This window comes from Eptesicus fuscus, chromosome 13 (assembly GCF_027574615.1).
Source record: "Eptesicus fuscus isolate TK198812 chromosome 13, DD_ASM_mEF_20220401, whole genome shotgun sequence".
Classification (NCBI taxonomy): domain Eukaryota; kingdom Metazoa; phylum Chordata; class Mammalia; order Chiroptera; family Vespertilionidae; genus Eptesicus; species Eptesicus fuscus.
Window position 1 is genome coordinate 69,640,330 of NC_072485.1, and position 234,514 is coordinate 69,874,843.

Sequence of the window (234,514 nt, forward strand, 5' to 3'; positions counted from 1 at the left end):
GGGAAGTGATGTGTTGGTGGGGATGCTTCTCAGGGGTGGGTTGTCTCTGAAGGCCTTTTGACTAAATGACCTTTGAACTTGAACTACAGTCAAGCCTCGTTTCTCCAAGGTCTCCCATCTCCAACAACTCGGTTCTCGACCAAGTAGTTCACAGAAAAAAACACATCTCCAGCCCTAACTGGTTTGGCTCAGTGGATAGAGTGTCGGCCTGTAGACTCAAGGGTCCCAGGTTCAATTCCAGTCAAGGGCATGTACCTTGGTTGCGGGCACATCTCCATCGTGGAACCAAACTTCAGTTTTTGACCTGACAACCCTTTCATGCAGATACCTCAGCATGACCAAAAGCACCTCTCAGGCCTCAAATAAAGCAGAGAATGCTTTTGTTGCTGAAGTTAACATAAAGAGGCCATCAAGAATGTTAACGTTGCTAAAAGTGTGGAAAAAACACACAGTGATCACAGATCAATGGGAGAGGTAGAAAAACTGTTATTGATTTAGATAAACAAAAAGCAGTTGGCCTGTGACAGCATTTCGGAAGCAAGATGCTGCATGCTGACCTGAAAGATACCCCTGGACCGGGTGCTGAAAGTGATTCATTTAAGGCCAGTAGGGGGTGGCTTGATACATTTAAGGAAAAAAAGTGTTTATATATAGGTTGAACAGTACATTACACATGTACTATATATAAGAAAGGTTAAAATAGGGAATCATTGGGGTCTGGAACAGATTCATTGAATTTACGTTGTTTCTAACGGGGAAAAAATGATTCCGTTTTTTTTAACAAATCACTTCTCGAACAGCCTTCTGGAATAAAGGTTCCACTGTAAGTGAAAATGTGTCAGCCACATGAGGGTGTGGAGAAAGCATCCCAGACAGCGGGAACAGCATGGGCAAAGGCTCGGGGCGAGGCCAAGGTTGGTATGTTAAAGGAACAGGAAGGCCAGTGCCTGTGCTGTGTCCAAGAGCAAGGGGAGGGGCTGGATTGAACTTGGAGAGGAGAGGGGAGACCCTCTGGGGTGCTGTTGGGGGGGGGGGGGAGGGGCCTGGACTAGAGAGGTGGCCATGGAGGTGGAGCCCTGAGGAGACATCCGAGCTGGAGAGGTCACGTGGAAGATCAGCCAGGCAGCGAGCAAACAACCTGCTTTCAAGAGTCCCTGCAGGAGCCCTAACTGGTTTGGCTCAGTGGATAGAGCGTTGGCCTGCAGACTGAAAGGGCCCAGGTTTGATTCTGGTCAAGGACATGTTCCGGTCAAGGACATGTTCCGGTCAAGGACATGTTCCGGTCAAGGACATGTACCTTAGTTGCGGGCATATCCCAGCTGGTCAATGTTTCTCTCTCATCGACGTTTCTAACTCTCTATCCCTCTCCCTTCCTCTCTGTAAAAAAATCAGTAAAATATATTAAAAAAAAAAAAAAAGAGTCCCTGTAGGAAGCAAAAAGCAGAAACTCAGGCACCAGTGCCCTACACCGATAAACAGCAGAGAGAATAGCTAAAACCCTTGATGAGGATTTTGTATAGCATGCTCCATCACAAGCCTGTTCCACTTTTCAAAGCAATTTCTCGCCTACTATCACTATTTCACTTCACTAAACGAACAGGTTGAGATTAAAAATGTAAGTAGAAACACAACTCAATTTGCTAATTGCCCAGCCTGACCAAGGACCCTCACCGGCCTTTCCCCAGCGCCCACAGGCTCAGTCTGCCTGGATCCTGCTACACCGCTTGCACTCATGGCCTCCTTGACCTCTTGACCTCCTTTGGTTTCACTAATCCCTGCTCTAGAACTCTTTCTTCGTAGGCCTTTTTGGTGGACCAGGCTCTTAGATACCACTTCCCCCTTTCTCAAACTCCAGCCTTCCGCATCCCAAGGCTCAAATTCATGGTCCCCGGATTTCATAACCCTCCCACCAAAATCCCATGCCCAGGGCCTCAGCGCTCAGCCCTGTCTGAGTTCCGGACACCGCTCCCAGGAGGGCAGGACAGCCACTTTGATAGAAGTGGGTTGAGAGCATAGGCTGAGAGCTGGGTGCAGCTCCTGCTCCATCACCCCCACGGAGGACCCCTGCCTCCTTCCTCTTTAAGTTAGAGGCATATCCTGATCCTAAGGGACATATTCCAGGGAAACAAGCTGGTAGCAGCACCTGCCTAGGGTTGCCACACAGTAATGGCTCAAAACGTTGTCTTGAATGAATGAATAAAAGAGCCTTGCTATCATCCTATGACGAGGTACCAAGTGAATTTTACACTATGGTGTAAGTGACTGATATATTAGACATTTTTCTTGTGTTTTGTGTATTATCCTTCAAGGCCTAGCTCCGGGTCTGTCTCCTCTAGGAAGACTCCCTAATCACCCCAGCCCACGGAAATTCTCCTTTCTCTAAATTCAGATCTCCTGAGTGAGATAATGTCTACAATGCTCATAGAGATTCCTTTTTTTCACACATATCCAAAAACCAAACAACAGAAAATGGAATGGAAGAAGCCACATGTCCTAAGCAGGACTAACCACTCTCAACGTTACGGACCATGTCTTCTGCTCTGTGACGACACCCGGTTTAAAATAGAAGTCTTAGTTTCCAAACCCGGTTCTGCCACATGTTGGCTGTGTGACCTTGCGTGAGCTGCTGATCCTCTCTGTGCCTCTGTTTCCGCATTGATGCAGTGGAGGAGCACTATTAACGTCCTGGGCTCTTCTTAGGAACGACTATATAAATGCTTTATAAACTGACAAAATGCTGAGCAGATGATCAGTTACGAGTTGTGATTAATACAGTATTCAGGTTGTTCAGAACTTTAAATATTTACAGAAAGAGCTTCCAACCACTTCTGGGCTGAGATTTCACCGTGGGGCCTGCCCTGACCTCCCGCTCATTCACACCACCCGAGGAGGGTGGCCCAGAATGAGGGCAGAGTTGGGGAAACCAATGTCCCCAGAGAGTGCATCGGCCTTGACCATGGGGTGGAGCTGGGAGCTGTACCCAGACATCCTGGCTCTGCACAGGCACGAAGCCAGCAGAGAAAGGGCTCCTCTGATGTGGCTGGGGGTATTGTTCGGTCCAGGGTCTTTGTTGTTTGGTGTTTTGTGTTTTTTGTTGCTGTTGTTGTCCTCTTGCTAATCCCAATAGGAGGCCTGGGCGGCGGGGAGGCATCCTTTGGAAACCAGGAGCTCTGAGAACCCCACCCACGGCTGGCAGGTCACTGTGACTTCTCCCTGGTGGAGCCAGGGATCGTGGCTGGAAGTCTCCCATGAAGAGCCAATCCTCCTGCCCACCCAGGAGAGGCTGGCCTGGGAGCCAGCAGTCTCACGGGGTTGATGGACCATCAGTGCATAAACTGTGAGGATGAAGGGCCCCGTCCCCAGCTTCCAGCTTTCCAAAATGGGTTCTTCAGGAACCAGTTCTCTGGATGTTAACCGACGTGTGTAAGGAGGTAACATACCAAAATCAAATGCATTTGGGAGGTGCTCACAGTCAAATGCATTCTTTTTAAGTGCAGGCCTTCTCAGAACCTTACATTTGCGCATGTAGCGCTGTGACTGTCCAAGAAAGGGCCACGGGATGTTATTGACCAAAAATGTATTTTAGTGGGAGGAATATTATATGTGTGTGTCAGGATCGTCCAGCAGCACTACTCTGTCAGGTGGAGCAAGGTTGCCAAGAACACGTAGATTATTTCTCTAAAATTACTCTAACTTCCCTTCGGAGCCTACATCCGATGGGGAGAAGGACAGAGGGCAGAAAGGAGGGAGGGAGGGAGGGAGAAAGGGAGAGAGGGAAGCTGAGTTTTATTCAATCTGACTTAAAACTCATTCCAGTCCAATCAGTTCAACACTCTCATAGCATCGACTCATTTTCTCGGCTCACTCTTTTCAATTCTTCCCCAGCTCTCCGGCTCCTCTTAAGATAACGACTGGGCGTTTGGGGAAGAGACTTATAACCTCCTGGCATGCAGGGGGTGGGCAGTGGGCGCAGAGCCAGGCCCTCTGAGGTGGGGCTAGCTGATGCCCACCAAAGTCCTGTCCTTGGCCTTTTTCCATGGACCTCATAGTTTGTATCGCTTAACATTCCCCCCGAATCGACGCATAGTTTATTAACATAAATATATTTTGGGGGCCTTGTCCTAAGCAATACTATCCTCAAAATTGCAGGTTTGATGCATGAGTTGTTGTCTCCTAAGACCCATTTCCATGAACACATCAAAATGTCCTTAATTCACCTGTGTTCCACCCCAAAACATTGCATGCATCACGAGCGATTTGTTCCCCTGCACTCGGACCATGGCCAGTCTGGACCAGTCTGGACACTCTAGAAACACCAGGCAATTAGGAGTGGGCTTCCGGTTCTGTGTCTGCATAGGCACTTGCACCAGAGAACTGCTAATCTGACCCCAAAACTCTATGGTGGCTGGGGGACCTTAACTGAAGCTTTTCTGCAGGGCGCGTGGTGGAGGCGAATTGCCAGTGAAACTTCCTGAAAGCCCCCCTCCCACACCTGTCCCTCCCCTCGTCCCACTTCCCAACAGGGGTCAAATCTCTTCCCCACTTCCACGCAGCACCCCTTCCCAAATAAGCCTCATTTCTCAAAAATTAAAGTTTTTAGAAAATCTCTTGGACATTCAGCTATTCCCAGAAAGCTTCCCACAGAGAGGGACCCCTACATGGAGAGTAAGAAAAGAAGGGTGGCTGGCAAAACTCTTCTTTATTTTCAAGCCCTTGTCACTCAGGAGAGAGAAGCTCACGGGGAGGGGGCAGGGGCGGATCATGGAGGAGCCCCCAAGTCAACGTGAGTTGGTGGCAATGAGGGGACTAGAACCTTGGTCCCCGCTCTAAGTACAGGGCCCGTTCCTGCCCCTCTCGTTTTTCCCAGTGGAGGCAGGGCGCCCAGGCCCAAGCACCATAATGGGGAGAACCTGCGCCTCCTTTCCAGGAAATGAAGTGACCTCCTGTCTTTCCCCCACCCCAGACCCTGCCTGAGCCCTGCTCTAAGCCCCCCGCCATCAGAAACAGGATTTACAGGCCAGCTGCTGTAATCCCTTTAAAATGAGGTTTGGGGACTAGAGGGTCTCTTCGGGCGTTTCATTTTTTCAAAACAATATTCTTGGCTCAAAAGCCAAGATTTCATTATCCTCGGGGGAGTCAAGACAAAGGCTGGCCAGGGCAGCCCAGGGCCCGGGGCTCCCCTCGGGGGTGAGAGGACACCCCTGCGTTTCTCCTGGGGCTCCCGAGGCAAAAAGCTTTGAAGGAATAGATGTTACTGCTCCGTGGGAGTCCAGACGTTTCTTTCCTGGGCCTGACACCTAATTGCACAAATATCTCCCCCACCAAGAAAACAAAAGCGATTCTTTCCACTCTTGAAATGAGGCTTCAAACGCAAAACCCGAAAGGCGGCTCACTTACTTAAATTATCCCCAAGGTTTTAATAACTGATAGCTCATCCTTTCCTGAGAGAGTCCGTCTCAAGGAGGACAAGGAAGGTGTGAGACCCCAAAATGATAGAAACACACATAACAAGGAGATGGGAAGCCACAGGCAGGGAGGAGTTGGGTGGGGTTAGATCACCTAAGATGAATTCCAGGAAGGTCTGAGGGCCCTGGCTCTAGTGGTTTGGGACCTGGGGCAAGTCATTTCAACTGAGCTGTGCCCCGGGTCCAGGCCTCTGCCTGCCAGACCACCTCAAAGGATGGTTATTATAAAGAGCCACTTAGAGTGACCTGCTCATCTGTTTTGCACAGCACTTTGCTGCTTGTAATGTATCCCTGGCAAAACCATTTGTACTAAGCATCAGGGAGATGAGTTGGTTGCCCTAAGCCACACCCACCTCCACTTTGGCCCCACCCTCTTTACCGGATTGGCTCACCACATCCCCTGCATGGCTGACTGGCAGATTTGGGGTGGGGCCAGGGCTGTGTATTTTAATCAAGGCCCCTACCAGGGATTCTTTTCACCAGGCACCTGGAGAGACACTGACAAAGGAACCTCTAGTAAACCCCTGAATAAACACTGCCAGTTACTCAGCAACATCACATGCCCTGCGCTGGACTGAGTGCTCTAATTCTCTCTGCCACCTGGTCAGGTAGGAGTGCTTATCCCCATTTTACAGATGGGACCACTTGGAGAGGTTAAGTGCCCTGCCCAAGGTCACAGAGCGAGCTAAGCAGCGGTGTTCAGTCTCAGGTCTTTCTCATTCTGAAGCCCATGTTCTTATTCTGAGGATATAAAATAAAGCAGGGATTGTCAGACTTCTCCTGCCAAGGGCCTGAGAGTAAACATTTTTTGGTTTTGTGGGCCATCAGGCCCCTTGTTGCAACTACTCACCTCTGTCGTTATAGTGCGAAAGCAGCCATGGGCAGTGCATCCTCAGTGGACATGGCTGTGTTCTAATAAAACTTTATTTACACAAACAGGCAGCAGATAAGATTTGCTGACCTATCCCTGGAGGAAAGCATGCTCACCAGCTTGTCCATACACCATCACCCCTCCCCCCCCCCCCCCCCCACCGCCACCACTAAGAACAAGAATGCAACCACAAGGATAACTTCAGGGTGTCATGCGGACCTGCCTAGGTGGCCACAGCTGAGAGCCATCACCTTCTCCCCGTGGCCCTGAAGTTTCCTTCTCTGAGGTGTTTAGGCACAGCCCCTGGGGGCAGACAAGCAAATCTGCACATCTTTCTTCTGGGCTGACTTCACCAGGCCCAGGCTGTCCTCAGGCCATAGACAGCTCTCAGCCTCCTAGAGTATCCCACGTTCCACCCAAGACATCCCAAAACCAGAGGGCTGGATTCTGGGACAGTCACCCCGATGATGCAAAGCCCCAAGAAACAGTAAACCCCTCAAAAGCCACAGTCATTACCTGCAGGGGACGCTGGCGGTGCCTGCCGGGCCATCACGGTCTCCGAGGCGGAGGACTGAGCCTCAGACGCCTGCTGCCTCGCCCTATATTCACCCCACCAGGGCTCTGATGTCCAAGAAGCTGTGGCCCAGGCCATGTGATGTATGAAGCTGGGGAAGCCTTTCATCATCACTGTCACCTCAAACCGCCTGCTAATAACTGCCTGGCGGTGGGTGGCTGGGTCTGGGGAGCTTCAACCAACCTGCTCTGTTCGGGGCCTGTACAACGTCCCAGAGGGCAGAGCAGACATGGGAGCTGCTGAAGGGGCATTTGGTCCTCAGACGCTGCGCCTGACTCATCATCCCCCTACCTTGCATCTACAGGGCAATCCTGGGGCCTGCCCCATGGGCACTAATGCCAACCCAGGTCTGCTGTTTCTCAGACTCCAGTAGGCACTGGGGCCAGATGGGGAGAGTCATCATGCCTGCCATTCACCCTGCTGGCTCCTTCCTCTTCTCACCTCACTGTGTGTCTACGTATGAATGTGTTGTGTGGACACATTCTCACACAGTGTGTGTGTGAGAGAGAGGCAGAGAGAGAGAGAGAGAGAGAGAGAGAGAGAGAGAGAGAGAGAGAGAAATGTTTACCCCTGTGTTCACCTCATTAGGGGAAGGTTTGAGGGAACAGAAGCTATGGCTTTGAAGAAATTGGATTCTGTCTCCTGACCCATGAGCATCCAGTCTTATCTTGACAACTTCCTGGTCAGAAAGATGTCAGGAGAGCATCATTTCAGCCATAGCCCTTCCAAGCACTACATGGTGCCCCATTTTGTCCCTGAAATGCCCCATGACTAGAGTACTCGCAGCCATGGCCCCATTCGGTGGCCTCCCCTGAATCCGTGCCTTTGCAATACAGACTTTGAGCAACATGAGTGACGTCTCCCTGCCTGTGCTGTGTGAGGAGGCATGCACAGGAGTTGATGTTCGCTGTTTGCAGCCACTGGGTTGTGGTGTGATAGCCTACCGAGAGGGGCAGGTTCCATTGTTCTCCCCATTTTACAGATGAGGAAGTTGAGAGCAAGTAAACACTTTCCACCGCTTACATGGAAACAGAGGTGGAACTCAGACCCCCATGGTCTGTTGCAGGCTCCGGTGTGTCTTCAGGGGCCATTATAAAATGCCCAGGCGGGGGCTGCATCAACAGAAGTGCGTTTTCTCCCAGTTCCTGAGGCTGGAAGTCTAAGATTAAGTCGCCATCAGGGTCGGTTTCTGGTGAGGCCTCACTGCTCGGTTTGCAGATGCTGCCTTCTCGCTCTGTCCTCTGTGCGTGTGGAGAGAGAAATCTCTGCTGTCTCTTGCTCTTCTTATAAGCACACAATCCTCTAGGATCAGGGCCCTCCCTTAAAACCTCATTTAACCCTACGGCCCTATCTCCAAGTTCAGTCACATTGGAAGTCAGGGCTTCAAAATATACATTTGGGGGTGGGTCCAAGTCAGTCCAGAACAAGGAGGTAACCTCTACAGCAAATCACTTCCCAACCACAGCGCAGGCCACACGTAGGAATGCTGACTTCCATTTACAACACGGGAGCCTGAGCGTCTGAGAGCTGAGCCCTGGGCTCCGTGGGGCCCTCACAGCAGCCACACGGCCCCCACATGGAAGCTCCCTCTTCTGATTCCCAGTGTGCAGGGAGCTCCTGGAGGACTGGGCCTGGTCCCCTTCCCCCTCCATCCTTGCATCCTTGTGCCTGGCAGAAACCTGGCCCGGGATAAACATGGAGGGAGGATGGAGAGAGAGGCAGCTTTGACGCCAGAACTGTTTCCCAGAAGAATTTAGCCCCAGTTGCCCACAATAATAACCAAGTTGACCACTTGATCATTCACCCTTTGCCTGCTCTCCCCACACCCCACCCCCTCCTCTGCTGGTGAGTCCTGGAGCCAACTACCACAGAAACTATTTGTCGTAGACTCCTTGTCTGTGGGCCTGCTTCTGGGGAACCTACATGGAGAAACCTTCCAATGCAGGAAAGAACCCCTTTTCTCTCCTGAGGGCGGGAGCTGGTCCAGACCCTGATGTCTGAGCTGATTCCACAGAATTCCAGAGCTGGGGAGGGGACGGGGGGGAGGGCGGGGGGGGGGACACATCATCTACACCAAGCATGTCAAACTTGCAGTCCGCAGGTCACATGAAACCCACAACGAATATTTTTGTGGCCCAGCCCATATAACGGTATGTAAGAAACGTTTTAATAAAAATTTCATAACTTAATTTTTACATCTTGTTATACATAATCCTATCTAATAAAGAGGGAATATGCTAATTGACTGCCCCGCCCTCAAAGATGGCAGTGCCCACAGCCACAATATGGCGGCACCCAATCCCCTCAGCCCTCAGGGCGGCAGGAGCTCGGCAAGCCAGCCCGGCCGCTCCGTGCATCTGCCTCCAGAGTCCCCCAGTCCCCTCAGCCCCCCAGCCGCCCAGGGCTGGCCCAAGGTGCAGGCAAGCCTCCGATGGCAGCTGCCCAGCCGCCCAGGGCCACCCAAGGCTCAGGTAACCAGGGCCGGCCGACGCTTGCGCTGCCAGCAGTGGCAGCAGCAGAGGTGTGATGGGGCATTGCCTTCCCCTGATCGCCTGGTTGCCTCCCATCCCTGAGGGCTCCCGGGCTGTGAATTTTCATGCACCGGGCCTCTAGTTATCAATAACAAACTACAGCACCCGATAATGACTGATTACTATAATCGTGTTGCATTCATTTCCCTTATGTGCCTTACACGCAGGCGCACCATTTCTCTCCACTAATACTAGCAGCGAATATTTTAGCAGCTGATTGCCACATCATTAGTCTTGGATTGACTTGTTTGGTGTGCTCAACAGGAAATATTTCCCTTTCAGAGAACAAGAAAAAAATAGGTTTATTTGCGTTATGCTCATTAATTTGTGCAGTTATTAAGTGTCTGGTAAGTTAATGTTCAAGAAAAAATATTAACTTTTATTAAAATGTTCTATTACCTTATGTTAATGATTACTCATTTATTTCAGCCCCTTGTATTCAGCATGTCTCTATCGAAATAAACCTACGTTTCTATGAAAATTGAAGCTTGTGTTTTTTTGCGGCCCATATACACTTAAACTTTGTTTATCTGGCCCGTGTTAGCCTTTGAATTTGACATGCTTGATCTAGAAGCTCCAAGAGATGGATTTATGCACGCCCGGAGACACCCCCCACCACCACCACCCTCTTGCCCGACACACACACACACCACCACACACCCACACACACCCCGCCCCGAGGTTGGGGACAGCTTTACCTTAAACCTGAGTCATTTGGTACATTTGGATGTCCCCCGTGGTCACGCTGTGGCCAGAGCATGGCTGGGAATGAGGGCCCAGCTGACGGAGCCAGAGGCCTCATTTCCTAAGACTTTCCTTTGCGTGTTGAGTTGCGCATTCACAGGACTGGAAACAAGACCACAGTCTGGCGAGCGCCTCTCTTGACCCGCTGGATCCTGCCAGGCAACGGGGCCTGGAGTTTCTCTACTGGACGGAAAACGGAAAGTTGCAGGGTCCACTCTCCCCGAGGCCTCCAGGGAACTCTCTGATCATCACCCAGTAAACCTTTCCACCTCAGGAAACCCCTCAAAATAGGCAAAATGGTAAGAATGTGCAGACTCCGCGCCGTCCTGCTGGGCCAGGCCTGAGTGGCGTCTGCTCCTGAGAACACCTCCTTCCCCTGGTGGCTGGATTGCCCAGCCCTGCCAGGGACGGTCGGTAGGTTTCACGTAACTCGGTTTCTCAGCCCATGTCCCTATGAATTTTTAAATGTTCTTTTATAAAAATAAGAAGGGGACATAGGATGGGGGCGGGGGGGGGGGGAGGTCGAGCAACTATAAACAAAACATAAAAGTTGTTTAATGGACATAATGAGGCCGCCAGGAAACTGCCTGGCATTGATTTTCCCTGACATTTCATCTATTAAATTATGAGCTTCTTAAGGAAGAGCTCGGATTTTTTTTCTTCTTCTTCAGTCAATTAAGATACTTTAAGGAAGAACAAAGCTGCTATTGTCTGAGCTCCACGTGGGCCCAAATTCCTTGATAAGCAAATGGTGATGCTTGGAATGGGATGGGGGGGGGGTGTGGGGGGGCCCTTGGAGGCACAAGATGCCTCTGGACCGGGTGGTGAAGTCCAGGTCAGGACCCCACCCTGTAAGCCTCTCCTCAAGGATCTGATGCTTCTTTTCCTGAAGTCAGGGCTGGGGCCCAGGAGAGATGGGGGATCCCTCAGATGGGGCTGCATGAGAGCATAGCAAGGTCCTTAGCAACCCAAACGCTGTCAGGAAAGTCTACGTTGGGAGGCCAAAGTGTGGGGTCTTGAAATATAATTCACAGATCCTGAGACTAACCGGCTAGCCCTGTCGGGGAGACAAGAGGATCCCTATGTAACAGATGAGGAAACTCAAGTTCAGAGAGATGAAGTCACTTGCCCAGGGCCTGACTTTGTGTGTAAGGGGCAGATTCAGGACTCTCTCCCTGTTCTGAATGCTTCCAAAGCCCACCTTCCTTTCTTCACACTCACTGCCCCAGCACAGGTTCCCAGCCAGCGAATCGGCAGGGCAGTGAGGAGCCAGCCTCGGGGGGCAGTGCGGGAGGGAGGGCATAGCCACAGCCTCCCTGTCCTAATAATTTTCTCCATTTGTAGGGCCTGAGCTCACCTCCTTTCCTACCCCATACTCCCTTCTCTCCCTTACAAATTTTGTTCTCATAACCTTCATTCACAGAGAGGTGTCGCTAGTTATTAACTGCCTGAAGTTAAGCCCCCAAATACAGAGTAAATGGCAGAATTTCCTCAATGACACCGAACCAGGGATCTGCCCATTACACCGTGGCTGCCTGAGATGGTGGCTGAGACCTTGACCACTTTCACCCTATCCCATGATAGTCACCATCTGAAGTCACCTTAGCCCTAACAGAGGCTCCAGTGTCCCCTACAGGTCAGTGGCATGATGGAAAGAGCAGTGCACCATGGGTAAAGACACTGGATTGAATCAGACTTTGCTTTTTAGCACTAGAGTGAGGCCAGGCCAGTCGCTATCCTTATCTGTATCTCTGTCTCTATCTCTACCTCTCTGCCCGCCCCCGCGCCCCCCCCTTCCCCCCCAATCTTCTAAGTGCAAGCATTCCAGCATTGATTTGACAGTTCCCAGTCTCCTTCTGTCGTAATTCTCTGCCATCCCTGGCCCACTGCCCTTGTCCTCATGGTCAAGACTGGTTAACTCCCTGAAAACCCACACTCCAACCAGGGAAGGAAAGGACACCCCACTTCCTTTATTAATTAATTTTTTTAATTGATTTCAGAGAGTAAGGGAGAGGGAGAGAGAGATAGAAAAATCAGTGATGAGAGGGAATCATCAATCGGCTGCCTCCTACAAGCCCCACACTGCAGACTGAGCCCACAATCCAGGCATGTACCCTTGACCAGAATCAAACCCTGACCTCCTAGTTCATAGGTCAACATTCAACCACTGAGCCATGCCGGCCGGGCCCCACTTCCTTTTAAAGGCATGACCCATAGTTGTGCACATCATGTCTACTTTCCTTCCTCCTTTTTATTCGGGGGATATCTACCCCTCCCTCCCACACCTCAAAGAAGCATGGCCCCATCACCAGACACGTGTATCCTCACTGGGCTAAGCCAACCACTAGGTCCGTTCCCCTGTTGGGGATGATTGAGACATAGCCTGTGACTTAATCCTGACCAACGAGATTAAAAAGAAACCGACTGAGGGCTCCCAGGTAGGCTTTCTTCACTGATTTACCAAAAAAAAAGCAAACAGACAGGGTAGAGCTATCCCTCTCATTCACCAGCCACTATCGTGTCTGCCTACGGTGGGTGAACTTGCCACAACTGCTTTGGCCGCCATCTAGAGCAGACGCCAACCCTCTGAGAATGCTCAGCAGGGAGGTTGCACACTCCGCTCCAAGCACTATCCTACCCCAGGGCCTTTGCACATGCAATTTCCTCTGCCGAGAACACCTCCCCCAGATTTCACTGAGCTCATTTCTCTGCTTTATTCTGGTCCCTGTTCAAATGTTGGCTCTTCAGAAAGACTTCCCTGCCTTCTCTTCCCTCCACCACTCTCGATCCCCTTGTTTGTGTTTGTTATAGATCTTACTTGACATTATGTTATTTATATATCATATATGCAGTGTGTATAGATAACATATACACACACCCTGTGTTGCTATACACTATCTGTAATATATATAATTATGTATAATACATGTGTATATATTGTGTATACACTATATATATTACACACATTCACAGTATATGTTTGTTATCACTCTTTTACACAAGAATGTAAACTCTAAGAAGGCAAGGACTTTGCTTTTCCACCGTGGTAACCCCAGGGCTTAGGAAAGTGCCAGGCACATAGAAGGTGCCAGTCATGCCTGATGGATGGAAGGCAGGAGGGAAGGAACGAAGAGACCTGTGTTTGTGGTGACGCTTAGAGACTCTAAATCAGCCAGCCCTCGGGACTCCAGGTTGCTGGTAACAATCAATACCCCTTATTCAATAAGGTTAAGCGCATTGATTTAGGAGTCTGTCTCGGGCAGCTGAGCTCTCTATTTCACGTGTCTGTGCGGCTCCCCTCGTCTCGGCTGCCCTTCCGCAACGAGTCTCCCTGGCGGCCTCCTCCGCTTTCAGGCGTGGCTGCCATCCTGTGCCCTCTCCAGAGCACTGCGGCAGAGGAATTGGAAGTGGCAACGTCAGGGTCAAATCCCAGGTTTGCGGCTCACCAGCTGATGGTCTTCGGCAAGTCACCTAGTTCTCCTTGCTCCCATCCCCTCGGCTACAAGATGGAATTGCAGTGATGGTGCCCACCGTGTGGGCTTCATAAAACCCATCAGTGAGTCATGAGAGGGCTTGAGAGTCAGGTGGACTGGCGCCCGGGGCCCAGCCTAACCACTTTCCAGCAGTGTGGACAGGAGCAGTGGATGTCTCTCTGGGCCTCAAGTCAATGGGGACAATAGCAGTGCTGACTTAAATGATTAAATGAGCTGTTGTGTATCAATGGCTTAGCACAGTGCTTGGCACATAATAAGTGCTAAATAAACTATTATTAGGAGGTGTGGTAAACATTTCCTTTTGGGGAGGAATACAGGGACCATAAGACCACGCCCATGACCTCAGGAGGCCACAGGGGATGGAGCTGAAGAGATAGACAGGGTCAGGTCTTGTGGGGTGTTCCCTGATTGGTCCTCCCAGAGACTTTGAGGAGTTCATTTCTAACCCTTCCCTCCACCCCCGGGCAAGGTCTGTCTTCTCCACCGAGGGAAGAAGTGGCAGTGGAAGAGCATCTTAACCAGGTGGGGGGGTCCAGGAGCCCTGCTTGGCACTGACCTTGAGAAGCTTCAATCCCAGGCCAGTCCCCTCAACCACCCACAGGAAGTAGCAGAAGCCGCTGGCTCATCTCTTGTAGAGGCTGGTTTTAAACTGAAGGCATTAGGTTCGCTAATCGCCTGTAATCACCTTGTTTGAATTAGCATGGCAAGTGCTTCCGACTAAACGGTCTGTTATTCCAAATAACCCTCGGTGGTTTTAATTACCTCCCCTGGAATGCGTGGCCTCCTGGCCCTCGGCTTTATTAGGGAAAGGTCCTGTAAACGCAGGATGGGGCGTGATTCCTGACCTCCCCTGCACAGAGCCGTCATACAGAGAAGCCGGAGAAGGTATGTTACCCATCCAGATGCGGCATGCTGCCTTAGCTCTATTTTTAAACCCAACACAGGATGGAGGAGATGGCCCCACCGCCAGTCCTGGGTTCCATCCGCTTCCAGCGACCATCGGAGCTGTGGCCCAGCGGCCAGCGGAAAGCCCTCCATTCATTTCTACTTGGCTTTAGAATGCATCGTCCCATTCTTTTTACCCAAACTGGATTTCCTCGTTCTGTTTGGCTTATGCCAGTGCTGGACAGTTTCTCATTATTAGCATCGCCCTAAAACTTGGTATAGAAGAAAAGGCACAGAGGAGTCGTGACCAGTTCAAGGGCACGCCATCGAGCAGTGCTTTTCACAAGAACGCCTGGGGATCTTGTGCAAATGCGGGGTTTGAGTCGGTGGGTCTGGGGTGGCTCCTGCCAGGATTCCATCTCCAACCCCCTCCCAGATCCGAGGACCACACTTTGAGAAACAAGTTGGCTGAAGGGAAGGAAGCTGCCATGATGGACTGTCCTGGCCGGGCACTGTGCTGGGCTCTTTATAGTTTAATTTTCAGACTCCATCCAGTATCAGGGTTAGGCTGAGAGCTCAGGTTCACCCATCAGCCCCTGAGGTTGGGAGTATGGGCATGAATGGGGAGGGGACAGGGAAGAAAAAAATGAACCCCCATTTCCTAAGAGAGGTGGGATGCCAGGATTCAACATTCTGGCTCTTTCCTGGCCTCCTGGCCCCATGTCCCATGCTCCATCCACGGTGTCCTACTTGCTTGGCACAGGGATTGGCTCTGAGGAAGGGGTAGGAGGAGCAAGGAAACATTCATTCATTCAACAGCTATGTCCCGGGCCCGGAGCCCGGCACAGTAAATACTTACTGATGAAGGAGAGGAACGAGGAGGCTCCTCCTATGTCCGGGACCCCTGGAGATGCTGGGAACACGGTGAGTTGAGCAAGCACTGTGCCTGCCTCCAAGGGGTTGACGGTCTGGGAAAAGTTGAGCAGAGCGTAGGGGCTAGGACTGAGGGCTTCCTCTGTGCTCCTTCCCTCCCAGGCCTTGTCTCACTGAATCCTCATAACCACCAAGTGGAGAGTGTTAGTATCCTCACAACTGAAGAAACTTGGGGTCAGAGAGGGTGAATCACTTGCTCAGAACCACACAGCTGCTCGTCAAAGGGCAGAGCCGGCCTTCACAGCTGGTCTCTGGCCCACATGCCGCCTCTCCCCTCAGTGCAGCCACCAGGACCCGGCTGGGAGGAAGGGTGGGGACGCCGCAATGGGATGGTTTCACTTAATGGCCTGGGAGTGGGGAGACATGTTCCCTGTCCCCACGCTGACACCACGGTGAACCTTGAACTGCTAAATTGAGCGAGATGGGGGCAGGGCAAAAGGTGAAAGGAGCCTCTCGCAGCCCACAGGGCTGGGAAATGAGCTAATTAGGATCCTTCAGCGGTGCCGGCCCACATCTGGACAGCCCCAGCTGGTTCTGGGTGGACTGAGTCCTCCCGGCTCTGGGTTCAGAGGGTCAGCAGGATGGCCCTGGCCCCGCCTGTCTGCTCCCCTGGCCCCTCCTCCTTCCCCCCCCCTCCGCCCCCGGGTGCTGCTGGACCCATGCCGCTCTGTGGACAGCAGCATCTGGTGGGTAGGCTTGTGCCCTTCGTCTCCCTGGTTTTCATGTGGCCCTGCCCACGAATCCACCGGCCTGGACAGGAACCTCCAGGTTGGCCAGGATCTAGGAACAAGACTGCTCCATTCACCGCTGGTTCCCCACACCCAGCATGGGGCCTGGTGCCACCTTGGTGCTTAACAGATATTTTTTGAATGAATTAAGAAAGAAATTAGCCCTTGCCAGTGTGCTCAGTGGTTAGAGCGTTGGCCCACAGACCGAACGAAGGGTCATGGTTTTGAGTCCTGGTCAAGGGCAGGTACCTGGGTTGCAGGTTCAATCTCTGGCCCTGGATTCATGGGGGAGGCTACCAACCGATGTGTCTCTCTCACATAGATGTTTCTCTCCCCCCCCCCTCCCTCCTCCTCTTCCCTCCCTTCCTTCCACTCTCTCTTAAAAAAAAAAAAAAAGTCAATGGAAAAAATATATCCCTGGGTGAGGATTAACAAAACAAAAAAAAAAGAAAGAAAAAAGGAAGAAATTAGCTGTGTAAATCACAAGGGTGTGTGCCAGCCTTCTCAGGGCAGTGTGGGAGGAGCTGGGTTTGGCTTTGTGTCACTGGGATTCATTCCATCAGCATTGACTGGTCACTATCCCCGTTCGGGGCCCTGGGAAGTCCCCGGGGAGCTGCAGTCCATGAGCACGACCTCGCCTGTGCTGTTTCCAGCTCTCTGCGTCTATGGAGAGTCAAGAGCGGCTTCTCGGAGGAGGTGGCACTGGAGCACATCCCTAGAGGAGGAGTGAGGTTAATCATGTGGAGAAGTGGGGCGGCCATCAAATGCCAGCCCCTCAGCAGGATCACGGTCACAGGACCTTGTGAGTTCCTCTCAGGAAAGAATATTCCGGCAGGGCTCCAACCTCCATCAAATGGACCTAAAGGCCCCAGCCAGTGGCCTCTGTGGTTAGTCTTTGATGCAGGGCTCTCAGGGAAACCAGGGGGGCTCCGATTCATTCACAGAAGGGACCCAGGGAAGACAGAAAGGGATGTTTGCTCCGTAGCTATCAAGGTAGGCCCTGGGTCCGCAGTGGGAGTGGAAACAGACAAGACCCTGGCTCTTTGGGAGCTGATAGAGTGACACATGATGTCAACCCCGCACACGACGCACGGTAAATACACACGGGGCTGGAAGCTGTGAAGGGAAGGCACAGTGTGCATCCAAGAGGGAGCTGAGCCAGGGGGAGCGTTTGGGAAGGGAGGGAGGAAAGACGTCTGGGATCGCTGATGTGTGAGCTTCTCACATTTACTTTTGGGTCAAGTGTTCAGCACAGTGCCTGGCCTAGCACAGCTCAGCAAATGGCAGCAAGTGCAATGTCACATCATCTAGACCACCACAGTGCAAGGAAGGCACCCTAATGACCCCTTTTACAGGTGTGGACCCTGAGGCTCCGAGGATCCCATCGCAAGTGTAGGATGGAGCTGTGTTTCCACCCGGGCAGGTCTTCCCAGCTCTCCTCTAAGACACACTGCCTCCTGTTTCCCCAAAGCTAGTTTGTGAGAAGGGGCATGGGGAGTCTATGGTCTCTCCTTGTGGAGAACTGAACAGATCCATAAAGTCCTTCAACAAAGTAAAGCATGCCCTGACCGGTTTGGCTCAGTGGATAGAGCATCAGCCTGTGGACTGAAGGGTCCCAGGTTCGATTCCAGTCAAGGGCATGTACCTTGGTTGTGGGCACATCCCCAGTGGGAGGTGGGCAGAAGGCAGCTGATCGATGTTTCTCTCTCATCGATGTTTCTAACTCTCTATCCCTCTCCCCTCCTCTCTGTAAAAAATAAATAAAATATATATTTTTTAAAAACAACAACACAAAACAAACAAACAAAAAGTAAAGCATGAGAAAGCTTCCGGCGAAGGCCAAGTCCATGGTGGCTGTCCAACCAAATGGAGCATCACAACTCTTAGGAAGAGAAGGGGCCTTAAAGAGAAAGCAACTCAACAACTAGTCTGTTCAACACTTGGGAACAAGTTTTATTTGTCTAAGGGAGTCACCATTAAAGGGTCAGACAAGATACAGGTTAAAGTGAAAAAAAAAACCTTTTTAATAGTCATTTTCATCATCACTGCTATTATTTGCAAACTGTGCTGTCTGTGATAAAGGGCTGGAGACACAGGCATGGAACATCCTACCTCACAGCTAAGGAGGTAAGACAGAAATGTGTGGGTGTCCAGAAAGTTAAAGAATACAAACAAGAAGGGACGATCTGATTTTTTTTTTAAATGTCACCCCATTAATTGTAAAGGGAGTGGTTCAGGCTGAACCCTGAGGCTGGAGCCGTCACCAAGGGGTGGCTTCCCATCGAAGTCAGGGCATTGCTAGGCCTTGAGGAATGGGGGACATTTGATTAGGGGCTGGGGTGAAGGCAGCCATCCTGTTGGTTTCCATCACCCTTGAGATAAATCCCTTTGACATGTAGAGCAGGCCACATCAGCTCTCCTACAACCAAGACTTTTTTTAAAATATATTTTATTGATTTTTTTTACAGAGAGGAGGGGAGAAGGATAGAGAAACATCGATCAGCTGCCTCCTGCACACCCCCTACTGGGGATATGCTTGCAGCCAAGGTACATGCCCTTGACCGGAATCGAACCTGGGACCCCTCAGTCCGCAGGCCAACGCTCTATCCACTGAGCCAAACCAGTTAGGGCACAACCAAGACTTTTTTATTGGGGGGTGGGGGGGAGATCCAATTTGGGGTCAGTGGGCAGAAGAGAGAAGCAGGAAGAGAGTGAATGCCCTTGGCCTTCCTCCTCCATCCAGAAAATGACACGTCCGGAGAAAGTGGCCCCACCGGCAGGAGGGCTGAGCGGCCCCTTGGCTGACAGCGGAAAGATTTTTCCATTTAACTAATGTTCTGCAGGAGGCCTGGCCTCACAGAGAAGAAATGCCAAAACTGGCCCAAAACGTAAAAAGTGGGAGTTTCCCGCTCAAAACAGCTTGAAAAAAACCTAGAACTTGGGGGGTCAGTGGGGCTCCTCTGGGGAGCAGTTGACCAGGTCTCTCAGGTAAGATGTACTCAGCTGGTGGCTCTGGTCATGGCCAGGTCGCCAGGTCAAGGGATCTGGCTTTCCCTCCTTCAAGGTCTCAAGGCTCAAGTTCAGTCTGAACCCCCTTCACCAGGTGAGAAGCTCGCCAGGTTGAAAGGTCCCTGCCTGCTGGACTCCCCAGCCCCACTGACACCCCCTGCAGACGTGGGACCGCGGGTCAGGGAGCAGAGAGCTGGCCGTCTGTCCCATCCCTGCAGCCATCAGCCCCAACGAGGCCGCGAGTGGGGGACAGAGCGGCATTTGAGTCAAAGCCTCGCATATCAGTTTTGATTTCAACTGGAATCGCCTCCCTCGGCTGGATTTCAAAAGACAGCGTTACTAATGAGAAACACACAAGTTCTTGAAATGAAGTTAACTTCTTTAAAAAAAAAAAAAAAAAGGCCTTTTCTTTGGCTCTGTTGATATATATTAGAACCACATTGTCTAAGAAAAAAGAAAGGGGGCGGGGGTGGGGGGGGAGAGCCGTTCTGCTTCTGAACAGAAATCCGGGAGTCCTGTACTTTGGAAGGCACAGAGGCTGGTGCCCGGCCCATCGTATCTGTCTGGATTTGGAGAGGTCTTTTTGGTTTGGGTTTGGGTTTCTTTGGGTGCCAGGGATTTACAAATTCAATTTAAAACAGAACAGAATAAAGGAGGCAGAACACAGTGTCTGAAGTGGACTAAAATGAATGCAAATGGCCAGTTAGGATTTTTTTTTGAAGTGCCCGTTCAAGAGAAGCCGGAGTGTCGCACCGAGAATGGACTTGGGTTTGCCACCTGCCCTGTCGCCTTCCATTTCCCAGCTCCGTGCGCCTGGGCAAGTCACTGCACCCCACGTAACTGTTCCCTCTGTTTCTCCATGGGGCTCGCGGTGGCCCACGAGGAAGTGTCTGCCTTGTGTGACATTTAGTGTGGCATGGCCAGAAAAGGATGCTCGGCTTGGGGGTGTCATCGGGGAGCTGTTAGGTCCCAGGAGCACACTGCGGCTGGTTCTCTTGGGGACACTCCTGTCTGGTTTTCTCTGGACCCCCACCCCCCACCCCCCAGAGACGCAAGAAGTCCTTGTGTGGAGAAGGTTCTCACCTTTGGAGCCGACAGAGGGCCTCGCTCTTCCCCAAAGAGGAGAGGAGAGGTGCCTTCATCTCATCTTGAGCCAACCAGAGCCGAACGAGACCTGGGAAAGAGCAGGACTTCCTGCACCCTCAGAAGCCTGCGGCCCAGAGCCTGTTTCTCCATAGTCCGTGCGCTGGTTCCTCCCAGAACCTCTGAGCAGGCCCTGGACTATCCACTTCCTGCCCATCCAACCAGCTCTTCTCCAGAAAGGCAGCGTGAGCTCCTGGAAGGCTCTGCAGCCTGGGAGTCGGGAGCCCACTGCAGTTCCCCCAGGGGCAGCGCCTTCCCCTCTCTGGGCCTCAGTTTACCCATCTGTGCCAAAAAGGTTGGACGAGATGACTCCCATGGTCTCTTCCAGAGCCTGCGAAGGCCTGAGCTGCCGTCTGGCATGGAAAGGCTTTCCGATGCGAAACGGGGACTTCCAGACGCAGCATCCATGTCTGAGCCAGCTCATGGCCCTCAGCATCTCCTGCAGCTTCTCATGCAGCTGAGCGCCCGGAGACACTGATGTAGTCGGGAGACGGGTAGCTTGGTCCCCACCCTGGTGAAAGATGCACTTGTCTGCCAAGCCAAGCACAGCTTCACTCCCAAGGAAAGCCAAGTTTCCCGAAGGAATGACGTGTGTGTGTGTCCTTAACCACACTGCCAGAAGGCCAGCTACGAAGAAATTGAGCTTGGAAGAGGGGACGGGGGTCCCAGCACCAGCTGGGTCTATTCTTGGTTCCATGTGGCTTTGATCAATTCCTTTAGCTTGCAAGGCCTTCGTTCTAAGAAATAGGACCTTTGCCCTTTGTCAAAGCGGCCTGGGGACATATCTCGGATGCTCTTCACCCACCACTCTGCCCCTCCATGCTGCACTCCAGGCTGGGGCTCTCTCTCAAGGTCTCTGGGAGAAGAGGGGGAGAGGGTATCAATTTCAAGGGGTTTCTTCCCCGAGGATCAAAAATCTATCTCAGCAACGCTCCATTTTCAACTGAGTGGCTTGAAATCTTAACCTTTCTGAACCTCAGTTTCCCCAACTGTGAAGTGAGAACCCCTAACTGACTGGTCTATCGAGAGGACGAGCCCTGTGGCTGGATTTCTCTGATTGGGAGGGGCCCTTATTCAGATGCTTGTCAGGTATTGCACGCTCCTTGCACGTCTAGAAAGTGACTAGTGGCAAAGTCAGCAGGTGAGTTAGGAGTTGTCCTAAGAGACCCATCTTCGCCTTCCCATCTTGGCAGGTTCTGCCATTTCTCGGGCTGGGCCGAGCATGCGTCACGTCATCCCCCAGTCAGCTGGAGTCCCCCAGCAGGCACCCCAGAGTCAGGCAGCAAGGAGGGGGTGGAATTTGCAAAGTGAGAGGAAGGCCACAGACCAGGACTACCCTAGCCCATCAAGATTTTCTGGTCCCAGGACCTCACAGCTACCCCCTCTCAGGTGTCTCTTCAGAGTCGGGGTCTTTGGGGGTCAGCAGACCCTGACGGGGTCAGTCAGCTGGGCCTGCACTAGCCTCCTCTTCGGTGTTGTCCCAAGCCTGGCCCCTCCACATCTGGGGGACTTGTTTTCAGCCAAAGCCAGACCCTGACCCAACCGGCCCCAAACCCTCTCAGTCACCTTGAACGAGGAATGTTTTTTTCATTAGCATCCTCCTTCTCTGCTCTCCTCCCCAGCCCCTGCCCCCCAAGAGGCCCCCAAGCTTGAGCTTCCTCTCCCTGTCTCTGCAACTTCATAATATCCCCAGGCAGCTGGAAGGGCGAAGCAGTGATCTCAGCTGACAGCCATGCGCGGCAGCCCCCACCGCCCACCCCGACCCTCGGCTCACAAGCTGTTTTCCTTCCTTCGCCCACGGTGGAGGGTGGGGACAGCTTTTCTCCTGCAAAGGCTCCTGGGAGCATCTACCCCGGGGACCAGCTCGGAGACAGGAAAGAACGCCACCCTTTTATCCGCCAGGCATGCTCTCAGACGCTGTCTGGTTTAATCATCCTTCTCCCCATTAGACAGATGAGGAAACTGAGATGTCTTGTTCTGACTCTTCTCCAGCAGGAGCCCTTCCTTGGTGGAGGTGGGGCTAGTCCTTAGCGCCCTGGGCATCACCCTGGCGACCCCTGGAAGCCACGGAGCCTTCGCTGTGATGCATAGCCTCGCCAGCTGTTCACATCTGTGCTGACCCAGCACATCACCGCCTCCGCTCGCCACCTCTGTCTTCCTCTCTTCCCTCAGAAATGCTGACTTCAGTCAGTAACAGAAACTTTACTTTGGAGGAAACTGACAGGCCAGTGGCCGAAGGAGAGCACGTTTCACCTTAAAAACAAAACAAAACAAAAAAGCAGAGAAACACGACTTGGCATTACAGTCACTTAGACTTTGGTTCTCCTCTGGCCCTGCCACGTACTGGCTGTGTGACACCCCCAGGACCCCTATCGTCTCTGAGTGTGGTTCTCCCTGCTGTTCAATGGGTATATTGGGGAAAAGTACCTATGTCCCAAGATTTGAAGCATAATGAAGTGCAAATGATAAGTGCTCAGAAAACGTTCTCTGTGGTGATGGAGAAGGAAAGGGAGGGAAAGGAGGAGAGGGAGGAGAAATTTTTTTTAAGACTCCGGATTCTTATTGCAACTTGTAATCGACTCCACTATGGAGCCCAGATTGCCTTCCCGCCCACATCAGGAACGCTCTGATACTGCAGCCACTAGCCACGGGCGTCTATTAAAACTAAAATCAATTCCATGTAAAAGGAATTGCTCTATCATGCTCAGTAGCCGCACGTGACTGGCTGCGCTGTGAAACGGCACTGATCCGAGCAGGGGCTCCGCAGCCAGGCTGCCTGGATTCGGACCTTGGCTTTGCCATGTAATCGCCATGTGACTCGGGGCTAGTTCTTTCCATCTGTCTCAGTTTCTTCATCTGCAAAATGAGAATGAGACGAACACATACCTCCTAGAGTTGTTACCAAGATTAAATAAATTCATCTTTGTAAAGCGCTTCAACAAGCACTTGGTTGTTAAATAAAAGCAGATTGCAGATGAGGTAAGTTAGCATCCTTTTTTTTTTTAATTGATTTTTTACAGAGTGGAAGAGAGAGGGATAGAGCGTTAGAAACATCAATGAGAGAGAAACATTGATCAGCTGCCTCCTGCACACCCCCTACTGGGGATGTGCCCGCAACCAAGGTACATGCCCTTGACAGGAATCGAACCTGGGACCCTTCAGTCTGCAGGCCAACACTCTATCCACTGAGCCAAACCAGTTAGGGTGTAAGTTAGCATTCTTTGTCTCTATGTATGTCCTTCCTGGTGCTCCTTCCAGCAGCTTCGGTTCATCTCTGCCCTTGCTCATGAGCTGGCCAATGAGAGGAGGCTCCATCCTAGAGATAGGCCTCCTTCGGAGAGGGAACTCCTGAAGCTCAAAAACCTTCAAGGCCCAAAGCCAGGAAACTCTGTTGATGAATCGTGACAGGCAGGCAAATGGCTCTGGTTCAAGGCCCTTGCTAGGGGCTGACTTGTATCCCTGCAAAATTCTATGTTGGAGTTCGAATCCCTAGGACCTCAGAATGTGAGCATGTCTGGAGGTAGGACCTTTAAAGAGGTAACTTAGGTAAAATGATGTCACATAGGTGGGCCCTAATCCAAACACTGGCGTCCTTGTAAGAAGTGGAGATCAGAACACACACACACACAGAGGAAGGGCCATGTGAAGACACCAGGAAGAGAAGACGACCATGAACAAACCAAGGAGAGAGGCCTCAGAAGGAACCAACCCTGCCAACACCTTGATCTCAAACCTCCAGAATGTGAGGAAATAAATTTCCGTTGTTTAGGCCACCCCAGTCTATAAGTACTCTGTTATGGCAGCCCTGGCAAACTAAGACAGCCCCTATTAATTGGACCACACACACCCCAAACAAGACTGCCAAGTGAATCTCAGGACTCGGGCAGAAGAGAAACAGAACAAGCGTGTACTGAAGACCTACTGTGTGCAGGCGCGCACACACACACACATGATGTCATCTAATCCTCCGAGCCCTGCCAGGTGCAGTAGGGACCACATCTCCCAACGGAGGACACTGAGGTTATGTCAGGCGTGACGCTCCTCTGAGCTGTGTTGGAACTCGGGTCTGTCTAATTTCAAGGCCTGGGCCCTTTTCACCAGTTATGCTGACAGGTAAAGGGACTCCGGAGCCAGAGGAACACACACAGAGCTTGGGTGGCCATCAGGCCACAGGGTCCCAGAGGGGTTTCCGGGGTGTCTATCCACAGGTCTTCCTGAGCTCATGGGTTTGCTTTTGGCCAAGCCGTGTGCTCCTGAGCAGAGTTGATTCCATCACCACCTCTGGAGCACAGAATTTGGGCCTGGCTCATCAGAGGGTCACTTTCCCCTAATCATGGTGATTGGTTCAGGGGTTGGCGCTGGCCAGAGCAGGGCTGAAACGGACATGCTGGCAATGGCAGGCACTATTTCTCATTGCGGTGCAGGTAGAAAGGTGGCATGTGAGTACCTGGTGCTGCAGGAGGCCCCACGGGGAGCCTGGAAATAGAGTCAGCGGGATAGATGACAAGGCTGAGGGAACCTGGGGAGGGACATTGCTTGGACCCCTAGGCCAAGCCTCGGCAAAATGAGCCAATTCAATACTTCTTTTGCTTCAAAGATCCCCCAGGTGTGCCTGCTCCCCTCCCGTGAATCAGTCACTACCACATCCATGCTTTTTCTCCCTCCTGCCACAGGGCCTTTGCATAGACATGTCTTCTCCCTTGACAACTCTTTCCTCCCATCTTCACATACTTAACAGGTTCCAACTCCATCTTGACACACTCTCCCTACCCAGACCTCCTTATCAAGGTCCTTTTCCCCAGTCTCATGCCTTCATATCTTTTTAATGCAAAACACAGTTAAATTTTTACAATTGTCTGATGATTTCATATCTCTTCCCTATTCAACTATGAGTTCCATGAGGGCACAAATGACATCTGTGTTTGCTCACTGCTGTCCTCCCAGTGCCTACCTACACACTGACACTCCCTGACTGGTAGTAGGTTTAAGAACAATTTAATATTACGTGTGGTTGAAGAGGGGGCTATTAAAGCACTTTCACTCTCTAAGTCATGTATATCTCTGTAATGTTCCACTTCTTCAGCCGTACCCATCCCTTTTGTGATCAGAGAATAAATTAAAGATTTGTTTTAAAGAATAAAAAATAATGATCTTCTTGAGATCCTATGAGCCATGGGTAATTTATTTCAGCGTTAAAATCTATGAGAAATGGTCTCATTCACATATATACCCTGAAATAAACAGAATTACTTCCCGCTTATGTTTTGCTCCCATGAAGTTTTCTAAACCCTGTGCTGTCTGCTGCTGCGTATCTGCTGGGAGCTCCTTCAGGGAATACGCTAAATGAACCCCACCGGGATCAGACGGGCGGTTTCTGCTGTCATCTGGCCTCTGTGAGACGCCAAGGCAGGCAGGAATGGCAGTCCAGAGACCAGGCGCCAGGTTATTGCAGAGATGCTGACTGAGAGCCTGAAACCGAGAGACATGGAGCATTTGAGGAGCTACGTGAGGCTGGACTCAGTGGGACATCTCAGCGCAGCTTTGAGGGAGGTTTCCTTCCCGCAGGAGGGAAGAGGGAGCAGGGGAAGAAATCTCTGGGAGAGCGTGGAGACTGGGACAGAAATGTTCCTGCATCACTTTACTCCCACCCAACAGGGCGAAAGGAAACAAAAATGTTTTCTGACAAGTAAATTGTGTCCTTCCATATGCAAACGTGACTTTCTGTCAAAGGTTGTTTATCAGCCTCAAAAGGCCCTCTGTGCTCCCACCCAGCAAACCCATTGCCTGTAATGCCCCCTCCTCCCCCCGCAGCTTCCCTCCCGCCCGCCCCCCTGCCCCAGGGGTAGCAGCAGATCCTTTTTGAAGAGGGCAAAGGAACCCTGACCAGGGTAACGCCAGTGGGACACTGGGGCATTGACCGGGCCTGGGTCCCTCCTCTGCCAGGGAGGGGGCGCGTGGCTGTCATCCTGAGGCTCCTGGCTCTGGTGGCAGAACAGACCCGGGGATTGAACGGGGCCATGGCGAGCTAATCAGTGCGGCCTCCGACAGCCCCAGGCGGTTCTGCTCACAACAGTTCACCTTTCATGACGGGTTGTACCTTCTGAACAGGCTGCGAGGGCCCAGCCTGGCAAAGCAGCCAGCCATTCACGTCTTCCGTGGCTGGAGATGGGTTTCTGGCTGGGGCCAGGGGCCCTTACCCTCCCTGTTCCAGATGGAGAGGGGCTCCGGAGAGATTTGGGGTCACTGATCAAGTCAGAGGCTGAGGGGGTCCTCTGAGCACCAGCTTCCCTTCATCCAACCTGTGCAGAATCGATGGTTCACCATGGAGCCAGGGACCTGGCTTTGTGTCCCAGCTCTGCCATGACAAGCTGTGTGAGCTTGGACATGCTGCTTAACCTCTCTGAGCCTCCTTTCCTCATCTATAGAAGGGGATGGTGCTATAATGCCCCAGGGAAGCCGGGAGGACTAAGTAAGCGCCCAGAACAGAAAGCCAACTGAGTCAGTAAATCAAGGCCAATGTTATTAGTTACAGACCAAAATTCAGGGCCACTCGGCGGACACGCACAGGGCCAATGGCACTGAGGATTTTAAACGGCAGCTGGAAACCCGGGGGCCCTCTACCAAAGGCTTCCAGCCGCAGCTCACTGATCTGAAGATGAAAAACCCAAAGACGGTGGGAACTCCTTGTGCCTGGGGCGGGAAGTCAGGCACAGTGGGAAGATGGAGATGGATCTGGTCGGTTTCAGAGGTGGGAGGTGACAGGCCTTGGCGGGAATGGGGAACACCCTTGGGAGGTAACCAAAGACTAGCGCCCGCTGCAGGCAGGCCACTGTGCCCAGAGAGAAGGCTCCCTCCAGAGCAGGTCAGGGCGGTCCGGACTCCAACTCAGCGCTGCGATCAGAACTGGCAGGAAAAGTCAGGAGGCCAGCCCCCATCTGGCTTTGGGAGGGGCCAAGCATTGTGCTAATGTGGGAAGAACATGATTAATGAGGCATAAAGAGCTCACGCAAACGAATATAGTCCGACCTCCTCTGTGAGTTTCTACCAACATGACCCCCTTTAATCCTCAGAGCCGCCTTAGATAGAGGCACGAGGAGACTGGAGTTCAGGGAAGTTGAGGAGCTCCCGAAAGTCACCCAGCGGGTGTGGGGCAAAGGCAGGCCTCGGAGCAGAACCTGGCTGCTCACTCACCTCAATTTCTGGAGCCAGCAGACCTGCAGCTCAGCTCTTTCTTCATGCTTTCCCCCCAACCCACCGCCCATGCATCCCTGGAAATCATATCCAGGGGTGCTCTGTGGTAAGATGCTCGACGAGAGAGCGAATTCTCCATCTCACTTCCCAGAACCAGGCCACACGCCCTGGGGACACACTCAGGTGTGTCCCTTACTCACACTTCACAAGGACCTTGCAGAGGCCTAGCTCTGAACCCCTAGGCCACCACTGCCATCAGCATGTAAATCAAACCCCATTGGGACCCCAAACCACAATGATTTTCGGAACCTTGAAAGGAACACAGACCTTCCTGACTTCCAGAACCTCAGACCCAGTCGGAGGTTCACACCTCCTGAAGGCAAAGCCAGCCCGAAAGTAAAACACACCCAGACAGATCGAAGCCCAAATGCCTGCTCCCAGAATGGTGTCAGGCCAAACCCAACGTCCCCAACCTTCTGGTCAGGCTTTTGAGCCTTTGAATATGAGAAGGAAGGTGTTGAAGAGTCAGACCAAATGGGGACAGGGGGTGGGGACAGAGAAAAGGGGCCCCAATGTGTGACGGTGCAGAGGTACCTCTCTCAGCCTGGCGTGTCTGTGGGAGAGACTCCCCTCACCTGTGGGAACAGAGGAGCTGGGTCCTTCCCCTAGGAGGCTGCCAGTTACCCCCAGAGTCCCAAGGAGGGCAGGGATGGAGCAGAGAAGACGGCGAGAACTGTGGCCAGGCATGGGGTCCACCCCGTGAAGCCAGAAGGCTCACACAGCTTGTCTTGGCAGAGCTGAGAGGGTGAGGGCCCCTGGCCCCAGCCAGAAACCCATCTCCAGCCACAGAAGACGTGAATGGCTGGCTGCTTTGCCAGGCTGGGCCTTCGCAGCCTGTTCAGAAGGTACAACCCGTCATGAAAGGTGAACTGTTGTGAGCAGGACCGCCTGGGGCTCAGAGAGTAAGCAGCATGTCCAAGCTCACACAGCTTGTCGTGGCAGGGCTGGGACACAAAGCCAGGTCTCTGGCTCCATGGTGAACCATCGATTCTGCACAGGTTGGATGAAGGGAAGCTGGTGCTCAGAGGACCCCCTCAGCCTCTGACTTGATCAGTGACCCCAAATCTCTCCGGGCCTGGGCTATCACCTTGCAAACCCCACTGCCTGTCCTCCAGGCTGCAAAGGGAGTGGAGGTGCAGGTGCAGGGGGCCTACATCAGGTAGCACTGAGCCCCCCCCCCCCCCTTGAGGATTCTTGCTATATCTGGTCTAACTTTGACGTCTGGTGAAATAGTGATCTGGTCATGAACTTGGAGGATGGCCAGTCAGCACTACTGGCCCACAGGAGGTTCCTGATGGCGAGGTTAAAGTGAGACCAGGCAGCGTGGTGGTGGGTATGTGTTTCTGGCCACGTTCAGCCGTGCAGGGACAGGGGCAGAGTAGTGGGAAGGAGGCAGGAGAAGGGAGCCCTGGTGATCGAAGCCACTGGAAATTGGTCTTTGCAGCTCAGAAGCTGAGAGCCTTGGAGATGAAGCTTGGGACACACAGAAGTTGACAAGTACAGAAATCGCCGAGCCTTTCCCCAAAATGAGGTGCCTGCCAGCATCCTGTGCACACCTCTGCCCTGAATAGGGGCTCGGCCAGGGCTGTCCCCTCCCACAGGGAACCAGGCTGCTCCTCCACGGGGGGGCGCCTGAGTGGGGACGCTGGAGCTGGGTGGGAGGGGCATGCTGGAGCTGGGTGGGAGGGGCAGGCTCTGGGGCCCAGCGGCCACTGAAGGATGAGCTCCAATGCATGGAGCCGGGGGACAAGACCCACTGCCATGGTGGCAGGAGGCGAAAGGGAGACTTAAATCCACAAGGGTCCCAGAGATGGGATGGCGCTAGCAGTCTCGACAACCCAACACAGTGGCAACTTAGGTAACCTCAGTTCGGGCTCAGCCCTTTCCCTGGGACAAAGAGCCATGCTCTTGGTGAGCTAACCCTCCACAAAGCTCCTGGCACAAAGTAGATGGTGTCCTCACGTTGCTCCTGTGTGCTTTGGGCAAGTTACTTAACCTCTCTGATTCCCAGTGTCCCAGTCGTAAAGTGGAGGTACTCATACACCCTTTGCCCACTGGTGCAAGGACTAAATGAGTGTGTGCTATTCGGTGCCAGGCACATAGTAGGTGCTCTAGATGTTGTGGGCACTTTTGGAGTGGGTGGTTGCCCCAGGTGCCCAGAGAGGGTTGGCTTCCTGAAATGCCTGCCCACCCCGACCCCCTGCCCAAAGAACATGAGCTCCCTCCGGTAACACAGGCTCAGAGCCCGGCGCCACCAGCCTTGCCCATGCCCGAGGCCGGTTTAAAGAGGGCCTTCTCCCAGTCACAAGCTTATGCTTGGTGAGCCCCTTCCACGGAGACACTCGATCGGCTGGAAAATCCCAACTACAGTTACATTTTCAAACCTTCTCACAATCCAAATGTCAACACCAATCGAAACAATATGTTTGTTTGCAGACCTCCTGCCAAACCGGATTAATTTTTACAGGCTCAAAGCCCATTTTGGAACTGTAATGTCTCAATTTTACAGATGAGAGGAGGGAGGGGAAACACCACCAAACCCAGCCTTGCCTTCCTGATTCGGGAAGCGTTGGGGGAAGGAGAGGACTGGGGCAGGTTTTGTGCTTGGCCCTGTCACCCAGAAGGTCCCATCAGCCACAAACAGCGTCTAGGGTCCCCACAAACAGCGTCTGGGGTCCCCCATCACTCCTGCAGCTCGCACCTGCCAGCCCACCTCTGGCCTCTGCCTCACAGCTGCCTTCCCCCTCTGTGAGGGTCACAGTGTCTCTACCCGATGGTCTGGTGGGGCGGCAGGTGGGTGGGCACATTCCGCCAGGGTCTGGAAGACAAAAGCCAAATAAAAGGATGAAATTTCTCCGGAGCCGCAGGCTTCACGTGGGCCCCAGATGAGCGAGGACCTGGTGTGTGGCTTTGTAATGAGGAGAACAATGTCTTGAGTTGAGACACGGCCCCGCTGGCAGAGGACCCAGCCCTGCCTCAGACGTCCTGGCATGTGCTAGGCATTCAGTGGGTGCCTCGCACCATCTGGAATCCTCACCGCAGCTTGGCAAGGTGGGCATGGTCCTTATACCCATTTTCCTGATGAGCAAACTGAGGCTCGCCCAAGCTCTCCAGGGTGCATGTGGCAGAGTCGTGGTTGGGGGCTGCTCTGTCCAAAGACCTGTGTCCTTTCCAGCCCAGTGGACAGCAGCCGTGGGAAAGCAGAAGACGGGTCACCCAGGAAAAGCTTTCTTTGGGGTGGTTTTCAAGCTCTCCCCACCTCACAGCTGAAGCAACCAGTGGCCCTTGGATGAGGGGAGAAGGGGAGAATGGATTGGGCTCTGAGTATTGCGCTCTGTTGTCTGGCAAATCCCCCCTCTACTTACGATCCAACTCAACCTGGCTGAATAATAAGTTCAACCTCCCCTCTCCTCAGCAAAAGTCGGATTCGAAGACTGTTGTGGAAATAGGCAAAGTCATAATGCGGAAGGCCTGCGAACACTCCGAAGCTTCCCTGCCCAACTGCGAGCCCCGCGTCCCAGCTCCTTCCCTCGCACTGGAAAGCATGTCTTCTGTTCTGCCTGGTGTCCTAGGCAGAGAGGTTTACATGCCTGCAGCCCACAGGAGGTCCAGGAAAGCGTGGCACACAGGAGGGCCTTGGAAAAATCTGTGCTGAAGGAATGAGTTGAGAATGAAGATGTGTTAGCACTGTGAGGAAGGTACCATATTGCCCCCATTTTAGAGATGAGGAAACTGAGGCTCAGAAAGGTGAAACTGAGCTGCTCCAGGTCCTAAGCCGGTAAGCAATAGCACCTAGTTCACAGCCCAGGTCTGTCTGACTCCAGACTTGCATAGAGTCGGGAGCAGTCAGCGGTGCCCACTCAGGACCCTCCTCCAGGACCCCTGCTCCACCGGCCACTGCAGGAGTCAGACTGGCCTCCAACTAAAGCAGGCCTGCCTGCTCACATCTCAAAGGCACTCCCAGAGGGGCCTGCCTGACAGGCCAAGGGACCCAGGCCATGGGGCTCGGGATCTCAGGATGGACACATAAGTAGACTCACTTCAAATGGGTGTCGCTCTCATTCCTGATGGGGAGTCAGGCCTGACCAGACAGGCCCCCAGGGCCGGGCCAGAAGATGGAGGAGGGTCTCTTCCCCACGACCGTCGGGTGGACTTGGAGGCGGCAAAACAAACAGCAGCCGAGGCTGGAAAGCGTGTGCGGGACCGCCCTGGACATCTTATCCTGGTGGGATCCTCAGTCCAGGGGGCCCAAGGGGAGGCCTGCAGCCACCTGGCAGAGCAGATGCAGATCAGCGTTAGGGGTCGGCAACAGAGTGACAGATCCCAGAGAGCCCGTGGGAGGCATCTGGACCGACTCAGCCATGGGGTCCTGGTCTCTGGCCGGGTGTTGGTCCTCTTACAACACCAGGGTCCACATAGTCATCCATTCATTTCTTTAGCTATGTGCATTACTCTTTAATTAGTTTTTAGGACTATAAAAGGAGTGAGCAAAAGGAGACAAAAAAGAAAAAGGAAGGCCACCCACAATCCCACCTTTCGGAGGTGACCTCTGTGCCTGCTCTGGGGGACTCGATCCGGATGACTGTCTATGTTTGTTTTGAAAATGGGGTCATATCATTCAAAGCTGTTTTATAGCCTCCTCTTGTCAAGGTAAAATGATTGTGTGTGCCCACATGCTCACATAAGCCCACAGAATTTCTGGAAGAATATATAAGAAATTATTAATGTGGTTGCTTCCGGAGAGGGATACAACAGGTGTACAGTGTGAGGAAATCTATTTTAATCTATTTTTATTTAAGAAGCAGTTCTAGCGTGTTCCCTAGGTGCCGGGCACTGTTCTCCTAACACTGTACCAATACTAACGCATTTTATTTACTTTAAAAATACTTCTGTAGAGTTTTAGTTTCTTATGGTATCGGTGTTACTTTTGTCATTAACAATGAGCTTAAATTCGCGCGTGTGGTGAACGGCTTTCCATGTCCAACACTGGTCATTTGCATATCCCTGTACTAACTGCTGCTGGTGCCCCCGCAGTGACGGGCCAGGCCTGTTTACGTGACCAGCCCCGGACCGAGAGGACCGGACTTACCCACTTCCTTGAAAAGGAGCCAAAGCCGAGAGAAACGAAATGACACCACCCCCGTCGGGTAGCCCGCCTGCGCATCCTATCTAATAAAAGAGTAATATGCAAATTGACCATCATTCCAACACACAAGATGGCTGCCCCTTTGTGGTCAAAGATGGCTGCCCCCATGTGGACACAAAATGGCTGCCACAAGATGGCCAGCAAGGGAGAGCAGTTGGGAGGGACCAGACCTGCAGGGGAGGGAAGTTGGGGGGGACCAGGCCTGCAGGGGAGGGCAGTTAGGGGTAACCAGGCCTGCAGGGGCGGGCAGTTAGGGGTAACCAGGCCTGCAGGGGCGGGCAGTTAGGGGCAATCAGGCTGGCAGAGGAGCAGTTAGGCATCAATCAGGCTGGCAGGGGAGTGATTAGGAGGTGATCAGGCTGGCAGGCAGAAGTGGTTAGGGGCAATCAGGAAGGCAGGCAGGCAGGCAAGCAGTTGGGAGCCAGCAGTCCTGGATTTTGAGAGGGATGTCCCAAATTGGAGAGGGTGCAGGCTGGGCTGAGGGACACCCTCCCCCCACCCCAGCACGAATTTCGTGCACCGGGCCTCTAGTGTTTCATAAACAGAAACTCTCTCTGTCCTTGAACCATGACAGGTGGCAGACAAAACGCCAGACATACCACATTGAACCTCAAACCAAAATGACCCCAATCCTAATTTAAAAAAAAAACACCAAAATGTCAAGAAAACAGAGCCATTTTCTTAAAAGCCAAAGTGAGCATGCTCCAAGTGGGACGGACCTCTGCACTTTCCCGAGCAGCCCCCTCCACCACCACCACCACCACCAGACCACTCCTCAAGTCTTGCATGAGAAGACCTGTTTTGGGATCTCCAGGCCCTGCATTTCCACCTGCTTCGTGACAGTGAGAGCAGCATCCACAGGGGCTGGGCTCCAGGTGCAGAGAGGCCCAGGTGCTAAACCATTCTGAGCACCAGAGTCCTGCTTCCTAGGACTGCTGTGGGATGGAAAAGCCCTAGGAAGAGGATCATAGAGTGCACCCCAGCCCCTTGGTGCCGTCCACCATCCCAGCTGGAATAGCGGAAGGCCTCAGAAAGCAGCACCCCTAAGGCCCTGTCCCACCGGCCTCGGCTAAGCCTGGGCCCAAAGCCTGGACACTGCCGCCTTGTTTCAGGCCCTGAAGGTCACGGGGTGGGAGGGAAAGCAGCGCCGCCCCAGCTGCCTCCCCTCTGAGGTCACACCTGCTGGGCTCAAGTTGCCCATCCCAGATTCCAGGCTCGGCCTAGTAGGCAGCATCGGCCACTGCCCCACTGAGAAAGAGGGCCCAACGGGACAAAAATGGAGCCTGGGGTTTGGCCTAGGGAGTAAGGGCAGCCCCATTCCCCTAGACCACTCCCACACCCCTCCACCCACAGCAACGGGCCCCTCCCAGCACTGAACCCTCCACAGGCAGCGGCTGCTGCCGCCTGGCTCAGGGCTCTGAAGCAGCTTCTGCAAATCACTGCTTCCGCACCAACTGTGGTGCACCAACCCTCCCCCGCGACCAGGAGAGGAGGAAGGGGGCTGAATGCCCGTGAACTCCCCTACGAGGAAGTGGCCCCAACCTTCCAGGGTGCGATCAGGGACTTCTGAGGGAGAGGAGATCCCAAAAACGAGCCCAGGAGGCCACGTGACCGAGCCCAGCGCCCCGGCCCCGAGCCCTCGGCGCAGCTCCTCACGCTCAGCCCTCCTGAGCCTCCCAGCCACGGGCTAAGGCAGATCTCGAGCAGCATATTCTAAAAAGATGTTTATTTTGAAGGTGCTTCACTAATGTCATGGGCCTTGGAGTGACCCAGGAAGACCTCACAACAGAGAGCTTTTCTGGGGCAAGAGTGCCCCCACCGTCCCAGGAGAGGCAACCAGGTCAGGATGCAGGCCCAGCCATCTGCTTGGAGGGAAAATAATGTCACCCGATAAGCCAGCACCACAGTCCCCGTCTCCCACCTCTCCTCACTGCTCGGGACTGAGCCCGTCCTGTGTTCCTGATCTGTGCTGGGGATTTCTGGCAACCGGACATCAAAATGTGAGCTGACCCTGAGTCAGACCTTTCCCCCCAGCCTCCCTGGGAGAGGGGTCAGGGCGGGGCCTCCGTCTCAGGCCCCAGGCCCACCTCCTGGAACTATGGTGACAGCTCAGGAAGCTTTTTACCTAAAATGCGGTCCCGTCCTCAGGAAAAGACTTTGATCACTGGGAAGACCCCAGTTAAAAACCCTCTTTACGTGCCCAGGAGACAGAGGACCCAATGGACTGACAGGAGACAGGTCTCCCAAGGAAGGTTCTGGAACTCAGAATGGGTCCCAGGAAAACACATCCCTCGGTTCCTGGAGGCGCCCAGCACTCACACCCCGGGGGCCCCCACCCCCACCACCCACGCTCAGCCAGCAAATACTTCGCATTCTTCCAAATTAGAATGGCAAGTCCCCATTTTGACTAAATGAAATTTAAAACTCAAACGGAGGGGACCCCCCACCCCAGGCTCCTTGGAAGCCTAGCTGGTTCTCCCACAGCTGTGTCTGGCCTCTCCTCTCTCTCACCAGCGTCAGTTTGCTGGGGCTGCTGGCGGTGGCCCATAGGTAATAATAAGAATTATGCCCCCAAACGAACGCTACCTGGACATGGCTTACCAACTGTAATTTAGGGTTATAGATGTCCGGGCCAGGCAAACAAAGAATGTCCCTTTGGCCTTGCCGTTAATCTTCACAGCAGATGTGAGTTTTGTGGCTGAATGTGAATGAAAAACGCACTTGGACATGGAGCCGGGCCTGGGTCCGCTCTAAAATGCCTGCACAGCTCACAAGGATGCCTCTGATTTGCGGCAAATGAGCATGGGGTCCTGAGGGCCAGCCCATGGGACGGCCACATTAGCAACAGATGACACTGTCCTGTACAGCGATGTGACAAAAACCGAGAGCGAGCCACGGTGACTATGAGACCAGGGCCTCGGGGTGGACAGAGACCAAATCTCTGTGATTTCTTCTATTCTTTGTTGGGGAAGAAAGCAGAAGGATAACCCCCGCAAATGAACGGAAAGGAAACATGGACCCAACTTCCATTCAGAAGCTGCCATTGAAAAGGAGAAAGCGAGATTCAAATGTAATCGTTGGGTTTCTTTTTCTCCCCTACCCACAGGGTGAGCTCAGAAACGCAGGAGGGACCGGCCTGGGAAAATGGTCTCTGGTGATTCTCTGATAATCCGGCTCGTACTGACGGTCAGGAAGGTCGTTTAGAAAGGACAGAGGGAAACCAGCCAGGCATTTAACACAGCGCAGTGACGGCGGGGAAACGGGCAGCCGGCTGGCCTGTGGCCGGCAGGCCCCAGCGGCACCCGCGGCCAGCGGGTCGGTGTTTCAAACGCGCCTGTGCTTTGCTGGGTGTGGAATGTCTCGAGCTTCGGCCCCGGCAAGTCTTATTGAAAACATTATCTTTTCCATCAATAATACCTCTGAGTTCTTTATTAGCAAACGCCCTGGCAAAGCTGACATATTTACAGCACGCAGTAAACTTTACGTATCTGCAACAATATTAGAGGAGAGTGGGGGGGGGGGGGGGGGGGGGACCCCGACCCAGTGACCATAACAAATCATTCCGTCTTAAAATGACCAAGTGGGAGGCTAATTGTCCTGAAAAGAAGGGCTCCTGACGACTCCCGTCCCATCCAGCGGCCAGAAGGAGCGTTAACAAAGATGAAAAAAAGGACGTTTGAGGATTGGAAACACAAGAATACATATTTAAAAAAAAAAAAAAAAAGAAAGAAAGAAAAGAAAAATCCCAACTGATATCACCGTCTAGGCTGAAGGAGAAACCTGATCTTGAGATGGAATGGTTAACATTTGGGGTTGTTTGGAGAGAATTGCTCCAAGCTGTTTTTGTTCAAAATGTATAGATTTAAGGTAAGAAGCTCTGTGTAGGTCACAACCACTCTGGAAACAAGTCCCCCCATTCCTTTGCATCTGACGAAGGTAGGGACGCCTTTTGTTTTCCCCTTCCTTTAACCGGGTGGCTTTCTTTGGCTTTAACTTGGAAGTGCGCTAGAAAAATATTTACTTGTCTTGCTCTTTTTATGAGTCTGCCAACATTTTCTCCTTTTGGATCCTGTCTTTCCCTCGGTTCTTTGACCCCTTTCTCTCTTGCACTCAGGCCAACAGAGTGTCGACCCTGGGTCCCAACTCTATCCCAGCCCACTCCCCCCCTCGAGAAAGAGTGTCAACTCTGTGGGAATTCGTGGAAAGGAAAGTTTTATATATATATAATGAAATCTCAAGGTTCCCAATGCGGAGAGCCCTAGGGAAGGGAGAGCCCCCAGCCTCCAGAACTCCTAGCCGGGAAAATGATTTGTTTAGATGAAAATAAAAATAGATGCCTATTTATTTGGGAGGCATCCCATCGATGGTCTTATGGGAAGTATTCGATTTGTAGCTGTGACTTGACAAATCCAAAGAGGGAATCGGGTGTCCATTTGAAGCTTCTATTTTCCGTCGATTTTGTTAAATGAGTCTCCCTCCTCCTTGAACTTTACATTAAACCGTTTTCCTCAAGGAGAAAAGAAAAGAGAGAGAGAGAGAGAGAGAGAGAGAGAAGATTTCCAACTCTAACAAGCCTAAATATTTTTAGAAGACAATAGTAAAGGGATCTTAGAAAATGACAATAATTGTGTTACAGTAGGATGATTTTAGAAAGGATTTTGTGAACTGCTTTTGAATAGAAAGGCTTTGGGGACTTGCATTGATAACCGGCTTCCCTGGGGCTGTTGGTTTGCAGGGAGCTGCTCCTTCCCACAGCCGGCAACGTTAAACCCCTCTTCAAAATACACGCCTTCTCCTCTAACTTCACAAACGGATCATCGCATCCCCTCACCATTCAAAGAAGAAGAAGAAGAAAGGGAGAATAGGGTATATTTAAACTAAAAGAGTTAACTTCAGGTGAAACGTTTGATACAGAAATCTGTATTTTAAAGAAGAAAGCTATATTAAGAGTCCTGTTTTTAAAGGCAGTAGTTGGTGCAGATTAAAACACAAAATTGGTGACAATAAAATGTCATCAGATTCTTATACTTTCGCTGTACAGAACACCATCAAAGCCGCCCCATATGTTAACATGGTTTTTATATCTTTTTGAATGCGGCATCAATTTAATTTCTATCAACAATGACAGTCCCAATCTCCAAATATTTGTGTCAGGGGCAGGAAAAGGATACGCACCCCAAAATATCCTCAAAATTATATACTGATGTCAACACCACGCTGCCGAGCTGTTATGCTTTTGTGGTTTTTTCTTCGGGGAAAACATCTTTTCCACGGGCTTTCTGTCCGCTCCGTATCTACACACAAGGCTTTTTTTTTCTCCTCGCCCTAATCGGGACCACAGCTTTGGCGGCTCCATCAGCCATATCTTTAAATTTGTTCTTTCAACCTTGGGGAAGCCGTACTATTTCTTTTTCGCTTGGTCTGGGCTGGAAATGAATTCCACAATTCACAGAGTCCTCGGCATCCCTTATCCTCTAACAATACAAGATGTGGAAAATGTGCTTAAGATTGAAAATCGCATTTTGGAAATCCAAGCGTTTGTCTTTCTAGGCGTTCGCTAAGCAGCTTATTGTACAAATCCAGGTACTGGTTAAATATCTCTAGGGGTTAAAAAAACAAACAACAACAAAAAAAGAGCGTGATGTACTATTTATTATATTTCATTAGATAAACCTCAAAAAAGTAAACATCTTCTCCCTTCAGTTCATCCCCTGCCTGTTTCAGATTTGAATGCAATGATATGTTCTTTTCGGGATCTTGAATATTTATGTTTCAGAACTTAAATATCTTTATTTAAACCATACAGCCTCGATCTCCAAAACCCCGGATTTTTAATATTTTGGCGACTGAAACCTGGCATGTCGGAAGGTTTGCCTCTCTGCAGAAATCTCATGCTATCCAAAGTAGAAAAACAAACTGGAGACAGATTACAAAGTGCCCAGCGCTGGCTGCTAGCGCAGCAAAAACACCGCGGTGGACCCCCTTTATGCTCTGCCCTGGGGACAACTACTTTCTTAATAATAAATAGGGAAAATGTAAAATGTTTTCTTTAAATTAAAAATCGCAACGAATTGTTTTAATGAATATCTCTGGTTAGGCGGGCAAAGCGTGCCTTCGTGTGTACACTTTACGAAGAAAAAATTTCCTGTGTGGTTTGCCCTGTGAGATCAAAAGGAACTAATTAACTTTTCTATAAGGTAAACAAAACTTTAACTTGAAATATCCCCATGAAGTATGTGGGAAGTGAGCTTTTGTGTGAGGGAGGGCAGGCGGGTGGGAGCGGGGAGAGAGCGAGGGGACTTCATTTTATATTCGAAATCGTCTCCTGCTCAGAAGGTATTGGAAAGTCAGCCTTGTCCCAAAGGCAGCCTTCTTTTTTCTCCCCATTACCAAAATGATATTTAAATCAAAGGCTGAAATGTGGCCAAGTTCAAATCCCTGGTAAGATTAATAGGGCATTGTTCTGTTCATAGGAAATGCGTTCTTAGAGCCCCTTTAAGAAGAACTGGGTGTGTGAGGGAGAATGCAGGAAGGAGTGTGGGAACGGGGGATGGGAGGAAAGGGGAGAGAATCTTCAAGAAGACAGACCCCCAGCCCGAAGCAATGGGGGCCAGAGGGACCAGGCCCCCAGCTGGAGCCTCATTTCCAAAGAACTTGGCTCATTTTCTCAGGTCTCTGGGGCGGAGGAACAAGAGGAGGAGACAGCTTTAAGGGGACCTGAGAGTCTTGGGGTTGTGACCCCCAGGGGTGCTGACCCCTGGGCAGAGAGGCCAGAGAGGGCAGAGAGGGGTCCTGCCCCTCCCAGGAGGAGCAGCTGCAACCCAGGGCTGCTTCCCTCCCAGGACAGAGAGTCCTTGGCCGGTCAGGGCGAGCCATGGGGCAGGCCCCTGGCTGGGCCTCCGCTTTGCCCTTGCCAGGGCGGGGACAGGCGGCCAGCCCGAATGACAGAGATGGCCGGACACGGCCTTGTGGGAAGGAAAGGCTCCTTGCCGAGGGCTCAGCAAAACAGGGGGCCATGTCCCTGCCGCCAGAGTCTGCCCTAGGCCTGGGATCCCCAAAGCAGAGGCAGAGGTCATGCACACCCCCTCGCACCGTCACACACCTCTGCTCATCACCACCCCCATCACCCTTCACAACAGCCCTATCTTAACAGCTAACATTTATTCAGAGTTTACCAGGCACCAGGCTCTGCACTGAGAGCTTGATCTAAAACATCACAGCAAATACAGGGGGCGGATACTACTGTCCCCATTTAACAGATGAGAACACTGAGGAAGAGAGAGCTGAAGTAACTTGCCCAAGGGCACCCAGCTACTTACACAGGTCCCTTACAAAGGGTCTCCAGTCAAGGACGCTTCCTAGAATAACTAAACCATGCTGCTTGGCCAGATGCTTGGCCACTAAGCTAGAATTGGGGTGGCAGGGTGGGGTACACCGTGTGAACTCCGGGGCCACTGGCACAAGCTCAGTCCACCTGTACAGGTCTGTGTGGATCCACGGGGGGTGTTATTAGTGATGAGTGGCCCACTTTAAGTCCCTTTATTCATTTATCTAGCACCTAAGTTTGCAAACGTTTTATTTTTGGGCCAGCTGATGGGGACTAGTGGCCACCCATAGAAACTGTCCCTCTCACTCATCCTGGCATCAGGGAGCTCCCCTGAGAGGACTGGGAGGTGGGCTTGTGGGGCAGGGGTGCATTGCCAGAGCCCATGTCTCTCATGTAGCCCTTGTCTCTGATGAAGGGACCAAAACCAATGTCCTTCCTAGATGGTATACCAGAGGGGGGAAAAAATCCCCAAAATTTGAATGCCCCAAATGGATCCTTTTTGCTAGGGAGAAAAAAACAAAATTCCTCACAGAAAAAGAAAAAAAAAGAGGAGGAGGAAAGCAGGCAATAACCATTATGCTAGATTCAGTAGCAAGACCAGCAGGGGTTTTCCCTAAGGTCCAGTGTGGGAGTTGATTCATACCTGGCTGTGTGACCTTGGGCAAGTTGCTTTACCTCTCTGAACCTCAGTTCCCTCATCTGTTAAACGGAGGTTATTAACTATCTACCTTTAATAGGACAAAGTATGTTCAGTCCCTAGTGGTCAGTCTTCACGGGGCTTAAAGAAAGACTGCCCCTCTTTCCCCCTCCCCCCCCCACCCTACCCCCACCCTCAACCCCACCCCCGGCGTGGCTCAGTGGTTGAGCATCGACCTCTGAACCAGGAGGTCACGGTTCCATTCCCAGTCAGGGCATATGCCCAGGCTGTGGGCTCAATCCCCAAAGTGGGGAGTGCAGGAAGCAGCCAATGATTCTCTCTCATCAATGATGTTTCTATCTCTCTATCCCCTCTCCCTTCTTCTCTGAAATCAATAAAAATATAGTTTAAAAAAAGAAAAGAAAGACTGCCCCTCCCTTCCCCATCCCCAACTTCACCTGGACATAATCCCCACCCCGGAACTGCCCTCTCCCCAAGACCAAGCCTGGGCTGCCAGGGCCTTCAGCAGGACAATTCCCAGATCACCTGGACGGAAACACTGTCCCTCTGGGCCCTGCGCTCTCTGAGGCCCAGAGCTCCGAACCAGGCCCCTGAGTCGTTCATTCATTCAACAAACACCTGCTGGGCAACTACTGTGTGCAAGTTGGTGGACTTGGTGCGCTGGTGCCTGGGAATTTATGTGTGACTGAGCCAGACAAGGGCCTGCCCCCTGGAGCTCATGGGCTGGTGGGCGGGGTCAGATCAAGACACAAAAGTGGGGTTCACTGGGACAATGGGGCTGTGGGCACACAAGCCCCCCTCCATTGCTCTGCTGCCTTTGGACAAGCCCCTAACCCTCTCTAAGCCTCCATGTTCCCAGCATTTTATCCGGGACCTCCTAGGGGGCAGGCTCTGTGCTGGACTCTGGGGGCAGGGCAGCCAACAAGACCCAACAGCCCCCTCCGAGTCTAGTAGGGAAGGCGGGGGAAGAATGAATCCCTCCTGTTGCGGGGAAGGCTGAGACACAGGGGCCCCCAGCGAGTCTGACTCGGCCTTGCCTGGCCTGGCCCCACGTGGAGACAGGAGCCTTAGAGGAGGGCGTGGAGCTTGTGGGACACACGGGAGGCCCGGGACACGGAGGCCGTCCCCAGGGAGCACTGGTGCCCCTGCATCATGAGATGCTCGGTGTGGGAGGCAGGAGCAGGGAGCCACACATCTGAGAGGCTACTCTTCTCTAAAAGTCTTTTATTCCATGTCCCCACCAAGATGAGACCGGGGCAACTGACCTGAAGGGGCTGGTAGCCTTGAACCTGACCCTGCTCATGTTAGAGGAGACCCAGGCCTTCCCTCCCGCACCCACCATGCTCTGTGCTGCCTCCTCCCCTCTCTCGGGGTTATGGCAGCCCCGGGAAACTAACACGTGAGATCCATCATTGATGAGCAGGATTACCTATGCTGGTCACTAGCCTCCCCAAGCCTCTGAGCATCCCCTCCAGCAAGGACTGCCGCTCAGGGGGGTGCGGTGAGAATTCAATGAAAGGCTGTACATGCTCATGTTCACCTCCCGGCTTTGGCAACATTTCCCAGCCAGGGGATTCGGAGCAGACGCTGCTTTCCAGCGAAGCTCCCACTCCCTCATCTAGTATTTGGTTGGCTTCTGGTATAATCAGCTCTGTGCATGTATTATTTATCTACAAACACATATCCCTCTCCAACTGCACACACACATACACACGCCCTGCAGAGTGAGCACTAAGTAAATATTTGCTGGAAGGAATTGTTGAAGATATATACGCATGCATCTGCTATGAATAGATATGTGTCCAATATGCATAAAGAGATAGACACATGTGGTTTTGTATACAAGGTCAGAGATCCGTTTATGTGAGTGTATATACATACATAACTTTATTTCCCGTTGGCATCAGGCAGTCAGCTGGCATCTGGTATAAACTAACCAAGTGTTCATTCACTTGGTTACAAACGTGTAATCTGTGTGCGCCGAGTGAAAAACATGGCTGTTTTTTCCCCCCTTTTCTTCAAAATGTTGAATATACAACTTGTGATACTTTCCATAGAGATTACATAAATATGATCAGCTTTACCTACTTGTTAACTTGGAATTTCCAAAATTAACCATAAGAAATAACAGGGGGCTGTATTTAACCATTGATGTCAGACTCCACTGCCGTGTACTGACCTGCTCTGGGCTTGTGTACATCACTTCACTGAAGCCTCACAGCACCCGCTGCGCGACAGTCCTCCTTAGGGATGCTCAGAGGCTTGGAGAGGCTAGTGACCAACACAGGTAATCCAGCTCATAAGTGATGGATCTCACGTGTTAGTTTCCCGGGGACACGGGAGGCCTGGGCAGCCCTAACCTAGTACCACCCCCTGGGTGACTTAAACAACAGAAACCTATTTTCTCCCCGCTCTAGAGGCCACGAGTCCACAATCAAGGGGTCACAGGGCCCTTCTCTCTTCAAAGACTCTAAGGAAGGAATCCCCCTTTGCCTCTCCTGGCTTGTGGTGTTGGCCAGCAACCTCTTGTGGGACACACGGGAGGCCCGGGACACGGAGGCCGTCCCCAGGGAGCACTGGTGCCCCTGCATCATGAGATGCTCGGTGTGGGAGGCAGGAGCAGGGAGCCACACATCTGAGAGGCTACTCTTCTCTAAAAGTCTTTTATTCCATGTCCCCACCAAGATGAGACCGTGGCAACTGACCTGAAGGGGCTGGTAGCCTTGAACCTGACCCTGCTCATGTTAGAGGAGACCCAGGCCTTCCCTCCCGCACCCACCACGCTCTGTGCTGCTTCCTCCCCTCTCTCGGGGTTATGGCAGCCCCGGGAAACTAACACGTGAGATCCATCATTGATGAGCTATTCCCTGGTTTGTCGATGCCTCATTCACTCCCTGCCCCCATCTTCTCAGCACCTCTCTGAGTGTCTGGGTCCACATCTCCCTCTTTTTATAAGGGTGCTGGTCCTGGGATGGGAGCCCACTCGAGCCCAGCCTGACCCATTTGAACAGATTACATCTGCAAGGACCCTCTGTGCAAACGAGGTCACACTCACAAGGTCCGGGTGGGAGTGAGTTGGGGCGGGGGGTCACTATGGGACCCAGTTCAGTTGGGATTTGCACCAAGTCTGTGTGACTCCAACACTCCTGCCCTTCCCACGGCAGAACTGGGCCCAGGCCCTCCCTTGCAAGGTGGCGGGCGGCGGCAGTGCCCTCTGGCTCCCCCGCCCGGTGCCCTCTATGCCAGGGTCATACACAACTTATTTGGCCAAGTTGCACAGGGAGCATCTGCAGATGCCAGAGCTCTGGGGGAGAGTGGGAGGAGGTAGGCGTATGGCCCTTGGTGGCAGCTGGCCCAGAGGCCTCTTCTGAGACGTCTGAGATCATGTCCCTCTCAGTCTGCTGTCCCTGGGGCCCCAGGAAACAGCTTCCTCTCCGCAGACCCTCCCCTATCATGGCAGACACTTGCTCTCCTGCCCTCCTACTGCATTCAGGAAGCCGCAGTGGAGGCCCCACGGCTTCAGGAGTCTTGGGGGTCAGCGCTGAAGCCGCACATAGGGTCAGGCACCTCCCATGGACCTGGGCTCACCTAGGTCCTAGGAAAAGCTTGACGCTCCTGCCCCAGATACCCGCTGGGAAGAGGGGAAGCATGAAAACCAGGTGGGTCCTGCCCCACCCCCTAGATTTTAGGGCCTAAGGTGCCAGCAGACTGGCAGCCATTGGCCACTGCAGGTGCCGCTTTAACTCCTGCCGCTCTAATTACCTGTGACGTCATCACATCATTATCAGTATCTGGGGAAGCATGGAGAGTGTGTGTTCTGGAGGCTAACGGCTCGGTCTGACTCCTGGGCCTGGGCCGGCACTTATTAGCTGGTGAATCTTCAACAAAGTAGTTGGCCTCTCTTTGCCTCAGTTTCCTCTTTTGTAAAATGGGCTTAACAATAGTACCTACCTCATAAGGTCATGTCACGAAAATTCAGCAAGTTTCTGCAGGCAAAACACCTGGCATGGGAACAGGGACCTGGTGACATGGGTATGTGTCAGCCATCATGACCTTCGTCGTCATCTCTGCCGTGGAACGGCTGTTCCTACTGTCAACTGACCTGCAGCACAGCGGGGAAGGAGACTGAGCCGCTGGTTCCGTTGTCACGGCCTCCAAACGGGGGACCGTTTTTGCAGAATTGGATTTCTATGGAGTAGGATATGATGTGACCCTCTAACTCTCAACGCCAGGGGTTCCCAGACCTGCCTCTTATAAACTCATAAAGCTGTGTGACCGGCAAGTCAGCTGACCTCCGGGGGCCGGGGTTTTCTCCTCTGTAGTGGTCTCCTCCCGCACAGGCAAGTGTAGGGGTTGTCGCCATCTGTCACTGTCCGCCCTGGAGCCTCTTGGCATCACCTTTCCTCACCTGTGAAATGGGGCGCTAAGTCATCCCTCACACAGTTGTCAAAGACTCAGAGGCAGTGAGCATGTGGGTGTCCAGCCCACGGGGGAAACGCAGGAAATGACGGTGGATGTTGTTGTTGGTCAGGAGCAGGGTACCTCCCCAGGTAAATGTGTGGACCCTGAAGGCACTGGCCCCTGAGGAGGGAAATTCTGGGGAGTGGAGTTAAGGGTCACTTCCACACACGCCCTGCCCCTCCGCTTGGACCCGTCTACCTTCTAGTCCCCGTCTGTGATAAGCAGTTGGGTGCAGAGCACCAGAGGGGGAGTCTGGGAGTCCTGGCCAGAACCAGGCACAGCCGACCTTGATGTGGGAAAGGCCCTGAGGGAAAGGGGGAAGCAGGCCTCAAGGGGTGAGCGCTCATAAATTCATTGGCAAGTAATTTATGGCAGCCAAGTGTAACACCTAATGCCTGCCAGTGTGAGAGGTTAATGGGGAAGGTTAAGGGGCACCGGGCTGCTGATTTATGGGCCTGGCCAGCAGCTTTCATCCGGGCTCTGGGCTCCAGCTCCAGAGGCTGGCCTGGGGGAGAGGTAGGGACGGGGGCAGCCAGGTTGAAAGGGGGTGGGTGGGTGGGTGGAGAGGGAACCGGGGAGAGAGGGAGAGTCCAAGGAGAAGTAGAACAAGAGATGGGAGGAAACAACATAGAAAAAATGCAAGAAGGTATCGTTATACCCGCCCCTACAAGATGGTGGTGATGGGATCTGCTTGCCCCAAGGCCCCCGAGGCTGGTCGTGTGTGTGGGTTTCAGAACAGTGTGCATCCGTCACCAGAAATACAAGTTTAACAAGTACAGTCAGCGAAGCAAGCTGAGGGATGATTTATGTTGGAGGCAGTTGACAAATAACGTCACCATCAGCATAGTAGTGCGGTCTGAGGCCAAGACAGGTGGATGTCACGGTGGGGGAGCTGGGTTCAGAGAGGCCAAGTGACTTGCCCAAGGTTGCACAGCCTGTCAGTGTGAACGGAGCCAGGATGAAAACCCAGTTCCCTGGTTCCAAGTTCAAGACTTTCTCCCTGTGCCCATCACCTTGGATGCAGAAGCCATGCTGTCATTTCCCAGAGGGCCCAGCGCCACTCGCTCTGGGGAATTGTGGGTGGGGGGACAGAGGAAAGGTAAAGACAACCTCCCTGGGTGCGCCTCCCCACCCCCTTGCCATGGCTCCTTCCCTCTCTGCTCTCTGAACCTTTCTCAGCTAAATCCCCCTCCAGGCCATTTTGTGTGTTCTGGCCCAGTGAGCCTGTCCCCCCATACCCTACTCTATCCCATGGCCAATGCCAATTCCCCCAAATCAAAGGTGGGAGGTTGTCCTGATTCAAACCTCCCGAATGCTCCCCACCCCATTATCTGACTCCATTCCTGTGGGGGCTGTCTTCACAACCGGGACTAAACAGTGGGGATGGACAGGCTGTCGGTACCACACACACACACACATGCACACAGTTAGAACAACCTCCTACATGCACATGAACAGACAAGCGCAGACATGTGCACACACGCATAGACACATTAAGCCTCAAAAGCCAAGCCAGCTCATAGCCCCTCTAGACACAGAGCTTCAATTCAAGAAACATCAGCCAGCCTCCAGAAGTTCCTTGAAATTCCATTCAAATGTGTGCTGCAGCCCGGCCAGTGTGGCTCAGTGGTTGAGCATCGACCTATGAACCAAGAGGTCACGGATTGATTCCCGGTCAGGACACATGCCCGGGGTTTCGGGCTTGATCCCCAGTAGGGGACATGCAGGAGACGGCCGATAAATGATTATCTCTCATCCTTGATGTTTCTATCTCTCTCTCCCTCTCCCTTCCTCTCTGAAATCAATAAAAATATGTTTTTAAAAAACGTTACTGCAGACTCACAGGAAAACGAAGATTACATTCATATGACACACCGAAAACTCCTTGAAGACACTCGCTCTCCCCTCTGGTCCTGCACCCCAGGCTCCTTCTCTCTAACTCCAGATCCTCAAAACCTCACTCTCCTAACCCCGCCTGCACCTCTACCCTTTCTGCACTTTTCCTACAAGTACATCCCCTGTCTCTGCAGCCTTCCCCATGTAAATGTGGTCGGGTTTTCTAGCTTCTCAGCCCCTAGCTAGCCCTCCCTCCACAATCACTCCGTTCCATGGTGAGATGGGGTGCAGGTGGGGCGAGAGGCCATGAATACTCAGGCCTTAGCATTTCACACACACACAAGTAAATGCACACACAAATCGATAAAGGGTCCATCACTCTTCGCCAATTCCTGGGCCTCAGGGCATGCAGACCACGTATTCAGTCAGAACCTCATACCTTCTTCCTGCCCACCTGGCTTCCAGGCTGCAGTATGGAATTGGGGGAGTGAACTGGGTGTGGCATCCCAGGAACTCCCAGCCCCATTTCTGCTTTGCCACTTCCTGGCTGTATGAGCCCAGAGGAGTCACTCAAATTCCGTGAGAGGCCATGAGTCTAAGAGGCAAGATATGTACAGCCTTGCCAGCCAGATCCAGATTCAAATGCCAGCTCTGCCACATCCTTGCTGTGTGTCTTTAGGCAAGTGCACAACCTCTCTGAGCTTTGATTGCTCCATCATGAAGTGGCATCTAATGATAACAACCGGACTGATTTCTGTGAAAACAAGATAGTGTATGGTTGTGAACACAACTATTTGGGAAATGTTTCTTCCAACATAAGGGCCACAAGCCTTCATTTTTGACAAGGTCTTCTGCTCCCCTAAAGGGAGTCAAGTGGGCAAGGGGAGGTGGTGTGGAGTAGGAGAACCACAAAGATTTCAGCCCAACATTCTGAGGTGGGAATCCCAGTGCTGCCCTTCCTGACCGTGTGCCCTTCATCAAGGATCCTGGTTTCTTCTCTGCCTCAGTTTTCTTATCTGCAAAATGGGGATTATCTATAGCACCCTCCTAGAAGATGGCTCTGAAAAGTATCCATTGTTCAGACAAAAAAAAAAAATTAAAAATTTGCTGGGCATCTGTTCTGTGCCACGCACTTCTCCAGGCCCTGGAGATGGAGCATGAAGAAACATACCAGGTTCCTGGCATTATAATGGGGAGACAGACAGCAGACAAAGAAAATAAATAAATAACCCAGACGCTACAGCTACCGATGAGTGCTCTGAAGAACTGAAAGAAGGGGAGAGAGCTAACTTGGATTGGGTGGCCCAGAAGAGAGAATCTACGAACAAGCCAAGAAGGGGGTCTGACTTGTACTAGGTGCTCAATAAACAGTGCTAATTGCTGGTTAGTATTACTATACACAGATACACAGCTTGAGCAGGAGGGGTTTCTGGGAGCTGGCAGAGCAGGAGCAGGTCTCTGGGAAGGGAGAGGGAGAGATGCCTGGGGATGGCCCCGCGAGAGGGAAGGCCTGGCTGGCTCTGGCTGCCATGCTGTTTCTGGAAGCTCCTGCGCCACCTCCTTCTCCAGCCCCCATCAGGCTTTCATTTCCTCAGGCGGAGGCTGAGTGCCAGCGCCCTGCTGCCGGCCAGGCCGGCACATCAGACACTGGGACCATTTGCCGCTGGTTTCACGGGGTGTAAAGTGCTCAGCACCCATTAAAGCTAGAGCGGCCGCAGGGTGGGGGCTGGGAACCTGCCTGAGAGGCTCAGAAACACTTTGGAAAGAGCCAAGATCAGCCCTGATCCCTGGCTTTGCCCTGGAACTGTTTAATCTCAGCTTTAAAATGCCATGGGTCAGGCTGAGGGTTTGCAAAGGGAAAAGTACATGTGACTCTCAGAGCCGGGATGAGTGAGGGGGTCTCCCTGAGAGCTCCCCAGGATGGGCAGTGCAGCTTCCTGCCAGTCCAGCCCTCCACTGCAGCTAGTAGGCACTGTGGGTGGGTATCCAGGAGATGCACCTGGAGTAGCAGACACGACACAGTATCTGCTTATTATCTGCTTGAGGTAGGAGAGGAAATAAAATACATGTGTCAAGCGCCTGCTAGGTACCAGGCCTTCCCCTCATTTCCTTCAGTCTTCACAGCAATGGATCAAGGCGGGCGTTATCATCCTCATTGATCAGATAAGAAAGCAGAGGCTCAGAGAAGTTTAGTAACTCACCCAAGGTCGACCAGCGCATACGTGGCAGAGGCAGGACTCAAACTCTTGATGGAACAGTTTATACCCATAGAGAAGGTGAAGCAAAGCTGTTTGGAAGAAGCTGTTCTTCCCTTCTGGGGAGGTGGGGGGAAGAAAGGGAGCCCTGCCCAGAGACCAGGGAGTGACAGATGTGCAACCAGGCCCTCGCCCACCCTGGACAGTGAGAGTGGGCACTTCCCTATGCCAAGCACTTCCCTTGGGCTTTCTCAAATAATCCTCTCTCCTCCTCCCAGGACCCAGTTACTAAAGTTATTCCCAGTTTGCAGCCAATGGTGACTCAGCTCAAATCATTCTGAACCAGTGTTTGACCTGCTCACGACCCACGCACGTGACTCACAGTCACTGAAACACACGCCAGGTCAAGTGCCACCCTCCGTGTCCCAGGCACTCTGCAGTTCATGCCCACTTTTTCCACTCATCATCTCCACTGAGGGCTTGAGCGAGCCTCTGGAATAGGGCGACCCAGGACCCCGGCTTCCATCAGCAGCCCCACGGTGGCTGTGAGGGCCTAAGGAGCAGCTGCAGGTGGCAGGAGGATCTGGGCCTGGGGAGGCTGAGGCTTAATCAGCCTTCAGGCATCGGGACCCTTAGCCTCAACCTCCAGGACCCTTAGCCCCCACATCTGTGACAGTTTGGATACATCCCACCTTCCATTCTTACCTGGAGGCAAAGGAATAGAATAGACCAGAAGGCCTAACTGACCTCTCTTTTGACCTGTGTCCTGGTGTAAGACCACTGAAATACGGCACCTTCGAATGAAAAGGGGGTTGTGAACTGGTTTCCACGAGATTTGGAACTACTCGGAACCTTCTTAAAGGGAAAATAATTAATCATTCCCAAAATAGCTGCCTTCATGGAGGTAACTCAAATGAAGTGAAACAGTTTCCCAACCAGTTCTACTTAGTTCATTTGTTCGTTCATTCATTCATTCATTCATTCATTGGACATCCTTTGCCTAAGCCCATTCCAGCCTAAGATGACATTATAGGTGATAAGAGGTTAGAGTGAATATTGTTGAGGGGAGGGCCCATCACTCTGGTAGAGCCAGGGTATGGGGAAAACTCCAGAAGATGAGGCTTGAGCCTCACCCCAGAAGCTGCTGGGAGCAGAGAGAGGGCATTTCAGGCAGAACGCATGGCATGGGCAAAGGAGGCATTCCAGAAACCCTCTGGGGACCCATCTTGGCAGGGCCCAGCCAGGCCCTCACCCCGGCTCCTTCCTAGAACGGAGGCCACTGGCACTTCCTGATAAGGTGTCATGATTTCCCGCCTTCCTTTCCAAGTATTGGCTCCCCAATTTGTGGGGATTTTATTAAAAACACACAGTTAATGGCTAGGAAAGAGGAGGCATTTTTGCCTTCTCACTCCCCACCCTGAGCCCTCCCACCCCCCGCCTCTGGCTGGAATGTAGCCATCAAAATAAACATTAAATGCAAAATGCCCGAGCTGAGTTATTACTTGTGAGGGTGCTGGGAGAAAAATTTATAGCAACATTACAGTGTTTTGTTAGAAATCTCTTAATGTACCAAAATGGGAAGGTGTGTGTGTTTTTTATTAAAATGTTACACTCTATAAATCCGATCTGCAGGAAGGACACAGGTGGCGACGCGGGGACCCAGCTGAGGAAGCTGTCACTTCTATCTCTGGGCCCGTCCTGGTCCTGTTCTCCAGCTCAGGGAACAGCCTCTCTCCCCAGCCCTGCTCTCTCTCCTCCTCCTCCTCCTCCTCCTCCACGCCTCTCTCCTTCCCTGGAAAAGAGCTAGCTCTTCCCACACCGTCCCCACCCCCCAGGAGGAGAAGCCAGGAAGGGGCGTAAAGATCTTTGCCACACTTCCCTTGGGGTCTGGCTAAAAGTTGCAATTTTCTTAAAAGGCCTCTCAGAGCCGCGGAGCCCCTACAGGGCCTTTATGAAGTCTGTCTGACAGGGGGAAATTTCCTGTTGGTCCATTTTCACAAATTTAGATTCTGGCTGATGCTGCATTTTTCAAGAGCTTCAAGTAAAAAAAGGCAGCCCCTGTCTGCCCCTAGCCTTCTGTTGTGGAATGCCCTTCTTCAAAAGGGTCTGTGATATCAGAGGGGCCAGAACGTGGCTCCATCTTCTCCTCCTAAGCACATGTGGGGGTGCCCTTCCTTAAAGAGAACGGTGGCCACAGGGACGGTCGCTTCTCTCCACCTTTCTGACTGTGGCAAGTACATCGGATTCCTTGCTTGGACAGGTGTTTGGGAGCCCCTGAAGGTGTATCTAGACTTGCAGGTATCCGTTTGTACTGAGTTAAGTGGTAGCCCCCCAAAAAAGATATGTCCGTGTCCTAACCCCCAGTACCTGTGAAGGTGACCTTATTTGGAACCAACGAATGTTTATAGTTCAGTTAAGTAAAGGACCTCAAGAGGAGATAATCCTGGATTCTCCAGGTGGGCCCTAGATCTGATGAGGTGCCCTTAAGAAGAGACAGGAGAGGAGATGCAGAGAAGAAGGCCATGTGAAGATCAAGGCGGAGATGGGAGTAATGAAGGCCCCCCGGAAAGCCTGGAGCCATCGGGAGCTAGAAGGGGCAGGGAACGGTCCTCCTAGACCTCAGACTGCTGGCCCCCAGAGCTGCAAGAGAATACATGCCTGTTGGTGTAAGCCACCGAGTCTGGGGTCATTGGTTACAACAGCCCTGGGGAACGAAGAGAGCCCCCATCTGCTGCCTCTCCAGGAGGAGTCCTCAGCCTTCGGCAGATGGTTCGGAAGTGGCTCTCCGAGAGTGGGTAGCTGTCACCGATGCAAATGCTTGTGCGAAATTGTATGTGTGGAGCCGTCACTCCTGCACAATGAGAATCGTACCCAGCATTTGGACGGGTGGGGCCGTCAGAGACCGTCCCTGGGCCTGGTTCTCCAGCTCCCTGCCCCATCACCCCACCCCCTGCTCTCACACACACTGACTCCTGGGTCCCGAGTTCCTCTCACTCCCACCCACCTCCTTGGTGCCCTAGGCCTCTGGGATCAACTTTGCAAATCATTTCGGAAACCGAGCGCTTTGAGGAGCTGAGAGGGCGTGGAGCCCAACTGGTGTCCAAGTTGTCTGCCTGCACACAGCTGGGTTCTGGGAACAGCTGAGAAAGGAAGGAGGGTCCTTTCGGGGTACTGAAAATGTTTTGGAACTAGAGGTGGTGGCTGTACAACATGGAGAATGTATTAAGTGCCACATGTAGACTGGTGAGGCATTGTAAAGGAGGCAAATTCTGAAGTGAATGGATTGGCCACACTTGGGAGTGAGCCACGAGGCCCCAGGGCCCAGGGAGGATGAGGAGCTGGGAATCCTGGAGACTGGTCACCCGAACACCACTGGGCACGAACGACCGTGGCTGAATGAACTGCCCATTCCTCCAAGCCCTGCAAAACCTGCTCTGTCCCAAATAAGCGTCAAGACTGGAGTGAGGGGACCACTGACCCACGGACCTCTGAGCCTACCAGCTTTCCCGGGAGATGCAGACCATCCAGCACTTCACGGATGAGGACGGCCAGGCGCAGAAAGGAGAAAGTTTGCCCAAGGTCGCAGCACTGCAGGGGGGCACTCACACCCCGCTCTGCCTGGCTCTAGAGCCTGCGCGTTTTCAAACACCCCTCGGAAAATGGACTGGACCCGGAAACGAATTCAATTTAGAGGAAGCAGCTAGGAGTTCCCACGCTCCTGGGGACGGTGGGGCAGTTGGGAAAACAGGGAGGAAGCTGGGAGGCCAAGGGAGGCCCCACAGCGCTGTCTCGGCGCAGAAGCAGGGGAACACCAGCGCTCGGCTCTCCAGCCACGGTTCGTGCACCATCACCTCTGCAGAACCTGCTTTTCCCTGTTTCTGGCAGGCGGCGCCTCTTCGCGGCCTGGACCTGCCTCCTTGAGCGAGAACCAAGGAGGATGCGTTGCGCGGATTTGCAGAGGTGCGCTGGGCCCAGAACTGGCACCCAAAATACGCACCTCGAAGGGACACCCGCAGCCCAGCTCCTGGGGCCTCGCCCCTGTCCCCAATAGATTTGATTGTTTCTTTTATCTCAGCAGCCACCTGTTTGGTTTTCCAAGCAGATTCACGTCAGTCCGTGAGCGCGCACCTTAGGTTGCCCCAAGCGCTAGGGCTTGGTGAATCCTGCTGCTGGGCTGCGCTTCCCCGCTTAATTCGCCAGTCAACGCCCCTGCTCCCCACGCCCCGATCCCCCCCCACACACCCCTCGGCTCCCGGTGGACAGGTGGACTCGAGAGGTGTCCACAGTCTCCCTGCATCTGTGCGTTCTGGGCCGGACTCCCGGCGTGCCAGGGGATGCGGCCAGGCCAGTTGTGCGCCTACAGGTCCCAAGGAGGGAAGGACCGCAGGCGGGTGGGAAAGAGAACCTGGAGGTCAGGTCAATGGCGTCCTCCGAGGGGGCTGGGAAGGCTGGGAGGCAGGGAAAGCAGGAAGCAATAAAAATGTAACCACCCCCACTTACTAAGCACCTACTATGTGCCAGAGCTGATTGTATCTGTCTCTCCTTCTGTCTCTGGTGCCTAGGGTTATTCAAGAACATCTCTCCTGCATTCTCCTCTGCCCTGCCATCCCCCAACCTCCCTCCTCTCTGCCTTCCTCCCTGCCAATCACAAGCCTTGGGATCAGGCCAATAGAATGTGTACTGGGCTGCCTCCCAGGACAGGTGCAGGGCCCGGACCCCTCCCTCCTGAGTCTGGCGGCTGGCAGCAGAGGGGGTGCAGGCTGGGGTGCTAATGCCTAACCCTAGCTCCCCTTCAGTGAGATCTGGGAATAGCTTCTATGGGTACCATGGCTGCAGGGGCAAAGATACCAGGCCTGACCTCTGGCTTGCAATGTGACTTTGGGCAAAGAGTGTCCCTCTCTGGGCTTCCATTTTCCAGACTGTAAACCAGGAACGTGGACTGTCCCCCACAGGGGCCTGGTGAGCTCACAGAGAGAACCAGCGATGCCAAGGGGCTGCTGCTCTAAGTGTGAGGTGGGCTGGAGCCCGGAGCTGGAGGGCAGCAGACACCTTCTACCCTAGCCCCGCCCCCCACACACACACACACATACACACTCAACCCCGCAGAACACACACACACACACCACCTCCTGCCTGCACCAACTGATCTGGCCTCTTCACTCCTAGAGCTTTGAAAGGACCATGACGGGCAGGAGTTGGAGTCAGAAGCGAAGAATGATTATGACCCATTTTCCAAACCTTGAAGGGCAGGGCCCTCGATTGGTCTTTGCTGATTCTTTAGGGCGGGCTATGGTCGTTAAATAGCAATGTCTCCGGAGGTCGTTATTGCTGTTGTTGGACAATACCTTAGCTGAGCACACTCTCATTTAATTCTTGTAGCTATTTTTATGGAGTAGTTACTGTTTTTATCCCCATTTTACAGATGAGGAAACCAAGGCCCAGGAAGAAAGTCACTTTGCCCATATTACGCAGCCAAAAAGTGGCAGAACTGGGGTTCCAATTTGAATCTAAAGCTGGGCTCTAGACCACGAATGCAACTGCCGTCTGGGCATTTTGCTGCTTCCTCCCTTCCCCTCCTTTCCCAGCCCCACAGGCCTCCCCGCTGCCACAGACAGACTCCCCAGCCAAGCTCTGTCCCTGAGAGCATCGCCCGGCAGAACGGAGACCAGGTCTCACAAGCTTTTGAGCCGTTGTTGTTGTTTTTTTTCTGCGGGGCTCACCCAGCAAACCACCGCCCGGGAGCTCGCTCCTGCGCGAAAGGAGGGGCGGAGGGCCGGGCACCCCCTCCGCTGCGTGCCTGGCCTGCGCCTTCAGCCTGGAACCCCAGCCCTGCGCACAAAAGTACGCGGCGCCCCCCGCCCTCTCCGCCCCGAGCCTGGAGGCGGATCCCCGAAGCGCTTGGGGGTGGGGGGGCGGGGGGGGGGGCAAGGTGTGAGTTTCCGCGGCGCGGGCGTGGACGGCGCGGTGGGTCGTTTTCTAACCCCCATCCCTCCCGCTTTGTACATCATCGACGCTCACCACAGAACACTGTGAGCCACAAGAACTCTCTAGAACGCTTCGATCACCCGTTATTTCGGGAGTTAGCGCTCTTCCCCGGTGCACGAAGACGTGCCCTGAACGCAGACTTCCCCCCGCGCCCTGGCTGACCGCGCAGCGCACGCAGGGGAAGCGGCGGCGGGTGTCCTCCAGGCCGGCCCCAGCCCGGGCCCACGGGGCGGGCTCCGGGACAGGCTGGCACCTCCACTGCGGCCGCTGCTTGCCCACTGAGGCCTTCGCAGTCCCCACTAAAGCCCCGCGGGGGTTACAATGCCCGTGTTTTACGATTATAAAATGGAACCGCAGAGAAGGGAAGCGATTGCGTAGGGTTGCCCAGCAAAGCAGGGGACCGGGGATTCCGCGGGCGAGGAGGAAGGCGGCGACGCGGGCTCCCCGGACCCTGCGAGGCACGAGGGGACCTGGTTCCAAGACCCCGCCTGCCAGTCCTCCCGCGGGGCTCAGAGCGCCTAAACCACCCCCAAAGGGCGTCCTTCGCAGCGCCCCTGGGGAACCTCGGTGGGACAGTCTCCCTCCCTCCCTCCCTCCCTCCCTCCCTCCCCGGGGCAGCGTGGGCGCTGGAGCCGAACGCGGGAAGGTGCCCCTGCGCCGCCTTGGGGTGGGGGGGGGGGGGGCGAAGCAGTGTCGCGAAGGCTGGATGCGGGCGGCGGGCGCTGGCGCTGCCTTCCAGGCCTCGTGCCCTACCCCGCAGAGGGCACGGGCCTCCCAGCGCGTGGCTGACCCGATTCGCGCTGTGGCGCCCGCTCCCGCACCCGAGGCCTGGGAAGTAGGAGTTCCTCTGCGCGTCCTCCAGCCAGGAGGGATCTGGAACCTTCCAACCCGCCGATCCCCGAGATCGCTGAGCGCCGCGCTGGGTTGCGAGGTCGCCGAGGACGCTCAGGGGCGCGGAGCGCGGCTGCTGGGGTGGGCTCGCCGGGGCCGGAATCTCAAGTCCCCGGCTTTGCTGGGTAACCCTGAGCAATTGCTTCACTTCTCTGTGGTTCCACTTTTTGGGTCGATTTTTAATCGCTGTAAAATGACGGTAAGGTAGCCACCGCGGGGCTTTTGTGAGGGCTGCAGAGATCTCAATGGGCAAAGGCTGGTGTTAGCAGTTGTCGGACACATAATTGCTAATACGTTATGCCCAGAGTGTGAGATTTGTGCACCGGGGTCTGGAGGCTGGAGGGCTCCTGCTGCAAGATTCCTGCCCCTCGGCAGTTGTCCAGAGTGTCCTTCCAGTGTCCCCAAGCTTCCGAGCAGCCTTCGTGTCCCGGCGCTTTCCGAGGGGCAACTTCCAGCCCAGTGGTGTTCACACTCGCTGAGGCCGGTGTGGTCCCGTGTTACCCACACCGGAAGTCAGGCGGGGTCACAGCCATAAGGCATCTGCTGGGTGGAGCTGGGGTGCCCCCGCCCCATCTCCACTGTTTGTCCAAGGCTCGGGCAGAGGGCCGCGGGGGCCGCGGGGGAGAGAGCTCAGACCGAAGAAGGGAGTCCAAATGAGTCCTCCCCTTTCAAAGGAAGGGGTATCTGCTGTGCCTCCCCCTTCAGGGACCTTTCAATCCACTCTCACGAGAGCAGTTACTCTCCAGACCAGACGGTGCAATGCTCCTCTGATATTCGTTGGTTCATTCATTCATTTGTTGACTCATTCGCCCTTTAGTTATTCACTCAACAGATATTTACTGAGACAAAGAAAGACTCTTCTTCACCACTCGCCCTCCCAGGCAGAGTGGAGAGCCCAGGGAGCCCGTGGGAGGGGTAGCTGCTTCCCGGAGGGCTGAGCCAGAGATTCAAAAGGGAGGGAGAAGGGGCCGCCAGGAGGTGCCTGCCAGGCAGGAGGGTGCAGGACTTGAAGCAGAGGGCTCTGCTGACCCCACCACTCCTGGCTCCCAGTGGAGTCATCGGAAGTGCAAGGAAGGTCCTGGCATGTCAAGGGCTGCGGGAGAAGATTAGAGAAAAACATTAAACCAGGGGAGCCCTTAGCTTCAGGAGAAATAACACGCAGAGGCCAGGGCCAGAACCAGACTTCAGCACCCTGGAAGTTGCCAGATGGCTGCAAGGGTGCCATGTGTCTTTGAGGAGGAACTGAGTGGGAGTGGCTCAGCTTTCAGCTGTGGATGGATGGATGGATGGATGGATGGATGGATGGATGGGTGGATGGGTGGATGGGCCAGCCCATGGACGAACAAATGACTGAAGGCACAGCACACAGAAATAATCAGCTACATTTATTAGCATTCTCCTCAGAAAGGTGTGTTTGAAGAGACTTAGGAGATGGGCTCAGGTGGCATTTTCCTTGAGGCAAAAGACTTGCCCAGAATATGCTCACGTGTTGCAGGCAAACCCTCCGGCACTGCCTCCCTCGCAGGCACACACTCACTCTTTCTGAGTCCAACCCTGAGGTCCAACGTAGGAAAGCGGGTTCCAAGGACACAGGGTGGATTCCGGCTGAGGACATCAAATGCTGAGCCCCAATGCCCTGGGTCTGAATCCCTCGATGGCTAGGGAAAGGCGGAACAACGAGGCAGTAATTAAACAAGTAATTACCGCGTGGCTCAGTGGTTGAACATCAATCTACAAACCGGGAGGTCCCAGTTTGATTCCTGGTTGGGGCACATGCCTTGGTTGCAGCTAGATCCCCAGTGTGGGGCGTGAGGGAGGCAGCCCATCAGTGGTTCTCTCTCATCATTGATGTTTCTCTCTCTCTCCCTCTCCCCTCCTCTCTGAAATCAATCTGTATATTTTCAAGGTGCATGAGGGTAGGTGGTCAGCGGCAGCACCCAAAGAAAGCAGGAGGCAATGTTTTGTGTGGAGTGCACACAGCGCAAAGGTTACCGGGAATATTGCCTACGTGCAATTACACCTGTCTCCTCTGATCCCACCCCATGTGTCTCACTTCATATAGTCGTCCCCTGGGTCTAGGCCTGAAATTGGGGGTGGGGAGAGTGGAGGGGTTGCTGCCCCATCTGGGTGTTTGCAGGCAGCTTCTGGGCACAGGGATGGAAGCAGCCAGCTCGCTTGGAACTCCATGGCAAAAATGCACCTCTCAGCCCCCAGATCGCATGGTGCTTTCATTCATTTATTCATTCAACGCACACTTCATGCGTGCCTACTACGTGGCAAGCCCTGCACTGCTCTGAGAGAACTCACTGTTGCCATGCAGCTTCGAAGAGGCCAGCCAGCACGCTCTTAATTTTGTTGTTCGATTCATGAAGAGGGGGAGGGAGAGCAACTCGCCATCCACGGCTAGAGGAAACCAAAGGTGTTGGGAACTGGTGCCTTTGCTGGGCAGTGGAAAGACTGAGGGTCTGAGCCCTGGTTTTAATATTTTTCCACAAATATGTGTGGGGACGCCAACTAGTGAGGCACGGCAGAGACTGCCCTGGGGGGACCTCCAACTAGTGAGATTGAGATGCACACCCACCCTGGCAACCAGACAGCCATGAAGCCCAGGGCGCAGATGCTGCCCATTGAAGCACCAAAGCTAACTGGGGCCGATGGGAAGGCTTCCTGGAGGAAGCGACTCTAGGCAGAACCCCCATCGTTGGTGAGACAACAGTGCAGCAGGGCCCGGGCTGGTGTGGCTCAGTTGGTTGAGCGTTGCCTCATGCACTGAAGGATCACTGGTTGGATTCCTGGTCAGGGCACACCCAGGTTGCAAGTTCGATTCCAGGTCAGGATGGGTGCGAAAGGCAACCAATCTCTCCTCTCTCTCTCTCTCTCAAGTCAACAAAAATATTTTTTAAAGAGCAGCAGTAAGATTGAGGGATCCAGAACTTGGCAGGATCAAAGAACTGGAAGAAACTGGCTGGACAGGAGCCAGTCGGGACGATGGCAGGTTCCGCTCACCCATTTTTTGCTATCTGAGTTTGGAAAGTGAATTGGTGTCTTTGAGTATCAGTTTACCCATCTGCAAAATGGGCTTGATGAGGCAAGCATCTCCAGGTGGTTGGGGGTGTCCAGGAGGATGGCCTGTGCAAGGCTTCCACACAATAGGTGCTCAATAAATACAAGATCCTCATGGGGCTTAGGTCTGTGAGCCGGAAGGGTGGGTGGATGGGCAGCAGGAGAGGGGTTCAGGATGGGCACCGCTGGCCACTGTTTGAGGAATATCTTTATTAACATGCACTTCAAGGTAAGCCGCGATGGAAACCAGATGTGGGATCACACGGTCACACTGAGGCAGGGCAAGGAGCAGAGATACCACCGGGAGTCGCACTGGGGAAAGGATTAGTTGGGATGACGTTGAGGGTAGAAGCAAACCCCCTCACCCCGAGATCTTTTTTCTTTGAGTGATCAGAAGATTGCTTTCTGGCCTGCATTCCTGGGGTCAGGGCGCTCAGGCCCACATTTTCCTATGCCCCTTCAACTCTGACCCCGCTCTCAGTCTCCCTTGAGGAGTTCTGTGCAGAACTGTGCAAATGAGCGCCAGCACCCCGAGCTAGGTACTTCCTCCATCCGGGGATTTTCCCTGCACTTTATGGAGAGCTTCTCTATCTGGTCTCCTTCAGCGGAGTCCTTCCACCGTGGGGAGACCTGTTTCCTCTGTTCTTTGCATTTTCTCCTTCCGGAAGGTCCTCCCAGATTGGTGACGGGGCCAGCTTCAGCCGGGGCTCCAAGGCTACCTGCGAGCTGTGTGACCTCGTCCTGGTGATCGCACCTCTCTGAGCCTCCATTTGCTCGTCGGAAAATTGGGGACCCCACTCTCCACCACTCCGTGTTAGGTGTGGAAGGGGCTCAGTGCGCCGTAAGCGTTCTTTTCCCTGGCTGTGGCCGGTCCCAGGGCCCCGAGGCATGCGTCGGTCAAGGAAAGCACAACCCATCAAACCAGAGATCACAGACCGCCTCCCCCCCTCCCCACCCGAGCAGTGAGCAGGTGACAGCGCAGCAATGGTGCCATGCCAGGCGTCTCCAAACTCCACGCTCTCCACCTGGCCGGCCAGAAAGCCCCCGGGGCTGGGCGAAGAGGGGAGAGGAGGGGAAGAGGCCGCTCTCTGAAGCTTCTGAAAGCCGGCCCAGCGGAGGGCTTCTCCCGTGGTCGAATGAACACAAGTCCCTCCGCGCCCCTACCCAGAGCCCTCACCGAGGAGGGAAACAGCCAGACGCGAAAGGGGCCGCGCAGGGACGGCTGCGGCGCGTGTGCGCTCGTGTCACGGAGGAACCGACCACGGGGAAGAGAGGTTGGAAACAGTGGAGAAGGCACCAGCGGGGAAGCCGGCAGCTGCGCCGCCAGATTGGCGCAGAAAGTGTGCAAAGGAACGCCTGCCTGCGCCCTGAGGCTAGCGGCCCCTCTGAATCCGAATGGCAAAACCTGTTAGGTGTTTTCTTGTTTTTTGTTTTTTAATCTGTCACTCAAGTTTTGCATGCCCCCTCCTCCCCTAGGCCAAAGCTGGGACCAGATCATTTCAGCCCAGCCTAAGGGTCCTGACACCTCCGCGGCCCCGCCTAGAATCGGAAAAGCCTTCGGCGCCTCGGGTGGAATCCTTAAGATTCTACCACAAGGGAGAGGAAAGAAAGGGCAGGGGCAGTGGAGGGAGAGTAGGGAGAAGGGGTGGCCGGAGGAGGGGGGTTAAGAAGCGGGGAGGAGGGGAGAAGAAAGAAGGGATTCTGATGGGGAAATTCACTCTCTCTCTATTCTCCCCACCCCCACCCCCCTCACCCCTTCAAAAAACCTTAAGAGGGTTTTGGGAGATCAGGTCGACTTTCCGAAACATCTGAATCTTTTTACAGCACTCGATTCTTTTCCTGGGCCAGCTGTGGAGGGGAGGAGGGAGAGGCGAGAGTAAGAGAGGGAGGGAGGGGAGAGAGAAAAAGAGGGAGAGGGAGAGAGGGAGGGAGAGGGAGGGAGGGAGAGAGAGAGAGAGAGAGAGAGAGAGAGAGAGAGAGAGAGAGAGAGAGAGAGAGAGAGACCAGGAGGGAGGAGGGAGAGGAGCGAGCAGGCCCGCCCGGAGCGCACAGCCTCCTCGCTTCTCCAAACTCCGGGCCGGGGCGCGCGGTGGCGTCCTCGCGCTCTCGCTCGCGCCCCCGCCCGCCGCCCGCGCTCGCCAGGCATGAACGCTGAGACCTGCGTCTCTTACAGCGAGTCGCCGGCCGCGGCCATGGACGCCTACTACAGCCCGGTGTCGCAGAGTCGGGAGGGCTCTTCGCCGTTCAGGGCATACCCCGGCGGCGATAAGTTCGGTGCCACTTTCCTGTCCGCCGCCGCCAAAGGGCAGGGATTCGGGGACGCCAAGAGCCGGGCTCGCTACAGCGCGGGGCAGCCGGACCTGGTGGCGCCCCTGGAGAGTGGCGCCGGGGCGCGAGGCTCCTTTAACAAGTTCCAGCCCCAGCCACCCGCGCCGCCGCCGCCGCCGCCGCAGGCACAGCCGCAGCCCCAGCCGCCGGCGCAGCAACCGCACCTCTACTTGCAACGAGGCGCCTGCAAGACGCCCCCGGACGGCAGCCTCAAGCTCCAAGAAGGCAGCGGTGGCCACAACGCGGCCTTGCAGGTCCCCTGCTATGGTGAGTGCACGTGCGGGTCCCTCGAGGCTGGGGACCCCAGGGCCCGCGGCTTCGGCGCCCTCGAAACCTATCAGGCTTGCGGGAGGCAGGAGTTGTTGGGCTGTGGAGGTGCGGGGCGAGCAGCGGGCGACTCCCGGTAGAGAAATGGGGATCCGCTGCCCCCAAGGGACCCAGAGCTCCGTCTTGCCCTTTCATCTCTACCGTCGCCAAGGCCAAGGAGCGTTTGAGCTGTTAAACCCGACTTGGAGTTTGTTTCACCCCCTCTTTGCTGTTTCCCCAACCACTCGCTTTGCGCTGCCTTCGGGCCGGCTCTGACGCGGCCGTTCCGCACCGGCTCCGGGCGTGCGGCGGGAAACAGTGGCGGCTCCGCGCTCGGGCGCAGGGATCCCGGCGGCCAAGGCCTCGCTCCCCGCCGGCCTGGAGGCTCCTCTGGCGGCGCCACAGGTGGGAGCGTCGCAGGTGCGGAGCGCAGTCGTCGGAGCGCCCGCCCGGGATGCCGTGGAACAGGGACGCCACACGGATTCGGGTCCAGAGTCGCCTGGGGCCGCGGAAGACCCGAGTCCAGTGGCCACCCGAGCGCGGCTCGCCGCCGGGAGGTGGACCGGCCAGGGTTCCGGAGCGTTTCTCTCGAGGCCAGCCGAGGAACAATGGTTTAGGGGTGACCGCAGGGAGGCAGGAAGCCGAAGATCTGGAGGGGGCTTGGTGCTGGTGGGAAGAGTTTCTTGGTACTGACTTAGGCCCACAGGGGACCGAGGCCTGAATGACCTCCAGGCCCCTGGAACGCAGGCCTGGGCTCCCAGAGCTCAGCGGCCGAAGTGGAGAAGAGGGCCTCTCTCAAGGGCGGCCTGAGCCAGAGCAGCGAGGAGCCTAAGCCCTGTTTTCCACAGACTGGAAATTGGTGAGCCCCGAGCTGGGAGCGAGGGAAACGGAGAGGGGAGGGGAAGTCTTCTCTGGACTAGGAACGGTAGGTACACAGTCTCCCCCTGAGGCCTTCAGGCAGGCCCTAGAGATGGGCCGGTGCTGACAGGGCAGTGGCTTTGGCTGAGCGGATCCAGGCCAGATGGAGAGGCACCAGGCCTGGGACAGAAGTGGGACATGGTGGAGGCCTTGGCAGTGGAATAGCCTTAGGAAGGCAGCCCATGGCAAGCACTTTCTTGCACTCAAACACGCTCTCCCTCAGGCTCCGCATTAGTTCATTAGGCGGTTGTTGACGCGCACAAAAATTCCCACAATCATACCCCTGTCTACACTTGCATTCTACACACACACACACACACACACAACCTCTTCCTCATGAGCCAGCGTGGTCACACATCAGATACACTCACTCATGTGGCCTCGCACATAGTCACACACTCCCAAACCCATAGGGCAGGGCTGAGAGCAGATGTAGAAGGATCCGGTGGCTTTTCCCCACTTCCTCCACCTTCCTGTTGGAACGAGATCAGGCATTCAGATCACAGCCGCTCTCGGCTCACACAGGTGCTCCTTCCACTCTCAGCAGCCGGCTTTCCGCCCTGTCCCCATGCGCTGGCCTGCCTCCTGGCCTCACCCAGGGCCCTCCTCACCCATGACAGTTGGGACTGTTAAGTGAGAGCAAGTCACAAACTGGGGGCCCCATGGAGGTGCATTGCGCAACCCCAGGAGACTCCCGTGCTTTCTCTTCCACGGCACCGGGTTTTCGTGGTTTAAAGAAATTCGCCGGTGAGGCTGCTGAAGAGGCTTCCACTTTAGGCAAAGAGAGATCCCACGTGGCTTCCACGTTCTTCTTTAGAAGATGCCTTCAGGTCCAGGGAAAAGGGATAAGGGCTGGCCCCCTCCGAGCACCCCCTCTGAGCCCCACTGGGCCTTCACCAGCCAGCTTGGCCCGTTCTCTACTTGCATTTGCCACTGGGGCTGCCCACAGTGTGACCTGAGAGCAAGTAACTCCCCCACACCCCAGTCCTCACCTGCATCTCGGGGAGATAATAGGAAGGCCTTATTGGGTGGTAAATCTCCCCTGCGGAGAGAGGCGAGAGCGGAGTCTAGTCCACCCTCTTCCACATTTCCATCATGGGGGTCGGAGGGGGGGGAGACTCTGTGCCATTGAGAACCTCTAAGCACCCAATTCTGAGGACAGGACGGGCGCCTGCCCCCGCTGTGGGCAAAGCCATAAGCTGAAGGTTGGGACGCAAGGCAGCCTGGAATCCAGACAGGGCCCACTCCCTGGCTGCCCGAGGTGGAGGCACATCTCAGGGCAAAGCCACAAACAGCCAGCTGCTCTTTCCTCCTCGCAGCACCGCGTTTCCCTGCCGGAGGAGCTCTCCGGTCCTCGCACAAAGGCGATGGGCACGTTAGGTACAAGATCAGGAACCGCAGGCACCAAGAGGTGAGGCTCTGCCCTTTCCAGGGGCGGCCGGGACAAGAGCCTCTGGGGTAGACTCTCTAGACCGCCAGCAAGGAGGGGAGCGGAGGCATGTGCTGACAGCTGTCCTCTCCCTCGCTTGTCAGGCTGTGTGTTCAAAAGGGGAGAAATGAGGTTCGAGGAAAAAGCCTCGGGATGTTCGGGGGAGCTTGGGGAAAGTGGGGGCAGACAGAGCCCGGCGCTGATGCTTGGCTGGCCTCGGTCCTGACCTCAGGTAGCTTCCACCTCGCAACCTCCTCCCCAGCTCTGTGGGTCGGAGCGGAAGCCAGTGACTACACCGAGCTGAGCTCGAGACGAGGCTCCCAAGTTGCCTCCGGGACCCCAAGTTTCCCTGGGAGCCACTCCCTGAGATCAAGGGGTCCTCCGCCTGGGGGTGGGGGCCGCCGTCTGGACTGGGGGGAGGGCGGGGGGCGCACGGCAGGGCAGCCGCCTGGGTCGCCGCCGACAGCGTCGCGGGATTTTCTCCGAGTCGCCAGAAGTGGAGGTGAGAAACCCTCGCCCTCTCTACCCCGAACCCGGCCTCGGTTTTCCCATCAGCACTAAAAGGGCGACGGCTCCAGGAGAGGGCAGTCCCCTGCAGCGCGTTCACCAATAGCCCACCGGGGTCTGGCCGGCTGCGGTACCGACCTCCCGGGCTCTGGGCGCCGGGCTCCTGGGTCTCCGGGCTCTGGGTCAGCACTTGGACCTTCCGAAGTCCCTGCCTATCCTTGGCCCGTTTTTTGAGCGCCTGGGCCCCAGGAGACTCGCCAGGTTGGAGACTGGACATTTCTCAGCGGCACAAACAGCCCCCTCGCCGCCGGGGTGGGGGCTCAGGAACCTGGCCCTCAACCCCAGGGCCAAATCCCCGAGCCGCCCCAGGCGCACCAGGCCCGGGACTCTTCTGGGAGCAGCCCCGCTTCCTCTGTCTTTCGCTTTCGATTCGGTGCACGCAGGTTTTCGTTGCTCGCGGATTGCTACCCCCCCATCCACCGGCGAGGGCAGCGCTGTCCGCGCTGAGGTCCCGCCCGCCCGCCCGAGGCCGCTGGGGCGCCCCTGAGGGCCGGCCCTGATTTGTGGAATGAGAGGCACTTTTTAAACGCTCAGGATATTTATTTCCCCACACAGACACAATCACACACCACAAAAGGGTCAACTGTGCCCCAATCGGGTGCTATTTGAATTTAGTCAAAGAACCAGCGCGGGGGTTTTGAATGGGACCCGAGAGACGTGGGGAAGCCGAGATGCTGGCGGAAGCAGTGAGCTCCTGGGCCGGTGGTGTGGGGTGGTCGAGGGGACGCTGGAGCCTGGGAAGCCGTGGCAAAGCCCACCCCGTCAATTTTGGAGGAGAGGGAGCGAAGGAAGATGCTTTTAATTTTTTCGTTTTATAATTTCGATAGCCGCCAGCCTGCTCCGACAATCCCGCTTAAACACAGACCTTCGTAAACAGAAAAACAGAAGGCCTGCATTAAGGAACGAGTATTATTTTAAATCGATCGATTTGAACAAAAGTTTTCTTTCTTACGAATAGCTGACACGCAGTGCAGTCCAGTGGGAAGGTGGAAGAACCGCGTGTGTGTACAGTGGTGTAAGGACCGCCTGGGTCCTGCCACCCCTGTGTGTGTTGTGTATATACACACACGCGGAAACTTCGGGGGGGAATTTTTGGTAAGTTGCTCTAAGAAAATTGCAGCAGAGACCTCGGTGAGCTGGGGACCACGCCTGTGCCAGTCGGTGGTGGCGTTTCCTTCGGGAGGATGGCTTTGTATGCCCCGCAAATGCGGGGCCCCGACGCCGCTCAGGGCAGCAACCTCGCCGCCTCCGCCCCGCCGCAGTCGTCACCGCTGCCGCGCGATGCGGAGATGCCCAAACCCGGAGCGGTGCGCGCCGCGGCCGGCCCGGAGCGGTGGTAGGAAACCAAGTTAAAATGCCACACATGCAATCCAGCCGGAGACCCCCGAGGACTTTCGTTTTGGAGAGAGGCCGGGCGCACTTTTCCAGGGGACCTACCTCTCGTTACCTTGGCCTCAGCCGGTTTCTCTCTTCCCGCAGCTCTGCGCGGGGAAGGGCTTTGTTTGGGTGGCACATGGAAACATTGAAATTCGTTTGCAATGGAAATATTGCGATCTTCCGCAGACACGGGAGTGAGGGGAGGTTGGACTCCCGCGTGTTGGGCTTCTCCGCCGACCCCTGGACCAGGAGCTGGAGGCAGCAAACGGGGAAAGAAGGGGGAAGCTGCCGGAAGCGCCCGCCGCACCGCGGGCACGAAGCGGGGACGCTGAGTGGTGCGCCTTTCTCTGCGAGCAGGGGGAGCTGGGGGAGAAAGCTTGGCAGGAGATGTTTCCTTCACTCGGAGCTTCATCGTCCTCAGCTCCCACGACCCCCAGGGACCTTGGCCCAGGCCCTGATTTGGGGACAGTGAGATCCCAGTCTGGGTCTGGGCCCGCCGGCCAGGCGCCACCTGCCCACGTATTTCCCTCCCGCAACAGCTACGGGGTGGGCGGGCGGGGGAGGGGGGAACACGCCAGGGACTCGCTAAGGTGACAGGGGAGACTGCAGACTCGGAAACCAAGACAGTGAGGCCCCGGCTACATGGCGGAGTGACATCGCCCAAGCGATGCATTAAAAATGAAAGCCACCCTTGGTCTTGGTCACGGGCCCTGGGCGCCACACTCCATTGGCTGGTTTGCCCGGACAGTGAGAAGAGGCCCCTTCCAGAAGGAGCCCTTTGGCAGAAAGAGGAGGCGCCTCTCTCTAGTCAACAACCCCCCCCCACCCCCACTCTAGCCACAGGCTGGTGCCTGGCGGAGTTACCGATGCCCCCAGGGGCCTGCCCTCCAGAGGTGCAGCCCTGTACCTTCTCCTCTGGTCTACAGGTGTGCCAATGAGCGACACCCCCACTGCATGCAAGATGCTCCTTCCTCCCCCAGTACAGGGGTGCGGGTGGCCTGGGAGCAGCAAACACCGAGCTGCTGGGGAGCTGGTATCCCCAGAAAGGCTGAGTCGGTGGTGCAGCAGAAGCCCCGGGTGCATCCAGGGTGCTGTCTCCGGGCCACCGGGCACACCAGACCCGTGCCCACCACTGTCCCCAGTGGTTCTGTCTCCTTAGCAAAGACCCGCTTCTCTACCCCATCCCACCCCAGACTGCCAGCACCTAGGAGGAGGAGGAGGAGGAGGAGGAGGAGGAGGAGGAGGAGGAGGAGGGAGAAGCTCCCTGGAGAGAAGAGTCAGGCAAAGTGGAGACTCAGAGGAGGGAAAGGCTGGGGGGCGCGGGGGTGGGGGGCGATGCGGGGCAGCAGGCAGGTTCCAATTCTGGCTCCTGAGGCAGTTGCAGGGGGTGGGGGGTCACTGTGGTGCCCATGCATCTGAAATGACTTTTAGGAGAGGAGGGTGACTGGGAGATACTGGTATGGGGGTGGGGGTGAAAGAGGCACCATCGTCCTTCAAGTACCAGCCTTTCCCTGTGACCCCTGCTTGTACTTGGGACCTCCAGATAGAGGCTGCTGGGCGCTGGTGGGAAGCCCGTGCGTGCTTCATGGGATTCGGAAAGCAGATGGCGGTGGAGCGGATTCTCCTTCCAAACGGGGCCGCAGATCATGGGCGTCCACGCCAGGCACCCAGGTGGGGGCACAGCGGCTGGCCCTCAGCACGCTCATCTCGGTGACGGAGAAGATGGAGAGGCTGTGGAAGGTTCGGTCCCACACCAAGGTCCAGCCTGACTCCAGCGCCGGCAGGGCGGTCAGCCCTGGGACAGGGGGCAGGCGGTCTCCGGACAGGGGGCAGGCGGGCTGCATGGCCTTGGGAAGTCCCTCCTCTCCCGTCCTGGGTCTGGATTGTAGCGGGGTGAAATGTTGGAGCTTGGACAAGTTTCGAAGACCCTTGAGGGGTGTCTGTGCTGGTACCAGTTTGGCCCCGCCTTCTCCGCGTTTCCCTGCCCTTCCCACCCGTACACACACACTTTTGTCCAGGAGAAATGGGACAGCGTGGACAGAAGAGGCTTCCCAGGAGGCAGCGATGGGCCCTGGGGGCTCCCTAGGGTGTGCTAAAGGCACAGGGACCAAGTGGGCTGCAGTCTTGGGGGGCCACAGTGGTATACAGACTCTAGGCTCCAGGCTGGGGCTTAAACGTGGAGGGGGGAGCTATGGGGTGTCTTCATGCTCACAAGTGGCCAGGCTCAAGCCTAGACTCTGGAGTTCCTGGCCCCTCCAGGCCATTCAAGTGCTGTCTCCCTCATTTTCCCTGCGCTGCACCCACTGAGCACCTACGCGCAGACCTGGTCCTGGGAGGACAAGCCGAGCACCTGCCTGCTACCCTCTGGCTCCCGTCCTTCCGGGGGCATATGTTTGGGCATAGGAAGTGTGTACGGACTGGAAGGGGGACTGAAGAATTGTGTCTCGTTCAGAGTGTGGCTGGAGCATGGGTAGGGCCACCTGTGAGCATATCCCAGCACCTTTGTCATGAGTAGAGGCCAAGTGGGTGTTTGAGTGTACTGATCTGTGTGCACTCCTGTGTGACAGAAGGGCACGATCCCCAGTGTACATGAGCCTCGTGTGCCCGAGGGCACGCACCTACGTACAATGCCAGGGAAACAGTACTAAGTGCCTGTGCATCACTGCCTGTGGCCTTCCCTGCCCCGGGTTGGGGCTCCTCCTGGAGGCAGACTCATCCAGTGGCAGGCAAAGTCTCGCTGTGGCCCATGGGGTGGCACCCAGTCCCCAGCATCTTCCCGGGGCCTCCACAGGGTCCCCCCAACCCACCCACACTGCAGTGAGGCCTCCCCTTGACCCCCAGCTCTTGAGTATACCCTGTGCTCCTATGTGGCTCACTCTGGAGAGAAACCATCGTCTGCACCATCTTTTTGCATGTTGCAGATCCCATTTAGCAGGAGGAAGGACTTGGGAAAGATCTGCTCAGGCTCACCCACTTCCTTCATTGTAACCCCTCTACATCGCACACTCTCTGTGCACCAAATACAGTAGATGCTTGTTCCCTCCCTCTTCAGAAATAGGGCAACTCCACCACAAATTCCTGGAGATTGTAATGGCAACAGGAGAGCACCCATGGAGTCCCTGTGGGGTTGCAGGTACTCATCCTACCCGTGACCAGGCAGGGCTGGGACCACGGCTCTCTGCCTGGCTCCCTGGGCCAGGATTTCTTTCCTAAGTGGTGGAAACCATGAGGGCTTGTGCCTGGGGGGTTAACTGAGGCCACATGACTGACCTCCTCCTCTCTCAGTTGATCATATGCCAGCCCCGGAGCCTCAGTGGCGTCCAGGAGCCCTGGTACTGCCCACCCACACACAGTGGGTCCTGGTGTCAGGTGGGGGTGTCCCACCTAGTGTTGGAAGAGGCCCCAGACGTCTATTGGCCCAGATGTCCTGTTTCCCAGAGGAGGGGACTGAAGTGCCTGATTCCACTCACTCGTTGCTCACCAAACTTAGCCCGTCACTGTGCCAGGCCTTGTGGGGGATTCCGAGAAGCGCTGGACACAGCCTTGCCTTCAGGTCCGGGGTGGGGCACAGGATAGTAACTTGGCGGTTCCAGTGCATCAGGCTGGAATGGGGAGTCCTGGCTCAGGCTGGCCGAGGAGGGCAGCTTGGGTGTGTAGTGGTGGGAAGGGCTGTCTGCGGGGTGTGTAGCTCCTTAGAAGTCCCCCCGCCCCCCAGGTGGGCATCACCTTGCCCAGGAAGGGGCGGTCTCAGAGAAGTTGAAGGAAGCTGGGAGTCGCCACAGGCCCACTGGATCTTTTCTGGTAGCTGAAAAGCTCTTGCTGCTTCTCTCCTCGCCGCCCCCCCCCCCCCCCCAATGCCTTCTTTGGAGATCAAGAGACCTGACTTCAAGTCCTAGCTTTTCCATGGAAATAGCCATGTGTCTTTGGAACAATCCCCTTATTTCTCTGATTTCACTCCCTATTTTTTCATTTGTAAAATGGGGCTGTTTGGGCCTGTCCTATGAGGAAGGGGAGTGAGGGGTGTTGGTGCAGAGAGGTACGGTGCCTGCAGGATCTTCACCGAATAGGGGACTGAAGTGTCTGATTTTATGAGAGCGGAGGTCAGTCAGGTGGCCTCAGTTAACCCCCTCAGGTGCATCCTGCAAGGTCAAGTTCTTTGCGGGGGAGGACGAAGGGCCCACCCCCTCTAATCCCCTCCCCTCTGAAGCTGTCAATCTGTTCTCAGTATACATAGTCTGTCTCTACTTCGTTTACTTGGTTCATTAGCTTCCACATATGAGTGAACTAAAAACATTTCCATCCTCTCTTCCTTTCTCCTTCCTTTGAATCAAGGCCTGGGGTGAGAACCTGACATCTCCTCTCCCCGAGCCCCTGAAGAGCTCTGTTCCCCTTTCTGTCCCTATGAATTTTCCCGCTCCAGGTATCTCATAGACGTGGGATCCTGCCAGCCATACTTGTCCTTTTGTGTCCGGCCATTTGTACATCTTCTTTGGAGAAAAGTCTACTCAAGTTCTTTGCCCATTTTTGGATGGGGTTGTTTGGTTGTGGTGGTGGTGGTGGTGGTTGAGTGGTAGGAGTTCTATTCTGGGTATTAATCCCTTATCAGATATGTGATTTGCAAATATTTCCACTCGTTCTGTGGGTTGTCTTTTAACTCTCCAGATGGTGTCCTTTAAATGCAAAACGTTTTTAAATTTGATGAATTCCAATTCATTCGTTTTCATTTAGTTTCCCGTGCTTTCTGTGTTATATCCAAGAAATCATTGCTCACTCCAGCATCATGAAGAAGTTCCCTCGGTTTTCTTCTAAGAGTTTTATAGTTGTGCCTCTAAAGTTGAGGTCTTTGACCCATTTTGAGTTCATTTTTGCCTATAGTATAAGATAAGGGTCCAACATCATTCTTTTGCATGTGGATATTTGCTTTCCCCAGAACCATTTGTTGAAAAGACTGCCCTTTCTCCAGTGAATGACTTTCGTCAAAAACCAATTGGCCGTATATTTGAGAGCTTATTTCTAGGCTCTCTGTTCCGTCCCATCGGTCTACCTGTCTGTCCTTGCATGCCTTCTTAGGTAAAGTCCAGAATCCCAGAAAATGGGGAACCTCGTAAGTCAACCTGTCCACCCCCCACCACCACCTCCAGGCCAGTGACTGACAGGTCAAAGAGATTCAGCTCGGGGACACACTTATTTCCCAGGAACGGGGCTGGTGAGAAGGGGTGGAGGACAGACCCCCAGGCCTCTGGCTGGGCCCCCAGCCGGTTCAGAGCCTCCATGGACATCAGCTGACCCTCCTGTGAGAACTTGCTTCTGGGGGAAATTCTCAGGTGCTCTTAGGGCCTACACACCTGACAAGCCCACATTTGGGACCCATTCCCTTAGGTAAGATGACCCCAGAGCCCCCCTCTGTGGAGCTGGAGGAGCTCCAGGAGGGAAGGCCTCTGTCCATGCCTCCCCCCACTCCAGCATGTTGCCCTGTGAATATAGTCGCCCCCTCTTATCCATGGAGTGTACACTCCAAGACCCCCAGCGGATGCCTGAAACTACAGATAGTACTGAACCCTACATACACTATGTTTTGTCCTGTGCATACACACCTATGATGAAGCTTATAAATTAGGCACAGTAAAAGATTAACAACAATAATAAAATAGAACAATAATAACAATATACTGCAATAAAAGTTCTGTGAATGGCTTGGGGGCCATTGTTAAGTAAAATGAGGGTCACAGCACAAGATTTTATCACACTGCTCAGAAGGGCGCACCATTTAAAACGTATGAATTATTTCTGGAATTTTCCATTAAATATTTTTGGGCCTCTGCTGCCCACGGGTAACTGGAAGTGTGGAAAGAGGGGCCGTGGATAAAGGGGCTGGTGATAGAGGACTGCTTGAGCCTGTCGCCCAGCGGGTGCCCAAAGGCAAGCTTCAGGCACAATTTCTAGTATTCCTAGAATCTTCTAGAAACTTCATTCTTTCCCCAGTTGGGCTGGAAGGCTGCCTAAGACTTCAGGTGCCTTTGGTTTGGGGAGGCTGGTGTAGCCGGGACCTGGAAACAGATTTCCGCTTGTGCACTTGGCAAACTGGTTGGACTTTTCCCCTTAGTTTCCTGACCTCCAAAGTGGGGGTAAGAATACCCACCTTTCAGGAATATTGTGAGGATGAATAAGGGGACGTGGGCAAGGAGCTTGGGACAGTTCCTAAAACACATCAACGCTGGCCGTCACTGTCGAGGGGATTTTGCGGGAACTCCGACTGTGTCGGTCTGGTCAAAACTGTAACAGACTGTTATCGCTGACCTCAATGCATAAAATTGGAAAATTATTACTTGAGCTACACTGTGTGGTTAACAAAATCTTTTCAAATATGGATGAGTGATGAAAGGAACGAGGCTGGCTCTCTGCCTCGCACGAGGGCAGGAGGGATCCACGTCCGGGGAGGAGCACCCCCAGTCCCCTCAGATCCTACAGCGCCCCCCCTGCCCCCGCCCCACTCCACCTTGTACCCAGGCAGGGTGAGTGAATGTCTGTTCTTCGTGTTCATCTGGCCTCCACCTTCAGACCAGAAGGCCCCAGGGCGAGGCTTGTGCTGTGTTCATCTCTGCGTGGGCACAGCTGGGCACAGAGACTAACTATAATAACAGATAGCAGCTAAGGGCACCTTCTCTGGGCCGCAGCGTGGCCCCCTGTGATTAGGGAACATCTGTTCAGTGTCGCCCAGGGGCCAGGCCTGGACTGGGATCTCTCACTGAAACCTTTTGGGGGAGGTGTTAGCAGCCCCGATTCACAGACAAAGAAGGCGGAGAGCCACCCAGGGCCACTGTCCCCGCTGTGAACTCAGCTCAGGCCCCCTAGCCAAAGTCTGGGCCTTTTCCTCCCCACGCCTCTGCCCGGGGGCTGATGCCCGCTGCCTGGGTGGCCTCACGCCTGTGCCCATCAGACAGGACCAAGCACACGAGAAACTCCGTAAACTGTGGCCTGGAGCGCACCTGGGAGGGGTTGTCGGTGCACAGCACACCGCCTCCCACCACCGCTGACCTGGCCACGCATCCCGATGGCCCGGGCCCCACCTCCCCCTCCTTCCAGAGCCGTCCTCAGAACCAGCCCAGGGCTGCTCCCACGCGTGGGAGGAACCGACAAACCCCTCCCCAAACTTCTGATCACGGACCACATGGAATGGCCTCCTGGTCAGCTCAGCATCAGCGTCTGGACCCACGTGGAGAAGCATTGCCTGAGCCCCCATGGCCCTGAGCCACTGAGGTCTGTTTTTGGAACGGCCGCTCGCTGCTGTCCCTCCCCACCCCCCAATCTCAGGTGCATGAAGGAGGCGCAGGACGCTCCCACGGAGAAACTGGTCCTTAACACTTAACACGTTCGCGCGCCCACCTCAGAAAGTGGCCCAGGTGTCGCCGGGAATGTACGTGGGAGCCAGGTTTCTGTAAGTCGTTCACAGCTGACCTGAGCTCGGTCCGCTGGCCCCTGAGCCCCCCGGTGCTCAATGCAGCGATTAAAACGACAGTGTCCATTGCGTGGTTGTGCCTTCGAGTTGCCACCTCCATCAGTCAAGGTATGTTTATGTGAGGGTCTTCCTTAAAAATAAACCAGAAGTTGGTGGGGTTTTTTTGATCTTTGTTGTTGAAAGTATTACACAGGTCCTCCTTTTCCCCCCATTAACCTCTCCCAGCCCGCTCCCATCTCCTCCCCGCCCTCCCCCGCAGGCCCTCCCCACCCCATGGTCTGTGTCCATGGGTTATGCATATATGCAGACAAGTTCACTGGTTGATCTCTTCCCACCCACCCTCCCCTGCCTCCCCTCTGAGGGTCAACAGTCTGTTCATGCTTCCGTGTCTCTGGATCTATTTTTGCTCATCAGTTTATTTGGTTCGTTAGATTAAACAGGACGTTTTTAAAAAATACGGAACAAAAGTGAACATCTGATTTTCACAGCGGTGACAAATGCGTCACCCCCTCTAGTCTTCGTTGCGTCGATGTGCAATGGGCCCTGATTGTCCCGGGGCGCCTCTGGACAGACGCCTGTAAGTGTCCACGGCAGCTGGACTGGATGGGAATCTGAGCTGAGGAGAGAGCACCTGGGGAAGGAGGCACGCGTGGGATGAGACGGTTACAGGTCGAGTGATTTTGCTCAGCTCTTACAGCTACTCTGGCCTAACTTGCCCCCAAATAATAACTATTAACACATCACAGCCAATTCCCATTGGGAGACGCAGTCCTGAGGGGCCGTGTGAGCACTGGGGGGTTGTGGGGGTGTCTCCATATCCTGCCTGTAAGGTGTGGGGTGGTGCTGAGCTCTGGGACTTATTGTGGGGGTGAAGGGAGGCTCTCTTTGCCCCTCTGAGTGGACCCGTGTGGGTCAGCTCCCCTTCCCCTGCCAGGTGCCAGAATCTCCTGCAGGGACTGGAGGCAGGGCTGGGGGATGGGGCCTGGACCGGGCCTGGAAGGTGGGAGCTGGGAAACCTCCAGTGTCTGAGAGGAGAGCAGCTAAGGGCAGTTCGAGTCCCTTAGACTAAGATCACAATGCCCCACCCCAGTACATATCAGGAAGTGATATTCAACTTTAGCCATCAAGGGGGCTTCTCATGGTGACCCTAAAGCTCAGTGTAGCCCTCTGCGATGGAAATCACTGTTGCGGCTCAATCGTATCTCCCAGGGACCCCACGAAGCCAATCTGTGCTCCTCCCTCCTCCCGAGAGCCCAGCTCTGGAAGAAAGACACCTCATCGCTGCCCTGAGAGGTGACAGGCACCACACTGGGCTTGTAGCTGGACCGCTGGGCTTCGGTCGCAGCTCTGCCCCCTCCTAACTGTGATCTCAGGCAAGTTGTTAAACTAGTCTGACCTCAGTTTCTTCCTCTGCAAAATGGGCAACAACACTGACCTCCTGGGCATCTGGGGAGGATCAGACACAGAAGTGGATGGCTCAGCACCGCTCAGACACAAGGGATTATGTTATTGTTGTTTCTATTATTGTCAGCAGCCCTGGTGGGAGGCCCGGAAGGCTTCTCACTAGGTCATTTATGACCAATTTTGGGAGTTGGGCGTGTCCTGTTTTACCAAAAATGGAACATGCCTTGCCAAGACCTCTCTGGTTTTCAGCATTCCGTGCAAGGCCATGCATTGCTGAAACTTCTCCCTACCTTTCCCACCAGGACTGCCCGCTCCTCCCTGTGGACCTGCTGTGCCAAGGATGCTCTGGCCCATCGGGCCTGGTAATAACCCTTGACTTGTCTGTCCCCCTCCATGAGGCCATGACTCAGGGGAGGCCCTGGGGAGGTGTTCAGTGAATGAACAAGCAGGTGACCCAAGGATTTGATAAATGAAATCTAGACATAACATGTGGGAGAAGACAGGGAAAAAGAATTCAGGGCATAAGCTGGGGGTGGAGGGGACCTAGGACTGGATGGAGCAGGCCGTGCGGGCTGCAGGCAGGACAGAGGACCTAAGGAACACTGGCTAGTGGACTTTCTTTCCCTTTCCTCCCCCCAATTTCTTAAAAATATTTTTTATTGATTTCAGAGAGGAAAGGAAGGGAGAGATCATTGATTGGCTGCCTCCTGCACGCCCCCTCCTGGGGATGGAGCCCGCAACCCGGCATGTGCCCTGACCGGGAATTGAACCCTGACCTCCTGGTTCATAGGTCGATGCTCAACCCCTGAGCCCTGCTGACCGGGCTCCCCATTTTTTTATTGTGATAAAATACACATAACAAATTTACCACCTTCGCCATTTTTAAGTGTGAGGTCTGTGGTATTAAGTGTATTAATAATGTTGTGCACCCATCACCACCACCATCTCCATAGCTCTTTTCATCTCACAAAACTAAAGCTGTGTACCCCATTAAACCACAAGTCCCCACCCCATCACCCAGCAACCACCACGCTGCTTTCTGTCTCCATGAACTTGACTACTCGAGGTAGCTCACAGGAGTGGAGTCATACAGGATTTGTCTTTTGGTGACTGGCTTATTCCACTCAGCTTGATATCCTCAAGATTTATCCATGTGTCAGAACTTCCTTCTTTGAGGCTGAATAATACTCCCTTGTACTGCATATGCCACCGTTGGCTTATCCATTCACCCGCTGATGGACACTTGGGTTGTCTCCGTGTATTAGTTGTCGGTAGTTCTATCTCACCACTTTATTTTTTATACAAGGAAACCTCACTCATTTACTCTAACTGTAGGAAAGCTGAAATTATAATAGGCTTAAAAATATTTTTTTTTAACTAAGTTCCAACAGTAGCTTGACCTCAGGGAACAAAATACTGCCTCCTGCAGGCCTCAGAGGATCTGGATGGAGACCGTGAACTCTGAGCCGCCAGACGCTCCTGTAACAGTGAAGGTTTCTGAAGGGCTGGGAAGGAGGGCTTGTTCCCAGAGTTGGCATCTACCTTGTCATTTTAATGACAAAATCACAAGAGGCTGCGGACGGTGAGGGGTAGGCGGGAGGTTGCTAACTAAACTCCGGTCTGGGTCCTGTTCAGAGGATTACAAATACGGGTTCCGAAGTAGTATTCCTGGATAAAGTGGTTTTTTTCTCATTTATCCACATTCTTCATTAAAACAAATTTTTGTATTAAGGTAATTTCAGACTTTAAGAAAAGGTACAAGTACAAAGAATTCCCAGATGCCCTTTACGCCAATTTCCCAAGTGTTAATATTTCATCATATTTGTTTTATCCATCTCTCTTGCATTCTCTCTATGAACATATTGTATCTGTATTCATAATATGCATATAAATATAACATACGTATTATTTCCTTATGACCTTCTTAAGAGAAAGTTGCAGACGTATGCCTCTTTACCTCTCAATACTTCAGTATTTGGTAGAAAATGAAGGCAAACCAAGACATAATGTCAGGGAGAGAACAAGAAAGAGTTAGTTGGGTGTAAGCTGGGGGATGTTGGAGACCCTGAAAACAAGTCCTGAGACAAGGCATTGGCCCACACTGGCGATCCCAGGTGTCACGGGTTCTGTCAGGGCCAGCACTGAAGGTGGGCCGTGATGGGGCCGACGTAGAGGCATCTGGGGGGAGCCATTCTCCTGAGTCCCAGTCATTTCGCGTCCTCCTTGACCTGTTTCCTGGTGCTGTGTCCCAGTCCCACACAGGGGTATCCACCCCAGGAAGGTCCAGAGGAAATGCCCAGGCTTTGGGTTCAGACCCTACCTCTGCCTCTTATCAGTTGTATGTTCTTAGATAAGTCATTTACTCCCTCTGGCCTCAGTTTCTGGGCCTGGGGAATGGGGATATTTCACAAAGTTGTACAGAGTCAGTAACCGTGACCGTGATGGATGATAGATGTCCTAGCACTGGGTAGAGCATGAAGCACAGTTCCTGGTTTTTAGGGAGAGCTCAGTGCTCATTCGGTTTCCTTCCTTGGCTCTGGGAAGCCCCCTCCATCCTCTCTACCAGAACAAGACCCCCACCCGCCTGTGTGGGAAGAACAGAGAGCTTCTGTCTGCAGCCCGGTCTCTGCTGAGTCTCCCTTGGGAAGAACCCACAGAAGAGTTGGCATCAAATCTGCCAGCCACATGGAAAGCCAACCAGGCAAAACACCAGGGCCCCTGGGGAGGGGGTGCGTTCCTCAGCTCATTTGCAAGTAGCTGGAGAGCCAGGACTCCCGGGCTCTGCAAGGGAGGCAGCTCAGGAATAAAGGGAGCTCGGGGCAGGCTGCTCCTCGGCGCCAGTGACATTCGAAGGCTTCCTCTCTCTGAGCCTGTTTTCCTACCTCTAAAATGAGGATGCTCAGACCACCATGGGGACATTTTGAGAGGATCAAAACGAGTCAAGATTGTGAAAACCCTCAGAACTAAAGGAGGAAACGGCTCCATGGGGAGGAGCAGGGACTCACCTCACCCAACTGTGTCCCTTGTCGTGCTAGGACAACAGCAGACACATAGCAGGACTGAGTAACACCTTGCTTGGCAAACCCTCCCAGGTAGGTTATAGACATTTCATCAGGGGACTGGGGCCCTGAGGCACCACCTTTGCCCAGAGGAACTTTGTTGGGACTGCAGTGCCTCCTGGTGGCCAGTGTGAGCAACTGCAGCCTTGATTCTGGCACTTGGGAGTGTGGCCCTACTACCTTCGGGCAGGGGCCAGAGACCCCACCCTGGGGTGAGCAGAGCATCCCAAGACCCAGTGACGCCTCCTCTCGGCTTCCTGCAGAGGCTGTTCCCTCTCACAACCCTCCCCCGCCCCCCACTCCCTGGCTAGGATTTGAACAATACTGATGGAGCTGAGGAAACAGAAAAGCCAAGAGTTTTGTTCCTGACCACAGAGGCTGCGGGGCCACCTTTGGTCTTCATGGCCTGCCCTGTGGCTGGGTCCTTTGCGCCCCCTCATTCCACAAGGTCTGCTTTCCCACCCTGATCCTGCAGCCACCCCCCACAAGCAGTGTGTGCCGGGGGACCAAGGCCTGGGTCGCTTTTCTACGGAGCCCTTGTTACCCTCAGCAGGGCAGACAAAGCTGCCCCGGTGCCACCAAGGACAGGAGCCTAGGCGCTGGCTCAGGACCCAGCAGCGCATCCGGGAGGCCCGGCTCTGAACTCCTCCGAGCCTCGTGGGCACGCAGCCCCATGAATCAGCATTCGCAGGCAGGGAATTCAGTGCTGAAGAGGGGAGCCCAGCCTAGGAGTCAGGTTGGGAGAAGGGGTCACCTTGGGAACCCAATAGAAGCAATTCACAAAAATGAACCCAGCAGAAGCAATTCACGACAAATGCAAGGTTTCACTTCCCTGGTTATTTCAGAAATGCAAACGCAAACAAAATTCCGCTTTTATCCATCACACTGGCCAAGATTTAAAAACAGTATGGCCCTGCAGCAGCGGGCACCCTGCTGGTCACCGAGGAAGTGGGCACGTTTTTAGAAGACAGTTTGGCCGTGTCCTCCGAGGTCTTAAGGTGTGTGCATGATTTAACTCAGTATTTCTAGTGCTTGGAGCTTCTTCTAAGGAAACCACGAGTGTACGGAGGGATTTACTGATAAGGATGGTCATCAGAGGCCTGTGATAATTTTAGAGAGTCAGAAACCCAACCGTAGAGGATTGATAAGATAAAATAGAGTTTGTCTATGTGGTGAAATACTATGCAGCCATGAAAAAGGATGTGGTGGAAGAATATAGAACAGCATGGAAAGATGTATAGGATAGTCTTAGGTTAAAAAAGACTTACAGAAAATAGGGTGTGTGTGTGTGTGTGTGTGTGTGTGTGTGTGTGTGTGTGATCCAAGAGGCCTCAGAGTCTGGAGGGGCCCAGTTTGTGAGGACGTGGCCAATGCTCACTGCAAAAGGGGACTTTCTCTAAAGCTTCTCCCCTTCCTCCACCCCATTCCAAGTGGGGCTCATGTCCCTCCTTCCAAGATCCCACAGCAGCGTCCAGCACTTATCACTGATGGCTGCTTTCAAATAGCATTTTAAAGTGATAAAAGCAATTCCTGTTTATGGTAGGATAAACAGAAAATTAACTCAAACCAGAAAGAAACAAACAAAAAGAACAAAATGAACCCATATACCTGTGTTCTTACCTCTGGAAACTTATAGTACTTTCTGAGGACAGATACTCCACCCACCCACCCCTTTTCCCCACCCCTCAAATGATAGTCACTTAATATATTATGAACACTTTTCCAAGTACTAAAATGCTATTCTTCTATAATGTCAGTTTCTTTCATTTGTTCATCAAATGTTTATTGAACACCTACAATGTGACAGCCACAATGCTAGGCAATAGAATGAAGGTCAACAAAATAAATATATTCAGATATACTCCCTATTTTATGGAAGGGAGAGAGAGAGAGACAATAAACAAAAGGAAAAAAACACACAAATAAATACGTAATAATATGTGTGTCAAATGCCAAGAAAGAAACAGTCTGCAGGGGAAAGATCTTCCATTTCTGGAACCACCGTCCTTAATTTAAGCCATGTCCTTTCCCAGACATCCCGGTTATTTTCAGGGTTTCTGCGTAATAATGCCATGATGAACTTCCTCTCTAGTTAATTCTTTGTGCTCATCACAATCATTCCTTTAGGATAAATTCCTAGAGATGGGATTACTGGGTGAAGACCTACAAACTTTTCACTTGCGTAGTTTCCCTTAGTATGTTTAAACACAATTCTGTACTTTCTTTACTCACATCTCTTTTATTTTTAAAATAAGATGCTGTAAAATTTAAATTTGGGGGGGGGGTGTAAGTCTTATGAATTTTAACACATTCCTGTACCGATTGGGATACCGGATGGGTCCACACACCAGCCTCACCCTTTGTGGTCAAACCCATCCCCTCCCCCGACCCCGGCCACCAGCGGTCTGTTCTCCATCCTGACACTGTCTCCTTCCCCAAATGCCATCCGATAAATAAGTGCAGGGATGCGTTACGTTCATTGCGAGACCGGCTTCTCTTGCAGACCATAACCTGCCTTTGAGAGTCAGCCCTGCCATTGCTTGTAACAACACGTGTTCCTTTGATCCCTGACCAGCACCCCATCGCATAGCTGCACCACAGTTTGCTCAGCCATCCACAGTCGGGTTGTTTCCAGTTTTGGGGCGATTATGAGCAAAGCCGCTCTAAACATTGCATGCAGATTTGGTGTCCTCCCCCACCCCCACCCCCCGAAAATGTCTTCGTTTCTTTCGGGCAAATGCCTGGCAGTGAGCCTGCTGGGTCGTGTGGTCAGCGTCTGGCTCTGACACGGCCACACTGTGCCCACCAGCGACGGGAGAGTTCCAGTTGCTCCGTGTCCTCGCCAACCCTTGGTACCGCCGGGTTCTGATTTCCATTGCAGGGGGTGTAGTGACATCTCACGGGGCTTGTCGTCTGCCTTTCATGGTGGGCAATACGCCGAGCGTGTTCCATGCTTATTTGCCACCTGCGTGGAGTGTCTGTTCACATGCTTTGCCCACTGTCTTTGTTTTCTTGAAACATCGCTGTCACCTGAACTCCACAGCTTACTCAGGTGTCACTAGCTTCCCCTGATGTCCTCTTACTGTTCCAGGCCCATCGAGGAGACCAGCGGGCACGGAGTCCTCTGGTGTCCTTAGCCCTGTGGTCGGTGACAGTTTCTCAGACTGCCCTTGTCCGGAGAAGCATTTAGGGCTGGGGCTGGTGCGTGTAGGTCCGTGGTCGGCAAACTGCGGCTTGCGAGCCACATGCGGCTCTCTGGCCCCTTGAGTGTGGCTCTACCACAAAATACCACGGCCTGGGCGAGTCTGTTTTGAAGAAGTGGCGTTAGAAGAAGTTTAAGTTTAAAAAATTTGGCTCTCAAAAGAAATTTCAATCGTTGTCCTGCTGATATTTGGCTCTGTTGACTAATGAGTTTGCCGACCACTGGTGTAGGTGAACAGGAGCGCTGCGTCACCTGGTGGCTGGCTGGCCCAAGCACCTGCTCCTCCGCCCACTGTCCTCTGCAGGTGGGCAGCTCCGTGGGGCAGGGACACCGCCCCCACTGGTGCCCACGGAACAGGCTCCACGCGTGCTCGCTGAAATGCCACTCCTTCAGCCTTCCTGATCGGGCCTGGGGCTAAACTAGGGCCGTCAAGCTGAGCTCTGGACAGAGCCCGGTGGCAGAGGAGGTGGGCCGGGGACGTGATCGATGGGTAACCTTTGACCTCCACCCCACCCCCACACGACTGTGTGGACAGCAGTGGGTTTAGTCACTGCCCTTTAAATAGCATGAAAGGGCCTCACGCGGGCCGGTTTGGTTTAAGGAGATTACATCGCGCTGTGCACTCTGCCACGGGGTGTGAGGCCGTTCACCCGAGAGCAGAGCGAGCAGAGCGAGCGGCATGTCCCCTCAAAGCAGATGTTTGGAGGGAAAATAGATGTAATCAAAACCAGGGAGGATACAATTACTCAGACCCCTTAGACATACCCTCCATATGCAAGGGCCTGGGCACAACTACACACACACTCACACACACACACACACACACACACCACCCATGTCCATACCCACCCATGTGTATTTGCAGGATAATGCTTGCTTACACACACCCACACGCAATAGCACACACACCCCACTTGCCTGCACAAGCGCGCACGCTCCGCAGGCAAGCACACAGCTGCGGCCGTGCCTCCTGCCCGAGGGCGCACTCCGGGCGCACGGAAGGAGAACCCACGCAGAGGCGCCCGGCCCCCTCTCCCCAAACGGCTTCAGAAGTCCCTTCTCTTTAAACCTCAGTCGTAACACAGTCTCTTTAAACCCTAGTCATAAAAAAGACTCGCCGTCACCTTTGGAAACCTCTCCAGGGCTTTCACGTCAGACAAAGGTCAGGCGAGATTCGAGCGACACCTCCGGGTTGAACCAGGACAAGTGGTCAGAGGGTCAGGGGATGAAGAAAGCGTTCCTGTTTCTCGAAACCCAACAGCCAGGACGGTCCGGTGGCTCCCAGAAGAGGCTCGGGCCTGAAGGAGCTCAGGCAGAGGCCCCGGGCCCTGGGGGCTGCTGATTAAGAAGAGAACTTTGAACTGCAAGCTCCCACTTCATCAGAAGCGGGCGATGGAAGTAGCATTTGCCTCGGGCTGTCTGAAGGGCAGGCGGCACCGCCATGGCCACCAGGGCCGGCGCACCTTCCGTGGGGCCCGCGGTGCTCACGCTCCGTGTCTTAGGCACCTCACGGGATTCTTCCGGGGGGCCTGGCGGTCATTTCCACATCGGGACGTTCCACGGGGAAGCTGCAGATCAGGATTTCAGGGTGTTGGGCCCCACAGCTGGGGACAAAGCCCACTGTGGAAGGGACCTGCCTCAGGGGGGGCTGGGGAGGAGCCCGACCCTCAGGGCAGGCCGGTGACCTGGCCCCAGGCAGGGCTTGCTGCTCCTCGGCCTCATGCTGGTGCCATCGTCCTGAAGACGGCGGTCCTGCAGCCTGGCCAGCGGGCGGACTCCCAGGGGACTTTTCTCCACGGGCGCGGAGCCGTCTCCTGGCAGATGCCCGGCTGGGGTTCCTGGACATGGACATGCCCACACCCGTCTCCGTGCCTCTGCCTCCTGGGTCTGCCCTGGGAACTGGGGGGCAGGGGGGGAGTTGCAGGAGCTCTATTTTCAGTGCCATCTTACTGAGAAGGGCACCCAGGTCTAGGATGCCATGCTGGTTCTCCACCGGCCCCTTGGAGTCATCCAGCCAGAGAACCATTTGATAGCACCATCCCTGGCTCCCCTGGCTCAGACAGGCTCCATACACTCGGGGCCACCTGGGGAGCAGCGGGGGGACCTGAACCTTTATAGGCCGGAGATGGAAGACTCCGAGGGGGCAGCCGGCTCTCAGTGTCCACACGGCTGCCTTGGGGGGCCGGGAGGTTTAGAACCAGGACCAGTGCGCCAGATCTCCAGGAGACAGACAGGGCCTGGACCTCAGGACGGATGTCCAGCTGTCCAGGGGGCAGTGAGCCCTGTCACCAAAGCCAGGGCAGCAGCACCGGGTGGAGATGCTGGGGGTGGAAGGAGGCTGAGCTAGACGCCCTGAGTCCGGGATGTTTGGACCGAGGACCTGAGAGGGCCTCGGCTCGTCATGCCACCAGCTGGGTGGCCACAGAACCTCGGAGAAGGCTCCTTTGCTGTTGAAGGACGGCAAGCAAGGCGACCACTAATCAGGACTGAGATTGGGAGGCTCTTCTTCCTCTTTGAGCACCGGAAGCATCAGTTTGCCAGAATCCCTGCATCTCCTGCCTTTCCAGTCAGCCGACGTTCGCCTGGACACGGACATGCCCGCCCCCCTCCCCATCCAGATCCCAAGGGGAAGGTCCATAGTCCCAGGGTGGGAGGGATTCTCCACCCCGCTGAGGCGCGACACCCCCTCTGCCTGCTCCCCCCCCTCCCCCCGTTCCCAAGGGGCGTGCCTGCCCCATCTGCAGACGAGACTGATGTGAAACGAGTCCCACGAAGTCATGGGCAGACCTCCCAGCCCTTGGTGTGGTGTCTGCACACAGACCGTGCTGTCTCCCCATCTCCCGCCTTGCTCCCTCTCAGTGGGTGGCTGGAGGTGGGGAGACTGAGTTCTGACTCCTCACCGTGGAAGACTAGCTGTTCTGCCGCTTCCCCACTGGCTAAGGCCAGCCCAGCGCAGCGCTGAGGGGCTTCTCTCAGAGGCCGCATCCTTGCTCCCTCATCCTCGGGCGGCCCTTCTGCCCCAGGACGCGCCGAGCAGGGCTCCTTGGCTATGGGAGGCCCGGGTTCCTCTGCCCCTACGCTCTCCTCGGGGAAGGACCCAGGAGCTGAGAGGGTTAGCACGCATTCCCTGTGCTCTCTGGCCTCAGTTTCCCCCCCAGTTAAAACCAGGACTTTGGGCAGGTCCCTACCAACCCTCCGTTTCCATAACATGGAGTTCCTTCTGCTCAGCCCGTGAGGCTGTGCGGGGCGGGCCCAACCCCAGCCTGGGGGCCAGAGGCGGCTCTAAGGGTCCACGGGGTCAGGGGATGGGGCCCGGGGAGCCCAGGCCGGGGGCAGTAGGGGTAGGGGCTGCCCCCTGCCAGTCTGACCTACAGGAAGTTGCATAACAGAGATGTTTATTTTTGGTGAGGCTGAGTGGGATTTCTTCTCTTAAAAAAAAAAAACCACCCCAAAATATAAAACTTATTTGTCTGCCAGGAAGATAAATATCTTTGCTGAAAGCTTTTGGCCCAGCTGCCAGCTACAGTTCCCATGAAGCTGTCACTGAGACCTGGCAGTCTGTGCCGGGCTCACATGGTGTCATGCGTGATCCCGTGGGCCGGCCCACCCCCTGGGGGCGCCAGCACTGGCCGTGACCCCCGAAATGTCCTCCTGGAGCTGCTTCCAGGCTCCCTCACCTCCACCCCCTTGTCTTCAGTGCCTCGGACAGGGAGGTGAGAGTGACAGAGACGAAATGTCCCTCGCAGCTTCCCCCGCGTGAAGAGAACCCCAGGGTACCCACAAAGCCTGGAGGGAGCCTGAAGCCTCAGGACCTGGGCAGGGTCAGGAGACCTGGGCCAGAGGCATCGTCCCAGCACGTACTGCCCACTGCTTGGGCCTCGTCCCAGAAGAGGAAAGCTAGGGTCAGAGTGACCCTCATGCTTGGGGTGATCGGAGCTTGTGTCTGAAAGGTCTTGTCAGATGCTGCGCACATGGGCCTCATCCATCCGTCGTGTTCTCTAACTCCGGTTACAGACAGGGACTGCGGCTCCGAGAGGGGCTCACACCCCTGTCTGCAGACACCATCCCGCTCCCTCCCCACAGTGCCGCACACGCGCTCACACTCAGGGGCTCCAGCGAGGGTCTGTCCACTCGGAGGACTTCTCCAGGGTCAGTCCTCTGCTGTTTGCCAGCCCAGACCACTCTGGGAATAAGGACACTGGCAGACACGTGCACAGCCGCTACTGCGCCGCGTGCTTTACAGGGTGGCCTCTTTAATCCGACAACCACCCTACGAGGATACCTATCCTACTGCCATCCTCAGCCCCATTTTACAGAGGAGGAAACTGAGGCACAAAGAGGTTCAGTGAAGTGTCCAAAGCACACAGCTGGATTCGTACCTAGGGTCGGGCTCCAGAGCCCTTGCTCCAACCCCGGAGGCCGTTGTGTCTGCCCAGGTGCTAACAGGGCTCTTTGGATGCGGACAAGCTACTCCCCGCCCCACCCTCCCACCCCGGCCTCTGCCTCATCCCTGACCTGCATGCGTTGACTGGTCCTGTCTAGCTTCTAAGAACCGGTGGGCGGAGCCCCGTTCTGACAGACAGCGGTGGCTGTGGGCCTCCAGCTTTGTGTAAATCTACCAGGGTCCTCCTGGAGGAGGCCGGACACTGCTTGGCCAATTGGTGAGACCAGTGTGGAGGGCAAGGGGATGTGGATTTTTGGAGAGGAATCTCCGCAATTCCTGCGGAACCTCCAAAAGGACCAGGCCAGGAAAAGGGGGCATTTCCGCCTGCCTCCATGCTGGCCTCTCCTCCTCACCCCAAGCTCAGTTGGGCCAGAAATGTCTGCTGAGTGAGTTTTCCCCTCCATCTCAGGGATCCAAGACACTGACTCACACCCTCCATGCCCAAAAGAGAAGTTCTGGCAAAGGGGGCCTTCTAGATGGAGGAGACTGGGCTCAGTAGGGCAGGAATTAAAGGTCATAGAGGTCATAATGACTGACCCAGATTCACATAACATTGATGCTAAAAGGGGACCATTTTGAGATGATGGTAAAGTCTCAGAGAGGGAAAGGGACTTGCCCAAGGTCACCCAGCATGGTAATGGCAAGCCAAGATTAGAACCCAGGCCTCCTGACCTCACATCCAATGAGACAAGGCGGAGGATGGCACCCCTGTCCCTCCTTCCTCTCTTTCTTGATTCGGCCACTGGTTTCTGACCTTGTTTCCTTCCCCCTCAGCCAAAGAGAGCTCCCTGAGTGAGCCAGAGTTGCCACCCGACTCTGATACCGTGGGGATGGACAGCAGCTACCTCAGTGTGAAGGAGGCTGGGGTGAAGGGGCCCCAGGACCGGGCCAGCGCCGACCTCCCCAGCCCGCTGGAGAAGGCTGACTCGGAGAGTAACAAGGGCAAGAAGCGGCGGAACCGAACCACCTTCACCAGCTACCAGCTGGAGGAGCTGGAGAAGGTCTTCCAGAAGACCCACTACCCCGACGTGTACGCGCGGGAGCAGCTGGCCATGAGGACGGACCTCACCGAGGCCCGCGTGCAGGTCAGTGAGGGTGCCTGGGGTGGGGTGGGAGAGCAGGGCCTGCCCTTGGGCTGGTGGCTGGAGCTGAGCCTGCCGGACTGTCCCTCAACCACACTGTCTTCACCTCGTCCAAGGAGAGCCGCAGAGGCTCCCAGCCCGCCCCTCACGCCCCTGCTCCAAGTCTGTTTTTGTCCACTTTAACATTGGGCTCCTCCCTCTGGTTGGAGCAGGAGTGGGAGAAGAGGGCCCTGTGGGGAGGGGGCGGGGCAGGAAGCCTGTAAGCTGTATTTGGGCTCTAAGTGGTGTGAGAGTCTAAGTGGTTTCATAAAGGAGTAAATGACTAGTCTCTGCTATGGAAGACCTATCTGCTATGGAAGGAAACAGGGTAAACTTAAAGACATCTCAGCAGCCCAGTGGGCAGAGACCGAGAACAATCCAGCCCTTCCTTCTGCCCAGGATGGCCACCTTCTCCTCTGTCTTTCAGGTCCCAACTCTATATGCCTCCTTTGAGAAGTCTTCTTGACCATTAGGGTGAAAGCAGAAGCCCTTTCCACCACCCAATCACACAACAAACACAACACAACACAATAAAATCCAGCACAGCTCAATCCAATACAACTCAACTCAACCCAAACCAACAAAACACAACACAATACCACCCAACACAACTCAACACAACACAGAAAAATCCAGCACAGCTTAATCCAGTACAACCCAACTCAACCCAAACCAACACAACTCAACACAACTCAACCCCTCCCAATGCAACAAAATCCAACACAACTCAATTCAATACACCCCAACTTAACACAACGCACTCAACCCAAACCCAGTCAACCCAACACAACACAACCAAACCAGGTTACCTACTGCCACATTATCCTATTTTATCTTCTTTGTAGAAATGACTGGCTTAAATTATTTTATGTTTGTCTCCTCCCACTAGAATATGAGCCCTTGAGGGCAAGTACTATGTGACTGTTCATGTCTGTATTCCTACCAATTAGAGAAAGCCAAAATCAGAGAAACAAAGGCAAAAAGTAAATATTTGTGGACCAATTGACCTCATTTGCCCGATTCCCTGCATGAAATTACAGCAAAGAAAGAACCAGAGAGGAAACCGAGACCTCTGAGTACCCCAAACAGGTGACAAAATTTACATACTAAAGCTCAGGCTTCAGCTTCGCACAGAATGAGTATCATGCTCAGCCTGCTTTCCACCCCAGAGCTTGTGAGAAATGGCAAATAAAGCGTTGTCAGGTAGCAGGTTTCCCCCTCAGTGTGCTAGGGAAATCAAGAGCTTGAGGAAAAGGAGAATTGTTTTTGCTTTTTTTTTTTTTTTTTTTTAAGCAGCACAGCACAGCTCAGCTCAGCTCAGAAGGACTTTCAGTGCCGGGACAAAGAGCCCTGCCTTACTCAGCAGACCCCAAGGGCACCCCCTGTTGCATTAGTTCACTAAGGGGTCTTATCAGAGCTCTTCTAAGGCAATACACGTGTCATCAGTCTCGCCAGGTGGAGGGAGAGGCATTTGTAATGTAGGCCAGAATCATGATGTACGATGGCTAACGTGGAAAAGGACTGGCAGTTTCAGTAAAAAGTAGCCATCCAGAAGTGGTTCTGCACCACAGTGATGTGAACAGTGGGGTTGTGTGAGCCTAAGTCCCCGAGGGCAGGCTGTCTGCTGTTTTTCGCTCCGGCCCCAAGTGAATGTTTGGGGAAGGAAGGCAGGGCAGGCTTTACTGGGATTCCAAAAGCCCTCTCACACCCACTGTCGGGGATAACCGGCCACACGACCTCACGTGCTCGGAGTCTGGACAGGAACCCCAGAATCTGGCCTCAGCTCAGCCAATGGATTTAGCAGGAAGTGGAGAAGGGGTCGGCGGGGGGGTGGGGGGGGGGTGGGACATTCCTGTAGGTGCTGTGTTGGTGTGGGATTAACCGGTTCATTTTCTGTGTAGGATGTGTGTACATATATGTGTGCTGTATGTGTTCCTAACAAGTGGATGGGAGTACCCAGGGGTAGAATTCCCTTAGCATTGAAAGAAGGATGGCTCTTCCAGTACTAAACATGGAAATGACACTGGGGCATGCCTAACATTTTTCGGTCAACACCATCCAGCTAAAATAGTGTTCTCTCTGCACACACACACACACACACACACACACACACACACACATCTATGCCTGCCCCCAAAAAGGAGTTGAGGTAGCTTATAACTGAAGATTCATTATTTTCACCTAAGAACAAGAACAATTTCATAAAATGGGAAGGTAATTATGTCAAAAATCTAGGCTTAGGATCAGAGTTGCCACTGAGCACAAACTTCGCCTCTGTGCTTCCCGGCAGCCAGGGCAGAAAGGGAAACCCTAAAGTGTTGCATGTTTTCTGATCTAAGGGAGCGATCATAGAATTATAGGGTATTAGTGCTGGAGAGGATCACCTGGTCCTCTCATTGGATAACAAGGAGCAAGAGGCCAGAGGGGGAGTGGTTGCCTGTGATCAGGGGACTCGGGAACGGGATGCGGTGGCGGTGTTGAGACTAGGATCTGAGACTCCCGGTCCCATCCCAGGGCTTCTTTTGCTCTAGTTTGCTGTCCTAGGACACGGGCCAGGTTGTTCCAAGACGTCGTTGTATAAAGGCCCTGGCAGAGTGGGTGGGATGTTCATGTGCGTCAGACCTCTGGGTTGAGCGCCGAGCCTGGCAGTGCCCTGGGGGCAGAGGGAATGGTGGTGGACCCCCCTGCCTGCCTCCGCTCAGTTTGTTTGGGGCCCACAACCAGCTGGTGGGAAGCCAGGTGCCTGGTGTGGGGGGGACAGGAGGAGGTGATGGGGGGTGCCGAGATGGACCCTTCCTGGGAAGAAGCCCGGGGTTTGGCCCGGCTCCAGGGGGCTGCAGGGGCCTCTCTCTGTGTCTGGGATTCCAATCTGCGCAGCTGGTGTCTGAAGACAATAAGACAGAGGCCTTCCCCGCCCTGGGCCACCCCGCCAGGGCCCCAGATGGGCTGCGGTTAGCAAGGCCTCTGCCAAGAAGGTTGGTTCCTTGGGGAGAGGTCTGTGCCGAGGGGGCTCATGCCGGAGGGGCCTGGGAATGGGGTGGTCCTGGGGTGAGACACACAGAACCTTGTGGCCTGTTCGCCTCCTGGGGGTGTGCTGTGGAGACAGGCCTGGGGCACAGAGGATCTGGGTGGAGGGGGGGGGGTTGGCTCTCAGAGTGCCAGGCTCCAGGGGTCAGAACTAGAAGGACACAGAGCCTCAGGACCCATGAATGTCGCCACAGGACGGGCCCGTGAGGATCCCCCAGCCACCACCCCATTTATGTGGGAGGAGGTTGCAGACCAGAGAGGCTAATTCAGCTTAAGGCCTGATCTGGGCAGAAAGCTCCAGCCTTGTGCACAGGGTGGGGCCCAGGGAGGAAGGAATTGCAGGGGGAGGTGGCAGGTCTGCTCTCAGCAGCCTGCTCCCCCACAGCCGGCCGCCTCCCACAATCTCCATCTTCAGCCCTCAGCCTGACCCCGGCCCACTCCCCTCCCCAAGCCAGTGCTCTCTCTGCTGCCTCTCCCTCGCCTGCTCATCTATCTTCCCAGATAACCAGGTCTCCCCTCTCCCGGCCTCCTCCTCCCCCACAATCAGCTCCCCCACATTCCACCCCCCCCCCACTCTGCTCCTCCCCTCAATTCCAGGCTCCTTTAGGGACACTGGCCTCCTCCCTCCTCGCTCTGCGTCCCTCCCAGCCCATCCAGGCCTGCTGAGGCTTCACCAGCACCTCTCCACTCTACGTTCCCACACAGGGACCCCGAGTCCACAGACTCCGGGAAACCTCAGCAGGCGGCAACTGAACCTCTTCTTGCCTTCTCCCCACCCCCAAAGAAAGAACGAAGCCATATATCTTGATGCCTCCGGTGGGCTTCTCCCCTCCCCCTACCTCCCCCCACAGAAAGCCCTGGGAGGTGGAGGAAGGAGCGGAAAGACTGAGCTAAGCCTGCAGGAAATTAAACATGAAATGAAAACAAGCTCCTCTGATGCACTCTCTCATCCTGCCCCCAGCCCCCCATTCCAGGCCGCTGATAAAGGGGGATCCCGTTTCAGCCCAGCGGAGTGGAGATCTGACCCGCCCTTGGCTCCCAGCAGGCTCTGGGGCAGGGCTGAGACCCCAAGCCCAGGAGAGGGCCCGTCTCCAGGGAGGACACAGGAAGACCGCTTCTCCTGTACCAGAGTCAAGAGGGGGAAAAGAGTGACTGAAAGAAACATCGGCAGGCGTGTGTGTGTGCATGCACGTGTGTGTGTGCATACGTGTGTGTGTGTGTGTATGTGCGTGTGTGTGTGTGTGTGTGTGTGTACACTTGTGCACATGCATACTTGGGACTGGGGGGCAGGGAGGTGCAGCGCACACTGCCTCCTCACCCCACCCTTCCCACTCTCGCATGAGATACATATACTCCAGCTTTCTTGAGCCTTTCCTCTAGCGAAAGACAGTAAGAAAGGCCAGGAGCTATAAATAAACAAATGTGGAGTACTCTAAAAACGGACAGAATTTCCCATCTGTCTCACCTATGAGGCATCACCCCTGGGAGATGTCAATACAGATATTGGCCCATTTTCCAGATGCAGAAGCGGAGGCTGTTGGCAGTGCCAGCGCTCCCGTGGGCACTCCATTCCTGGGCGACACTGGAAGCCTGTACAGCAAGCATGTCAACTCCGCAGCCCGCAGGCCGCGTGCCTCGTTTATGTGGTCCGTGTTAGCCTTTGAGTTTGACAGGCTTGCTGCACAGCCTGCCCCCGGGGAGCCCAGCTACCGCCTCTGACTCAGCCCCAGGCCATCCCTGGCCTGGAAGCTGATCCCTCCTCCCCCCCTCTCCCACCTGGTGATTCCGAGTCAGGCAGGGCTCCCAGGCCCCGAGGTGAGCTCTTGCCTACGAGCCTTGGGGAAGTTCTCAGCCGGCCAGAAGTGCCCCAGCCACCCGCCATCGATTCCAGCTCCTTCACCTGCCCCGGATACCACCCCCCTCAGGCCAGCTTCCACCACCCATGCTCCGTGACAGGTGGCCCCCAGCCCTCCTCCCATCAGGCCCCCCTTCTGAGTGAGAGCTTACACGTCTGCCTCTGCTGACAGCACCAGGGGCAAACCCCTCCACTTGGCCCCCCTTGGCCCCCACAGTCTGACTTCTGCTTCCTCGATTTCTTTCCCCACCACTCCCCAACTGGGCAGCGTGCCCGGTGTCTCTAAACTCAGGCCTGGACTCTCCTCCCTCCAGCCAACACTCCAGGCCCCGCTCCAGCCCTCCCCTCCAAGAAGCCCTCCCTGACTGCCTCTGTTGCCCAGCTGGGCCCTGTAATCCTCAGGCCCTTTAACACGGGGGTTTCAGAGCTGGGAGGCTGTTTCCCACAAGAATGGCGGAGACAGAGTCAGGAGGGGAGAGCCTCTGGCTGGTAGGCCACAGGGAGCCATGGGCCGTCCGGAAAACCACGTGTGTAGCGGTCTAGTAGGACAATTTTCTGGAGGGGTATTCGCGCTTTTATCAGCTTCTCCATGGCAGATTAGGCCACACCTCCCCATAAATGCTCATGACCAGGATGCGTTTCATGTGTGTGACGCTTGCTTCCTGGCCAAGGTCACGCCCATGGTTGGTTGAGGGTAAGCAAGCTGCCTCCCTGACTCTCAGCTTCGATTGTTCTAGATGGTAAGCCCTTGGGGATGCACACCGAAGCAGCGCTTACCGGCAGCCCCACGGCCTGCTGGGCTCACGCTCACCGCTGAGGGCTAGGCCTCAGACCCTACGACATCTGCTTTGTCCTGCAGGTCTGGTTCCAGAACCGGAGGGCCAAGTGGCGGAAGAGGGAGCGCTTCGGGCAGATGCAGCAGGTCCGAACCCACTTCTCCACCGCCTACGAGCTGCCCCTCCTCACTCGAGCTGAGAACTATGCCCAGGTCAGTCCCTGCCCCAGCTGCCTCTCCGACCCCCACCCCCCAACTCAGAACCCGCACTTCGGAGAAGGACCCAGGTCCTCTGAGATGGAGCTCATGGCTTCCAGATCCCTCAGGCCCAGTAAGCTTGTGCCCTTTACACCAGAACATGGCAGGCCAGAGCCGTTTCTGTCCCACGTGAGTGTTGCCCCAGGCTTGGCCGAGTCCCCAGTTGCACCTCCCCATCAATGCTTAGAGGGGAATGGGGCCCAGAGGTGGAAGCTGGGGAGAGGAGAGGGATCACAGCTACATCCAGCCCAGCCCCCACCGCTGCCGGGGCACCCTCCACCCCTTCACCCCCCAGACATGTGGGTGTCCAGCTGGTTCCATCCACTCAGTCGCTGCGCTCACCTCCCGAGGCAGCGTATCCGTTCGAGTGAGTTCTGAGACCTCAAGGGCGTCAGCTCCGAGATCCTCAGCCACTGACGTTGGCTTCTGGGAGATGTAGGTCCCCACTGCCCAATCGCACCCCCTCCACACCACCACCTACCAGCCCAGAGCCCATGTTCCCAACACCAAGCACCCCAATGATCGGGTACCTTGGAGGCCCTGGCCCGGGAGGAGCCAGAGGTAAATCATTCGCTGACCTCCAGGGGTCCTCGGTCAGAGAGACAAAGTCCGCAGCTGCGTCTACGATCAGGAAGGCAGCGACTGAGGTTAGCTGTGGCCCCAGACTCTCACTGGACCCCTGATAAAGTCTGAAGTTCGAAGCAGACAGAGCTTCTATCTGCTGCAGGTCTGGCCCCCAGAACAGCCGCCAAAGCATGTAGCCCAGGCTCTCCTGGGGGCGCCTGGGGGACCTTCATGCTTAGAGAGGCTCCCAAGCAAGAATGGGCTCATCCTGATGCTGGGCTCCTAAGTGGGGAGAGCTCATTGTGGGGAGAGGTCACTCAGGGGGTACTCCTATGTACTGCCCCACCCCTCCCCCCGCCCCAGGCAGCTGGTGACATCTCTCCCTCCTCCTCCCCAGATTCAGAACCCGTCCTGGATCGGCAACAATGGGGCAGCCTCGCCAGTGCCCGCCTGCGTGGTCCCCTGCGACCCGGTGCCAGCCTGCATGTCCCCCCACGCCCACCCCCCTGGCTCCGGGGCCGGCGGCGTCACCGACTTCCTGAGTGTCTCTGGGGCTGGCAGCCACGTGGGCCAGACGCACATGGGCGGCCTGTTTGGAGCGGGCCTCAGCCCAGGCCTCAACGGCTACGAGCTCAACGGGGAGCCGGACCGCAAGACCTCGAGCATCGCGGCCCTACGCATGAAGGCCAAGGAGCACAGTGCGGCCATCTCCTGGGCCACATGACAGGGCCCCTCCTGCCCCCTCCCGCAGCCTCCCCCACCTCGGGGCACTGGCCATGCCCATGCTTTCCAGGCCCCCAGCCTCCTGCTCGACTTTCCTCTTAGGAACCTGGCCCGGGCCAGGGGCCTGACCCTCAGCACTTTCAGCCACCCCAGGTCTGAGGCCCCGCGGACTGCTGGGAGGGAGGGGACAGCAGGCCCCTGTCCCTCCCCACACCAAGGCCGAGTCGCCTGCTCCCGGCCAGGGGCAGCGGAGGAAGCTGTGGCCGGGGTTGCGACTTCGCATCCATTATAAGCTGAAGACCCTCTCCTCAGTCCGGCTCCTCCATCCCGCCTGGTGTGACCGCCGAGTCAAGTCTAAATTCCCGCCGAGACCCAGCAGCAGCCACAGTGCAGTCACGCCCGTCCACCCTTCTTCTGTGTGGTCCCCGGTCCGCTGGCCCAAGACTGTCTGAAGGACAGGCTGCCCTGCAGGGTCAGCCCCCTCCACCCTCCTGGCTCCTTTCCTCTTCCTATCACCCCACAAAACCTGACCTCCTGGACCCCAGGCACCTGCCTCACCGTCACCCAGAATGGAGGAGTCCCCGTCCTGACTGTCCCCAGGCCGGACACGCCCAGAGGGAATGAATGGGGCGAGGAGCTGGGGCCAAAGAATCCTGCTGTCACCAGCAATGCTGACACGCAGGAGGGGGACGCACCCGGAAACTCTGGATCTGGGTGAATTGCCGGGGAGGATGCAGACCACACGGTACCCCCGGTGCTCAGGGGAGAAAAGCTTCCAGAGAGAGAAAGGGCCACAGGGAGGTGTCCAGGTCGGGGCAGGGCTCGCACACACGCTTCTGTCTCCGGCACTGACATCCGGTTGAGGGCAGGATGACAGCGACCGTGGGCAGGTCGGGCAGATCTGTTCTCCATCCAGTTAGGCCTCTCTGGGGGGTCTCTCTCCCTCCTGCCCCATCCTGGTCACTCCCTGGGGCTGCTGAGCAGTGTCTTGGTGTGGAAGGACTTACACCTGGGACACTCGAGCCAGGGCCTGGGGGCGGCACCGGGTCAGGAGCGCGTGCGGGATCTGCTGGAGGACCTGTGCCCATGCTCGGTCTCCAGGCTGCCTTCCCGTCCTCTGCCGTTTCTGGCACACCGCCATACCTTCCAGAGTCTTCCACGGCGGTGGGGCTCCATGGTCTTCCAGGCACAGGGCAGACAGAGCCCACCTCACGCTTCTTCCTAAGGGATCGGAAGCCCCAGCCCCTCCTTCTGGCCTCTGGGAGGCTCCTGGCTCTGTCCTAGCTGTGGCGGCAGGATGCCCTCCACAGCCTTTCCCTGCCTGTAGGAAGGGGCCTCCTTCGAGGGGGAGGGGCACTCCACGTCTGCCCGACTTGAGACCTGCCGCTGGGCCCCAGCCGTCACCAAAGCCATGGCACACAGTCCCCCGTCCCCGTCCTCCGGGAGGTCCATGGCAGGCAGCCCCGCACCCTGAAGTGCTTGTCTCTTTCACTTTCTCCCTTGATGCCGCCAGTGAGGAGGGCCAGGCCTGTCAGCCGCGGGGCCTGGACGCAGGCCAGCCTCTTGGGCTGGGCGGACGGGCGTCAGATCCCCTGCCCCTGAGCCGCTCCGGGTTTACAGGAAATCGCAGTGTCCACCTCGGCCCGGAGTTCTCCTCGGCTCCAGAACAGGACGGGGAGCATCTGGCTCTGGCCTCCCTCATGCGAGTCCAGCCTCTGTGAGCCGTAGCTCTGAGGCCGCTCTGCTGGAGTGACAGGGGTCTCGGACACGGCGTTGGACGTCCTCGAAGGCGTGGCTTTCCAGATTTCATTTGCTGGAGGATCTTGGAGTGGCTCTTGGGAAGCCTTTCCGGTTCTGAGGGCCACTGAAATAACCCAGGCCCCCCAAACCTAGCGAGGGAAGGAGCAAGCTGCCCCAGGCTGGGAGCAGGCCCGTTTCCTCCTAAAGGCAAACGTTCGCCAAGGCGCGTTTTCACCAGGAGTGAGTCCGTGCACAGAGAACGCCCCAAGGGGGGAGGAGGGCTTGCGGTGGATCCTTCTGGAAGGGACCCCAGCACCCAATTCTCTGTGCGTCTGCTTTAAGAGAAGGCCTCTGGTAGGAGAAGTCACTCCATGGCTCTGGCCGCCTGTCCCACCACCGGAGCCCGGTATTCATGATTGACACGTCCCTGCTCATCTCCCCACAGGTGGCTACCCTCCCCCAGGCCTGTCCTCTCTGTCCTGCCCTCTAGGGCCAGCCTGACACTCTGAGAACCACATCGAGGAGCTGGGGAGTTGGGGGTTACTCTGGTTAGTTCAATCCCCTTACAATGGAGACAGAAGACCCGGCTCCCGGGGGAGCAGTGACAGCCCTGACAGGTCTAACCAGAGGCCAAGAAAGCTGAGGGCAGCCTGAGATGCTGCCCGGGCTTTGACTGCCGGGCCTTAGGGGGCAGCTGCTGCATGAAGCACCCGCCCTCCCCCCACCCTAGGGCCAGCACTCAGCTCTCTGCTCTGGTGCCTTGCCCTCCTCGGCTTCTTTCTCCCGGGTTCTTCCCCGAGGGGGGGGCGGGGCGGTTAGGCCCCAGCCTTCCATGTTCCAGGGCGGGAGGCATCCCTGGGACCGCTCAGCCCGCTTGAGGACGCTCCTGGCTGGTGACTCCTCAGGACAGCAGCAGGGAGGAGCAGGTGCAGCCCCGCCCTGTGGTTGTGGAGAAGCTGAAGAGGTGAAGAGTTCCTTTGGCTATCTGCCTAGGATCTCCGCAGAGGTGGCGATGCAGACCTGAAGTGGTGGGCAGCCCCCATGCCGAGAGCCTCATCCTGCTGGGGGTGCCCCTGCGGCCAAGGCTGGACACTAAGGTGCTGCCCCCTCGTGCCGTCACCGCTGCGGGCAGGGGAGGAGGAGAGGGCCTGGGGGCAGGCACGCGGAGGGGCTTGTCCACAGTCTTCACTGGACTCGGAGGACATGGGCTTTGTAACTTCCCTTGAGTTCTTCCAACGATACTTGATTCTCAGCTCTGGCTGCCGTGCCCCAGCGCGGGGAAACCAGGCTGGTCCAAGGACTCGGCGATGGTGCGGTGGGGCCCGGCCCACATCGCGTGGCCACGCTGGGCCCAGCTCCGGTGCCCTTTCCGCCCTCGATTCCGCCGGGCGGACAAGAGGAACTCTCCCATGAAAACAGCCACGCGTCCTGCCTCCGCACTCTCTCTCTCTCCGGGCTGGGTCGTGGGGAGGCCGCCTTGGGAGACACCCTGGGGCTTCTGCTCCGCCTGAGGGCCCTGACCGTCAGGCTCGCTGGGGAGGATGGCTGGCAAGCTGGCCCTTAGGATGATAATCCACGAACATAAAAGAGAAAAATGAGGAGACCACACAAACCCTACTTCTCAAAGTCGCGCCGCCCGCTTCACTTCATGAAGGATGCTGGCGGCAGGAGAGGTGTCCCAGTAAACATGACCTAATCTCACCCCCCCCCCGCCCCCCCACTTACGTTCAGAGCTAGGCCTTTATACTACTGATTTTGAAGGACAGTTTTCAATGTCTAACAATCTGGGTGTGCAGTGGTTGGAAAGAGGGCTGAGTGCTAGAAGGAACATGAACCTCAACCAATACTGACTGTTCTCATTGTAAGATAGTTTAACCCTGTATAAACGCAACTTTTCCTTTAGCTTAATGGCCTGGGGTGGATATTAAAAAATATATATTAAAAAGACATTAAAAATCCAGAAAAAAAAATGTATAAAAAAATGAGGTCGGTTCCATAAAATTTTACTGCCTATACCACCAAGTAACTACATTACAGCAAAATATTAATAGAAACGTTCTTGCCTTCAAAGTAAGTTATTGCACTTACATCTTTTTGGGGAGGGGAGGAACATGGAGGGGAAGGAGACCTGGGGGCCCAGGCCTGGGGCCGCTGGAGAGCGGGAGCCCTGGTCGCCCCGAGCACCTGGCTGGGCACAGCCCAAACTGTTTGGTTGTTGTTTGCAATAAACTCCTTCTCCTTCCTCCTCTCAACTGGAACCTGTCTGTTTTGTTCCTGACTTGTGACAGATGAAATGTGATCAGAGGGGCCTCTGAAATCTCACGTTAATTGAAGTCGGCAAAAAATACTAACAGTGCCCTTTTGAACTGCTGACACAGTGCAGGGTGGATTATGAGGCCTAGATTAACAACAGGTGGCCGCCCGGCTCCTGCGCCAGGAGGGGTGCATGGCCTGCGACGGTCCCCCTTTATCCCAGGGGATCCGCCTGTGCAGCCGGGGGTGGGGAGAAGCAGGGCTACCATAGTCCACTTCTCAGGCAGCAAAATGGGGTCCCAGCAGCAGCTCCTTGGCACCCCTGCCTCTGGGGCTGCTCAGCACACCCCGCGCCTTGGGTCTTCCCAGCCGCACGGGCTCCCTCCAAGGCACTGAGTGCCGGGCCGTGTCTCCAGGGGCTGTTCTGGAAGCAGGCTCGGGCCAGGAGGCCTGGTGGCTTCGCACAGAGCACAGGACAGGCCTCCAGCACAGGCAGGTCCCGGACCTGGTCTCCTCCTCGGTGGCTGAGGGAACTTGCCGGAGGTCCAGCCAGATGACTTTTAAAGCAAAGCTCTAGAAACAAATGATCAGGCAGCAGGGCCCAGGCTGTGCTGCAGACAAGCGCCCTCTCGCCTTCCTCGCGAAGGTGACCCCGGGGAGAGGCAGTTAGCTCCAGGGAGCCCTGTGCGGAGAGGGAGTCACTCCGGTCACCAGACAACCTGAAGGAGGGGAGTAAGCCCTGCCTGGGTGACCAGCTGGTGGGGAGGATTACAGGTCACACCCTGGTTCACGTATGGGCAGAAATCCTGTTTGCTGGTGGGGCATGGGAGGGGCAGCAGTGATGGTCCTTCTCCTCACACAGGCCCAGACTCGCAGACTCAGCAGCTGAAGAACAATAGGCCCTCCACAGACAGCCCGCGCCCCGACACAGGGCTGCGCACACTGTCTGCTTTCTCAGAGTGTCTAGTGCCAGCGCCAGGGACAATGAGTGTGAGAGCTGACATTTTCCCCAGGAATTCTGATTCCAAACAGATTTTTTTTTTTTTCTCAACACAGACCAACAGGCTTGAGGAAGGGCGAACTTCCGAAAGGAGCTTCAGTTTAGGACCATGTGCAAACCATGTGTTCAGGTGTTGCCTTAACTAGTTGGGAGCAAACCCGCTGTGGGGCCCGTGTGAGGTCTCCCCGGCGTCCTGGCTGCAATGCTCTTGCCATGCCTCCTGGGGCTCCTCTTTTGGCTGCCCCACAAGCCCCCTCTTCAACCCTTCTCTGTCCACTACCCACACCGTACCCCTAATTTCCACGCTCTGTGGGGAAGGAGGAGCTCGCTGTGGCTGTGGCATTCAGGCTGCAATGCAATGTGGAGAGAGAATGAAAATCAATGAGTGTGTGTGCTGGGGGACAAGGGAAGGGGATTGAGCAGAGGAAGGAGGCACGAAGGTAGCTCTGCAGATGAGAGCGTGGAAAAGGACCAGCCAGGATGCCGGGTGTTGAAGTGAGAGACAAGAACCCTGGGTTTAAGAATGGATTGCAACTAGGATACAAAATTAACACCTAGAAATCTATGGCTTTTTTATACACCACTCACAGAAAGAGAAACAACAACAACAAAATCCCATTTACCATTGCACCAAAAAAATTAAGATACCTAGGAATAAACTTAACTAAGGAGGTAAAAGATCTGTACTCAGAAAACTACAGGACGTTGAAAAAAGAGATAGAGGAAGACATAAACAAATAGAAGAATATACCGTGTTCATGGACTGGTAGAATCAACATCATTAAAATGTCCATACTACCCAAAGCAATCTATAGATTTAATGCAATCCCCATTAAAATACCATTGGTATATTTCACAGACCTAGAAAAAACTCTCCAAAAGTCCATATGAAACAAAAAAAAAGACCCCAAATAGCTGCAGCAATCTTGAGAAAGAAAAACAAAGTTGGAAGTATCACAATACCAGATATCAAGCTATATTACAAAGCCACTGTTCTCAAAACTGCCTGGTACTGGCACAAGAACAGACATATAGACCAATGGAACAGAACAGAGAACCCAGAAATCGACCCAAGCCATTATGCTCAATTAATATTGACAAAGGAGGCAAGAACATACAATGGAGTCAAGACAGTCTCTTCAATAAATGGTGTTGGGGAAATTGGATAGATACTAGTACATCAAAAAAATGAAACTAGACCACCAACTTACACCATACACAAAAATAAACTCAAAATGGATAAAGGACTTAAACGTAAGATGGGAAATATTAAAGGAAATATTAGAGGAATCCATAGGCAGCAAAATATCAGACATATACTGAAGCAATATCTTTACTGATACAGCTCCTAGGGCAATGGAAACTAAGGAGAAAATAAACAAATGGAACCACATCAAAATAAAAAGCTTCTACACAGCAAAAGAAACCATCAACAAAACAACAAGAAAGCCCACTGCATGGAAGAACATATTTGCCAATGTTATATTCGATATGTGCCTAATCTCCAAAATTTATAGGGAACTCATACATCTTAACAAAAGGAAGATAAATAACCCAATCAAAAAATGGGCAAAGGACCTAAATAGACACTTTTCTAAAGTGGACATACAGAAGGCCGAGAGACATATGAAAACATGTTCAAAGTCAGTAATCATCCAAGAGATGCAAATCAAAATGACAATGAGGTACCATCTCACACTTGTCAGAACTGCTATCATCAACAAATCAACAAATGACAAGTGTTGGTGAGGATGTAGAGAAATAGGAACCCTCGTGCACTGCTGGTGGGAATGCAGACTGGTGCAGCCCCTGTGGAAGACTATATGGAGTTTCCTCAAAAAATTAAAAATGGAACTCCCATTTGACCCAGTGATCCCACTTCTAGGAATATGTCCCAAGAAATGAGAAACACCAATCAGAAAGGACATATGCACCCCTATGTTCATAGCAGCACAATTCACCATAGCTAAGATTTGGAAAACATCCTAAGTGCCCAACAGCAGACGAGTGGATTAGAAAACTGTGGAATCTACACAATGGAATACAATGCTGCTATAAAAAAGAAAGACCTCTTACCATTTGCAACAACATAGATGGACATGGAGAACATTATGCTAAGCAAAATAAGCCAGTTGTAGAAGATAAATATCACATGATCTCACTCATTTGTGGAATATAATAAACAACATAAACTGATGAACACAAATAGATTCAGAGACAGAGAAACATCAAACAGACCATCAAACTTTAGCAGGAAGGCAGAGGAGGGGGGCAAGAGATCAACCTCAGGACTTGTATGTATACATATAAGCATAACCAATGAACACAGACATTAGTGGGGTGAGGGCATGTGCGGGGGAGAGGGGTGGCTGGGGAGAAGTCAATGGGGAAGGAGACATATGTAATACTATATGTAATACTTTAAACAGTAAAGAATTTTATTTATTTATTTTTTTAAAAAAGAACGGATTGCAACTTACTAGCTTGGTTATCTTAGGTAAGACACTAAAATTCTCGGATTTTCAATGTCTTCATCTGTAAAATGGGGATCCCAACTCTCCTGCTTACCTTGCAAGGTGGTTATGAAGATCAAGAGTTTAAAATATTTGGAACTCGTGAATAGCTGTACAGACAGGAGGAATCCTGCACCCAGGTGGTTGGGAAGGGCCGTGGGGTTGACTTTCATCCAAGTGGCTAAAGGCAGGACGCCCACGGCTGGGGTACTGGTCACAGAGTGTCACCATTCTTACCATGAAGCACCGGGAACCCCGATATTATACCCATGGGATTGGCAAGGGATCTGATGGTGAGCAGTGTATTAGTCTGCTCAGGCTGCCAGAGCCAACGACCACACACTGGGTGGCTTACGGAACAGACATTTATTTTCTCACAATCCTGGAGACTGAAGCCCGTGGTTAAGGCGCTGGCGGATCGGTTTCTGGGAGGCCTCTCTGGCCTGCAGACGCTGCCTCCTCGCGGCCTCCTCACATGGCCTTTCCTCTGTGCTCACGCAGAAGTGCACACTCTGGTGTCTCTTCCTCTTCTTAGAAGGACACCAGTTCTATCCAATGAAGACTCACCCTTATGACCTCACTTGACCTTTATTACTATCCTTATAGGGCCTACCGGGGGCTAGGGCTTCACTATAGGAACTTTGTGAGGGTGAGCGATTCAGTCTGCAGCAGGTGGCATGGGCTGGGATGTGTTATAAAGGTTATGGGAAGACACGGAAATGGACAAGTGGCTGCCCTTCCCTCCCCTTATCCCAAAGGGTATCAGTGGGTCCAGCAAGTTCCCAAATGGGCCCAGCAACCACTTGGCTCAGTGTCATGTCACCTTCTACCTGGGCTCTGCCAGGTGGTTACATCCCACCCTAGTCCTGCCCTGTTCCACTCCATCACTGCTGATGTCAATGTGCCGGAGCCAGAGACCAGCCCATCACACCCCTGACCCGAACCATCACCTGAAAAGCCTTCACACTGCCAACAGACGGACATTCCAGCTCTCTGTTGGGTCCCAAACTCCTGTCCAGCCTCATCCTTTCTAATTCCCAAACTGGACTCCGTGCTCCTGCCAATCGGGACATCATTATATTTCCCCATCCTTTTCCTGTCACTCCTCTCAGCTCCAAGTGCCTGCCCCAGCCTCCCCACACCCCTGTTAACCTCATGCTCACCCCCACCTGTTAATTCTCCAAAGCCCACCTCGAGTGCCACCTCCCTCACTAGTCAGAAGTGATCGCATCATAGCAGGGAATGTGTGCAATTCACCCTTAGTCATGCACTGTCTTATACAGTAGATAGGACTATTGATGACTCATTAGTTCAGTTACAAGCTCCTTGAAGGCGGAATGGTGTCTTCTTCACCTATTTGTACCACCTGGCACAGTATCACAGCCAGCACGTAATAGATGTCAGCTAGATGGCTGGCCAGTCTGCCTCGCACATTAGAAAACACTAAATTAAGGCACTGTGACAAGAGGCAGCTGAGATCCTGAGGCCCCAAGCCCTCATCCAGGTTAAGAAGGGAAAGAGATACGGGCCCATAACAAAAGTGAGAAATTCTGAAAGATGAAAGATTTTAACCACCACTTAACAAATAATCACCTGTATTGAGGTATAATTTACATAACATTAAACAATTTTAAGTGTAGAGTTGGATGAGTTTGGACAGATGTATATGCACATGTAACCATCACTTCAATAAAAATGTAGAACATTCCCCTCGTCCCCAAAAAGTACCTTGTGCCTCATGCCAGTCAATCCCTGGCCCCAGGCTACTGCTGATCTACTTTCTGAGACTCTGGTTTGTCTGTTGGAAAACTTCATCCGAGTGGAATCTGTTTTCTTAAGAGTACACGTGTAGGTACATACAGTATGTCCTCCTTGTACCTGGCTCCTTTTGCTCACCTATTTTGGAAACTCATCCATGTCGTGTGTCTCAGTAGTTGGTTATTTTTTGTGTGTGTTTTTTTAAAATATATTTTATTGATTTTTTACAGAGGGGAAGAGAGAGGGATAGAGAGTTAGAAACATCGATGAGAGAGAAACATCGATCAGCTGCCTCTTGCACACCCCCTTCTGGGGATGTGCCCACAACTAAGGTACATGCCCTTGACTGGAACCCTTGAGTCCACAGGCCGACGCTCTATCCACTGAGCCAAACCGGTTTTGGCAGTAGTTGGTTATTTTTATTGCTTATTTATATTCCATTGAGTGGATGTACCACTATTTGTCTATCCATTTACCTGTTGTTGAACATTTGAGTTGTTTCCAGTTTCTGGCCGTTATTAATAAAGCTGCTTTGAAGGGGTATTGAATTTTGTCAATGGCCTTTTCTAGATATATTGAAATAATCATATGGTTATTCTCCTTCATTCTGCTAATACTGTGAATTATATTGATTGATTTTCAAATGTTAGACCAACCTTGTATTCTGTAGTAATGTGGTATCATCCTTTCCATATATTGGTGGATTCAGTTTGCTAATATTTTGTTAAGGATTTTGCGTTTATATTCAGGAGGGCTATTGGTCTGCGGTTTTCTTTTGTTGTGATGTTTTTGTCTGACTTTAGTATCAGGGAAATAATGGCCACATCAAATGAGCTGGGGCACATTTCTTTCTCTTCTATTTTCTGAAGAGTTTGTATGACATTGGTATTATATCTTCCTTAATGGTTGGATAGAATTTGCTAGTGAAGCTATATGACTTGGTTTTCTTTGTGAGAAGTCTTAAATTATAGATTTGATTGCTTTAACAGATACAGGGCTATTCAGATTTTGTTTCTTCTTGTGTCTTCAAGGATTGTGTCCATTTCACCTATGTGGTAGAATTTACTAGTATAAATTGTTCATATGTACTCCCCTTTTCATATTTGTAGAATCTGTACCAATGTCCCCTCTGTGATTCCCAATACTGACCATTTATATCTTCTCTTTTTTGCCCCTTAACAGACTAGAGCAAGCATGTCAAACTCGCAGCCCACAGGCCGCATGCAGCCACAACGAATATTTTTGCGGTCCAGCCAATATAACGTGTGAGCAGTTATTTACAATTATGAAAGGAAATAAGTCTCCTGTCAGAGCCAGAATTACTGACATTCACCTTGGGTCAGTTTTGAAAGTAATCACTGCGAACAAGATTGCCCCCGAAGTAGGAAAGATAGTAGCAGAGAAGAGAAGCAAGTGTCAGGAAGAAAACGTGAATTTTATCATTGCTCTTCTTCTTTTTTATACTATACTTTTCAAAATAAACCTACGTTTCTATGAAAATTGAAGCTTTTGTGTGTTTTTTTTGCAGCCCACATAAATTTAAACCTTGTTTATTTGGCCCATGTTAGCCTTTGAGTTTGACATGCTTGGTCTAGACCAGTGATGGCGAACCTCTGACACACGTGTCAGTGCCATTTCTGATGACACGCAGCCGCTGAGGCGGCCGCATGCCGAGGATGAAACATTTATGTTATTTAAACTATAAATATCGCGAAATAATGGTTTTTCCTCAAAGTGACACACTACCTGAGTTATGCTCAGTTTTTTGGCGAAGTTTGACACACCAAGCTCAAAAGGTTGCCCATCACTGCTCTAGACTCTAGAGCATTTATTGATCTTTTCAAAGAACCAGCTTTTGTTTGATTTTTCTTCCTATTGCTTTTCTATTTCACTTACCGTATTTCCACTCTTATTTTTATTCTTTGTGTCTTCTACTTATTTCGGATTTAATTTGCTCAAGTTTAAGGTAGAAGCTGAAATCACTGATTTTAGTTCTTTCTTCACTTCTAATATAAGCACTTCAAGCTACACATCTCCAAGTACTCCATCCCACACATTTAAATACATTGTATTTTCATTTCAATCAGTGCAAAATATTTTATAATTTCCTTTGTGTCTTTATTAACCCCTGCACAATTTAGAAATGTTATTTAATTTCCAACTATTGGGAATTTCCCCAGATATCTGTTATTGATTTCTGATTTAATGCCATTGTGATCAGAGAGCATGCTTGGGTTTTCCTTTCCTCCAAAACTATTGGGACTTATGCTGATGTGTTTTCCTTGGAGGTCACATGTAATTGCTCTTGCTGCTTAATTCAGAATTATAAAATGAAAATATCTTTCTGGTATTCCATCTCCAGTATTGTCTTATTAGCTTTGCCTTTTTAAAAATGTTCAGTGTCTATTTTACAGATATCTTCCTAACTCACTGGCAACTCCTCAGGCTTCCTTTCTCTTTCTTCCTTTTCGTCTCTCCTTGTAAATGACAGAGTAGGCCCAGTAATCAGGCCCAGTCCCTTTTCTCTTCTCCACTCAGGCTGACTCTCTGGGTAATCTAATCTAGTCTGTGATTCTATATCCCACCTACATTTTCAGTCTTAACTTTCACTGTGAGCTCTAGCTATGTTTAAATTACTCTACCCCTTACATATTCAATAGACACCTCAAACCTAGCATGTCTAAAGTAGAGGTCTTGATCTTCCCTGCCCTCATGCCTGCCAGTCTGCTGTATTTCAGTGAATGGGATCACTCAGTTAGCTGTGAATTCTCTATTGTTTTACACTATATTCATCAGCAAAACCAACAGATTCTACTCCCAGTATAACTTCTCACCGCCTCTGCTGCTACCATCCTCAGCCACCACTGTCTCTTAGATTCCCTAAAATAGCCTCCTGACTCCCCTCCTTTCATTCTTACTCCTCACAGCCTATTCTCTGCACAGTGGCTGAAATGATCTTTAAAAAAAAACAATCAGATGTCATTCCTTTGCTTAACACCTTTCAGTGTCTTTCCATCACACTCACAATAAAAATCTAGAATCCTTTGGCTACACAGTCCTAACGCAATTTGGTCTTGGCCTACTTTCCTGCCATCATCTTTACCATGCTGTCCACACGCAATGCACTGCAGCCACACGGGGGTTCTTGCTGTTCTGAAAACAAGCTGAGCTTGTGCCTGCCCGAAGGCCTTCATGCTAGCTCTTCCCTCTGCCTGGAAGCCTCATGATCCACGCTAACATTTAGATCTGTGCTGAAATGTCACTTCTGGCCGACCCATCCGAAATACCTCCTCGGGCCCAAGTCAACACCTGCCTCCCCTGACTCTGCTTCATTTTCTTTGTGGCAGCGATTACCCTTTGAAGTTATAGTCACTTACTTTTTTTCGTTGTCTTCCTTCTTAGAATGTATATTTGATGAGAGCAAGTACTTTGTTTTGTTCAATGCAACATCCTCACACTAAGAACCATATCTAGCATACAGTAAGTGCTCAATAAATATTAAGTGAATCCATCACATCAGGTTTTGTGAGTCAACAGACTAAAATTTTCACCCAAGTGAAAATTTACTTTCGTCTGGTCCCTTCTCTAAGCGATCTAAATCTGGTTGTTAATTTCACTTCTCTTCATTAATAGACTTCAGGGCTCAGGTTGTGTCCACAAAGATTTTGCTACTGAGTGACTCACCAGGCTAACCCATCCTGAGAATATGGTGATCCCTATCCCAAGTTCAAAGAGACAACGAATGCTGTGTCCAGCTCATAGCCTCACTGGACCCTCTCGATGTGTTCCCAAAGCCTGGAGAAGCCAGGAATCACTCTTTAGGAAGTCCTAACTTGGAGCATTTCCCAACGTCCAGACTTCCACACAGTGTATAATACATGGCACTGGGCGGTCAGATGTTTCCCTTTTCTCCCGAGGTTGTCTTAGGCCACCTTCTCCATTGAGGTGGTGTAGCCATGGGACCAAAGGAGCACCTATCTGTTATTAATGGATATTCCCTCTTGTGACTTCTAAAAAAGGGCCAAGGTACAACTGGCAACTGGAAGTTGCTATGAGGGGAAAAACAATCTTTGTATCTTCCAGGCATTGGAGAAGGTGGAGTTAATGGAGTCCTCATTTGCCCAAGCTGTCAACATACCAAACCAACCTGGTGACAAGAACAAGCCTCAAGGCTGTTGGGAGAGAAATTATTGGGACTACCTCCAGAAAACCAGGACAGAGATCAGGTGCAGGGTAGGCAGAAGGAAGGAGATGAAGGCAAGCCCCTCAGGATCTACTAGAGAAAGGCTATTGGAAATCTTATAGGCACTGCTGCCACCAATGCACAATTTTCGTTAATTACCTCAATTGTGGCTGTTATCCCCTTAATGAGAAACACAACTTCACTTCTAAGCAGGCACTGAGGCTGGAAGAAAGCTGAAACCTGAAAATCAGCAGATACAGGGCTGCATACAGCCCTTCCTATTGAAATTAAGCCACATCCAAAACAGAGGGGAGGACTCCAAATAGCTTCAGACAGCAGCCAGGCAGGCAGGGCCCTCACCAGGCACCGGATGGACGCTCTCCTGACTCGTCAAGAGGCCCAAATCCCAAGTTCTCATTTCAATAACATAAGAAAATAAACATGGGGCTTATTTATAGCACAGGAAAGGGACTTGGGCAAAAGAACTGCTCATTCGGTAATCCACCCTGACGGGGCCAGATAGGATCCAGACCCCCACGCTCTCTGGTAACAGAAATAGGGGCCGGAAGAGGGCTGGCTGCCAGCATCATCAGGTACAATCTGGTAAAGGTCCTGGCTAAGAGACAGAGAAGCGATCTGATATGTCATTCCATCTCATCAACCAGGATCTAAGTGCTCTTGCTGTGTCCAATTTCTGGTTGAGGAAACTAAGGCCCTGAGTGGACTCTCTCCAGACCAGGGAAGGGCAAGGGTACAACTCAAGGGCAGGTGCTATGAGAAAAGGAAATTTAAAAAAATCCTTGAGCCCTAGCTGGTTTGGCTCAGTAGACAGAGCATTGGCCCATGGACTAAAGGGTCCGGGGTTCAAGTCAAGGGTATGTACCTTGGTTGCAGGCTCATCCCAGCCACGGTCAAGGTATGTGCGGGAGGCAACCAATTAATGTGTCTCTCTCACATTGATGTTTCTGTCTCTCGCTCCCTTCCACTCTCTCTAAAAATCTATGGGAAAAATATCCTCAGATGAGGATTAAGAACAAAAAACTAATTTAAAAAATTCTTTAAAAAAAATCAAAAATCCTGAATCCTCAGGCACCAAAGGAGATGCTGTTAATTAACTCATTTACAGCGGGACTAAAACCTATGTGTGTAGAGTCCTCGGCCACTAACGGGCTCACATCACATCATCCTACAGAACTCAAGAGCTGCGCTAGAATGAGAACTCCTTTCTATCAGCTTAGTCTTGTTCAATTGTATCTCCTAGATCTAGCACAGAGCCTGGCCCAGAGTATATTTTGATGAATGACTGAATAAATGCTCTTATCACACCTGGATCAGTAACTAGTTGGCTATTCTTCAGCTGTGATGACCAAAAAACCAGACATTCGTTGAGTATATCCTTGGGTTTAGGAGTTAATGCTGTTATGTTGGCAGTTATACACAATAGCCCAAATAGATATGCAGATGATCCTTGACTTACAATGGGGTTACGTCCTGATAAACGCATCGGAAATTGAAAGTATGGTAAGTTGACAATGCATTTAAATCATATAGCCTAGTGACTATCAGAGCTTAGCCTCGCCTACCTTACGGGTGCTCAGAGCACTTACAATAGCCTGCACAGGGCGAAATCATCTTGCTGCTGCCCAGCATCACAAGAGAGTATCGTACCACATATTGCTGGCCTGGGAGAAGATCAAAATTCAAAAGGGGAACTATGGTTCCTACTGAGTGGGTATAAACTCCACACCAGGTGAAGCTGAAAAATCGTAGGTCGAAGACTGTATTCTGAAGGTGAGGCTCTGTGAGCTGACCGGGGCCTGGGTCTGAGGTGATAGGTCCAGCCCCTGCTCTGTAGGCAGCTCTCACCCTCTGCAGCTCCTGAGGTTGTAGACAAATCGGTGCTTGGCTGAGGAAACGTCCAGCGGGCACAGCTGCCTGGTACCTCTCGAAAACCACCTACGTCTTTCCCTTCCTCCGTCTTCCACCTGAAAGCCTGTGCCCTCAGGGGAACGGGAAGAAATGCAATCGGAGGCCCAACCAGTTGGGAGAAGAAGAAAGGAAAAAGCTCTATCCCCAAAAGGTTGCAAACTAGAAAAAACAAAATGGCAGACACAGATGATAATTGGTCACCCTTTTCTTTTTTTTTTTAAATATATTTTTATTTATTTTAGAGAAGAAGGGAGAGAGAAAAAGAGATAGAAACATCAATGATGAGAGAGAATAATTGATCGGCTGCCTCCTGCATGTCCCACACTGGGGATCGAGCCTACAAACCCTGGCATGTGCCCTGACTGGGAATTGAACCAGGGCCTCCTGGTTCATAGGTTGATGCTCAACCACTGAGCCACGCTGACCAGTCACCCTTTTCTTGAAAGGAAGCTTGGAAAGCCAGAAGAGGGGGTCAAACTCTCCTGTCACCTTCCCTGCGTTGCCAGGAGGTGAGCCTGACATTAAAAATCCATGGCCCAAAGCTGCCCATACAGACCCACACACCCTCCTGGGAACCTGGACGTCACAAAGCCTGAAGCTGGGGGTCCCCGAGACTCCACTAATGGAGGTGGAGGAGAGGCTGTGAGTTGCACTATCCTAGAGAGAGGGGGGAATCGCAGATTGAGAGGAGTTCTGCTTGCCTACTTCCCACTGCCCGGAGCAGCCCAGGAGGCCTGTCAGATGCCCAGACCATGCAGGATTGGCCTAAGGGGCCAGAAGCTATCCTGGACGTTACTCAGAAGTAGAAAAGGCGAGGATCAAACGTTGGCCTGGAACAGGAGCCCAGGGCCTGGAACAGAGCTCTGGGCGAGGTGAGCAGACAGGCCGGCAGTCTCACTGCCTCGGGCCTGCGGTGGAAAGCTCAAGGGCTTCCACAGCCTCCCTGGACGGCAGCTGCCTGCCAGCCTCAGCGCTGCTGCCAGAACTGCGCCTCCCTCGGGATGTGGCTGGGAGAGGCTGAGGCTTTAGCTCTGTGCCGGCCTCTCTGTGCCAGGGCTGCTTGGGGAACCGCCTGCCCGGCTTCTTTCACTGCAGCAGATTACCTAGGTCCTACGCCAAGAGAAATGGAAAAAGCAGCCTCCTCAAAAAGAAGCTACTGTCCCCGAAGCTAAAGAACCCCCCCAGGCTCAGAATGGGTGGTTGATGGGAAACTTCCAACACCCCAAACCTCTCCTCTCGCAGCTGGGTTCCCACGGATCTCCCAGCTGCAGCGCCAGGGCCAGTCTCACCGGAACGAAACACCTCCCAAGCCCCGTCTCCGCTGTATCTCTCTCTTCATTCTACCTTGGCTGGAAGCCATCAAAGTGTCTGGGGTTTTAACCCAGTGGTCATGTCTTTAGAACTTCTAGCTAGAAACCACCTAGCTTTCAATGGTCAGAACACTCCACACTCCAATCAGAGACCGCCGTCCTAGGAAGCGGCTGAAATCATGGCACGTTAGCAACTCCTTCGGCGAATGAGAAAAAGAGGCAGCTGCCCTCTTCCAGCTCCCAGTCCTGGTCAACACAGCCCAGGAGGATGGTCGCTTTCTCCCAAAGGTAGCAGAGAGACGAGCCCCTCAGAAGCACAGGTGTGAAGCCCAGCGGGAAGCACGTAGGCTGTGGCGCAGAAGCCAGAGCAGTCAGTTTTGAACGTCATGACACGGAGCACCGAGAGGAGACGGCACGGCATCGTGCGCAGGAAAGAGCCAGACATTCTGAGAACAACAAGAGGTATTTTCCCAGAAATGGAGGTTCCTGCCTAAACGTGTGTGAGGCTTGGTAAAACACGTGACATGAGAAACAGGAACACTTTATCTAACGTTAGCCAGCGAAAACATGCTTCCAACCTTGCTCTCCCAGCCGGCTCTCCGAGGGACAAAGGCAGTGGCCGAGGGCACGCATGGGCCGGGGCCAGCTCAGGCTTATCTTCTGTGTAGGCCAGAAGGATGCGCTTTCTTAAAAAAGATTTCTTAATCTAAAACCAGCTGTTGCCTGCTGGAGGCCAGGACATGACATTTTAATCAGCATTATTGTTCCGCTTCTGAAACCAGGCCCAATGGCATCCAAGGGCAGATGATCCCGACCCGGGCTCATGGGTGAGGCTGGCTGGTGAGCAGCTCAGGAATCCGCTCACGAGGGGGTGGAGCTAGCCCTGCTGAGTCCCTGAATCATGGTCACGGCCTGTTCGACTGTCCTGAAGTTCCCTGGGACCTGGACAACCTGTCTGCTCGCAGGAGAGAGCCTTTGAGGTTAGTTTCAAGTGCCTGGGATATAATAGTCATTCTGTAATATACATTCTTTTATGCTGTATTGTAAGATCTAACCCCAATATTTAGTGAAGCCAATGACTCCTAAGAAGGTGATAAAATCACACTAACACAGCTCCCTGGGGCTCCCATGATTTCAGATTAAAGAGTTCCTCTTCCAAAATCAAAGGGTTAACAAGGTTAAAAAAAAAAAAAAGAAGAGAAAAAAAATGTGCCCATTGGGAGGGAGCACTGGATGAGAAACCAGCCACTAAGGCAGCGCATTCGGTGATGAGGAAAAGGGCAGACACTTGGAGCGGGATGAGAGCAGAACACAGGGAGATGGAGCAGACATAACGCCAGCACAGTTCTCGCCTTTAGCAGGGATGTGGTGTGATGCTCTCCCCCTTTACCTGCCCCGAATTTGAAGGGTCTCACTGTCTGTGTCAGCTCCTAGTATCTGGGTGACATTCCCAGATACTAGGTTTTTATCATGCCATTCCCCAGGATTAGGAATATGAGACCAAAGTGCCTTCCACTGCGCCCTCCTGACTGGTGTGTAATGAATCAAAAGGATGCATTAAGCAAGCCCCAGCCGCAGCGTCTGCCTCGCTCAATGACCGGAATGAGGGCTCTCATCCCTCCCACCTGTGAGACCAAGATTCTTTCACTCCTTCACATGAAAGACGAAGCTCTCTCGACTTCCACTTCCAATTTTACTTCTCCTGAAATTTCTCCGATCTCTCGAAAGTCTGAAGGGACTCGTGAAAACAAGCAGGTTATACACGACAGCGTAATCACCACTCACCTCTGTGTCACTCAACAGAACAGTGGGATGTATTAGTGACTTCGACTGGCACACAACTAGGCTTCAGTAATTATATCCATATTCCAGGCAAATTGTTATATATTTTGTGTTCTGGGGACATATGTTATGGCTAAAGCCCAAACTGTGGCTAATCTTAATATTAGAGCCAGATAAATCTGTTTCGAATCCATAACATCTAACATTTGCCAGAGTAGATTTGTTCATCAACTGGGCTTAAAGAGGTATAATTCACACATGTGCAGTATTACTAAATGCTGAAACTTAATGATTTAAATATACCAGCAACCATTGCAAAGCAGTTGTTACAGCAGCATTTAACATTAGCCAGAACCTCCCTGGCTAATGTTACATTTATACCAAGAGAATGAGGGAAAGTTTGGCATCCCCTAGGGGTGGGGTCACAACTCCCTCAACTTTCACAGTATGGTACTTGCTAGAGCAACTCAGCGCATGGCTATTAGAGGCCCCTGTTTTCCCCTGAGAAAACCTACGAAAGACTGATTGGACCTAATAAGGGAAAAAACAAAACCTGTGGAGGTTTGGGAGGCATCTTCTCTTACAATGTTTAGTTTGGGGATCTTACGCTGCTTGGTACACATGGCACCACATATTCCTCCTGGCTGTGTCTTCCCGGACGTGGACCGGAGTTAGGAGAAGATGTAGTTAAATACACAAAAGAAGAAAGATGCTCCTTAGACCGCCCGTAATCAATGCGTTAGACATAGTTGAAAAAGGAATAAAAATTATTTTAATCACATTAAAAAAACAAATCAAACAGGAATAGTTATGGAGCTTATAAGATCCTCGCTCGGCACCTGATGCTCTTCTGTGCAAGAGTCCAGTGCCCCAGGTCCAGGCACACAGGGTGGGGCAAGAGTAGGTCTGCTGTTGTATGTGAAAGAGTTTATTCTTGTCTCTTATTTATTAATTATTGTATTGTTTTCCATGCGAACAACTGTAAACCAACTTTTGCCCACCCTGAGCTGGACCTGAACCTGGAGTGCCACCCAGGCTTCCATTCGGCATCTTCGAAGAAAAGCCACTGGAGACCACGGAAACACCAGAACAGAGGAAGCCCTCAATGCTCAGGCATCCTCCTCAGGCATCCTCCTTCCCGCTCTTGAGGAAGTAGGTCAGTATGTCGATCTTCCACTCTGACGTCGCCCCTGCTGTCAGAAGTGCTGGGGGGCGTGTTCTCTCCCTTGGTCCAAGCTTAGTGTTCAGACCCCCACCTGTGGCGGGTTTATAAGCTGCCGATGTTGGGGAAGCTCTTCAGTTTCTCAGGAAAGTCGTCTTTGTACAGGACAGGGTCGGCTCGGTGCTCCACCACCTTGAGAGGCATCGTCCCAAAGACAGAAGCAAACTTGTTGATGCACTCAGACCTGTGGGGTTCAGGGAGCAGGAGGGCAGGTGAGCAGATGAGAGGGACGGGGGTGGGGGGAAAAGAAAATGTTCAAGAGGCTGAGAGATGATAGCAAAATACATAATATTCAATATCAACAGTAAAAATCCAAGGAGGCCCAGCCTGCTCCCAGGTTCGAAAAGGTTGGAGGGGTGTGGACCGAGTGATGTGGCGGTGCTCTATTAGCTCAGTGGGAGAAAGTGAACAGGGAATGCTGTCTGGAGGGCCTGCAGAGGTCAGAATCTCTCTTCCCCTCCCCCCAAATTCCAGTCATTCTTCCAGATCAGCACAAGCAGGCCTCAAACCAAGGTGGATTAGCTGCCAACAATCTTAACCCCGTCTCTGCCAGCTAAAGAGAAGGCAACCAGTGGAGAGGAAAAAGCCACTCGGATCTGAGTTCATTGAAGTTTAACAGGCAGAGAGGAGTCCCCTACCACGGAGCAACGGAAGGCAAAAGAAGCAAATGGGGGTGGTGAACCCCAATTTCAAACAATAAACACTTTACCCATTCAACCAACATTGGCTAAAGGCTCTAAGTGGCAATCTCTGGGAATTACCAGTCAACTTCCACAAGCTGAAGTTCCACAGAACAGCTTCCAGGATGGGAGCCACAGCCATGTGAGAACCAGCAGCCACAGCCCACTGGAAGACAGGACAGCCCAGCCTTGGAGCAGGGGAGAGTCTGTTTCCTCATCACCCCCAACCCCCAGCCTGGCGAGCAACCTCCTAGGAGGTGAGCGGGTCAGGCAGGCTGACGGGAAAAGGTTCTGGCCCATCAGGCCAACTGAGTGTGACAGCTGGCAATGAGGACACTTCAGCCTCAGACCAGGGGGAATAACAAGCCTGTAAAAACCGCTTTTGAAGTTGAGGGGAGCTCCAAGATGGATTTCAGAAAGGTCAACATGCTCTCTCCTCAGTTAGGCCCATGGCACCTGAGAGCTACAACAAGAACAAACTAATCAGAGGCAGAACCATTACAAGGGGCTAAATTTCAAGACACAGACCAGGAGTCTCTTCTGCCCTCAGAGGTACTGTCAGATTTATTTCAAAGTATTTTAATCAACAAGTTTTTATCGGAGCACTCTGAGCTTTAGGAAGAAATCAATTATTAAAGAAGCCAGTCATTATCAATTCTTTTCACTTGGTCATTATGTTTCTAGAAAAATGTGTTGCTACTACATTTGAGCTCTTCTAATAATAACACTGAGTCTACCAGCACCACAAATTAACAACCAATACTTACTGTGTTAAGAGTGCTTTCATATAGCCCAGCCGGCATGGCTCAGTGGTTGAGCTGTCGACCTATGAACCAGGAGGTCACAGTTCAATTCCTGGTCAGGGCACATGCCTGGGTGGTGAGCTCGATCTCCAGTAGGGGGCATGCAAGAGGCAGCCAATCAATGATTCTCTCTCATGAATTATGTTTCTATCTCTCTCTCTCTCTCCCTCCCTCCCTGAAATCAACAACTATATACTAGGTATACCGGTTAATAATGTGGATTTTTTTCAATAGAATTACACATATGTTGATATATATGTGATTTGATATGTATGCTATTTTGTTGTATTGACAAAAAGCTTCAAAACTTCATATGTCAAATTTGCTGAAGGTGTTAACTTCATAGATATTTTTACACTTATAAATGTCGAATTTCGTGCCAAAAAAAGAGCATTTGCGGAAAGTTTTAATTCATTACTTTATTTTGAAGAAAAGTGCTGCTGAATACTTTGGGAAGCTTATGTGAATATGCTCCATCTCAAGATACTTGTGAACGCTGGTTTAAACGCTTTAAAAGTGATGATTTCAATGAGAAAGACAAAGAACGTCCAGGTCAACTGAAAAAGTTTGAAGATCAACAATTACAAGCATTATTGGATGAAGATGCGTGACAAACTCAAAAACAACTTGCAGAAAGATTAAAAGTTGCTCAGCAAACAATTTCTGATCGTTTACAAGCAATGGGAAAGATTTTAAAGGAAGGAAAATGGGTGCCACATCAACTGAATGAAAGATAAATGGAAACCTGAAAAGTCATCAGTAAAATGTTGCTTTAATGGCACAAAAGAAAGTCTTTTTTGCATTAAATTGTGACTGGCAATGGAAAGTGGATTTATTTTGAGAATCCCAAATGCACAAAATCATGGGTTGATCCAGGTCAACCGTCAACATCGATTGCAAGACAAAATCACTTCAGAAAGAAGACAATGCTCTGCGTTTGGTGGGATCAGGAAGGTGTGGTGTATTATGAGCTTCTAAAATCAGGTGAAAACGTTAATACTGATCGCTACTGACAACAAATAATCAATTTGAACCATGCTTTGATCGTGAAACGACCAGAATGTTCCAGAAGACATGGAAAAGTAATTTTGCTTCATGATGACGCACCATCACACACTTCAAAACCAGTTAAAGACATGTTAAAAGATCTTGCCTGGGAAGTATTAAATCACTCGTCATATTCACCAGACCTTGCTCCTTCAGATTACCACTTGTTCCAATTGATGGCACACACATTTTCTGAGCAGCACTTCAAAACATACGAAGAAGTGGAAAATTGGGTCTCTGAATGGTTTGCCTCAAAACAAGAAAAGTTCTATTGTGATGGTATCCACAAATTACCTGAAAGATGGGGAAATGTGTTGTAGCGATGGACATTACTTTGAATAAAGCACTTTTGATGTTTCTCTTGAAATTATCATGTTTTCTTTTATTACAAATTCCACTATTATTAACCGGTACACCTAGTGTGTGTGTGTGTGTGTGTGTGTGTGTGTGTGTGTATAAAAAATTTTTTAAGAGTGCTTTCATGTAGTAGTAACCCATTTCATCCTCACAACAACCCTATAGAGCAGGTCTTAATTTATCCCCAATCTCACATTGGGAAGGCTGGGACACAGAGAAGCTCAGTAACATGTCCAAATGTCAAGTAACTAGTAAGAGGCAGGGCCAAACCCAGGCATTCTGGCTCCTAAGGCTAAAGTCTTAATGAGATGACACAAATTTATTTATTAACACAATTCTAGGGTCCAAGGGGAGGAGCTGGAAATGAGTAACTGTTGAGCACCTATTACATGCCAAGTCATTTACATCCATGATCTTACTGCTTCCTTAAAGTAGCCCCCTCTATGCACCCAAGGCAGGGCTATCATAACTTTGTGATGCAGGTGAGACATTAGGACACAGTGCTTAAATAACTTGGCCACGGACCAAGAGCTGGAGTGGTGGGCGGTTTCAAACCAGGCTTGCACCGGCAACAGAGCCTTCACTCTTCATCATCCTCAACCACGACTCGCAAGGAATGGAGCTTCCCTTCTGCGGGCAGTCTTTTGAAACTCAGGAGGCAGTCATAGGTTCCAAATTGAGGAGAAATTGGGCAAAAAGACTGAGCATTTTTTAACAAAATGGTATGAATCGAGCACCGGACGACAGCTTCCCTCTCCTCAAATAATGGGGTCAAGGCAGTGGCAAAGTCAAATCTCTGCAAGGCCTTATTTTTTTTTTTTTTTTTAATACATTTTATTGATTTTTTACAGAGAGGAAGGGAGAGGGATAGAGAGTTAGAAACATCGATGAGAGAGAAACATCGATCAGCTGCCTCCTGCACACCCCCTATTGGGGATGTGCCCGCAACCAAGGTACATGCCCTTGACCGGAATCGAACCTGGGACTCTTCAGTCCGTAGGCTGACTCTCTATCCACTGAGCCAAACCGGTTAGGGCAAGGCCTTACTTTTGACAGTTCCGCCTGTAATTATGTACCGATTCTGCACTTTCGGTTATTACGCCTGTAGACTCTGCCTAGCAAAGCCCAGCGGTGCCAGGATAGGTACCAGCGAGCATGTACTAAAGAAGAATCATGGCTCTTGGCAGAGCAGAGAGGCTCCACGGCCCCCTGGGCAACACTGAGGACAATGTCTCCTCTGTAACTAGATTGCCAACAGGGCTGGGCCACCGGCAAGAGGCCACGGGGCTCAGGCCAGCCTGACTTGCTGACAGCTGCCCTGGCTAACTCAGGCTCCGTGTGTACTTCTTTCTCTCCACACAGCCTGCACTGGAGAAGTGGCAGGCCACTCAGAATGGTAAAGGTCCTGAAGTCTCCCGCAAGGTACTGACAACGCTTCCTCCTTTCTTTTCAGGGAATCTGGTTTGGAGAACAGATTAGGGTGAACGAGGAGCTTGGCTTACTGCTGGTCGCCCCCGAGTTGTTCTGTCATGTATCCAGCTACCCCATCAGTAACTGTTCCCCTGTGTCCGTTTTCTAATTGAGTATAAACAGGCTAAGAACTGCCAATGTCTACCTCTAAAGTCTGGAAGCATCTAGGAGGGTGAGGGAGGGGGAGAAAGAAAGGACTAATGCTGTTCTGTTTTCCTTTCAAACACATACAATTACCTAAACAACCAGGAACCTTTAGGACTAATGCTGGGGAAATTGGGAAGGAAACAATCTGCCAGGCACTGTGCTACACGCTTTCTTGTATTATTCTTTTACTTACCAGCATGGAATATGGTGTTTGGTACAAAGATGCTCAATAAATATTCCTTGAACCAATGAATGGACACTGTAATTTGATAGATAATTTTCCTTAAATCAGACAGCTAACAAGTGGCAAACTCATAATCTGAACAAAGATTGGCCTGAATCAAAATACTATGTTCTTTTCCTTAAATCAACACTGTCTGTCTGCCACACTGCCTTGACCTCTTTGAAGCTATTGGTCAAAATGAACAGCTTAAAGAAGTAACAGCAGATCCTGGAAGAAATGGATTCTGGGTAGTGCAACTGAGATTTCTGATTCTAGAACCCAAAAATAAAGTAAGCTTATTGAACCACAAAACCCAACACAAGATGCATAACTTGCGAAGTGGCTAACCCCTTTCACTGTTGTGTGCAAAATGTGATTCTGCAAAGGGGACGATTACAAAAAGAAAAACACCAATGAACACTCTACAGTCCACCTCTTGGTTAACACAAGAGGCTTAAATCATGTCTTCCCTCATTATCTAAGGACCTTATTTAATAATTTGGTGATCCAGTCTTTAATCCAAATAGTTTTACTCCCAGTTTCTAACTGATTTCAAGACTGATTCCCTATCAAATATCTCAAAAGGGTAATCTAGATTCACTAACTATACTTCTCACCACAGGCACACACCCTATGCCTTGGGGCCCCACCACTCTATGGCGTTATTTTTTTCAAAGTCACCAATGATCATTCATTTCAAAGGCCTTTTCCCGGTCTGCATGGTCCCTGCTCCTCTCCTGCTTCTGAGCACTGCAGATCCCGGTTCTCTCCTGGCCTCTCCAATGGTCACTTCTCTGTTTTCGGCTATTCTTTCTTTCTCCTAAATGTTAGAATTTCTCAAGATTCTGCCCTTGGCCCTTCTTCAGTCAACTGCCATCTCTGGGCAGATGCCTTTAAATAGCTTTGTTTTAATCTTCTTTCTAGAGTTCTAGTTTCATATTTCCAACTGCCTGCCCCATATCTACACCTGCTCATAGAGAGGACAAAAGCCCCCAAATCACACACCTTACTGCTCTCCAACTTCGGCATGATTAAGATCTCTTCCTGTCCTCAGGATTATACAGTTAAAGGTACGACTACTCACCCCATCCTCTCTGCTAATTAGTGTCTCCTCCTAACTATATTATTTACATTGTTAAGGTACTACCACTCTTCCAGACTGGAAATCTATATGTTATCTTTCTCAACTCCTTCTCCATAACCTTCTCACACCTATCCAGCTAGAAATAAGTTCTATATATCTTTCTTTTGGGGGGGGGGGAGGGGAGGAAGGGAGATCTCTTGCAATTTAATTCCTTCTTTCCTTTCCACACTCAATTTAGTTCAAGCCTTCTGACTGTTCTTTCTTCAATCTCTTTATTTCATTCCATCCTATGCACTACTTCCAAATTAATCTCAAAACAATACTTAGACCAAGCTACTACCCTGTTGCATGTAAAGAACAGACTGGGAATATAGAAGAAAAAAAAAGCTACCCCCTGTTCAAAAACCTTCTATGGCTTACCAGAGCCTGGAGAAAAATGTCCAGGCTCCTTAATTGGGAATTCAAGGCAGTTTGGAACGAACAGGTCAGAACTCGATGCTCTAGCCAAAGTGAACTTCTTCCCCCTAGGTTAACTCATAATTTTATTTCTCCTACAATTTGATTCAGGATCCAAATGAGTTCCATATGTTGCAATTGCCTGATTTAGTCTGTAGGTTACCCCTCCTCTTGTTTTCCTCCAGCTATTCATTTGTTGAAGAAACCGAGTTGTTCAACCTGTCCCCACATGTGGACTTCGCTGACTGCATCCTATTGTGTCCTTTGATATGTTCATCTGCCCCTTGTATGTCTTGTCTATCAGTAGCTAAATTTAGAGTCTTCATTGGGTTTGATTTGGGGATAAGAATACTTCAGAGGTGAACATTTATCAGGAGACACAAAATGTGTAATTGTCATGTCTCTTTTTGTTGTTAGCAGCCATTGACAATCATTGCCTAGATCTATTACTTTTCCAGAGTTTGTATAATAGTGATATTCTAATCCTATCTTTTTCCCCTAATTATCTGGACTTCTATAAAGACTAAAATCCCCTCATGAACTATTTGAATGTCTGAAGTACAGCTGACATTAGAATGAACTTAACTGCTGGCCAAATACACCTTGAACTTGCTGATGGACACTTTTGATTACATAGTTCTCCTGCCTGGGATCCTCTCTTGCCCAGCACATCATTGGTTGGGATCCTAGTGGTCTTTAAAGACTCACTTCAAATGCCATCTCTTTTACAAAATTATTCTTAATAATTGACCTAGCAAGATGTCACTTCTCTTTCCTCTGATCAATTATAACTTTTTTTTTTTTAAATCTCACCTGAGGATATTTTTTCCATTGATTTTTGGAGAGAGTGGAAGGGAGGGAGGATTGGGGAGAGAGAGTGAGAGAAAAGCATCAATTCGAAACAGACACATCAATTGTTTGCCTCCTGCACACACCCCAACTGGGGATTGAACCTGCAACCTTCGGTGGGTCAATACTCTAACCACTGTTCAGGGCTCAATTATAACATTTTGAGCTTCCCTTATGTTACTTATTACATATAGTTCTGGATTAACTTGGATGTGTGTATGTGTGTGTGTGCGCGCGCGCGTGCACGCACGCATTTGTTGTTGTTGATTGTAAAGTCCGATATAATTTGACTCAAGCCTAGCAATATCTAGGAAGTTGCCTTTTCTATTTTAAAAAGGCTTTTTCTGATTGGAAGCCTCCACATACATCTCCCTTATTTACTTTCTTCCACATACATCTCCCTTATTTACTGTGTAGTAATAAGTACATTCAACTTAAATCTCTCTCACTGCATTTTAGGTTGCTTTACATTTGCAGTGATCAATAATTTCTCATTGCATTTTAAGTTGCTTTACATTTGCAATGATCTCAGTGGTGCTAGAGGAGAGATGTTTAGCCTTAGCACATGCTTCCAAGTCATTATCAGATCAACTTTTCTCCCTACAATTCATTTCTTGGACCATATAACCCCACCACTTTAACTTAACCCAATCAACAACCAATTGCTTAATGCTATAAGTTCTCTCAGACATAGAGAATAGTGGTAGGTTTAAAGGAACAATTTCATGTACTCCAAATAATTGGGGTCTCTCTTCCAAATGAGCTATGACAGTTAATGTCACTGCCTTTGACAGTGTAATATTTATACCAGTGATAGATATTTCCAAAATCACAATAATGTATTAACAGTTGATAAAAGTCCTGCCATTTGGGTAAGATATTTATATATGAAAGAGATAAAGAGATTATTTAGAGAGTAAGAGTAAGGAGTAAAGAATTATATAAAAGAATCCAGGCCAACTGAAAAGAAACATTGGTCTGTACAGAAAAGTCCTCCAGGCTTGAAGGATGCTAATATGGCTGACAGATTTCAGAAATGAATGCTACAAGCAGAAGCATGAGACCTGTGGAAACTTGAACTAGATATCTCATTCTACTACTGTAGATTCTCCGAGTGAATTTTGGTTCCTTGACAACAGTGCTACTGGATGCCAGAGCCTGCTGTCTTACATAAGGAGCTGCCTTTTGGAAGAATTGGGTTTGATTCAAGAGATTCGAAGCTCGGGTACCTTTGGGTTACAAGTGAGAACTACTAGGTTTACTGTAAGATTATAACGGTCTCCACTCCTTTTAGATGCACCTACAAGGCCTGGTGTTACACTCCGCACAAAGGTGTGCTTGTTGAGGGGCTGACTGCATCGAACTAAAGGAGTATTTCAGAGCTGCCCTCTCCCGCTCTCTGTAATGTAGAGCTGTGCTTTCAGTTCTGTTCTTGGGAGGTGTTTTAGTAGTGTCAGCACAGGTAATGTGTCCCTGGTGGGTTTGGTTTAATTCTTTCTGATCAAACTTCTACTGTAACATGGAGATATTACCCTGAAAAACAATCCAGTATTTCCTTAAAATTAACTACCTTCCACTCAAATGACTGTGGATGGTTAACTGCTTAGTCTAAATGGAGAATCTGGCTTCTGGAGCTTAAGGCCAGCAATATTTTTAAGACCCTTCCAGCCATTACAAATTGAGTAAGTAGCATTCCAAATTAATTCTTTGGGTGACCTGGGCTTGAACTAACCCAACTCCCACAGTGCAAAAGGAGGTGACTATGGCTACCAGCTGCTGTCCTTATATTTCCAAAAACGTCCCATAAACAGGCCCACGGCAGGAAATGGGGATCAGAAGCCAGAGCAGACTTTTGGTAAGAGGCTCACTCACCTCTCCACCATGTGCGTCTGGTCCAGAGAAAGCCCATCAATGGCTGTGCACTCTGGACACTTGAATTTCTTCCGCGGTGTTACCTACCGGAGGAACACAAAAATACCTGGCTGTCAGCGCCCAGGACAATAAAACCATGCTTGTGACACCACTCTGCATGCTCCTGTTCTGTAAGTGGAGATGCCTGTTCCCTCCATACACACACGCACACACCTCACCATTTCTCCATTCAATTCTGTCTGGCTCGGCCAACGGCAAACTCACAAGGGCCCAATAAAAAAGGCTTGGAGGGCTTTTGCCTTCTGTAGCTGGAAAGAAGTGGTGATGACAAGCTCCTTAATTCCTGTTTAATGACTGTTTTCTCACTGCCAAGGTCCTTGTATAAACACCATTTGTTCTTGCAGCCATAAGGGCGATGAAATACAGCTTCCCATAACTTTCACCGTAACCTTAGTTCCAACAGGCGCTCTTTCTCCTTCTTCCAGCTCATGGCAAATGCTATGAGCTGCACAAGGCTCTTGAAGATGCCAGGTTATTTTGCAATTCCCTTGAATCAGAAAAAAACAATCCAATGGTCCCTCAGCCTCTGAATCCTTTTCTCTGATTCTGCCTTACCCTCCCAAACCTTAAACTTCCAGTTCTTTTCTAGTACACTCAGGGGAAGCTGCTACCCTAACCTAGTGAAGGTAAGTAAACAGCAGAGGGACCGAGGGGGGAATTAGATGACTAACTAGGCCAGGTTAAGAAGCATAGGACACCAGGAATTATTGTCCAGAGTAAGCAGGCACAGCCACAACATCTTGTCAAAAAGCAGATTTGGAGATAAACTTCCTTTAAAATGAATTTCACAATTCACATTCTTTCACTTTCCTTGCAGTGAGCTGTCCATGGAGTTATTTAGAGAGCTGGGGGAGAGGATGAGGACTGCAGGGTTAGAGAGCACCAGTAGTGACTCATCCTCTTTCCTTAGTCACTGTGGTTTAATTTGGCTTCTCTCATCAATTAATAGTATGAGTCAGCCGGGAATGTCACACTATATTTCTAATATAAGCTTCTAGTATTGGAAGATTCCAGGATCAGGAATCTGGCCTAGAAGTAGTGCCCATTGTCACACACAGAATTCTGACCCAGAATGAAAGAAGGTTGAGATGACTCCACTTATATAAAAAAGATCCCTCCACATATCCAGGGATTTAATTTGAGAAAAATCTACATTTCAAGAATAGATATCAATCCCCAGGGAGTCGTTGATATATTATAGGAAAGGTAATTTTGAACAACCGGTAATCAATATTTACAAACATCGTTTAGAGCAACTATAGTTATAATTTACAAAGTGTACTAACTTTTCAATGGCTATAAAAAAAAAAAAAAAGATTGGCTACCTTAAGAAAGACGTAAACTGTATCTTTTACCTAACAGAACTAGATTTCAAATCAGCTTTGAGATTAAAATTATTTTTAAAAAAAACATGATTTGTAGATGGACCATCACAGCCTTTACCTCTGATACTGAAGTTTAAAACCAGTAACCAAAGAAATCGCATAAAAAAAAGAAAGTATGTTTAAATTACCAAAGCCTACCCTTCAACTTTACAATGTGACCATGTTAATCACAGAATCTTAAAAAGTGAAAAGGGAGCTCCAAGTTCATCTCGTCCAATACTTCATTTTATCTAGTTACGAGAACTCCTCAGGCTCAGGGGAAAGAGACTTGCTCAAGATCACAGAGTAAGTTAGCAGCAGAGCTGGACCAGGATGCCTCCTACCTTGATGACAGCTTTCCCCGTGACATTAGCCACCAGGAAATTCATGGCAATGTCTTCACAGTTCATATGAGCGTCCACCCAGTTCTTGATGTCCCCAGGCATTTTGTAGGTATACAGGTAATTAAAATACTATTAGGTGAAGAAACAAAAAGAAGAAACATTCAAATAGCAGTTCCCTCCAGCTGATACATAAAGTGCAAATCCATCAAGGCATGGGGACAGCTTTCTCTCATAAGGTTAATCACAAGGCTGTATCCACAGGAAGGGCAAAGGAAGTATTAGAATGCTGTTGGCCAGGTGACCAAAAGCTTTAATATTGTCGTTCCTTTCAAAACCACCCATTGAGAGCAGAGGAGAGGTACAACGTGAAGCCCTTGTAGGATGCAGGCCCATTGGATTGATTAAGTGTTTTACCAATATTGTTCAGAGACACACTATACATTCATCTTTACTAAATCCTTCCCTGGAGTCACAATGCCCAATCCTGTTTTCTCTGTTCTTTCCATAGATTGCAAAGGGAAACAGATAAATTAAAGTGGATTGACATTGCAAAGGTATATATATGCTTTTTACAGTAAAACAAAAATGAGGCAATTCTGGAACCACCATAACCTACCTACATATGAAATAGTATAGAAATTCACAGCCAAAAATAAAAGTATATACAATCTACTGACACAAACCTCCCAAATTATAAACCTTATTTATTATCTGTTACTAAGAACAAAAAAACATTTCTGGACCAGAGCCCTGAAAACTACGAGGGCAGCAGCGCCAAGATAACGACAGCAATCAGTGCAAACACGGCAGAGCTACCTGAACTGCGCCGGGCTGAACAGACCTTGCTCCTGCATCATGCCTCACGCCACTGCTGACAGTGGACAAGTTGTTACTATTTAATTAAACCATACACTTCCAGGGAACACTCTTATTACCAAACCGAATATTCTGAAGTCCAATGTATACCCTTCAACCACTCCCTAATTAAGAGTCAAAAACATGAAGTGATAATTCTTAGACAAGGGAAATATAAAAGGCTCATAAATAAACGACAGGAATTTCAATCTCACTAGTAATCAAATCAGTTAAAACACTGAGATCCATTTTCATGGGCATTTCATGCAAGGGAGGCTATGGTAGGATAGTTTTATATTTTGCTGGTGGGAGTGTCTATTGACACAAATGATACTGAAAACAATAGACAAAAATATATATCAAAACCTTCACAAAATGTTCAGTCTCTGTGATAGAATATATCATAATGCTCAAAAGTATAAACAGTTATGAAAATGAATATGAATCATTAAACATTAGATATTAAGCATTATTTAAAATAGCAAAAAAGTTACAAACAATCTAAACAAGCAATGATAGAAGAATAGTTACACATAATTTATGGAATACCAATATAATGTTATATTAGCAACTCTGTTCAGAAAAAAATTATGAGGAATGTTAATGACATGAGAAAATGCTCACAATATAATACATGAAAATAGCAGGCTAATGCAAATATTTGTAACAGTATGTGTGTATATATGCATAAGTAAGTAAATAAAAGGCAAAGTGGGAAAACATCTAAACAACAATAATGGTTCTAAGTGATATACAAGAGACTTTTCTTATATAACAAAATTTGTTCTGAATTTTCCACATTTTCTATTATAAGCATTTATTATTTCACAAGTAGAAAAATAATAACTTTATTCTTTAAAAAGTATCATACAACATGGCCTTTCTAAGATCTCTGAGTAGAACATTATTCATAAATTCAGCAAAAATTAAATTGGGCCAAATAAAAACAGTATCATACTCTGTTTTGTCAACTCAGACCCAACTGCCCCAAGCCTGCCCCACACCTTACCTTGTGATAAAAAGCTGCTCCCGTAAGCACCATGGACACCTCATTGGTCCACTCGGACTCATACTTCCACTTACTCATCTCATGGTCCCAGAGATGCAGACGACCTGGGTAACCCACCAACCGGTCAGGAAACTCCCGCCAGACCTAAGGCAGAAGCACATCAACAGTCCATTCTCAGTTCACACACAACCAAGCACAGAGAGCGAGTGTGAAGTTATCCAAACAGGTATCAACAAACTGACTCTGGAGGTTCAAGTTTTCACAAACCAAGGTCAGAATGCGCTTCTGAAGATGTTTATTTGAACAGGTGCTAGCTCTTCTGCCAATATTCCAAGACAGATGTTGATTCTGATTTCCTCCAACACTTCATGTGCTTGCTTAGAAATTTCAAATAATGTGGAGAAATAGCTTACTGAATTGAGTCAAGGTAGCTCTTAACATATGATTAATGAAATAGGTTCTGTCCTTAAAGAACATACAAATGAAGACTAAATGGAACCCTGCAACTAACTCACCTGTTCTGATTTATATTAAATTTTGGCAATTGTGAAAACTTACAAAGTCTCTGTTTCTAAAAAAAATTAAAATTAAAAACAAAAACGATTTCTCCAGAGCACACAGCCAGCCATTCTTATGATCTTTTAGAAGCCATAATTTAAGTATAGACAAATAATCTGTGACATATTGAAAACAAAAATGTTCTTAGGTACCGTTTTGTTAAAAAGAATTTGGTAATTTGGGGGTGAGTACTTCCAATACCTTTCCCCATGTATTTCTGTGTAATTTAGTTTAACCATTAATGAGTGTTGACAATTTGCCCGCTGTTCACGGGGCGCTGCTTTTCAGCATCAGGATTCCTTACCCTTTACCAAACCTCTAGACAACAGAGCTCCTGAGGACCCAGCCCTGGGCCCTCTGATCTTCTTTAAATTCTTTAAGTAATCTCATCTAGCATCAAACACTTTAAAAACCATCTATAATCTGATGTCTTATAAATTTATGTTTGACGCTGAAAGTCCCTGAGATAACCAACTATTTAATATCTTCAGCTGAATAAACAATAGACATCTCAAACTTAACATGTCCAAAGCATAACTCTTGATTCCATATCTCCAGATAAGCCATTCTCTCAATCGTCTCCATCTAAATAAACCATCTACCCAACTGTCCAAGTCCAAAAGCTAGAAGTCAGCCTTTATTCCTTCCTTTTCTTTCTCCACTTTTCCCATATCCAACCCATTACAAGTCCTCTGACTCTACTGACTACCTGTAACCACTGTACTACCTCTCTCTACTTCAAACCACCCTCATCTCTCACCTAGACTATCACAGGCTTCTTCCTTATCTCCTTGCTTCCACTCTTGCTCTTCCAAATTATTAAAGAGCATTCCTAAAAAGACCATTCCTAAAACAATATTAGGGTATGCTGTACAGGACAATTCTACCAATGGGCTCTATCCTATAATTTTAAAATTTATATTATTTTCATTATATTTTTACACACATACAGGGGTGGGCAAAAGTAGGTTTACAGTTGTTCATATGGAAAATACAATAAATAATAATACAAGAATAAACTGTTTTGCATACTCACAACTGTAAACCTACTTTTGCCCCACCCTGTATATGTCCTATGGTCATACTGCTACAGCAACTGGAGGCTTCCCCAACCCCCAAGTGCCCCTGCGCCCAGGGAGGATGCTCCTTGCTTTCCCAAGGACAGAGCCAGTGAGCTAGCACTTCTCTTTTCAGGTTTACTAGGACTGTTGTAACACAGTAACACAAACCAGTGGCTGAAAATAACAGGAACCTACAAGTCCAAGATCAAGGTGTTGGCAGGGCCATGCTCCCTCTGAAACCAGTAGGGGATCCTTCCCTGCCTCCTCCGAGTTCTGGTGGCTGGCTGTCAGTCTTTGGCATTCCTCGGCTTGTACATGCATCCCTCCAAACCTGTCTTCACGTGGCCTTCTTCCCTTCATGTCTCTGTGGCCAATTTTCCTTTTATAAGGATACCAGTCAAAATGGATTAGGGCCCACCCAATGACCTCATTTGAACTGGATTACCTCTGAAAAGACCCTATCTACACTAATAAAAGAGAAAGATGCAAATTGACTGTACCTTTGCGACACTTCACCAGCCAATCAGGAGTATGCAGATTAACCCAACAAAGATGGTGGGTTAATTTGCATACACAGGCACCGAGTGCAGGTGTGCTGCACCACCCCAGCCGCTCAGGGCCTCTGAGCAGCTTGGGAAGGTGGCGCCGGCAGCCAGGGGAAGGAAGGCCCATTCTTGCATGAATCTTCATGCATCGGGCCTCTAGTCCTATATAATAAAAGACTAACATGCAAATCGATCAAATGGCGGAACAACCGGTCGCTATGACATGCACTGACCACCAGGGGGCAGATGCTCAATTCAGGAGCTGCCCCCTGGTGGTCAGTGCGCTCCCACAGAGGGAGCACCGCTCAGCCAGAAGCCCAGCTCAAGGCTGGAGAGCACAGCAGAGGTGGCACGAGCCTCTCCTGCCTCCGCAGCAGCGCTAAGGACCCCTCGGGGGTCCCAGACTGCAAGAGGGCACAGGCCGGGTTGAGGGAAACCCCCCCGCCCCCAATGTCATATACCGGGCCTCTAGTTTCCAAATAAGATTACTAAGAGTTAGAATTTCAACATATCTTTTTTTTTTGAGGGACACACTTCAACCCATAACATCCCCCAAAAATCTTTAAATGTTTCACCCCCAAAACAAAACAATTAGTGGCTTTCTGTTGACTAAGAACATCCAAACTCTGCAGCCTGTTCTAAAGGGTCTACCACTCTTCAACCTCTTCTCTCACCACCTCTCTCAGACTGCAGTGCTTTCTGTTCCTTAACCACAACCGGACCTCAAGCCCTTTGTGCTTGCTATTCCTCCTGGCTGCTCTTCAGAAGGCTGGCTCCTGCTCACCAGTCAGGTCTCTGCTATGTACCTCCTTTGAAAGGCCTTTTCACACCTTCCTAAGGAAAACACCGTCCCCTAACCAGCCACTCTTCATCACATCCCCTCAACCCCATGCTTTTCTTCACCAAACTATCATTTTTCTAAATTGTTCTGATTATTTATTGTTTCTTATTTATTATCTATTTTCCTCCCACAGAATTTAAAGTCTGTGAGGACAGAGAATTTGTCTTATTCACTGTGGTGTCTGAAGCACAAAGAAAAGGGCCGGCACACGCCAGCATTCCATGCACACGTGTTGAATGCATGAACGGGCAGAATCTCAGCAGGCAATTGCTGAGAATGAAAGAACGGAACCAGAGAGCTTTTCTCTGTTCTTCACAGCCAGAGCCATTATATTCCTTAATTCAGAAAGGATGTCTGCAACAGTATTGATCAACCGGCACCATTAATAATAATGTGATATCCTTTGTGTGTGAAGATCACAGTAATAATTCACCATCACTAAAGCACATGGTTCAAATTGCTTTTCCAGAAGCGGGTAAAGGGATATTTGCTGAGTCATTACACTCTCTTGCCCAGTCCTCCTTGTGATCATCTACTACATGCTTTTTATGTGATGTCTGCCCTGGGTCTTGAGCGTGGTCTGGAGCTGTGAAAAGAACTTTCCTTTGTGTGAAACCAGCTCACCTAACAGGCACTCAAACCCACAACCTTGGCCTCATTAACACCATGTTGTAACCAACAGAGTTAACTGGCCACAGGCATCATCCTAATAGCTGCAGACAAACGAATCCATGTCAAACATTTCCTCAGCTGTGTAATGCTGCTGCTGTGTTCCCTACTCTGGGGTTTGTATTTCAGCAGATTAAAATAATATGATACTATTACAGTTTTATAGAGCCCAGAGCAACAACATAGTACATGAGCCACAACTTCGGTTTGGTTTGTGGGCCTGGGCAGTCTCCATTAAAATGCACGGCCAGTTTCCTCTTCCCAGCACCCAGCACCTGTCTATGCAAGTCACACCAGCACAACACTCACTGATTCACTTCAATAGAATTAGAGAGATTTCTGAAGGGCTCCAAGCACAAGTAAGTAAACACCAGGATGGACAAAGTGGAGGAAAAGGGGGAAGGTGGGGGGAGAGGGAGGTACCCATTCAGTGGGAACCTCTGCTAGATGGAAGTTGCACCCCCATTTACTCTGAGTAATGTAATCACAGCTCTGTAATCCACGCAAAGGAAGTTGAAATCACTTTCCCAAGGGGTTCTTTTTTTCAAGCCCCCGTTTCCAGCAATAATAGTAATACTGGCTCAGTTTTAGGGTTGAATGCTGTTAAGATTTCAGTCCTCTTCCTGTTAGCTGAAGCCACTTATCAGCACTCTCTCCAGAGGGACTTAATTGGTGACACTGGGTTGCAGAGTGCTAAACTGTGCGGCTCTGAAAGCATCCGAGGTGTCCCCAGTTTCAGATTCCTTTGGAGCCTGTAGTGAGTGAGCGCTGCTCCTCACGCGGGGCCTCTCTGCCCTTGACTTATTCCAGGCAGCTGGATACAATCAAGATACCATCCTTGTCACTTCATCTATAACTCTGCAGCTGACTACAGGATCAAAACGGAGTGGAGCAGAAGGGGATGGGCCCTCTCTAATCGAGCCCCAGTGTAGCACAGAGTCGATTATGTACATAGTAAAGCATTTTCCCAGCCAGAAGAGTGAGAACTCAAACTCTACCCCCCTCTCCTCTTGGCTACCCACCTCCTACTCTAATTCAACGTTTTTCTTCTTACCTCAGGAGACTGCTCTGGGGTCAGCCTTTGACATTACTAGCAAATGCCTTTATATATTGTACAGTGCAGGCATTTCAGACTTCACACTCTACCCCTGCGGGTCTAGTAACAGTGCTTCCATAGCTCTCCCAAGTCACAAAGCCATGGCTCCACTGTTGGCCCAGACCACTGTAGCGCTCCACATACTGTGTCCTCCTCTATGTTTCATCGCACACATCTTTGAAGACAAAAGCCAATGTCTCTTATAATAAATTCCATGGCTTGGTTAGGGGCTCAGCAATAATTTGAACAGTCCTTACATTTGGGGCCAGAGATTATAATAACATAATACCATCCTCCAACTGTTTCCTTCCAATCTAATTTTTATATATTTTGTCCTAACCACCTCTTTCCAGGACTATGAAAACTTCCTCTTCTGGACTCCCAGCTGTGATCACATGACTGCTTTCAGAGTTACCGATTTTGTTTTTTAATTTTTAAGCTTCTGCGGTCCTTGTGGCTTCCCATCACTAGAGATCAAACTAAGCTCTACCTTTGTTTAAAAGGCACAGGGGCAGCCTAGATTACTTCCTACAGAAAAGACAATGGGGGACATGGTTAAAGCAGATCCAGAACTGGCTCCTCCGCAGTCGTGCAAGTGACCTATTTAAGTTGTCCCTTTCATTTTGCCATCTGCAAAATGAGGGGCTGGATTAGGTGACCTCTAATGTCCTTTTAGAGCTAAGATCATTTATCTTCTCCTTTACTAAGCTATTCCCAAGGAAACTAACCCATTAATTGCAATCGGTTGCAAGTTATAGGTTTCTAAATAGCATGGCCTGCATTATTTAACTTTGTTTAAAATGCCATACACATATGGGTACCTAATAAATGTTCCTAAAAAGAGGATAATGCACTGTATTCTAAGCCAGCTTAGAGAATGCATTTTAAACTCAGGGTGTGAGCTAACCACAGTCACATTCAGGAAACTGACTGGGGGGAGAAGGGGAAGGTACAGCCACAGGTGGTGCCCATGTGGGATATTCAATTAGGAAATCATGGGTCAGCTCCAGGAGAAAAGTAACTCTCTGAAGTGGCTGCTACAGTTACCACACTTTCAAAGGCACAGCTCCACAGGGATATTGCTACTGTGAGAAGATGCCACATGTGTTAGGATTCAAGAGCCAAGAGAGGGACTGAGAAGTGGTGAGGTAAGTATGGATCCAAGGTGCACCAAACCGGGCCAGGGTTTCATTTCTCTCCTTGCACACGCCCCTGAGTGTTGGCAATCCCTAACCATCAAAGTGGAACAGAGCTCTATGAACCAGGCCAGCCCTGTGGTCACATGCTGGGCTCGGCCAGGGCAGAGTTGCAAGGAGAGAAATGAAAGGAACCCAACTTGCAAACGTCTTTGAATTACTGGCCCTTCAGGCTTGCGCTGCATGCTACCCAGATGGGAAAGGGGTAGCTGGCTGGATTCCAATTCCTAGCTGGTTTCCACAGAGGAGCCAGTGATCGGATTCACTCTCAGCCCTCTGGGAACAAAGCTCACCTTTTATATTTGGAATTTCCTGAAATGAGAATGGAGGACCGATTGGCTTCATTTTCAGCTCATGCTTTTCATTACACTGGTGGTTGGTAGTTTTTGTCAAGGGGGTGCCTGAGACACAATTAAATGCTAATGTTAGACATTTTAGAGGAAAGGAGCCCTGAAGTTATCACCTGGAGTTCCCTAGTGCTGACTGGTTTTGACAAATACATGTGCATGCTGTGTTATGAATTAAGATCTACGTTGGATCACACCAATCTACCTGAGAGACCTTTCCAACTAAACGCAGGATGCTGCTTAAAATAAGCCAAGCAGAGCCCTGGCTGGTTTGATTCCCGGTCAAGGCACATACCTGGGTTGTGGGTTCGATCCCTGGTCAGGACGCATACAGGAGGCAACCGATCAACGTTTATCTCTCACATCGATGTTTCTCTTTCTCTCTCTTCCTTCTCCTCTAAAAAAACAAAAACAAAAACAAAAAAACACAAACCACAAAACAAAACAAAAAAACAAGTGGGAACAACAGTATCATGGGAAGGCTTCTGGGATCTTGGCAGCAATCCTACTTTGCCCAGCCTGGCTGAGGTTAGTGCCTTGGTGCTGGGGGACACCATCTCCAATCCCTCCCAGCTCCTGCTTCAGGAAGCCTGGGGCAGTGACGAAGGCAAAGAGGCAGTCTGGAGTTGGCCACAGCCGACAGAGGAATGTGTGCTACTAAATCTCTCACCAGTTACCACTACCAGGAAGGCACAGCCCAAGAAGGTGGCTTTAGAACTCCTTGTGCCTTCGGTGGGTGGTAAGGAGAGGCTCACTTTGATGGCCTAAGTTGCTGACCCTGCGGACACTCTCTCAGGCAGAGATCCTCTGACCAGCTCCCTCACTACACAATGAGAAAACCGAGAGCTGGGGAGGAAGTGGCTGTCCCAAGGTGACACTGCTAGTTCCAGCCAGGTCCTAACTGCCAGTCCAGTCGTCTCTTCATGACGTCATGATTCCCCACCCTTCTGATTCTAAAAAGCACCTCATCTCCCCATGCTCCATCCTCGCTCATAAACAAAGAAGTCAGATGCTGTCTTAAATCACATGCAGTGTCATCAGGAGAGATGGTAAAGTCACACGTGCATGCTGATGGCCAAGTTGAAAATAGAAAAGGGAGGGGGCAGGGGGAGGGGGAGGGGGAGGAGGTGGGGAAAATGACAAAACGCTTTGCTCTCAGCAGTACTCATCTTCTAAAAGCTGAAGGATCTTCATGAATGTGGTTTCCATTTAGCAAAGAGAGCCACATGCTCACACCATTAAAAGAAGGAACTCCCGTCAGCTATGTAGCAAACTAGAGAGATTCCACATATGACATCCCCAGGCCTACTGGAACCTTGTAATCTGTGAGGCTCTGGGGCAGAGAAGGAAATACAAGCAAAAAGCAGCTGAACAAAAGATTAAACTCAACTACTATTTTTCATGAGGCAATGAATCCCTTGAGTGATAATAAAGAAGGAAAGAGGAGACGTGAAATTGAGGGTATGGGAGGAGGAAGAGATAGGTCAGGATAGGGCCATGGATTTTCTAATTTTGTGCTCCTTAAGACCCACTAAACATGAAATCATTTTTATTTCCATAAGCTCAACTCCAATGGGGGCCATACTAATCTAAGTCTGGTCCCAGGGGATTGCTTAATGAAGTTAAAAGAATAGTGATCATAAGCCAATGGCTATTCTCGTTAAATTCTGCACGAGTGGAAAAAGAGACGTTAGTTTTATAAATAACCATTATCAAGTCTTCAAAATATCAAGTGGATTTTGTTTTCTTCTCAATGAAGAAAGGGAGGAAGTGGCACTGACCACAAACCCTGTAATCCTGGCTGAATTCAAAACATAAATGTGGTTCAAAATAATTTCTTAATGAGTAAATTCATCACAGTGCCCTTTATGTGTACATAAACCCCACAATCTCTTGGTGGAGAATCAAACAGCAGAGGGACTCTTTCGAATTATTTCTTTATATCCCATCTATTCCACACCCCTCCCCAAATGACTTGTGGTGTCTTAAAATAAAAGATAAAAAGTATAATAAAGTCCAAACTGTCAAAACAGATGATGTCCTCAACAGCATTAAAAAAAAAAAAAAAAAAAAACTGCCCTAGCTGGGTGGCTCAGTTGGTTGAAGCATCATCCCATACACCAAAAGGTTGCAGGTTCAATCCCAGTCAGGGCATGTATGGGAGGCAACCAATAGATATTTCTCTCTCACATCCATGGTGCTCTCTCTCTCTCTCCCCCTCCCTTCCCCTCTCTAAAATCAACAAAACATCCTTGGGTGAAATGTTTTCAAAAATCCAGAAATTTCCATCTATTTAAAAAATATTAATCCTGATATCAAGTTCTAGTATGGCAATCCAACAGCAAGCTCAAGTCATGGCAATGGAGAGATTTGAGTATCCCTATTAAATCATTTATGCATTCAATTCACAGATACTTATTGAGTTACCACTATTTTTTAATTAAGCATCTTATTATGAGACAACTACAGATTAAAAAGAAGTTGTAAGAAAAATGCAGACATCCTGTGTCCTCTTTACCCAGTTTTCTACAAGGGCAACATCTTGCGAAACGATAGTGTGATCCATACCATCAGCACAGTCAAGATACAGAGCATTTCTATCACAAGGGTCCTTCCTGTCAATCTTTTCCAGACACGCTCCCCCATTCAGGCTCCCACTGGCAACCACTAATCTGTTCTCCATCTCTATATAATTTTGTAATTTCAAAAAGGCTACATAAATGGAATGATGCAGTATGTAATCTTTGGGGATTGGCTTTTTTCACACAGCACAATTCCCTGAAGATCCATCTACTAGTACAGTGGTCGGCAAACTCATTAGTCAACAGAGCCAAATATCAACAGTACAACGATTGAAATTTCTTTTGAGATCCAAATTTTTTAAACTTAAACTTCTTCTAACGCCACTTCTTCAAAATAGACTCACCCAGGCCGTGGTATTTTGTGGAAAAGCCACACTCAAGGGGCCAAAGAGCCACATGTGGCTCGCGAGCCCCATTTGCCAACCACGGGCCTAGTACATTTGTTCCCTTTTATTGCTGAGTAATAGTCCACATGTACATGTACTAGTTTACCCACTGCAGGACATCTGGGCTGATTCATTTGTGGCCATTGCAAATAAAGCTAGTACGCATTTGTGTGTGCATAAATTTTCACTCCTTTGGGATACATGCCCAAGAGGACAACTGCTGGGTCATATGGTAGTTGCGTGTTTAGTTTTATAAGAAACTGCCAAAACTGTTTCTCCAGAGTGGCCTCACCATTTTACATTCCCGCCAGCAACGTTCGAGTCATCCAGTTTCTCGGCATCTTTATCAGCATTTGGTATTGTCACTATTTATTTTCTACTTTAGCCATTCTAATAGGTGTATAGTGATATATAAATCATGTTGTTTTTTTTTGTGTTTTTTTTTAAAATATATTTTATTGATTTTTTACAGAGAGGAAGAGAGAGGGATAGAGAGTTAGAAACATCGATGAGAGAGAAACATCGATTAGCTGCCTCCTGCACACCCCCAACTGGGGATGTGCCCGCAACCAAGGTACATGCCCTTGACCGGAATCGAACCCGGGACCTTTCAGTCCGCAGGCCGATGCTCTATCCACTGAGCCAAACCGGTTTCGGCTAAATCATGGTTTTAATTTGCATTTCCTAATGGCTAACAATGTTGAACATCTCTTCATGTGCGACTTGCCATATGTATATCCTCTTCTGTGAAATGTCTGTTTATGTCTTTGCCCATGTTCTAATTGGACTGTTTGTTTTTTAACTGTTGAGTTTTGAGAGTTCCTTATAGATCCTAGATGCTCAGTCCTTCGTTGGATATGTAGTTTGCAAATATTTTTTCTCTCTTTTGATCCTCTTCAAAAAGTCTTTCACAGAGAAGTTTTAAATTTTAATGAGGTCCAATTCATCTATTTTTCCTTTTAGGATTATGCTTTTGGTCTTAAGTCTAAGACTGTTTAACCTGAGATCCGAAAAATTTTCTCCTTAAGTTTTTTTTCCTAAAAGCTTTAAAGCTTTATGTTTACTTTAAATCCATGATTCACTTTCAGTTAATTTTTCTATAAGATGTGAGGTTTAGATCAAAGTTAAATTTTGCCTATGGATATCCAACTGATCCATTACCATTTGCTGAAAAGGCATCTTTCTTCCACTGAACTGCGTTTGCACCTTTTGTCAAAAATCAGTTGCCCCAACTATTTTAGGGACTGTCTTACACTTCAACGAGTGAATACAAAAGTAAAGCATATATCTTGTTACTAAGGAGCTTATCATTTAGAAAAGCTAATGACATATGCATAAGAAGTCAGAGATGAAACAAAGCAAGGGTACAAGAAAAAGTACAAAACAGAATTAAAAGGATAGTGGGATTACTTCTGGATTAGGGGTAGAAAAGCAGGGAATAAGGAAAAAGCTTTATGGATTTCATTTCAAGGGAAGAAAGAAAAAGAAAGTTAGTTTGCAACGTTAGGACTGAGATTCTCATTACCCACAACCAGATACGTAAGTAGCACAAAATTACTCTTTTAAAAAAATATATTTTTATTGTTTTCAGAGAGGAAAGGAGAGGGATATAGAAACATCAATGATGAGAAAGAATCATTGACTGGCTGCCTCCTGCATACCCACTACTGGGGATCAAGCCCGAAACCCAGGCATGTGCCCTTGACCAGAATCGAACCGGGGAACCTTCAGTCTGCAGGCTGACGCTCTATCCACAGAGCCAAACTGGCTAGGGCACAAAATTACTCTTTGTTGTCTATCTAGCAGGCCAAGAAATGGAAGCCCAGGATTCCCTACCTAATATAGAATAGGAGATTATTTAACTTTGAACAGCTCCTTATAATTTTACTCATAGAAACTATAAAGGAGAAAATTCTATGTCCAAGAACATTAAGTTCACTCTTTAGTCAATAAATATTTACTGAGCATCTACTATGTGTCAAGCACTAGGCATACAGTAGTAAACAAGGCAGACACACTCCTGTCTGAATGTACAGCTCCAAAGGGGAGTTTTTCAGTCTAGCCCCCGATCTATGCCATGGAATGCCATGGATTTCATGATGGCCCTGCTTGTAAGTTAGCCCCCTCCTTCCTTGTCTCAGAGCAGTGTCAACATTTCATTAAGACTTCTGACCCACCCCTCAAATCTTCAGCATAACACAGAGTCTGGCTGGGAACTTAGAAATATTAATTTTAAAGGTTGCCAACTCTTGATCTAAATGAGCCAACAGACAGTAACACACATAGAGCACAATTAATGTGAATCCCAGGCACCGATTTTGGGCACGAAGCAAAGGCTGTGATAAAGAGATGTCAGTATCACTCTGACCATCACCTTGCTTTCTAGACTTGCTTTCCCAATCAGGACGTTTCTAAGGTCAGGGGACTATTCTGATCTTTTAACTTTTCTTTCTCTTTATTCTTACAAATAATGCTACGTCTAATGCACTAGCAATCATCAACCATGGCCTCAAACTCAGTCTGTAAGCAGTTTACAACGGGCAATGCATAGCTCAGCTTCATGTTTGGGAACAACAGAGAATTTTCCTGAGAGAGCTCTTTTCCTGAGAGTGTAGCTGGGAGAGTTCGGGGCCTGGGTGCTGCTGTGGCTTTCCCCTGGCCCTATGCCAAGCCTGCCCACACACCTCCTTCAAGCATCTCTATCAAAATCAAGGCAGATAAGCAGCCCATGCAAGACAAATCCCCCTATCCCCAAGTCAGAAGCCAAATGCCAAAGCCTGAATTCCTGGAGAAAAGCCTGTAATCAACCCCAAAGAGACAACAGGCAGCTTTTGGAACAATAACCTCAAACATATGGATCCTGTCAGGGTTGGAATATCACTGCAGTTATCTCTGTTGGACGGGGTGGGGGAGGGAAAGTGTGCGTTCTTTACGCCATCAACTGCACCGACACCTCTTTAAAGGAACCACCCCACATTATAAGCACTAAGCTATAAAGCCAGGTGGCCCTGATGGCACCGAGGCAGGAAAGATGCTGAGCCCGGAGGGGAGCACACGGGGCTGGAGCGGCAAAGTCAGGAGAGCTCTCGCCTCACCAGCACTGCCTGGCACAAAGCAGGCACCTACGGAAAACACTGACACCAGCTCCCTGACTCGCTCTGCACGGGAGTCAGGAGACACCCCTCGATGGAAGGTTGTGCCAGCAAGAAACATGCTCCCTTCACTCGGGGAGCCGGAGCCCCCGCCCCACATTTGATGCTTCGTTCGTGGCTACGTAAACCAATTCGGATCTTGTTACCTTTACTGTGCTCAGCGGGAAAGAAAAAAGTGTCACTCTATTGTCATTCCCAACTGGGTGCTTTTAACCGCTCAGGTGTTATTTCACGGTTCAGCATACATATTTGATTTCCTTCCCTTAATATTTGTTTGACTTATTCTCCGATGGGGACTGGGTGCTTTAGAAAAGCTCTGCGAGGTCAGCCTTCCCGCAGCCTCTCTCAGCACCTCCGTGGGCTCCTGGCCGCGGCCCTGGCTCTTCTTTCAGCAGTTCTCGCTGCAGCAACCACACACACCAACTATTTTCCCGCCAGGTCCCCTGGGTCTGGGGGTGTAAATCAAAGCAAGCTGGACGGAGGACAGACCCAACAGATTATTCAGTTCCCCCACAGGCTGGAAACAGGGAGCCTGAAGCAACATGAAGAGTACGCAGGGAGAGGGGTCTCTAAGAAAGAAGGACTCACCTCTGCCACAGCCTTCCAGTCTCCTCTGAGGGAAGCTCTGACTACCCACTACGGGCAGGGGGCGGGGTCACTCACAGAAATGAGCTATTTGGCCCATTCCCTCTTCCAAAGACGACAATCTCTATTAAGGGCAACTCTTCAGGTAAGTAAGAAAAGTGAAAAATGAAGTAAAGACAGACAGGTGTCCTTTTCGATCTTTATTACTGTACTGATATTATGCCCAGGCCCAGTAAGGCAGGTACTCAGAGGGGGACCGTCACTCATGTGTCACACGCAGGCTCCGAGGGAGCTTACAGCCATCAGCTTCTTCAGATACTTAGTGAAGAGGGTGCACCACAAACCCTAAGAAAGGTAGAGTTTTCAAAAAGTGCAACTTGGGCTCAGTGGTTCTAACTACATTGTAAAGCTTTAGTGTCAGACCCGGCAAATGCTGATTCAGAACAAGGTCGGCGAGGTCTGACCCTGTGTGTGCCCCAAACGGGCCCAGCTCTCAGCGCCCGCAGCTCCCCAGCGCCTGCAGCGCCACGTGCACTCCCTGCTGGACTGGCCCCACTGGGCACTCCTGCTACAGTCCATCGGCCAGATAAGAGAAGAAAAGACTTGAATCCCAGTCTTTCCAGTCACCCATCGGGTCAGATCCTGTGGAGGCTCAAGGACCCAAGTCAGCCAAGAGGTCAAGGAATGGAAATCTAAGGTACTGGCTCTCATGAAGGCTGGTACACTTCCAATAACTGCATTATCCACCTACCCAGGGATGTTCCTTCATTTATGGGCCCCCCTCAGGGACGATCCCTTTTTATTAGTCTTGGTTATGCAAGAACTGAGTTTCTTCGTGCCCTAGGTGAACTCCAAGGGTAAGTCTGCTCTAGAGTCCATGGTAGGATGATAGGTGGTTCCATGAATCACAAAGAAAAGCCTCCTGGATTCCCAACAAAACTGAGCGCATTTTCACATTTAGGCCTCTGAGGAGGCCATCCAGGGAGGAAAGCAGTTAACTTCCTGAGAGAAGGATCATGACCATGAGTCTGTGAGGAGCAATCTCAGACCCAGGCCAAGGCTGCATGTACATCTGTTTGTTCCCCACACCTGGTATCTGTGGCACTTTCACTGGCAGGAAGCTCAGAGAGGGATGAACACAAGGACAGAGAGTCTATTTTTTAAAAAGTTACTGGCCTGCTAACTCTAAAAAGAGATTATTATGAAGTCTAATTCCATGATAGGTTATTTCCATCTTTCATCTCTTCTAGTACAAAGGGAAAACATGGGCTAGTTTATTTAGAATCACAGATTTTATCCTCTCTCACCCTCTCCCTGGATGAATGTATGGATAGCTATACATTTTACTAATTATGTTTAAAATGCGCCTCAGCTCTGGAATTCTCCAGTTAGCGGAATTCTCCAGTTCTCCTCATTACAAACTAAATCTAAGCTACTTGTAAGCCTTTTTCTTCTTCTTGGTTCTTCAATCCATTTGAACATTCAGTTGATAGATTTTCGACTACCACGGCCTGTCCCTTTCTTCACTCTTTGTCATCTCCACTTCACTCTGTGATCTGACTGCTTTTCCCATACACCTCCCTATGAACCGACAGTTCCTCTTTACACCTTACCCTTCTCAGCTGGCCTCTGAGCCTATCTGTCAGCTGGGCCTCTACTGCCTAACCGACCTAGTGTCCATTGTTAACCAAAACACAAGTCCCACCCTCAGCACATCAATCTGCTTGTGACCTCTCTGTGTGACCACACGTACCAGGCTCATTCTCACTTTGGTACCTTTCCCCTCAGTGTCTCCTACACCAGGAACACTCCAAGGCGGTTTTATGTTCTCAGGAAAAAAAAAAAAGTGGGGCATTCCAAACTACTTTTCTGTCTTCCCATGATTCTTTGAGAGTATATAATTGCCATTACCTTGGGTAGTTGTGAACAAAATAATACAAACAAATTCTCAAAATTTATTAGCACCCAAGAGGTTTGACCAGCCTCTACAGCCCATGGGATACCCAGGCAGAAAAAGGAAGTAAAATGTTAGGCATTTTGTACACCTAACAACATACAGTTGGCTCTTAGTGAAGTCCGTTTACCACGTGAAGTACTGACTTTATAGCCAGTATTACTAGCCAAGAGTGTTTCACATCTCTCAGGTGAAAAATGTTCAACACTTAAGTGCTACTAATAATTTTTATGGTTGGAAATGAGGATCAAAGTATGAAAGGAAAAATAAATTCACGGGTTCATACATTCAGCCAAGTCTGCATGGCTCATTTTCTGCCACATGTTTTAAATGGTCTCTCTAAAAGGCGGGGGAGGGGAGGAGGAAAAGTTGCATTTTATTTCCCCACTCTTTAGGTCTGAAATAAAAGCAGACAGACTTGGAGGGGAAAAAAAATCAAACATTCGAGTAACACTATACACTGCTACTGTTCCCCCAGGAGTTCCTTGCAAATGAGTATCAAGAACTCAATAGATACTTTCCTGGTAAAATACATAAACAGATAAATAAATTATCCCAGGCTGAAAAGAATTTCAACATCTGGCAGCTCGCTAGAGCTTGTCAAACAAGTCAGAAGCACGCGGGGCCAGAGAAGATCATTCTTAGCTCCTGATTTTGGGGCTGGAGAGGGAATGCAACATTTCCCAAAGCTCTTTGCCTTCCAACAGGGAATATGACCCATTTAAACAGGCAATGACCCCTGTGTTTTCTTCCAATAAAATAAATAATGATACACAGCATTAGGTCTCTGATCCTAATGTCTGTGTGTTCAAGTCATAGACAGTGGAAGAAAAAAGGCCTTTCCTACATGGACTGGCCTTTCATTCTCAAAAACTTGCTGTGGTATACCTTTAATGGCTATATTAAATGAACATTTAACACTTTAAAGAAGGAATTTAATTAACCCTGGCTGGTGTGGCTCAGTTGGTTGAGCGCTGTCCCATGCACCGAAGGGTTGTGGGTTCAATTCCAGGTCAGGCACAAACCCAGATTACGGGTTTGATCCCTGATCAGGGCTCAGGCAGGAGGCAACCAACCAACTGATCTCTCTCTCTCTCTCTCTCTCTCTCTCTCTCTCTCTCTCTCCCTCTCCTTCCCTCCCCCCTTCTCCCTTCCTCCCTCTATAGAGTCAGTGAAAAAAATCCTATATAATAAAAGGGTAATATGCAAATTGACTGAACGGTGGAACAACCGGGCACTATGACATGCACTGACCACCAGGGGGCTGACACTCAATGCAGGAGTTGCCCCGGTGGTCAGTGCACTCCCACAGGGGGAGTGCTGCTCAGCCTAAAGCTGGGCTCACGACTAACGAGCGCAGCAGCAGTGGTGGGAGCCTCTCCCACCTCCATGGCAGCAGGGAGCAGGCCTAAGCCATCAGTCGGACATCCCCTGAGGGCTCCTGGACTGTGAGAGGGCGCAGCCTGGGCTTAGGGACCCCCCTACCCCGAGTGCATGAATTTTGTGCACCGGGCCTCTAGTATTATATAATATCCTCAGATGAGGATTAAAAGAAGGGATTTAACTTCTTTGAACCTCAGTTTCCTCAACAATGAAGTGTCAGGATATCTCTAGTTCCCTTTATGTTCTGACTTTTGGATGCTTAACAGGCATGCTAAGATTCTGGTCCTTTCGGCCAGATCAGCAGGGAGGCCTGAGGGCAGGTCCCGTCTAGTGCAGCAGCCTTGTCTATGTGCTGTAGTGCACAGCATTAACATCGCCTGTTTGTGTTATGTTTTGACAAAGGCTGGGAAAGCACTGTTGTGGTTCTAAGAACTTCTTCCTGGAGAGGATTCTAGGGATCACTATCATTTTCAGATGAACAGTCCAGGTAGCCCTTCCCCCATCATTCCTCTTACATCTCTTACCTTTTACAGTAGGGGCAGCCAGTGCTAGTTATTAGTTACTGTCTCGCAGCCCCACCCCTGCTTGGAATGCTGGGGCTGAGACTCCACAAGAACATGTCCGTCTTGGCTACATCACTCTGAATGTTCCCTTTCTCACAAAAATAGATACATGGGTATAGTTTGAATCCATATAGACAATGAAGAGAGAAAACCTGCAGAAACAATTGGTCTTTTGCCCTGAGTTGGCTAGAGAAACAAGTAGGTAATTTGCTTTTTTTAAAAAATGGGAATGAGATTTACTAAAAATCATCCAATACCGTAAGTGTGATGATGTAAAAGACATCTCTATGAATGAAAATAAGTCCACAAAGATGAATGTACATGTGATTAGCTACTCGTAAGCCTTTCACTGGCCAATAACTACAGTGACCAGGGTATCTCACACCTATTTCACAACAATTTCTTTTGCACCCAAATGGAGTTACATACATACATATTTTTAAAAAATAACCAGGGAAAACTTGAGCTTTGAAGTTTGGGTGGTGGTGGTGATAGAGGGATTCCTATTTCTTTCCCTTAAAATTCACTTTTTATTTAAGGGCTAGAAAATAAATTTCTATAATAAATACACGTACCAAAAATGGTTTCATTTAATAAAACTTCATGATTTCTTAGAGCCTCAAATTCAACAAATCCCAAGTCAACTAAGGAATATGGTTCCCTCTCCCAAAGGCTGGATAACTCCAGGGGATCAATGTCACCACCTTCACCCATGCCAGCTGTAGCTAATGGATTTATACACTCTGTTTTGCTTACGTCTGATACCACCATTACGCCCCTGCAGCCACGGGCCTCTCCTGTCGCCATCATGCATCTCACGTACATCCTCCCCCGACAGAGCTCATCAATTCCTATTGCTTTTCACCAGGCCTCAGCTCAGGGCACTTTCCCCCGGGGAGACCTTTACTGGTCTCCATACTTAACCCTTGAACCCTGCCTAATCCATCAGCCGCATCGAATGAACAGCGATAGAGAATGTTTCTCCCTATAGACAGGCAGCCAGCCTCCCCACTTAAAACTCAGAAAGAAAGCCATCAACAGGGTCTGCTTTCTGTTTGTCAGCGTCGCCAGCTTCTTCACTTACTGATGTTTTTATTGTTGCAGCGCCCAGCTGCTCGAAGTCAGGGGAGCGCTATTCAAAAGGAGACATCAATTAAGTGCTTGTTAAATGCAATAGATGCTCTTTTGAAAATGTCCCCTGGGACTCTCCTTGGGAGTTCCCAAAACTAGTAGAGAGACAGTTGTCATTTCGGAATAGGGTTTCCCCAAAGTTTTAAAGAACAGCTTCATAACCCCATGCACAGCTTTGGACTCTATTTGAACTTAAAAAGTATGACTTTGGAGAATAAAATACAATAATCTTTATTAAGAAAAGTAAGCAATAATAGGCAATAAATATTAAATATGTAAATATACTGCTTAAAATCGCCTTACCTCATAACCAAACTGCAGCTCATCAGAGGTCAGCATAATGATGTCATCATCAATAGCCAGGACAGCCTCTGTCTCGATTTCGTCATAAGGGAAGAAACGGTTACTCAGCTTGTTTTCAGCCGTCCTCACAACCTTTAATGGAACCCGGATTTTGGGCCAGAGAGACTCTGGAAAAAGAAAACACAAGGTATTTATCTCCAATAAAGTGGTGACAGCAGCATATCACAGATGAGTTGGAAGAATCAAATCCACACACACAGTGTGCAAGGGCAGTTCTTACAAATGTAATTTTATAATATTTTATACTACAGGCCTGGTGCATGGATTCGTGCACCGGTGGGGTCCCTCTGCTTGGCCTTTGGGGATCAGGCCAAAACCGGCTCTCCAACATCCCCCGAGGGGTCCTAGGTTGCAAGAGGGTGGTTCTCGGGTGATGTACCCTGGAATCGGGCTCCCTCCTCTCTGGTTCAGGGTGCGTCACCAGAGAACCGCAGCTGCCAAGTCACTGCAGCTCAGCAGCTCCTGCGTTGAGCGTCTGCCCCCTGGTGGTAATGCACGTCATAGTTACTGGTCGAAGCATCTGCCCCCTCGTTGTCATTGCACATCATAGCTACCAATCAGACGGTAGCTTAGGCTCATACACACACACACACACACACACACACACACACACACACACTGAGTGGCCAGATTATTATGATCTCTGAATGCATAATAATCTGGCCACTCAGTGTATATCCTATATAAAAAAGGCTTATATGCAAATTGTCCCCTCGACCAGGAGTTCGACCAGCAGGCAGGCTGGCCAACCGCCCATGTCCCCTCCCCCTGGCCAGGCTGGCCGGACCCACCCATGCACGAATTCATGCACCGGGCCTCTAATATATATATATATATACCGAGTGGCCAGATTATTATGCGTTCAGAGATCATAATAATCTGGCCACTCAGTGTATATTATGTCTATCCTAAGTCCCTACAACACTACTAGTTCTCATCGCTGTCTCCACCAGAATGCATAAATTGGCTTCTTCTCATAACTGAGATAGGGAAGCCAAATGACCATGATCACAATGATAAGAGAAATTGAGTCTGGATTGGCTTTCTCAGGCCCATGGTTTTAACATCAGAACCCTACCACCTTTGCAAAATACATTCAGGTAGGTCCACCCCAGCTCAAAGCTTGCCTGTGTCTCTGCTAGAAAACACAATGCATGTGCTGAAGATGTCTGCTCCAATGTGCCCACCTCCAAAATGCAACCACAAACAGCCATCAAGGCCGTGAAAATCCGCCCCTCATCCAACTGTTTCACTGAACGGGTCTATCTTCCTTAACTTAGCACTTTATCCCCTCGACAGCCCTTCCCCATGATTTACTGTCTTTGGTTTCTCATGTCCAATTTACAGAGTAAATATCAAATGTCTAGGTTCAATTATGTGGGATTTTCTAGTATAGTGAGGAAACACCAACCCATGACTTGCCTTACATTTTCCCCATTCCACTTTGAAATGAGAGAAGCAATTCAACCGCAGGTTCCTTATTTTAAAATGCTGCATTTAGCACAGCATGAAATCAATCCTTCTTTGGTACAGTACCCATCTCTACACACCTCAGGGGTCTTTACACGTGGGCAGTTTGTTCTTCACACATTTGTTAAATTAGAATAGGAAAGCTAGGTGTTAAACTGCTTCCCCAAAGTTCATCATGTGACTGTGGGACGATCTAACTTTTGAGTACTGAAGCCCCCAAATGCCGGTGGCCACTCCACACTCCCTACACTGAAGAGAAGTATTTCAGAGGGAAAGTCAGAAGAGGAAAAGGCTGCCTTCACTGGCTGCAAATAAGATACCTTACTTCTGGGTATTCTACAGTAAATCCATTCACCACCTTGCTGGGGCATTAAGGGTCTTGGAAGAAGCCAGTGCAATCAAGAGGCCCTGTAATTAAGGACGATATTCAGTCTCAAATAAGCACAGAGCCTAAAAAAGAGGTCAACTCCAAAAGAAGCGTGCTTGGAAAAGGACTGAACTGGAGACCAAAAATGATCCTATGGGTCACTGTCTTTTAATCAATAACAACAGTTCATTGTAGCTGCATTCTTGGCACAGAATTACATAATTAATAAATATATCTGGAACAAGTGAATTGGCATAGAACTGAGAGACCAGAGGCCTGGGTGCTGCATTATCTATGGGATCTTAGGCAAGTCCCTTCTTCTTAGGGTAAGAATAAGCAGAGAAAGAAGGGGACCTTTATTAAGCAACTAGTATATGCCAGACACGTAAGAGATGCAGTGTCATTTGAGCCTCCTGACAACCCTATGGGGCAGAAATTATTTACAAAGCAAGCTTTACAAGGCTCAGAGACGTGAAGCAACTTGGCTGGGGTTACAAGCTAATAAATGATAAGGCTAGTATTTGAGTTTAAGTCTGTTTGGTATCAAAGACCAAATAGAACCTACACCATCTATTGCAGTTTGAAAATCTCATGTTTCTCTAGATCTGGAATAAGACACTAAAGTTCAATAATTTTCTCCAGCAATCATTCTTGTTTGTTTCCTATGCCCTCTTTCCAGATAAATAAAAGTGCTGTCGTAAATCTACTGTCCAAATCCTCATAAAGGATTATATCTGTAATATCTAAAATGAAGAAGGTTATTGGGGGGGGGGGGCAATGGTAAGATATGTACACATATAATACCTTAATAAAAAAATTGGGGAAAAAATAAAAAATAAAATGAAGAAGGTTATAATCCAACCTACTAGACCAGCAGCTCTCAAACTTTTTGGTGTTAGGATTTCTTTGTGCTCTTAAAAACAGTTGAGAACCCCAAAGAAGATTGTTTACGTGGGATACACTCACACAATTTATTGTATTAGAAATTAAAACGGAGGAAATCTGAAAACACAAGAACACATTCCATCAGCCGTGAGGGTGATGATGTCATCCATGTCGTGGAGCTTGTCCACTTGTGAAAGAATAAGAGTGGGAAAGGGAGGTGACTCAGTATTATTATGAAAATAATTTCAACCTCACAGACCCCTGAACGGATCTCAGTGATGTCCATGGTCCCTGGACCACACTTTGAGAACCTCTGTGCTAGACTGTTCTGACTTGGGTAGCATAATCCAGGAAAGACAGTATGGGAGGAGTTACGAGAATAGTGCAGGCACCTGAATCCAGGATTTCTAAAAGAACGAGTAAGAAACAAAACGTGCCACTGGTCAATGTATTGCCTCTCAGCTTCAGTTTCACCCTTCACTGCCCTGACGGCGATGCTGGAACTGGGTCCTGCGAAGTTCCCTTTGCCAGCTGGCACCATGCTAAGCTCTGTCAGTAGAGGGTGCTGGAGGGACACTGCAGGAGGAACCCGGCTTTTCTTCCTGGGTCCGGGTGCTGTGTTACTTCTTGCTCCTTCTGTCCTTGGCCAGCGGATAGGCAGGCAGGAGCATTTATTGCCAGCAAGTTTAACTGCCCCGCCCCCCAGAGGCAGCTTCCAGCAGGTTCTGCAGACACCCCAATCAGCTTCCCAGTGAGTTCAACAGCACCTCTGTAGGCAGCTTCCCAGAAAGTTCTACAGATACTTCCAAGAGCACTCAGCTGAGGTCCTGCCCATGTGGTTCCCAGTGAGCTGCACTGAGGCCCTCACCAGTTTCCCAGCAAGGTCAATGACACCCCCTGGGCAGCTTTCAGTTGAGCCCCAGGGGTATCCAAGGAGAAGGTTAGTTGCTTGCTGGCCAGACCTGGCCTGTGGCACACCTCAGCAAACCTCACCGTGCAGTGAGCTGCATGGTCTGAATCTCAGACCTAGCTGGAGAAGGGACGCTACCAAACTTATTTTCTGTAATCTTTAGAGCTCTTTTTACCCCTTAGTCACCAATGTCCTGTTACTAGTTAACAGTTCTTTACATTAAAATTTTCCTGTTCAAGTTCAAAACTTGTCTCCTCCCTGGACCTTGGCTATACACCAGGTCTTATCAGAAAGGCTATCAGATGAAAAGGGAATTGTTCTCTATGGCCTCTAAAGTTAGAACCATGACCAACAGCTGGGTGAAAGCTACAGGAAAACTGATTTAGACTCAAAGTAGGTAAGAACTTTCTGGTGGCATAAACAGTTTTAAGGTGGAATTAAATGCCTTCAGCAGCAATAAGGGATTTTATTCTGTTTATAAAATCAGGACAAAAGCATGAGGAAGGAACGAAAAAATTGATGGTAAAGTTTGTTTCCTTTTTCCTTCCACTGGTATTTTCAAAAGAATATATTTACAGTGGAACCTTGGTTCTCGAACTTACTTACTTTGTTCCTGAGGGCTGTTCACGAAGCTAATGTTAAAAAACTGAGTTATTTTTCCCCACTAGATATAATGTAAATTTTCATTCATTCATTCCAGACCCCCAAAGAATTCCGTTTTAACCTTTCTTATATGCACTACATGCCTAATGTACTGTTTAACCTATAAACAAACACTTCTTAAATTGATCCAACTACCCCTACCAGCCTTAAAGGAACCACTCTCAGCACTCGGTTCAGGGATGTCTTTCGGGTCAGCATGCAGCCTTTTTGTTTGTTCATATATCACTGCCTCCCAAATGGCTCTCACTGGCTACCTGCTTTTCCTCTATCCAAATCAACAACAGTTTTTCTACCTCTTCAATTGCCTGTGATCATTGTTTTTGTCAGGCCCTTAGCAACATTAGCAGGCACTTTTTGTCATGCTGAGGTATCAGCTTGAAAACCAAAGTTTGGTTCGACCACCAAGACATTTTTTCAGTGAACATCTTGGTCGAGAACCAAATCATTCACAATGGGAGGCATTGGAGAAATGAGGTTTGACTGTACTTTAATGTTTGAGTCCCCGACAAGGACCTAGTTCTTTTACATAATCCCAAATCGGAGAATTGACAAGACATGATGATGTTCCTACGGATAACGGATGATCTAAATAGACCCAGTGGGGCTTTGTGCAAAGAGCATATGCTTTAAGATCCAGAGAGGCCTGTGTTTATTTCTGACTCCACAATTTGCAGTGTTGTGGCTCAGGCAAATTATTCAATTAATCTGAATTTCATCCTTGTAAGTGGGGATAATAACAGCTTTCTCATAGGACGAGAGATAATATATGTAAAGCACTTAGCACAGTTCCTGTTCCTGGGATGTAAAAGGTATACAATGGATGGTTATAATAACATCGTATCACTATCTTCACAAATGGATTCTTATACAGTCTTATGAACTTCACTTCTCTACCGACAACCTGAAGAGGTGTAGACAGAGGGATCCTAAGAGGTCACCACAGGTGTAGACATGTGGTGACCTCTTAGGATGCAGAAGGAAACAGTGTCACGGCCAGAAGTATTCAGGCCCTAATTCCGTCACTTAGCCCAGATGGGGTATTTTTCCTTACACCTTTAAATTCTAAATGGAACAGTTGGCCCTGTATCCTGTGTCCCATCCTGTGGCTCTGTAGCTGGCAAAATAAAAATGTCCCCTTCCATTCACCAACAAAGAAGTCTGAAAAATGGGATTTTCACACACACTAAATTTATGAAAAACACACAGCTGAGCCAGCTGACCCGGTAACTTCACAGTTATGAGCTTTAGTATAGCTCCAAGGAGAAAAAAAAAAACCTCCTTGTGTTAAGGACTTTTCAAAAATGTGTTCTGATGAACGGTTTTCTCCATGCTGGATGCCAAGGGAGATGTGAGCAAAGAGAATTTTTCTCCAACCTGGCAAAGGTACCACCAAATGTTCCGGCTGACTGAGGATGACCGCAGCCCCATCCTGGCGGTCACTGTCACCAACACAACCACAGATCCATAAGTGAATGAGAAGATTATCTCCATGCCAACCTGGAGCTCACTTCAGGAGGGCTCGGCTGCTTGGTGTCCACCTGGTCCCCAGGGTCCTAATCCCCACAGTTGCAGAATTTAGCTCTAAAGGAAGGTAGCTGCTGCTCCCACTTCCCTGTTGCCTCCTCTGAGCTGACCATCCTGACAGGCGCAGCCAATCCCGTCCCGCCTGCTAAGAACTATGCAAGTTGCAAGGTTAAAAAGCTGGGAACTCTTGAGATCGATTCAAATTTTAAACTGACATCAGTTAAAAACGAAGGCTGAGGTCAACTTGACTGAAATGGACAATGGAACAGCTTCCTTCAAACTGAGGCCAAGGGCCAAGCCAAATAACTCCTGTATCCATCAAGTGGGGAACTGGAGAGTTGGGGAGCAGGAAGGCAGGGGCTGCCTTTTCTTTCTGACAAGGCTCAAAACCAACGTGACGAAAGCTCACTGGAAATTTCTGTTGCCTTGCCTAAGTATTTATTTAAACTTCAAACCAAGCAATTTAGACTTAAATGTAACCAAAAAGAAAAAGGTATTTGGTTGGATTGGAAAATGAAAAAAAAGGGGGGGGGGGAATGTTTCTGACTACACTAATCCTCCCAGCAGCAGACATGTTAACCACAATATTTATCTTAGTAAATGTAGAGAAAGTGAAAAACATCACTCCTGCCTCTAATATTTCAAAGCCGTGGATTTGTTTTTTAAAATACATATATGTTACTAATGCTATACATAAAAAAATCAGATGGCTTTGCTGGCGCGAGAGCCAGAGCTGACAGCCCCATTTACCAACTGAACAAACACCCCCCCCGGCACCCCCCCCCCCCCCCCCGCCCAGAAGATTAAACGTGGTTCATGCTCTCCCCAAACAACCACACTGACCGAGCCAGAGGCCTGACCTAAAAACACTGTTAGAAAAAGGCTGGTCCAGTCTCTAAACGTGTCAAAATTAGGGCCTCATCAGTTGAGGGCTCTCTTTCCTCCCTGGAGCCAAAATATTTCAAAAATAAACTAAACTCTTGGTCATAAAATTAACCAGTACATTTTAGTAGGGTCTACAAAAAGTCAAACTGAACACCCTGCTCCCAAACCTAGCTTCATGCTATTGCATTTAGCTATGTCAACATGGGGGCTTGGACCAAGAAGAAAGAAAAAGATCCCTCCTTTCGCATAGTTTGCAATGAATACTTGCCCAAAAGAAGGGACTCAAATTCACAATAAATAAGTGGCTAACCAAGCTTTCCAAGGACAAGTCCCTTTTACATTTAGCACCAGACTTTGCAACTCTGCCTCTGGGGCAGGGAACAGGGCTGAGAGGCTCTCTGAAAGCTTGTGGCCTTTGTGAGCAGGAGCAAGTGCATGAGCTGAGGGTGAACATACACAGCCCTCCTTCTTAAAACATGGCCCATCCTGCCCTGGCTGGTTTGGCTCAGTGGACAAAGCATCGGCCTGCGGACTGAAGGGTCCAGGGTTCGATTCCCGTCAGGGGCACATGCCCAGGTTGTGGGCTCATTCCCCAGTGGGGGATGTGTAGGAGGCAGCCGAGCAATAATTCTCTCTCATCTTTGATGTTTCTACCTCTCTCTCCCTCTCCTTTCCTCTCTGAAATCAATAAAAATATATTTGAAAAACAAAAACATGGCCCATCCTTTATCAACGAAGAGACTAATTAGCAATGCAGCACCATCCAATCCACTTCACCTTGGGGGAAAGGGAACAACTGTACTGATGAATCCAAGGCAGCTGTTAGAGGCCCTCCCCTTGCAACTCCTTTTTTGTCTTCTCTACCTGTTCCTGCCGGTCAGTCTCTTCCTCCCTCCTTACATGATGCCAACACCTCCCTTTTTATTCTACCCCTTCCCCCCACTTTATTGACATCAAATAAAATAAAATTAGAAGCCTGAGAAGAAGAAAAAATTGACATAAAACTATAGTTAACAAAAATTTTTTTAAAGCAGTGTGTGTGCCCGGCCAGTGTTGCTCAGTAGTTGAGCATCTACCTATGAATAAGGAGGTCAGGCTTGATTCCCGGTCAGGGCACATGCCCTGGTTGCGGGCTCCATCACCAGTAGGGGCTGTACAGGAGACAGCCAATCAATGATTCTCATCATTGATGTTTCTATCTCTCCCTCCCTCTCCCTTCCTCTCTGAAGACATTAAAAACATGTTTTTTTTTTTAAAAAGCAGTGTGCTTCAGGACAAAATACAGGACCTTCATTTAAAATGCTACTTCATTAACTAACACACACCTTGGCTCCCTAAATCTAAAAAGAAAGTACATGATTCTCTCATAGAACAAAAATACCACTGAGTGAAACATTTTAAGTGTCTGAGGAGGAACTAAAGAATTTTCGTGAAGCAATTTCTGATTTGCCTAACAGACAGAAGCATGGTCTTCTTCCAGCCTAGACTACACATCCACTACTGGGAGTTCCCAGAGTTGACTGTCTCGACTTCAGTATAACCAATTAAAAGGGACTAGCCATAAAAAGTGCAGAGACTACTGTCAGGCAATAAACTGGACCTTATCGGTGATAGCGGTGCACATTACAAACTTCAAACTGATTCCGTGCTCTAAGCCATCAGAAACTTCCTGGCTTTAATAGGCTATAAAGGGCAGGAGCTTTGAAGTCCCTGGGATTAGGATCAATAATAGACGGACTGAATGAGAAACTAAATGGAGGTGGAACATACTCTATGCATTCTGAATTAAAAACAAATCCAATTAATCAAACAGTCCTGGCCCCTAGCTGCCAGCCAGCAGATTGCAAGGGTGGCCAAGGCAAGGAACAAAGTGATTAAGGGTGAACCAATGGGAACTCCAGCGAGGGCTCACTTATGGAACTGCTTCGCAGGCTGGGAGGGCATGCTTTGCTGACTTTCCCCAACAGTGGTGAGGCTATCCTTTTTTTTTTCTTTTGAAGAGCACAGTATCAGAGCCGAGATAAGGAAGGAGAAAACAAATGACTTTTAAACTGAGTTTTCATGTAAACAAATCAGCTGAGAGGGCTGAGGGAAGCTGAGATCTGTTTTCCCAAGGCTGATGGGCTTTGATCCTACTGATTCCTAAGCCCTACCACTTGTGGCTACAGAACAAGCCATGGGCTTGGAGTTAAATGGGCCATTCTAGAACAAGAATGAAATGATTGATAAAACTGGGGTCAAGCTGTCTCAGAAATGGCATTATTGCTGACAAAGTGGAAAAATTCATTTAAAACAAAGGAGGCAATTAACTTGGCTAGCCACAACGGATCCAGCTGAAAGTTGTACTAACACCCAAACCACCAGGCCTTTCCTGAACACACGACCTCCCCACTCTTCTTACCTTCTGGAGGACTTTTATTCTGATTATTCCAGACGACTAGCAGCTTGGATAGACTGGGCACCTTAGACACTTCTGTGATGACCCGGAAGAGACTCTCCACTCGGTCGTAGGTGAGGACGATGGCGGTAAAACCTTGAGACTGTGGTGGGATCAGTGGGAGGAAGAGTGGGTTGCTCACACTACCCCACTTCTGCAAGAGAATAGATTAATGAGGGTCAGAGAAGGATCTACTAACAACAGGGCTGATCTCTTTCCCAACATCATCAATAAACCCGAACATGGGAGGTTTGGTGGCTTCTACCATGACCAATCCAAGAGCTAAGCAATTGTTCAAAATCTTCCCTTCCTCAAAATTCATGCTGACTCTCTGTAATTCAGTTTGGCTCTGATACTATTAAAAACAGAGCAGAGAACTGTTGCAGCTGAGGAGAGATTTCTAGCTAAACATGGCAGATTAAACCCATGCATTTATCTCTATCCCCTCCCCAAATCCCCTGAAATGACAGTTAATAAATATAACATACAAATCTACAATGACAATAAGACAGGAGGAAAGGAGAGCTGCTGATGAGCGATATTAACATGTTTCTCAAAGGGGCCAGAGAAGTGGCAACAGAGTAGGAGAGTGAGAACTGAAACCTAAGGACCTACAAAGGGGGAAGCCAACAAGGTTCAAGGTCAAAGTGTTGAACCCCACAAAGGCTCAGGAGTTAAGCTCAGTGGGTACGTTGTGAGGGTAAGAGGAGGGATAGGATTGAAAATAGGAGGACTGGTTAAAAAACAGAGGGAGTAATTGCAAAATAAAAAATGATTTTTAAAAAAGTTTCAATTTGAAAAACAACACACACAAAAGACACACATAAGCAGCAGTGAGAGACCTGGATTCACAAGCTTTTCCTTCACCTACCACTCAGCCAGAACTCTACTCTTCTCCTCACCCCCGCTCAAGGAGGTTTATTCTCTGAGGAAACGGAAGCTCCAGCCAGGGAAACACAGGCACAGCTGAGAGGAAAACGCAGGTGAAAATCTATATTCTGAATGATGAGCCCTACAGCCTTCTTCCCCTGCAGTTCCTAAACCGCGGGCAGCTGTGTGGAGAGCTTGCCACTCGTCATCTTACAGCAAAACCTTCCAGGCAGCAAGCTGCCCTCATACAAAGAACTTCTGATCCAGTTTTTAGTGCTTCTCTTGTAACCATGAGCAGATCCTAGAATCTCAGACATTTCAAGAACATCCTCAGCATGAACAAAAGAAACCAAATGAACAAATAGAAGAACAGGAACTCAGGAGAAACAGAGACAATAGAAGCAGAGGGAAATAAAAACATCAACAAATTATATCCTCAGAGAGAGATTTCATCCATGAAAGAATGAATTGTTACTTTTATTTTAAAAGATCTATCAAGAACAGGAGAGAACTCTTAATTTGATAGCTTGTAATTATGTAAAAGGCAGAATTGAAAGATAAAGATGATAACATATTCCAGTACGGTGAACAAAAAGTCAGATGAAAAACAGGATAGAAAAGATGAGAAAATCTAGGAGGTCCAACATCCATCTAACAGGAGGTTCCTAAAAAAACAACCATACAATATGGAAGAAACAAAACTATCAAAGAAATTAAATAAGTTCTTGGAACAAATGACATGAGACACACAAATTATTCAAATTGAAAGCGTCCAATAAGTAATAGTACACTGAATTTAAAAAAGACAAAACCCAAAGCAGAACAATGAAACAAAAAACACAGCTATATCAAAGCACACCACTTCTGAGTGCTGGGAATAAAGAGTGTAAAAAAAAAAAGTATGAATCCAGGTGATGAGCATGTGAGTTCACGAGACAATCCTTGCAGCTTACAGCTCTGTAAGTTTGAAATTTTTTCATAAAATATTTTAAAAGTAATGAAAGAAATTCAACTTCTTTGCTACCATTAAAATGCTAAGTAATTTTTATTGCAGCAAAGTAAACAAAAGTATTTTTGTACCGATGATTGGAAAATATTGTTAAAACATTATTACATTTTAAAACAGCTCTATTGAAATCAGTCATACTATAAAATCTACTCATTTAAAGTATATAATAGTTTTTAATATATTATAGTTTTTTAAACTGTGTTATTGAAATGTGCTATTGTAACCATTTGTAAGTACAATTCAGTGGAATTAATTACATTCACATTCATATGTTATTATGGAAAACCCCAGGACCTAACTTCATTTCTGCCAGAAGGCAGTTGAATATGAAATGCCCTACCTGTTATTCTGGCTGCTTACACTTCCCTAATGTCTTTTATAATCTGGGATTCCCAAGTTCCTCGTCAACCTCATCCATATCACTGATGGACACCCATCACCACGTATATGACAACAGCTGTCTGCCAGATGTAACCATGTGGGACAGGAAATGTACACAAACATATGGAATACACATGGGATGGGAACTCAAGGAGACTGGATGGTTTTCCCAGAGTCCTAGTGTAATCAGGATATTAAAGCCAAAATGTCCACAACAGACCATAATTAGACTTCATAACTGAGAGACACAATTGGAAAGGCTACCTTCTTAACACTGACTTTGTTTCCATGACATCACATGTTGACATTAAGCTGTAGGCTTAGGAAGGTGCCTGGATTTTAGTATTTGTGCCCTAGCATCTGATTCATTTGTAGGAACCCCTTTTAGTTTTCTTCCCCAAGCCTTACTCTTCATATCTTCCTGACTTTTATGGAAACTGAAGTCAGTAAAGTAGCCCTGTGCTCAAGTCATAATTAATCCTCAAGGTTCACCCTCTGCCATCACCATCCCAATCCACTCATCTACTATTCCAAAAACAATACTCTCTTATGCTTCAAAAACACCATTTAAATGGAAAAGAAAGGTGATTTTTTTAATCCTCATCCAAGGATATGTTTATTGATTTTAGAGAGAGAAGAAGGAAGGGAGAGATAGATAGATAGATAGAGGGGAGAGGAGGAAAGAGGGAGGAGGGAGAGAGTGAGGGAGAGAGAGGAATATGGATGTGAGGGACAAACATCAATTTGTTGCCTTCCATGCCCTGACCAAGAATCGAATATGCAACCTAGGCCTGTGCCCCAACCGGGAATCGAACCCACAACCTTTTGGTATACAGGACAATGCTCCAACCAACTGAGCCACCAGCCAGGGCAGGAAAAATACTTTTTAAAGAAGTGTGTAAAATATTTAATGTGTGATGTTCAAAGAGTCAAGATTTACTGAGCACATACTTACGAAGTAGTAGGCACTATGCTTTACATGTATTATCTTATTTGAGTCTGACAACAACCTCCAAGACAGATACAGTCATTATTCTCATTCTATAGATGATGAAATTATAAAATCAGAAAAGTGAATGATGTCTCATTTGCTTTACCAGCCAAAGGAAGAGAAGGAAGAAGGAAAGAAGGAAGGAAGGAAGGAAGGAAGGAAGGAAGGAAGGTAGGAAGGAAGGAAGGAAGGAAGGAAGGAAGGAAGAAAGGAAGGAAGGAAGGAAGGGAAGAAAGGGAAGGGAGGGAGGAAGAGAGGGAGGGAGAGAGGGAGGGAGGGAGGGAGGGAGGAAGGAAGGGAGGAAGGGAGGAAGGAAGGAAGGGTGGGAGGAAGGAAGGAAGGAAGGAGAAAGGGAGGAAGAAAGGAAGAAACAATAAGTGATGTTCAAGGTTACATAGCCTCTAAGTGACAGATGTTGGGAACAGCCCAGCCATCTGACTCCCGAACACCAAACGGTGGTGGTTCACGGCCCTTCCCCACGCCCTCCTGCTCTGAGCCGGAGGTACAGCATCACCATTTTACAGACTTTGGAAACTGGAACTGTGGGTTATTCCAGAGTTCATTGTTTCTAGCTATTTTCTGAGACAAAAATGCTAAAAGTTCTTTGTCCTTGATAATAAATCTGTACCAGTTATATCAGAGGGTATAAAACACACCAACGATGTAACGCTGAGACAAAGGGAGCACGTTCATTTTAAAAGGTACATACACCTCTGACATAGGAAAAACCATTTAAAAACCAACAAAATAAGGTCTGTTCTTGGGGAGCAGCAGAGAATGCTAACACTTGGATGCCTTTGTGACATTAAAAGGAGAGGGAAATTCCCTGGGAGAGGAAAAGCTTGGTTTCAGACAACGAATCCCTTGGGACTGAAACTGAGGCACCCCTGAAAGGCACCACAGCTCTGATTTCAAGGCCCCGCCAGGCAGAACGAGCTGAAGTCTCTGGCGAGACCACAGATCTCATCTCATCCCGTATGCCAGCTCCCTCAGAAGAGGATGGTTATGAGGGGGGAGGAGAGGAAGGTACGGGTGGGTGAGAAGCAGACAGTTACTCGTCTTGGTGTTCAATTTTTCCACACTACTCACTTTCATACCAAATAGAGCTTGAAAACGAGAAGCAGAATAAGGCCACACACTGAGGAGACAGAGCACGTGAAGGAGCATAACAAGGACTGAAATCTTGCCATCACTTTCCATAAAATACAGACACAGAGGCGACATCTAGCTACTGAGCACATATTTGCTCTGATATAGGCTCCGATGCTTTACTGCAGGATGCACCCCAGGGTGGATGCAAATGACTTTTAAAAAGTGGGTCAGCAAGCTCAGAGTCGGTTTGGGAATCATGAGTCTTTCATCTGAATCGAGGTTCTTTCACTTACGCCAGCAGTGTGGCCCAGGCAATGTATTCAGCCTTTCTCACACCCCCGTTTCTGTATCTATAAAATCATGATAATACGACTCTTTTTCTAGATGGTATGACTTGACATTGTAATAATTATATTATGATCATTTCTTAATTATTATTTAACAATCCAGCGGTTGTTAATAAAAGTAAATAGGTGTATATGTAAAGTCCCTGGCACGTACAAACATTCAATAAGTGACAGCCAGTACTTGATCTTGTGTAACAATTTCTCTGGGTTTAATTTTCTGCATGTCTCAAAAGTGGGGTGCGCAGTAGCCTAAGCAATCGTGAGGTATATCCTAGCATCAAGATTTCTAAATCCTTCGCTGCCTTTATGTTATAATGCTTTTGGGTCATGGTTTACCTGGCTTTTCTACCTCAATTTCTCCAAATAACTGCTTTTCTTTACAATTTTCTTTTCCCTCCTATTCTTTATACTTTTACTATCTGGAAAGCACCATGAAAGCAGGAGCCGTAAATGTTATAACGCCCAGTACCTAGCACAGTGCCTAGTGCTACTCAATAAAACCTTGCTTAGAGTTAGTAAGTTAAACCCACATGATGCAGGTCATGTTCTTTCTGTTCTCCTTAAGTACGGATGTGAACAGCTGATGTACACTCAAATGAGTGGCATCATGAATTCTGAAATGATTTCCAACTCAATTCATTCATTTGAAAGTACTTACCAAAAATCTTATTGTGCTAAGTATTCTGAAGAAGTGCAGGATTAGGATATTTAACTGCCATTTACTAGTTCTGTAATGTGTAAAGCTACTTCTGTGAGTATTAATTTCCTCATCAATAAAGTGGGAAGCGTGATAGTATCTACCTCCTAAGGTTTTAATGATTAAATGAGATTATGCACAAATACCCTTAGCAGAGGGTTCAGCATAGACCTCCATGAATGGCAGTTAAAACAAACACAGAAAACTTCCAGCTCTCCCCAGTTCGTGTTCTCCTTGCCTGCTAAAACAAAGGCAGTAGCCATTCACAGCAATCATTCCTGCCAATACTACTTCTGGTACTCATTCATTCAGGCAACGTTTCCTGAGCACATACTATAAGCCTAGAATAATGTTAGAAATGCAAAAATGAACAAATTCCTTCCCTTCAAAATGTTCATAATAGAGTGGGAAAGACAGCCCGGTAAAAAGATAAATTACAAAGCAAAAGAACAAGTACTAAAGCAAGGATTGAAGTCCTGCGGGGACATAAAGGTCTCCCCAATCACCTCTGTCTCCCTGGAGATGAGGAGGGAGCTCCTGAGTAGTCTTCAAGGACAAGCAGGAGAGTGCTGGCCAAAGAAGCTAAGACATGCGTACAAGCCAGGGAAGGTTCCACCCGGTTGTGCAGTTGGGAGGAAGCAGGAGGGAGAGCAGAAACGAGAGAAACTCAGTCAGGCAGGATACAGCCACATCATGCAAAGCCTTGTATGTCAGAAGTTGTTTTTAAGTCACATGATTAGCTTTTGAAAGTTTCTTTTCCTGAGGACTGTTTGATAAATTAACATTGCTACCTTTATGTTCTATTTCAAAAGGTCAGAAATAGGAAACACCGATCTGCAACTAAGCTTCTGTCAATTGCTTTTTCCCTCCTCAAACTTAATCCCATTTGCCTCTGGAGCCCAGTGACCGAGTGGAGAAAGGCAGCTTTAATTGGGGTGTATGCCTTCACACAGGCACTCCACTCCACTGGGGTAAGGTCAACAAACTAACCCCCAGAGGAAAAAACCATTCTGGAGAAGGACATTTGAAAACGGCATTTAGTCACCTCTGAAATACCTTTAAGACCTGACCCCCTGCTGGCTGACCAAAGAGAGTGTCTACAGTCTGGGACCTCTTGACCCCACTTTCTGCAGGAAATCAAGCAAATTTAAACCTCCATAATTTACTCAAGAGTCTGACTTCTGCCAGGGAAAAGGAAACAATGCTGGCAATTAACTCTGTTGCCTGATTAAATTTCCATCACGGCAAGATAGAACATGGAGCCAGGCACTCGGCAACAGAGACCTAAAAAAAGGCGAAGCCCCTCTACTGCAGCTGCACCTTCAGAATCTTGGTTATCAATACACCTTTCAAATATACTCAATAAGCTGTTCACTCAAAGATGGAAGGAGGTACCATGAGGAGAAGTGTGTACCATCCTGACAGAGTACCGGCATTTCGCCAAGATGCCTTGTTCTCTCTTGCCCACCCTTTGCTTCTCACTCCTACAACAAATATTCATTGTAGAAGCTTCAGTAAGAAATCCAGATGGTTAAACTGCAATCGCATAAAAGTAATCCATAATAGCCATGACAACTGTCAGGTCACAGTGCTCGCTTTAGAAAAGTTCTTTCCTATCGCTTATTCGGAAAGCCCTGGTGAAGGAGCTAGTGGTGAGCAGACAGACTAGCTAGAGGGAGTTGTAGGTTCGGTTTTCAGGATGCCCTGAAAGAAAGGCCTTGGGAGATGAGGCAAAGGGATTTTTCTCCTTCAAGAAAGATTCAAACTCCAACAACCAGGTGTGTCTTTTGGCAAGCTCACCGAAGCTAGTTGTCCAAGCCCTTCCTGAAGTCCCGGTTTGCTTTCTCTTAGCGGAAAGGTCATGGTAGCCCTTTATGACTAACCAAAACCATTCTAGCCAAGGTCACCTACCACACAAAACTCAGAGGAAGGTGGAGAGCAAACGGCCTTTGCTAACCATTCTGAGATGTTCCTACTGCAACTACTTGAGGATTATAAAATCAAGAGTGAGGAAAGCCACATTTCATTACCAACCAAAGGACTCTTTCAGTCTAAATCAACCCAATTCCAGACAGGAGAAATCAAGCTCAAAGCAAGATGATGCAAACTTTAATTCCCATTACTCACCGTATCAGAGATTTTTTAAAATATCACTATATATAACTTTATGTGACAAGAAGAGAAGTAAGCAGATATTTGAGTCAACCCATATTTGACTTAAATAAAGGTATTTTGCCTGAGCAGAAAAGTGAGAAGAAAGAGAAGACAGGCCTGCTGCACAGAAGCTTTTGAGCCCCTGGTAATGAGTAGCCTTACCTATCCCTACCTTGATAGAAAGGGCAGTTTTCTTGGTTGTTTTGAAGTTATCAACCCTTACCTCAATGTGGTTTCAATTATGAATTACCAGACTAAAAAGGGGGGAAAGCTTTGATTTATTCTTTTTTGCTCCAATTATGCATGATGTGTTTCCACTGAAGACTTTGAAAAGTATTTCATCATGCCTCTCATCCTGAAGTGGTCAGAGGGCAAAACCAAAAGGAGCTAACCCTTTCATTTCTCCTCTAGGTTCAAACAGACTCCCTATCAATGGCTGTAAGGCAGGGCCTTTGAAGCAAACAGAGCAACGAAAGGGTTAAGCATTAGCATCATGTTACTAACGTGCACAGGGGTGGTGTCCCCTGTCCAAAAGGGTGAGATGATATTTATGTTAATGGTTACTGGGAGATTTGAAAGGGGCAGTCAGTAATGTGGCCCGTGTTGCCTTCACCATTAAACCTCTGCAGCCCCAGTGACTCCGCAGCACACTCTTCTGGGCGTGCACTGACTCGGGAAACCGGAGAACTATAGAGATCTAACAATGTCTTCAAGGAGGATGAAGAGAGAAAAGATTCGGAACAAGTCTGAAGTCTACTTGCTGCATGATGTCCTTAATTCATTCCACCAACAAAAAATAACTGATTGTTCTGAAAAACAAGAATAACACTGATGGCTAAATCTCACCGACTTCACATTAAACAGACACATGAAAGACGACAAAATCGCAGGCTAGAAATCCCCTTAGTGCTGCAGACTCAACTAAGGGAAAGAATAAATTATCAACTTAGAATTCCTACAACTACTTGCAGTAATCTGTTCATAAATAAGTTTTCTCATTGGTGGAGCTGGAATGTATCTAACCACATTTGTACTGTAGTAACAGGTGCTGCAACTCTCTGACATCCAAAGAAACTGAGCCATAGAGTCTAAATCAGGGTCACAGGAGCAGGCCAAATAGTTCTACTATTAGTCTCTTTCCTCTAGGTGTGTTTAACATCTTTTCTTTTTCTCTCTCGCTTCTTCTGGAACTCTGATTAGACATATGCTGGAATTGTTCCCCACATTACTCCATGATTCCTTCACTTCTCTTTGTCTCCGTGGGCTGCATTCTGAATAATTTATTGGAACCTAATAATCTAATCTTATAATCTGAAGATCTCTGCAGGTGTCTGCCTTATTTATGGTTTTGTGGTTTTTAACTGTTAGCTGCTCATTTTCCTTAGACCCTTTGTTTGTAAAAATTAGTTAAGACCCAAGTTAAAGCAGAGTTCCTCAAAGAGAGTTCGTGTCTACTTCTGCTGGTCCCTATCAACTCAGGCCACTTTTAATCAAATTCTACTCTTAAGGCTTATTTGGGCCACACCTGTAGTATGAATTTGGACCACAAAGCCACAATGGTGGCTTATGACTTCAGTTCTCAACATCTTGGTCAATACAGATTTACTGTTCTTTACTCTTTCTCTGACGATACAATCTCGTAGTTGCCATGCAGGAAGCTTGGGTTAGATCCTCCAGCTCACAGGCTTTAATCCTGGTCCCCTGTCCTCTGCTTCATCAGGTAGAAGCTCCAGGTCATCAAACTTGCAAAAATCTCCACAGCAAAAGCTGGCTTTGGCTCACAATCACCTCCCAGAATACCTAGTTTCACTTTGTTTAGGGAACCAACAAATAACACCCTTTCATACAAGCTTAGCAATAGGCTAAAGCTGCTTTATAATACTTCATTCAGTTTTTTAATTGTTCTGTTGGGAAGGTCATTTAGCATATCTAATCTATCATAAAGCCAGTGACAGAGACTTCTTACATTTACACTGTCCATCTAATTGTGTACTGTTGTATTTTCTATTTAATTCTGGGGTCAAGATAAAAACAATTATTAAGAAAATATGGCAGTATAATAGGTGGCATGATCAACTGAGACTCTCTGCTTTAGACAAGTCACCATACTTCTCCAGACCTCCACTTCCTCATTTATAAAATAGAATGATGGGGAGGTAGATCTCAAAAATAAATCCGTCTCACTTTCTTCATCTGTAAGAACAACAGAACATGAAAAATAGGGCCTATCTGGGTTCAAAAAATGCCCTCTAGTACAGTGGTCACCAACCTTTCTGACCTCACGGACCACCAATGGTCCTCGGACCACCGGTTGGCGACCGCTGTTCTAGTAAGTACATTCCAAATTTCCCCTCCAGAGTCCCACCAATTCTAAGCTCTGTTTCCATGTGATAAAGCATTAAACTAGCAGCCTTACATTAACAACACTTTACTTTTTATAGCACTATACATACTCTTACAAAATGGTTCCACACGTATTATTTCATAGTAACTCTGTGAAATAAGTAATACCCCCATTTTACAGGTAAGGAAAATGAATTTCAAAGAGATAAAAAAAGCACAAGGTCAAGCAAACAGATGGTTTTGAACTCAGGTTTGAATCTAAAATATCCTTTTCAATGGCCTTGATTAGTAATTGGAAATCAGTCACTCTGTTCTTACTTAAACCCAGTCCTACAGATGAGCAAACTGCTACAAAGAGAGATTTGGTAAGTAACTGCAGGTTACTCAGATCACCCCCAGGAAAAAAGGGATTAAAACATTCAGTTCAGGAATTTCTGAGCTATAGTTAGCTTACTGAAGGCTCACAGGTTAAACCCATCTGAATGCCTCTCTGAAAATTCCAATTATTATCTGAGGTTCAGCTACTTAAATTTTTTCTGTATATAGCACTGAAATTCACATTTGGCTTGATGCCCACCCTTCTTTTGTAAAGCCAAACTACTGTCAAGAAGAGCAGGAAGGGTTGCCACTGATTGCTTTTCAGGTAGTAAAGGAAAAAGTTGACATTTCATCCTCCTCGCTGGAAGAGAAACCAATCATTTATAAGAACCCTGGTCTGGCTCGGCTTCCATCAGTGGGATGGACAGAAGCCAGTTAAATGGCTCAACATAAGCCATATTAAAAGAATTTGGAATGAGAAAAGAGCAGGTTCCATATGCTGATGCTTTTAATAATTCATGAGTTATATCAGTCTGCAAGTAATAAATTTCACTAAGTTTATCTATGGTAAGATGGTTTAAGATACTGTCTAATCAATTAAATGGGTGAATACAATAAAGTAGGAGCTCCAAAAACACATCATTGATTTATATTTTGATATATTAAAAATAATAATTCAGCTCTTTGATAGTGCAAAAGATCTGGATTATTCTTAGAACATGGCCTTGAATACACAATCATCATTCCTGGATCTGTTGCTTAATATGTATACTGCAAACACTTAAAAGAAATGCTTCAATGAAAAGACTTGTAACTTATTTGATTCACACAAACAAGTCAATCTACAATCCAAAGTGTCTGAGAACGTTAATGGTGGCTTAAACTACTATTTCTCATGAGAGGCAAAAAAAAATTTAAATTTCATCTCACTATCCCATATTTGAACTACTCTGACAGTATGAAATAGATGCTTGTTCTCTGGCCTGGGTATAAAAATGTTTGCTGGCAGCCCACTGACTATATTATAGAGGTCAGCTATGGTATGGAGGAAGAATTCACTGGAGGAAACTCTACCTGGGGGTTAAATGAACTCTATCTGTGCAGTATGGAAACCTCCTAGGAAAAATTAATGTTAAAAAAAAGTGATTTATCTCTGCACTAGCTCTGGAACACCTGGCAGAAGCAAAAAACAAAACAAAAGAAAACAAACAAACAAACAAAAACCACAAGAGCAGATAAACTCTCTGGAGAAATACCACTTTATCCCCAGTGGCAAAGATTTGCACAGAAAACCTATGGAAGATGAATTTACATTCCAAAATTATAAAGCATAGAAGAAAACAATGCAATAAGAGCAATAGGCAGCACACAAATGATAGGATTAGAAACCTTAAAAGGAAGTTATTGGAGAATATAAAGTAAGTATATAAAGTAAGTATCTCAAATAATTAAAGATACAAAAGAATGAATTAAATATAAAAAAGACAATGAAAAAAACTGGGGCAGGCAGATTTGAAAAATAATAGCACTTCTAGAAATATCCACTGAAATTAAAATCTCAATGGATGGGTAAAAATCGCACTGGTCATAGCTGAAGAAAACAGCAAATTAGATGTGAAAAATTATCCAACATGCAGAGAGATAAAAATGTGGAAAACATGAGAAAAAAAAATCTGAGAGACATAACAACAGAATGAAAGAGGTCTACATACATTAATTAAATAGGATTCTGAAAGGAAAGATTAGGGAGAGTGACAGCTATGTAATATTCAAAAAGAAAATGACTAAGAATTTTCCAAAACTGATTAAAGACATGAACCCCAAACTTAAGGAAAAATCACTCTCAAAAGCAGCTAGAGAATGGGAATTAGAAAATCACCATTTGGCAACCATTATAACAATTGATTCAGGCAAGAAATCATCAGTGGATGCTAAAACTAGTGGGTGAAAGTTTGAGGAGTGACAGGATATTTATAGTCTCAAAGTATTTCCCCACCAGTGATTCCATACAAGAAGTATTTGGGGGTAAAAGTACATCATATCTGCAACTTTCAAATGATTCAGAAGAAAAAAAGTATGCATATATACAAGGGTTGGCAAAAGTAGGTTTACAGTTGTTCATATGGGAAATAATACAATGTTTCCTAAATAATAATACAAGAATAAACTGTTTTGCATACTCACAACTATAAGCCCACCTTTGCCCACCCCAGTATATACATACACACAACATCTATAATAATAAAAGCGTAATACGCTAATTAGACCGGATGTCCTCCGGACAACCTTCCAGATGAAGCCAGAGCTGCAAGGGAAGCCCGGGTCCTGAGTGCCAGAGGGAAGCCAGTGCCAGCAGCTGGGGGAAAGAAGGCCTGCTCTTGCACGAATTTCATGCATCGGGCCTCTAGTATATATATAAATGGAGAGAGAGGGAGAGAGAAAGAGAGAGAGAAACAGAGAGAGACACACAGAGAGAGAAGAATAAAGGAAATGTGGCAAAATATTAACACAAGGAATATGGATGAAATGTGTACAGAACTCTACTATTTTGAAATTTTAAGTCTGAAATTACATTAAAATAAAATAAAAATACAGAGAATTTTAGGTCTATTTAATCAAACAACAAAATGCAGACAGAAGAACATACATTACCAGCAAAACAAAAAAAAAAAAGGCTGAAACTTCCAAGTATGATAATAAAATGACTCAGAAATTGGAGGTATTAGGTGTCCAGGAAGAGGAACTCTGAAAACAGGAATAAGGAGCAGTTGGCCCCAAGATCCCTTAAACTGACATGCACAAGCAGGCCAACCCTCTTGCTGTCCTGCTTAGCAGGGGAGGGCAGTTTACTCTCTGGAGAAAATGAGTCAGAGAGATTCCATACTCAGAGACAGTAGGCATGAAAGGCAGGGTGAGACACTATACTGAACAGAGCAGATCAAGTATTCATCTATAAAATGAAGGAGAACCCATCTCCTTCCTCCATTCGGCTCCCAAATGCTCATAGCCCAGACTTATCCCTCCTCTCCCACACATCCAAGGCAGAAAGATTATTCTCTGGATCAATGAACCAATCCAACAGAAATAACCCATGAATATCAACATTTGGCCAAACAACCAAGACCCATCCTCTAAACCTAATAAGGCCTATCAGTTCACAAGCCTTACCTGTGTACAAAGAGCTTCTAATCAGCTTTGAGTGCCTCACTCTTAAATAAGAGCAAACTGCTGAGAAACATCAGGCTATTGAAGAAAGTTTCCAATATAAAAGATAGAAAATAACAAAATGAAAAAGGAATCAAAGGAAACAAATAATACAAGGAGCTAAAGAAAAATTAAAACCACAAGTATCTTCAGAGAGAGAAAGTATTGTATCCTTAACTAGGAACCTATAAAAAAAGATTAGTAGTCAAGAAAAAAACTCTTAGAAATTAAAAATGCACAAAATTTTAAAAAATCAAAAGAAAAGTCTTTAGATAAAATTGAGAAAATATCTAAGAAATTAAACAAAAAAAAAAAAAACATTAAAACAAAAAGAGGTAATAAATAGGACAGAAGAGATAAGAAAAATAAGGATCAATCTAGTACATTCATCATTTAGACAATGGATGTTCCATAAAGAGAGGAAAGAAAAAACAGGGAAAGAAAGTAATCTATATCTCTCTCTATATATAAAAAGCTAATATGCAAAGTGTCCCCTCAGGAGTTCAACTGGGAGAACGGGAGTTCGATCACTTGCTATGACATGCACTGACCACCAGGGGGCAGCATGGAGCATGGCAGGTGACCAGCGGCAGCAGTGGGGTGCTAAGGGAGCGAGGGAAGGAGGAGGTGGGAGGGGGGAACCTCAAGGTAACAGTGTGCGGGTGGCGAGGGAAGGAGGCGGGGAGGCGGGGAGGTGGGGAGGCGGGGAGGCAGGGAACCTAATCAGCCCTGATCTCCAGCCAGGCCTAGGGACTCTACCCGTGCATGAATTTCATGCACCGGGCCTCTAGTAAAAAATATTAAACACATAAATTTCTCAGAAGTGGACATGAACCTCCAAATTGGTATCTAATGAACAAAAAACAAACAAACCCCTCATACCAAGGCATACATATCATCATAAAATTTCAGAACATAAAATTCCCCAAAATGATTAAAATGTTACATATAAGGATCAAGAATTAGAATGACCTCTCACTTTTTGATATTAAAATGGAAGCTTGGAAGTGAATGGAACAATGCTGTCAAAATTCTGAAGAAAACTCACCCCAACCAGAAATGTACACTAGTCCAACTATTAATCAAACTAGAGGCCCGGTGCACGAAATTCGTGCACGGGGGTGGGGTGGGGTGTCCCTCAGCCCAGCCTGCACCCTCTCCAATCTGGGACCCCTTGAGGGATGTCTGACCTCCCGTTTAAATGGGCAGTAGGACATCCCTCTCACAATCCAGGACTGCTGGCTCCCAACCACTCGCCTGCCTCTGCCTGATTGCCCCTAACCGCTTCTGCCTGCCAGCCTGATCACCCCCTAACCACTACCCTGCCAGCCTGATCGACGCCTAACTGCTCTCTGGCCGGGCCGATTGCCCCTAACTGCCCTTCACTGCTGTCCTGGTCACCCCTAACTGCCCTCCACTGCTGGCCCGGTTGCCCCTAACTTTCCTCCCCTGCAGTCCTGGTCTCCCCCAACTGCCTTCCTCTGCCGGCCTGGTCACCCCTAACTGCCCACAACTGCCCTCCCCTGCAGGCCATCTTGTGGCGGCCATCTTGTGTCCACATGGGGGCAGCCATCTTTGACCATATGGGGGCGGCCATATTGTGTCTTGGAGTGATGGTCAATTTGCATATTACTCTTTTATTAGATAGGATGTGAAATAGAATACATTTTCAGACATACAAGGTGACAAAAAATTTATCTCCCGATAGTCCCCTTCTTAGGAAGCTATTGGAAAAAAATAAACCAAAAATGAGGATGATGTTGGAACCTGGAAACAGAATCCAACAAAAGAAAAAGAGAAAAAAAGGGAATTCCCAGAAGCATGGTACACTGAGTTCAGGATGACCACTATAGAGGAGACCTAGAGAGCAGTCAACCCAGAAAGAAAAGTCCTATAGTTTACCTGTGCTTGACCATTTTATTCTTTTGTTGAAGAATTTAATAAAAAATAGTTAGTGATAGGAACATGAAAAACTAGGAGGAAAAAAAGAGGCAGTTATTAACTATCTGGAAAATAAAAAGTTACACATTGTTTACTGCTTGGTTCAGTTGAAAATAATACTTATACAGTCTTAATAATGTACACAATAAATACTTCTTTAATAAAAAATAATAATTCAGCCCTACTGGTAAGATGGGAGAAAGAGAAATGTGTAGAAGAAGGGAGAACAGGAGAAGAAATGTAACTCAAAGGAAGCAAAAAGGTAATGTCTATGACTGAGAAATCAAAGAGTAGCATGCAAGCATTTTCTTGGAAGACGGGAAGATAAGCAGCAGAGGGAAGCCTGAAGAGTTGAAAGCATCTGCCCTTTGGGAAAAGCCTTACTTCTGGTTATATGCTTTATTTACTATTTGAATTTTAAAAGCATACGAGTGTTAAGCTGTACTATTTTTTCAAATATAAAATTAAGAAATATAGCTGAGATAAAAAAAATAAAGAGAACCAAAAATGAAGAATCCACTTCTAGATGGAGCAACATGGAAATTTTTCTACTCTGAAGCTGTAATGACTGTTTATTAGAAAATTATACTTTAAATATTAATTATTTGGAAGCCAGGTATCTAGAATAGGATATCAGAAATAGAAACAAAATTTATTAGTTGAAATACCCAACAACTACATTTTCCTGGTAACTTCTGCTACTGGATCATTTAAGCAGACTTGGAGGGAGAATTAAAATGGCCCCTGAAACAAGGAGAAAGGGAATTTGATGCACTAATAAGTGAGAGCTGGGGCATGAAGGATGACTTTGCCAAACATTCAATATGTTCTTAATTACTCTGCTGCCAGATCAAGCTCCCACAGACTCCGAAAAACTATTCTATTCACGGCCCTCCTACAAGTTGTGTGATGTAAGGAAGCAGCTAGGTTTTGATTCATGACCACTGGAGCCATAAAAGTGGACTCTCAAGCAAGCAGCAGGGGAAGGTCTGCATCCAGGGAAACCATGTGTACAGATTCACCCACCACTACTGGAGTTGCCATGTGGCTGTGTGTTACACAGGCATACCCATCTCTCTCTACTAGGAAGGGTCCTGGATGCCCGTGCATAAGACCTGATTGACATGATCATCATCTTAGCAAACACCTCTGGGTCTGGCTTTTCATATTCCTTACATACCGCTCCCCTGACCCCCACGCCCCAATCTGGATCTGCTAGTGAGCTAGTCTTTTTTTTCCTTTTTCTTTCTGACCACCAGAACCGGCCAAATTCTTTGCTTGGGATGCTGGATCAAGCTCTTTGGATCTTCCTGCACCTCTCCATCTGCAGACCCAACTCGGCTTTCTTTATTCCCCAGCTGCTGATGACCAGGAAACAGCTTGTTTCCACAGAAGTAACTGCAGACAGCAGACAATTCAAAGGCAAAGGATACTCAAAGAAAGGTTTGGAATTTGGGGTAATATAATGGATTGCTTGTGCAACTGTGATCCTATCAGTGTGATACCTCTAAAAACAAAGACTTCAAAAAGCTTAAACTTACTTAAAATTCAAGCTAAAATTTCTAAATTCCATACATACTTTAGTCATATCTAGGCAGTGGGAGGAAGAAGGGGAGAATGAGCCCAGAAGGCCTCCTGGGGGGCAGAGTAGGCTTTCAAATTCCAGAGAAACATTCCACAACCTGGAAGTTAAAGGGCACTGGGTTGAGTTAAACAGACTGCTAACCTGGTGTCTTTTCAACTCAGAGCGCTGCTTCAAGCATCTGAGCTGGTGCTTCTTCAGCCTGCAGAGTGATTTATTGCTTGTTAGTGTTTACAGTTGAGTGATATTTTCAGCTGCTTGTACAACTATAACCTTTGTGAGTGAGAGCCACTGTCTGGACATCTACTAAGTACAAGCAGCCCTCTGAGTTTTTCATGCAGCTGACACAGATGTAGTCTGAACCCAGTCTCTAGATGCTTCTAATCCAAGCCCTGAGGGTCCAGAAGAGGAACTGGATGGGGAGAAAGGGCGAGCCTTCTCTGGTCATCGTATTAGGACACACAGAGTGAATCAATCCCACATAAAAGTATGGTCCCTAGACCAGCAGCATCAACACCACTTGGGAACTCGCTAGAAATGCAAATTCAAGGACCCCACCTAGACCTACCCAATCTAAAACTTCGAGTAAAGTGGCAGCAATCTGTGTTGTCCCAAGCTTTTTGGGAGATTCTGATGCATACTAAAGTGGAAAACCACTTCCCTAAGATCTTAGGGGACTACAGCAAACTGCCACATTTTACCCACAACTCGGATTCCTGCTCCTCACAGATTCCTGCTCCTCACGGGTGGTAACTGCCAATCAAGTACGCCTATGCTATATCCCGCCTACTGATCCTTCCCTTTCTGTCTTCAAAAACTGGACTTGGACCGAGGCTAACAGGAAGTGGAGGTAGGTATGTAATCCTCATCTGAGGCCTTTCCTGCAGCTAAATCGCCACTCTGGCTAGATTTCATAGGAATGAGCTCTTGTTTTTCCATCTTATTCCTATGCTGAATACAATAATCCATTTTGAGTCATTTCCCCACTTTCCACATCAATTTTTATCAATGGTCATGGGACTCCTGCCCTCTCCCCTATCTGTTCTAGGTCTAGTATGGTCAAGGAAGGAAATAAACAAATGTGGAATTGCTAGTGTTATCTATAATAGCAAATTTGGAAACAACTGTCAGTCAAAGGACTGGGTAAATGAAACTATGACATTGAAAAGGTAGGGAATAATCTTTTAAATTACATTGTAGAAAAATAACATGGGGAAATATTCCACCCTACAACATGATTTTAGGGCTATATTACATTTAGTTTTTAGAAAATTATTGCTGAGAAAATATGGTTTGGGTGACATATGCCAGGAATCCAAAATTTCACAGTTCCTGCCAACTCCATCCCCATATCACATTTCAGTCTCTGTCCTCTAGACATGCGCACATCTGGCAGAGAACCAGAGGCAAGGCGAGGGAGGGCATCCAAGGAGATTCCCACTACACAGGCTAGGCCCAGGTGTAGGGATGGGGCCTGCCAAGGAGCAAGACCAGAAATGACATTCACATTCAGAATGATACAGGTGTGGAGTATTTGGGGAGATGATAAAGTTTTGCTGATACGTGCAAAAAAGGGGAGAAAATGAAAGCATGAAGAGACTGGAAAGGTAGTAAAATACAGACAGCCTTGACATGAGGAGCTAAGAAAATTAATGATAAAAACAAACTCATCCTCTCATAAAAAACCTTAGCTTGGTGAGAAATTCCTCCCAAAGAAGAGATTCAATACAAAGGACCAATGTCTATAACCAACAGAGCTGCTACTTAAAGTTATGCTCAACAATTACTTTGTCAGACTTTTTCAAGTTTTGAGAGTGTGACACAATATGCATAATGGGATCAGTCTCCTACTTGGTTACAGAAAGGAATGACAGGGCACCTGGTGACGCAAATACTTGTTTTCTACAAGGCCACTCCACACTGTCTTCATAATCCACATAATGGGTTTTGTTGTTTATTTATGTGTTTTTTATGGACTTTTGGAGAGAGAGGAAGAGAGAGGGAGAGATAGAAACATCAATAAGAGAGAAACATCGTCCATCAGCTGCCTCCTGCACGCCCCCTACTGGAGATAGAGCCAGCAACCCGGGCATGTGCCCTGATGGGAATGGAACTGTGACCTCTTGTTTCCTAGGTCAATGCTCAACCACTGAGTCACACGAGCCAGGCTATTTGTTTGTTTTTTATAAACATTAGAGTAAGGCAGCAGCATCTGGCCAAAATACGGCTCCACTCTCATTCCTTTCTCTCCAGCCTGAGCAAGCTCAGTGCATGGCTGTAGGCCCTGAAAGCATGTTTGAAAAATCAGACCTCCCTTGATTTAGTCACCAAGATCCATGCCTACTTTCACCTCAGGGTCTCTGATATTGTAAAGTTGATGGAATCCAGAAGGGAGATTCTCCTGCAAGTTGGGTTCCTAGTAATCATATCTAGAGTAGGTTAAGTATTTCTGAAGGGGAGGAGCAAGTTAACTATAAATAAATCATCACTACTCAGGCCAGTTGCTTTCACTGAAGATGCAGAATGTAAAACCCACCTGAGAACCTAGAATTGTGATAAACACTAAATTTCCCTGAAAAGCACTATTTAAGAAAGAGTTCAACATAAAAATTTGGCATATATTTTCCAACTGCATATCAGGATTTATGCTTTTTATACTTATGTTCTTTCCAAAATTTGACTATTTTGTCCTAAATTAAAGCACATCTATTTCAAAACTGCAAAATTTCATGTACTATTTTCTTCTAGTTTATATTCTCATGAAAGACAAAATTCCAACCATTTATTCTTATTACACTTTTCTTAGTGCTTTAGATAAAAGTACAGAATCAAGTCCCACTGTGCCCACACTTTCTGGCTGGGTCATGACCATCCCACCTGCAGGAATTCTCAAGCAGAAGAACAGATGTGATACTCTTTGTCTCAAACTTGTACCACATGCTTGAAATAGTGGAAATGCTTCAGCCCTGAGGAGGCTCAATGGCTCCCATAAAATTCCATAAGCAATTCAAAATAATCTACAGGTGGAAGACCTGGGTTCTCACTTGCTTACACAACTTGCCAATTATATGACCTCAGATAAGTCATTAGGCACCGTGAGTCTCATTACATCAGCTTTACAGCAGAGAAATAACTGATCCTTCCCCACCTTCCCACAGGTTAAGGTCCAATAAAATAATGGATGTCACATCAGTGTGAGTGAGGCTTGGATGGCTCAAATCCTGAGATCCCAATTTTCCTCCTCCTTCTCTTCTTTATATATCAAGGGCTTCCTGTCTGAATTAAATTGTCCTAGGTATTGTGAGGAATACAAAGATAACCCAGAAGTCCCCTTAAAATTATACAGGGAATTATGCTTCTATGCATGTTAAATGATAGGAAAGAAATACAGGTAATATGCTCTAAGAGTTACGAGGAGGAAAAGTTACTTCCTGCTTAGGGGTCCAGGAAAACCTCACGGAGGAAGGGGTATATGAGTGGGCCACTGAAATCTGGATCAAATGTGGACAATTAAAGGCAACGGTGATGAAAGGCATGTTAGTGAAAGGACCAACAGTCACAAAGGCACAGAGAAGAAAAAGCATAGAGTATTCACAGGAAGAACAAAGAAATCTAGAACTCCGTTAAAGAACAGAAGGAAATGAAGCTAAAAATGCAGACTGGAGGAAGACTGAGAAAGGCCCTGCAGTCAGACTGAGTTTGGACTCCAGTGCCATCCTCACCCAACACCCCATGTGCCCACATTCTCTATCTGGATAAACTACACCATATACCTCAGTTTTCCTAACCACCTTCTTTTGCCAGTTTAGAGAGCTAGTTCTCCAGGATATTGCTCAAATTTATCCTCTATTAGGTCTCACCTAGATTCCTAAAATAGTCTCCTGTCTCCAGTCTTGTCCCACTGCAATTGATCCATTCTCCACACTGATGTAAGACTGACCTAAAACGCAATCTCACCACATCACTCGCGTTTAAATGTTTCAGTGATTTCCTGTTACCTGCAGGTAACACTCCAACATCTTCAGTAAGACACAAGATATTTGGTGATCTCTCCAGGCTTCATCCTCTGCTGCTCCCTCACAAGTCTCCTTCACTTCTGTCACACTGACCTTGAAGTTCCTTAAAATACCATGCTCTTCTTCACCGCTCTGCACTTCTGAATTTGCTGTTCCTTCTGGATAAAAACTAACTTTCCCTCTTCCTCAGACTAGATAATACCTACTCTTTTCTTTTAACACTCAAATTACATTTAACATTGTTCTAGGAGTACTAGCCAATGCAATTAGATTTAAAAAAAAAGTAAAAGGTTCAAATGTTGGGAAATGGAAGCAAAAATTAGCATTTGTAGATATGATTATATATCTAGAAAACATAAACGAATCAAATTTTAAAAATGAGACAATTGTAGAATTCAGTAAAATAATACACAATTTATATACAAAAGCCAAAAAGGTGCCTTGGCCATTTTGGCTCAGTGGATAGAGTATCGACCTGCGGACTGAAGGATCCTGTGTTCAATTCCGGTCAAGGGCACATACTCGGGTTGCAGGGAGGGGTGTGCAGGAGGCAACCGATCAATGATTCTCTCTCTTCATTGATGTTTCTCTCTCTTTCTCCCACTCCCTTCCTCTCTGAAATGAATAAAAATATAATTTTTTTAAAAATCCAATAAGGTATCTTTATACAAATGATAGCTAGTAAGAAACTATGATGTCAGAAAGTATTTCTTTATAAGAGCATAAGAAAGATATAATATCTAAGAAAATGTTTCAAGACTTAAGAAGGAAAATGTTAAAATTCTACTAGAAAAACAAACCTTGCTTCCAGATAGCAATGTAAACTCCCCAAAGGCATGGACTTTCTCTGCTTTGTTCACGGATACATTTCAAGTACTAGGAACACTGTCTGGGATGTGGCAGGCACTCAATAAAAACCTACAGAATGAATCTAAAAATCTAAAAATTCAATGTGGCAAATCAAAATACAAACTGGATTTAAATGTGTATTCTGAGGGGAACTGACAGAAATATCAACCTTCCACTTAAAAAATACATGTAAGATCAATTTTACCCAGTACATGAGCAAAAATTCAAGTATTCAGGATTACAGAAGGCAAAGAGAACCAGAATTATCAAAATGTTATTGGTGAACTATAAGGTGGTATAGTCATTTGAAAGGACAATTTCTTAATATCTATCAACATCAAAATGTGTTTATTCTTTAAGCAATTTCTCAGCTAAAATTAATTCCATAACTATATTCACACATTTATGTGCAAACATATATGGAAGAACGTCCCTTGTATTACTGTTTGAAAATAGGGGGGGGGGGGGCAATCTAAATTTCTATCAATAACAGATCTGTTACGTAGGATACACCTAACTGGAATACTATATACCCATCCTTAAAACTGAAGTACAATCATCCCCTGGTATAGCAGGGGTTTGGTTCTAGGACCCTCCCCCAGGGAAGGGTCCAAAATCTGCAGATGCTCCAGTCCCTTATATAAAACGACGTATTGTTTGCATATAATCTATATTTGCATATAGATGACGGCAGGGTATGCCCTACATATCATATCATTTCATTCCTATGGATTCAGTATAGTGCTCAGCATGTGGCAAATTCAAGTTTTGCTTTTTGAAACTTTCTGGGATTTTTAAAAAATAATTTTGATCTGTAATTGGTTGAATCCACAAATGCAAAACTCAGAAAATTGAAACCAGTGGACATAGACAGCCAATTGTATACTATCCAGAATGAAATGGAAATAAGTCAATGATCTATGAAAGCCAAAAAGACAAGGTGAGAACAATGTGTGTTGTATAATCCCATTTGTGTTCTGAAATTATATAACTACTAGAAGCCCGGTGCACGGATTCATGCACCGGTGGGGTCCCTCACCCTGGCCTGCAGGGATCAGGTCAAAACCAGCTCTCCAACATCCCCTGAGGGGTTCTGGATTGCGAGAGGGTGTTTTTCGGGTGATACACCCCAGAATCGGGCTCCCTCCTCTCTGGTTCCAGGGTGCATCACCCAAAAACCACAGCTGCCAAGTCACCGCAGCTCGGCAGCTCCTGCGTTGAGCGTCTGCCCCCTGGTAGTCAGTGCACGTCATAGCTACCAGTTGGGGCATCTGCCCCCTGGTGGTCATTGCACAACATAGCTACCAGTCAGTCGGTCACTTAGGCTTTTATATATATGGATGCTTATGTGTGACTACAAACATTCTGTAAGTTTACCTTTGGTAATGGATTCAAGGAAGGAGATGAACAGAAGTAAACTTTACCTCAAGCAGAACAGAAAGGTTTTGTTTTGTTCATTTGTAGCCTAAAGCCTATATTTACTTCCTCTCAGGCATCCCTTCAGGAAGTGTTGTGACCCCTCCCGCCGAGGAGGGCTGCCTCCCCCTGTGCTCCCACGGCATTCTGTACACCACTCTATGAGAGCACTTCACATTCACTTGCAGCCTTACTCACTGGCTTCCCCAGTTAGTGGAGCATTCTTTTGAGGGCAAGGACTGGCTTCTTTTTCTATATTCTCAGCACCTGGTGGAGTGCCTGACACATAGCAACTGCTTAGTAAAGATTGGAGGAGGATGGAGGGAAGGGGGGAGAGAGGGAGAAAAGGAGAGTCCTATATGAAGATTAACGAGGCAGCAGTATACAGCACTATTGAGAAGGTTGAATCAGGAGACAAGGAGGGCTGGCCGGAAAGAGAGCAATGATTAGAATGAGGAATGGAGTTATCTTACATGAAAGCTTGGCGTCTATGAACTAGACAGCCAGGTGCTCCAAAGCAGCTAGAAAGCAATAACTGCCAGCCCCTCAGCCTCAGGCATATTCCATGTGAAAGAAGGTGTGGCCACCCCACAATCCCCAAATGCCACAAGGGCCTTGTGACTCCTTCAAGCAAGGAAAGCCCTGAGGACAGCTTCTGATCATCTCACCTCTGCCGGAAATACCCAGGGACCTCTGCAAGTGATGTGGCAATCCAAGCTGCCTCTAGATCGCCTTTGCTGGCTATTATCCTCACCGGGTGTTAGAAATATTCATTGAAATAATCCATGTAAAGCATTTAGCCCAGGCCCTAACAGAGAGGAAGCACTTAAGACAGAAACTATTATTATTAAGTAATTTACAGAATCTCTTCAAGAGTTCTAAGCACTGCTACTGCAAGCCATCAGGAAGGCTTCATTTCCTACAAGACCCAAGCCTCCCCGCTGATCTCTGCAATAAACATACTGTCTTCCTAAGCACACTTAAAACAAACTAGGAGCTGCTGCTTTTGTATTTCTTACTTTTATCATCATTTTAGAATTAAGCCGGCTTTATCAGACCCCAAGTATAACAGCACGCTTTCATTTTAGAAAGCTAGAATTTAAATAACCTTTACAAATTCAGTACATTTTCCTTTGTCCCATCCCAACAGCTGGACCATGCCCAACGTGGCTAGCACTGGAATTCACTTACCACAGTCGGAGGGTCATTCCATTCTTCATAGGAGATGGCAGCGTAGGGGTAAATCCGGTCATTGATAATCTGCAGGGTGGCCAGGGCAATGGCTTTAATTGACTGGAAGTATGCTTCCCAGAACCACCGGGCCTGCAAAGAAAACAACACTGTTTTAAGTGAGCAAACAAGTGAGACAGAGCGGAAGAACTAGCTGCTCTATCGCACCCGACGCTGGGTCTGGGTAATTCCTTTATTCCCAAAGAGGGGGGGAGCCTATGGCAAGTGCTCCCTGCTGTTCACAACAGCTCCATCAGAAGTGTGCATTTATCAAATGCAATCAAAACAGAATGTGAGCAAGGGACCCGTACACTGGATTCAATTTCGATATAAGAGAAATTTTGTGATGATGAAAATATGGTTACACCAGAGCAAGTTTATAGTCTTTTTAAAGGTATGACATACATAAAGTGCAGAAACCTTAAGCGCACAGCTCACTGAATTTACATGTATGTACATACTTAGAACTATTACCCAGGTAAATACAGAGAACATTCCAGCACCCCAGAAGATTCCCTTCTGCTGTGCCCGTCACCCTCTAAGAGCGAATCATTCTTTTGAATTCTAATGTGTCCACGACTAAATTTCATATAAATGGAATCAAATAATATTTACTTTTTTCTCTCTAACCACTTTTGCTCAAATCTTATAATATTTAAGTCAGATTTTGGTATTAAGATTATGCTGGCCTCATAAAATGAGTTGGAAAATACTCCTTCTTTTTCTATTCCTTGAGACATTTTATGTAAGATTGGCATTATTTCTTCCTTGAAAGGTTTAGAAGAGTTCATCAAAAAAGCCATCTGGGCTAGGTGTTCCTTGTGTGTGGTTTTAAATCATGGATTAATTTTCTTTCATAGACATAAAATTGTGTGTATCGTCATGTATGGGTCAGTTTTGTAAGTAGTATTTTTCAAGGACTATGTTCATTTCAAATAAATTGTTAAATTTATTAGACTGAAAGTATGTGTTAACATCTGTTTAATGCTTATAGAATCGCAGTAATACACATTTTGTTCATGATATTGAGAATATGTGTTTTCTCTTTGCATGTGAGTCTTACTAAGGTTTATCAATTTTAATAATCTTTAAAAATTTTTTTTGGTTTTGTTCATGTTTTTTATCATATAATTTTCTCTACTTTTTCCTTTCTGCTCTTATTTTAGTCATTTCCTTTCTTTCATTTTGAAGGACTTGAGTTCACCTGGTATTCAGTTTCTTAAGACTTAAGTTGAGATAACTAATTTCAATATTTGTTTCTAATATGTGCATTTCAAGCTATAAATTTACCTCTACCCACTATTTTAAATGCATACCGGACATTTCTACCTCATTTTCATTATAATTTAGGTTAAAATTGTCTAATTGCCACTGTGATGTCTTCTTTGACCATTAGTCATTTTAGAAGTATATTAATTTCAAAATATTTTGGAATTTTCTATTTCTCTGTTACTGATTTCTACTTTGATTGCACTGAAATCAGAGAATATAAATGTTCTTTCAATACTCTGTAATTTATTTAAACTTGATGTGTGGCCTACGCACTTCATTCTTGTAAATAATCTATTAAAAAGTATATTCTGCAGTTGATTATAACCCTATATAATAAAACCCTAATATGCAAATTGACCGAACGGCATAATAGTCGTTATGACGCGCACTGACCACCAGGGCGTAGATGCTCAATGCAGGAGCTGCCCCTTGGTGGTCAGTGAGCTCTCATAAGGGGAGCACCACTCAGCTAGAAGCTGGGCTCACGGCTGGCGAGTGCAGCGGCAGTGGCAGGAGCCTCTCCCACCTCCACTGCAGGTGGGCGGTAAGGAGTGAGGGGTCCCGGACTGCGAAAGCCCCGGACTGCGAAAGCCCCGTACAGCGGGAGGGATGTCTGACTGCCAGCTTAGGCTCGATCCCCTTGGTGATCAGGCCTAAGCCAGCAGGTGGACTTCCCCCGAGGGGTCCCTGACTGCGAGAGGGCGCACGTGGGCTAAGGGACCATCCCTCCCCCTGCAGTGCATGAATTTCTTGCACCGGGCCCTCTAGTGTTTTATAATTATCAAGTAAAGTTGATTATCAGTGCTGTTTAAATATTCGATATCCTTACTGATTCTTTTCTGCTTGTGGATGCACATATGTATATGTATATGTATATGTATATGTATATGTATATGTGTTTATTTCCACACTCTTATTTTCAAATTTGTGTTCTCAAGGCTTATCTCTTGTAAAAAGAACATAAATAGATCTTAATATTTTATCCCATCCAAAAATCTTCAACATTCCAATTGTACATATAGTCCCATTTACAGTGTAATTATTCAGTTGGTTTCATCTGTTCTTTGGTCCTTTATTTCTCCTTTCTAGCCTTTAAAATTGATCAAACAAATTTAATTATTATTCCATGTTTTTCTTCTTCATTAGATTGCTGGTTTTTTAGTCTTCTGTTATTCTTTTAGTAGCTATCCTAGCAATTAAAGTAAGCATCATTGATTTTTGTATGATATTATACTTCAAATTAGTAATTTCACAACTTACCAAACAATATAAGAAAACCTCTGTTTATTCTCTCCCATTTATTGCGTTATCAGTGCCAAATATTTTTCTTCTACATATTTTCAATAGCATAAGACATTATTATTGATTTTTAAAGTAAATTTTCATTTACATTTACCATATATTTTCCCTTTCTGATAGTCTTCATTTCTTCATGCACATTTGAGCTTCCATCTCAAATTATCTTCCTGCTGCTTGAAGAACTTATTGTTTTTGTGGGGTTTTTTTTGCTGCAGGTCAGCTGACAGCAAATTCTCTTAATTTTTATTTGTTTGAAAATGTCTTTTTCCCCCCACATTGGTTTTGGAAGCATATCTTTGCTAAATAGAGAATTTGAGGCTAGGAATCATTTTTCCCCAGCACATTATAAATACAATTTCATTGTCTTCTGGCTTCATGCAATTTTTGCTAATAAATAAAAGCTGTTGGACTTACTGGTGCTCCTTTGAAGACAACATGCCTTTTAATTCTAACTGCAGTTAAGCTTTCTCTGTCTTTGGCTTACAGCAATTCAACATGACGTGCCTAGGTTTGGCTCTTTGCATTTACCCTACTAAAGAGTGCAGAGCTTCTGCAATCTGTGGTTTGATGTCTTTCACTGCTTTTAGAAAACTCTCAAGCCAATATTTCTTTAAATATTGGTTCTGTAACTTTCCTCTTCTTCTAGGGCTCTAAACATACACATATGAAATGTTTTCACTACATCCCATGTCTCTTATTCTCTTTTCTGTATTTTTTCTCTCTGTACTCCAATCTGGATATTTTCTACCAATTTTCTCATGGTCCAATAATCCTCTCTTCTTTTTGTGTGTGTCTAAACTGCTATTAAACTCATGTGTTGAATTCTTACTTTCAGTTCTTAATATTTTACACTTCTAGCATTTTCATTTGACTTTTTAAAAGCAGATTTCATCTTTGTTGTAATTCTTCTCTTTTATTGAACATAGATTCTGACAGATAACACCAATATCTGAATCACCTATAAGTCTCTTTCTACTATCTGTTTTATCTCTTTATTTGGTTTCAAATTCTAGCATGCCTCTTAATTTTTCATTTGCTAGCTATTCTGTATATTAAAAACTGTCGAGGTTCTGGATGATCCAGATTATCTTCCTCCTAAGAGTGTATATTCTGTCAGGCACAGCGAATGCAGTCAGAACACTTTAATCCTGTTAGTGGTTGGTTTTAAGTTTTGTTAGGGCCAACTTTTTTCAGCTTTTCTTACTCTTAAGACATGGCCCTTTGGAGGTTTCAGTTAAAGCCTGGGTTAATTACGAGGACCCTTCCATCTTGGCAGGCCTGAACACACCTTTATCTTGTCAGCACTATATATGATTTACACAGCTTGTTAGGCACCCAGCTGTTTCTTTCTGCAGAGATTCTTAGAGTCTTGCTCTGATCATGTGCACCTTGGAAGTTGGCCAACACCTCAAGGGACATTGCATGCCCATTTTTTCTTACTTCCCTGTGGTCCCCTTTTCCCTTGGATTCTGTCTTTTAAATTTCAAACACCTTCATAAACCCTAACTCCAGCTCTCAGCCCTGTGGGACTACTGCTTTCTGCTATGACTCTATACCCCTATGTTGTGGATTAGAATGTGCCCTAAGGGAAAAGACTAGAGTGAAAATGTAGCTCACCTGAGTATGCTTCCTTTCTCTCAGAAATCCCAGTCCCTCAAGTACTGACTGCACTGGTTGCTCTTCAAAGCCCCTATACTGTTGTTTTATCTATTTTAATAAGTTTTTATACTTCTTTTTCTTTTCTTTCTTTTTTTTGGTAGGAGTCATTACTTCAATACCAGCTACTCTGTCATCGTCCAATATAGTCTTCTGAAAGAAGACAGCTTTTTAGCCAAGCAGAGTTTAAAACTCAAGTTATTACCAAAGCAGGATGCTGGTCTAGACGATCTCAACTTCATTGAGACCTACGATTCCACTCAAAATCAAAGACCATTAGGATTTACACAGGGGTGAACTATGAAAATTTAACAGAGGAAATTGGAAGCAGAACCCAAAGAAGTGGAGGAAAAAGATACTTTTTAGTCTAGACTTGCCAACTTTGGTTCTGTTGCTGGGCAAGTCCTCAATTCATTAGTTAAAGCCCAAGATTACTTCTGAGTTATGTGACTATCCTCTTCACTAATTATGTGAAAAAGGCAAAAGCATCACAATGAGAATTCCTCCTATTCAATGAAAAGCTGAAACAGATTTAGCTTCCAAAGGCATCTGACTTAAGCTGTCTTGTAGTTTCCCATCTGGGTACAGCCTGGGGGCCGGCTGGCTGCCTGCTGCTGCTTCTCCAACCTCATTCCTGTGTAAATTCATGTTGCTGCTTCCCCTACCCACAACATGCCACCATCTAGTCAAAATATTTACAATTTATGAGACCTGAAAGAATCTCTCTTCTCTATGAAACTTTAATTGATCACCCCAAATATCAACAATCTCCCATTACTATGAAATTCCACAGCACTTACAGTCTTTACCTTACAGGTTAGTCCTGTTATATACTGTCCTATAATTGTTTTACTGTTATTTCAGATGATCACTTTTCTCTCTCCAGCTAGATTATGAGTTCCCTGGGTGTAGAAATAAGCTTTGTTTTCTTTTTTTTATTAGCATCCTTGCAAATGTAAGAATGTTTTACCTGCTGCAAAGCTCTTTTGTATCCATGATCACCTCTGCTCTTTATAACCAGCTTGTCCCTTATTCAGAGCAAATACGTACAAGTTTCATTTCATATGTGAGATACAAAGATGTTACGTGGCAGAGTCACAACTAAAATCCATGAATCTTAACTCTAACTCTAAACTCAGACCTTTCCCTATTCCATTCCAGAGAATTCAGAGTATCAGCACATAGTAAGTTTTAGGAAATAGTTCTTTTTCAAGAAACTGAGAGGTATAAAAATGCACTAAGAAGCATGAGCCCACACATAAACACACACATCCTAAAATTTACTTTCCTTTCTATCAAGATGGGTCCATCATCATATGTTCTTTTAGTTTAAATCATATTCAAGTTAAACCATGCTCAAACTTAAGAATTTCAAAGCTTTATGTTCATATTTAATCACAGTGGAGACACCAGCCTTTGGGAGTTATAGGAAACAATGATTGATAACAAATCCATCTAGAATACCAGCCAAAGGCACAATTGTAGGACAGAGCTTCTCATTTAAAATGTCTCAAATCATCTCCCTCTGTACACCAAATGGCAAGTCTTGCCAATAATCTACGGAAGCAAGTTTTGCCAATAATCATAGCTCAAGTGTTTCAGCCTGAGGATAAGTGAACTTCTCAGGCTTAATTGTTTCTGCAGGACCTCTGTAACACCTTGAAGTGTTTAGAAGCATTATAATTTACAGCCCCTCCAGAACGCAATGGCAGCCACTTGTCTGCAGAGAGAAAGAAGTTTGCAGCTATCCTGGCCATACCCAAATGCAAAACCTTATGTTTGGGGGGTTTTCTCCCCTAAAACATGAGCCACATTTATCTCTATCTGTAAAGTTTAAATGAGGGATTCTTTACAGCTGTGCAAAAGCCCCAGTCACCCTACACTGTGGGAGCTACCCAGTTGAAGAGTTAAGTCACATGTGAACTAGGCATACCAACATAAATGTGGACAAAGTGTTTAACCTTTCTTCATTAAGCAAATACCACCATAATTTTATAAAACATGCATATTCCAAAGTATATAAATTACAAAGTTCCTAGAATCCTTTCAAACATGAGAATAATAAAGTTCCTAAAGGGTAAGGATTAGGCTAACTTAAAAGGACCATAAGCAAATAGGTACTTTAAATTGAAATTACTACTTCAGTTTATACATCAATTAAATGTACTTAATGTCTCTGATTTTCAATACCATAAAGCTAAAGCAATAATACAAGTTTAAAGGAAGCCAGTGCAGTATAGTAGAAAGAGCCATGGCTATGAGCATCTTGCACAATTTCAAGTTTGAAATCTGTTAAGATGAAGTTCCTAACGCTTATCTCATGAAGCTTTGATGACTGATGAGATGAGGTTTATGAAGCTTCTTTTTTTGAAGTCCTAGTGCAAAACAGACAATCAGAAAATGTTAGCTCTCTCCTTACATTCATCCTGTCCTCTTAGGGTCTTCATCACATTAGAATGCCTTCAACACTTTTTGTTTTGGGAATGGGAGAAGGAAGAAGACAGAATGGGATCTCAAGAATTCCAACTGGTCAGACAACAGAGTTAGAAATAATAAAAATACATCAAATGGGGGTGTGACAGAACTTTATAATGACAAGTACAGCAACCAATAACATGTGTCTTGTAGCTGACTCTCTATGCTTTCAAGGAAGAGGACAGTACTTCTGCAGAAACCATGGGCGTGGGAATGCATCTGGCTTTGCTCACAATGAATTCCCAGCCTCTAGCACAGTGCCTGTCAAAGAGGAGTCAGTCAAATGTTTGTTGAAAGAACAAACCCGCCCAACAATACTGCCTCATAGGCACAAGGAGGCACAGACAACTCACAGAACTTTCCAAATCTTCTAAGTTCCAACCCACAAAGTTAAGGGGGCAAATAATCATTTAATAATAATGACTGCATCTGGTATACAGAATTTTAAAAGATGCAAGATGAGGGACATTTATTTGAGGGAGAAAAACAAAATTTCAGGTGACGAGCTCCTCCAGGAGAGATGGGGCACACATGATTTCAGCTTTGGAAGAGTACAGAAGGGAGAGGTGGCTACCATAAAAGCAGCCAAAAAAGGCAACTAAATTTTTAATGAATTCTTAAAACTGAGTGTGGGCTAGTAAAACAATGTGGAAGCTCCAAACACAGGGGAGTCGCATTGATTTACAAGTTCTATTCTACTGGGTGTTTTTGAGAAGGATTGCGGAAGGGAAGGAAACCAAAGAGAGTCCTGAACAGCACACACCTAAAATCCCTGCCCATTTCTTGGACTTTTTTCTTATCCAAAGCAAAGGCTTTCAACTGCTGGGGGAGGAGCAGAAAATGCTCCCAACCCAAGGTCAGTCACAGAGGCACTGCCTCTGGGAGAGGATGGAAAGGCAGCCTGCCACTGGGGAGGGTTGAAGCCACAGCTCCTGTGAGCTGCACCCCAAGCCTTGCACTGAGGAAGCCACAGCAGCCCACTGCTGTGCCAGGGGCAGGCCACCCTCCCACCAGCAATCCCAGACAAGGCTACACGCCCTGTGGGAGCAGAAGCAAAAGCCACCGGTACCTGGAGGACAAGCAAGAAAACTTACTCAGGTCAGGATCCTGCACTGACACCACGCAGAGGTCAGCTACCACTAAGAGAGGGGCAGGGCACTCTCCAACCCAAGATTCCCTGCAGCAGACAGCTGCCACAGGCGGAAGAAGCAGGAACTCTGAGAAGGCCCCACCAATGGGCCTGCCTGAGACTGAGGCTGGGCCGGGGGTAGGGAGAATCCTACTGCCCCCATCAAGAACCAGCACCTCACACAAGCAGTGAAAGGCTCCCGCTGAGGGGGCAGGCCTCCTCAGCCGCACAGGGTGAGGTGGGAAGTCTGAGAAAAACCTCAGTCCTCGGGCCCCACACTAATAACACAGTAGCAGCAGCTGACCGCTGGCGGCATCTGAGTGTGTGGTGTGCTGAAGGGAAGTCAACCTCCCACATGCATGGCCTGCCAGAAGCGGTGTGTCCGTTTCTGGACATGACATTTACCTCAGCCTCCTGTTTCTCTAAAGAGGGTGTCCATCATTCAACCAAAATTTACCAGGGGAAAAAAAAAGTAAACAACCCACTGCCATAATATAAAGCTGTCTAAAGAACCAGACCCAAAGAGGACCAAGATGGTAGAACTATCCGACAGGGACTTTAAAATAATTATTACTAGTAAGTTAAAGAATCTAGTGCAAAAGGTAAGCAGCTTGCATGACCAGGTGGGGATTTTCAGTAGAGAGATGGATACTAAATAAAACCTTCACCTTCTCCCTCAAAAAGCTTAAAAAGAAACACAGCTGCACCATTAAAGATGCAAAAGTACTCTGCCTCTGCGCAACTAGGAAATTCAAGAGATGTGAGCTATAGGAAATTTTCTCTTAACACACTCACACTGACAGAACCATTTATTTCAGGCGAAGGGCTGGAAAATATTTCCACACCTCACGGATTAATTTTTCAAAGCTGTGTCTGAAGATGAATCTGAAACTTCCAAAGGGATTCCAAGTCTTTCCAAACACATGTACGAAAGGCGCCTCGCGTCCTTTCCTTTGTTCGCTGTGACAAATGGAACCGCGGGCATCCCTGCCTGTCCGGGGCTTCCTAGGCAGCCGGCGGGCACCCGTGCTGTAAGGGTGAGCGCGCAGGCGCAGGGAGCCGATGCCCTTCAGGAGTGACTTTCCAAGTGTCCTGATTTCTAGCTGAGCATGACCACAGGCAAGACCGGTTTTGTTTCTTCTTTTGCTTACTCCATTTTATACACGTAAGAGTTAGCTGACAACTTACTTAAAATTAGGGGAAAGAAGAGCAACAAACCACTCAGAATGAACAAAAAGATAGATATAGAGGCAGTAAAGCACCAAACAGACTGTCAAATTACAGCGGGAAGGCTGGGGAGTGTTGGGGAGGGGGGAAGAGATCAACCAAAGGACTTGTATGCATGCATATAAGCACAACCAATGGACACAAGACACTGGGGGGGGTGGGATGAGGGCATGCGACAGGGGGTGGGGGAGGCTGGGGGAAGGTCAATAGGGAAAAGAAATGAGATATATGTACTACTATATGTAATGCTTTAAACAATAAAAAATAAATAAAAATAAACGATAAAAAAACAAACACTCAGAGGCATTTCTCCTGTGCTGAAGGTTTTACAAAACTGTACAATGCCCATGTGACCAGATTTTCTGGAGGAGTTCACAAATATTTGATACACCTTTACTCAAGGATTCAATAAACCACCATAGAAGTTGCCTTCTTTAAAATAAAAAGGGATTTTCTGAAACATAAAAGGATATGATACCTGGGATTTATCAGTACACCATTTTTTTCTTAAAACATTTATTTTGTTAATTTAGTTACATTTAAAATACCTTACTACATAAAATACGACTGTGCTTTTTCTCTCTCCTTCCTCATGAAGCTGCTTTATCTGCCCTCTCCACATGCGTCCTCCCCCTGAAAGTCTGTGATGCCTCGCCAGGCCCTTTGCCATCCTCGAGGACAGTGTTTCCAGCCCCATCATCTCAATCACTTGAACACGGCACCTGAGGAACCCACACATAGCACACTCACTGGAATTTTACCCCAAACCACAGACATTTGTTCACAAAACAGTAAGCAGAGTTCATTTCACAATTTTGGTAAGTATAATTTTTTTTTTTTTTTACTTCTTTACCATGCAAAGTTGTAATTGCTTTCTTTTTAAACTATTTATTTTAAAATAATTTTAGACTTAGAGAACAGATGCAATCGTAGTGCAGGGTGCCCCCAGATCCCCCTCAGCCTGTGCTGCCCCCAATGTAAGCATCTTGTATCACCATGGTATAATGATCCAAACTAAGAATTTAACTAAACCATAGACTTGTCAGATTTTCTCAGTTTTCTTCTAAGGCAGGGGTCCTCAAACTTTTTAAATAAGGGGCCAGTTCACTGTCCCTCAGACCGTTGGAGGGCCAGACTATAGTTTAAAAAAAAAAAAGATGAACAAATTCCTATGCACACTGCACATATTTTATTTTGAAGTAAAAAAACAAAACGGCAAAAACACCCGCATGTGGCCCGCGGGCCGTGGTTTGAGGACGCCTGTTCTAAGGGCTTTTTCTGTGAACTCTGACCCAGGATGGCACATTGCATTTAGTTGTCATGTCTCCTTAGCCTCCTCCAATCTGTGACAGTTTCTCAGTCGCTCCTCGTCTTTCATCACCTTGACACTTTTGACTAGAAATGGTCAGGAATTTTGTAGACTGTCCCTCAGTTTGGATTGGTCTGATGTTTTCTAATTATTAGAGGTTATGGATATTAGAGAATACTACAGAGGTGATATGCCCTTCTCTTCACATATTAGGAGATATCTGATATCAACATGACTTATTACAGGTGAAGTTAACCTTGGTCACCTGGTTAAGATGGGGTCTGTGAGGTTTCTCCATTATAAAGTTACTACTGTTCCCATTCCATATTCTATTCATGTCACCATGTTCAGTCCAAATTCAAGGTGAACATAATTAAGCTCCACCTCCTGGAGGAAGGAGTACCAAAAAAATTAGCACACTATGTTTAAAATACATTTGTTATTGATTTCAGAGAGAAAGGGAGAGAGAGGTCGAAACATCAAAGATGAGAGAGAATCATTGATTGGCTGCCTCCTGCAAACCCCCTACTGGGAATCGAGCCCGCAACCCGGGTATGTGCTCTTGCCTGGAATTGAACCCAGGACCCTTCAGTCCACAGGCTGACACTCTATCCACCAGCCAAACCAGCTAGGGTTAGCATACTATATTTAGTGTATTTTGAAAGGAATAAAAACCATGAAGTTGAATTCACTGAGTCTTATAAATTTTTCAACCTAGTTTATTTACATACAGAATGGCATTCTATTAAAATCCTTAAATCTATGGGGATCTGTGGTTGATTAGAAAGTATTAAAAAAATGTTCTTTCCTCATTAATAATTTCATTAAAATTGATAATCTGATATTTGCCTTAAACATTAAGTTGAAGCCTGATAACATATCTCATCTAGAGAAAAGAGAAAAGCATATAGCCAATTTTTATTAAAAATATTAGATGTGAAATATGCTGAGACCTCAAATATTTCTGAAATTTCAATGCTTTTAATCTAATACTTTAACTTACTCTGATGTACTCCGCATTACTGTACAAAAATTTAGTTTACAATTTTGTAATTTGGAAAAGAATGAAATAAATCTAAAAAATTAGTATAAGAAAGCAGAGAGGAGAGAAATTTGAAAATAAACCCTAGAGCTTTCCATAGATTTGCTATGAAGAAAACTTGAGAATCAGCTAAAAACGTGCCAGTGCTAAAAGTAAAAATTTATAAAGTAACCAGCTACAAAATAATTTTTTAATAAAACAAAAAAACAAACTCTCACATCCCAGCAATACCCAGTAAGATTACACACACACACACACACACACACACACACACACACACACGAATTAGTGTTACCCCAACTTCTCACAGTCCAGATTATTCTTAGTCCTTCGGATAGACGTCAGCTGCCTCCCCATCATCCCTCACCTCCTTTTCTAATTCATTTGACAATTTTAACACAAAAATCAGGATGTATTCTCTACTCCCTGATGTTTTAGGGGGTGGAACTTACCTTCCCAGCCAAACTAACAATTTACTAGCTCCCACTGAAGGGCAAGGATTCAAGAAATTGGCCCATAAACACTACAGATTTAGGGTAGTGGGTTTCTGTGGGTTCTCATGGCTTCTTTACACTTGTGTCCTGCAGCCCCTCTAGAGTAAGGCTCAAGTGTCTTGGAAAACTGGAATGGATTAAGGTAGAATGTTCTTGTCAATGTCACCACTCATTTTTCCCAACAGCAGCAACAATGCAGGACTAGACGTGGCTTAACCAGTAGGGTCTCTATTTTAAGCTGTGCTGCTCAGAGAGAAGAGCTGAGAACCCTTTTAAACGCAAGTACAAGATCCAACATATCACACCTTAGTGAGCATGGTTTTGCTCTTCTCCCAGGATCTCATATAGAGCCCAGTGATTCTTACTAGGAATTAGTATCTCCTAGGATTCAATCTCAATTTTATTTTTACCTCATTCCCACATTCCCAGCCTTCTAAAAATACACTAGAATTTAGAATCCACAGATTTGTTGTTGTTGTTTTGTCTTGTTTAAAATAGTCTTTATTCAGTTGGCACATAGGAGATGAAAAGAAAAAAATCACCTTATAGTAACAAATGCTGTTATGAAACTGCACCACACTAAATGGATTTTTCTCTTTCTCGCCCTTCTCAGAACTTTGAGAACTTGCTCAAAACCTTGTCTCTTGGCTGGCTACAAGGTATGTACCTCTTTAAATCTAACTTTCTCCATGCTTAGCATTTTGCTAGCCACCTCTTCATTTCCCCCTTCTCCTGGCACTTCAATGAAGACATTTTTACATGGTCTTCCAGGCCATGTCTCCCTAGCACTGTCAAGAATTTCTGAAGAACTCTCAACATCAGAGCAGTCCTATCCCAAAAGAACAGCTGAAGACACAACTTTCCTTTTGTATAGCCCAGTTCCTAGGAGTTCGGATCTCATTCTTACATCCCAAACTATGAGTCACTCAAAGGTTAGGAAAACAAGCAAGTACATGGACCAGTACCCAAACACTATTCTGAAACAGCGCTGGTGGGAAAATTCTCAAAGGTTCATATATAAGCACATTTCAGCCACTTAGAAGCAAAGCTTTCCTCTGCTCACCTCCAGTCTCAGCATTTCTATTTATGGGAAGTGATTAAAGACTTAATATGCAGTTAGTTCCACTTATACTTATCAGAGAAAGTGGCTACAGCATATTCCTTAGTCATCCCAAAAATGTGAGAAAGAAGTCTAAATGATGAAGTCTATGGCAATACTTTCTAATGGCAAAACAGTGCGCTTGCTTAAGTTCATTAGTTTTTAATCAGACCAGCTGTTTTTTTCCAGGGTCAGCATGTATTTACAAACTCTTTACAACTCACATGGCATCGGATTACATGCTTGATTCAAATAAAGAGTTTAAAACCCTGAGTTATCATCAGAGAAAGGATACAGAGAAAGAACTAGAACATGGGACAAGGTGAGGCCCAGTTGTACATGTATAAGTTGGGGTGTAGGTTGTGTGGTTTGATCCAGACGATGTATTTATGTGAGTCAACAAACAGTAGTCATGTGTGGTTATAGGCTAAGTTAATAATCTCGTTAGAAACAGAAGTACAATATTTTTATATATCTTTTTCTTTTACTATCCTCCATTTCTCCTTGCCCCCAAATCAATCCTGAATGACACAAGCTTAAGAAAGAAGAATCACCTTTATCACAAAAAGGGGTTTTCTGCATTGTTAAATCTTTTTTGAATTCTCAAGCATTTTTAAAGTCCTAAAGCTCTCAATCTGGTGCATACTCCTATACTTTTAACTTTCCCTTTCTATAATTAAAACATGAATTGTGATATTTCAATTTCAATGGAAAAAAAATCTCACTACTAAGAACCTTTCCAACAAAACAAAACAATGTAAAAACTGAGCATTTGCCCTAGCTCAGTTTTTATATTGTTTTGATAGAGCATCAGCCTGCAGACTGAAGGGTCCCAAGTTCAATTTTGGTCAAGGGCACACGCCCAGGTTGCAGGCTCAATCCCCAGAAGGGGGGCAAGCAGGAGGCAGGAGTTCAATGATTTTCTCTTATCGTTGATGTTTCTATCTATCTCCCCCTCTCCCTTCCTCTCTGAAATCAATAAAAATATATTTTTAAAAACTTGTTCTTTACCCATTCCCCCCCACCCACCTTTTTGGATGTACATTATTGTTACTGCTGACAGCGGGGTTACGAAAAAACACCTCAGAAGTGGATTCCACAGTAAGGAGCAAAACCCCTCTTAACCTCAATTGAGCCACTAAAGGACACCTATTGACTTTGGCTCTTGTACCTTATATGGACATTGGTATGGGATGAACTGTGACCTCTCAAAATTTATATGTTGGAGCCTTAACCCTTTGTACCCCAGAATTTGACTGTAGTTGAAGATAGGGCTTAAAAGAGGTGATTAAGTTAAAATAAGGTTGCAGGGTGGACCCTACTCCAATCTGACAGCTGTCCTTATAAGAGGAGGATATTTGGATGCACAGAGAGGCCCTGGGGGTGCTCATGCACAGAGGGATGACACGCAGAGAGGCAGCAAAAGGGTGGCCATCAGCAAGCCAAGGAGAGAGGGCTCAGGAGCAGCCAACCCTCCTGACATCTTGATCTAGGACTTCCAGCCTCTAGAACTGTGAGAAAATAAATTTCTGTTGCTTAAGTCACACAGTCTATGACGTTTTGTGCTGCACCCCTAGCAAACTAATATAGACATTAGTGACACTGCATACCTCCCCCTTCAAGATTGCTGGCTGCTTGAGCACAAGGACCATGGTTTGTACAGTTCTGAACCATGTACAGTATCTTACCAAACATGGGCATTTAATAAATAGTGTAGATGATTATAAGAAGTTCAAAAGGTGCTCTAAACAAAGGAAAATAGAGCGTTATAAATAAACTTCATACTTTCTAATCACATGCCACAAATTCTTCCCAATCCCAAGTCGGCTACATAGACTTTGTAACCTCAGGCCATCAATTAACCTCTAACTTGCGCTTTCCTCCTTTATAAAAATGAGAATAACAAGTAGCTCATCAGATTTCCATGAGGAAGCTCCCAATACAGCACCAGACACAGGAGATGTGTTGATTTCCCCTTCCCTTTGCCAACTGGGAAATTTAAGTTCATGACCACAAAGCAAGACAGTGATAAAATTAGGCCTGGCTCTTCTGAAACCTGGGTACCTGCTAAAAACTCAACCTTTGCTCAGAGGCAGGAAAAGGCCTTGCCAGCGTGTCCTTTTACAAAAGATTTCAGTAATATTCAATTTGAACTCCAGAAAAGCAGAGGACCTCAATGGAGATCATTTGCTCCCTTTCTAAGCTAAATGCATCATGAGTAGAAGAGGCATTCGCTATCAATATTCTTAGAATGAGAAGTTTGATTTCTTGCCAGAGAAGCTATATTGAAGTCATCTAACATCCGTGGGTCCCTGGGTTTGCCTCTCAATACTAAAGCTCTCACTCCTGTTCCTTAGGCAGGAAGCCAAGCAGATGTGGGAGGGCAGTCCATGATACTTCTGTCTCCTTGCAAGATGTTAATTTTCCCAAAAGGTAGAATGGAATCAAGAAGACAGTGAAAAGTACTGCAGGACTATCTTACAAGTAGAGCTCCTCTGATCTGGAAGCACTAGGTTGGAACATGTAAGCCCCATTATTTTTTCAGTATGTCATCTTTATAATTGTACTTCCAGACACCAAGGATGAACATGCTTTTCATGTTTTAGTCCTATTTAAAAGGAAAATTCTTAAAAAATGAATGCTACTTGGGGCAAGTCAGAATGAAAGTGGGTGAAAGCTTGAAGGCAGGGGAGGACTTAGTGAATACTCGTAGGGAATGCTCCCATGTTACGATCTCCTGTCCTATGGGAAACAAGAAGGGATCGAGGAGGAAAAGGGGGAGACTGAATCGTGTTTCCTGACATATGACAGACAGCTCTGAAATAGAAAGCCATAGGTTTCAAGTCTCAGGGGTATCGCCTTCAGATATGTCAATGTTCTAAGGATGGATCAGTTTTCTCAACTGCTGACATCCTGCTGTGAGGAGAGATCCCAAGCAAAACAGGAGCCTCTGACTGGGAGCCTTTGAGGTGGCAGGAGCCATGAGGAGTTCAAAGGCAAGGCCGGCCAGTGGCTTGCAACACCAAGAACCATAGGGGTGAAAGGTTACTAAAGCAGGAGCCACTGACCAATAAAACTGTGTTTGGTCAAACCTTCTCAGCTAAGAGACGAGGGACTCATGTCTGCTGTGTCCAGATTTCTGAGTTATCCACGCCTCTGGGTCCCACTGTTCCCTAGGTCCGGTCAGGGAGCCTGGGTAGTGATTAGCAGCTGACCAGCTCTCTCCTGACTGCTCCCATGAAAGAGCTGAAAGGTGGATTGGAAACCTTTAATCAGGATCTGTCATCAAAAATAAATAAATAAGAGCATAACTTGGGTCAACTTGTTGCAAAGGAATCTGCCTGGGGTGAGATTTCCCATGTTTGCTATGTTAAAACCCGGAGAAAGCAAGCATTCGTTTGTTTGATTAGAGAAGGCAAATATAAAACAAGCCTCACTCCAACCAGGCACACTTGAAAGGCCTGCCTCTTTTAATTAAGATACACACACAAACACAATATGTGAAGGGACTAAGAAGACGGAACTTGGAAACTTATGTCATCCCCAAAGCTGTCATCATGTCACGCCATGTTAGGGTGGCGTTCTCTCTTCTACTGTTGCCCATGTTGTAACGCTTCCAGAGAAGCTAAGGAGATTTCTTTGGCAGGTTCTTTAATTGGCTGGGGACACTAACTCAGCAGTCAGCTCTTGAGAGTCCTTCACTGTCCCTATGCACTCTCAGGAAAGGAGAAATTGAGAAGAGTGTCACTTCTCCCCTGACAGCCACACAGGAGTCCTCTACCAGCTGTTTGCTGCTGGAAAGCCCCACCTTCTGATTAAGTGTCATCAAGGTGAGCTCTCCTTTTGATTCTGAGTAGAAACCCCAAGGTAAGTTCCCAAAATTGGGACTGTGAATAGACGGAGAAGCTTGAAATAGCTACACATGCTAAGTCAGAGGTTCTCAATCCCTCCCCCCTCTTTTCACCTGAAGGCTGACAATACACCCACAAGTAAGAGTAACTCAGGTTCATCATGGCAGAGATTCTAGAGAGAAATCCACACCCCCACCTCCTAACCCAGAAAGCATTTAGGAATTTGAGTGACAGTGAGAGAGATGTGTGAAGCTTGAAAATCCCACAGGGAATTCTGATCCCCACTTCATCTCACAGTTAAAAACAGCTATGGCAGCTAATTAGACAGTTGAAATCTTCTTCCATAGTTTCCCATCTGCAAGTTATACCAAAAAGATTTCCAAAGATTATGCTTGCTTTATGTCATATGTAAAGTTACCTACAACCTGCTAGGCAAAGAGCTTTGGGAGAACACTGATTTGTGGTTATTCTAAGCCAAACGGAGTACAGTCAGGTCCGCTGTTCCCTCGCACTGTACTCAATCCTTTAGGATGTTATTCTGACCCTTCAGTCTGCCACCACCTTCAATCGTTCGCATCAAATGCCAAAATGCCTCACTGCAGAGCTCAGCCCTCAGTCTGCAGCTGAAACCAAAAACTGCAAGCTTTTCCTAGAACACAAATGATACATTAAGAAGATCAAGACCTGGTCAAAATAACCTAAAGTTAAAAACACTTCACTACATATATGGACTTCAAATACCTGACAAGAAAACACTTGCTCCTTTTAGTAAAAAGTATTGGAATATGAAAGATAACAAGTGAACTGCTCCCCTACCATTAAATTCCTTAATAAAATGGGAAGTACACATTTAAATAAAACAAATTAAGTTATATTTAGTTACCTCTCTCCTTATAAGTTACAAGGAGAGAGGTATCTGTACTATCAGAAATCATTTCTGTGAAGCTACTTCCATACCAACCCTGATCTGATTCAGTATAAAATATCTTTTTTTATTATTGATTTCTACAGAGAGAGGAAGGGAGAGAGAGAAACATCAATGTGAGAGTGAAACATTAATCGGCTGCCTCCTGCATGCCCCCTACCGGGGATCAAGCCTGGAATACAGGCACGTGCCCTGACTGGGAATTGAACCGGCAACCTTTTGGTGCACAGGACTATGCCCAACCAACTGACCTACAGTGGGCAGGGCTTAATGGTCTTTAAGTGAAAATAAATGAATACATGATTGTTGTCATACATTCTCAAGAACAGTAGCACAGAATTATAAGATAATGTTATTATAAAACTGAAAATTATGCCATGACAAAAATAATTAAGCAACTCCAAATTCTCTCAACCTCTGCAATGCTGAGGGGGACTGAATATATAAATATATAATCTATAATAATAAAAGCGTAATATGCTAATTTGACCGGACAGCCAAACGTCCTTCCAGACGACCTTCTGGACGAAGCCAGGTCTGCAAGGGCCAAGGCAAGCTGCCCCGGTTGCGAGGGCCAAGCCCCTTGCACAAATTTCGTGCATCGGGCTTCTAGTCATATCCTATCTAATAAAAGAGTAATATGAAAATTGACCATCACTCTAACACACAAGATGGCTGTCCCCATGTGGTCAAAGATCCTGCCCCCATGTGGACACAAGATGGCCACAAAAAGATGGCCAGCAGGGGAGGGCAGTTGGGAGGGACCAGGCCTGCAAGGGAGGGCAGTTGTGGGTGATCAGGCCAGCAGGGTAGGGCAGTTGGGGGCGATCAAGCCTACAGGTGAGGGCAGTTAGGGGTGACCAGGCCGGCAGAGGAGGGAAGTTGGGGGTGACCGGGCCTGCAGGGAAGGGCAGTTAGGGGGGACTCAGGCCTGCAGGGGAGAGCAGTTGGGAGGACCAGGCCTGCAGGGGAGGGCAGTTAGGGGTGACCAGACCTGCAGAGGAGGGCAGTTAGGGGTGACCAGGCCTGCAGGGGAGGGCAGTTAAGGGCAAACAGGCTGGCAGGGGAGCAGTTAGGCATCAATCAGGCTGGCAGACAGAAGCGGTTAGGGGCAATCAGGAAGGCAGGCAGGTGAGCAGTTGGGAGCCAGCAGTCCTGGATTGTGAGAGGGATGTCCCAGATTGGAGAGGGTGAAGGCTGGGCTGAGGGACACCCCCCTCCCCGTGCACGAATTTCGTGCACCGGGCCTCTAGTATATTAATATTTATAAATGAAGGCAGAAATCCTACAGATCAGTTTAACCCTTACAGAAGATTTGAAACAATGAATTCTTTACCAAACATATCAACACTTGATAATTTATAAGTTGTTGTTTTATAAACAAACCTAGATATTTTTCTGAGTAGGTATATAATGAATTCACAAAGCCTGAACTACTTTTCCTGTAGGGAGTAATTATTTCTCAGAAATGCTTCACAAATAGCCTCATCCTGTGGGAAACCAGCCCCAAAGAGTTAGACAAGTCTTATACAGGTTGCAAGTTAATACTTAATACTTTTTAAAAAATATATATTTTATTGATTTTTTACAGAGAGGAAGAGAGAGGGACAGAGAGCTAGAAACATCGATGAGAGAGAAACATCGATCAGCTGCCTCTTGCACACCCCCCACTGGGGATGTGCCCGCAACCAAGGTACATGCCCTTGACCGGAATCGAACCTGGGACCCTCCAGTCCAAGGTACATGCCCTTGACCGGAATCGAACTGGGACCCTCCAGTCCGCAGGCCGACGCTCTATCCACTGAGCCAAACCGGCTTCGGCAATACTTAATACTTTTATCACAGAGGCCATTTTTTGAAGCAACACCCCATATTTGGAATTCATGAGGGATTAACCTATGGTTTTCTTTAGAGAGAGCTCTCCAACCTAACCAATGTCCATGAGGCATCTCCCCTGACCCTTGAAAAGGCTGTGTATTGAAGACTAATCATAATCATATTTATTGAGAACCTCCAAGATATTTATTTATTAAATATTTTAAATTTGTTAAAATTATACCATAAGCAATAGCACCCAGTTCACTAAACTTCTTAGTAATTACAGGGTATGAATTCAGTCCCCAGAAATGTATAAAAAAGTAGTTCTTGCTTTGGAGTCTGGGGCCTTGTTTTGTTTTATTGCTTTTTTGGTTTTTATACCTAATTACTCTCCCCACAGGAGCTACACAAGTAATAAAACAAATCAGTAATTTTTTTATTGTTTGCTCAATGAAAATCATCAACCCTAGATCAACAGCGCTATAATTTCACTTACTACAAAAATTCCTTGCTTTTTGCCCCAACCTCAAGCTAAATGGCTATTTTAAATTGAACATACTTGCAAAACTGCTCATGTCCAAAACTATTTGAAAAAAAGTAATGGGTTTGTGCCAAAGGAGCAGAACAGTTGAAAATATATATCCATTGGATTTTGCTTATCTCTACTAACCTCTTCCTAAAAGCTTTAGTTAGGAGAAAAAGGACAGGCAGATATGAAGCCCATCGTGAGGGCACATCCCACCCACCCCACCCCTTTGGAAAGCAAGGCTGGAAAGCCGAAAGGAGGAGGGTAAGGATGCACTCTCTGAAATGCCTGGAAAAACATTCTGGTCAGGAGTTGCCAGAGATTTTGAAGCTCCCATCAAGCTGCTGGCCTAGATCCAGGTAATGGTTTTTCCTTCCCCTTAGCTGTCGGCTGCAGGAGCTTTCCAGCAAAGAAAGAAAGGAAGAGTGGTAGGGGAGAGGGAGGAGCAGCTTCCAGTCCACTTCTCTGTGAGGGAGGGTAAAGGGCCAAGCATGGCAGGCTGACATTTATAGAGGGCCTGGTGTTTCCAGGGAGCACTCTGGGAGGATTACTGGGGGTTAGCAAACGGGTCTAAAAGGGCAGCAAAGCAGACTGATGAAAGTCCCTTTAAATTTGATAAGTGATGCTGTGGACACAGAGACAACAAGCTGGAGCTGGCGAAGACAGGCGTGCAGAGGTCTAGCCAGTCCGACGGCCTTTAGGGAAAAAAAATACATTGTAAACCTGGCTCCCCTAACTCTTCAGGGCTGCCCAGCTCACTTGCTGGAGCTCAAAAGCACAAACTGTCAACAGAACAGCATGTCTAATCAGGACAAATATAAAAGCCCTTGCGAAATCCTCCCTTGCCTGACCCTTACTGTCCTGCCCCTACCAACCAAGAGCAATGTATCCCACAATGGCGAAGTTCCAGACCTGCAAAGGTTAATGATCTTGCTAGTCTTTTACCTCCAAATCACGGCTGCACCACCCAGTCCCTTCTGCCTGGCATTTTTTCCAATTTTAATATCAGAAGTTTCACACGCCTGCCTGAGCTCCTGGACTCGGCAGAAAGGCCCATATAGCTGTCAGCAAACTGATAAGAACTTTAAAATTACTCCGCAGGGCCTCTTTAAAAAGAAGAGCCAAAGAAGCCCATAAAGAAAGAGGGCAGGGGCCACGGAAACCAGCCGCTCACACTGTTTTAACGTGGCATTAAAATGAGCTGCAGATTTATGGCAGTGTTTTAGCCCCTGGCCCAAATCATCTGGGATGAGGCTCTCTTCTCTGCTCTCCAGAGGGATTTCAAATATGGGATGGATCTGGCCAGAAAGGAGCGGGGGCAGGGAGGCAGAGGTAGGAGGAGGAGAGGGAAGGGAAGAAACGAGTACAGGAGGATACAGGAGAATCATATAGAAGAACTCGTTCTCCTTTCAGTAGAAGACGACAACCAGCTAATTCTAAAAGATACCTGACTTAAATTCACATGAAAATCCTTTCTTTTTAGCTCAGACCCAGTAAATTCTGATTCAACTACTCACCACCCAAAATGTCAATTCTAGTTTTAAATTCTCTCCATAAGTTTATCTTTTTTCATTTTTTAATTAAAAAATCATGATTTGGACCAGCCAGCACGGTCAACCTATGAACCAGGAGGTCACAGTTCGATTCCTGGTCAGGGAATATGCCTGGGCAGTGGGCTTGACCCCCCAGTGTAGGGCGTGCAGGAGGCAGCCCATCAATGATTCTCTCTCATCATCGATGTTTCTATCTCTCTCCCTCTCTCTTCTCTGAAATCAATAAAAATACATTTTTTAAAAACTTGAAAAAAATCATGATTTGGCAGAGACACATTAGAAGAGGGGAAAAAAGCCTTAAAATATTTTTTTTTTCTCACTGCAGAGGGGAAAAAGTAATAGTACTTTATCCAAATGTGCCAATGAATTTTTTTAAAGGCCAGCTAGAAAACCACTTATTTTAATAAGCAATTCTGATTCTAACAGAAAAACAGAGGTGAACCTCCTTGTCAAGATGTAGAGAGTGCATCAGAACCCACAGGAATAAATTATCTTTCCAGTTTCCAAGCCCAGAAGCAAATGCATAATACATCCGCGCTGGTAATTCACTGTGGTTCCTGAAGCCCAAACTCCATACCAGGAGGCTCCTTCCAATATTCAAACCCAGACTCAGGCGGAGCGCTCCCAAATCACTGCCAGCATGGAGCAGACAGACCAGAATCTCCATGCTCTAAGCAAGTTACTCACTGAACCATACAACTGCTCTACAGTATTGTTAGTCCCGGGCCTGAGTGAAGAAAAACTGAAGCTTGGAAAAGTCAGGTTACTTGCCCAAAGTCACAACGCTGGTAAGACAGCACAGCTGAGGATATGAACTCAGGTTTCTCCAACTCAAAAGCTTTCCACTACCAGCATTTTTCAATTTTTTTGGCCTAGGAACCACACTAAGAAACACATAAACACATTTTATTCTGCAACTCCCTACATATATACATATATAACTGAAAGGTTTCAGGAAATATTTACCCTTACTATAGGAAATATGATGGTATTTTCCTTTCTATCATATTTCATTATTTAAAAATAAAATGCCAGTCTTGAACCAATGATTTAACTTCATGAGCAACTAATGAATCATGGTCCTCAGTTTGGAAAACACTGCAGTGACAATGAAGAAAAAAAAAAAGAATCACCAGACTGGGTTCCAGCGGCTCAGCTCTGGCTCTGACAACCCAAGTTTACTTAAACTCCAGGGCTTACTTGTGATTGTAAAATATGAGGAAAGGGCTGAATCTTTTCTAAGGTTCCTTCCAGCTCTTTGATATTTTTTTTTCAATCCGCTTGATTGAAACTGTTTTCCCCTTTCATCACACATCTTCTCATTACTCTTCACTTGTCATTACTATCCTTTCCTTCAATTCTCTGCAGAGAATTTCCTTCAGTTCCCTACTGGTATTCCAAGTCCCCCAACCCCCACCTGCTCCATCTTACCTCCTGAGTCTCTCAGAGAAGCCACCCCCCCACCCCCAGGTCAGTGCACTAACAGAGCATCACCCTCCCTGACACCCCCGCTGCGCCACAACTAACTACACAGCACTTCCGGCCTTTAATGTATTTTGCTGAAAGTACTGTCCCAACACTCTTGAGGGCTTTCTTAAAGACAGGATCCCCCTTTTAAAATCTCCCTCAACATGCCTGTACAACTAGGAACAAAGCAGGTGCCTGATACATATTTGATTTGTTTGCATTATGAAATTAAGGACTCTATCTTAAATTTAGAGACTATTTAGGTGGGCTGCTCTAGGAAAAGTCACAAAAACAATTAAAGCTGGTATCACAATAAGGTACGTGAGCATTTACAGACTAAGTTCCATAGACTACTCATTCATGTTTGCCATGGACAAGGTAGGCCAAGGTTGCCAAGGAAAGCAGCTTTATGGTCCCTCCATCTGGCCTGTGAGGATTTAAATCTCAGAAGCTATACAAAATAACTGCAAATCAGCCCAAACCTTAAAGACAAGAAAATTTATTTACAGGCCCTAGTGTACTATAAATTTCAGACAGTTCTATTAAAATGCTTTTTTTGGCTTCCCATCAGATATTTGGCAAAAGTCTTTTTCCAATAGGTTTTTAATACTAAAGTTGGAAAAGAAAAGTTAAAACACACAAAAATGCTCTTCCTTAAGAGTTCCAATTAAACGAGTCCTTATTTTATCCTGCTTTCCACAACATACATGGGCCAGCATCCTCCACAGTAGGGAGTTATACCTTCAGAAAAACTCAAACACAGAGTACACAGTGCTTTGGAAAAGTATTATGAAATTCAAACTATCCCATGAAGTGGTTATACTCATCCCCACGGCTCTCCCACTGGCCAAGGAGCGGACTCTGTATCAGAACCATGGTTGTCTGTTTCACAGGAAGAACTCCAGGATCGGGTCAGTGTGTTTTGTTTAAGAGTAAGCAATCCAATACCTTTCTTCGGGGCAAGTATGAAAGCAGAGATTGGGAAACAGCTCGGAGTGGCAGGTTGGGACTGGAGTATGGGGGAGAAAGGGAGGCACGAATATTAGTCATTTTTTAAAAGCCTTGAGAGTTCAGTTAAAATTTTTTCACTTTCACAGTTGGGGGGATAAGAATGACAGGCATTACAATATTGATTCTGGAAATTAGAAGTGAAATCTTTTCCACAGTCTTTACAATATATTTCCAGGGATGTGTCCAATCTAAATGTCTCAAGTAATAACTTTTTAAAGACTATCTAATAAGCAGTTAGTCTGAATTACTGGGAAGTTCATCCTGATTTTCAGTCTCAATCCTGGCCACACAGTGTTTTGAATAATTTGTGGGCAGCAAAATAGGTTGGGCTCCCTGTCTGTCCCTCACATATTGTGTGGTCTTGGGAGGATTACTTTACGTCTCTTTATCCTGTTTTTTCACATTGAAAGCTTCACCTTACTCTTCCAACTGCCTATCTCACTACTCTGTTTAAAGCATAGTGAGATACCTTTAAGTGAATCACAAAAACACTTTTAAAAAATAAAAACAAACATTTTAGATAGAAAACTTTATAAAACACATCAGCCAATATTTTTAAATATACATATACATACACACATACACACACACACACACACACACACATACTAGGGGCCCAGTGCACGAATTCGTGCACCTTGAAAGGAACTGTGGGCCATGAGGCTGCAGTGGGCACAGGGGTGGGTCTCGGCTCATCCTCCGCGACTCCGCCCAGCCCCTCCTGCTGCGGCCCAGTCCCCTCTCTGCTGGCAGCCCCACTTCCGCTGCCGCCGCTCCCATGCAGTGATGGTGCCAGTCCTGCTCGCATCCGCAGCCGGTGCTGGAGCCACCACTCGCACCCGCTGCAGCACCCAGCAGCAGTCCCGATTGCTCGGCGCCATCAGCAGGTGCAAGTGGCGGCTGCTGCCCCAATCGCCCCTCAGGAGCAGGGGGAGGTTGAGAAGCCCTCAGGGGCAATCAGGGCCAGCAATCAGGGCAGGCAGCCACCACTCACATCCACTGATGGCACCAAGCAATCAGGACCAGCACCGGGTGCTGGCAGCGGGTGCAAGAGGCGGGTGCAAGTGGCGGCTCCGGCACCAGCTGCAGGTGCGAGCGGGGCCGGCGCTGGCAGCAGGTGCGAGCGCCAGGTAGGACTGAGGCACACAGGAGCAAAGAATTTTCAGTAACCACCAGAGGCTCGACCCGCTGACAGCGACTGGCGCCCAGCCTTGGTCTGGTGCCCCCGCTCACCTGCTCCACCATCCCACCACAGCTGACACCTGCCATGTTCCGCGCTCTGCTGCCTACTGCCAATGCCCGCCATGTTCCGCGCGCACCCCCTGGTGGTCAGCACACGTCATAGCGACCTGTTGTTTGGTTGTTCTGCCATTCAGTCTATTTGCATATTAGCCTTTTATTATATAGGATACTAAACAATTTAAATTAAAGATTCAAGGGCATCACAAGGAATATCAATTTCTGTATTTCCTACACTTTAAGATACCACATCAATAACAGCTTTAGGGGGAAGGAAAAGAAATATGTTCAATGTTCAAACTGATGGTGAAAATCATTTGGGTGTCAGAAATCCAATATATGTAACACAAACAAATATGTACTTCTTTGAATTGTAGAATTCTGCCATCTTACAATGATACACCCCGAGTATAGTCATAGAGTGAAGCCTGCAAAGCTGCCTGCAGTATATCCAATGTGCAAAGAGATATATTTTTTTAAATGTTGCTGTTTTTTAGAGAGGAAGGGAGGGATAGAGAGATAGAAACATCAATGAAATAGGAACACCATCAATCAATTGCCTCTGCATGCACCTCCACTGGGGATTGAGCCTGCAACCCCAGCATATGCCCTGACTTGGTTCCTGGGTCAATGCTCAACTGCTGAGCCACACTGGCCAGGCAAGAGATATATTTTTAAAATAGCTTTTCTACCTTCTCAGCCATCTCAGAGACCCTCACTTGTAGTCCCTCACCCCTTCAAATTTGTGATTTTTATACTATGGCTATGGAAATTGGATAACTCAATGTGTTGAAATTATGTATAAATAAGATAAAATGAGAGCCTAGTTTTAAGGATGCTCCTGGGAATGAAGTGCACACACACTTGCTGTTCTGTAGTCTGTTCTGCTCTCTCCTTTACCACCTCCAGGCCTAACTCCCTCCTGGTAGGTAATGGCACCACATGCCTGGGGTTTTATTTTTTTAAATAGAAGCTTTTTTTTCCTTGTTCTTAATCAGACCATTATATATTCAAGAATGCCTCTGCAGCCCAAATAGTTGGTATGCTTGGTAGGAAAATATGAAGGCAAACTGAGTCAGTGCAATAGACCGAAGAGAAACTAATATTTTAACGTACCTAAGCATTAAAGGTGAGAGAGAAAAGAAGATGCTGAAGGTTTCTGCCACCCCAAAGCCTCTGAGTCAACTGAGTACAAAGAAGAGTTCAAAGGCAAGGCAGGCTCCTGACTTCCACCTCCTAGTGTGGCTGAGGTTAGAGGTCACTGCTGGTGGAGCCACTGACCAATAAAACAATGTTTGGAAACTCCACTCAATAGATAAAACTAGGGATCCATTTACACCTTCCTCCCTATCTACACAAACATTTCTAACTATCCAGTCTAGTGTCTATCCAGCCTTCCAAGATCCTCGATTGCTTTCTTTTTCATTGTGCTTCAAGGGAGACTGGGGATATGAATGTTCCATTTGACTATAGAAAAATATTTAGTTGCACACTTCTTCCTGCTTTCCACTGTGAGAAAGATGGTTGATGGGGCACTCCATCTTTAAAGCCTTCCACAAATGCCACCTCTCCAATAAATCGATCCCTACCCCATATCTTCTTCCTTCCATTTCAGACCCTAATGTACTTTGGAAAATCTGCACCATCTCCTCAACTTTCTTTGTGCTCATACCCATATGTCCACAAGATGACTATTAGGCCTTTGAGACTGAGGATCACAGATTTTTTATTATCTCCTATCATCTCCCCTTGAAAAAAACCCACACGTAATTAGGGTTAATTAACTAGTTAATTTAGCTCATAGGACAATAAAAGGCTGATTGATACTGTTTTAACTGTTACCCTCTACCAATTGAAGAGACTGGTTTTTAACCTACCCACGAAACTACAACAACAACAAGAAATGATAAGCTACCCCTAGCTTGTCCAATGCCTTGTATGCCGGCACTCTTGTTGCCCTTCAGGGTAGATAACAGAGCCATCGGTTGTACTCTTCTTTAAAAATCTTACCTTAACAAGAGCTCTTACTTACTTTAGGCTCTAGCCCTGTATTTCACATTATGGCTGCTTCACTATCACATCTAAAGGTCAGGGGGAACATGTAATTTTTCTTGTCAGGCTAAATATGTTTCTGTCTCGGTACATGTTAATTCCCAAGGCACAATAAGGACTTTGGCCATTGTATACACTGGTCAGAGCGTAGCCTTTCTGATACTGATCTCTAAGTTGCAAAATGTTGCTGCAATCCCTTCATCAAGATCCCAACACATTCTTGGGGTCAACTCAGAAATGGTAGCTCTATCCCATCTAGGGAGGGCAAAATCCTGTGCTGAGCACTTTTTTCCTCAATGAAAGAACAGTTTCTGGAGAAGGGCTTTGAGGACGATGTCGGAGTGAAATACCAGAGCAGCTCATGGCATTTAGGATTTAGGATTTCTTGGAAACATTGACACAGAAGGAAAATGAGTCACTTAAAAGTAGATGGAGACCTCTGCTGGCTACAACTGTCCATGCAGCTCCTTCAACTAGTTCTGAGTTGCTCAGCAAAAAAATCACTGGGCTCCTCAGCCTCAGGTCACTCTGGCATACCAACCAGGGGCTCTGTGGATCAATCACTGAGGCAAGAGGTTTATGCCTGTCTTACAAAAAGATCCAAATGAGACCTCCCCAAAGAGAATTCACTAAGGTGTAAAAACTTCCCAGAACCAGCTGCATGATATTTTTTTCAGCTACTCCTGCCAAGGTCAGTTTTAAACTGATGGACAGTAAACAGAGGGCAAAGTGTCCAGCATAATCTGGAAAGGGTCCTACAGAACAAAAGAACTCTCTCTAACCTTAGAGAGCTGAGACTTTAACTATCAATGAAACAGTGGCTCTCAATCAAAGCAATTTTGTCCCGCAGGGGACATGTGGCAATGTCTAGATAGTTTTGATTGTCACAACTTGGGATGAGGGTGTGCTACTGGCATTTAGTAGCTAAACCTTTATACCTATCTGGGAATTACTTCAACCTGATAATCTCACCTCTAGTTGGTATCAGTCCAGTTTAGAAATATGGGATTGGGAGAAGAGATCATTTTTGGAACATAGAATACTCAGAGAAGGGACATTGCAGAGGAGTGCTTTAGAAGGTCTCAAAGTAGCACAGAGAAAAGGGGCGTCAGAAAGCAGGGGAGAGACGTAGGAAGGGAGGCAGGAAAGTGCCCCTTTCTTCTGCAGGTTGACATAATGTAGGGCATTCACCACCAGAGGAGGTAACTGGCCCTTGTGACTAGAGGGGTTCAGGAAAAGAGATGACCTTAATTACTGCTTGGCCTCTTACCTGTCTCTGCATTTCTTCAATCTGTCTTTGGGGGATGCTCTGCAAAATGCTGTATACATCTGCCATCTTTTCTTCTGGCACAACCACAGAGGCTCTAGAAACAACAGCAGAACAATTTACAGACGTACAGACCTTTCACAGAGCACTTCTATATACATTGCCTGTTTAATTCTCACAAGCAGAAACGACAAACCTCCTTCAGCTAGACTGTGCACCCAATCCACTCATTTACTCAGCACGTATTTATGGAGACCCTGTTAGGAACCAGGTGCTGGTAATGCGACGGTGAGCAAAGCAGACAAAGAAGGCATGGGAATGAGAGAGCCATGAGAATACCTGAGGGAGGAGCACTCCAGGCAGAAGGACTAACAAGTGAGAGGCTCTGAGAAAGCAGCGTGTCAGGAATGTTCCGGCAACAGTAATGAGGCCAGTGTGGCTGGAGAACAGTAACAAAGATGGAGATGAACAGAAACCGGGGAGGGAGGTTTACAGCGAAGCATATAGGCCACTGTAAGGACGTGGGCTTTTACTGAGGTAGAAAGTCACTGGGAGATTTTAGGCAAGCACGGCACGATCTGATTATGTTCCACAGGATCACTCTCCCTAAAATGTTAGAACAAACCACCAATACCAAGACCAGAAGCAGGGAGAACAGGTAGAGGCCACCGCCAAAACTAGGCAAGAGTTGCTGAGGAGGGAGGAACTGACGAAAGTGATGAGAGAGGAGAACCGGCAGCATCTGCTAACAGATCAGATATGATAGGTAAGGGAAAGGGAGGACTCAACAGTGATTTACCCTTCGTGGCATTTAGCAGAGATTGCAATTACATTTGCATAGATTAATTTATTAAAATCTAAAGCCCTCTCCCCACACTACTAGTAGACTAGTCCATTGGGAAGGAAACCACGCCTAGTTCCACTCACCAGCATATCCTGAACATCTGGTACATTGCTTAGCACATACAGTTAGCACTTAATAAATATTTGCTAAATAAATACACGATTTGAACTACACAGACGGGAAAACCGAAGCTCAGAAAAGATTAAATGATTTGCCAAGATCACAAAGCTAGCTGGTTATCTGAAGCCAGGCTCCCTGACTCCAAATCCAGAGCCCTTCCACCACTTACCCATAATTCAACTACCCAAGCAGATCTGGCTTCCATAGGAAAACCTTCTCAGACTTGGCTCAGGGTCACTGCCTCTGTAAAGCCCTCACCATCTCCACCCCAGCAATGGTATGTGTCTCCTTCTCACTCTTCTCCAAGCACCCCACCCAGAGCTGAGTCTCATCACAGTATTTGGTAACTACTGGTTTACTTGTCTGTCTTCCACCACCAAACTATGCACTTCTTGGAGGTAAGGTTTGACCTTGATCATTTTTGTATCCCCATACCTAACACAGTACAGTACCTGGCAAATAAAAGACAATCATGTTTTCAGTGATATATAAATGACTGCAAGTGGCTCATCACTTCTCTTAGGTACAAAGAATTGCATACCCTCCTCTTCCAGGCTGATTTAGGCTCCCTCCTCCGTTCTGGGCTTTCATCACCCCCCCTGTGCATGCATCTATTATAGCCCTTAACACACAAATTGGTTTGTCTTCCTCACTAGATTCTAACATCCTTAATAGCAGAGACTGTATTATTCACAGTAGGCTTCCCAATAAATGTGAGATTAATGAATGAATACACATATGAATGAATACACATATGAATGAATGCTATTTAAATTATTCAAATATCTGTAATGATCATAGTTGGATAGAAATATCAAAAAAACTAGGAAGGAGAAAGCAATTAAGCATTTAAGACCAAATTGAGCCTGAGAAGCATATATAAAAGAAACTAATTTCCAATAATCTTTAACCTCCAAAGTCCTAGGAAAATTAAATAACATAAGCTTCTCAGGCTAGTCTGTTTTTTATAGCATTAACAGCCATAACCAAGCAGAGCCTCCATCTGTCCACTGGGAATGTTTCGAAGCTTTCATCCATGGGGAGGCACCTCCAGCTAGTCACATTATGCAAATTCAATAAAGACTCCAGAGCAATGGTTCTCAACTGGGGTTATAAATTATACCTGGGAGCTTTAAAATTCAGCATTCCTAAGGCTAAGCCCAGGCATTTTGAAAAGTTCTCCAGGTAAGTATACCTTGCAGTCTCTACAAACCACTGCTTTTTGGCCAAGAATTGGTAAATGTTTCTGTAAAGGGCCAGAAAGTAAATATTTTAGGTTTTGTGAGCCACACAATCTCTGCCACAACTACTCAACTCTGCCACTGTAGCACAAGACAATATGTCAGTGAAAGGGTGTGGCTGAGTTTCAATAAAACTTTACTTATAAAAACTGGCAATTTGCCATATTTGGTTCACAATCTCTGCTCCAGGCCAATGAGCTAACTCTCCTGAAGGAAAACATAGCCAAACAATCTACAGAAGTTCTCACACTAAGGAAGGCATCACAATTACTCGAAGGCTTCTGAAATCTAATACACACAGAACCACTCGTGTAAAATTTATTAGAAGGTTAACACCTACCTCTTCCAGTCAAGCACTTCGGAGAAAGGCAAAATATAGGAGTCTGCAATGACAACTGGGACACAGCCAGCCCGCAGAACGTCACTCAATACCGCCTGGCCCAGCCGAGCCCCACGAAGAACCACACAGAAAGTAGCCTCCTGCCGGAACAGAAGCAGAAGTAGGAGTTTACAAACCAGTTTCACTGATCCACTTGTGATCCCTGCAGACCATGAAGTTCTCCCAAAGACTGAAGCCAAGCAACACTGAGGCATCCTGTCACAAAAATGCAACAATTAACTCACCCTTCGGCTCTTCAGCGTTATTTCAATGATCAGCTCACAAACTCCAGAAAACAGAGCAGGTAACACAGCCCTGGATTACTTATAATCTTCAAAACCATTTCTTTGGCAATTTCTTTGTACAACTGAACTCTGTTGCCATCCTGAAAATGTTTAAAACCCACCTCCAAGTCTTCTCTGGACACGCAATATGACTGCGCACAGACTCTCTTTCAGCTCTATTGTACCATGAAAATACATGTGGCACAGTGTACTTACCACAGCCTACCGTGTAATAGAATTATTTTGTCTAGGCCTATCGGGTTCTCTAGAGGACCCCCTAATGGGAAGGTATCAAATCTCATTTCATCTTTCCACTCCCCATGGCATCTAGCAGTGTGCTTCACATACAGAAGATAGTCATTTCATGAATGCAATACCTTTGAAAACACATTAAGACAGAAATGTTCTATTTAGAAAAAATAAATTGGACAAAATGAAAAACCTCAAAAGATCTTCCCCATTCACTCCCTCAGTGTGGGAAACATCTGGGAAAATAAGAGATGCAATTGGTAAACCAAATTAGAAAAGACCTCTCTAACACTCAGTTTCTCCCAGTTTTTGCCTCGTCAGGAGAAAAACGATTTTTAAAAAGACAGACTATTTAATCTTTAAAGCTAGAGAAAAGGAACATTTAGAAAAAAATGTGAAGAAACTCAATATGCCAAACTCCTCTGGGGATAAATAAAAGCAGCAGCAAGAGTCAGAGAAGAGAATCAGTCATGGCGCCCAGAGGTGCAGGTGGACAGCTCTGCCGCCCTGAGGAGTCGGCATCCAGATGTGGACACACGTGCTGATAACCATTTTTCCTGTCTAGACAAAGGTTACTATAAATACTCCTGTTCACATCACCACTGTTATCAGTCAGACATTCCAGAGAAGATGCAGCACTTTTTGAGAGAAAGTATTTTAACAATCTCAGCATGGGCCAGTTCTCTTTGGAGATTAAAAAAAAAATAAATCATACCAGCACCACTAACCTGTCTGCATCTTAAATATATTTTTTAATATATTTCTTTATTGATTTCAGAGAGGAAGGGAGAAGGAGAGAGAGATAGAAACATCAATGATGAGAGAGAATCATTGATTGGCTGCCTCCTGCACGCCCCCTACTGGGGATCAAGCCCGCAACCCAGGCATGTGCCCTTGACCGGAATCGAACATGGGACCCCTCAGTCCGCAGGCTGATACTCTATCCACTGAGCCAAGCCGGCCAGGGCTGCATCTTAAATATTTAAGTGAACAAAACTCATCGTCTCCTTTCTTAGCCCGCAGGCCCTTGGAATGTCAAATATCCTGCTTATAAAACATCCCCAAAAGGATTGCTTTGCCCATGGTTATGTATATTTAAGTATAGGACATGTCACCAGTAGGACATGCCACCAGTTTTGTTAAGGGTGGCAAAACACCAAAGAACAAAACAATGACTAAAAATAAAGACCTTCCACGCCCAGAAAAAGCTGACTGTAGCCTGTGGGCTAGCAGTCAGAGGGTTCAAGCTGCCTGGCTTATGAATACAGGTGTAACAGCAAACGACATCTGCCTGCTTTGTCTATGTGGCTTCTTTGTAAACCTCTCACATTTGCAGTTTTGAAGTATAATGAATATCTGAAAGGCCTATGCACTCTCACAGGCCAAGCAGCTTTGCACAAACACTATGCCAGACTTCGAAGCACCTTTAGGTCTACACACCCAGTAAAGAGCAATACTCCGCTTCCTCCTTCCCTGGGGGAGTTCTCCTGGCTGCCAGTGGAGAAAGCGCCTGTTGGTCGGGGTTAATTTCACCTTGTGGAAGTGAACACTTCCGAGGCTTGAGAGAGGTAATGAATGACACTCACCTGCAGCACCTGCGGGTAATCGAAGACCTGATGCTTGTGGCAGCGCTTCCGGACGGAAAGGACGTCCTCGGAGAGGTTGGTGCATTTATCTAGTACTAGCACTGACTCTCCGTGTTTGGCCTGGAGGGCTCCCAGTTCCTCTCGGTACTCGGGATGGAGAGCCATCTGAGACGACAGGAGGAAGTATCGCCGGGGACTGTAAAGGAGGGAAAAGGTGACTGGGAAGCTGCAGCTGGTGTGGCAGTCAAGGTAAGACAAACTCTGACATTAAACATGCCAACAGTGTTTTCTCATCAGTTTTCACATCTCTTGACTTTTTGGGAAATAATACTCTAGCATGGCTGATTGTTTAAAATATTATATGCTGTAAGAGAGTAAGGTATGACTCATTCACATGCTGAAATATTACTCAATAGGTGAAAATTTTATTTGGGAAAAGTTCTTAATGTTTTGAGGAACTGCTTACTATATGCCAAGCCAAGCTTAGCATGCTATAAATGTGTGTGTGTGTGTGTGTAAAAAGAGAGAAACTGACTGACTGGTTGATTGGAAGAAATGTCAACATGTTATTATCTATAGCTGATTCTCTGATCTGAAAAAGAACTGAGAGTTGGCTGCATCCTTCAAATGGGAAAAGAGGGAAACTTGATGGGCAGCACTGGCTGTAAGACCAGGAGAGAGAGGACTGCTCTGGCTGTGGAACGGCACCCTAACGCTATGAAGAAGCTCCAGGGAAAGACAGCTCCCATGGCGAAGGTCGGCCGGCCATCAGAAAGACTGTACTGGTCATTGAGAAGAGGTGGAAAAAAGTCTTTACCAGAGGATGGAATCAGTCTTAAGATCTGGACAGCAAGGATGCTTAAAAGAAAATGGAGTGAAGAAAGGATTCTAGTGCCATTTAGAACTCCATAAGAGATAAACATGAGAACACAAAACTACTAAGCCAGCGTCAAGGGGGGAATTTTGGGGAGACCATCTGGTAAGTAATTCCCTCCTGGAAGGCAAAATTCCCAGAGAACAGAGAGGTTACAGAGCATAGACCCTGTATGGGGTGAGAGACCACTAGAAAAGAGTAATACAAAGCAGGTTCCAGGAGGAAATGAAATGCCCATCACGCCTAGTGAGATTTAACGCTCACTTAAATCTATCTCTAACTGGTATAGGCCATGGAAAATACGAGGGTTGTGCATCTCATAGGCTGGATGATAATATGAGTCTGTTCATAAGAAAGGACCAAAAACCTATGCTCTGTGAACCATCTCGCTCTCTTTTTTTCTTTGTTTTGGGAAGAAAGGGAGGGTAATCGTTTCACTTTTCTTTCTTAGACTTATTTAGAGGTTCATACATCCATTGCCAAAGACTAATCAATCATTCTCTAAGTGAGGTCCCATCTTTTACTGAGCACTAAGCTTCAGGTCCAAACCACACAGAGCAATGATGGAGAAGGTGAACTGGCCTGGCCAGCCAGATCAGCTCACAAACTCCAGAAAACAGAGCAACAGGTAACACAGCCCCGGATTACTTATAATTTTCAGAACCATTTCTTTTGGTAATTTCTTTGTACAACTGAACTAAAAGCAAAAGGCATTTCCCACACCATAGTGAGGAAACAAAAGAATAAGCAGATTCCCTAGAACCTCACTGTCCAATAGCAATTAGCCACCTCAGGCCATTTAAATTAATTAAAATTTCAAATTCAGTTCCTCCACCACATCACCCACATTTCAAGTGTGGGCCCTATGTGGCTAGTGGGCGCCTGACAGCACAAATCCAGACCACCACCTCAACACGGAAGGTTCTGTTTGCTAGAGCTGCCCTAGAAGGTAGCTTAGACCCAGAAGCCTGGGTAAAGGTAAGTGGAAATAAGAACCACATGGAATAACATCCCATCAGGGAGATCATTTTGATCAACTGCACAGACTGGTTCCTCTCATCCTGGGCAATGTCCCCCTAAGTTGTAATTTACTGAACAATAAGCTGAATATTTACATCCAACGTGTTTCTTCTGGACACTGAAACAGACTCTTGGTTTCTACTCCCAGCTCTGAGCCCCAACAATTTTTCTTTTGTGAAAGCATTCATTTTGGAGGAATGACTTAGTGGTGCAAAGACCAGATACAGGGAGCACTCTCAGATCACCTCAAAGTATTTCCATGATCCATCTTGTCTGCTTAAACAGGAGAAAGCGCTATAGCCAAATTCACAAGATAAGCAGGGAAACCACCTTAACAATTAAAACTATCTGAAAATGATATGGACTGCAAGAGTTTTTCTTATTACAAATCAGAAAACTTTCTGTTTCAAAATTATAGTGAAAAGTCATGTATCAAGTTAAGGCTAAATGGCCCCTAAGGGTCTTTCCAATTCCCAAGACACTGGAACATGGTACTTGCTGGATGTTTCTGGAGACTTTCTATTTCAGTAGAGCTGCTAACAAAAACGCTGCAAGAACAGGCATGTTGGCATCCGAGAGGGTGTGCATGCAGGACGATGCAGTATTGAAGTCCTAGCAGGAAGAGGGTGTTTCTGTATGAGGGTGGCCCACATGGAGTGTTGAAGGCCTTGTGGAGTAAGACTTTCTACTTGGGGAATAGCAGGGAGGTGGCCCAGCGCAGGGTATCAGAGCTCTAAAAGGGTGACTGGCTAAGGTTTCTGCACTATGGACAGCGATATAGGTAGTTATGGCAACCCATGGGATGCTGGAGACCAAGGGAGGTGAGGGGGCAGCTGGGAATCCCAGAACAGTCAGTCACAGGACCACTGGATCCCCGCTCTGTTACTGCTCCATTTTCAACATAAATGTGCAGATGTGAACAAGAGTCTGAAATGATCCCCTGCTTCATGCTGGCTCTCCCTGACCTGACAGATGGTTGATGGAGCATGCCCATTTTAGTTTTAAGCAAACAAAATGTTCAGGTGGATTTGGTTTTCTTTTAAGGACTAAAATTACTGGCTATGACTTTCATGTTTCCTCCCAGCAGTGTTGATATCTAAGTTTAAGTAAAATCATGCTGAGAATTTGAAGTCTCCCTCAAGAGTAACAGTTGTAAACTCCCAATTTAGTTCCTTTTAGAGAGAAAATGACAAGAATTCCAGCTGAGGCCAGCACAGCTGTGAGAAGGAGCTATCAATAGCAGCAACCCTCAGCTTCCCATTGAAAAAACAGAGAGGGATTTAATATAAAAATAAAAACAAAGCTCTTGCTACTCTATATAGCCCTCAAGAGATGTGGGAATTCCCTTAAAAAGCAACTCTCACAAAGAGCAACAAATACCAAACGCTGCCAAGAGGTCCCCCACCGTGCCTCCTCCCAAGTCCCTAGAAAGGATGGTGAGTCTGGAGCCTGTCTTTGCCTTATTTTTTTACATTGGGGGTGCAGGAGGTGTTTATAAAAGAAACACCACAGCTGCAGAGCCAAACTGAGCTAGAGGGGAAATGTGGGTCCACACTCAGATGTGAAATGCACCAACTGGCCAGCAGAGGGAGGATCATGCCCAGTGCAGCCTTTAACATCTGCTGCTGCCCTTGTATATCGTGTATCTAGTTGCTGATGCACAGAACTTCAGAAACTCAGAGACCTTAAATGATCTAGTTAAAGATTTATATTTGAGTCTAATTATATATAATTAAAGAGATTCACTAAGAAAACAACACCAATATATATATATATTTGTATATTTATATATATGTGTGTGTGTGTGTGTGTGTGTGTGTGTGTGTGTGTATATGTGTGTGTGTGTGTGTGTGTGTGTATATGTCTAAACAACCGTTCGACTGGTAGCTATGATGCACGTTGACCTCCAGGGGACAGATGCTTTGACCAGTAGGTTAGCTTGCTGCTGGAGTTCAGCCGATCGGGACTGGGCGAGATAGACTGGACACGCCCTGGATTAATCCGTGCACAGGCCGGTTTCAGCCCGATCCCCACAGGCCAGGGATTGCGGGAGGGGTCCAGGGTGTGTCTGGCTTGTCTTGCCCAGTCCCCATAAGGGCCGGCCAGCCTGGGAGGGACCCCACTGGTGCACAAATCCGTGCACCGGGCCTCTAGTTTAAAAATAATTTTACTGTTCAGAGTGATTTATTCTCTGTTTTTAGATCCTCTCTTTTTAGTCTGTTTTCTGTCCTGGATTATATCTGCAGGGAATTAAGAGTCCTAAACCAACATAAGAGAGTGATATTATACTGAAGAGATCAGATAGTAAAGAAAGTTTAGTTCAAACAGTCTTAAGAAAGATGGAGGGCCCTGACTGGTTTGGCTCAGTGGATAGAGCATCGGCCTGCAGACTGAAGGGTCCCAGGTTCGATTCTGGTCAAGGGCATGTACCTTGGTTGCAGGCACATCCCCAGTAGGGGGTGTGCAGGAGGCAGCTGATCGATGTTTCTCTCTCATCGATGTTTCAAACTCTCTATCCCTCTCCCTTCCTCTCTGTAAAAAATTAATAAAATATACTTAAAAAAAAAAAAAAGAAAGAAAGATGGAGGCCCAGAGGTCGCCAAACCAACCTGACAGACCTGATCCTCACGGCTCACTTTCTGCCTCACCCAGGCTTCTCAGGTGCTCCTGGCACTGCTGACGTTTGGACCCAATAATTCTCTGTTGTGGGGAGTTGCTCTGAGCATTGTAGAGGGTTAGTGGCATCCCTAGCCTCCACCCAGCAGATGCCAGGTAACACAGCAGGCCTGTTTTCCTTTGAAAGGTTGGCACTTGGCTAGTGTGTGGGAACTTGGATTTGGGAGATTTTCTACCATCCCCAGAACTGATAAGAACTGTGCCTAAGCCCCTGGCAGGGTGGCTCAGTTGGTTAGTGTCATCCCATATACCAAAAAAAGAAAAAAAAAGGTTGCAGGTTCAATCCCCATTTGGAGCGCATAAGGAAGGTAGGTCACGGATCAATGTTTCTCTCTCGCCCCCTCTCAGCCTTCCTCTCTCTCTCTAAAATCAATTAAAAACATATTCCCAGTGAAGATTTAAAAAATCATTTTTTAAAAAGAACTGTGCCCAAACTGTTTGTACAAGCAATATGGCTTATACTGAGCATCTGCTTTCCTTCTGGGAGTCTGGAAGTTTGGCACATGCCAGGCAGTGAATGCCCATGTGATTAGCTCTCAATAAAAAGCTGGGCACTGAGTTTCCAAGGTGTTTCCCTGTGGACTGGTGCTGGGGAAGTACGTAGTCCTGTGTGGCGTCACTGGGAGAGGACCCTTACATGCCTGCACTTGGTTTTCCTGAACGCCACCACAGCGCCTTTTCCCGTTGCTGACTATGTTTTGTATCCTTCTGTAATAAATCATAGCGAGAGTACAACTACATGCTGACTCCTGTGAGTCCTTCTGGCAAATCACGGAAATTCAAGCTGGTATTGGGCATCCCGACAAACACCCCCCCTCAGTGATAACAGTGGAACATAGCTCCATATATTGGAGGGGGGCAAAATGTCCTCAGGGCAACAAATCAACCCTTCTCCCCTGTTGAGAACCAGCAGCCTCACCACACGTGGTCCAAATGGCCTTCAATAAAGGTTTGAATTGAGCTGAAGTGAACTGAACTGACTAAAAAAATTTCCAGAACTTCAGGAAAAATAAAGCAAAGGGTTAAAAAAAACACTTTCAGACGGGTTTGGCTCAATGGATGGAGCGTCCACCTGCGGACTGAGGGGTCCTGGGTTCGATTCCGGTCAAGGGCATGTACCTTGGTTGTGGGCACATCCCCAGTGGGGGGTGTGCAGGAGACAGCTGATCAATGTTTCTCTCTCATCAATGTTTCTGACTCTCTATCTCTCTCCCTTCCTCTCTGTAAAAAATCAATAAAATATATTTTAAAAAAACTTTCAGAAATCACACAACTGACTAAAATTTCAGTAAATGTTCACAGAAGCTGCAAGCAGAGGAGTGAACTTTTTTCAAGCTCAGCTGACTTTTCTCTACCTATTATAGTCATTCATGTCTAGTGCTACATAAATATACCAAATTAAGATACCAGCGGATGACAGAAACTGTACCACCCCAAAGGGTACAAGCTGTACTAACACAGAATATCCTTTTTCATTTTATGGAAATCCAGCCTTGAAACAAAACATGAACTATATCATTTTTCCAGGCTACAAATTCCCTGTAAAAGTTATTTTCTAATATTCACTCATGATAATCCAAAAAAATTAGGACAGGCATATTTTGCTCATATTTAACGATGAATACTACTAAGTATCATCCCTAATAAAATGGTAATATGCAAATTACCATCACTCCGCTACGCCCACGATTGGGCCGGCTGGAGGCGCGGGGGGCGGAACTCAGGGTGGCCGATTGGCTGGCGGTAGGAGGGGGGGGCGGGGACTCGCGAGTCCCCGACCCCCGCTCCTCCCGCCGGCTTAAACGGCCAGCGCTGCTTAGGCCAGCGCTGCGGAAGACACTGGTGGCGGAACTCGGGGTGGCCGATTGCGTGGCTGTTGGCACCAGTTTTCCGCCAGCAGCAGTTTTCCTCTGGCCACCCGCCCGATCGGAGCGCTTCCCGATCGGAGTTCCTCTCGGGGTGGCCGATCGTGCTGGCAGGAGGCGCTCTGATCAGCGGGTGGCCAGAGGAAAACTGCTGCTGGCGGATAACTGGTGCCGGCAGCCAGGTGAAGGAAAAGTCTATTGCACGAAACTTCGTGCAACAGGCTCCTAGTTTTTCAATATTCAAGTTTGTATTCAGTGGACTAAAATTTTTCTAAACTTTGCTGAGTGAAGATTTTCATAATAAAATGTTGGGAGGGGGGATATGAATTGTGCATCTCTACGAGATAAAGATCCTATATAATAAAAGCCTAATATGCTAAGTGTCCGGTCAGCGGTTCAACCAATCAAAGTGTAATATGCTAATAATATGCTAAGGCCACTCAACCGCTCGCTATGATGTGTACTGACCACCAGGGGGCAGATAGTCGACTGGTCAACCAGTCACTATGATGTGCACTGACCACCAGGGGGCAGACGCTCCAACCAGTAGGTGAGCTTGCTGCTGGCGTCCAGCCAATCGGGACTGAGCGAGATGGGCCGGACACACCCTGGAGCCCTCCTGCAGTCCCTCCTCAGCTGGCCAACATCCTGCGTCCCTCCCTGGCCCCGATCGTGCACCAGTGGGGTCCCTTGGCCTGGCCTGTGCCCTCTCACAATATGGGACCCCTCTGTCAGAGAGCCGGTTTCGGCCTGATCCCGCAGGCTAGGTCGAGGGACCCCACTGGTGCACAAATTTGTGCACTGGGCCTCTAGTCTACACTAATAAAAGAGAAACATGCAAATTAACCATCACTCCACTACACCAAGCCACGCCCACCAGCCAATCAGGAGTGGGTATGCAAATTAACCCAACCAAGATGGCGGCTGGCCACGAGCTGGAGCAAGCAAGAGGCTTGGGTTGCCCCGGCAATGGAGGAAGCCAAGCTTCCCTCCCACCCTGGCCAGCCCTGGCCTCTGCTCAAGGCTACAAAGTTTCAATTATAGAAGATAGATAAATCCTAGATACTTGCTTCCAGCCGGCCCTGGCCTCTGCTCAAGGTGGTGCAGAAAAAAAAAAAGGAGGGGCTGGGACCTTGGGTCACCAGTGGGTGATCAGGCCAGGATGGGACAGCAGGGGCCGTTGTGGGTAAGCAGACCAGCCGGGGGGCCAGTTGGGGATGATCAGGACAGCAGGGAGGGGCAGTTTGGGGTGAGCAGGCCAGTGGGGAGGGGAGATGGGGGCGAGCAGGCCAGTAGGGGGTGAGCAGGCTGGTATGGGGGGCAGTTGGGAGTGATGAGGCTGGTGGGGGGGGGGCGGGGGGGGGCCGGGGCATTTGGGGGCGAGCAGGCTGGCAGGCAGAGTGGTTAGGGGCAATCAGGCAGGCAGGTGAGCAGCTGGAGCCAGCAGTCCCGGATTGTGAGAGGGATGTCTGACTGCCGGTTTAGGCTCGATCCCTGTAAACTGGCAGTAGGACATCCTTCAAGGGGTTCCAGATTGGAGAGAGTGCAGGCCGGGCTGAGGAATTACCCCCCCACCCCCCGTCCCGCAACCCCCGTGCACGAATTTCGTGCACCAGGCCACTAGTAATAATATAATATGCTATATTAAGGGAAGCTTCCTATTGTTAAAAAAGCAGTATGGAGGAGGACAGTATCACCCAGCATACAACATTATAGGCAAATCAAACCCAAAAAACTATTATTAACTCCATATTCACCTTGAAAAATGCAATTCAGTTACAAAGAAAAAGCCCCAGCCATCACATTATGTTAATCTGAATGATATTAATGATAGTTTTATAGATTTGTTTGTATTTAATTTATAAATTTGTTTTAGTTTTATAGTTGTATAAGCACAAAGAGTTTAGATTTTTTTTATTTGTACTTATTCAAGTTGCATTATTTTAAAAGTAATTAAATTCAAGGAACCTTTCCCTGGCTGGGTGGCTCAGTTGGTTGGAGCATTATCCCACACACCAAAAAGTGGCAGGTTCTATTCCTAGTTGGGGTGTGTACAGGAGGCAAACGATTGATGTCCCTCTCTCACATCGATGTTTCTCTCTCTCTTCCCCTTCCTTTCTCTCTAAAATCAATAAACATATCCTCGAGTGAGGATAAAAATAACAAAATCAAGAAACCTTGAATAGCTACCAAAAAGAAACCTTGAAAAACAAACACAAAAATAGAGGACTCACATTTACCAATTTAAAAACTTACTACAAAACTACAGTAATCAAGTCAGTAGGGTAGTGCTCTAAGGAAAGACATAGACCAATGGAACAAAACTAAGAGTCCAGAAATAAACCCACACATCTATAGCCAGTGAATTTTCAACAATGGTGCCAAGATCATTCAATGGGACAAGAATAGTCTTTTCAACAAGTGTTGCTAAGACAACTGGGTATCTAAAAGTAAAAGAATGAAGTTGGACCGCTACCTCACACTATATGAAAAATTAACTCAAAATGGATCAAAAACCAAAATGTAAAAGATAAAACTACAAAACTCTCAGAAGAAGACATAGGTATACATCTTTATGACCATGAATTAGGCAATGGTTTTTTAACTATGACACCAAAAGCACAAGTAACCAAAGGAAAAATAAATTGGAGTTTCACTAAAATCAGAAACTTTTGTGTCAAAGGACACTATTAAGAAAGTGAAAAGACGACCTACAGAATGAGAGAAAAGATTTGCAAGTCATATCTGATAAGGATCTAAACTATACAAAAAGTTCTCATAACAACAATAAAAACAAAAGCCAACTTAAAAATGGCAAATGATTTAAATAGATATTTCTCCAAAGAGGTCAATAAATGATCAATAAGAACATGAAAAGATACTCAACACTATTAATCATTAGACATATGCAAATCAAAACCACAATAAGATACCACTGCACATCCACTATGATGGCTAGAATAAAAAAGCAAGACATAACAAGCATTGGCAGGGATATGGAGAAACTGGAACCCTCATACATTGCTGGTGCAGCCATTTTGGAATACAATCTAGCAGATCATCAAAAAGTTAAACATAGAGTGACCACATGACTCAACAATTCCACACCAAGATATACATCCAAGAGCATTAAAAACATATGTTTACACAAAAACCTGGATACAGATGTTGACAGCAGCATTACTTAAAACTGCTAAAAGTGGAAACAACTGAAATGTCTGTCAACTGATGAAGGAATAAACACAATGTGGTATATCCATCGATATGATGAAATATTATTCAGCCAAGAAAGGAATGAAGTATTGATTCCATCTACAAGATGACTAAACCTTGAAAACATTATGTTAAGTGATAAAAGACACAAAAGGTCACATATTGTATGACAACATTAAATGAAATGTCCAAAATGGGCAAATCCATAGAGACAGAAAGCAGATTAGTGGTTGTTGCTGGGGGCAGAGGGTGTGAAGTTTAGGGGCAGGGATAGAGAGTGACAGCTAGTAGGTAGTGGGTTTATTCTGGGGGTGATGAAAATGTTCTGGAATTAGATAGCAGTGATGATGATAGTTATACAAACTTTGTGAATATACTAAAAAAAGCCACTGAATTGTATCAAATCCAAACAATATACACCTAACGCTTACACAGTGTTATATGTCAATTATATCTCAATTTTTAAAAACTCACTGAATAGTACATGTTAAAATTTTATGGTATAAAAATTATATCTCAATTAAAAAAACAAATTAAGTCAACTATGGGAGCCCGCGAACAGAAAAATATTCCGAAAGTTTATCTAAGCAACACATTCATGAAAGATCCAGTCTTTCTTTGCACTTCCCTAAGGGTAGAGTAAAAGATGGTTCGATCTCATCTGAGCTTTTTTTATACATTGTCTAAAGAATAAAATTTCAAGTAACTTCCATAATTTGGCCCCAGACCACATGGCAGAACACACATACTCAGGAGAGAATGTCTTCACTTTACAAGGCTTCTAAAGGGAAGCTCTGAGAATGCACACTGGCTGTGCTGAGTGCACCTTACCCTGGTCCTTTCTCTGGAAGGTCCACCTCAGCTGACAGCGGACTATAGACAGGAATGCTGACATCGTAACCTTGCCTGTAAGTCCATGTAGAAAAGCCACCACCAGCCAACAGAGCCCTGAAAGCAAAAAAAATTTGTCAAACAGTAGGAAGATCTTCATGCTGATAAGCTCCATAGAAAGGGACAGAAGTAGAGTAAGTCTTCACTTAACATTGTGGATAGGTTCTGTGCCTTTAAGCAAAACAACATATAATGAAATCAATTTTACCATAGACTAACTGATATAAACAAGAGTTAAATTCCTACTGCATCTCATGAATGCTTGAAGGAAACGAAGTTGAATGAAATGACATTATTCAAGGACCTGCTATAATTGAGTCAACAACAGCTAATGTTAACTCAGTCATTTTCCCATAAAGACATGGTGCTAAGTGTTTTACATCACATCTCCTGGACATCAGCTGCATTCCATCCTTGAGTTACCAGCTTTCCTCCAGGATCCTAGTAGTCTTTCCTTACTTTCCATTTTTAAAAATAGATGACAGGCCAGAGGACACCCTCTGCTATCTTATTTAGCTCCCATTCACCTCTCCCAAAAGCCATATCCTGGTCTTAAACACATTTACAATAACAGGAATAACAACAGGTCTGCAGAGGAAGACTGGCTGGGACAGTCACTTACCTACTCATTGACCAGAATCTCAGGAGACAATGGGCACTGAGAGCAGCAGTGACAGCAAAGCATCACATCTCACTGCATATGCCCCAGCTTCTCTCCAATCCTGCCCCAAGCAGTTCTTTCCACTGTTATCCCTGAGCTACACGTGAATCATGTAGCCTCTCTCAGCAATCACCTTCCATTCTAGTTAATCTTGTTAACCCAATTCCCTGTACAGGAAGCAGAATCCAGACCTGGACCTTCAGTGCTTCTCTTGCAGTTCACATGCACTAGTTTTTATTCTCAATCAGAAAGCTGGGAACACACTGTTCTAATTGGATCCAGCAAGTAGTAAAATGACACTTCATCAGAAAAAGGAAGCAGGTGTATATCACACCAACTTTTACTGTTATTCTGTCTTTGGGGTTCCAAAGCCATCAAAATCACTTACTGGAGCAAAGTATTGCCAGTTCCTTGCACTGCACAGTCTAGGCCTAACTGTCTGAATTGAGAAACCACATTTTTTACAGTATTGATTGCTACCAATCCCCTCCCTGTTGTGATGACAGTGTGCATTCCCTTCCAACATGAGCAGTTAAAGTTCAAAGATTTTCAAACCACCCCTGGAAATCCCAATCTGTTTGTTTAAGCTTTCTGAAACCAAGAATTGGTTAGTGAGGTAATGTGTAGGCTAAAAATCTCTCCAGCTGCCAGTCTACTCTGTAAAACTTAATGACTATCCTTAGTATCAACATACGGTCTTATTCTTCCTGATTAGCATTCACTAGTGAATACATCCAACATGAATTTGGCAGGTTCCATAACCATGATGGCAAACAGACTGTATGGGCCCCCACGACCTCTGTGCAGAGAAGCAAACACGGATCCAATATACAGGCAGTGGGCAGTCTAGGTAAGCCAGGGTAGTGAGTGATTAGATAATTACACCCACAGCTCCAGAGGAGAGGGGTGTGTGTATGTGGTGAGAAAAGAAGCACCAACTTCTACTGTTATTCTGTCCCGGGGGCCCCACACTTCACCCTGTTCCCGTTTATGCACTGATAGTAAAAGAGCATGCAATCCTAAGCATGTCTTACATCACAGATCATACATGTGCAATCTCCATTTGTGATCTTGAAAATAGCCACAACCGCCATTAGGCACCCAGACCTCACACCAACCCTGTCACTGACAAGATTTCAATTTTAAGTCATTGCATCTTCTTCTGCCAAGGTTTCCATACACTGCAATGGAGAAAATAATTGTAAGCACCCCTTGCTTTAAAAAACACGTGTTTTACATTGACTGAAAAGTGAGCTTCTGAGAAGCACATTCTGTTTTCCCATTATGCATCCCAAAATCAGAGATCAGTTCCAAAGCTGCAAGAAAGTAGGCAGAAAACTCACAGCTAAAAAATTATTACTATGACTAGTGGCCCGTTGCACGAAATTCATGCACATTAAAAGGGAATTAATTAGAGGAAATATTTTAATATTGCTATTTGCCCTTTCTCTATAATATAAGTGTCAGAGATGAAAGAAAATTAGTAAAATATATATGAAAATCTTCCTCCTGTCAGAGTCTGGGGCGCGCCACAGGAACCAGAGTCAAGTCCCCGCCCACCCACGTGCACCTCAAAATTGCGTGAGACCCAGACCCAGCCAAACCCACCCCCATTGGGCTAGATCCAGACTCGGCCACCCCACCTCCATTAAGCCCCGCCAGGTGCGGGGATGCAGACTCAGGTCGCCTGGCCCAGTACCGGGGCGGGAGGCTCCCCTTGAGGTCCCCTGGCCCGGGCCAGAAGGCGCGGCCTGAGGTCCCGTCAAGCCCCAAAATCTAATCGAGTCCGTCTAGTTTCTAATTTCCGAATAATCTGATAATGCAGCTCCTGCTGAAACCATTCTATGTCCCTGGTTCATGCCTCCTTTGAATCCAGAAATAAGGACAAAGGATAAGAAAAATTAACAAATAAATCTTCTATTCCTTACCCCAACCAGGGGACCACCTAAGTTTCAAATGAATTTCCCACATTTAAAGATACAGAGGACTATATGGTGATTCATTACTTGCCACAGGATTGCTTCTAATCACTTACAAAAATACATGCACAGGGAAAACAATTTAACCTTCCTGATCCTTAACACCTAAGAACTAGCAAGAACTTAAACTTTCTCCTCACCACTTGACACTTTCCTGCAGAGAAATGAAACCCCATTTAACATGTGTACTTGATAAAAATAAAATCCTTCTCCCAAGCAGTTACATATACCAAAATGTCAGCAAAAAGCGAAATGCCTCAAACAGAAATAAGCCCTTCTCAAAATAAACCCAAGAACAGCAGGTGAAGACATCGCGTTCCTAACAGCTCTTTTCCTTCCCTTCTCTATTCACTGAAGTATTTCCCTTTCCCAGAACAACCAAATCCATAAAACAGTAGCCCACTCGGGAACACGGGCTGAGAGCCAAACCAAGGATCACTTCGGGTTTAGCTGGTTTCTATAGAATTTGTGTAGCGTGACTGCCCTCTATTGTCCAAAATGGTTTCCATGGCAAACTTGAGGAGTGGTCCTTGTGTATTTCTCCTAGTGATGTTTCCAGGAAGAAACACAACATTGACTCTAGATAATACTTAAAGCATAGAGGGCTTAGATTCAATCAAAATAGTAGTACTAAGTGTAGATTTTCATAAATATAAACATTGGCCTCTGACAAATTGAGAACACTGCTGGCCTTGAGCTGTTCACTCATCTTTTTCAGTAACAATGATTTTAAGAGTTAAACATCAACTATAATAAAATTGGCTATAAATGAGTTCATGCATAAATTTATAACAATCCTATACCTTGAGTATTGCCCAGGACTCTTATCTTGGACCCAAGCTTTCTGTTCTCCTTAAAGCCTTGAACCCAGTACCAGGAGAGGAACCTTAAGTGGCACTTCAGTCCTGAGCTTCCCACGATGCCTCCAGCCATAGTAGGTCAGTCCATGTATAAAAGGGCTGATAAATGTAGTAAGTGAACTCAAAATCATAATCACATAATCATGGCCACCCCATACCACATCTGTTGTCCGAAGGTTAATTAGGGAGGGAGGGAAGAGGGGGGAACAGGAAGAAGAGAGAAAGAAAAAGGAAGAAAGGCAAGAACCCCACTAGTTGAAACAACAGAGACAAAATGTTAACAAGAGTGGTCTCCTTTCCCAGCATTATGACTGTGGGCATCACTTACACCAAGCATGTCAAACTCAAAGGGTAACACGGGCCAAATAAATGAGGCATGCAGCCCGTGGGCCACAAGTTTGACATGCTTGACTTACGCACATCCACACCTCTTCCCTCAGTAAGCTGTAGTTCTAGTTTTGGCAAATGCTCACAAATTCAGAGTTGACACAAACCAATCATGAACCCGGCCTTAGGCGGGTGAGGGTGCTACACTCAGAAGAGCATAACCCAGATTAAGGGAAAAAAGATAGTTTTTTAAGATGTTATGCTAGAACATAAGCTGTCATCAGTTCTCTACAAGGGATTTAAGCTGGTCTTAACAATTCTATGTCTTGAGGTAGGAAATACCTAGGGCAACTTTTTAACACTCAATGCTGATTACAAATATGATTTCACATGAACAAAAGGGTACTGTACTTACTTACTCCTCAGAAACCCATCACAGTTACAACCCCAAACGCACCTACCTGTCTCTGGGGACATCCAGAGCTGTGTTATAGTCTGGGGGACCTCCAGGCAACATGTTGAACAGCAGATGGTTTGTACCTCGATCCCACCTATTAAGAAAATAAACATGTAAGAGGATTAGCATGTTGATGATGAAGAAACAGAAACAAGAGTCAGTCACTAGATGACAAGTGGCAAGTATCCCCAGCCGGAAGCAAGCCACTTCTCAGGCAGCAAAGTGAGCTTCTAGCAATCCCGGCAGTACGTCGGGCATTAGCCTGGAGCCTTGAAAGGAAAAAACGGGTGGATGTGTACTCCAAGCTTGTCCACCACAGAACTGCTTATGATAATGAACACTCTCTACATGTGTACCATTTGGTTAAAGAAACAAAAATAAATTAAATATAAAAGGCTAGTTAAAAACATTATGGAACATGTGCAAAATGGAAAGCTATTCAGCCCTTAAAATTATTATTATTATTTTTTAATATATTTTATTGATTTTTTACAGAGAGGAAGGGAGAGGGATAGAGAGCTAGAAACATCGATGAGAGAGAAACATCGACCAGCTGCCTCCTGCACACCCCCTACTGGGGATGTGCCCGCAACCAATGTACATGCCCTTGACCAGAATCGAACCTGGGACCCTTCAGTCTGCAGGCCGACGCTCTATCCACTGAGCCAAACCAGTTTCGGCCAGCCCTTAAAATTATAAAGTAAGAGAATATGACATTATTTGAAAATATACTCATGATTATTTAAGGGGGGGAAAGCAGTAAAAGAGTATGTATTGTGTGATCCCATTCTTGACAAAAAATTTTATATATGTGTTGTTGTTTTTTCTTTATCCTCACCCAAGGTTAGGATATGTTTTACTGATTTTAGAGAGAGAGGAGGGAGAGAGAGAAAAACATCGATGTGAGAGAAACATCAATTGGTTGCCTCCCATACATGCCCTGACGGGGGATCGAACCCACAATCTTTTGGTATACAGAACGATTCTCCCACCAACTGAGCCACCTAGCCAGGGATATGTATATATTTTTATACAAAAATATATATTCATGCATGTGTGTAATTTTTATACAAAATTACTGTAAAGTAACATCAAAACATTAATAATGATTATTTCTTAGAAACAGGATTATGGAATGAGTCTTATACCCTTCTTTTTGTTTATCTGTATTTTCAGACCTTTTACAATGAACGCGGACTTGTGAGTAATAAAGGGGAGGGGAAAGTGTTTAAATTTAAAAGAAACAGTATAGGAAGATGAGCCATCCTTTGTTTTTAAACTCTAATAAGTTGTGAGCCATAGCAGCAGCCCCAAAGGCAGACCGCTGCTTTTCACGGGTAGAAGCCAGCTGCTCACAGAACTGGCCTCACGCTACAAGCCAGTGGCCCACCACACCCCCTCCCATGAGAAAAAGAGACAGCAGCTGGGGGCCAGCTCAAGCGGAGAAACATTCCTCTCCCTCTCCTTCCCTTTAGTTCCCTGAAGGACTTGGCTCCAGGCTGTAAAAGTGCTAGATACCTAGAGAGCTGGGCCAGTGCTTGCGCTGTCTCCTTAATGCGGAGTGTGTTCTGGTTCAGCACATCGATGGACGGAACAAACAGGCAGGCCCGGTTGATGTCGTCAGTATAGTAGTCGCTGTCTGAGATGGCCGTGAGCAGCTCATTATACTCCCGGGAGATGGTGTTGCTGACGGGGACGCCAGAGTCATCCACGTACTTTTTCAGAGAGTAGATAAACACCTTGATTTTGTTTTTTGGGTTGAAGCCACAGCGGTAGACGTCAAAACACGTGTGCATTCTGCAACTGAGATCGCCCCGCTCGGGGATGGGACTGTCGGCCGGCAGCCTGACCACGGGCACGTCTCGGACACTGCGCTTCTCTACGCTCCAGTCGTTCGAGGATTCGATGGAATGAGGCCAGAACTGAAACACGCCAGTGGCAATGAGGCCCAGGAGGACAACGGAGAAGAGGGTGATGTAGTAGATTCGGTGCTTGATCTTCATCCTTGGGATGAGGGCAGGACCCCGGATATTGTACTTGACCGACGCACACATAATGGCACAGACAGCCTCTTCCTCACGCTCCTGGTTACCAGGTGAAAAGGGGAGAAAAATGAAGTATTTAAGCAAATGATAATAAAAAGGACTGTTTAACTTTCAATATATCTATTTCTTTCCCTTAAGTGGTTTGATGAAACAATGAAAAGGAATTTTGACCGTTCTTTGTCTAGATGAATACATGCTATGTAATATCTTTAATATTTAATACTACATATACTACTTGATATAAATATTGATATACAATGTTAAAATGCATCTATAGCCTATAAATATTTATTCACCAAGAGCAGAAGCTGGTAAATGTGTGGGGCCTAGGAAGCGGGGTGCTGACTAGAAAGAGAAATCCAAAGTGGAATAGCTAAAGACTGTCGTTTTGTTTTGTTTTTAAACACTGCCCGCCATATACTGATGCTTCATCTGGACACATGATCATGGTTATTCTAAAATCTGTTTTCATTCATTTATTCATCCTACCCCCTATTAAGCAGCTAGCATGCACGTGAGGAAACAAAGAAGAAAGCAGAGACCCCACCTTAGAGGAACTTAGGTTCTAGTAAGGGAGATAAGACTAACAAAACTGTAACAAAATGCCAAATACAGAAATACCACTAGAAAAATATCAATAAAGTGGCAAGGGTATTAGAGAAGAAAAGATTATTCTTTAATAAAATACAAACAGATGGCAGCTGACACATTTAAATGGAAGGAATGGAGAAAGGAATGGGGAGGGAGAGTGATGCCAACACTCCTTTCATCAGTGAATGTGCATGCCACTTTTCCAATCAAAAGATGCAACCGATTTCCCTTCCCACTGAATCTGGGCTAGTCCTGTGACCTGCGTTGACTGACAGATGTGCCAGAAGTGAGGCCCCGCCTAAAGAGACCCTATAGTTGCTGACTTTGTCCTCTTGGAGCCCAGCCGCCACGCTGTAAGGAAGCAGCGCTCCCAGTGAGGCAACCTCAGAAAGACCCCAATGCAAATGTGAAGCAGACACAGACCATCTCACCCAGCGCTACAGATCGCAGGATCCTGAGCAAACAACGACTGATGTTGTTTTGTGTTGTTTTTTATAAATGTCACCTGATCATTTGATCTAGTAATATTTTATTTTTTATATATATTTTATTGATTTTTTACAGAGAGGAAGGGAGAGGGATAGAGAGTTAGAAACATCGATCAGCTGCCTCCTGCACACCTCCCATTGGGGATGTGCCCACAACCAAGGTACATGCCCTTGACCGGAATCGAACCTGGGACCCCCTCAGTCTGCAGACCAACGCTCTATCCACTGGTTTGGCTCAGTGGATAGAACATCGGCCTGCGGACTGAAGGGTCCCGGGTTTGATGCCAGTCAAGAGCATGTACTTCAGTTGCAGGCTCCTCCCTGGCCCTTGCAGGAGGCAACCAATGTTTTGGCTTGATGTTGTTTTTAAGCTAATAAATACTGGGTTGGTTTGTTACTCAGCCATAGCTAAATGAAACAGCCAATAAGCACACTGATTGATACAAAGAAAAGTCTTAGTCCTCAATTGAAAACGTAGAGTTCCCCTGTAGATCGCAACTTAAGATACTTATGAAACAAACCTATATGTACAAGTAAACCTATAAAATATTTACAACACAACAGAGACTATCTATTCAAATATCTCCATCCCAGGTCTCACGCCTGACGTTAGCAGAAGCAGCCTGTGTAAGCTGTGCATTCAGCTTCCTTTGCAGTTCTGCCACAATTCTGATTCAATTTTGGTCTGATTTCAATACAGTCTGCCGGCCAGCTGCAGAAGATGCTGCCATACAGTCTTCTGTCTTTCACAGGGTGTTCTAAGTTGATATCTGGCTGATCTGAAACTGATCTTACCTCAAGGCCTCTAACGGAAATTTAAAAAGCCAGTCAATTCTACTGTTCTTATCATTATCGTTCCCCACATACTGGTCAAGTGCCAGAGCTACTGTACTAGCCAGTGCTTTCCCTTCTCCCTGAGTCTCATCCCCATCCACCACTGGCGAGTCTTACAATTGTGATGGTAGGGAGTACCAGGGCTTATCCACACCTCATTACAGCAAAGGGGTCCTTGTTGCCATCTGAGGATGAGTGACTGTAGTTTCACCAACTACTCCCAGAGCCTGCTTTCTAGAGCCACTCCTGGTACCAACTGTTGTAGTTTATGTTCTGCCAAACTAAGAAGTGACTTGTGTGCAAGTAGCTCACAGAAGTAAGAGAAAAAGCCAGAGTGGAGTCAGAGAAGAACAGAAAGCCATTGGGGTGCATTGTGGAGCTGGTTACCATACTAAGCTGGGCAAATGGGGCTCAGTCCTGCTAGGGTCCCTCTGGAAAATGCACCCTACAACTCTCCCTCTGAAGGATAGGGAGCTATGCCATTCACCCACCAAGGCCCATCCCCTACTGACTGCGGGCCATTCCCAGAAATGTATTCACATTTCTAAAGGTCTGCCTACACAGGCCAAGCAAGCTTCCACAAGTCAGTGCCAACCAGCTGAGAGATGTGGCAAGGACTTGAGACAGAATAAAAAATCGTGAGAGATAAGGTTAAAAGCCTCAAATGAAAAAGAAAAGGATGAGAAATGAAGAAAACAGCCCATAAGTGGTTAGAGATAGAGAACCTTCTCTGGGAGTATCCACATACCTTTGACATACTTCATGACGGCACTTGCTACATTATATCAATTAGTTAAGTAATTGCAAGTCTGTCCCCTCTACTGGCCGTGGTTTCCTTGTAGTCAGAGTTTTTCCTTTCTGCCCAGTATTCTCAGCCTCAAATACCATGTCCAGAACACATTTCATATAACCACAAAGTCTGCTTAAGGAATGCGTGTCTCTATCCTTCCCAGTTCCATCAGTGCACACACTATTCAGGGCCCAAGTTTTGAGTTATGATATGGTGATGAATGATTCTTTTCTTTATTAGTTTCCAAAGGGGGAAAAAATGGCTAGGTGCCTAACTTTCTGTGTCCACCCTGTCCTCCTCAGGGAAGCTCATTGCTAGGAGAGAGGACAGACCAAAAGGAATCTCGTACTAATGCATGTTTGTTCCATATAATACCATAACCTGAATCAAATCAGGAATTTCACAACAAAGCCCTACAAACTTTACCCTCCTTGAAACACATCAGACCTGTCCCTGCAAAACGCTGGAGCTGCCTGGCTGGCTGTCAAGCACTGAGTCACTGGAAAAAGCTGGTAGCCCCATTCTACTGTCCGGATGAGATGCATTTTCTGTTCCTGGAATTCTTTATTCCTAAAATTTGCCTAAATAACCTTTCCTTGGTGCTATAGGCGACAACCAACCCAGTTAATCCAATGCTCTGAGCCACAATCTCTTACCTTAACCTTTTTAGAAAAGCACTCACAGCTGAACTCCCAGGGCCACTGGGACAAAACTTAACCAAACTGCCTGAAAACAAAGGAACCAAACAGCAAAAAATCTGCAACTCACTGCTGTACCCGATACAGTTCGTCATAATAAAGTTACATTGTGATTCACCAGCCCTAAAAATGGTTTCCAATTAAAAAAAAAAGCTGTGTGCCTTTGTTAGTGGAGTTATACAATAATCAAGTCAATGCATACAGTTAAGTAACTAATAACTAAACTTTACTGAGAACTTACTGCATGCCAAGATCTGTTTTAAGCACTTTGAGTTAACATGTTTAATCTTCCTAACAGTGCCATGTGACAGGCTATTATTATCCTCAGTTTACAGACAGGGCAAGTGCCACAGCAAGGCTAAGTGAGGTGCCCCATGGCACACCCCTAGAAAATGCCGGGGCCAGATTTGGCCGGTGGCAGTCCGGCTCTGGAGCCAGGTTCTTCACACGTGAAGCTGCCTCCCCTGATTACCTTTCAAAGCCTGGATTAGATCACCCTTTTTCACTCCTCCGCGAGCCAAGCCAGCACAACCTGACAGAAGAAAATCTACCCATTCATACCAGCATACACAACCAGAAGGCCTAAATCTGCGGAAGTGAGGAATGACGGAAACTGAATCATCTATTTCGTTACCGTGAGTAGCTTTTGAGCTCTGAAATTTACGAACCAAGCCCAGTTCAAGTCCTTAGAGCACGCCCCTGACCTAGCAAGAAAATGGGCTCGAGCAATTATTTGCGTCTCAAGACGTTTACAGTCCAGAGATCTAGTTCCCACCGCCGGTAGGAAAACTCCTAATGCCCCTAGGCCTCAAGTGGATGCCGGAGCCAAGACCCCCGGGGCCACCTTCCCCACCTGGTCCTCCTCCCGAGGTGGGTGGGGCACAGGGCACCGAGTCCTGCCCGCGGCATCCCGCACTGTCCCGGATGTCACAGGCCCCCGCAGAGCCCCGAGCACAAGAAACCCCCGTGGGAGGAAGCAGGTCCCCGGAGCTCGCGGGGAGGCGTGGGAGAGGTCACGGCGGAGGGTGCGAGAGGTCACGGCGGAGGGTGGGAGAGGTCACGGCCGAGGGTGCGAGAGGAAACTGACGGAGAGAGCAGTGGGCGGGGAGACAGGTGGGAACCCGGTGCGGGGCCGGCCAGGTGAAGAAGGGGAAGGCAGTTCGTGAATCAAAGCGCTCCCCAGCGGTAAATGGTCGTGAGCGGCCCAGGGCGGTGGGGCGCCTCCCGCAGCCCTCGGGCCTCCGCACGGCCCGGGCTTTCCCGGCGGCCCGGGGAGGCCCGAGCCCGCGCCGCAGCACTCGCTGGCCCTTCCGCGCGGCGCTTACCTCGGCCACGGCTGCCTCCCGCTCGGCCCCGCGTTCGGTCACCGGCTCATACCGCAGGGCGGGGGCCACGGCAGCCCGGGAGGGATTGTGGCGAGACGGCGGCCGCCACCGCGGGCGCCAGGGCTGCGCGAACGAGCGAGGAGTTGCTGGGCCGGCGACCGGGCTCGGCGTCTGACAACTACCGCACTGCGCATGCGGGAGCGCCCGGGCCCGCGCCCCCTGCTGGCCAGGAGGAGTCAGGGCACCGCTTAGGTTTCTCCTGGCTGGCGCGTCCAGCTCAGGCTCCACGGTGAAACTCAGTCAGGCAGCCTTGTTCATAATTAAAGAAACTGCAAACCGAAACAACGAGGCAGCATGCTTCACTTATAAGACGTCTAAAGCCGGCAAAAATGTAACATTTTATTATAATCAATACTGGTGAACGTGCAACATCCCTGGAAGGCAACTGTCAGTCAGTATCCATTAAATGTAAAATGTGGAAATGTTACCCTAACAGCCCTCTGTATGAAGTTTACCCTATGGATATTCTTAATAATGTTTATCGAAGATATGCATTACAACACGATTTCTAATAATAGCAAAAACATTGGACTCAACCTAAATAGATTATGGAACATGATTAGAATGAAATAATACAAAAATGCATACATGCGTTGGTATGGAATTATCTTCAAGATATGTTCATATGAAAGCATGGTCCAAAACAGTGGGCAAGTATGACTCCTTTTATGTTAAAAAGGAAAACAACTTGGGAGACAAAATATATATGTAGATGATTACATTAAGGCATATGTATAATATTTTTTTCTGGAATGAATCCAAAAAGAAATTAACAGTTATGAGGGAGAGCAATTGTGGAGGAAGAAATGGGGGAAAGAAACTTTCATTTTCATTTTGTTTTTGTATTTTTTATGATCTAGCCTTCTACATGCCAGTAAAATTCTTGTCATAAGGTAGTAAGTGGAGCCTAAAAAATTCAATCAAAAGTCAGTGATGTTACTGAGAAGTGAATGAAATGACCCACTCGCTGAGCCTATGCAATTTGCTGATACTGGCTGCAGAATCCAAATCTATTTCTGGTCACAGCTATACCTTAGCGCCACCTAGTGGAAGTTGTCACTTCCACTCCAGACTCACTGGGGCTTCCAGCAGCAACAGTGATTTCAGAAATATTCTTGTGATCTAATGCCTGCTTGTCAC

General features: G+C 47.9%; 2 protein-coding genes across 5 annotated transcripts; one reads left to right on the top strand and one right to left on the bottom strand.

Annotated features, from left to right (window-relative positions):
* The first annotated feature begins 61,334 nt into the window (after positions 1-61,334).
* ALX4 (ALX homeobox 4) lies at positions 61,335-94,004 on the top strand. The gene is made up of 4 exons (XM_008146782.3): positions 61,335-61,785; positions 86,455-86,765; positions 92,543-92,671; positions 93,678-94,004. The coding sequence occupies exons 1-4, from the start codon at positions 61,335-61,337 to the stop codon at positions 94,002-94,004; spliced, it is 1,218 nt and encodes a 405-aa protein (XP_008145004.2).
* A 19,216-nt stretch (positions 94,005-113,220) lies between these two features.
* On the bottom strand, positions 113,221-233,493 carry EXT2 (exostosin glycosyltransferase 2). Of its 4 annotated transcripts, none has more exons than XM_008146783.3 (14): positions 233,315-233,493; positions 228,062-228,627; positions 226,548-226,637; positions 222,200-222,316; positions 211,721-211,916; positions 209,563-209,702; positions 207,021-207,114; positions 178,268-178,399; positions 153,831-154,020; positions 144,666-144,832; positions 126,314-126,457; positions 124,450-124,578; positions 122,682-122,764; positions 113,221-113,877 (listed from the first exon to the last, which is right to left on the bottom strand). In XM_008146783.3, the coding sequence occupies exons 2-14, from the start codon at positions 228,595-228,597 to the stop codon at positions 113,739-113,741; spliced, it is 2,157 nt and encodes a 718-aa protein (XP_008145005.1). In that variant the 5' UTR covers positions 228,598-228,627; positions 233,315-233,493; the 3' UTR covers positions 113,221-113,738. The 4 variants fall into 4 exon arrangements, with proteins under 4 accessions (XP_008145005.1, XP_054580669.1, XP_054580670.1 ...); XM_054724693.1 differs by lacking the exon at positions 113,221-113,877 and adding an exon at positions 115,932-116,517 and having other exon boundaries at positions 233,315-233,374; XM_054724694.1 differs by lacking the exons at positions 207,021-207,114; positions 209,563-209,702 and having other exon boundaries at positions 233,315-233,374.
* Between the last annotated feature and the right edge of the window lie 1,021 nt (positions 233,494-234,514).

Bases quoted from the DNA above. Each gene is read 5' to 3' on its own strand.
- EXT2 (XM_008146783.3), bottom strand. From the start codon at position 228,597: ATGTGTGCGTCGGTCAAGTACAATATCCGGGGTCCTGCCCTCATCCCA. The intron at 126,458-144,665 runs GTAAGGCGATTT...CTTCTGCCTTAG, and splicing joins AGCTGCAGTTTGGTTATGAG to GTCTGGCGGGAGTTTCCTGA. The intron at 122,765-124,449 runs GTAGGAGGCATC...TTCCTCCGGTAG, and splicing joins CGGGGAAAGCTGTCATCAAG to GTAACACCGCGGAAGAAATT.
- ALX4 (XM_008146782.3), top strand. From the start codon at position 61,335: ATGAACGCTGAGACCTGCGTCTCTTACAGCGAGTCGCCGGCCGCGGCC. The intron at 86,766-92,542 runs GTCAGTGAGGGT...TTTGTCCTGCAG, and splicing joins TCACCGAGGCCCGCGTGCAG to GTCTGGTTCCAGAACCGGAG. The intron at 92,672-93,677 runs GTCAGTCCCTGC...CCTCCTCCCCAG, and splicing joins GAGCTGAGAACTATGCCCAG to ATTCAGAACCCGTCCTGGAT.